General features: G+C 46.1%; 5 protein-coding genes across 10 annotated transcripts; 2 read left to right on the forward strand and 3 right to left on the reverse strand.

Moving 5' to 3' along the window:
* The first annotated feature begins 7,763 nt into the window (after nt 1-7,763).
* On the forward strand, nt 7,764-71,462 carry BCAS4 (breast carcinoma amplified sequence 4). Its single transcript, XM_053573768.1, has 5 exons — nt 7,764-8,036; nt 27,502-27,573; nt 36,468-36,569; nt 45,776-45,910; nt 71,340-71,462. The coding sequence occupies exons 1-5, from the start codon at nt 7,857-7,859 to the stop codon at nt 71,460-71,462; spliced, it is 612 nt and encodes a 203-aa protein (XP_053429743.1). The 5' UTR covers nt 7,764-7,856.
* Nucleotides 71,463-83,573: 12,111 nt separating this feature from the next.
* Nucleotides 83,574-124,688, reverse strand: ADNP (activity dependent neuroprotector homeobox). 4 transcript variants are annotated; one of them, XM_053573435.1, is made up of 5 exons: nt 124,541-124,649; nt 122,335-122,509; nt 98,834-98,946; nt 96,998-97,090; nt 83,574-87,770 (listed from the first exon to the last, which is right to left on the reverse strand). In XM_053573435.1, the coding sequence occupies exons 3-5, from the start codon at nt 98,939-98,941 to the stop codon at nt 84,666-84,668; spliced, it is 3,306 nt and encodes a 1,101-aa protein (XP_053429410.1). In that variant the 5' UTR covers nt 98,942-98,946; nt 122,335-122,509; nt 124,541-124,649; the 3' UTR covers nt 83,574-84,665. The 4 variants fall into 4 exon arrangements, with proteins under 4 accessions (XP_053429410.1, XP_053429411.1, XP_053429412.1 ...); XM_053573436.1 differs by lacking the exon at nt 122,335-122,509 and having other exon boundaries at nt 124,541-124,688; XM_053573437.1 differs by lacking the exon at nt 124,541-124,649 and having other exon boundaries at nt 122,335-122,671.
* Nucleotides 124,689-128,521: 3,833 nt separating this feature from the next.
* DPM1 (dolichyl-phosphate mannosyltransferase subunit 1, catalytic) lies at nt 128,522-149,281 on the reverse strand. Of its 3 annotated transcripts, XM_053573439.1 has the most exons (9): nt 148,977-149,281; nt 145,813-145,912; nt 142,885-142,918; nt 140,197-140,273; nt 140,087-140,112; nt 135,506-135,601; nt 133,645-133,713; nt 130,048-130,162; nt 128,522-128,887 (listed from the first exon to the last, which is right to left on the reverse strand). In XM_053573439.1, exons 1-9 carry the CDS (start codon nt 149,135-149,137, stop codon nt 128,783-128,785), a joined length of 783 nt encoding a protein of 260 aa, XP_053429414.1. In that variant the 5' UTR covers nt 149,138-149,281; the 3' UTR covers nt 128,522-128,782. The 3 variants fall into 3 exon arrangements, with proteins under 3 accessions (XP_053429414.1, XP_053429415.1, XP_053429416.1); XM_053573440.1 differs by lacking the exon at nt 135,506-135,601 and having other exon boundaries at nt 148,977-149,278; XM_053573441.1 differs by lacking the exons at nt 133,645-133,713; nt 135,506-135,601 and having other exon boundaries at nt 148,977-149,277.
* A 174-nt stretch (nt 149,282-149,455) lies between these two features.
* Nucleotides 149,456-151,442, forward strand: MOCS3 (molybdenum cofactor synthesis 3). The gene has a single exon (XM_053573438.1). The coding sequence runs from the start codon at nt 149,459-149,461 to the stop codon at nt 150,839-150,841; it is 1,383 nt and encodes a 460-aa protein (XP_053429413.1). The 5' UTR covers nt 149,456-149,458; the 3' UTR covers nt 150,842-151,442.
* Nucleotides 151,443-188,252: 36,810 nt separating this feature from the next.
* KCNG1 (potassium voltage-gated channel modifier subfamily G member 1) lies at nt 188,253-206,416 on the reverse strand. The gene is made up of 3 exons (XM_053574760.1): nt 206,150-206,416; nt 194,231-195,030; nt 188,253-189,323 (listed from the first exon to the last, which is right to left on the reverse strand). Exons 2-3 carry the CDS (start codon nt 195,002-195,004, stop codon nt 188,556-188,558), a joined length of 1,542 nt encoding a protein of 513 aa, XP_053430735.1. The 5' UTR covers nt 195,005-195,030; nt 206,150-206,416; the 3' UTR covers nt 188,253-188,555.
* Nucleotides 206,417-287,313: the final 80,897 nt, after the last annotated feature.

Below are 287,313 nucleotides of genomic sequence, written 5' to 3' on the forward strand. Positions count from 1 at the left end.
CAACTAATCAAATAGCCAGGCATTGTGGTGGGCACCTGTAGTCCCAGCTACTTGAGAGGCTGAGGCAAGAGGATCACTTGAGCCCAAGAGTTGGAGGTTGGAGGTACTGTGAGCTGTGATGCCATGGCACGCTACCGAGGAAGACAAAGTGAGACTCTGTCTTAAAAACAGACAGACAAAAAAACCCCAACAAAGTCAACCAATCAGTAACCTAAACTTAGGCGTGAGGAGTGATATGCCACCACGTTCATTGGTCTAGCCCACTCTTCAGAGGAGGATGTTATGCAGGGAATGTCCACAAGGGGGCAGGAGCCTTGGGGGCCACGTTGGAATCAACCTCCCTGCACCTTGTGGAGCGCACCGCCAGGCGGCGCCACTCAGACGGTAGTCAGTGTGAGAGGGGTTCTGAAGCCACGCAGGTGTTACTTCTGTAACTCTTGCCTCTCTGGCTTAGTATTGCTTCCTTAGAAACCCCATACGATTATTCACTGAATCTCTCTTCTTCATGATCTTCCATCAGATACGCCAAGCTTTGTCCAGGCAAAACAGCGCTGCCAGCTCCTTCAAACTGGCACCATAGGATATGACTTTATATTGTTGGTCTCAAAAGACACATACTGATTGCATGCTCGGTGACGAGTATCTGCCTGGCACTTCTACCTGTTCTATTATTTACCCGGCCATCTTCGTCTTTTCTTGGAAACACTCTAGTTTATCAATATTGCACTTAAAATATAGTGTTTCTTGAGTTTCTTGACTCTCTGCCAGACCCTCTGTGTAGCAGCATACTGAGATTACCTCATTGGATCTTTTTAGCAATGCTGTGAGTTGTATCATGCCATTTTATTCATGAGGCAACTCAGTTACAGAGAAGTTAACTAACTCCACCAAGATCACAGAGCTTGTAGGGTAGGAGCCAGAATTTGAGCCCAGAGTCTCTGCCTCTGTAGTCAGCCACTACACAAATCTTCCTCCCAAAGCCACCCTCTGTACCCAGCAAGGACCATCCCAGAGGCTGAGGACCTTCCCTTTTTGCTCTTCATATCACATTCTGTATTTTTAAAGTAAACATCCTGCCAGGCATGGGACTCACGCCTGTAATCCTAGCACTCTGAGAGGCCAAAGCAAGAGGATTTCTTGAGCTCAGGAGTTTGAGACAAACTTCAGCAAGAACGGGACCTGGTCTGTACTAAAAATAGAAAAAAACTATTTTGGGTGTAGTGGCACAGGCCTGTGATGCCAGCTACTTGGGAGGCTGAAGCAAGAGGATCACTTTTTTTTTTTTAATCTGAAGCCCAAGTCTTTTTTTTTTTTTTATAGATTTTATTTTATTTATTTATTATTTTGTGTGTGTGGTTTTTGGCTGGGGCTGGGTTTGAACCCGCCACCTCTGGCATATGGGACGGGTGCCCTTCCCCTTTGAGCCACAGGTGCCGCCCACAGGAGGATCACTTGAGCCCAAGAATTTGAGGTTGCTCTGAGCTGTGACATTATAGCACTCTACCAAGAGTGACAGAGTGAGACTCTGTCTCAAAAAAATAAAAAGTAAACATCCTTATTCCCATTTGCTTTTTAACAGGTGTGTTATTTTGTTGCCTTAAATTGAACTCAGAGTCAATTTTTAAAATCTCTGAGTTTGTCATGTGAACTTCTGAAAATAAGGTTTCCTAAATCCTCGTTAAGATAAACACATTAAAATTTTTTCTTTTTGCCACATTTTATTGTGTTTGCTTTCAGCCATTGTGACAAGCAGAGGCCCCTTTCAGCTAATTGTTGCTGATATGACTGAGGGTTTCATACAAAACGGCGTTCCATTTATGAAGTACCCATTGTATACACAATGCCGTACCTTGTATTTCAAAGATGGAAAAGGTCCTTTGACTCTTAATGAACAGAGATACAAGTTCCTGAAACAAGAAACAAATATATTCAAATACCTTCTAATATTGTTTTTACTAGGGTATTTAACAATTTTCCAGTATGTTCTGATCCATTTCAATGTGATGTAATAGAAAGAGCCCTCTGTGTTCAAAGTTTAACTTCTGCACTTAACAGTTACATGCCTGGGCCCGGCCCCCCCCCCCCACTTACTGAGCCTCAGTTTCTCCAACTATGGAGTTGGGAAACAAGTCTACAATCCCTTTTTTGTAATTTTGAAATCTAGGAAATGCCAAAACCATTAGCGTTCTTCCCCATGAGTTCAGCAGAAATTCACTGAGCTGAACTGAAAGGAGGTTATTTAAAGCCTCTGTGTGGCTCATTTCGGGTGAACATTCGCACGTTTTGCTGAGAAATATGATTACACGGTAAGAGCGTGCTGCTCCTACCCGGAAGCCGCTGGCTAGTATGTAGTACGCGCAGTATCAATGTTCTAAAACCGAAGGAGTTCCAAGTCTGAGACAGGTCTGGTCCCAGTGGTTTTGGATAAGGACGGTGAACCTGCAACCCTCAGGGGTGGCCGAGAGCAGTGAGTGAGAATTCACAGAAAGCTTAGGAACCAACATCCTGTCACCTCTGACCTCCTTGCATTGGGCAGGATTCTCCACCCACTTACTATTTAGACAGAGGCAGAGGGAAAAAAACCCTCTTGCCTCAGCCTCCCAAGTAGAGGCACAATTTCAGGAGCTGGAAAGGGAAGAAAAAACAAAACTCTTTCCTCGAATCCTGAGTGCCTCTGCTCTGGCTTCTCAAGACCAGGGAAGCTCTGAAAGCTACATGTTAGGGAGCATTTTGACCCTTGGCCTCTGGCCCCCAAAGCTGCAAGACCCTTTCTGTGGCTCTGCTGTGGAAAGGCAAGGCAAAAACGATCAAATTACTTCAAAGAATTAGAAGCCTTCCTTCCCTCTTAGAAGGAGAGGACCGGAAGCTGCCATTGCTGTTTCTTGTTACTAATAAATTGTGAGGGCAGTGCCTGTGGCTCAAGGAATAGGGCGCTGGTCCCATATGCCGGAGGTGGTAGGTTCAAACTCAGCCCTGGCCGAAAAAAAAAAAAAATTGTGAGAATTTCAAAGTGATAGGTAAAAATATATATATATATTTTTTGTAGAGACAGAGTCTCACTGTACCGCCCTCGGGTAGAGTGCCGTGGCGTCACACGGCTCACAGCAACCTCTTAACTCTTGGGCTTACGCGATTCTCTTGCCTCAGCCTCCCGAGCAGCTGGGACTACAGGCGCCTGCCACAACGCCCGGCTTATTTTTTGGTTGCAGTTTGGCCGGGGCTGGGTTTGAACCCGCCACCCTCGGCATATGGGGCTGGCGCCCTACTCACTGAGCCACAGGCGCCGCCCGGTAAAAATATTTTTTAAAACCTGGTTTTTCACTGTGTTTCTGTGAAGATGGGTTGAATTTGAAATTATTGCACTGGGGGTGGGGAGGGGAACAGATACTAAGCATGACAGGAACTTCACAGTTTAGAAATACCTATTTATTGGCTCGGCGAAGGCGCCAGCCACATACACCTGAGCTGGCGGGTTTGAATCCAGCCCAGGGCCCGCCAAACAACAATGACGGCTGCAACCAAATAATAGCCGGGTGTCGTGGAGGGCACCTGTAGTCCCAGCTACTTGGGAGGCTGAGGCAAGAGAATCGCCTAAGCCCAGGAGTTGGAGGTTGCTGTGAGCTATGATGCCACAGCACTCTACCCCGGGTGAAAGCTTGAGGCTCTGTCTCAAAAAAAAAAAAAGAAAGAAAGAAAGAAAGAAATATGTATTTATTGAGGACTTAGAATATGCTAAGGCTCCCAGACTCCTCTGGGAACTTTCTGTTTGGCAGTGAACTTGAGTTAGCAGCAGAAGGAAGATAGCATCAGAGGCAGGCTTAAAGGGCACATCTGTTAGGGGCTCAGGAAAAGAGCTACTGAAAAGGGCCTTGAAGGCTGGGTAGAGGGCAGGGTGGGGTGGTCAGCCAAGTGGGTAGCCCAGGGTATTCTAGATGGGAAAGGCTGGACATAGACGTGGAGGCCATCAGATATGGATGTGTTCTGGGAATCCAGAGTCACAGACCCAGGGGCCAACAGGCCAGTAAGGGACTTGAGCTGGGATGGGAGGTCTGTGACAAATTTGGGTGGCTCCTTAACTGGCCATGTATTGCCCTGCCACAATGCAGGCCCATGGCTTCTAGAGCCTTCCTTTCTTTTCAAAAGAAGCCACGAACCTGGATGTGCATGTGAACTACTAAAGGCTATCATATTAAAAAGAATATGAATTTGAACACCGCATTGCTCAAACTAAGCCCGTCTACAGGTTAGCAGGCAGGGAAGGGGAACTTACTCTCATGCGTGGCTCCTGCACAGTGAGCGCCTGCCTGCCTCTCTCTGGTCCTGGCCCTGCCTCTCAGGCTCCCATTTGTGACTTAGCATAGGGCAAGGTTTCACCAGGGCTATGGTCCCTGAACTTTGTCTGAGGGGCACTGGGGAATCACAGAATTATTATGAACAAGAAGGGAAATGACTAGGGTGCAGTTCAGGAAGGCGGTGGAAAAAGTGGGTTGGGAGCAGCAGCCCTGACCTCAAATGCTTTCCCAGTGGGTTTGGACCAGAAAAGCAAGCAACAGAACCCCAAAGCAGGGTTGCCTGGAAGGAGGCTGCCTGGTGGACTCAGCAGGTAAGAACTTGGGTTCTGGGATAAGACTGTCTAAGCTCAAATCCTGCATCTTCCATTTACTAGTTAGGATCCTGGGAGAGTGAATTAACCTCCCCTTGCCTAGGTTTCTTTTCTTTTCTTTTTTTTTTTTTTGAGACAGAGTCTCACTCTGCTGCCCTAGGTGGAGTGCTGTGGCATACTCATAGCTCACTGCAACCTCAAACTCCTGGGCTCAAGCAATCTTCTTGTTCCCTCTGGAGTAGCTGGGATTACAGGTCCCTGCTAGTTTTTCTATTTTTAGTAAAAGCAGGGTCACTCTTGCTCAGGCTGGTCTCAAACTCTGAAGCTCAGGTGATTCACCCGCCTCAGCCTCCCAGAGTGCTAGGATTATAGGTGTGAGCCACCTTGCTGCACCTTGCCTCAGTTTCTTCATCTGTAAAATGGGGATCACAGATGGGCCTACCTACCTCGCAGGGTGTGGTGGAGATTCAATGAGGTCATCTATGAGAAGAGCTTGGAACAGTGCCTGGCACACAGTAGGCACTCAGGACACACAGAAGATGTAGAAAGCCGAGCTGTGAGATCCCCCCAGCCTTCAGGTAAGCAAGCCCTGAACCAGTGCAGATTGGAATCACCCAGATGACCTTTTAAAACTCTCAAAGCCGAGGCCACATTCCAGACCTATCAAGTCACAATCTCTGGGATGGGTTCTGGGCATCAGTATTTTCTGGACGTTTCCCAGGAGTTTGCAATGGGCAGCTAAGTTTGGGCACTGGCGCTAATCTAGAACCTTGTGTGCCTGAGGCCTGAGCTGGGAAAAGTGACTTGGAAAAGCCACGGCCAGGCCACCATTTTGCTGCTAGGGGTGACGCAGATGAGGTGAGGGCGGCAGGGCGTGTGAACTGGGGCCCAGCTGGGGCGCTGCTCAGGCTGGAACCAGACGCCCCCGGCACCTGGGTAGGCCTCCGGCGCAGGGGCCGGCGGCCGCAGCTCCGAACCCAACTTGGGCGCCAGAGGGAGCTCGTGGGAACGCGCCACGGCTCCATCCCAGAGCTGGTTCAAACTGGTTTGGGCAGGGTGCGGCCTGGGCGGGCTGCATTCCAGGCCTCTCTGGCCGGCTGGCCCCGGGGCCTCCCCGAGGGCTGCCGACCTAGGTAGGAAGGCCTCTCCCGGGCAGGGCCCTGGGGTAGGAGACAAGCACTCCTGAAAAGCTGAGGAGACGTTTAAGAATTCAGTCCTCTTTGTTTAAAGCCATTTATTTGGCCTCCTCCGGGGGTCAGAGGTGCAGCCCCTGAACAGGGGTTGTGCGTGGGAGTAAACCGCTGGGCTAGTTAAAAAGCAGACGCCGGGCTCTGCTCTCCCCAAAGGTCCGGAGTCAGAGTGTTTGAGGTAGGGCTCTGAGCATCTGTATTTTTAGCAAAATGTTTTTAAGGCACAATCACATATTTAGGGGGAAAAGGCTAGCCCACTTGGCCCAGGGTATGAATCACTGGGACGCTTCGGAAAAATTCAGGGACCTCTTTCCCGACCCCCTCCCCTCGAGGAGGATTTGGGCGATCAGCACTTATAGTTAATATCCCAGGTTTAAAAAAAAAATGAGTCATTTTGAGCATTCAAAAAATGTAAATATTGTAACGAGCATCAGCTGAAGAAATAAATCATTAACAAATGTCGCTGAAACCCTCCTACTCCTCCCCCAGGCAGTCCCCCTCCCCAGTAACCACGTTCCGGAATGTGGGGGGCATCGCTCCCGTGCAGATTTGCACTTTGGCTCCATCTGTTTGTATCCATAAACAATATAAAGCATGGTTTTGCATGTTTTAAAAACTGTGTGTTAATGGCAGAGCGCCTTACTCAGCCTTCTGCAACTCATCTTTTTTTCTTAGCTCTGTGTTTTCAGATTCAGCCATCAGGGGAAGTTTGTTGTGCGCAGGTCTGTTTGGGCATCTCCAGTTCTAGGCTTCCCCAGGGAGGTCCCCAGCCAGCGGGCAAGGGGTGAATGTCTAAAGTTGGTCTTTAGAGGTGTGTGTGACGCGTGGAAGGCTCGGAGCATCCGGAAAACCATGACAATGACGAATGACCAAGCGTGGGATTCCTATAAAACCCTTTTGCTAAGCACCTGAAGCCCAACTCTTTGCCAAGGATTTCCCAGAAAATGACTTTGGTCTGAAGACCTGAATATTTGGATACGGAGAAATTAGCAGTGGGTAGATTTGGAAGTGGGAATTGTATGCTGATGAATTACCCAAAAGACAGATCAAGTATGTGTTGAGGCCCCCTTCGTAGGGGCTTCAAATTTAACAGGAAGGTGGGGTGTGGGGGGCGTCTTGGATATTTATTTCAACCCCCAAAACCAGCCCACTTTTTAAAGACAAATTTAACATTAAAGTCATAAAAATAAAAAATAAAAACTCTAGACTTCCCTATACCTATTTACCTTTTATTAATAGTACTTTGTCCATTAGCACTGCTGGGGGAAGCGCTCTTCGGCCCTCTTCAGCCGAAAGGTCCAGACAAGCCTCCAGGGGCGTGGCGGGGCTTGTCAAATCTAGTGCACTTAGGAATTTCCCGAGGAAGTTTATTTTAAAAGGTGACCGAGAAGAAAAAGGACCATGGCACTCCTGCTTTCCTAACTTTCAAGACTCTCCGCCTGTAGTAAAATAGATGCTTAAGTAGGAAGAGCCTAGGGGGCGCGGCTTGGGGCTCTAAGTGCAAAGATTCCCCTAGGATAGCGGCTCTCTACGCTGGACGCCCTTTGAAATCACCCCGGGAGCTTTAAAAACTACCGAAGGTCAGGCCCCACCCCCAAGGGTTCTGATTTAATCGGCCTAGTGTGAGGCTTGGTTTCTGGGCTTTTAAAAGCTCCCCGGGGGATTCGATTCTGCAGCCAGTTCTGGGAACCAGTGCTCACTCGGGATTCTGATAGAAAGAGATGGTTCGCACCGGTGGTTCTCAAATTTAGCTTTGGTTCTCAAATTTGATGGTTCTCACATTTGGTTGGAACCACCTGGAAAGCTTCAAAAGCTCCTGATGCGCAGGTCCCACTCCAGAGACTGTGTGTGTTCCCGGCTTTGGAAGTTTTCAAAGAGCCCGGGTGACCGCGCAATCTGCGAGCGAGTTTGCAGTCCTGGGGCTGACCAGGTGGTGCGGGGCGGGCTCAGCGCACGCCGCTCGCCACTGGGTGGCGCTGCCCGCTCGGCCGGCGCTCCGGGAGCCCCGTGCCGCGGCCGCCGGGTGCGCACCTGCCCCGCCTCCGCCAGGCGGGCAGCCGGGCATGCAGCGGGCCGGGGGCGGGGCTCCGAGTCCAGGGCGCGGCGACGGGCTCCCGGTCAGCCTCCGCCAGCCGGACCCCGTCGCCTTCAAGATGCTGCTTGTGGACTCCGACCGGCCGGAGCCGGTGCGCAGCGGGGCGCACGACCTTGCGCTCTTCCTGACCCCCGAGCCTGGGGCCGAGGTAGGAGACGGAGGTTAAAGGGGGGCTTGAGATGGAGGTCGGTGGCTCTGAACTCTGACCGGTGCCTTCGGCTTCCCGGCAGAATCCTCTTGCGCCTGGAGTGGGGGCCCCGAGGATCTCCTGCTTCCTAGAGAGGTGGCCGCCTGGAGCTACCCAGAGATGCGCGGCAGATCGCGGCGTCTTCTCCCTCCTCCGAGCGACACTGATCCCCAGGAGCCCAGACTCGCCTTCTATCCCCACTCGGGCCCCACAGCATCCTCCGGGTCCTCGGACGCCGGGCCGAGGCGTGCTCCTTGCTAGGCTGGCCCTGGGGGACGTCCCACCGCAGTCCCACCTCCCGCCGGTTCCCCGGCCCGGTTCCCCCGAGCGAGGCTCAAGGCCAGGAGCGGCGCGACAGGCTTCGGCCGCGGTCCCTTCTGCAGCTAGGAAGAAAGTACCACATCTCTGCACTTTCTATTTTAAAAGCAAAAAATGAAAGTAGATCTAAAACGAGACCCTTTACCTTCCAACCAAAGGCGGTCTGTTGATGATGCTGTGAAAAAGTTATTTACCCAAGTTCACTAGGACTTAGGGCCAGAAGTTCAACCCATTCTGTTTTTAAATTACAGAAGCAGTACAGAAGTATTTATTATAATAGATTGAGTATACCTCTTTTCTCTCCCACCCAAATTCTCGTTTTCAGAGGAAACCAACATTAACAGTTTGGTTAAATCATTCTAGACATTTTTTAAAAATGCATCTGCAAATGCAGATTATCTGTATATATTTTTACAAAATCCCAATTAATGCTGTATAGCTATAGTGCAACTTCCTTTTCTTTACTCAAAATGACAGGAACAGATGGGGTGACTGCTAATGGTAGACATGGGCGTCTTTTGGGGGTGATGAACTGCTTGGGGAATTAGTGGTGATGTTTGCAAAACTTTGTGAATGTACTGAAAACCGCTGAATCATACACTCCAAAAGGGTGAAAAAAAATTTTTTTTTGAGATAGAGTCTCACTTTGTCGCCCTCGATAGAGTGCCAGGGCCTCACAGCTCACAGCAACCTCAACCTCTTGGGCTTAAGCAATCCTCTTGCCTCAGCCTCCTAAGTAGCCGGGACTACAGGTGCCAGCAACAACACCCCGCTATTTTTTGGAGATGGAGTCTCACTCTTGCTCAGGCTGGTCTCAGACCTATGAGCTCAGGGCAATCCACCTGCCTCAGCCTCCCAAGTGCTAGGATTACAGGTGTGAGCCACCGTGCCAGGCCAAAAGGGTGAATATTATAATTTTATGGTTGCAAATTACATCTTAGTTTTAAAAATGGCATGGACATATCAGAATGGATCCATAAGCACTAATAGAAATATAATTAGAGCTACAAATGAGTGCCACCTATCTAATTTTTAGTGTCCTAGGAGCCACATGAAAAAGAAATAGATGAAATTGATTTCAAGATATTGAAAATAACAGTATATGTATCCAAAATTTAATTTCAGGCTCGGCACCCGTAGCACAGTGGTTATGGAACCAGCCACAAGCACCGAGGGTATGGGTTCGAGCCTGGCCCAGGCCAGCTAAACAACAATAACAACTCCAACAACAACAACAACAACAAAAATAGCCTGGTGTTGTGGTGGGTGCCGGTACTCCCAGCTACGTAGGAGGTTGAGACAAGAGAATCACTTAAGCCCAAGAGGTTGCTGTGAGATGTGATGCCACGGCACTCTACTGAGGGTGACATAGTGAGACTCTGTCTCAAAAAAAAAAAAAGTAATTTCAATATGTAATTATTTTAAAATTTAATGAAACTTTACATTCTGTTCTTTGTTGTAAGTTTTCAAAATCAGGGTTCCCCCACTACTTTTTTCTTTATATTGTCTTTTGCCCGCCTGTTGCCTGCCATGGGCAGACAGGTAGAAGGCAAATGAAAATCAGCACATTTCCATTGGGATTAGCCACATTTTAAGTGTTCTATAGTCACGTGAGGCTAGTGGCTTCCATACTGAAGCGCCTAGGTCTGCATCATCCTCTGGCTTCCTATTATCTCAGGATGAGGAAATAATTGCTTTTATTTCCTGAGCACATCCAATGTGCTAGCAGTCTACTGAACTGTGTTCATGGGTTATACCATTGCATCGTGGCAGTGACTCAGTGACTAGGATGATGTTAATATCCACTTTATAGCTCAGGAAACTGAGGCTCTCACTAAATAAATGGCATCGTGTGGATGTACTGTAATTTATAGATCATTCAGAGCTGTTATCTTTTGCCAGGCTGGGGAGGCTCAACCCCAAGTGCACCTTGGTCTGGTATCCCAGGGAGGCAGGGATGCAGGGACAGGCATTATGTTGCGTACAATTTTCCACATATGTTTGCATCCTAAGTGTATGTCTGGTTCCTTCTCTCCTTTCCTCTTAGCAGCGAGATGTCATTGTGCCCAGTGGCTAAACTCCAGCTGCATTTGTCTCTATTAGGGACAGTCTTCAAGAGAAACTGCCTGTTATCAATTTCATTTTCTCACTCAGGGCTCTCTCTGACTCAGACACAAAGTGGCACGTGCTCGCTTGTAAGACACAAGTTGGGGCACATACTCAAGAGTCCCAACTCCCAGTAGCTCCACTTAACACGCTCACTGAAGTTTATTCACCAAAAGAAGCAGAAAGGCACCAGAGCAGAGTCACATGCAGCTTCTACTTAAAGCTTCGTTCATTAGCGGATCCCTGAGCTGAAGCTGTTTCCAGGTTGGCAAATGAGCTGGAACAGGCCTGGGCAGCAGGTCCTTCCCTACAAATTAGGCTTTCAGGTCTCTTTTGGTTTTTAAATGGCATAGTAGGAGTCCCAGCCCAGCCGGCCACAGGCCTGGGTGTCTGTCCCAGGTTGCCCAGTAAAGTTAGGCTCAGGTGTCCCACTGAGCTGGGGACACCACAGTCTGTAAGACAGACAAGGCCCCTGCCCTCACGGCACTGCCGGACAATCAACACGGGACAAATTAGACCTCTAAATGAGATGTCCTATGAGCACTGGGGTTGTCTCTGATCTTCGGGAACCTGTTATACATGCTCAGGGCATCCAGTAAGGGGCAGGGAAGGCTTCTCTGAGGAGCCTGGAGACCCCAGAGGAAAGTGCAGGGAAAAGGGAACACAGGGACCCAGGAGGGGAAACAGAAGGTTATTCTCTGGGTGCAGGCCCGGTGGGCTTCCCTGAGATGGTGTCATTTTATGGTGAGCCCTGCGGTATGAGTAAGTGTTGGCTTCTGGAGGAGAAAAATATCCCAGGCAGAGGGAGCAGTCCCTGCAAAAGCCCTAGGGGAACAAAGCAGGGTGTTCTTGGGGATGGAGATAGAAAGGAACAGCAGGAAATGGGGTTGGAGAGGGGGCACCAGGTCTGCCCGGACTTTGCCTTCTCCAGCGTCTTCTAGGAGTTGCTGAAGGGCCCGCCTTGCCAGTGCGGCTTAGCAGGTGAATTACTGTGCCTTTGGGGTTTTCTGTTTAACCAGTTTTTTTTTGTTCCTCTCTCTGTTTCTAGGTTGAACTTCCTCTTTGGGGGTAAAATTTCAGGGGAGATACCGGAAACATTTTCTTTCTTTTTTTTTTTTTTTACTCGGTAGAGTACTCAAACTCTTGGGCTTAAGCAATTTTTTTTTTTTTTTTTTGTAGAGACAGAGTCTCACTGTACCGCCCTCGGTAGAGTGCCGTGGCGTCACACGGCTCACAGCAACCTCCAACTCTTGGGCTTACGCGATTCTCTTGCCTCAGCCTCCCGAGCAGCTGGGACTACAGGCGCCCGCCACAACACCCGGCTATTTTTTGGTTGTTGTTGTTGCAGTTTTGGCCAGGGGTGGGTTTGAACCCGCCATCCTCGGCATATGGGGCCGGCGCCCTACTCACTGAGCCACAGGTGCCGCCCCGGGAAACATTTTCATAAAGTCAGGGAGGGACAGATGTTTGCTTCCAGGGTCCCTTGATTTATGAGAAAGGGGTGCTCCGCTCTCCCCCTCCCCATGGCTGAGTACTGATGGCCACTTAGGGGAATTCCTAGCCAGGCTTTTCTGTCACCTACAATGTACATGGCATACCTCTTGTGTGAGGGGCACAACTACAGTTGGACTTTACCTACAACTTGGATAAACACAAACAATGTAACAATCTTACAAACAATGTAACCTGGTATTAATCTGAAATAAAAACATATTTATGTAAAAAGAATAAATGAACCATATTTAAAAAAAATTCAGTTTGGTTCTTGAGCTGGGACATGGAACACAGGATAGGTTTTGGCCCACACATGGAGTTAATGGCCTAGATGAAAGGGAATGAAGGAAGCCAGAACTTTCCCACACCAGCATCTTTGCTTGAGTGAGCAGAGGCTGTTTGAGAAAACACCTGGGACTTTTAGTCACACATGGATTGTTAGCTCAGGGGGTGCAGACTGGCGGCCTAGCGGTAGAATCCAGCAGGCTCATCTCATTGGTTCAGTCCACGTGAGTTTTGAAGATGGAGTTTTCTTAGAAAAATCTGTGTTTCTGGGTGGCATCTGTGGCTCAGTGGGTAGGGTGCCAGCCCCATATACTAAGGGTGGTAGGTTCGAACCGGCCCTGGTCAAACTGCAACAACAATAAAAAAAGAAAAATCTGTGTTTCTTTTTTTTTTTTAAGACAGAGTCTCACTCTGCTACACAAGGCTAGACTGCTGTGTCGTCAGCCTAACTCACAGCAACCTCAGATTCCTGGGTTCAAGTGATCCTCTTGCCTGAGCCTCCCAAGTAGCTGGGACTACAGACACCTGCCACAACACCTGGCTAATTTTTCTATTTTTGGTGGAGATGGGGTCTTGCTCTTGCTCTGGCTGGTCTCAAACTCCTGAGCTCAAGCAATCCTCCTGCTGTGGCCTACCAGAGTGCTAAGATTATAGGTGTGAGCCACTGCACCTGGCCCTGAACTTTTGATTTTTCTATAGTAGGGATAAGAGAAAAGGAACATTTTTCTTCAAAGTATTACCTGGAACAAAAAGTAGGAAAACACAAATTAGCCAATGATGGCTTTGAGTTTCAAGAAAAATACAGGAGAAGCTGTTTCCTTGTAGGAACTAAGAATATTTTATTGTATCTAACCCGTAAGCACATGCCTCTGGGAAACCTCCTGGCTGGTCCCCTTGGGCTTTCAGGTTTGGCATATTGGACTAAAAGCCTGTAGAGGGACAGAGTCATAATCTATGTAAGTTCAAAGACTTATTCCTTAAATCTTTGCAGTAGACCTACGTGTGCCTAGCCCAGGCTGGGTGCTGAGAGAGGCGGTAGAGACAGACCTAGTGCCTGCCCTCAATGACTGATGCAGTCAGGGAGGGGATGAGTAGGCTAATGACCATCAGGTAGAGCGACTCCCTGGGATCATTGCTGAGCTGGGGACACCTAAGGGGCTTTGACAGAGACTGAGGAGAGATGGGAAGGCCTGGCTGAGATCAGCAGCCTGTGCATGGGGTATGATGGGGACCTGAGAGGAGCCTGAGTGCATGGGTCTCGGTCATCATGCAGGGCAAGGCAGGGCCACAGGGTCTGAGGGCCATGAGGACAGGTCTGGATTCTATTCTAGGGTCACCGGAGAAGGACAGGATCCAATTAATGGACTTAGGGCTGCAACACAACAGGAAGATAATCGGGGCTGGAGCAGCAGCAGGGAATCCAGGGAGGGCTGCTGTGGCTGTGCACCCTGCATCAGAATTTTAGGAGTGTATGGCTTGGAGCCTGTAGCTCAAGCGGCTAAGGTGTCAGCCACATACACCAGAGCTGGTGGGTTCGAATCCAGCCTGGGCCTGCCAAACAACAATGACAACTATAACCAAAAAAATAGCCGGGTGTTGTGGCAGGCCCCTGTAGTCCCAGCTACTTGGAAGCTGAGGCAAGAGAATCGCTTAAGCCCAGAAGTTTGAGGTTGCTGTGAGCTGTGAAGCCACGGCACTCTACCCAGGGTGACAGCTTGAGGCTCTGTCTCAAAAAAAAAAAAAAAAAGAATTTTAGGAGTGTGGGGATCCAAGGCCAAGGTGGGTGCTTGGACAGGGCAGCCTTTTCTCAGAAGCAGCCTCTTTCTTTCTTTCTTTCTTTCCTTTCTTGACAGAGTCTCATTGTTGCCCTAGGCTAGAGTGCAATGGCTTCCTAGCTCACAGCAACCTCAAACTCCTGGGTTCACAGTTCTCCTGCCTCAGCCTCCCGGGTGTCTGGGACTATAGGTACCTAGCATGATGCCTGGCTAATTTTTGTATTTTTAGTAGAGACTGCTCAGGCTGGTCTGAAACTCCTAAGCTCAAGCAATCCACCTGCCTTGGCCTCCCAGAGTGCTAGGATCACAAGCTTGAGCCTCCTCCCCTAGCCAGCCCCCCATTCTCTACCCTTAGAACTGCCCTGCAGGCCTGACACAGTGGCTCACGCCTATAATCTTAGCACTCTGGGAGGCCCAAGCAAATGGATTGCCCTGAGCTCATAGGTCTGAGACCAGCCTGAGCAAGAGCAAGACCTTGTCTCTAAAAATAGCTGGGCTTTGTGGTGGGTGCCTGTAGTCCCAGCTACTTGGGTGGCAGAGGCAAGAGAATCACTTGAGCCCAAGAGTTGGAGGTTGCTGTGAGCTTTGATGCCATAGCACTCTGCAGAGGGTGACTAAGTGACACTCTGTCTCAGAAAAAAAAAAGAATTGCCCTGCAGTGGAATGAGCTGTCTCCTGGGCTCTCACACTCTTATCATAGTTACACCCATGCTTTGGGGGAAGGTTCCCAGGCTGGCTGACTCTCATTGTCACAGAGAAGCTTTAAACAAACAGATTCTCAACGATTGGAAGCACCCCAGAGCCCATCAGCCTGTTTGTCCCACGAGCCATGCCAATCAGGTGGGGAAGCGTGTGCTGAGACCAGCAAGGGCCACGTGTGTTGCTGCCTTCTGTAAGCAAAACCAAGAGGCAAAAGTATTTTCATGCATCTATAAACTGACCAAATCAGCCTCGTAGGGTGGGGTGGGGTGGGGTACAGCCATGGTTGGGAGCACTGAGTTAGGGGGTAGCTCCCAAACTTTGCAAATTTTGGCTTCATTTGGAAATCTTTAAAGACAACAAAGTACTCATGTCTGGTTTCCACCCCTAGGCAATCTGATCTAATTGGCATGGATGCCACTGGGCACTGAGATTTTAAAAGCTCTCCAGGAAGGTTTTAAGCCTGGGAACAACCCATCTGAGCAGTGTGCTAGAAAAATCATCCTGGAAGCTTAGAGTAGAACTGATTATTGGGGGGCCCAGGCCTGGGGATCTGGACTTCTGAACACCCCCTAGGTGATTCTAATGGTTGGGGCTGCCCGCTGCTGTGATCTGGGCCAGCAAGGGGTGTAGGCTCATGTCCATGCAAGTGGGATCTGCCCCAGCTCCCCTTCCAGCCCTGGCCCCACGCGGGCAGGGACTTTAATGTCCTCTTGCTGCAGTGTCTTCAGCACCTGGTGCATGTCAGTGAAGGAAGTGTCCCTTACGGTGTGTGAACCCCCAGCACCCTGCCCAGGCTGTGAGGTGGGAGGACATGGGCTGTGAAGCGTCTGTGATCAGGCCCTGTGTCCCCCATGCCCTGTCTCTTCATTCCACATGGGGGTCTTCATAAGAGGTCTGGAACATGAGCTGCAATCATTCATTTATTCACTGAACATGTGCTGTCATTACAGACACTGTGACCAGTGCTGGGAGATGTGAGTGCATGAGAGGTGTCCCCAGCTCCAAGGAGTTGAAGTTGGGGCAACTGACATACACAAGTAATAGTTCTAAGCTGCGTTTAGAAGTGGGCAATTTCAGCCCTCCATTTGGGTTAAAGATCAGGGATTTTTATGCACCAGGCCCAGAAGCAAAGGTCCAGAAATCCAGTGTAGGCTAGAAGTCCTGTGCTCGCTCTTTGCACCTATATATATTGGGCCAACCACAGACTCCACTTTGGGTTTACAAAACCCAGCTGCTGAATGCACGGTCTGAACGAGCCACCAGTTCTGTAGGCTATCTTAGGATCTGAATTTATTCCTTTTCTGTAGCTGTGGTGGAAAATATGGCTTGTGGGTTTTTTTTACTTGTTGCTTTTTTTAGAGACAGAGCCTCACTCTATTGCCCAGGCTGGGGTGCAGTGACATGATTGTAACTCACTGCAGCCTCAAACTCCTGGGCTCAAGCGATCTTCTGACCTCAGCCTCCCGAGTAGCTGCGACTGCAGGTGTGTGCCACCATGTCTGGTTTGTTGTTTGTTTATTTGCAGAGAAAGGGTCTCACTGTGTTGCCCAGGCTGGTCTCAAACTCCTCACCTCAAGTGATCATCCTGTCTCAACCTCCCAAAGTGCTGGGATTATAGACATAAGCCACTGCACCTGGCCTTTTGGTTATTTTAAAGTAAATCAGAGTAGTGGCTGGGCGTGGTGGCTCATGCCTGTAATCCTAGCACCCTGGGAGGCTGAGATGGGTGGATCACTTAAGCTCAGGAGTTTGAGACCAGCCTGAGCAAGAGCAAGACCCCATTTCTGAAAAAATAGCCAGACGCTGTGGTGGACGCCTATACACCTATAGTTCCAGCTACTTGGGAGGCTGAGGAAAGAGGATCACTTGAGCCCAAGAGTTTGAGGTTCCTGTGAGCTGTAATGCCACCGTACTCTACCCAGGATGACAAAGTGAGACTCTGTCTCAAAAAAAAAAAAAAAAGTAAATTAGAGTTGTGTTTTTAAAAGTTTTGTTTTAAAAATTAAAAATGTATGCACATATCACAAATCCAAAAAAGGACTAGCCACCGTGAGGTGATGAGGGAGCTTCCTTCCACCCTCTTCCTCAGGCCTCTGCTCCTCTCTCTGCAGAGGCCACTGCTGCCCCCTCCACACTGGTGGGACAGGTCCTTCCTCACCTCCCACCAACCCTCCACATCTGCATTATGCTTCTTGCACTGAGCATATCTTGGAGATCTTTCCATATGAGTGCACAGAGAGCTGCCCAATTATTTTTAGCAGTTAGAACGTCATTGTCTGAGTTATAATTTAGGTAACCATTCCTTTATTGATGGATATTTAAGTTATAAGGACGGAGTCTTTTGCTGTTACAAAGTATATGGCAATGAATGCCTCTGTACATATATCATTTTGCATTTAAGCAAATCTGTGGCATAAATACCTAGGCAGGGAATTACTATGTCTAAGAACACATGCATTTTACATTTTGGCCACTTGCCACATTAACATTTCGGAAAGTCAGAGCAGAGTAGTCAGCCCTTTCTGAACATTCAAATCTCAAGGTTAAGGGCCCTTCGGGACCAGCGTGGAAACCTTGTTCTGCTTTGCTGGTCTGGGAGGAATGAGTTCCCCAGTTACCTCTTTGGGCAGCAAACTATTATCTAACCTGCCAGCTCCTTTCTGGTTTGCGATTCAAATCTAAGGCTATTTGGAGAATCACTCTATTTGCTCCTCAGCTCCAAGAATTTTTCTTTTTTTTTTTTTTTTTTTTTTGTAGAGACAGAGTCTCACCTTATTGCCCTCGGTAGAGTGCCGTGGCGTCACACACAGCAACCTCCAACTCCTGGGCTTAGGCAATTCTCCTGCCTCAGCCTCCCGAGCAGCTGGGACTACAGGCGCCTGCCACAACGCCCGGCTATTCTTTGGTTGCAGTTCAGCTGGGGCCGGGTTTGAACCCGCCACCCTCGGTATATGGGGCCGGCGCCCTACCGACTGAGCCACAGGTGCCGCCCAGCTCCAAGAATTTTTCAACCTTCATTCCATACCTCTCTTCCTGAGCACAGAGATGAGACTAAAGCTGCTATTTCTGCCTGACCTGGGTTGAGTGTGTTTTTTTTTTTTTTTTTGAGACAGAGTCTCACTTTGTCACACTTGGTAGAGTGCTGTGGTGTCACAGCTCATAGCAATCTTCAGCTCTTGGGCTTAGGTGATTCTCTTGCCTTAGCTTCCCGAGTAGCTGGGACTACAGGCACCCGCCACAACACCCAGCTATGTTGTTGTTGTTGTTGCAGTTTGGCTGGGGCCGGGTTTGAACCTACCACCCTTGGTATATGGGGCCAGTGCCCTACTCACTGAGCCATAGGCGCCGCCCTGGGTTGAGTGGGTTTAAAACCACTCGTGCTTTTTAAAACAAATTTTCAGGGCGGTGCCTGTGGCTCAAGGAGTAGGGCACCGGTCCCATATGTCGGAGGTGGTGGATTCAAACCTAGCCCCGGCCAAAAACCAAAAAAAAAAAAAACAATGATTTTTCAGTGTTTTGGGTGTGTGTGTGTTTAAATAGCATTATTGAGATGTATTAGTAATTCACATACATATAGTTCACCCATTTAAAATGTGCAGTTTAACAGCTTTTAGTGCATTCAGAGAGTTGTGCATCATCAACCACAATCAACTTTAGAACATTTTCATTATCCCAAAAGGAAACCTGTAGCCCTTAGCTCCCATTCCCCAAACCCCCCACTAATCTGCTTTTTGTCTTGTATGTTCGTGTTTTAAAGACAGACAGAGATTGGCCAGAGGTTTAAAAGATACATTCAGCCATAGACAGGTTTATTTGGCCATCATAATGTTTTTAGTTATTTATTTATTATTTATTTTTGAGTCTTGCTCTGTCACTGAGGCTAGAGTTCAGTGGTGTGATCACAGTTCACTGCAACCTCAAACTCCTGGGCTCAAGTTATCCTCATGCCTCAGCCTCCTGATAGCTAGACCACATGTGTGCGCTACCACACCCAGCTTTATATGTATATATTATTTTCTTTTTTAAGAGATGGGGGTCTCTCTCTTTTCTTTTCTTTTTCTTTTTTTTTTTTGTAGAGACAGAGTCTCACTGTACCGCCCTCGGGTAGAGTGCCGTGGCGTCACACGGCTCACAGCAACCTCTAACTCTTGGGCTTACGCGATTCTCTTGCCTCAGCCTCCCGAGCAGCTGGGACTACAGGCGCCCGCCACAATGCCCGGCTATTTTTTTGTTGCAGTTTGGCCGGGGCTGGGTCTGAACCCGCCACCCTCGGCATATGGGGCCGGTGCCCTACTCACTGAGCCACAGGCGCCGCCCTTCTTTTTCTTTTTTGAGACAGAGTCTTCACTTGGTCATCCTGGGTAGAATGCTGTGGTGTCATAGCTTGCAGCAATCTCAAACTCTTGGGCTCAAAAGAGCCTTTCGCCTTAACCTCCCAGGTAGCTGAGACTACAGGCTCCTGCCACAACCCCCAGCTAGTTTTACTACTTTTAGTAGAGATGGGGTCTCTCTCTAGTTCAGGCTGGTCTCAAACTTCTGAGCTCAAGCAATCCACCCAAATCAGCCTCCCAGAGTGCTAGGATTACAGGCGTGAGCCCCTGCGCCTGGCTGAGATGGGGGAGTCTTATTATGTTGCTCGCTGGTCTTGAACTCCTGGGCTCAAATGATCCTCCTGCCTTGGCCTCCTGAAGTGCTGGGTTTACAGGTGCGCTCGATCTGTCATAGTATTTTTAAATTTATTGAGCTATTTTTTTTTGTTTGTTTTTGTTTTGTCGAGACAGAGTTCTACCCTATGCCCTGAGCAGAGTGCAATGGCATTGTAGCTCACTGCAACCTCAGACTCGGGCTGTGGGCATCCTGCTGCCTCAGCCTCCGAAGCTGCTGGGATAACAGGTGCTCGCAGCAGCGCCCAGCTCGGTTTTTCCAATGAGCCAGGGTCTCACTCTCACTCAGACAAGCCTCAAACTCCTGAGCTCAAGCAATCCTCCCACCTCAGCCTCCCACAGTGCTGAGATTACAGGCATGAGCTACCGCGCCCAGCTATTAGGCTAGTTTTGAACATATTCTCTTTTTTCTTTTTCTTTCTTTCTTTCTTTTTTGCAGTTTTGGCTGGGGCTGCTTGAACCCACCACCCCCGATATATGGGGCTGGAGCCCACTCCATAAGTCACGGGCACCGCCCTTTTTTTTTTTTTTGAGACAGTGTCACTGTGTCACCCTCAGTATAGTGCAATGGTATGACAGCTCACAGCAACCTCAAACTCTTGGGCTTCAACGATTCTCTTGCCTCAGCCTCCCAAGTAGCTGGGACTACAAGCACCCACCACATCACCTGGCTATTTTTTGTTGCGGTTGTCATTGTTTAGCTGGTCCAGACCAGGTTTGAGCCCGCCAGCCTCAGTGTAGTTGGCTGGCGCCGTAACCACTGTGCTACGGGCGCCGAGCCTGAACATTTTTGAATTGGGAGAATTAATATAAATATCTGGATCACTGTTTGTCTTAAACGAAGTAGAGTTGGCACATTCCTTCCTGGCAGAAGCTGGGGCCAAGCAGCAGCCACCCTCTCTAGCTGGGCCATCGGATCTCCTGTTTGTCACAGTCCCAGCCCCTCTCTGTCGTCTCCCTGATCTGGAGGTCGAGCATCAGCTGCCATTGGTTATCCAGCTTTTCCCACTGTCTTTCTCAGAGTTGGAGAAAAGTAAAATCTGTATATCAAAAGTGGGAAACTGAAAACAAGCAGTTTGCAGTAGCCTTACGCACAGCCCACTTCCTTACCTGCCTGGCTTCTGTGTCCCTGTGAGTTTGGAGACCTGTAGGGTCCCATTTACAGTCGTGTCTTATATGAAGTCCTCTGGCTGGGAGTAACTCAGAGAACTTACTCAGTAGACCGCCTTAGCTTCCATCACAGGACAGAGAGAGTCTGAGGATCATTTCCAATGGGAAAATGGAGGCACAGAGCTGGTCAGAGATATAGTTGAGACCACCCAGCAGAAAGTGCAAAGCTGGGACTAACGAGCACCCGGGACTGCTGTTCTCAGCTTGTAGCTCCTCCTTCCCTGCCACTTTTTCTTTCCGTCCTCCCTTCCTTCTTTCTTTCCTTCAATGAATATTCACCAAGCCACTGTATCAATCACCTATTGCTGGGTAACAACCTACCAGCCCTTAGAATGGGACAGCTGCCATTTTAAGGGCTCACTCCTGGCTGCGTTCAGGGCCCTTGTGGAGCAACGTGGCCTTGCTCCTCTGGCTGGCAGCTGGTGCCGACTGTCAGCTGGAGCATCTCAGTTCCCTCCACGTGGCCTCTAACCATGTGGTATCTGCAGCAAAGTTGCCTGGACTTCTTCACGTGGCTGTTGGTTTCTGAGAGGGTGAATCAGAAGCTGCAAGGTTTCTTGAGGCCAACCCTGGAAGTCACAGAGCATTGCTCTTACCACATTCTATTGGTCAAAGCATGTTACAGGCCAGCCCAGATTCAGGGGTGGGGAGGAATGGATCCCACCTCTTCGTGGGCAGAGTGGCAAAGTCATTGCAACAGGGCATGTGGGATGAGGTAGAGCTGGAGAGCCGTCTGCAGAAGCGTAAGCACCTACTATAGGCGAGGCACTATTCTAGGCTCTGGGAATAGAAAAGTGAATAAGAAGCTACAACCCGCAATGGCCAGAGTTTTCATTCTAGTAGGGGAAGACGACAGGAAACAAGATTAGAAAAGTATAGGGTATGTTAGATGGCGAAACATGTCAAGGAGAAAAATGAATCAGGGCAGGAGGTCTGGGAGTGGGGAGCTGCAGGGTCAGGGCAGCCTTGGGAAGAGAGATGTTTGAGCAAAAGGGCTAGAAAGAGGTGAAGGAGGATCTTCCCCAGTAAAGGACACAACAGGTTCAAAGGCCCCGGGGCAAAGCTGCAGGGAGTGTGCTTGGTGGAGCATGAGGTCAGAGAGGGGGTGGAGGCTGGGGAGGCCTCTGTTCAGTGTTTACTGAGTGTGGTGGAAAGGGAAGAGGATTTTTTTTTAATGGATGTGTAATTCACCAAACATAAACTTCACAGTTTTAAAGTATGTACAATTCAGTGGTTTTCAATATATTTCCTATGTTGTGCAGACATCACCATGATCTAATTCTAGATTTTTTTTTCACCCAAATAAGAAACCCCATAGTCATTAGCAGTTATCTCCTAACCCCCAGCCCCACCCCAATCCCAAGAGCAGAGACAGCCGCTAATCTCTTTATGTCTCTGTGATTTATTTGCCTCTTCTGCACATTTCATGTAAGTGGAAGTATGTTCTTCATGACCTTTTGTGTCTGGATTCTTTTTTTTTTTTTTCGGCCGGGGCTGGGTTTGAACCCGCCGCCTCCGGCATATGGGACTGGGGCCCTACTCCTTGAGCCACAGGCGCCGCTCTGTGTCTGGATTCTTTCATTTAGCATGTTTGGATTACCCACGTGGTAACATGTACCGGTACTTCATTTTTATTGACAAATACTATTCCATTCTGTGGATACATTTCGTTTGTTCATACGCTGATGGACCTTGGGTTCTTTTCTTTCTAATGTACACGTTTTGGTAAAAGCATGTATTTTCATTTCTTTGGGGTACATTGTTTAATCACAGGGTCACTGTATTCCTTTTGAGGAACTGCCCAACTGGGTTCCAAAGTGGCTGTAAATTTTACACGTCCACCAGGTGCGAGTGAGGGTCCACTTGTTCTGTATCCTTGCCCACGCTTATCACTTTCCATTTCTGTGATGGTAGCCATCCCAGTGGGTGTGACGTCGTAGAGTGGCGCATTTAGAGCAAAGCTCTGGTTTTAACAGAATCCCTCAGAGGGGTAGATTGAAGGGGCATGGAGCCAGAGGCAAGGGAGCAGTGAACAGGCTACTGCACTAGTCCCAGCAGGGAGATGACGGTGCCTTGCACCAGAGTGGTGGTGCAGTCCCATTTGGGTAAAGACATTTTGAATAATACAGAACAGAGAGAATTTGCTGGCTGGGATGGGAGACTGGCTGGGATGGGAAATGAGAGAGAAAGAACAGTCAAGGCCGGGCACGGTGACTCACACCTGTAATCCTAGCACTCTGGGAGGCCAAGGTGGGTGGATTGCCTCAGCTTGGAAGTTCAAGACCAGCCTCAGGAAGAGCAAAACCCCATCTCTAAAAATAGCTGGGCATTGTGGGGTGCGCCTGTAGTCCCAGCTATTTGGGAGACTGAAGCAAGGGAATCACTTGAACCCAAGAGTTTGAGGTTGCTGTGAGCTATGATACCATGGCACTCTACCAAGGGTGACAAAGCAAGACTCTCTCCAAAAAAAAAAAAAAAAAAGAATAAGGAAGAACGGTCAGGTATGCTCTGAAGTATTTGGCCTCAGGAACTGCACATTGGAGTTTCCATTTGTTGAGCTGGGAAGGATCATGGGTGGAAGATCTTCCTGTGTTTTCTTGCGCCAGTCACTCGGCGGGCAGGGTCAGCCCCTCGTCAGGTTTCTGGCATGCCCCACTGGGAAGCCTGGACTGGCAGTTTGGGAGAAGGGGAGAAGTAGGGGAAACCGGCAACAGCCATGATTTCCACGTGTTTAAGTAAAAAGCGCACTCCCCGTCTCCACCGGTCGTTCCCTGAATGTCACTAAAAGTGAGCCTTTTACCTTCTTCCCCTCAGAGTGGAGCAATTTATGCCCAGGGAGTTGTAAAGAACAGCAAGGTCGTTCATTTTGCTCATGGGCTGGTTAAAAAAGCACGTGGGCTGCAGCCTGTGGTACTCTCATTTCTGAGGCCACTTAGGGGATTATCTTGAGAGAAAATTGTCCCATGAACAATTTGTGGGCGTGGTGGGCTGGCAAATCCTGAGCGCCTTCCCGTTGGTTGGGAATGTCTTGGTCTTGTTTCTCCCTTAGCTGACTGAACGGTCAGCAAATGCATTCTTTGCTCCTTCCTGCTTTGGGCTCCACCCTAGGTACCAAGGGTGAATGGGGGAGAGAGCGACTGTAGTTGATAGGCAGCAATAAAGGGGACACATTCCTCCCCTCCTCCAAAGAGCATCCTGGCAGTCACAAACGTCAGTTCTGGAGTCACATTGCTCAAGGTCAAATTCTGGCTTCAATATTTATTAGCTGTGTGACCTTGAGCAAGTGACTTAACGTCTCTGATCCTCTGTTCCTCAATCCATAAAAAGAAGAAATAATGGCATCTATTGTATAGGGTTTTTGTGAGACTCAAGTGAGCTAATCCATTTGTAGTGATTAGCCATTTTTTTTTTTAGAGACAGAATCTCACCCTGTCACCCTCAGTAGAGTGCTGTGCCGTTGCAGTTCACAGCAACCTCCAGCTCTTGGACTTAGGCGGTTCTCTTGCCTCAGCCTCCCGAGTGGGGCTACCGACACCCACCACAATGCCTGGCTATTTTTTTTTTTGTTGCAGTTTGGCTGGGGCTGGGTTCGAACCCACCACCCTCGGTATATGGGGCTGGCGCCCTACTCACTGAGCCACAGGCGCCGCCCGATTAGCCATTGTTTTTATTATCTAGTGAGAGGGGTATGCAAAGCAACCCTTTGACACATACCTATTGCGTGTCAGCACTGTGGTAAATGATTTAGTCACGTTTATCACGTGGGCTTTACCTTCTGCCCACCATCCCACCTGGGTACGACGGCTGCTGTCACAGGTGAGCCAGCAGAAGTGAAATGCAGAAGTGAAGCTGTTGGGTTAAGGTTGCACAGCTGGCAGCAGGGAAGATGGGATTTGAACCCAGGATTGCCATGAACATGCTGTGTCCTTCTGAATGTGTCAATGTGGGCTGAGATGCGCTTCCTACAGAGAGCTTCAGAAATGTCTTGGGTACAGACTGCTTTCCTGAGCATATCTGTGCCTGGACTGGGGTCTGAGATGTCTACACCATGTTCCTGGGGATCCTCTGTCACCCCTCAGCACCCCCCACTTTTTTTTTGTGTGTGTGTGGTTTTGGCTGGGGCCAAGCTTGAACACACCACCTCACCGGCGCCCTACTCCATGAGCCACAGGTGCTGCCCCAGCACTCCTTTCTTTCTTTCTTTTTTTTTTTTTTTTTTGTGGGTTTTGGCCGGGGCTGGGTTTGAACCTGCCACCTCCGGCATATGGGACCGCAGCCCTACTCCATGAGCCACAGGCGCCGCCCCAGCACCCCTTTCTTCTCTTTCATTTTCCTCTGGGTCAGAAGGAGCAACCGACTATCCCCCGTCTCCCACCTCCATGACCTCTTGGTTCCATCTTTCTCCCTTAGTACCATAATGACATTTTTTTTTTTCTTTTTTCATAATGACATTTTTTAAACCACCATTTTACTTTTGGGAGGTGTGGGGTCTTCTTTCATGGTTTTTAGTTTTCCTTCCACCATCCCCTGTTGAGGTGCAGAAATAGTCCCAGCTGTGAGATGAAGGTTCCAGAGTTTAAAATTGCTACTTGGTGCTATTTATTCTCCAGCCTGAAAGATGTTTTTTTTTTCTTTTTTTTTTTTTTGTGCAGTCGTTAATTTTGTGGCGGTAGCGACAGCTCACACTGGAAGCAGCAAGCACTGTATAAACATTTCTCTGGGGACAAGTGGGTGGTGAGGGAGCCTTCAGGTGTGGAGGGTGAGGACGAGGCCTGCCCAGAAATGCTGGCCGCCCCTCCCCGGAGCAGAACCATTTGGTCTGGTGAGCCAGAGAAAGTGGTTCATGTTCTCGGTGAACTTTCTTCCTGAATGTCTGGTAATTAATTACAAAAACAACACCAAAAACATGTATATCATCAGGCATGAAAGTAGTGTGTACTTGAGGGGAAAGGGCTCAAGCTGATATTTATACAAATGATACAGCGGGGCTTTCACCTGGGAAGGCCCTCTCAATATTCATGACTGGCTTGGTCTGGGAAGTGTTAAAGATTTTTTGTTGAATGTGTGCCAATATTTAAATATGGGGACATCTCCCATCAAATTAGAATTTCTGACTTCTCTTGATAAATGGAAAGATCTAACAGGCCTGGGCTGGTGTTTCTTGGTGGTGACAACTGGCTGGCGGCTCTAGAACTGGACAAGCACTTCTCAGATGACCATAAGCTCCAGTGACCTATTTAACTCATTTATGTCACTGCCTGGCCTGGTCTTGTGAGTGTTGGAGCCGTCACATAATATAAAACATTGACCTATTCCTACTCCTCAGGGCTAAAAGCATTATTAATAGGATTTCTTTATTGTTTTTTGTTGTTGTTTTGTTTTTTTTGAGACAGAGTCTCACTTTGTCACCCCCGGTAGAGTGCTGTGGCATCATAGCTCACAGGAACGTCAAACTCTTGGGCCCAAGTGATTCTCCTGCCTCAGTCTCCTGAGTAGCTGGGACTCTAGGCACCGGCCACAATGTCCAGCTATTTTTAGAGACAGGGTCTTGCTCTTGCTCAGGTTGGTCTCAAACTCGTTAGCTCAGGTGATCTGCCCTCCTTGGCCTCTTGGAGTGCTAGGATTACAGGCGTGAGCCACTGTGCCAAACCTATTAATAGGGTTTCCAAAGAAACTATAGGATGCCCAGTTAAATTTGAATTTTAAACAACATATAATTTTTTTTTTTTTTTTTGGCTGGGGCTGGGTTTGAACAAGCCACCTCCCGCATATGGGACCGGTGCCCTACTCCTTTGAGCCACAGGTGCCACCCAACGTATAATTATTTTTGATTTTCTTTTTTTCTTTTACAACATATAATTTTTTAGTATAAGTATGTCTGACCAGGCATGGTGGCTCACACTTATAATCCTAGCTATTTGGGAGGCTGAGGTGAGAGGATTGCTTGAGCCCAGGAATTTGAGACTGGTCTAGCCAACATGGCGAGAACACCATCTCTTAAAAATTAAAACAACAAATGCATGTCCCTTAATTATTAACAATTAGGCACATATAATTCCAGGCCGTTCTCTGTTTTGTTGTTGTTGTTGTTATTTGTCTTTTTTTGTTTGCAACAGAGTCTCATTTTGTCACCTTTGGTAGAGTGTCATGGCATCATAGCTCACAGCAACCTCAAACTCTTGGGCTCTAGCGATTCTCTTGCCTCAGCCTCCCAAGTAGCTGGAACTATAAGCTTCTGCCACAATACTTGGCTAGTTTTGGAAATGGGGTCTCACTCTTGCTCAGGCCGGTCTCAAACTCCTGAGCTCAGATGTTCCACCCACCTCGGCCTTCCAGAGTGCTGGGATGACAGTCATGAGGCACTGTGCCTGCCCGGCCTTTCTCTGTTAACTGTGTCTATTTTTTGTGTGGTTACAAAGATAGATTTGTATCCAACACCTTCGGTGGCCTTCTTTTCCTCTCTGGCTGTTCAGGGGTCATGTAGCACAGTGTATCAGAGTGGGTGCTGAGGCCTTGAACTCCAGCCTACGTTAGAATACTGGCCCCGTCGCTGTTTAGCTGTGTGACTTGTTAGCAGGTTACCTTGCCTCTCTGAACCTCACTTTCCTCATCTATGCAGTGGGGAGGATAAGGGTAGCTTTGTTATTTCCAGTTAGCATTAATCCATCTCTCTTTTGAGAACCACAAAGAGTGGGTCGTCTGCATTGGCTTTAACCAGCCCTCCATTGCTGGGCGTCAGGACCGCTGCCAGTTTCTTGCTATTTCAAACCAGGCTATGGAAAGGGGTCTAGAAGGAACTGGGCACATAATCCTAAAACATAGTTTGCTTAAAAAAAAATAAAGAAACAAATGAAGGGTGTTTGTCTCCCTGGAAACCACTTGCTAATCTCCAGGATATTGTCTCTTTTTCAGGCGAAGGAGGTGGAGGAGGCCATCGAGGGGATGCTCTTGAGGCTGGAAGAATTTTGCAGCCTGGCTGACATGGTGAGTGTCTGCCTGGGAGGCGTGGACTGGGCCCAGGTCGGACGTCAGGGCCTGGTAGAGTTTTCTGGGGAAGCCATTTTGGTGGTGATTTAGCAACCAAAAGAAATGGGGAGGCGGCCAGCAGTGAGAGGAAGCCACACACTCTCTCTCTCTCGCACACACGCTCTCTCTCTCTCACACTCTGTCTCTACACTGTCTCTCTCTCGCACACACTGGCTCTCAACCCCAAGTGCTTCCTGAGGCAGCCATCTTGATGTCCTCCTTCCCCTGAGATGGTTTTTATTCCGCAGAGGAGCCGCAGTGGGCCACAAGGTGGCACTCTCGGGCACCGATGCTGGGAGCCGCTCGGTGGGGATGCTAAGACTATATTTAACTTTCCTCCGCTCTGCACTGTTCGCTGTGCAAACATGGAGACAGCCAGGAAATGGCTTCAGGCCTGCGAGGCCTAGGAGGAGCCTCTTGCCCCGGCCACAGCCCATGGCGGGGTTGGGCATGGAGTTCCTTCTGGAATCCTTTTGTTCTCTCAGCTTTTGCCTCCTACCCTGTTTTGTTGGCTCAAATCCCCTGGGCTGGGTGTGGAAGAAGATGGATGAAGACAAAGTCTCAACTCCAAATTCTCTAAGAAGTCACCTCTAGATTTTCTTGTCCCCTGGGTTGTTGCCAGCCAGGTGTGGAGCCCCTAGCCGCAGTGATGACATTTTCTAGAAGTTTCTAAGCTTATTAAAGGCAAACCAGTAACCCGGGTTTGAGGCTTCTGGCAGGAGGCCCAAAGGGCAGAGCCGTACTCGGCGGCCAGGCCCTGCCTCTCCCGAGGGCAGAAGCAGCCTGCCCACCAAGGCCCAGGGGTGTGGATTTATCCCCCTGGGAAGGGCGGTGTTTGTGAGAGTCCAGGCGAGTGGCAGTGACAACAGCCCCAGATGTTTATGGAGCACCTACCTTGTGTCAGGCTCTGTGCAAAACAGCACAACATCGCAGCTCTGTGTTGTCCCCATATATTCAGCAGACATTTAAGAGGCTGCCCTGGGCCAGACTCCGTGGTCCCAGCAATGAATGAAATAGAAACATTCCCAAGAAGGCCCATATGTTTTTTCCTCTTTTTAAAGTTCAGCCATGGGTCCAGGTGAGAGCTAGGCAACAAGATGGGCTTTTAATGGCCTGGATGGTCCTTTCCTCATCACCAAACATCAGATGGCTTCTCACGAAGGGGCCACATAATGAGCTGGGGGCTGCAGGGAGCTTGATTGGTCTCCATCCTCATTGCGCCTCAGTTTACTGGGGGAGACTAATTTGGGTACCAGTCACTGGTTGTGTTGTGAAGATATGTTCCAGGTGCAAAGCGATCCTAGAGCAGAGGTGTTAAATCCTGCCTGGGAGCTTGGGAAGGCTTCACAGAATGGGTGAAGAAAGAAATAGAAAGAATTTGAGAGATGGGATGAAAAGGTGTCCAGGCAGAGGGACCAGCCCATGCAAAGGCAGGGAGGAAGCCAGGGACATGGGGTGGCTGTCGCAGTGTGGAGATCACTGGCCACAAGCAGGGAAGGCAAGTCTGGAAGATGGTGTGGACTGATGCTCCAGGGACACTTTTGTTTCCAAGTCCCACCTCCTCATCCCCACGGGCATTTTGTGCAAAGAGACCCTCTGTCCGGCCTGGGAGGAGAACTCAGAAGGTGGAGAGAGACTCATTCCACTCATCCCTGGAAAACCATCCCAGCTTCCCTGACAGGTAATATGTGTCTGTGTCCCAGGATTGTAGGCAGCATCGGGAAGCTCTTCCTAACTTGGAGCCTGGAGATGCTCTCTGCAAAGATTTTAGTTCAAGGCCTTGCATGGATGACCCACGGGCCCAATCCTGTCTACAGATATTTTGATGTTTCTGGGGGAAGAAAGAAAAAAACAAGTATTAGCTGCTGACAGTTTTAGAATTTCATGCAAAAAAAAATAAAAATAAAAATCTGGATTTCTGGCTTCTCTCAGAAAAGCAAAGATCTGGCTCCCTGGGGTGCTTCTTACTACCTGGTAAGCATCGCCAAGTCACCAGCACAGTGACTGCCCGCTGTGCATAGCAAGTGTACCCTCCTGCTCCTTAGAGCTCCAGCTGTTCCCTGGGGAGCCTCCCTGACTCCACAGCCACCATGTGCTCATATGTTTTTGATAGATTACATTTCCCTGTACTTTTGACCTTACTGAAAGTGGGAAAATAAGGCCAGACTAAGAGGGTCCCACATTCCAAGAAGTGGAACGTGTCCTTGTCGAAGCAGAGACTTTTTCCAGTGTCTGCACTGATAGAATGGACCCAGCATGCCCTACAAATGCGTGATGCTTTGGGGGCCCCTGGAGGCGCTGGGTTGGCGGCACCTTTCAGCTGTGCTCTGTGCCGATGCCCTTTATACAAATCCTCTGGCCCCTAACAGTTGGCACTTGGCTTGTTGGGTATGCCTGTGCCCTTGTGTTGTGAGGCTCCATGGCTGCAGAGAGAGGTTTCTGGTTATCAGTCCTAGCTTGGCACCTCCTCTTCTCTTTAGAGCTATAGGTAGGGATGAGTGGGGAACTCCAGGGGGCAGGCGATGTCACAGCATGGACCGCTGCCTCCCAGGCCCATGCCTCAGCCTTCAGAAACATCGTTTGATCAATTTAGCGGTCTGAGAGAAGCCAGACGCTATGCTCATGATTTAGACAGAAGCCACTTCCTTTCTGATAAAATCAGCCTATTAGAAATCAAAGTCCAGCTTCCTGTCTGATGTATTAATTCTTCCACCAGCTTGTCCTTGATCATTCTCTGTGACTGAAATTCACGACTCTGTGCTGGGACCTGTTTTGACCTTCGATATAATGCCAAGGGTTGGCACTTCAAGCTCTGGTTCTTCTCACTATGGGGCCTAGCCTCGGGGACATCATATTGCCTCTCTGAACCTTTATCTTCTCCTCCATAAAATGCAGATAATGGTTCTTATTATCTATTGCTGCATTAGACTACCCTGAAACTTAGTGGTGTAAAACAGTTTATGCTGTGGGCTTGAGCAGAGTGAAGAGGGGATAGCTGTCTGTGCCACAAGTTACCTGCTGGGGTGGGGATTTCCAGTTGACTTCTTCATCACTTGCCCGGTACCTGGGCCAGGATGGCTGGTCTAGCGGGGGACTGGTTGACATGACTCTCCTCCATGCAGCCTCCTCACATGGCTGGCTTGGGCTTCCTCATAGCATGGCCGAATGGCCTCCCTGCAGCAGTCATTCCAATAGGCAGAAAGTGGAAGCTGCTAAGTCTCCTGCAGCCTGTTTTGGAATTTGACACAGTGGCATTCTGTTATAGTGCATTGGTCAAAGCAGTCACATAACCTACCCTTAATCAAGGGGAGAGGATATGGGAGGAACATAGGGAATTTGTGGCCATCTTTAACCCACTACAAATAGTATCCATCTCTAAAGAGTTATTATGAGAAATAGCTGAGGCGGGGGGTGGGGGGGTGTTTTCCGCCCACTAGAATAGCTAGAATTGAAAACCACCAAAATACCAAGTCTCAACTGAAACACTCATCATTTGCTGGTAGAAATGCAAAAGGACACAGATGCTTTAAAACCATTTAGCAGTTTCTTATAAAGTTAAACATGTTGTAATACTTAACCCATATCCCAGCAATTCCATAATAATCCTAGATCATTACCAAAGAGAAATAAAAACAAGTGTCTACGCAAAGACTCATTCTCAAGTGTTTGTACCAACCTTGTTCCAAATACCTCCTATTGGAAACAGCCCAAATGTCACCAGCAGTAGAATAGGTGAATAGGTTGTTGTTTGTTCATATCTTGGAATACAACAGAATCATGAGAAAGAATGGACTGCTATGCCCAGAATCATGGACAAAGCTCTCAAACATGATGTTGAATGGAAGCAGCTGGGCTCAGGAATACAGTCTGTGTGATTCTCTTATCCTGAAGTTCAGAAACAGGCAAAACTAAGCCACAGTGGCAGAAATCCGGTAGTGGTTAGCTTTGCAAGGGTGGTCTTGACAGGGGAGGTCATGAGGGAGCCTATGGAGGTGATGGAATGTTCCGTACCTTGGTCTGGATGGTGGTTACACAGATGTAAACATCCTCATTGAGTTGTCCACTTAAGACCTGTTCACTTACTGTATGTCATTTACACTCAATTAAAAATAATTGCTGAGTACAGTGTCTGCTATGTATTAAAGGACCCATAAATGGTTGCTACTAATGTCATCATCATCATTATCAAAGCCAGAGGGCCGTGGCACTGATGATGTTATCCACAGTAACTGGATTTGTAAGGCCTTCCAGCTCAGTGCCCTCTGGGCTTTGGGCAGCGTGTTCAGCTCCTCTGAGACCCCAGTGGCCTCGGGCCCACCTTCCGCCAGGGAGCAGACTCTTACTTCGCTTGCATAGATGGAGAACATTTCCTGCTGGCCCGGGCCCAGCAGTTGCATTTGGCCTGGGTGTATGTTCTTGGGTCAAGTGCATTTGGCTGTCCTTCCTGGGGGCCCTGAATCGTCTTGGACAGCTGTCTTTGTTCTGTGATGACTTCAGCACCTGCTGCCTAGACTTCTGGGCTCCCAAGATCAGCTCTGGGGAGCTGGGAGGGTGGGCTAGGAATCCCAGTCCTTGGGCTCGGAAACCTGGTCAGGATTTGTCCTGGCAGAGACTCAAGATCATTAATCTTCACTGACACCTCTTTGCTCTTCTCAGAATGTGGACCAAGGTGTGCAGAGCCGCAGGCCTGTGATGTGACTACCACTGAGGCGAGTTGAGTGTGAGAAATGTGCCATTTTCCTTTTGATTCCCCTATAAGAAAAGTGCTCTAGGTAGCTGTGGGCTCCATGCTGGGGAGACTGTAGGGACTGGTGGGGACTGGGGCTGTCAAAGGGGGCAGCTGTCTTCCTGTCCCAGCTGGCTGGCTCAGTGTGTGTGGGGGTCTTGGTTCAATATGGTCAGATCTTCTGATTTTTTTCGCAAGAAGCCAGAAATATCCTGAATTTGACTTTTTGGCATGCTTTTGTTTGTTCATTTTTTAGACAACATCAGGCTGACACTGCCTTCTGGGGTTAGAGGTGGCCTTGGACCAACTTGTCTTGGGATCCTCCCTCTGTCACCTTCCAGCTTTGTGACTTTGGGCTGAGTCTGGGTTTTTTTGTTTGTTTGTTTGTTTTTGTTTTTTTGAGACAGAGCCTCAAGCTGTCACCCTGGGTAGAGGGCTATGGCATCACAGCTCACAGCAACCTCCAACTCCTGGGCTCAAGCAATTCTCCTGCCTCTGCCTCCCAAGTAGCTGGGACTACAGGCGCCCGCCACAATGCCCGGCTATTTTTTGGTTGCAGCCATCATTGTTGTTTGGCAGGCCCGGGCTGGATTCAAACCCACCAGCTCAGGTGTATGTGGCTGGCGCCTTAGCCGCTTGAGCCACAGGCACTGAGCCTGAGTCTGGGTTTTGTCACCCTTAAAATAAGATTGAGGAGGAAATAGTTCTTGTTTGACGGGGTGCATCCCAGCACACGCCCAAAGCTCACAGAGTGTGGCTTGTTGCTGTCACGCCTTTCTCGACTGGGCCTGTGTTCAATATCCCTGAAGTTTCTTCTTACAGCCTCCACCCACGATGCTGGAACCAAGGGTAAGGTGGGGACACCTCTCAGGCCCTAAGATTTCCCTCCTTCAACCCCCACTCTGAGTACCTGCTGCCTCTGGTTGCCTATAGTTTCAGCCTTGGCAAAGCTGCCTCAGAGAATGGGCTTGCTGGTTTCCTCTGTGTTCCTCCTGTTTCTTGGCATCTCCATGGAGAAGAGGAGGCTCCTTTTCCTTCACTCCCGTGGGTCGCTAAGACCAGTCTCCTGATTCTCACTCCCTCCACCCCTTTGCTTTGTTCTGCAGTGTTTGAATCTTGCCATGGAGTTGTCTTTTTGTTGTCTCAGGGTACTTTTCTCCTGATCTAAGGGAAGGGCTTACCTCTAGAAATTTCTCCTTGGGGAAGAAAGGGAGAGCTCAGAGGACTTTTCCCTATTCCTGGTAACAGATGCTGAAAATAGGGAGGGTACAGATGTGTGAAAAGGGGGCAGGGATGAGACACTAGGGAGGAGTGGGGACTGTGGCAACCAGTGTGCCCAGGCCTACCTGGAGGGAGCAGCCCAGCCTTCGGTGCCTGGGGAGACGCAGGGTCAGTGCTGCCAAAGCTGCTGGCTTTGAAGAGGAGCTATAAACCCAGACTTCGTTACTTGAATGTTTTAAATCATATTTATGTATTTTACTTTGGAATAGTTTTAGGTTTACAGAAAAATCATAAAGATAGTTCAGAGAATTCCCATATACCTCCATCATTAATGGCTTGTGTCTCAGCGGTAAGTTCATCAAAAGTAGGAAGCCAGCATTGGCCCGTTGATGTACACTAAACTCCATGAGTTGATTTCACCAGTCTCCCATGAATGTCCCCTTTTTGTGCCAGGTTCGAGTCTAAGATGCCACTTTGTCTCCTCTGATCTATGATAATTTTAGTCTTTCCTGAGGTGGGTAGATTGCTTGAGCTCACAAGTTCAAGACCAGCCTGAGCCAGAGGGAGACTCCATCTCCAAAATAGCCAGGGGCCAATATTCCCAGCTACTTGAGAGGCTGAGGCAAGAGAACCGCTTGAGCCCAAGAGTTTAAGGTTGCTGTGAGCTATGATGTCACAGCACTCTACCCAGATTAACAGAGTGAGACTCTGTCTCAAAAAGAAAGGAAGGGGGGTGGCGTCTGTGGCTCAGTGAGTAGGGCGCCGGCCCCATATACCGACGGTGGGGGGTTCAAACCCGGTCCTGAGCTCGTGAGCTCAAGCAATCCACCTGCCTGGGCCTCCCAATTCAAAAAACATTTTAAACTAGGGCAGCGCCTGTGGCTCAAAGGTAGGGCACTGGCCCCATATGCCGGAGGTGGTGGGTTCAAACCCAGCCCTGGCCAAAAACTGCAAAAACAAAAACAAAAACAAAAACATTTTAAACTAAAAATTGCGTACCGAGTTGTTATCCACTGCTATGTAAGACATTATTTCAATTAGCAGCTTAAAACAATGTTTACTGTGGCGTGGCTGAGCGGAGTCCTGCGGCTCCGGGTCTCTCACAGGCTGCTGTCCTCACAAGGCCCGATGGGGGCATGAGCCGCTTCCAGGGAAAACCCGTGGCTGTGGGCAGGATGCAGTTCCTCACGGGCTGTTGACCGCCCTCTGTTCCTTACCACGTTGTCCTCTCTGGTGTGGCAGCTGGCTTCCTCAGAGCAAGCAACAGAGAGGGAAGTGCAGGGGAGAGTGCGTGCATATCCACAAATAAGCCGGTAAGAGAGGACACCGGCCAGATGCAGGTGACAGCCTGTGATGTCACTCAGAAGTGACATCTCATCTCTTTCGCTGATACCTTCATTAGAAGTGAGTCAAGGCTGGGAGCAGTGGCTCATGCCTGTCATCCTAGCACTCTGGGATGCCGAGGTGGGAGGATTGCCAGAGCTCAAGAGTTCAAGACCAGCCTGAGCAAGAGCAAGACCCCCTTTCTACGAAAAACAGAAAAATTACTCAGGCATTGTGTACTCAGAAGGCCAAGGCAGGAGGATCTCTTGAGCCTAGGAGTTTGAGGTTGCTGTGAATTATGACTCCATGGCACTCTAGCCTGGGGCAACAGAGTGAGACTCTGCCTCGAAAAAAGAAAAATAGTGAGTCACTAGGAGGGTGGGGGTCATCGGGACCAGCTAGGAGCTGCCAGTGCTCTGCTAAACCCTTTCCCTCACAGCGTTCCAAGGATCAAATGAACCCACCATTGCATCACTGTTCAGATAAGAAAAGGAGGGCTCAGAGGGATACGGTGACTTGCCCAAGGTCACAAAGCTCCTGGTGGGTAGACCTAATAAATTTAAACTCTAGTCTGATTCCCGAGTCCAGCTCCTGCTATACCCACTGGTGTTCCTCTAACTGTGGTTTCCAGATTCCCACTCCAGTGCTGCCTTGAAGCCTTGGCTGAAAACACAGATGCTCAGACAAGCAGGACCAGACTCAGAGGGGCTGGGGAGTCAACACTTAATTTTCACCCAGGGATTTTGGATGCTCCCCAGGATTTGACAGCAGTACGCGTACTGGCCTTCTGGACAGTGAGGATGTAGTAACATGCGAATAGACGCTCTCTCTTTCTTTCTTTTTTTTTTTTTTTTTTGTGGTTTTTGGCCAGGGCTGGGCTTGAACCCGCCACCTCTGGCATATGGGACTGGTGCCCTACCCCGTTGAGCCACAGGCACCGCCCTCTCTCTCTCTCTTTCTCACACACATACAAGTTAGGCTTGGTTCTTAGGCTCTGAAGGAAAATGGCTGTGTCAGTGTCTAATTTCAGTGATCCAGGGGAAGATGTGGCTTCGTAAAGTTCATGGTTACTTTTGGTGTCCTCGTGAGCAGAAGAAGATGACATGGTTTAGGGAAGTACTTAGCACAGCGCATGTGTGTATGAAGTATGTTGATACATGAGTTGTGGTTTTCATTAACATTAATGGTAATTATTGACTCGTTAATATTACTCATTCCAGTGCAACAAAAACTAGACTTGCCAGTTTGCTTTAGAAAAAAGATTTTGCTTCTTTCCATTTGATCCAGTTTAGTGGTTTAGAAAATGGAGATATTCCATTTGGGACTCATGGCTGGTTGTTTGGGTGGGGGAACCATGAATCTGTGGTTTAGTAACTAATAGGTGGGTAAGTCTGGATTCTGAGTCAATGAGTTTGGTTCCCACTTGGGACTCAGAGTTGTTCTCGGGCTTGTCCTTGAGCAGGACACCACCTGGCATCTTGGCCATCAGCAGGGTCAGCACGCACCTCGGTCAATCCCCGAGACAGGCAGGAGGATGTGGGGACAGGGTAGGGGGCCTGATGAACTGTTTTGTTCCTTGCAGATCAGGAGTGACACTTCTCAGATTTTGGAGGAAAACATCCCACTCCTTAAGGCCAAAGTGACAGAAATTCGTGCCATCTATGCCAAGGTGGACCGACTAGAGGTATGGTTAGGATGATGAAGGTTCTTTGTAAGACCCACAGACCTGGTCAGGCTTTCACCCTCTCTTCTAAGACTCAGATCTGGCCTTGAGGGTGTCAGGTGTTGGGCTCCACAGAGGGGGTGCGTGATGAAAGAGGGGACTGCACTCACATGATATTTTATACAAATTGACAAATAAGAATTTGTTTCCAGGCTGGGACCCTGTAGCACAGTGATTACGGCACCAGGCACATACACTGAAGCTGGTGGGTTCGAACCCGGCCTGGGTCAGCTAAACAACAATGACAACTGCAACAAAAAAAATAGCCGGGCATTGTGGCGGGTACGTGTAGTCCCAGCTACTCAGGAGGCTGAGGCAAGAGAATCGCTTAATCCCAAGAGTTTGAGGTTGCTGTGAGTTGTGACGTCATGCACTCTACCTAGGGTGACAGCTTGAGACTTTGTCTCAAAAAAAAAAAAAAAGAACAATTTTGTTTCCAACATGTTAAAAATCAGGGTGAAGCCAAGCACGGTGGGTGGCACTCTATAATCCTAGCACTCTGGGAGGCTGAGGTGGGTGGATTACCTAAGCTCGGGAGTTCAAAACCAGCCTGAGCAAAGTGAGACCATGTCTCTCTTAGAATTAGAAAATCTAGCTGGGGGTTGTGGCAGATGCCTGTAGTCCCAGCGACTCTGGAGGATTGCTTGAGCCCAAGAGCTTGAGGTTGCTGTGAGCTGTGATGATGTCATGGCACTCAACCTCAGTGTGACTGAGTGAGACTCTGTCTCGGAAAGAAAAAAGAAAGGAAAGGAAAGGGGAAAGAAAGAAGGAGAGAAAGAGAGAAGGAAGGAAGGAGAAAGAGAAGGAAAGAAAGAAGGAAAGTGGCTCAGTGCCCATTGCACAATGGTTACGCGTCCGCCACATACACCAGGGGTGGTGGGTTTGAGCCTGGCCCAAGCTCAAGTTGTCACAATACGACAACTGCAACAAGAAAATAGCCGGGCATTATTGTGGGCGCCTGTAGTCCCAGCTAAGTGGGAGCCTGAGGCAAGAGAATCGCTAAGCCCAAGAGTTGGAGGTTGCTGTGAGCTGTGACATCACAGCACTCTACGGAGGGCAACATAGTGAGACTCTGTCTCAAAAAAAAAAGGAAAGAGAAGGAAAATAAGACAATTAGGGTGTTTTATATAAAAATCTGTGCTTTAGGGCGGTGCCTGTGGCTCAGTCGGTAAGGCTCCGGCCCCATATACTGAGGGTGGCAGGTTCAAACCCGGCCCCGGCCAAACTGCAACCAAAAAATAGCCGGGCGTTGTGGCGGACGCCTGTAGTCCCAGCTACTTGGGAGGCTGAGGCAAGAGAATCGCTTAAGCCCAGGAGTTGGAGGTTGCTGTGAGCTGTGTGAGGCCACGGCACTCTACCGAGGGCCATAAAGTGAGACTCTGTCTTTACAAAAAAAAAAAAAAAAAAAAAAATCTGTGCTTTAGGCCAGGCATGTTACCTCACACCTGTAATCAGCACTCTAGGAGGCCAAGGTGGGTGGATTGCTTGAGTTCATGAGTTTGAGAACAGCCTGAGCAAAAGTGAGACCCCATCTCTACTAAAAATAATAAAATAAATAAATAAAAACAAAAACAAACCAAAAAACTGAGGCAAGACGATCACTTCAGCCCAAAGGTTGGAGGTTGCTATGAGCTATGATGCCACAGCACTCTACCCAGGAGACAGCTTAAGACTCTGTCTAAAAAAAAAATAATAATAAATCTGTACTTTAAACTTCTTTTGAAAATTCAGGAGCTTTGGTTCAGCACCTGTAGCTCAAGTGGTTTAGGCACCAGCCACATACACCAGAGCTGGCAGGTTTGAATCCAGCCTGGTCCTGCCAAACAACAATGACAACTGTAACCAAAAAATAGCCAGGCATTGTGGCAGGAGCCTGTAGTCCCAACTACTTGGGAGGTTAAGGCAAGAGAATTGCTTAAGCCCAAGAGTTTGAGGTTGCTGTGAGCTGTGACGCTACAGCACTCTACCCAGGGCAACAGCTTGAGACTTTGTCTCAGAAAAGAAAAAAGAAAATTCAGAAGCTTCAGTACCCTGGGCTCACATTTCTTTAAGCGTATTAATATGTTTATTTTTCAAGGTATGACTACATAAAGCATGCACATCTTAAGTATACAGTTCAGTGAATTTTTACATGTATTGATACCCACGTAAAGGTGACCCAAATGGAGAGAGAGAACATTTCCAGCTGCTGGGCCACATTCTTGCAAGAATGGATGGAAGCTGTGGCAGGTGCCCTACAAATGGGCATGGGCTCTCTGGTTCTCTGCAGACCACACCCAGCCCTGTTGTCTCACTGCTGGCTTAACTCACCTGTCTTTTACTTGTCTGAGCTGAGATACTTAGCATCTCATTTCTTCCCTGTTGCCCTGCAAAGTTGGTCCCCATCTCCCAGAGGCAGAGCATAAACTCCATGAGGTAAGCCACTTCTTCAAGGTCACACTACTAGCCACATGAATTTGGGACTCAACTCACATCTGCCGGAGTCCAAGCTCTTCATTGACCTGGGGCTTTGGGTTTGGGATTCTGGTTCCCAGCTCAGCGAAGGCCTGGGAGGCTGAGAGAAGCTTGTGACTTTGGAGTGGTCATCTGGCCAGAGGGGCTGTGGGCCCTGTAAGCTGGAGAGGAAGGGGATAAGCGTAGCAGTTGGCACTGAGTTAGCAGAGAATTAACATTCTTGTCAGCAGAGAATGAAGCAGGAATATAATTAAAACTTTGCCCTTGGAATAGCTGATTCATTTGAATTTTATTCCACACATTTGAAAGAGGAAAGAAAATGTGAAGATTTGCAGCCTGGTTCTCGTCTTGCCTGGGCTGGCCCAGCTGTCAAGCCCACTTCCTTTCTGAGCGTTCAGTCCACCGACACTGACTGAGGGACAGGGGGACACTCAATGAAGCATCACCATATTGGCTTCCAGTGTCGCAAATCACCACAAACCTAGTGGCTTTAAGCAACATGCATTTGTTAGCTTATAGCTCTGGAGGTCGGAAACCCCAAATATACCTTATGGGGCTAAAATTAAAGTGTAGACAGGTTGGTTCCTTCTGGAGACTCAGAGAGAAGCCATTTCTGCATCCTGTGGGGCCTGCCCCCTCCCCCTTCAAAGCCCTCAGCCCAGCATCTTCCAGGCTCTCTGCTAGTCTGACTTCCTGCCTCCCCCAGTAAGTATGCTGTGGCTACATCGGCCCACCTGGATAATACAGGGTAGTCTTCATTTATGCTCCTTAATTTAATCACACCTGCTGAGTCCCTCGGAAGGTCACACATTCACACAATCTGGGGACTTAAGCATCTTTGGGAGCCATCACTTTGCTGCCCACAGTGACCAAGGATTTGGCTTTGTTAGGCACGTGCTGTGAAGGGAAGTAGTAACTGAGCCGTGGGGTCTGCAGGATGCTGGAGGGTGCAGGCAAGGGCAGTGCTGGGGGAGGGGATGGGCACACCTGGGACACTGGAAGAACCCTGGGAGGCCACACTGCAGAGAGTGAAGGGGATTCTGACCCAAGTGGGGCTGGAGATACTGGCAGCAGAACCAGTTTGTCCTGACCTTGCATCCAAGGTCAGAACTTTGGCCTTCATCCTGAGGCGAAGGAAGCCCCCCGGGTGGACAGTGCAGCTTGTGGTTAGGGGTGCCAGCTCCAGAGCAGGGTTCTCTGCCTCAGTGTTGTCGACACTTTGGGCTAGAAATTCCCAGTGGTGGAGATGTCCTGGGCATGGTGGGACACTTTGCAGCGACTCTGGATCCTTTACTCCCAGGATACTGTTAGCACCCTTCCCTCCACACTGCCCGTGTGACAACCAAACATCTCCAGATGTAGACAGGTGTTGCCCCCGTTTGGGAAGTACTGCGCTGGGGTCACATGGGCTGCTTTCTCCCAGGGGGGGACCCCATGGGTCTGAGCCTCATTACCCTATACTAGTGAGGTTCTCGCACCCAAACTTTGGGTGACCCGGAGATGGGTGCAGGAAACACAGCTGTGGGGAGATACCTGGACCCGAGAGTGGCCCGTGAGAAGCGCAGGACAGGGACACAGGCTGGGGGAGACAGGTCGGCTGCTCAAACACACTCAGAGGGGCTGGCCAGAGCTGGAACAGAGCTTCCCATGTGTGGCCTTGACCCGGGGAGGGAATGGCTTGTGCAGAGCCCCAGAGGCAGGAAATGGCAAGCTTTTCAGGTGCTTTGGGGCAGGTATAAGAACTCAAAGTCATGGATGAGCCTGGAGGTATGGGTGCGGCTGACAGTGTAGGGCAAAGGCGTGGAGTTTGGACCCTGTTCTGAAAATGACAAGATCCATCCGAGGGATTACAGTTGCGATACACATATTCTTCCCCCTCCTCGCGCAAATTATCAAAGGACAATTTTGATTATTCTTAAAATGCACTATTTGAGGCTGGGCCTGGTGCCTCACACCTGTAATCCTAGCACTTTGGGAGGCTGAGGCAGGTGGATTGCTTGAGCTCACGAGTTCTAGACCAGCCTGAGCAAGAGTGAGACCCTGTCTCTACTAAAAATAGAAAAACTAGCAGAACATTGTGGTGGGCGCCCATAGTCTCAGCTACTTGGGAAGCTGAGGCAAGAGGATCACTTGAGCCCAGGAGTTTGAGGTTGCTGTGAGCTATGACGCCACAGCACTCTACCCTGTGTGACAGAGTGAGATTCTATCTCAGAAGAAAAGTACCGTTTGGAAGCTTTGGGTGTATTCACCATTACATCATTCTAGAACATTTTCCCCAAATAAACTCCATGCTTGGCTCGGCGCCTGTGGCTCAAGCAGCTAAGGCACCAGCCACATACACCTGAGCTGGCTGGTTTGAATCCAGCCCGGGCCTGCCAAACAGCAATGACGGCTGCAACCAAAAAATAGCTGGGCATTGTGGCGGGCGCCTATAGTCCCAGGGAGATGGAGGCAGGAGAATCGCTGAGCCCAGGAGTTGGAGGTTGCTGTGGGCTGTGATGCCATGGCACTCTACCCAGGGTGACAGCTTGAAGCTCTGTCTAAAAAAAAAAAAAAAGAAAGAAACTCCATGCTTATTAGGAATCATTCCCCACCCATGGGTCCCAGAAACCACTCAGCTACTTACTTTCTGTCTCTGGGGATTTCATGCCAGTGGAGTGATATCACATATGTCCTTTTGTGTTAGCCTTTCACTCAGCATAACATTTATGGTCCACCCATGTGTGCGTCTCTATTTCACTCCTTTTTATAGCTGAATAATATCCCATTACATGGGTGTACCATATTTTATCTGTCCACTTATTATCCGCTAGACATTGTTTATTTCTACTTTTTGGCCATCCTGAATAATGTTCCTATGAAATTCGAATACTAGTTTTTATGTGGACATATATTCTCATTTCTTGTGGGTAAATACCTAGGGGTGGATTTGGTGGGTCATACGGTAACTCTTTTTAGGAAGTTTTTTTTTTTTTTTTTTTTTGATGCAAACAGCAAGAGGATTTTATTCCAGCATGCTGGGGCTTGACTCGCAACTCTTTTAGGAGCTGAGGAGTCAAGCTCTGAACAGCAGTTTTTACAAGCTTATAAAGGCAAAAACCACAAAGTAGGGAGGGGCAGCAGACATAGCAGGGGCTTTAGGGAGGGGTAGCAGATATAGCAGGGGCTTTAGGGACTTTTTAGGAAGTTTTAAACTGTTTTTCAAAGCAACTACACCATTTTCTACTCCCACCAGCAATTACAGCAAGTAATCAGGGGTATCCCACCAGCGGCCTCTGGGCCACACGTGGATTATGTGGGAACCTTTTTGCTCATCAGCCTTCACTAGTGCGTATGTATTTAATGTGTGGCCCAAGACAACTGCTCTTCTTCCAGTGTGCAGCCGAGAAGCCAAAAGGTTGGACACCCCTGTATGGAGCTTGTAAACTTGGATGCTAGCAGGAACCAGGATTGCTAAGGGGCCAGGTGTTAGAAGACCAAAGCTAGACCTTCCCATTCCCTTCTGGGAACAGCTGGAGCTGAGAATCAACTATCCCCTTCCATGGGGGTGAAGCTTCAGTTTGCCACAGTCCCCACTCTGCTCTAGAGTCTCACCAGCATTGAGGCCTAGTGTTGCTCACCTTGTCGGGTATCAACAGCCCTGTGTTGTCGCTTTCCTTAGAGCACAGAGATTTCTCTGTAACTGGGTCTCTGTCAAAAGAGGGGGAGAAATTAAGTTATTCCAAGAAGATCATGGATTTGGAGGCAAGTGGGAGATGATGTATTTCCCACTAGTTCAAGTGTGATGTAAAAATCAGTGAAGGAGGTGGATTCCAGAGGCTGAGAGCCGAAGCTTAGATGTGCCCCCCGGTGACTCACTCCTTGGTAAACTGGGAATACGATGTCCTTCACGCAGGGCGTTGCTGTGGGGATTAAATCAGTTAGGCCAGCACCTGGTAGGTGGTAGGTGCTTAGCAAGGACAAGCTGTTCCTGTGGTTTTATTTAATAATTGTCCTCAAGGCTGAGAGAGGCAGAGTCTGTCTGGGATGGACAGTCACCCCTCTGCCCTTCTGGCCGAGTGTTCCAGGGTGACTAAAATCTCAGTGTGACCTGCCAGGGAGCTTAGACACCACAACGTGACCTCTCAGGCCAGAACTCGGCCCTTTATTCATTTTATTAATGAAAACTAACATTTATTGAGTATGTACTAGAGGCAGGGACTGCAGGAGCTTTGCCTCACAGTGGCCTCGGGAGGAAGGTCCTGTTCTTTATCCTGATTTACGGAAGAAGCAACTGAGGCACAGAAAGAAGTGATTTGCCCAGAATCACACAGGCAGGGAGTGCCGTGCTGGGATGCAAAGCTTGTGTTCCTCGGCGCTGGGCATGGGCCCCCCTTTCTGGACAGGGCCCCTGCTCTGAAGTGGGGGGCTTTGGCAGAAGTGTTCTAATTCCTCAATACTTAACAGATATTTTTAAACCCTGGGGCTTTCCTCTCTCCACACCTCCCAACTGACTATAAAAGTAGTCATTTTTGTTGAAGGGAAAAATACAGAGATGCTCCCACCCTGCCAGCACCCAGCCATCATGGTGGTTGAGGCCAGCAGCGGGCCCTCTGTCTGTTCCTTCTCTCCCAGGCCGGGCCCCATCAAGTGGCGACGTGTGGCCTGTGCCCCAGTAGGCTGGGGCAGCCCTGGCCCACAGGTCTCAGCCTCTCTCGGGCTGCGGCTTGGCCTCGCTGGCCTTGCTGGCAGGCGTTTTGGAGACAGTTCAGACATCTCCAGCGCACATTCCTCGGCGTCGCCTCACACTCCCACCAGATTGGTATTAACGCAGAGAGCGTAAAATTGGAATCGGCTGGCAGGAGGGGAGTTCAGGACTTTCGTCTGTGGTTTTACAACCAGATGTGCTGGCAGAGCGAGGCGGTGGAGCTCGAGGGCTTGAGCCCTTGTCAGGAGCTTCCTGGCCCATATCCCCTTGTCCCAGCCACCCACTCACCCTTATCTCCATGTACACACATACACATACACACACACACACACATACACACACACACACACACATGTGTGCAGGCACAACATGGCTGATTGAGCCTTTCAGCCCTGCTGCAGCCCGAACCCCAGGGCAGCAGAGGCACAACAGAAGCCAGCCGGGGCTCATCCAGCATCCTTTTGCTAAGGCTGTGTTCGTTCATTCATTCACACGTATGCGTTCACGCACCCGCCACCCACCTGGGCCCCTTCTACTGGACCTTGGTCCGGGCCAATACACAATACACCGGCTACACCATCTCTTGCAGAACTTAAGGGGACCAGGAATTGCAGAGGGCAATTATGAATGCTAGGGTCAGGGAAGGCCTCATTAAGGAAGTGACAGTTGGTTCAAGGCCTAAAAGACAATCAGGGCTGCCCCATCAAGAAACAAAGGAAGGGAGCCATAGGCAGAGAGAGCGTGCAAAGGCCCTGAGGTGGGCAGAAGGAGAGGGCAGGGCTGGGGAGGGGAGGCCTCACAGGCCACAGGAGGACCATGTTTCTTTCTAGTGAAGGGAAAGTTCCCCTGGAAGCACCCAGCACGGAGATGTCCTCATCCCTATTACTGGTACAAGAAGATCCTTTCCTTTTTACTAGTGGAACCAGGGAGGCCCACAGAGGTGGTGATTTTTCTGAGATGTCACCATTGCCACCATTTTGGTGGCCTCTAGCCAGGTATACACAGACCTGTGCATGGTAACACCTGCACACACATGCGCTGAGCACAGAGAAAGGTGTAAAAAGACACACACCAGAAGTCACAAATGGGCGAGTTGAATTTTACTGAGCCTGCACAGTATTTTTTTAAAGTGTGTATTTAATTGCTAACACTGATTAAAAACTGGGAAATTTTTCATAAGATCTGAATGTAACATTGATTAAAAACTGGGAATTTTTTCATAAAATCTGAATGTTCTTTCCTTTCTTTTTGAAATGATAGCATCTGACCTTTAATGAGATCTTAATGTGCCAAGCACTTAACTTGTTTAATAAGGTTGGGGTTATTATCTCCATTTTATATATTAGAAAATTGAGGCTAACAGAAGTTAAATAACTTGCCAAAAGGCACATAATTATTAAGAGGTAGAACTTAAATTCTAATCCCCAGAGTCTGACTCCAGAGTTCTTTTATATTTTTTGAAGCTCTGCCCTTGAGGCCTGCAGCCAGTGGTCCCTGTGGGCCTGGACTCAGCGGTCTGTGTATGCACAGCCCCCACCCAACCCTCCTCACTTGCTTATTCCCTGCCTGGCCCCTGATGGCTTCTAGGATCTAGTATATAGCACGGCAACTATTCAAGGGAACACTGGGTAATTTATCAAGAGTCCGTTTGCAAGAACAAAGGCTTTGAAATCTGATGTATGTGCCCTGAGGACCCTCTCTGCTACTTCTTGTCTGTGTGACTTTGGGCAGGTGACCTAACTTCTCTGAGCCTCAGTTTCATTCCTCTGTAAAATGGGGGTTAAAAATAGAATTGCTATGGGGAGAAGGTGAGGGGACAAAGATGGGGTCTGTGACTGTTAGTGTCAGGCCCCTCCTACTATGCAGGGTCTACCAAGCCCCACGGGGAGCCTGATTGGAGGGCGGCTGGCTGAGGTGATTAAGGGGCTGGTGTCCCACTGGCTGAAGGAGTGGCAGGAATGTGCTCCAGCCCACACAGACATGGCATTGCACCGTCCTCCATCATCCTCTCCCGTCTCTCCTCCAGGCCTTCGTCAAGATGGTTGGGCACCACGTTGCCTTCCTGGAAATCGATGTGATTCAGGCTGAGCGGGACCACGGGGCCTTCTCACAGGCTGTGAGGAGGTGGCTGGGCTCTGCAGGGCGCCCCTCCTTCAGGAATGTGAGTATCCTGCCCCATGAAGTGAGGGAGGGTGTCTCCCCGTTTCCTCCCCCAACCCCAGAGTGGGGAAAAGCACTCAGGAAACCAGAGCACAGAGTTCAGAGGGCACATTTTGCTCCTGTTGACTGAAAATGGCCTGCCGGGCCAGGTGGCTGAGGGACCTCAGCCCTTCCTTCCCTCACGTGTTCCTCTCTTCTGTGCCATGACTGCTCACGCACCCAGCCATCATTTATTGAGTGCCTACTGTTTGCTGAGTACTGTGGTTCATCTGGGGTTACTGTAGTGAACAAAAGCAGCCCTTGCTCACCTATCCTGTCTTGGCACACTTATGGATGATGCTCCAGATGACATCTGGGTTTCTGGCAAGGTCCTCCTTCTTGAGACACAGTCAGCCTTGGTCTGACCAGAGGAGCCAAGGGAGGTGGATGGGCAGCCAGCCTGTGGGTGGCTCTTCCCAGCCTACAAAGGCCTTTTCCTTCCACCTCTCCTGTACCATTCTGGGATCCTTTTCACAAGCCTGCCAGGAAGGAAAGATCATGTGTCCCTTTATAAATTTTTTTTTAAATTAGTTTTATTTTTAAAAAGAATTTTTTTAGAGATGGTATCTTGCTGTGTGGCCCAGGATGGTCTTGAACATCTGGGCTTGAGTGATCTTCCTGCCTCAGCCTCTCGAGTAGTTAGGACCTGAGGTATGAACCACGGCACCCATCTCTTTTATGGATGAAAAAGCTGAGGCCATGTGGATCTTGCGATGGAGACCTTCAACGTTTAAGACACATCGGTTTTTCCAACTCATTATCAGCTGATCTCCATGTCCAGAGACATTTGCCAGTGTCTGGAGACATTTTAGTTGTCATAGCTGTGGGGGGTTGGGGACTGGCATCTAGTGGGTAGCGTCCACCCTGTGATTACAGGACAGCCCTTTATAACAGAGAATTGTCCAATCCCAAAGTCACTTGTGCTGAGCTGGAGAAAGCCTGCCCTGCGCGTTACGTGGTGATTATAGTATGGTTTACGTCAGGTCTGTTGTAAGCGCTTTACGTGCTGTTTTATGTGGCCCTGGATTGTCACAGCAGATTTTGAAGAAAGCACTTTTTTCATCACCCTATTTTATAGACGAGGACACTAAGGCTAAGGGGGGACAAAGGGACCTGCCTGGTGTGTCTTGTCTGTGGGGCTGTGCCCTCCACAGGAAAGGTGCTTACCCCACCTCGGCCTGCCCTGTCCTGCCCACCCTGCCTGAGCCCTGAGCTCTGCCTCTGTCCCCACTGTTCCTCCTGCTTGTCCCCCACCTGCCTGCCCATCTCCATTTTGTTTATCACCACGTTTCGAGCTCCAAGGCCTCTTGTGTGCTGGGTATTAACCATATCCTTGTTTGACAAGTGAGGAAATGGGAGTTCAGAGAGTTACAGTTCTATAAACTTACTCTGTTTGGCCTTTAAATGGTGTGACTTGAGATGCCTGACTGGGCATTGGCTCTCCACTCACAGGCCCTGGCCTCACGGCTCCATCCTTACACCTACCTGAGGCCCGTGCCACTCACCAGGCCACCCCAGGTGACTTGTAGCCCAGTAACAGGACAGTGGCCTCATAGATCGCATGCTTCAGGAGCTCTTACTAATCCTTCAGAGCCCAAGTGAATGCTGCCTCCTGTGAGAAGCCCTCGTGACTGTTTTCTTTAGACAAACTCAGGCTCTCTGCCATCCAGTGACAATGACATCATGAACTGTATCCTTTATCCTCTCGCGCAAGTTATGGTGACCATTCCTGGTGATAGGGATTTTAGAAGCACTTTACAGGGAGAAAGGACAAAGGACCTTGGCTCCCTATCGCCTGCAGCAAGTATGCTAAGAGTGGGTCCTGCTGGGCCCTAGGTCTGCACTCGATACTTTCTATAATCTGTGCAATTGTCCCCATGAGTTTGGCACTAGTGTTCTCATTTACAGAGGCAGAGTCTGAGGCTTGGAGAAGGAGAATCACCTACTGAGGTCATTGCTGGGTTTGGAACTCAGGCCTGTGGGACTCCAAAACTGGGATCCCTCTGCCACTCCTGCTGCAGGGATGTACCATCCCCCTGGGTGTGGCTGGGCACGCTGGGACCTGCACCCTCTCCTCTCCACACGACTCTGAGCTGTGCTAAGCCGTGGAGAGGCCCCCTGGCTACCTGTGGTGACTTGTTCCAGGAAATGGGCACCAGCCAGAGGTGGTGAGTCATTCAGCAACCCCGATGTGTTGATCTTGGCCCACAAGGGCCTTGTCTGGGCGAGCAGTGCAGCCAGGTACGCGTACATGTGTGTGCAGACCCAAAGACTTCCAGGGCTGTGACTGTACCCGGGGTGCAAGCTGAAAGGCCTGTTCTAGAGTAACAGTTGTCATGGCTGGTGTCAAGGCCAACTCTGCAGATGCCGCACACCCACCCTGTGAAATAGGTCTGATCTTTGTTCCTGTTAACAGATGAGAAAACTGGGCGGCGCCTGTGGCTCAGTCGGTAAGGCGCTGGCCCCATATACCGAGGGTGACGGGTTCAAACCCGACCCCGGCCAAACTGCAACTAAAAATAGCCGGGCGTTGTGGCGGGCGCCTGTGGTCCCAGCTACTCGGGAGGCTGAGGCGGGAGAATCGCTTAAGCCCAGGAGTTGGAGGTTGCTGTGAGCTGTGTGAGGCCACGGCACTCTACTGAGGGCCATAAAGTGAGACTCTGTCTCTACAAAAAAAAAAAAACAGATGAGAAAACTGAGTCCCTGAGGGTTTGAATTGCTTGGCACCCCAGTAAGTGGTGGAGGTGGGTTTCAGACCTGTGAGGCCTGGTCCAGAGCTAGTGCGGCCTGCCGGGCGGTTCTGTGCTCAGTCTGATCTCTGGGCCAGCTGTTTGGGGAGGTAGGAGTCCTTGCTGGGCTCTCCCTTCTGGATTCCCCCAGGGCTGAGATTTCATCACAAGTCAGTTCCCCTCAGTTTCTGACCTGGGTGGACACCTCATCCCAGTGACTACCACCTTTACCTTCAGTTGCTGATGCTTCTGAGGCAGGAACCACACAAAGCCCTCTCCTGTGGCCTGAGGGGCCCAGGCAGCCAGCAGTTCAGAGGACTTTGTTCTCTCTGCTACTCTCCCCCCCCAAGACCCCATTGCTCTGCTAAAGGGAATTTCAAGGGACCCGCCAGCCCAAGCCATGTGGCCAATCAGGTGGAACTGTCCATGTGGTGCCCCTGGGCTGCCTACTCTGAGGAGTCCATGGAGTGGAGAGGGTTGGGGAGAGGGCTTTGCCTGGCCCTGGGGACACGGGCATGGGCTTTTGCTTCTGCCTACTGCTGCAAGCCAGGGAGAGGTGGGGACCCCGTCGTAGGAACCAGGAGAGAGAGGCCTCAGCCTTCACCTCTGAAGCTGTGACAGAGCCTTTTAGGGGGTGTTTGTACTCTGTCCATTCATCAGAACAGTAGTTGGGGGAGGTCTCTGTTTTTTCCTAACCATTGCCAGCCCTGCCTTTCCCAGATCACCTCCTTTTTGTCACTCTGCAGATGTGGTGGGGAGGCCCAGGGATAGTGGGGGCAGCACAATAGGTGGGGGACCAGGAAGCAGTGTCCCCACCCCTCTGCCCCTACAGTGGGGCCCCAGACCCCACTGGGTCTGCATGTTTCAGGGCTGAGTGTGGACATTGTCTGTGGCCTGGGCTGGCCCCAGGGGTGCTGTGGAGGAAGCGGCTTGGGGACCACTCCAGTACACCACCTTCTAGTAAGGCCACCCCCATCCCTCGACTGAAGTCCAGGGCTTTCAGCCCTGCCTCTGAGCTGCCTGGAAAGATGCATTTCAGCCACAGACCCAGATGCAGCCCAGCACCCAGCCACAGATGCTCATGTCCACGCTGCACTGTGTGTCCTTTCGTGGTCCAGAAGTCAATATTTTCATGCTGCAATATGTAAAAAACCATTTTCTTTTACTTTTTCCTTTTTTCTTTTATAGAGATAGAGTCTTGCTCTTTTGCCCAGGCTGAAGTGAAGTGGTACAATCATAGCTCACTGCAGCCTTAGCCTCCTAGATTCGAAACAGTCCTTCTGCCTCAACCTCCTGAATTCCTCCTAGGATTACAGGTGCACACCACCATGCCTGGATAATTTTCTTTTTCTTTTTCATAGAGATGGGGTCTTGCTATGTTGCCCATTCTGGTCTTGAACTCCTGGTATCAAATGATCCTCCTGCTTCAGCCTCCCTACGGTGTGAGCCACTGCCTTGGCCAGGGAAAAGTTTTTTATTATGCTTTCATGTTGATTTTGTTTATAACATTATAGGTTTTTAACTGAGAATTGAACCTCTTTTTCATATAGCTCAGCCCCATCTGTGACATTCCTTAGCTGTGTGACCATGGGCAAGTTGCTTAGCCTCTCAAATCCTCAGAGTCTAATGGTCAGTCAGCTGACCTAGACAAGGTCGTGAGAGGCTTTGTTTGCTAGAAAACTAGTTCAGATTTGATACAAAATGATAAGGGCCTGACCCAATACAGAGAGGAGACTCCTGAACTCTCAGAGGAGGGTTCTGAGCATGGAGTTTAAGTGCATTGGTGGGTCTGAAAAGCTGGCTTTGCTCATAAGTGACAGAGTGGCCCAGGACAGACTCAACCCTCAGTGGTGGGCAGTTGTCATGAGGAGGCTGACACGGAGTCAGCCCTGCTGTGCCAAGCACTGTTCTCAACTCATCAGTCCTTACAGTGTCCCACTGGGGAGGTGCTATTTTTATCCTCCCGTCATAGGTGAGGAAACTGAGACACAGAGAGGTTAAGTAACTTACCCAAGCCCACACAGCTGGGCATCATGGCGGAACCTACATTCTAATCTCTATGGCCTATTGCTGTCGGAAAGAGCTGTGATCCTCAGGGAGCTTGTGTCTGGTGAGAGAGTACAGACAATGACCAAACTCTTAAGAAAATTCAGTATGTAACTGTCTCTGAAGGAGTCCTGGTCTGACCTAATGTGAGGGGGTAAGGGAAGCTGAGACCTGGCTGATGGGGAAGTATGAGTCTACAGTCAGAGGAGGGTGCCCCGCAGAGGAATCCGTGAGGAAGGGCCATGCAGTGTGACTGGGCCAGTGGGCTGGTGGAGAGTGGGGGAACTGACATCAGGGAGGTGACAGCATCCAGATTGTACAGGACCTCAAGGCCACGTGGAGTTTCACACTATTCTGAGGGCAATGGGAACCATGAGACGATTTATAGCAGAGGAATGACCTAGTCAAATTTGCTTTGCTTGGCAAGACGCCAGGGCTTGCACTCTACCCTGAGTTCGGGATGGCATTCAGGGTCAATGACATCTTGTTGAGACTTCAATGTGAGAGCTAAGCAGGGCACGTGGTGCCCTCCCCACTGCAGAGTTCAGTTGCTCTGAATGTTTCCTCTCCTGGAAACATCTCATGCTGTGCCATGAGCTCTCTGGATTTCTCTCCTTGCCAGGTCTTGGCCCCAGGGCGGGGGTGGGAGGGAGAGGCAAGGAGAGGAAAGAAAAGTGGCTGCAGGACTGGGGCTCGGGTCTTCCAGAAGCGTGTCTGAGTTCCAGGAAAGCCCGGAGGAGGAGGCCTTCAGCCCAGTGCCTGCACTCCGACCGCCCCTCACATCTGGAGGTGGTTCAGGCGTGTAGAAGCAAAAGCTTGAAAGAGGCCAGAGCCGTGTGGGCCCCACAAGTGTGCGGAAGGCCACGGCAGGTGTCCCCTTGGCCCAGGCAGGTGTCCTGCTGGCTGTGCCAGGCCAGCCCTCCCTTTGGCACGTGTTCCCAGAGCCATGGAGCAGCCTCTCTAATTTGTTGTAAACCGCTGTTTGTTTTCTGCCGAGCCAAAACATCTTGTTCACGAGGTGTCATTTTGATTAATTTTTCCAATGGAGAAGAATGTGATGCTTTCCAAGGAAGGCTCTTTGGCTCATGGCAAAACCAGTGGGGGCCAACTCCTGATTCCTGCACAGAGCGAGGCTGCCCAGGAGGGCAGTGGCCTGGCCTGGGCTCACGCCTGCCCAGAGCACCTGTTCACCCCTACGCCCCTGAGGCCAGCAAAGGCCTGGGGAGGCCACAGTTGCTCAGACTGGCCCAGAAGGAAGGATGAGCAGAGGGGCTGAAGGCAGAGTGGGAATACACGGGGAGTGGAATTTAACTCAATCCTACCATAGCGGCTCTGACAGGCGCACCTGGTAACAGAAACCGGTGGGTCCCGGGGCAGGAGACAGTTGGGCGCGGAATGGATTGTGGCGAGTTGCAGAACCCATAGCTCACCTAAAAGGTCGAGCTTCCCAGCCCTGGCCTTGTAGAAATGGGCACCAAGTGTGGCCAGAGTCTCCTATTTGGGGGAGAAAGCTGGACATCTCGAGTTTTATGTGAATCTTCCAATGTCTAAAAGTCAGTTAAATTATTTGTGGAAACATCTTCGCACCTATGGGTCTTATCCAGCACATTCCCAGCTCCAGATTTTAGGCTGACGTCATGAACCTCATGGGCCCCACCCCTTTGGAAGCGTTGGGGGACCAGGGGGGAGTGGCAGGGCATCTTCTTTACTTTTTTGCACCACCTTCAGCTCGAAACAGCAGCATGACTAATAGGCAACAGTTTTATTAAGCACCTACTGTGTATGCAGAGCTTTCTGTACCTTGTCTTAACTTCTTATAATACTCCCCAAGATAGATGTTGCTATTCCAGGCTCAGAGAAAGCTATTTACTTGCTCAAGGCCACACAGCACAGGCGGCAGAGCTAGGATTTGGTCAAGCTTTCATCTTGTTCAGGGCATCTCCCCGTCCCTCTGTGATCCTTCCAAGGGCTGGGACCACAGCCCCAGTGGCCAGGCCTTCACATTGGAGATCCCCGGGCCAAATATGCACCAACTACTTGTGTTCTCTAGCCCGCCTGGTATATAGATATATTTGAGTTGGCTGCCAGAATTTTATAAAGAAAATTTCACATACAAATCTGTGTTTGTGGCTTCTGTCGAAGAAGCAGCGGTCTGAGTGGCCCCCTGAGCAGCACCCCCAATGAGGCTCCATCAGGCCCTTGTCACCCATTCTTCTCAACACCTGCCTGGGTGTGTGTCTCCGGCTTGGATTGAGCACATAGTAGGCATTTCGTGAATATTCACTCATGGATATTCTTAAGGCTTCTGGGCCCCTTGCTGGCCTCCCAGATTTTTCTGGAGGTGTCATCCTCCTGCTATAGAGAGCTGGGAGGGGAATTTTAAGGGCTGTCCTGGGCCGGGGTTGGAGCTGCCTGCCCAGCCTGGCCTACCCGAGTCGTCAGTGCCGGGCTCCGTGTCCTTCCGGCCCCTGGGGACCCCCAGCTCCCGCCCTCGCCTTCGCTCCTCCCTGCCTAGCCCAGAGGAAGGGGCCGTGCCTCTCAAGGGGCCATCCCCCTCACCCAGGGCAGACTCTCCCTGGACAGGGAGACTCTGGGAGGGGCAGCCGGGCTGGGCTGTGTCCTGGGCATGGAGGCCACCAAGACCCAAACACAAAGGAGGGAAAAGAGCGCCTCGGGTGCCTTCTCTGGCCCTGAACCAGCCGCTTCCCATTCCTTCTGCCCCCGTCGGCCCCTTGTGGTAAAAATGCAACATGAGCAGATGGCAAATATTAATGTGACAAGGGAGGGCCAATCGGCGCTTAGTCCCAACCCCTCCCTCCCCCGCCCCGCCTCACCACCACCCACCACACTGGCTCCCAGGGAGTCCCACGGCCCTGACACGTCCACAGGCTTGTTTCCTCCGAGATTTCTGGTGGCACGTGTGCTGGGGAGGGACTCGGGGCTCCTGGCAGGCTGGCTTGGGAACAGTGTTCTTTAAGTGTTGCATTCTTGTGATGGAGATGGTGAGAAAGGAGGAAGTTTCTGCTGACAACAGGGGTTTTTATTGGATGGGGACACGATTTTGTTGAGGCCTCTGTGGAATCGCCCCACACCCAATACACCCTTCTCCCAATGCAGTGCCCTCCTGACGACAGTGCCCTCACACCCAGCCCCGCCATCCTCGGGGGTGATGGGCATTGTCTGTGGTCTTTGCACATGCTGCTCCCTCTGCCCGGAACACCCTCCCTGCTCCTGCTCCCTGCCCGCGGCTTCCATTACCGTTCAACACCCCACATGCTACCTCTAGGAAGCCTCCTGGCTCCCCAAACCCCACTTCATTCCTTCGTGTGAAGTCATCTGTATTTTCTTTTCTTTTCTTTTTTTTTGTAGAGACACAATCTCACTTTACCGCCCTCTGTAGAATGCCGTGGCATCACAACTCACAGCAACCTCTAGCTGTTGGGTTTACGCGATTCTCTTGCCTCAGCCTCCCGAGCAGCAGAGACTACAGGCGCCCGCCACAACACTCGGCTATTTTTTTGTTGCAGTTTGGCCGGGGCTGGGTTTGAACCCGCCACCCTCGGTATATGGGGCTGGCGCCCTACTCACTGAGCCTCAGGTGCCGCCCGAGTCATCCGTATTTTCACCTGCTGTTCCCCTATGCTGGGAATTTCACAAGGGTAGGGCCTGTGCCTTAATAATAATAGTGGTTGGTGCCTGCAGCCAGAGTATTCGGGACTCTTTTTTTTTTTTTTGACACAAGGTCTCTGTTGCCCTGGTGTGGTGTCATAGCTCACAGCAACCTCAGACTCTTGGGCTCAAGAGATCCTCCTGCCTCATCAGCCTGGGTAGCTGGGACTACAGGCACCGCCATAATGCCTGGCTAGTTTCTCTATTTTTAGTACAGTTTGGGTCTTGCTCTTGTTCAGGCTAGTCCTGAACTCCTGAGCTTAAACAGTCTACCCTCCTTGGCCTCCCAGAATGCTAGGATTATAGGCATGAGCCACCTCACCCATCCAGGGCTCCTCTTTGGGCTGGCATAAGCCAGCACTTACCTGTCCACACTTGGTTCATCTTCAGGCCCACCTGTTACATAGGTACTGTTAACATCCTGCTTTTCAGGTATAGAAACTGAGGCTCAGAAAAGTTAGAACATTTTAAGCCAGTAGCTGGTAGATTTAAGCCAGGAGCCCAGTGGATTCCAGAGCCCTACATTCTTCATGCCCCGGGAGCAAAATTCAAATGCTCAGGGCTTTGGTAGGGCCTTGAGTGAGGCAAAGGGGCCAGGCAGGGACTGTGGCCAAGAGAAGAGGCAAGTGGCAGGTGGCCTTAGCTCCTGAGGCCCAGCGTGGCATGACCTAGCATTTTTTTAATAGACAATGCAGATTTTTATGTGAAATCAACTGATTTTGAGAGCAAATCTTAGAGGCTCAAATTTCAGGACTGATTGGTTCACAGGCCTCCATCTGTGTCCTGGCAGCAGTCTGCGGTGAGATGGTGCCGGGGGCAGGGGAGGGACAGAGGGAGCTGCTGTCACAGCAGTGGGCATTGGCCTCAAGAACACAGGCTGTGCTAAACAGGCAGGGCCGGGCTTTGTGAGGTATGGGCCTGACCCATTCCTTTCCTGCTGGGTTACCTTACCAGGCCTTCCCACCAGTCCCCACTGTTGGGATTTTAGCAGCTTCTCTGGGCCCACTGGGGCACTTGGGAAGTGGGACCTGTGAGCCCGGGCCGCTTGGACAACTTCCTCTGGCCAGGTGGGTCCCAGGGCTCATGTGAAGGTGAACTCATGAGCTGCCCTGGCCAGCCTGGCATTTGAGTCTCCTGGGTGGGGGCGTCATCTAGGGTTAAGAGCTGCCAGGACCCAGGGCTGGTCATGACTCCTTTCTCAGAAAGGATTCTCCCTAGGAGCAGTGCCGCAGGAGGTGGTTGATGGGAGCCCTCTATAACCCCCATGTCCTGCCAGGCACACCTGCTTTCTGAGCAAGACACGTGATATTTCTCAGTCTTACGTGAGGTATTGTAGCTTTCAACACGCCCTCCAGCCAGACCATCACCCTCAAAGTTGCACTTCATGGGGAAGTTTTCCTCCTCCCAGTTTCCTATTTCATAATCCAAGCTCTGGGCTGACCTCATGGTTTTTTGGCCTCACTCCTGCTGTGTCAAGGCGAATTGCTGTCACTGGCCCCATTTGACAGATGAGTAACTGAGGCAGCAAGAGGGGCAGCTGCCCACAGTCAGCTGGAGGAGGTAAGAGGCTGTTCAGCTCCAGAGCCGTGGTCCTAAGCTCTATGCTGCCCCCCGGGGATTCATGGCCCTTGCTGTGGTGCTGGCACATAGTAGGTGCGCAGTAAGGATGTGCAGCCAGGGCTAATTTGTAGACAGCTCCCTTTTGAGGGACAGATTCTTCCCACCCCCCTTCAGATGTGGCGGCCCAGGCATGTCTTTGACATCTTCGAGGCCTCCAAAGCCAGTTCCTGAAGTTGATGTTTGTAGAATTCCACCTCCCGCCCCCACATGCTCTTCTGTCACCACAGATCCCCCCATCAGGAGTTGAATGGGGCAGCTTGCTCTCCCCTGAGCCGCTGTCCACCTGGGCCAGCCTCCTCCCTGGCTCACACCAGGACCTAGCCAGCCTGACCAAGACAGTGGTTTAAGGGTGTGGCTCCTCAGCAGAGGCCTGGCCTGAGGACATGGTCTAAGAAATGCTGGGTCAGAGGGTGACAGGCCGTTGACTGGTCTGGAGGGCACACTAGCCTGTCCTGGCTAGTGTGACTAGCCGCTGGGTACACCCAGCTAGGCACATGCACTAGGGCTGTCTGGGTCTCCCTTGGTCTCCTTCTGGGTTCTACCTCCCCCACCCACTTTCTTCCCATCCTCAGCCTTCCCTGCCATGGCCCCTGGGGCAGTGGGCCAGGAGAGGGCCCCTGCCTCTGTCTCTACATCCCCACCCATCCCTGTGTCTTGATTACATCCCCGTCTCCCTCCATCTGTTTCTATCTACATGTCTGTCTCTGCCTGTGTGCCTGTCCCATGTCTCTCCTCGTGTCACCCACACAATCACAAATCTGTACTGTGCCCCTACAAATCACCAGGCCATAGTCCTTTTGGACTGAAGAAGGGATATGGGCCTAAGCAGGGCCACCTGCCATAGGGAGGAGGGGCCAGCGAGTCTGAGCCCGCTGTCCACCAGCTAGCAGGGGCTGTGGGCGCCCACTGCCCTTCTCTGAACCCTGGAGTCTGCATCAGGACATAAATGTGCCCGCAGCAGGGCCCTGTGGGGACCTTCTTTCTTCTTACGTAGCAAGCACTTGGTAGTGGGAGCTGTTAGTAGTAATAGCTGTGAATTCGCCACCTGAGGATGAAGAAATGATGAAACTAGGTCCCTGTTGGGCTTATGGTCTTCCTAGAACATAAAACTCACAATCAGGAACTATTGGCAGATTATTATGAGGTGGGCCATGCGCTTCTGATGTCTGTGCCAGAGAGAAAAACGGTCAGGGGAAGCCAAGACTAGATCAGGAGAGGATTGTAGAGGGAACAGCTTGTCCCAGTGTGTGGTGTGTGCAGTCCAGCCTAGGACAGGATGTCGGGTCACAGGTGTCCACAAGTGAGGTTGGGCTGGGCAGAGGACAGCGAATTCTGGAGAAAAGTGATGAGCAGAGGTGGGTCCTTTGTCAGTGCAGATACCTGCACAATGCCTGCACCTGTGGTTGCCATTATCTGGGGAAAGTACAATCCCTTTGATGCTCAGAGAGTCTGGGAAGCACTTGAACTTGATTCTGTTCATGCTTAGCTTTCTGCTGGGAAAATAAACCATGTCTCATTAGGCAGAAAATCCATCCAGATACCTGTTCTGGCTGATACCATCACACCTTGCTTGACGGGCTGCTAAGCCCAAAGTTCCCGTTACTTGGCGAATCCTAATAATTAACCTGGGGACCTCAGCTGGACAGGGGAAATGCTGGTTCTTAAATTGAGAAGCCAGAAGAGGGAGGTGGTTGTTTTAGGCCTGATGTCACCAAGTGATGGCTATGAAGTGACAAAGAGCTGTGACTAGGATTAGGGATTTCAGCCTTCGGCCTCCTCAGCCCAACCTGTGTCTGGCAGCTCTCTGCTGGCAGGGCCCTGGCTCTAGAGGCCTTGGGCGGTGCCCCATCAGAGGAGGGGTCAGATAATAGCTTTGAGAGATGGAGAAATCACAGGCTGGGGGGCTGTGTGCAGGGCTGGCTGGGGGCATCTCTGTGCCTTGTGTGGGGACTCCTATAATCTCTCGTCTGGCCAGCAGGCATTTATTAAGTACCTACTGTGAGCCAGGCCCCATGGTTGATGGATGAGCCAGGTCTCTTAGTGGCTGAGAGATGTCCTGGCACTGACAATTTTTGAGGCTGCTTGTAAACTACAAATTGAAGCAGTATCAGAACTGGTTTTCCCAGTTGTGATTTAGTTTAAATGTTCGTGTTTTGAAATTAAAAATGCAGCATTATAAGATTGTACACTTGGGCTGTTCACAGGTAATGACAGCGTTTAGGAAGAATATGAATTTGGGGGCCCTAAGAATGAAATTAGCCGGTAATTCATTGAGCACTGTTTTCTAAGCACTTTGCGGTTATGTGGGCATAACACTCTATGGGGTGGAAGTATTATTAGCCCTGATTTCCAGATGAGAAAACAGAGGCACAGAGAGGTTGGTAATTTGGCCAAAGTCACATGGTCAGAAAGGGGTCCCTTGCCATTGGAGAGGGGACAAAGTTGGGACATTGGAATGGGACACGGTTTACTGTGCTAGATGAAGAGACTCTGTCTGCTCTCAGTGCTGGCTGCTCTGTCAGGGGCACTGGAGATGTCAAAGTGCAAATCCGAGGTTCTCTGTGACTCTGACCTCCGCTCCACCCTCATTCCCAGGAATAGCCTGAGCCCCGGAGGGAGTGGGCAGATGGCAGGAGTCCCCTGAGGCTTGGCCTCTGGGCCTCCAGAAGTGATTTAACTCCTGCCAGGTTCCCCATTTCTGGTTATTTTGAGAGTGTTGGAGGTAGAGATGAGGGTGGGCGGCTCAGCTGCCCCTAGGGCTCCTGAAATGGGAGAGCACGCCCCAGCGTTGCCGCCTGGAGGCTGCCCCAGCCATCTCCCTCCTGCCATCATCCCCGCTCCTCTCTTATGCCTTTTTGGCCACTCCAGGAGATGCCACATGTAAGACCCCAGCCCCTGGGCCAGGCTTAACTCCTTCGATACCAAATTTTCACTCCCCCTTCAGTCATTCATTCAAGTTAATACATTCATCCCTGGGTTCTTGAGCTTAGATTAGTTCTAGAGCTCCTCACAGGCAACAAAATCCATGGATGCTTGAGTCCCCAATATTAAATTATGTTTTAAAAGCATATAACCCCCACACAGCCCCCGGTATACTTTTTTTTTTTTTTTTTGGAGACAGGGTCTTGCTCTGTTGCCCAGGCTGTAGAACAGTGGCAGAATCAGAGCTCACTGCAGCCTTGAACTGCTGGGCTCAAGTGATCCTCCCACCTCAGTCTCCCAAAATGCTGGGACTGAACCACGTGCCCACCTCCTGTGTGCTTTAAATCATTTTTAGGATTACTTATAATACTTAATATAGTGTAAATGCTACTTAAATAGGTGTCATACTATATTGTTTAGAGAGTGATAACCATAAAAAGTCACATTCAGTACAGATGTAACAATCATTTCTTTCCTCAAATATATATATATATATTTTTTTTTTTTTTTTTTTGAGACACAGCCTCAAGCTGTGGCCCAGGGTAGAGTGCCGTGGCATCACAGCTCACAGCAACCTCCAAATCCTGGGCTCAAGCGAGTCTCCTGCCTCCGCCTCCCCAAGTAGCTGGGACTACAGGCACCTGCCACAACACCCGGCTATTTTTTGGTTGCAGCCATCATTGTTTGGTGGGCCCAGGCTGGGTTCGAACCCACCAGCTCAGGTGTATGTGGCTGGCACCTTAGTCGCTTGAGCCACAGGCGCCGAGCCATTCTCAAATATTTTTGAATTGCTTATTTGGTTGAATCTACGGATGCAGAATTCACAGATTTGGAAGCTGTGCATACCAAGGGCCAGCTCTGCTTTCCTTGAACCCCTGTATGAGCCAGGTGCTGTTTCAGATCCTTGGAGTGTGGGGGCGGGGGCATCCTGGCCTCCGGCAGCTGATGCCCTAATGTAATGACCATCTGGTGTGACTGTGATGTACCTGGGCAGCGGGAAGGAGGGTAGAGAATAGCAAAAAAGGGGAGGTATGGGGTACCTGGGGAGCAGGACAGGGTCAGGAGGACCTCAGAAGGTAACCTGAGAGCACAGGTAGCTGGCACCCTGGCAGAGGCGAGAAACGGAACATACAGGTGTCTGGGTACCAGGGAGCAAGGACCTGGGGTCAGTGGCCTAAGCCTGGAGGGTGTGAGACCTGCTCTGCCCTGCATCTCAGCGGAACACTCTGCTGCATGTGGAGGATGCCGTGTGTGCAGGTTGGGGGTGAGGGGGTCAGAGCCACTGGGCTGGCCCTGGGAGAGGTGGGGGAGGTGTGGCCAACTCGGCATGTGTGTGCACGTTTAATTTTTCTATTGAGGAAGCCCTAGGTTCATACATGCTTATAAGAAATGATTCAGGGCGGCGCCTGTGGCTCAGTCGGTAAGGCGCTGGCCCCATATACCGAGGGTGACAGGTTCAAACCCAGCCCCGGCCAAACTGCAACAAAAAAATAGCCGGGTGTTGTGGCAGGCGCCTATAGTCCCGGCTACTCGGGAGGCTGAGGCAAGAGAATCGCTTAAGCCCAGGAGTTGGAGGTTGCTGTGAGCTGTGTGAGGCCACGGCACTCTACCGAGGACCATAAAGTGAGACTCTGTCTCTACAAAACAAAAAAGGAAAGTAATTTATTTAATGATTTTTTTTTTTTTTTTTTTAGAGACAGAGTCTCACTTTATCGCCCTCAGTAGATGCTGTGGCATCACCTCCAACTCTTGGGCTCAAGCGATTTTCTTGCCTCAGCCTCCCGAGTAGCTGGGAGTACAGGCACCCATGACAATGCCCTGCTATTTTTGCTGCTGTTGTTGCAGTTTGGCAGGGGCAGGGTTTGAACCCGCCACCCTCGGCCTATGGGGCCAGCGCCCTACTCACTGAGCCATAGGCGCCTCCCTATTTAATGATGTTTAAAAATTTTCGAGTCACACCTAAGATCCTCTCTCGGCACACCAGTGTGCCGTGGCATACTGGTTGAAAATCCCTGCCCGAGTGACTTGTTTACTTAATTTAATGGTAACAGCTGCCCACATTAGGCACTGTCTGCTCTTTGGAGTGGCCTCTATGGAACCGGACAAAATGGTGGACTGCGCTTGCTCATTGCTTCCCAGAACTAATTGATGCTATTTTCAACACTCTATCATGGAGCTGACCACCTTCCAGGCCAGCCAACAAAAGCCCCCCAAGGATTCTATTGATAATTCAGCACTGAAGTGAGATGTGAGCAACCCTCGTGTGACCGCAGCCAGCTGCCGGACCTTGGCCAGTTGTTGATGTGGGCTAAGGGGACGCTGACCCGAGGTCAGACACCTCCTGCAGCCATCTGTGGAGGTAGAGGCTCTCAGTTTGACAGGGAGGCCCTGGAACCACTGGGTGTGGCCCTCTGGTCTCAGCCTGGGCTAAGAAGGGCTCATCCTCTCCCTGCTCTGTGCTGAAACCAGCTGCTGATGAGGCCCCCGAGCTCCCATCATCCCTGCCTCCACCGCTCGTCCTAAGGTATTTGCTCAGCTAGAAGCACTGACTCTTGTTCATTGCCTCAGTTTCATCTGTGGTGCCTTCCACAAGGGACCCTTCTGAGTTACAGCAGAGGGTGGAGAACTCACCCCGGGGCATACAGATTCTGGTTGGAAATCCAGATGACAGTGTGAGGCCCCTTTGAAAAAAACTTATTAAGAATTTCAAAACAGGAACAGCAAAGCAGTCCCTAAGCACAGGGCCTGTGTGACTGTCCGGGATATATCTCACGGGGCTGGCTCCACCTGTCATATGAGTGTCACACGTTGAGTATCTAATCCTTGTCAAGACTTGGTTTCTGGCGCTGGGCATGGTAGCTCATGCCTGTAATCTAGGCACTCTGGGAGGCCGAGGGGGGTGGGTTGCTTAAGCTGAGGAGTTCAAGACCAGCCTGAGCAAAAGTGACACCCCCATCTGTACTAAAAATAGAAAACTGGCTGCATGTTGTGGCAGGTGCCTGTAGTCCCCACTACTCAGAAGGCTGAGACAAGAGGATTGCTCAAGCTTCAGAGTTTGAGATGGCTGTGAACTATGACCCCGTGGCACTCTATCTGGGGTTGACAGAGTAAGACTCTGACTCGAAAAAAAAGAAAAGATTTGGTTTCCATATCTGTAAAATGAGATTACCAGTCACAGCCCCAGCATAGGAATGTCGTTAGCTGTCATCGAGATAACATAAGGCTCGCTGCCATTATTACTGATGATAATGAGTTTCTTTTTTTTTTTTTTTTGTAGAGACAAAGTCTCACTTTATGGCCCTCAGTAGAGTGCCGTGGCCTCACACAGCTCACAGCAACCTCCAACTCCTGGGCTTAAGCGATTCTCTTGCCTCAGCCTCCCGAGTAGCTGGGACTACAGGCGCCCGCCACAACGCCCAGCTATTTTTTGGTTGCAGTTCATCAGAGGCCAGGTTTGAACCCGCCACTCTCGGTATATGGGGCGCCCTACCGACTGAGCCACAGGCGCCGCCCGATAATGAGTTTCTTTAATAGTGCTTGTTATTGGTGGTGTTCCTGTGGCACTTTGCATATGCTGCCTTCCATGTGCCTTATTTTATTTTTGAGACAGAATCTCACTATGTCACCCTTGGTAGAGTGTTTAGCAGGCCTAGGCCGGGTTTGAACCCGCCAGCCCTGGTGTATGTGGCCAGTGCCATAGCCACTGTGCTATGGGCAAACTGGGTGGATAGAGGTTCTGTCTGGTGAGATAAGACAGCGGTTGGGTCTGCAGTGAGTCACTCAACGACTGAAAGCCTCAGTTTCCCTCATCTGTAAAAGGGCTTTGTGACACCTATGCAGATAGAGTCTCTGGAACATAGCAGGTGCTCAGTTAAAGCTTGTACGTGCTTGTATATGCAGTAAAGCTTGTATAGGCAGTGCTCAGAGAACTACAGTGTCAGTGGCCGTGACGGGAAGCAAAGCCTGGATACCTTGATGCTCAAACAAGATGACGTAAGCACAAACCATTGATTGAAGGAGGGATCAGGACTCGAGGAGATAGGGAAGGGGAGAGACAGGGAGTAAGGGACCTGGAACATGGACAACAGCATTTGCTGGTCAAAGTCCGATCAGACTGTGGGTCAGGAGCTGGGCCCCCAGGAAGACCTAGTTCTGAAGAGTGCCATGATACTGACTCCCCCCACGTAGCTGTCCCTAGGTATGAACTTGGATTTAGTAGCTAGCATCTCAATAGAACTTCAGGGGCTCCTCCTCTGCTGGTTTCCACGTTAACGCTTTTCCTTCCGCTAAAAGCAGAATCCCTGGGGATTCGGGAACATTCCAGAGATGCTCCTTAGGGTCAGCATCACCTTAATGAGATGTGCCAGCTTGTGTCTGCTGCTAGGGTCACTCTGGGCACTGGTGGCCGACTCCTGAAGCCCTCAGCCCTGTCCTTAGGGTCCCAGTGGACCTCCCACTTCCACCAGCTGCTGTGGTCACTGGGCCAGCTGGGGCTGGTGCAGGGGCCGGGCTAGGCAGGTGGCTCTTGACAGGAAGGGGCCAGCAAGCTCTGCAGGCTGTGTGAGGTAGCCCAGCCCAGCCCGGCCTAGCCCGCAGGCAGGATTAGACAGGCAGGGGCTGCTTGCAGGGAAATGGGAGGGGTTCTTCTCAAGCCATAGGAGCACTCTGAAGATGTGAGACCCTGGAGCAGAAATGTGGGCAGGCCAGCCAGGCATGACCTGCGTACAGAAAGCCCTGAGCCAGGACAGAGACAGGAGGCCAGGAGCCAAGGGGAAGGCCCTGTGGGCTGGCCATAGCAGAGGCTGGTGCCAAGAACTCAGAAGAGCTCTGATTGAATCCCCGCTCAACTTACCAGCTATGACGCTGGACACACAACCTGGCCCTATTCTCTCTGAGCCTGCTTTCTCATCTACTGAGTGGATGGTGTCACAGTTCCTGTCTTACAGATCTATGAGCACTGGAGGACCTGGGGTGGGGAGGAGCCCACTGGTGGCCCCAGATCAGCAGTCCCTACACTATGGGGCCTAGGGCTGGAAGCAAAGGCCTTTTCCATTCAGCGTCCTTGACAGCCCTGTGGAGGCTTCTCTGAGTGCTGTCAACCTGGAGCCATGGTCAGGCCAGACGCCCACAGAGCCCACAGGTCCTGGAGGCCAGGCAGGACAGCGGTGAGTGGGACAGGCGCCCTGTCTGATGAGGCCAGCTCGCTGTGCCTGCAGAACATAGACCCACTGTGGCCAGGCAGCTCTGCTGTTCAGGAGAGACAAGCTTTAATATTTATCTGAATGCACTGGTTCTTTAGTGTTGGCAGCTAACTGGTACACTTGTCTGCAAGCCAGATGCTGACCAAAGATCACCAGCTTGTGATCTGACTAGGCTAGAAGGGGCAACTCCTGAGGGTCCCAAGGTTAGAAAGCAGATGCTGAAGGGACGTCCTAGTTCCTGACTGAAAGCTCACCCCAACCCCATGCAGCTCCAGGGGGACCTGTGTCCTGGCTTGGTGCTGGGCAGCACAGATGCTGGAGCCTGGCAGGCCTGGGATAGAACCCAGGGCTGCCAGTTCCATGCTAGGCAATTGTGGCCAAGTGACTCTCTGAGCCTCACTGTCCTCTTTTGCAAAACGGGATCACTAATATTTGCCTCTCCCAGCAGTGGTAAGGATGAACGTGACATAACCTGCGGGGCCCTCTGGGGGCTGGTGCTCTGGAAGTACCTGATACGTGGTCACTGTGGTTGAACTGAGAGAGGCTGTGGCTTGGTTTGTGGAGTTGGACTGGCCTATTTCTTCTGTTCACTTTTTCTTTAATATATTTTTTTTAATTTTAGAGCAAAGTTGATATGAAAGCACAGAGAATCACCTTCTTTTCCTCTCTCAGTTTCTCCTGTTTTGTTTTTTTTTTTGAGGCAGAGTTTCACTCTGTTGCCCTGGGTAGAGTGCTGTTATGTCATAGCTCACAGCAGCCTCCAACTCTCAGGCTTAAGTGATCCTCTTGTCTCAGCCTCCTGAGTAGCTGAGACTACAGGTGCCCACCACAGTGCCCAGCTAGTTTTTCTATTTTTAGTAGAGACAGGGTCTTACTCTTGCTCAGGCTGGTCTCGAATTCCTTTACCCACCCTGGCCTCCCAAACCCGGCCTAGTTTCTCCTGTTGTTAACCTATGACTGTGGTGCATAGTCACAGCTAAGGCACCAACAGTGATACGTTACGGACTAAATGCCACCGTTCATTGGAATTTCACTAAAGTCCTTTTCTGTTCCAGGATGGCATCCAAGGTACCACATTATATTTTCATTATGTCTCCTTTGCCACCTCTGATTTATGCCAGTTTCTCAGACTTTCCTTATTCATAATGATCTTGGCAGTTTTGAGAAATATTGGTTAGGTAGTTTGAACAATATCCTTTTTTTTTTTTTTTTTGCAGTTTTTGGCTGGGGCCAGGTTTGAACCAGCCACCTCCAGTATATGGCACCTGCGTCCTACTCCTTTGAGCCACAGGTGCCATCTTTTTTTTTGCAGTTTTTGGCCAGGGCTGGGTTTGAACCACCACCTCCAGTATATGGGGATGGTACCCTACTCCTTTGAGCCACAGGCTCCGTCCTGAACAATATCCTTAAAAATTTTTTTTCTTCTAGAGACAGAGTCTCTGTCACCCAGGTAGGAGTACAGTGGCCTGATCATAGCCTTGGACTCCTGGGCTCGAGTGATCCTCCTGCCTCAGCCTCCTGAGTAGCTGGGACTACTGCGAGCACTACCACCTGGCTAATTTTTTTGTTAACTAGGCCCAGGTGAGGTTTGGATTCACCACCACTGGTGAGCAGGGCCAGCTCTCTAACCACTGAGTTACAGCACCCAGCCACCTGGCTAATTTTAAAAGTTTTGTAGTGATCGGAGTCTCACTGTGTTACCCAGGCCAGTTCCAAACTCCTGGCCTCAAGTGAGCCTCCTGCTTCAGCCTTCCAAAGTGCTAGGATTACAGGTGTGAGCCATGGGCCTGGCCTATATCCTTTAATTAGGACTTGTCTGATATTTTTCTTGTGGTTAGAATGGAGCCATGGCTTTTATGGTTGGAAGACTGTGAGGTGAAAAGTCCTTTCTCATCACATCGCAGAAGGGCACATTCTTCAACATGACTCATCCCTGAAGATGCTTAACTTGACCACCTGGCTGAGGTAGGGTTGCCAGTTTCTCCCCCTTCCATTCACTGCTCTTTGGAAGCAAGTCACTTGGTGCAGCCCCTACCCCAGGCAGAAGAGGGGCAGGTAGCTCCAGCCCCTGGAGGGAGACATACTGCAAACTTATTTGGAATTCTTTTTTAGTTTTTGGAATGATTTTGAGTATCTTCTCCCTATCTGCTTGCTTATGCAACTAGCAGTTTTCACTTCTTTTGGAGGTTCTTCCACTTCATTGCCTAAACCACCAGACTCTATTCTTGGCTCTGCCCTTTTAGGTCCCTCACTATTAAATGGAGGGACAATGAGAGTAACAGTAGCACAGATCAGTTGGATTATGTCAAACCACATACTAGAAACCTGAATAGAATGGTTTAACCAAGTACTGTTCACATGTTTCCCTCATGTGACAAGAAGTCCTAAGGTAGCCAGTTGAGCCAATGGGGCTTCTCGAGAAAGTAATCAGGGATCCAAGATGCTCCTGGCTACTGCTCTGCCTTCCTTAGCATTTGGCTTTTGTCCTCGTGGTCCCAAAGTGGCTGCAACATCTCTAGCATCACTGCTGTGCTCTAGGAGAGTCAGTGAGATTGATGGTATCCCCATTTTGTAGAGGAGGAAAGTAAGGCGAGGGAGGATGAGAAACTGTACCTTAAAAGAGTGCTGTGAGGGTTAGAGATAAGGTAACCTGGTGCATAGTAGGTGTAATCATCATTTTCATAAAGATAAAGTTGCTGACCCTGGCCTGAGCAGAAATCAGTGCAGGGGCAGGAGTGTGCAAATAGAGCTTCCCAAGAGGGAATCACAAGGATGGACTAGGCCTTGAGAGTGGCCTCTCCCAGGTTCCCTGGCACGGGGAGTCCCTGGTGACCTGGGCAGGCAGTCAGCATCTGAGCTCCTATACATGGTCAGCCTGGGGCCTAGCCTGGGGCCTTGGCATCCCAGAGCTTAACCTGTGCCCCAGTGGGGCTGTGGGCAAGCTGGGGAGGGGAGGCTGGGGCTGACCCTGTGGCTGTGAGGAGGGCTTCTGTGTGACCTGCTTCTCCCTTTGGAGTGGAGGATGCTGTGCCTCCTGCCTGTTCTGGGTGAGCCAGGACAGACCAGGGCTACAGTGACTACCCAAGCCAAAGGGACACATAAAACTCAGGGCTGAGGGTAAACTGCAAGGCAGGCCTGGCCCTGCATCTGGCACCCCATGTATGGGACCCGCCACTCCGTGCCCACTTGTGTGGGAGATACAGGGACGGGTGTGTAATCCCTGTTCTATTTGGGGTGACAGATTTAGTTCTGAGGCAAACCACAGTCTGGGGGCCAAATCTGGCCTGCCACTGTTTTTGTAAATAAAGTTTTATTGGAACATAGCCATGTCTTTTGTTTGCATATTCCCTATGGCTGCTTTTGTGCTACAAGGGCAGAGTTGAGTGGTTTTGACAAAGACCATGTGGCTTTGAAAACCTAACCCATTTGCTGTTTGGTTCTTTTTTTTTTTTTTTTTTATTAATTAATTAATTAATTAATTTATTTATTTATTTGTGGGTTTTGGCCAGGGCTGGGTTTGAACCCCCCACCTCTGGCATATGGGACCGGCGCCCTACCCCTTTGAGCCACAGGCGCCGCCCGTGCTGTTTGGTTCTTTTTTTTTTTTTTTGTAGAGACAGAGTCTCACTTCACTGCCCTCGGTAGAGTGCCGTGGCGTCACACGGCTCACAGCAACTTCCAGCTCTTGGGCTTATGTGATTCTCTTGCCTCAGCCTCCCCAGTAGCTGGGACTACAGGTGCCCGCCACAACACCCGGCTATTTTTTTGTTGCAGTTTGGCTGGGGCTGGGTTTGAACCCACCACCCTCGGTATATGGGGCCGGCGCCCTACTCACTGAGCCACAGGCGCCGCCCTGCTGTTTGGTTCTTAACAGATAAAATTGCTGACCCTGGCCTGGCAGAAATCAGTCTGGGGTCAGGAATATGTGATTAGGGCATCCCCAGAGGAAGACACAAAGATGGACTAGGACTTAAGAGGAGGTGTGGAACATTCCAGAAACAGGTGTGGGAGAGTAGCCCAGGGCAAACAGAGGCCCTGAGGAGGCAGCTGGCTTTAAAGCAGACAGTGACCTGAGCGCAGGTTCAGAGGAGAGACTTGAGCCCAGTGGGGCCTGAGGATCCACCTTGTCATGTGCTGTCATAGCCATTTGGGGTCTTTGTCAGAAATAGAGCAGAAACAATAGTGCAGAGAGCAGGAGGCCAACTCTGAGGCATCTGCCAGAAGCAGCAAGTCACAGGAATGGAAAGGATTCAGGGGCCACTGCTCCTCCACTCAGCCACCTTGGGGCACGAGGGACTGTGGGCCTGGAGCTGCCGGATGATCCCATTTTCCAATGGAAATCGGCAGTCTGGTTTTCACAGGAAATCTGATTTCTACATGTTTGCAGTTAATTGTGTTTTTACAAAATCATGAAATCGACCAAGCACACATGCGTCTGGCCTATGGGCTGAAGGTTTGGGAACTTGGGTGTCCAGGGTAGCAGTGGGGAGAAGTGGGAGTGTAGGTAGAAGGGAGCCAGGCCTGGTGTCCCAGAGGTCCCAGCAGCAGAGAATGGCAGGTGGCAGGCAGGCTCAGGGCTGGAGAGGAGCATGTGGCCATGGCCATGCCCTGGGCCAGCAGTGTCAGGTTTCTGAGTCTTGACGTAGCCTATCCCAGCCCAGAGAACATTCCTGCCTGTAGACTGGGAGGTGAGGGTGGGGAGCTAGAGCCCAGAGGGTTGGATACTCCTTGCTTACCTGGCCTAGCCCAGATGGGACTGTTCTTACCAGTCAGAGGTTGAGGGGTGGGAGCTGGAGAGCTCTGCAGTCCCATCTGAGATCCTTAAGGGAATACTGTAGGTGAGACCCTTAGCGTTTGGGTTTTGCTGCTCTGTTCCCACGGAGTGCTGTGGAGCCATGGGCTGGGGCTGGGCTGAGTGGGCCCAGCTCTATGGTACCCCTGACCTCTGAGATAAGAGCTGACTCCTCACGATACAGGTCCCCCTGAGAATCCAAGAGAAAGTGGGTGGGGAAGTGGGTTTCTGTGGCATGCTGGCATGCCAGCGACTGGGGCCTGACCTCCTGGGTGGGGTCCTGCTCACCCTTGGGGGAGGAATCTGTACCCTGGCAACATCTGGGCCATTGGGCTATTTTCAGCCCTCACACATCAGCCTCACCTGGGGACCCTCCTGCAAACTGCCCTCACTATGGGTTTATTATTCACTTTAGCCAGGACACTTAATTGCAAGTAACAGCAACTCTAGGCAACTTGGATTCTGGCAATGACTGTGTCTTGCCCTATCTTCCAACTCTGCTTCCCTCTCAGGAGGCCCCCAGTTGGTGGCAGAAGTGGCCCTCGGCCTGGGTCTGCGTCACAGGAAACTGGGGGCACAGTTCATGCTGGTTCCCAAAGCGAGAGCCCCATGGCTGCTTGTTATTGGCCCCTCTCATGTCACATGCTTACCCTGGACCAATCCCTGTGGGCTGGTGAGGGGGCTGCTGGGATGGGGAGCAGAGTACAAGGGACCCATCAAAAAAATCAAGACTCCGAGACCCAAAGAGGAAGTGGACAGGGTGGAACAGCGCTTACCCCTCTCCAAGACCACCTTTTGGGTTGAAGGGGTCATGCCCATGCCACCCAGTGCCCTGGACAGCTTCAAATCACCCACATTTCTCCCACGTGTCCTCAGAGACGTCAGGGGACTTGTCCTGGTCACCACGGGGCCACACCAGCCTCTGAAGCCTTTCATCTCCCCCTCCAGGTGGTGACCCTCTTGAGAAAGGAAAGCGTGCTTGTTTGGGGTGGCTTGGTCTTGGAGAGCTCCTGCTGGCGGCTGGTGATCAAGCTCCTTTCTGAGTACAGGGAAGCAGCTGTTTAATCATCCAACGTGACATCTGTCCCAACACCAGCAGAGCTTGCCTCTCCCTGCAGCCCCTTTATCCCGGCATTTCTCATGCAGGAATGACGTTTCCCTTCTGCCACAAGGAAGGGACTGGGAGTTTCTTCTGTTAGATGTCCTGGGGCCTGAAGATACAATCACATCCAAAGCTGCTGGGGCCTTTTACCAGTCCTTGGCTCCTTGTTCTATGTTGATTTGCTTCTGTTTACGGAATCCATCTCTTTGAGGGAGGATGCAGAAGCTCCATCCCTGATGATAGAACCATTTCAAAAAGTAGTGGGTCAGGACGAAGCCCAGCTGGCCCAGGAGAGGCCACCTGGCTGGGCCAGGACACTTTCTCTGGCCTGGCCTGGTGTCTGACCCTTGCCTGCATCCTGAGGGTCAGGAGAAGAAAGGACATGTCTTTTCAGCATCACAAAATACTTTTTGGCCTCCAAGTCATGTATCAAGATAAGAAGTCTGGCCTTAGGTGGTACCTGTGGCTCAGGGGGGCATTGGCCCCATATGCTGAGGGTGGCAGGTTCAAGCTCCAGCCCCAGCCAAACTGCAACAACAACAACAACAAAAAGTGGTCTGGCCTTGGTACTGTCATTGTTCACCTGAATGTCATGCTTTCTGGATACCACAATGGGCAGTTCTTTGGAGAAAGAGGGTCAGATTGTGGGTTATCTCCAACCCGTACCCATCTGGCTGTAGACGGATTGTCTGGGACTATACCGTGGCCAGCTAATTTTTGTATTTTTAGTAGAAACAGGATCTTGCTCTTGCTCAGGCTAGTCTTGAACTCCTGAACTCAGGCATCCACCCATCTCTGCCTCCCAGAGTGCTGGGATTACAGGTGTGAGCCACCGTGCCCGGCCTCAATTGTGTTTTCTGAATGAGTAGCGCATGCGTATGGCGTGAGCTTTAGGCAGCATAGGTGGGAAAAGAAAAATCCGTTTCCATCAGCAGTGATGGCCACTGTGCCCAGGCTGGCCCTGCAGAGCTGTCACACACATGCTTGTGGGTATATGGTCCCTTGGTCACGCGTCTGCCCCCTGTCACCCTGGTTTCTCAGCCCTTCTCTGCCAGAACAGATAGGTCTGCTGAGCTCCTTTTAACGCCTGCAGAGTATTCCGCTGTGGAGAGGGCCTGACATGGATGCCTTGGTTCCTTTGGGGGGTCGGCTTCGGCTGCCACAGGCAGTGCAGCTGCCAGAGAAGCTCAGAAGTCTTCCGTGACATGTGTGACTGTCCCAAAGGATGAACTCCTGGAACTGGAATTCTTGGGTCACAGAGTAAGTGGCTCCAAATTGCTGATAAAACACCTTGTTTTCTGTCCTTCCAGAAACCGTCTGCCCCAGCGCCCCTGATGTATGAGCTGCCCACGTTGTACAGGACCGAGGACTATTTTCCCGAGTTCGACAGGGAGGCCCAGCACCGAGTCCCTAGCCGTCCTCAGCGCCTGTGAGCTTTGTGGTCCTCCCCTCAGGGACACTGGAAAGTGAAACTGCACAATGGAGCAGCTTGGGTTTTCTTTCTTTTTATTGTTGTTTTGAATTTCCTCCCCTGCCCTTATGTGAGGCCCAGGGTTTAGAAAAGCAGTTGGAACCCCCATGTGGCACAGCCTCCTGTATCAGCCTGCCTGGAGTTTAAAGGGGGTAAGGCCAGGTGTGACCGTGGCTGATAGGCAGTGGGGACTTCCCTTCTCTGTGAAGAGCCTCCGTGGTGGGCTAGCTCCAGGGTCCCTGGTGTTGGCTGTGTGTCTGAGAACCCGATGTCCCTGGCCAGGGGGGCCATCCCAATAAAGGTGTTAAGAGCTCACCTGTGGTCCGGGAGTGAGAACTGGGAGTGGTGGCTCCACCCCACTTGTATGGAATCTACTTATTATAAAGCCCTGGCCTGAGGGAAGGGCACAGTCCTGACCTTTGGATTCCTAGCAAGAAAGCAGAGGTCTTTAGGCACCTGTCTTCAAAGGTGTGTTTACCTTTATTTCTTTCCATGCAGAGAGTGTCCCTGCTGTTGTCCTTATATTCCTGACTCCTCACTTTGGCTTCAACTTGTAATGGATATTTCTGGAATTCCTCTCAGAGCCAAGAGCAGATACACACACACACACACACACACACGCACACACACACACACACACGCGCGCACGCGCACGCATGCTCACAACTGAACTCCAGACCAGCATTAGAATTTCAAGGAAATCTAAAATAATGAACCTGGCAAGATAGCAGTAGAAAAGCACAGAAAAAGTCGGCTTGTGCCCACTTGAGGACAATGTTTGGAATTAAAAGATATAGGAGGACCCCTTGTCTTTGGAAGACTCAGCATTTTTCTTCTGAGATAACATTTGTAAACATTTGTTGAAATATAATGCACATTACAGAAAAGGATACCTAAGTGTATGCTTCAGAGAATTTTCGCAAACTGAGCACATCTGTTTAACTCTCACCCAGACTGAGAAACCGATGGACTGGCACTGTCAGTGCCCAGTGTCTGCCCTGGCCAGGTTCCAGCATCCCGGCTTCTGGCAGTACAGACAGCGTTGCTGGTTTCTGTACTGTATGTAATAAAGCACGGATGGCGCGTGCACGTGCAGGATGGATGCCGTCTCGTGTCTGGCCTCTCTGGCTTGCTGCTGCCGTGCCCGTGGGAGGTGTCCCTGTTGCTGTGTGGAGCTGTGGATCGTTAATTCTCATGGCTGCATTGTATTGATTGGGACTGGTTTGAATGAAGGAAGCTTAGACCCTGGCTGTGCCCCGGTCTGCTCAGGGAGGGCATAGATTCAATGGGAAGTTAATTTTTTAGATAGGCATCTGAGGACACTAATTTGTAGACGGCTGAGTGTCTATTGATTGTTGGAGACTCCCAGGCTTCTTCCTCCTTCCAGGGCCTGAACTAGGGGTAGGGAGAGGTAGAAGGGAATGTCATGAGATTCAACCACAGCACTGACCTCAGCGACACACGGGACCATGTCCAAGAGCACGCAGGCTCTAATATAAGCCTGCCTGCAGAGCACCATTATCTCCTGCACGTCTCAGCTGTGTGGCCCTGGACTAGTTGCTGTTCTTCTCTGAGTCCAGCCTCCTCAGTAAGATAGCATCTACCTCCTGGGTTGTTGGGGGGATGGAACAAGGTGAGCTGTGTGCATGCTGGGCTCAGGCCTGCGGAGGAGCACTTGGTAATGGGTGGCTGTTGTTATGGTGACTGGGCCTGAGAGGAAAGGGCTCACCGTGTGCCCGGTTTCTCAGCTGACCAGTGGCATGCAAGGGCCTCAACGGTGAGTGACGTAGGGACTGCCCGTAAATGTCAGACTTAGAACACGCCGTGGGCACTTGGGAGCTGCTAAAAGTCTAACCAGCTGCTAAAGTCTAAGTCTCTGGGTTTCGCCGTTCTTGGATCTTCTCTCTGTAGTCAGTGAGGAGGGGTCAGGTCGCAGGAGAAACTCTATGGGGAAGAAGTGATGAATGAACTAGACGTGACTAGTTGGTATTTCTGGGAGTTGCAGTGCTAAATAGCGAACTTTCAGGGACATGTGGAGACACCTGGAGGGTGACCTCAATCCTTTGAGCAGCTCCATTCTGGAGGTGCCGTCTTTGTGTCCGACTTGTCTCTTGTCAAGCAAATGAAATCCTAAACTGCTGACTTTAGCAGGCCCTTAATCTCATGGCAAGGGTAACTGCAGCCTAGGAAATGGCTCCCTTTCTTTTTGTGGCTGTTGTTGGCCGGGGACACCAGAAGGGTCATTGCAAATCATCATAAGAGCAAGACTCTTGGGTCAGCTGCCCTTCCCACTTTCCCCCTTCCCCAGTGGAAGGGCATTTCATGCCTATCAGAGCATGAGGTTTTAAGACAGCAGCCTATGGGGCTGGATCCGGTTGGCAGAAATGTGTAGTTTTCCCTGAACTGTTAAAATGTTTCCATGCTGAGGCAACTGGGTGACTGTCTGGAAAAAGGAAAGGGAGCCCCGTAGCTCACTCGTAGCTCAAAATACCTGGAACAGTTCCCAAAATTCCAAATGGGTTAAGGAGTTAAATAGATAAAATAAATCTGTTTAAGAAGTAGGTAAAAACATTGGAAAATTGTACAAAGTCCAGAAGCCCTAAGAGAGACAAATTTCATTATATACAAAAAAAGTTAAACCTCTATGTGGTAAAACAAACAAAAAACTCGACCAAAGAAAAGAAAGTCCCACAATGAAACAATAAAATCCTAAGCAAATTTGAAGACCAAATGAAGAACTGGAGAATATATTGCAACTCCTGTTACAGACGGATAATCTCCTTACTACACAGAACTTGCAAATGATTAAGGCAAAATAGAAAAATGGGCAAAGGATATGAACAGGCATTTCATAGAAAAATGCAAAAGGCATTTAAACATATGAAAAGATACTCAGCCTCAACATAAGCCATGAAGTAGGAAAGAATATTGAAATTACCCTGAGATTTTTCACATATCATTCTAGCAGACCTTAAAATTGTTCACTGTTTGTGAAATTTTAAAGAACCATGCATTCTTGTACAGTGATGGTGGGACCGTGTTTTCATGGGAGTCAGCTGCCATAGCTGTCAAAATGAAAAATGGACATGCCCTTGGGTTCCACTTCTAGGAATCCAACTTAGACAAGAAAGGACAAATAGACAAGTTGAGTCACTGTACAGTGAAATAGCAACAGATTAGAAAGAACCCAGATTGAGAAATTCTGTCATAGCACGGCCATGCAGTGGAATACTACAAAGTTGTAAAAATGGATTAGGAGTTCTTTATGAATTTGGAACTATTGCCAAGATATGGAAGCCAAATGCAGAAAACTGTACGTGGTCTGCTACCATCAGTGTGTGAAAAAGAAAGGCATCAAAATTCTCAGGAAGGGGGCGGCACCTGTGGCTCAGTGAGTAGGGTGCCGGCCCCATATACTGAGGGTGGCGGGTTCAAACCCAGCCCCGGCTGAACTGCAACCAAAAAATAACTGGGCGTTGTGGCGGGTGCCTGTAGTCCCAGCTACTCAGGAGGCTGAGGCAAGAGAATTGCTTAAGCCCAGGAGTTGGAGGTTGCTGTGAGCTGTGCGATGCCACGGCACTCTACTGAGGGCCATAAAGTGAGACTCTGTCTCTACCAAAAAAAAAAATTCTCAGGAAGGATAAATACTATTTGAGAATAGTGGGTATTTTTTAGGGGGTGAGAGGGATCATTTTCACTCTACTTTTTTTTTTAACTTTGATATTTTGGCATTTACCTATTGGAAACATTCATTTAAAATCAGGTGTCAGTAATTAAACATTAGACGCGTGCACATAACTGGACTTCCTGTTTCTTTTTACAAACTGGAAAATGTGGCACTGGAACACTGGGCTCACATTCTTGTAAGCTAACAGTGAGCTAAAGCCAAGTCACTTTGGGGCTGGCTTTTTAGGCTTTTCTAGTACCCAAATTACTTCACTAATTTATTTTGCCTGCCTAGTCCCTATGGCATTTGGGAGGAGAGGCCCTTTGAACCAGAGACCCTGAGCCCATGGAGCATTGACTCCAAGAATATGGGGTATGTGAAGAGATGCATTTGGGCTTCAGCTCTGGGAGGTGGAGAATGGCAGCTGGATGGTCACGGCAATTCTAGCATCTGGTGGTCTAGCTAGCACCTCTGCACTCAGTTCCAGATTCTCTGGGAATAGGACACTGGGTCTCGAAATAGAAATGTGTGCTGTGCAAGCTTTCCTTTTGGGGGTGACTGATGCCAAGTCAGACATGATAAGAGACACCTCATGAACACAGATGCAAAGTCAACAAAATATTAGCAAACTGAAACCAGCATCATATAAAAAGATCATATTCCATGACCAAGCAGAATTTCTGCCAGGAATACAAGGTTGGTTTAGTGTTTGAAAAACCAATCAATGGGCTCGGCACCTGTGGCTCAAGCGGCTAAAAGCGCCAGCCACATACACCTGAGTTGGCAGGTTCGCATCCAGCCTGGCCTGCCAAACAGCAATGACAGCTGCAACCAAAAAATAGCTGGGTGTTGTGGTGGGTGCCCGAAGTCCCAGCTACTTGTGAGGTGGAGGCAGGAGACTCGCTTGAGCCCAGGAGTTGGAGGTTGCTGTGAGCTGTGATGCCATAGCCCTCTACCCAGGGTGACAGCTTGAGGGTCTGTCTCAAAAAAAAGAAAAAAGAAAAACCAATCAATGTTCACATCATATTTATAAAGGACAAAATCTACATGATCATCTCAATAGACACAGGAAAAAAGTATTTAACAAAATCCAACATCCACTCACGATAAAAATTCTCCTTGGGGTGAGAAGGGGCGTTCTCAGGAGGGTTAGAGGCTAGCACTAGGGTTTACCGACTCTGAAGATGTTTTACTGACCCAGGTCCTCATGGCCATCTTAAAGCAAAACTCCACTTTGTCAAGCAGTCAACAGCACAAGCATCTCTGGGTTTGAGAGTTCAGAGCAGTTCCAGTTTCTGGCAGCTGTCACAGGCTGTCCTCTATGAGTTCTTGCTTCAGATTCAGAACCATGGAAATCTTCACAGGTAATGACCAGGTGGATGGATTTGAGGTCTGCAAGCAGCTGAGCAGCGGAGCGGGGAAGGCAGTGGGTGGGGCCTGCCTCTGCCACCCTGCGGGACTTCTAGAGGAGTGTGCTTTGGTGGCTACCCACAGTGCTGGGAGTGAGGAAGGAGTTAAGGGAAGGACTGCAGGGGACACCCAAGTTTGGTCAGGGCGAACACATGGTTTCCCTGAAGAACCAAGCCACCTTGAATGCCCAAGGTCAGCCTCCTCAACTGGGAGGAGTTCCTCACTGGGCCTTCCAGGAAGACGCTCTGACACAGACGGACGGAGCAGATGTCCCTCAGTGCTGCTCTTCTGATGGAGCCAGGCCCGGGGCAGATGGGTGGGAGGAGATGCCGAGGAGCAGCTGCAGGAGAGCAAGGTTTGTGCTTTTTATTTGGTTGGCATCCCTGAGTGCCTACTGCTGTGGAAAGGGTGACGCAGCCCAGAGAGTAAGGATTAAAGGGTCATCCGTTTAGGGCCCTTGTTTTCCCTCGTGAATCAAGGAGACGTCAGAACATTCATTTACACAGGTGAGGTTGCTTTTGGCACACAGGTTGCAGCTGAGTGTAGAGACAGGTGGTTCTCGTAGGCTATGGGAGGCGTGTGTTGAATGGAGGCATCAGAGCAAACGCTCTCCTGCTGGAAACCGCCTGTGGCAGATATACTAAGGCACACTAGTCAGGGGAAGGCTCACGCTTGTAGCCGTGTTCACTGTGCACCTCTTCAAAATAGTGGTTCTCAAGTCTTGGAATCAGCTGAGCCACACCCCAGACCAATCACATCAGAAGCTCTGGAGGGACCTCAGCCTTGCTCGTTTTTTAAAGCTCCCCAGGTGATCTCCATATCCAGCCAGGGATGGGAGACACTGCTTTCAAACAATGCCAGATTATTAAGCATTTGCTGCCTCTTCTCAGTTGGAGCAACTGCACATTCTGTCTGGCTTGCACATGGCATGAGGTTTCATTTGAAGAGTACAGAGTCCCCTACTTGTGCCTGGGTGGAGCATGGCATTGGGTTTGAACTGTTTTCTGGTTTGGGTTGAATTGATCCCACCTCAGTCCCAGAGATGCAACCCTACTGGTCTAAGCTCATTAGGATAATGCTAGCTCACAGTGACGGACTCAGTAGCTTTGGATGAAGCCGGTCAGCTACCCAATGGTTTGGGAATGGTCCACTTGGCTTGGAGTTCAAGGTTCTTGCTCAACACTGAAGGAGGGGAAACCTCTCAGGAGGCATCTTACAAATACTAGGGCACCTGACTAGGATGAAGGTGCTCCTGTGGGTGGCAGAACGGAAAGACAGATGACTTGAGTCCTTGCCGACACCACTGAGCAGCTTGTCTTCTCCAAGCATAGCCAGCTGCTCCTGTTCCCTTAAGCCCAGTCTGAGTTGGACGTCCCATTACCTGTCAGTTAGAGTCCTAATTAATGTAAAAGGGCCTGAGGTAGGAAAGCAAACTGGGTAATCACTCCTAAAGGAAGCAGAGACTTTGCTTAGAGCCATTCAAGGCTGGGCCTTGAGAGCTGGGCTTAGAGCCCAGCTCTTGACTCCTAATTCATGCTACTCGGCAAGCAAGAGGTAACAGGTGTGGGCGGTGCCTGTGGCTCAGTGAGTAGGGCGCTGGTCCCATATACTGAGGGTGGAGGGATCAAACCTGCCCCGGCCAAACTACAATAGCAACAACAACAAAAATAGCCGGGCATTGTGGTCGGCGCCTGTAGTCCCAGCTACTTGGGAGGCCGAGGCAAGAGAATCACCTAAGGCCCGGAGTTGGAGGTTGCTGTGAGCTGTGATGCCATAGTACTTACTCTACCGAGGGCGATAAAGTGAGACTCTGTCTCTACATAAAAAAAAAAAAAAGTAACAGGAGTCACATCAAGATAGGGCTCATCTGATTCTTTCAGCCTTCCTGGGCCAAGGATGAGTCTTTTTGGTGCTAGGGGCCCTTGACTTCACTTTGGTTTTCTTTATTAACAGAGACAAGTGCCACTCTTATACCCCACACAATAGGTGGCAAAAATGTAATATTTTGTTATTTTTACAACATTTTTTATTCACAGTGATCATTGGCCTTTATTTAAAAGGAGTTGAAACACACCGAGAACATAAGGCAGTTGTTAGACAAACGTGGCAAAAAAGATGATGTTGGAAGTATAAATGACTATAGTTTGGGAAACACCGAGCCAAGTACAGTGTATTAGTTTAGAGACTGGGGCTCACATCTTTCAGCATAGCAGAAGCCTTTTTGATGAGGCTAATCCTTACCCAAGGCCAAGGCTGCATGGCATGTTTGGAAATGCCAGTGGCTGTGGACTCAGGTCTTCATCATCTTCCCCTTTGCCAACTGGCATCTTGGGACAAGTTAGAGCAGGCGTTCTCAAACTTTTTAAACAGGGGGCCAATTCACTGTCCCTCAGACCGTTGTAGGACTATAGTTAAAAAACAAAAAAAACTGGGTGGCGCCTGTGGCTCAGTTGGTAAGGCGCCGGCCCCATATACCGAGGGTGGCGGGTTCAAACCCAGCCCCGGCTGAACTGCAACCAAAAAAATAGCTGGGCGTTGTGGCGGGCGCCTGTAGTCCCAGCTACTCGGGAGGCTGAGGCAAGAGAATTGCTTAAGCCCAGGAGTTGGGAGGTTGTTGTGAGCTGTGTGATGCCATGGCACTCTACCAAGGGCCATAAAGTGAGACTCTGTCTCTACCAAAAAAAAAAAAAAAAAACAAAACTATGAAAAAATTCCTATGCACACTGCACATATCTTATTTTTAAGTAAAAAACAAAACGGGAATAAATACAATTCACACCGCTTCATGTGGCCCGTGGGTTGCAGTTTGAGGACGCCTGAGTTAGATCCTTTAAACCTGAATTCATGTCAGCACCTGAAACCTGTCAAGCTAATATTCCCTTTACAGGATTTTGGGGGGAGAGGCAGGGAAGGATTGGGCAGAACTGTTTCTAGGACTCAATTATCTTGACTCTAACCCTACACCTAGTCCCAGAAACTACACATCAGTGATGTTAAGATATTTGAGTAGCTGTACGTTCATGATGTAACCTGAGCTTTGGGCATTTTTAGGAACAATGTTGCCCTCCTAAAAGGTATAGTTGAACCCCTTCCCTGGAGGCTCCTCCTTGGAGGACAGGTTTCTGCTTGACCCTCTCCAAGGAATGCTGATCCAGCTTTGCTGGCAGACAGAGCTGCAAAGAGAAAGCCACATCACTGTCTCTTCCTCTCCCATTTCCCAGGCAGTATCTTTACTTTTGATTTCTGGACTCGCGTAACACAGCTGTCACATTCTGCTGTAGTCTAGATGGCAGCCAGCACAGCACTCACATCAAGTACATTAGAAAAGCCTCTTTACTTCTATTTTTTGTGTGTGTGTGTTTTTTTTTTTTTTGTAGAGACAGAGTCTCACTTTATGGCCCTCGGTAGAGTGCCGTGGCCTCAAACAGCTCACAGCAACCTCCAACTCCTGGGCTTAAGCGATTCTCTTGCCTCAGCCTCCCGAGTAGCTGGGACTACAGGTGCCCACCACAACGCCCGGCTATTTTTTGGTTGCAGTTTGGCTGGGGTTTTTTCACTTCAAACCTGGTGGCGGGTTTGAACCCGCCACCCTCGGTATATGGGGCCGGCGCCTTACCGACTGAGCCACAGGCGCCGCCCGCCTCTTCTAACTGCTTCATCAGCTTCCAATAGATACCAATGGATACTTAACAGGATACCCATTGTGCTTCACTCATAGTAATGCCATTAATAAAGGTACATAATAGTAAAAATAAGGATATATATATATATATTTTTGGTTTTTGGCTGGGGCTGGGTTTGAACCTGCCACTTCCGGCATATGGGACCGGCGCCCTACTCCTTGAGCCACAGGCGCCGCCCCCAAACAAGGATATTTTAGTGCAAAAGACCGTTTGGGTTTAAATGGTTTTACACCTTAAGGCCAGCAAGCATCCAGGTGGGGCTTGCATTACAGATGCATAAACCCTGAATTCTGAAAAACGCTTGAGTTGTAACAAACTTATACAATCATTTGGAAAATTCTGTCCTGTCTTCCAGAGCATCTATCCTGAAAATGATGAGGGACCTTTCTTCCTGTGTCCTCTCTCCTTGGTCAGACCACTGTGAAATCATGACTCAAGAATCTTCAGGGGTTGATTTAGACATACACAACTTTTCATCTTTCAAACACAACCCCACCTAAGTTGCAGTTCAGCTCCATTACATTTGTTATACTGCATACTCCCGGTCACATTATTTAAAGTGGGGTAAGTAGATAGGAAGTAGCAGGATGCAAAGAAATTACCTTTGGTGACCTCCCATTGGTGCAAGTTTGGATCTAATTTCAAGCCCACCTTCCAGCAGTTGGGAGAAATGCCTTATTTTTGACCTTACTGTCAAGAGTTTCTCTCAGCTGAGATGGTCTTTGTCTAGACCAGGGGTCCTCAAACTACAACCCGCAGGTCACATGAGGTGGTGTGACTGTATTTGTTCCCATTTTTTTCACTTCAAAATAAGGTATGTGCAGCGTGCATAGGAATTTGTTCAGTTTTTTTTTTTTTTTAAACTATAGTCCAGCCCTCCCGACTGTCTGAGGGACAGTGAACTGGCCCCCTGTTTAAAAAGTTTGAGGACCCCTGGCTAGACTATCTCCTAGTGACCCACCGATAATTGGTTTGTTGGAATGCCATTTCAGAAGTGTTGGAGCAGCTCTATTTCTAGTCTTCCGGAATTTTCTAAGTTTGAGATGTTCCTACATGGTACCTTGGTGAAACATGCCTGCAACTGGTAGGAAGTCTGCAAGCAGCAGGTAGATGGGGTCACAGTGGGTGGAGCCATGAGGCTCTGCAAAATCCATATATTCAGTATGTCCTACTTAATTTTAAGAGATTTTCTGTCACTTAAGCTAAGTAGCTCTCAAACCTTAGTGGCATAAAGTCACCCAGAGATGACTTCTGGGCCCTGTGTTGGACTCAGGGCTGGCAGTCTGAGGTGGGGGTAAAGGAACCCTCCTCTGCATGGCTGTACACACTGGCAAGAAGCAGGTTCAATCACTGCTAGAGAAATGCTTCAAACAGGGAGCCATTCCCCCAGTCTTTCATACATTTAGTCTTCCAATTTGTTGACTTCTGAAATGAGTTTCTTTATAAATGGGCGGCATCTGGATCAAATCGATACACAACTACAAGGTGAAAACAGGGGTAGATTCTTTTCTGCTAGGATCTGATAGAGGGGACAATGCTGTATGTAGACTTCTCTCTGTACTGCTTGATGAAAACTAAAGATGGCCTATGAAAATGCTCCTATATGCTGGAATGGAAAACCACAGTCCTCATCAGCCAGACTCTGGAACTCATTGCCATAAGAAAATTTGAAGAGCAAAAAAGAAAATTTCTCTACAGTAAGTTATTAGGTTTTCTCTTGTTAAAATGAAAACCTACAGCATGTTCAGCCTACAATTACAGGCATTCTTTAATTAGGTGGCAGATTGCCAAAGCCTTAAATTTAAACATCTCCAGATTATTCCAAAAGCAAACAGTAGCAACAATATTCTTTTAAAATGGCTTTTATTGAGACACTTTTAGGGATTCTGCAACATTTCCAGTTGGGAATCTTTTATTATTTCCAACTCCTTTAGGGGCTAAGCCCTTTTCTGAATGCCAAAAAAACCCACCTTAGTGAAGAAGCATACTTATCTGTATCCATTCCAATGTCCAACCAGGACACTGGAGCCCAAATTCCTTGGTATTTTGTTCAAGTCTTATTAGTCCTCCATGTAGAACTCAGAAACTCAGCTTCTGCTCTTCCCACCTGTTAATTAGGCAGAGTGATTTCCAAACAAACATAAGATGGCTTAAATTCAGCTGGCATTTCTGATTTGATCTATACATCATAATCTGGGGACATCCTGTCCTGAATTTTGGCTGATACATGTAGAATTTACAATCTACCGATACAACAGATTTAGAACAGCTCCATGCCAGCCCCAAATATTCTAAAGGTTTTCAAGAAGCGTAACATTTTAGGGAGAGGTAGATCAAATCTCCTTTCTTAGGTAAAAACAAGGGTCCTGAAATTGCGGCCCGCGGGCCACATGAGGCGGTGTGATTGTATTTGTTCCAGTTTTGTTGTTTTCTTTTTTACTTCAAAATAAGGTATGTGCAGTGTGCATAGGAATTTGTTCATAGTTTTTTTTTTAAATTATAGTCCAGCCCTCCAACGGTCTGAGGGACAGTGAACTGGTCCCGTTTAAAAAGTTTGAGGAGGCCTGGGTAAAAACATTAACAAAAGTCCTTTCTGGAAAGTCTCAGAAGTTAGGGAAATTAGCCACTTTAGACTTCTTCAGTTAGGCCAGTGTCCCTGAGAAGTAATGACTAACCCTCGCATGGACTGGAGCAGCCCATCATTATTTTAACTCCTGAAAATGTTGGCCTAATTCTGCTTCCTGTAACTTTCCACTTTTTAGGACAATTTGCTCTTGGGAATCTACGTATAGTAAAAATACCAACTCCTTCCATCTTGACAGTCTTTCAAATGTGTGCTCTTCAAAGCCTTTCCCTTGATAACAAGATGGTCAAAAGCATTACAACAGAAGGAAACTAGTTGCCTCTTTACTATAATTGTTCCTATTATAAAATGAAAACTACATTTACTTTATTTAGAAAAAACATCAGGGCATTGAGACTCTGCTTGGAAATTAATGCCAATTTATGTTTATATGCTTTTATCGTTGAAACATTTACACATATACGCAGGCTATGCTCCTTAACAAAAGGAAAACTGAAAAATCTCAAGGATGTTTATTTTTGCAGTTAAAAGGAAAAAAACCCCAGAAAGCTGGATGATTTTGTAACAGGTGCCTAAAAGCATTCTTTATGCAAATAAAAGATGTTGGTTTTCCACAAGATTCTTCTGTAACCGTGGATTCTATTTCTGGTGAAGGACAGTTATAGCATTAAAATGGCACAGGATACAATGGACACAAGACTGCCATGTGTAATAAAGCAAATATTTACATTAAGCACAATACAGCAATTTATTTAGATGCTTAAAATGAATACAAAGGGAAATAAAGATCACAAAATTATACATACTACAACAGTGTCATATATTAGATGGTATAAATGAATACACCAGGGTGGTGCTTAACTAAAGATAAAACTAAATACCCAAAAGGCAGCACTCACTGGTTTGCTGCTTTAACACAACACACTTTTATACAGATCTAAAAGGTGTCAAAATTAGTAGCTGCAAAGTCAGTTCTTGTATGTGATTTTAGCTTAAAAGATTTCAGAAAACAGATCCGAAATACCAGTTTTTGACAGCTGAAATGTCAAGGATATTCAGAACAAGAAAAATTCTATAATACAAGAGAGTCCAGATATATATCTTATGTGGCTGGCCTCTGTTGCAAGATTGTACAAGGTTATGTGCAAAAACTAAGTCTATCCAAAAGTCCTTACTAGCGCCGTTCAAGCTTTTGCTAGGTAAACTAGATATAGCATTTATTACACAGCAAGGGCAACACTAAAAAAAAAAAAAAAAAAAAAAAAAAAAAAGAAAGGAAAAAAAGAAAAAAGAAATCTATGATGGGCACACAATAACAATATCATAAGCATCACTTGAATAGGTCTAAAAGACTGTACAAATATACATTTCAACTATTCAGAATGAATACATGAAAAAAAAATCGAGTTTTCCCAAAGTCTACTATACACATTAGACTGGTAGCTTGTATGTTGGCCCTATACTACCATGTGACTCAGCGTAACGCTCAAGGACATCCAACCAAACATTGTACAGAGGGAAAGAAATGTTGAAAAGGCAGATAAAATAAACCTCTGCTTTCCCCCATGTGCATTCATAAGCCACCAGCTTATTGGTTTTTCACATTTAGTTACCATAGTTTGTCAGAGAAGGTCCTGAAGCAAGGATCAGCCGATGTGTCAGACTTAGAAATAACCACTGGAACTGCAGTGGCCACATGTTCCACAGCCTGCTGACAAGTACTCACAAGGCAGTACCAGTTAGAAGATAGCTTTGAAGTCATACTGAATGGAGAACAAGTTCCAGGCTGTCACATGTCTCTGATGCCAGGGACCCTGGCACTCATGCCTGCTGGCTGCTCAGTTTAACTCCAGCTAAGCTGCCGTGCATTGGCTCAGCTACACCATCAGTCATGTTGTCAAACTGCTCCCCGTCCTCACTGTCAATTGTGCTATTCTGCCACTCAATCTGGGGGTTAGATAAGCGCTCATCATTTTCGGATGCATTCTTCCACTGTGACTGGTCCTTGGACCAAAACCCTTCAACTTTTCCATAGGAACTATTCTTCCATTTCAACTGCTCTCTGTCACCTTGCATGGTAGCCTTTTTTTTGGCAGCTGGCTTACTGCTTCTTGCATCTTCACTCTGAGAAGACTCATCAGACCAGGTTCCTGGTTTTATTTCACACGTGTTGTCCTCAAAGTCTGACACTTGTTGGGAACCAGGCCCACTTTCAGATGGAGAAGCACCATCTTTCCACTCAACAACATCATCTTGGTCAACCTCACTATCAGAAGCATCATGCACTAGTTTGGTTGGTTCCTCAGTCAAATGAATAGTTTCATATTTTGAACCATCCTCTTTTTGGTCTAGCTTTTCCTCAGATTCTAAAGCATCCTCAGGAATTACCTTTGGAACATGTTCCTCTGGGTTATTAGGGATTTTAGGCTCAACTTCAAAAACAGGGTCAAAAGGGCTACCACTTCCATTGGATTCTTCTTCCAAATTTTCAAAACTGTCTGAAGAACTGTCATCTTCTTTTCCCAGGTTGAGCTTTTTGTCAGCAGTCTTACTAGCATTAACTCTGGAATTCTTCTCATCATGATTTTCAAATAGCCACTCAGCGTCAAAATCCATCTCATGCTTGACTTTATTTAATTCTTTCATGTTAAAGCCCAGCAACACACCAGGCTTGTACTTTTCACAATCACGGACACATTTCTTCCTTTTGTTACTAAAATGGGAAGCAATGTCACTCTTCCACAACCATAAACTGGCTGCTAACTTCTCAATTTCTCTCCTGGTGGGATAAGGTTGTTTGTTGAAATACTTGGTTAGAAAGCTTTTCCTGGCCTCATAGGAATCATCTTCATGACCCTTGGGGTCTAAAGCTAAAACAACAGGTTCTTCGGGCTTCTCTTCAAAGAAGCTGGGTGAATCACTATCATCATCTAACTTTCGCTTTTTCAGTAAGGGAAATTCCATTTGCTCGTAAGTGCGCTTCACAGGTGCCAGGCCTGGAGACTGATTAAGCCGAGAGGGTGCATTTGTCTTATCCTGGCCATTTTGGGTCTTTCCAACACCCCTGCAGTGAACTAGATGCAGAGTGATCGTCGAGGCAGTCATGTTGCTGGTGTACACACCAAGGCAATGGATGCATTTGTAGGTGAGTTTTTTCTCAACTGGATGAACTGTCTGGATAACTTGGTGCCTCTCTCGTAAATGATGTGCAAGTGCATCAGATATGGGTCCTTTTAGGATTGAAAAGCAAAGAGGGCAAAGGGTTTTCCCAACATCTTTTTTATAGGGCACTGCAGCTTGAGGTGAACTTTTAACAGGGATATCTGCCTTTTCCTGAACTTTTGGTTGTGGCTTTGGAGGAACTGGAGGGTTATTCTGGGCATGGTAAGCAACAGATTCAGCTGGGGCATCCCTCAGGTTGTATGTAGTCACCAGGAGATGGATGTTAGTGTGACTACCCTGCTGCAGTGTCAAATCAAAACTCAAAGTGGAATCCGTTTTAGGTCCCATCTCTTCGTCAATGTGAACCATCCGCATGTGTGCTGCCATCTTTTCCACATCGTTGAAAGTTGAACGGCAATATGGACAAGACAGACCATGAATTAACATGTGGTTGAGCAGAGTATCTGTGGGCAAATAGCGATTACAGTAAAGGCATTTGCTAGTAAAATTGTGTATTTTCATAATGTAGTTAGCTACTGCTGGGACTTTCTCAGCTTTATGTTCTTTTTCGAAGTGCACACTATAGACATTTTCAGGAAAAAGCTCATTACAGATTGTACATATTTTCCACTTTTGAGTTGAGGAAGTATTGGGTGGAGGAGGGCCTGTGGCAGCTGCAGGAGGTTTAGCACTGGACTGACCTAATACTCTTGATGCCTGTGACTGGGACAGGGAAGGAGACTTTAACGGGCCTGATGAGAGGGAAGAGGCATTAGCAGATTGCAGAGAGTATCTTGCTGGTGCCTGGGACCTCTGCTCTGACCCGAGCCCGTAAGATCTTCCATTTCCACTCGGAAGTAACTGTTTCACAGACTGAGATTGTTGAGGGATGGAAACTGGTGCATTGCTACCTAGACTCAGTCTCATCGACTGACCAACACCATAACTCTGGCCTACAGACTTGACTCCATAATTGTTCTGCTGCAGGTGAACATTGGACATCATGTTGACTCCTGTAGAATTTAAGTTAGGCTTTGGTATTGAGAGTCGATTGACCATCTGCTGTGATGGCAAAGACCGCATGTTTCCAGAAGCAAGGGAACCAATTCTTGATGGGAGTCCCATACCTTTCTTCTCTTGAGGTTTGGGAGCAATTAGCATCAAGGGTTTGGATCGGGGAACCACAACATTTGTGTGCCCAATCATGGCAGTGACCTGATAGCCTACACGTTCGTGGTCTTCAATGACGTGCTGTACCAAAGCTTCATAGGACTTTGGCATGAAAAGGCATCGCTTGCAGTGAATACTACTCTCTTCCCGGGCATTTGAGCCTAAGGGGACTGCCCCATTGAGTGATTTTTCTCCTGCCTTTGCTATGTAAGGTGCTGCCACATGCTGAAAATGTTCCCTGTAAATGTGCTTCCTAACTATTTCATAAAGAGGATCTCGGTAAGTGCACTTCTTACAGTAATAAACAGCTTGCTCTACACTGTCAGCCTGCTTAGGTTTAAGGCCATCATTTTTGTTTTTATCTTTGAAAGTGCTGAGGCTGCTACTTGGTGCGCTGGCGTTTGGAGCATGAAATATTTTAATGTGTGTTTCCAAAGTCTTTTTGTCTGCATTGAAGGTACAGTAAGGGCAATTAAGGAGAATCCTATTTTCAAAGTCTTCACTATGAACATTCCGGAAATGACTTTTGTAGGCAGAGAAAAATTTTGAGGAAAATGGACAAGCACTGCAGCAGAAAGGTTTTGTCCGGTAGTCCTAAAGAAAACACAAGAACCAGAATCAGAATGCCATTTCAGATAGGCAATGTCACTTTTAAAATGAAAACTCTAAAAGCATCAATTTCAGTTATGTTTTTTTCCCTTTTGTAGAATAACTATAAAATACAGAAATTCAAATGAAAAAGCTATCTTAAACCAAGTATTTTTATTTATGCCCCACAGTATAAATCCTCAATGTTCAGAAAAGACAGATCACATTTGTTGATTGGTTTTACCCAAACCAAAGACAAAGGAGTTCAAGATAAACATTTTACAGTTAGAAATAACCAACATAAAATCATTTTCCCTTTATGAATCAGGCTGGATACTTACTATGCATAGTTAAGTGCCGCTTAACAACAAGGATATGTTCTGAGAAAATCGCTGAAAAGTTAACAGTAAAAATATGGTATAAAAGATTAAAAAACACAGGGTACAGCCATCCAGGGCATTTACCATGAATGGGGCTTGCAGGACTAGAAGTGCTGAGTGAGTCAGTGAAAGTGTGGAAAGTGAATCTGAGGGCCTTAGACATTATTGTACACTATAGACTAAACACTGCACATTTGAGCTACCTACACGTATAAAATAATTTTCTTTATTCAATAATAAATTAACCTTGGTTTACTGTAACTTTATAAACTTTTCTTTTTCTTTTTTTTTTTTATATAAACTTTTCTTTTTTAAGCGTTTTATTATGTCGCCCTTGGTAGAGTGCTTTAGCGTCACAGCTCACAGCAACCTCAAACTCTTGGGCTTAAGCGATTCTCCTGCCTCAGCCTCCCCAAGTAGGTGGGACTATAGCCACTGCCACAATGCCCAGCTATTCTTTTGTTGCAGTTGTCATTGTGTTTAGCTGGCCCGGGGCTGGGTTTGAATCTGGGAGCTTTGGTGTATGGCCGGTGCTGTAACTGTTGTGCTACAGGCACGGAGCAAAACTTCAATTTGTAACTTTTTGGAATAATACCTAACTTAAAACACACATTGTACGACTATAAAAGAAATATTTTTTATCTTTATATACTTGTTCTCTAAGTTCTTTTCCTATTTTTTTTACTTTTTAAACTTTTTTGTTAAAAATTAAGACATACTGGGTGGTGCCAGTGGCTCAAGGAGTAGGGTGCTGGCCCCATCTACTGGGGGTGGTGGGTTCAAACCCGGCTCCAGCCAAAAACTGCAAAAAAAAAAATTAAGACATACATTAGTATAGGCCTATACAAGGTCAGGGTCTTCACTATCAGTCTTCACCTTTGTATCTTGTTCCACTGAAAGGTCTTCAGGGGAGATAGCATGCATGGAGCCATTACCTCCTATGACAACAATGCCTTCATCTGGAAATCCTTCTGAAAGATCTGCTTGAGGGCCTCCTTGAAAAGGTTTCATTCTTTTCAGAGATACAACCATAGTGGTTTGCTTGGTTTCTTTCTTATAACATAGATTTGCTTGTAAGGAGAAAATGCACCATGAACATTCTTCTCTATTAATGAAAGCCTTTTGGTGTGGAGGTCCATGTTTGTTTGTTTGTTTTTTGTAGAGACAGAGTCTCACTTTACTGGCCTCGGTAGAGTGCCATGACGTCACAGGACTCACAGCAACCTCCAGCTCTTGGGCTCCCGCGATTCTCCCTTCTGCTAAACACTTCACTGAATTTTGAGGATTCTGCTTTTTCTTTTCCTGGAGTTTCCTTTTCTCTTGTCTCTTCTTTCAGTGATGCATTCCTGTTCCAGGTCCTACAACTCCTAATTAGTCAGTTTATCAGGAACAATTTCTAGGAGCTCCTCAGTGTGGTCCTCATGAACACGCCCAGATTATAGTTATTGTCATCTGAACTATAGTCTTGCTGATTTTTGCAAACTCCTTATTCTTGGAAATCCTTTGAAGTTAAGGATAAACCTCAAAATGTCTTCTTCCTGGTATCAATCATCACCCCAAACCCAAGCAAAGCCTTTTTTTTTTTTTTTTGAGACAGAGTTTCACTATGCCACTCTGGGTAGAGTGCTGTGGCATCACAGCTCACAGCAACCTCCAACTTGGGCTTACGTGATTCTCTTGCCTCAGCCTCCCGAGTAGCTGGGACTACAGGTGCCCGCCACAATGCCCAGCTATTTTCTTGTTGCAATTGTCGCTGTTTAGCTGGCCTGGGCCATGTTCAAACCTGTCACCCTCTGTGTCTGTGGCTGGCGCTGTAACCACTGTGCTATGGGCACCAAGCCCCAAGCAAGGTTTTTAATGCAGTTACTGAGGATATAACCCTTCTACAATTGCATAAGTGTCTTCCTGAGTTGAGTGATAGGCTGGAGAAAGGTCTTCCTCAAGTAATAAGGCCTTAAAAGGTGCTATAACTTCTTGATCCACTGGTTGGATCAATAAGTTGTTACTTGCAGGGAGAAATACCACTTTGATACTGGCACGGAGATCACCACTGAAAGGAGAATGTGCAGGAGCATTATCAACAGTAAGCAGTGTCCTGAAAGGTGTGTTATTTTCCAAACAGGACTTCATTTTGCTGGCATAGCAAATCAGGAGGGCATCTTGAAAGAGGAGCTGGGTCATCTGTGACTTACTGTTTCTGCATTAAACCAGCAGTGTAATGCTTACTGATCTGTTAGAAGGCTGTGGGGTTCTCACCGTGTAAGATGGCAAAGGGTTTCAATTTATGGCCTATAACACTGCCCCTAAACAAGACTTTGTTACCTGATCTTAAAATCCTTGAAACGTAGCACTGATTTGGCCTCCTTCTGGATGCAAGTCCCTTTAGGCATCTGTTTCCAGAACAGGAAGGTTTCATCCATACTGGAAACTTGCTCTGGCCAATAATTTTACTTTACAATCACCTTATCTAGAGTTTTCAAAAGATCTTCAGCTGCCTTCACATTATGGAAAGAATAACGATTCTTGAATTATTTAAACCATTCAGACTTGATCGTAAATTCAACATTATAAGCAGGTCTTTCAACATCACAGACTTTTTGCTTTGGCTGTGACCATCACGGTGTTCAGAGGGATATGCTTCTGTGTCTGGTTTTCAGTCTAGGCTAGCAATTCTCAACCTGTGGGTCTCAACCCCTTTTAAAATTTGTAACTCGGTAATTAGGGAGGTTGAGAACCACTGTTCTAGGTCATTAGAAATTTCTCCATATTTGATATAGGCCCTGGAATAATTTCTGTTATGTCAAGTTGTTTTCACTGAAACAGATCCTTTAATAACTTCTGCCACTTTCTTCTTGTTCCTTAAGTTGGTACTTATATTGGAATGGGTAGTACCTACTTAGAAAGTAACAACCATCAATAATTTTCCTCCTTTATAATTCTTAACCACTTTTAATTGTTTCCAGGTCAATCACTTGATGTGGCCTCTTTCTGGCACATTAGCCATGGGTTCTGTAAGATTAGGGGTCATGATGAACAATACAACACGAGATTACATCAAGCACAAGAGAAAATGACACAATCAAAGGATGCAGTAAATGTGAGATGTTGATATTAATATATGCTGCAACATAACACGGCAAGCTGTTTTACAGTAAGTTTTCTTTTAAAAAGTTTAAGTGTAGGTTCGGCACTTGTAGCTCAAGTGGCTAGGGTGCCAGCCACATATACCAGAGCTGGCAGGCTGGAATCCAGCCCGGGCCTGCCAAACAACAATGACAACTGCAACCAAAAAATAGCGGGGTGTTGTGGCGGGCGCCTGTAGTCCCAGCTACTCGGGAGGTTGAGGAAAGAGAATCACTTAAGCCCAGGAGTTGGAGGTTGCTGTGAGCTGTGATGCCACAGCACTTTATCTACCCAGGGCAACAGCTTGAGGCTCTGTCTCAAAAAAAAAGTGAGTGTACCCTCTAACGATAAAAAGTGTAGCACAGGCTTGGTGCCCCTACCACAGTGGTTAGGGCACCACCACATACATCAAAGTTGGCAGGTTCAAACCCAGCCCAGGCCAGCTAAACACTGACAATTGCAACAACAAAAAATAGCCAGAGGCAGCGTCTGTGGCTCAGTGGGTAGGGTGCCGGGCCCCATATACCGAGGGTAGCAGGTTCAAACCCGGCCCAGCTGAACTGCAACAACAAAAAAAGCCAGGTGTTGTGGTGGGCGCCTGTAGTCCCAGCTACTTGGGAGGCTGAGGCAAGAGAATCACTTAAGCCCAAGAGTTTGAGGTTGCTATGAGGTGTGATGGCCCGGCACTCTACCGAGGGCAACATAGTGGCGTGGTCTCTCTCAAAGAAAGAACAAGTATATATAGATAGAAAATATTTTTATATAGCTGTGAATGTGTTTTGTTTTAAGCTAAGTGTTATTACATTCACTGACAACTCAGTGACTTACCCAGAGCAATTTCCAGTCCTGTAAGCTCCATGTAAGTGCCCTCTACAGCTGTACCTTTTTTAAATTAAAAAAAAAAAAAAAAAGTGCACACTGCACATATCTTATTTTGAAGTAAAAAAACAAAACAGGAACAAATACAATCACCCCGCCTCATGTGGCCTGCGGGCTGCAGTTTGAGGACCCCTGGTCTACAGCATTCAGTAGAGTAACATGCTGTTCAGGTTTGTGCCCTAAGAGTGATAGGCTATATAGTACAGCTGCTATGCCATATAACCCAGGTGTACAATAGGCTATACCATTTAGGATCCTTTAAGCACACTCTGTGATGTTCAAAGAATGACAAACTCAGACCATACATATCCATGACTGTAATATGTACCAGTTCACGGCTTTATAAGAGAGTTTGTAACCAGTAGACAAATAACTTTTTTGGAACACCCTCCCTACTCACCTGATCTGGGCCCCAGTGACTTTTTTCTTTACCCAAATATAAAGGAAATACTGAAAGGAAGCCATTTTGATGACATTCAGGACATGCAGGGTAATTACAATGACAGCCGTGATGGCAAAAGAGTCCCAAAACTGCTCGGAGGGTGAACTAGGCCCTGGCATTGGTACACAGCTTCCTAAGGGTAGAACTTCAAAGGTAACTATAGTGATATTCAGCAACGAGGCAAGTTGTTCTTTTTCTAGGATCAGTTTGTGAACTTAACAGTCGGACCTCACATATGTGGTCTGCCATTGATCACAATGTTGTTATTTGGTTCATGACTATAGTAAAATTTAGAGCCCGGAGTGTTTTAATGTTAAGTAGACAACTTTAAGAGACAAAGAAACCTTTTATCCTCTCATCAGAAAAAAAATTTTCAGAGAAAAAAAGGCAACTCTTGATTTTTTTCTCTAATCAAAGTACAATATAGATTCAGATTTCATTGCTGATTAAAAAACTACTGATGTGAAGTTGGCTTTCTTGTATAAGCCTTGCTGTTCCTTCTCATGCAAGAACAGCTTCAAAAGAGCTAATGAAGTGACAGCTGCTTTGATTCAAATTATTAAGTTAAATAAAAATGTCCTATAGACTGTGAGGAATGAATAGCATTTAAAGTCAATAATGCATTGTAGAATATGCTGATATCAAAGAGTAACTTTCACAATTATGATTGTTACCACCTGTACAGTTGGTTGTTTGATGAAAACAGGTGAACGTATGTTTGGCAAGAGATTATCTTTTCTCCTTAGTTTGAACTAAAATGAAATACTCTGCTATTCCTCAAAGTTCAACTCTTTTTTAGCATTAGAATGCAAGGTTTTCAGATTCATGAAACTAAAATAAATCACGTGTCCCACTGAAAAGCTTTCACATTGTTAACATTGCTGGCTAATACCGTTTCCTAGGGTATTAATAAAAAAGAATCAACCTAAGCTAGGTGTGGTGGCTCACGCCTATAATCTTAGCACTCTGGGAGCCAAGGCAGGTGGATTGCCTGAGCTCAGGAGTTGGAGACCAGCCTGAGCAAGAGCGAGACCCCCATCTCTAAAAATACCAGGCATTGTGACAGGTACCTGTAGTCCCAGTTACTTGGGAGGCTGAGGCAAGAGGATCACTTGAGCCTTTGAGTTTGAGGTTGCCATGAGCTATGATGCCACAGCACTCTACCAAGGGTGACAAAGTGAGACTCCGTCTAAAAAGAAGAAAAAAAAAAAAAAAAGGCGGTGCCCATAGCTCAGTAAGTAGGGCACTGGCCACATACACCAAGGCTGGCAGGCTCAAACATGGCCTGGGCCAGCTATATCAACAATGACAACTGCAACAAAAAAACCCCAGCCAGGTGTTGTGGTGAACGCCTGAGTCCCCACTAGTTGGGAGGCGGAGGCAAGAAAAAAACACTTAAGCCCAAGAGTTTGAGGTTGCTGTGAGCTGTGACACCACCGCACTCTACCCAGGGCAACAGCTTCAGACTCTGTCTCAAAAAAAAAAAAAAGAAAGAAAGAAAAGAATAACCTCAAATTTCTGAAGTATGGTTTAAAAGCACGAATTCCTTCATAAATATGTGCCAATAGATAACAGATCTCTAATGCAGAATAAATAACAGATCTCTTGAGAAAATTGGCAATGGTAAAATACTAAATTAACAATGATTTGTCTCTATGGTAAAAGAAAACCTATAGCTGCCTTTATCTACATGACATCTTCAACTACAGATATTTGGTGGCACCACTGACATTAAATATGCAATGTCTGATTTCTAATCAAAAGTTTATTCTATCTCAAACAAGAAGCAGTACAATTAATCGAAGTGCCTATCAAAACAGTTTTGCCATCTTAATCGTAACTTCTTAATGCTAGCCCCGAAAAAGCCTGGAGAGTGAGTGGCGATGAAATCAGGAAAGATGTTTCCCATAGTTTGTTTAGAATTGAGAATTTCTCCTTGCAAGAAGTGGTCCAAAGCCTGGAAGAAGGTGGTAAACAATTGGTGCAGGATCTGGTGAATATGGTGGATGACAAGAGTTTCCAAGTCCAGCTTCTACAGTTTGAGCAGCATTATGTGCATGACATGTGGTGGACTGTTGTCTTACAAAAGGACTGGCCTGTCTATTGACCAATTTCATCTACTTAGTAGCAAGCATCCTCATTATTTTGTCCAACTATTTTGTCTAGTTACAGTAGACAGCCAGAATAATCGACTAACCAGCAGTTTCATGAAGCTGTAATGGATTAATACCAATGCTGGACCATACACAGATAGCATTAACTTTTTTTTTTTGGACAAATAATCAGTTTTGGCATTCCATCTTCACCCAACCATTGTGCCAAATATGTGCAACTGTCAAAAATAATCCATTTTCCACCACATATAACAATATGGTGTAGAAATGGTTTACCTTTATGTTATGACAGCAGAAAGAGGTGTGAGATGATTTTTCTTCTGATGCTCACTTTAATTCATATGGAACTCATCTATCTAGCTTCTCTACCCTTTCGATCTGTTTCAAATGGTCCAATATTGCTGTGAATAGGAATACCATCAAACCTTGCTGCTTATTCACCTGTAGATAGAAATGGATTTGCTTCCACTACTCAGCTTTCAGTTCATCATTATCCATGTTGATCTCAGAGGACCCATATGGATCATTTTTAGGATTAAAATCACTAGGATGCAACTTCTCAAGCCATCAATGTACTGTGCATTCATAAGCCACATCGTTTTTAAATACTTTGTTGCTATTTCAAGCTGTCTGCGCACAATGGTTCCTAGATAGAACTCATGGTGGCGCCTGTGGCTCAGTGAGTAGGGCGCCGGCCCCATATGCTGCGGGTGGTAGGTTCAGACCCAGCCCCGGCCAAACTGCAACCAAAAAATAGCCGGGTGTTGTGGCGGGCGCCTGTAGTCCCAGCTGCTCGGGAGGCTGAGGCAAGAGAATCCCGTAAGCCCAAGAGTTAGAGATTGCTGTGAGCCGTGTGACGCCACGGCACTCTACCCAAGGGCAGTACAGTGAGACTCTGTCTCTACAAAAAAAAAAAAAAAAGAAAATAACACGAATTGACTTGTACCAGGTTTCACAAAAACTGCTCAAAAAGTTATTTTGAAAGATAATCCCAAGCTAAAATGTGCATTTGAAAGAATGAGGATATACTTTTACAACAAAATAAAACAGTGAAGTGTCAGCTGTTATCAATGGTTAAATTTAGTATTTCAGGAAATTGAACATGTCATACTTAATAACATACATGTACTTTTTTTTTTTTTTTTGGAGACAGAGCCTCAAGCTGTCACCCTGAGTAGAGTGCTGCGGCATCATAGTTCACAGCAACCTCCAACTCCTGGGCTTAAGTGATTCTCTTGCTTTAGCCTCCCAAGAAGCTGGGACTACAGGCGCCCGCCGCAACGCCCGGATATTTTTTTGGTTGCAGCCATCGTTGTTTGGTGGGCCTTGGGCTGGATTTGAACCTGCCAGCTCAGGTGTATGTGGCTGATGCCTTAGCCGCTTGAGCCACAGGCTCCGAGCCAACCTACGTGTACTTTTTAGACAGAATCTGGCTGTTGCCCAAGCTGGAGTAGAGTCGCACCATCACAGCTCACTGCAGCATCGAACTCCTGGTCTTAAGCAAGCCTCCTCCCTCAGCCTCCTGAGTAGCTGGGACACACACCACCACACCCAGCTAATTCTTTCTTAATTTTTTTGTAGAAACAAAGTCTCACTATGTTGCCCAAACTGCCCCTGAACTCCTGGCCTCAAGTGATCCTCCTGCCTCACCTCCCCAAGCACTGGTATTACAGTTCTGAAGCCCACATGTGGCCCCATTTTTTTTTTGGCTGGGGCTGGGTTTGAACCTGCCACCTCCAGCATATGGGGCCGATGCCCTACCCCTTTGAGCCACAGGTGCCGCCCTGGCCCTATTTTTAATGTGAATTTGCCAAAACTTAAGTGAGATTTGAGATTTAACTCACTGTCAGTGCCATCCTACAGAGTCACCTAGCATTGCCTCCCATGAACTGGGTGCCATGACATAGAGAAAGGAGGAAAGATGAAATAGAAGGAAAACAAGGACAGCAACAGAAACCAGAGGAAAACTGCAGATAACTGGATAAACAGAATGTGAGAACATTTTAGAAATGGAAGAGTCAAAGCGCTTTTGGGGGGAATGCTGGTATACAATAGGCTTCAGAACTTTTAAGTAATAAAATTGCCTGTTTTTTCACAATTGGATATCAGTCCAACAACAAGACATTAAGTTCCTCTATGTTTTCTTTATTACTTAGAAAATATGAAACCTGCAATTTTGACATTTCCCACCTTAGGCTGTTATCCACAATCACTGTTTCACTATGAAAAGCCTAGAGCTGAAAAGGGAATGTACCAAGGATATTGCCATTTGGGGAAGTCTCTCGTGAGGCTTACCTGGTTTTTTGTAAGTGAAGGGTCCCACAGTCCTACATCCTCCCATGTAGTGTTTTTCAAATAAAAGTCGTTAGGTTCAAACTGTTTAAAATCCTAGAAGACATTGAAAGTTTACAAAAACATAATGACTTCAACTCTAGCCCAAACTTACATGTAAATCTTACCTCTTAACTAGGGCTGCAGAGGGGCACAGGGTAACCAACCCCATCAAGAACTAAACTCAGAATGATAAAAAGGCATGCGGAAGCTGCACTGAACATTTTATATCAATCCCACATTCTCTTAATGGTCAGCTAGGTTTCCAAGGAAATCACTGGAAGTTCTAATCAAGTAAAAAATCCAGCCACACACTAATACCAAAGCAGTTTTCATTAGAGTACCGTACCTCATCAGTTACATTATTGGAATGGAGTCTTAAAGAGCAATGTTTGCTTATAGCACTGCAAATGTGATATTTTGGTTTTGTGTAAGAAAAAAAGATTTTTTGAAGGGAAAGGGTGGGAGATTGGATTAAGAAAACTCAGGCTTTTTGAACTCAAAAAGGAAGAAAGGTACTCAAAGAAATGATGCTAAATGTATATACTTTTATGTAAAAATAATGACCTGTTCCCTCCCACCCCACACCCAGACTACAAAGATACAAGGTCTTGGACTAAATTTCACCTTTCTCCTAACAGGTTCACAGTTCAGTGTGGAAAATCAAGTACATTTAAATAATTGGAAGAACAAATCAAATGCAAGACAGATTAGTATTTGTATTACTTATTTTTGTGAAGATGACCCCACTGAGTGTGAAATGAATGGACTATTTCACCTGGGCAGATCTGAACTTGTGGGGTTGGTGAAAGACTGACTAATCTCAAACAGGGCACAACATAACTAGAGAAGCCCGCTTTTGAGACACTTCAGTGTCCATTATATTCTCCTGTATTATTAGTGGAATTTAGGAAAAAAGAACCTACTGCATGAAATGAATTTGCTTTTTTTACATTTAATGCCGTTCAAAATTTAATGAGCACCTATTATGTGCCACTATGTTAGCTGCTGGGGATGGATAGATGAACAAGGTAGCTATGGTCCCTAACCAGCTGGACTATAAAAGTTAGTGGTGAAAACAGCTTTAAACATTTCCTTTCAATTAGAGGTTTTGATCAACTAACTATAAGACCTACAGCAGTGAGATTTGGAAAAGGAGGAGACCATTGTACTGGCTATCTCATGGGGTTGTTGTAAAACCCACAGAATAAACGGCTTGAAAAAGTTTATAAAGTCTAAACTGTTACACAAGATGAAGAAAATAGTCTATGATGGGTCACAGGGCCAAGAAAATGGTCAAATTCTAAGGAAAGAGACAATAAGCACCCAAACAACCATGACTCAACAATCAGAAGGCCAACCAGAACACTCAGCTTATGGAATTGGAACAGGCTCTGGAGTCCTACAGACACTGCCATTTCCTTCAAGGCTGTGAGGTGGACCTATCTTCGTTTTACTTATTCCTCATTTGTAAATTGGAAATAAGAATTCCCACCACCCCCTCCCAAGCTTGTTTTAATGATTAAATTTGCAGACAATTTTTAAAGCACCCAGTAAAGCTTGTCCGACAAGCTTAAGCCTTCAATCATAGTAGCTGCTTTTTGCTTCAGGATGCAAAGATGAAAAAGTCCATTTTAGGGAGAAGGGAACAAGTTACGCTGATAGAGCATGCTTTGGCAAAGTTACTGCTGTGGTTAAAATTCAGAATCACATTTAAGAATTAGCTGTCTTGGCCACTGACACAAACTAATGGATCAGAAGCTGATTCGTGTTAAAATTGAAAAATGACATGCTACTTACTTCTATATGTTCTTTACAGTATTCCAACCCAATGTCACTAAGTATTTTTTTCACAGTTTTCCGGGCTTTTCTTAAACTGCCAAGATTGTTGACAGGAAGTTGGAACATAGTTTCTATTGGAAAAAAAAATTTAAGTCAAAGTCAAAACATGTACAACTTGCAATATTTACTAATTTCACTGATGACAGGATTACAAACCCTGGCCCCATCTTACAAAAAAGGTGCATAGGTATCTTTATGTAGAGTATTTTTTCTTCTTTTGGCATAGTTTTATTTTTCACTGTCCAAGTCCTTTTCATTTAGTATATTTTAAATATTTAAAGCAAGCAGGCAAAGTAAGTGCTCTCTAATCTCTTCTGTCTTTACAGGACACTGTATGCCACAGGCCTACGATGCATCTCATCTGGCACTATCTATTCTGACTGGACTTTAAAAAACCAGTTCAGCAAAGAAGTGAAAGTTGAGAATGAGAGAAATAATATCAAACAACTATTTTTAAATTAAGTGTGATTGCTTTTTTCCTTGTGAAGTTGAACTTCTGAAAATAGAAAAATGCTTACCACTATAGCATCATCACCATGTACAATTTTGGGTGCTAGGGGAAGAGAGGTTTTCGTTGAATGGGAACTGTCCTGCTTACTGCTGTGGTACTGTAAATGAATCCTTTAAAAGTTCTATTACAGACTTCAGAGGGGAATTTTTTTCTTTTTAATTATAGAGACAAGTCTTACATTGTGGCCCAGGCTAAATAAAGTGCAGTGGTGTGATCACAGCTCAATGCACCTCAAACTTCTGGGCTCAAATGATCCTCCTGCCTCAGCCTTTTGAGCAGCTGGGACGACAGGTGTGTGCTACCATGCCTGGCTAACTTTTCGTGTCTTTTTTATTATTATTATTATTGTAGAGAAGGCATCTCGCTATGTTGTCCAGGCTGGTCTCAATCTCCTGGCCTCAAGTGATCTTTCTGCCTTGGCCTCCTGAAGTGCTGAGATTACAAGGAATCCTTTTAAAAAATGAAAAGTGTGTATATGGATAAGGGTATTAAAAATTATCTAAATGATCTAATGTATCAAGTCAGAATCAACTTGCCCAAATTCATTAAAAACAGATTTGTGTTTAATAAGAAAATAACATTTGTAAACCATGGGCAGGTGAGAATTTATATGACTTTTTTTTTTTTTTTTTTTTTTTTTTGAGACAGAGCCTCAAGCTGTCATCATGGGTAGAATGCTGTGGCATCACAGCTCACAGCAATCTCCAACTTCTGGGGTCAAGTGATTCTCCTGCCTCTGCCTCCCAAGTAGCTGGGACTACAGGCACCTGCCACAAAGCCTGGCTATTTTTTGGTTGCAGCCGTCACTGTTTTTTAGCAGGCCTGGGCTGGACTCGAACCCACCAGCTCAGGTGTATGTGGCTGGCACCTTAGCTGCTTGAGCCACAGGCGCCAAGCCTTGTATGATTTTTAATGTGATTATAAAGGCTTCCTATAAAAGCATTTACCTATATAGCAAAAATTTATCAGTTTAATAACCCAAATAAAAAATCATTTTGTAAGATACAAAGTAATTCTAAAATCTAAACCAGCAAAAACAAAAGCCAAAGCACCAGGTATTAAATTTAATATATGCAAATCTGTTTTTCTTATTAGTGAAGGCTGTTAATTCTATAATACCAGTACCATTTGTAAACTCAGGTCAACTGATCCAAATGTAATAAAAATCACATTGCCTCACTTAATATTCTAATCCAAAATCAATGTCAACTATGCAAAATAAAAAAGTGAAATCTACAAAATGAAACATTCCTAGAATTTCTGAATCTGGATATGTTACCAGAATTGTCACAAAATATACTACATGAAATATCAAAATTTAATTGGGGCCAGAAGAGAAAAGCATGTCACTGAAGACTACTCCTTAGCCTCATCGTACTCAAGATGCAACTGCTGAAAGTGATGAAGCCATGACAGTTGTGGTCTCCTGCTTTCTGTTGGCCACGTGACATAATGTGCTTGTTGTGAAGGTAAATACAGACTTAGAAGTCATTTCGGTAACACATACATTTCAGACCAAGCCAAAATTTTGGTGGGAATTTTACTGCTAATTGTTTTAAGCCATCTTTTCAAGCCAGATGGATTGCTCAAGCTCAGGAGTTCGAGACCAGCCTGAGCAAGAGCGAGACAGCATCTCTACTAAAAATAGAAAAACTAGCCGGGCGTTGTGGCAGGTGCCTGTAGTCCCAGCTGTTTGGGAGGCTGAGGCAAGAGCATCACTTAAACCCAGGAGTTTGAGGTTGCTGTGAGCTATGATACCACAGCACTATCCAGGGCAGAGTGAGACTGTGTGTCAAAAAAACCCCAAACAACAACAAAAAATTAAAAAACCCTTATCTTTTCAGTGGCTTAGTAAAACAACTGTCACGAACCAGGTATTCAGAGAACCAACCATCTGCTAGAAAAATACTTTGGCAATATAGAAGAATGCCACAGGTTAAATTCCAAAGAGACCAGGTACCAAAACAGAGGTCCACAGACACCCAAGTTTAGTAAGAGACATCTTATTTCTCTATGCATCTCATAAACTTTGTGTGGGTCAAAATTCAGTTCTGTGGGAACTTCCTGAGATAATCTTGCTTCGCTTCAGAAGCAGAGATACACACAGAAGCCAGCCATTACTGGTCTGACTCCTGAATGAGCAGCTCAACAATCTCAGCAAAACAGACACAATGATGAAGAAATGTTCCCATCACTGAGACCACCAGTCCATAGAAAACAAAGGAAGGCGTAAACTGCAGCGGGAGAAAGGAAAACTCATTCTCCCAAAGTGACCATGCACAGCTAACACAGTCATTTTAAGACATGCAGATGAAGCACCTCTCTGCCTGGTAGGTACCCAAGTGATCTACACATAGTTCTGAAAAAGTGAGTATGCTCATACTTGAGTTCAGTTTTAAGAGACTTACAATTCATAAAAGTCAGCCTTTATTTTGGGTGAATTTAAAAGACAAGTGACATTGCTTAAAGGGAAATGCCGTACCCAATAGTTTTTCCGCCCTATGCTAAGCAACTAGAAGGAACCTATGTTAATGTTTACACTAAAAGACATAGAATGTTTTAAGATTATAATTGTCTTTATAAGCAGATCTCTGGTTTCTAGTAATATTGGGAATTCCATAATTTATCCTTTTCACTAGATGAAGGTATCCTTCATTATCTGTTTATATAGGCCATTTCTAAGATTTGATCCATTTGGAGCTGAATAACATATTTGTATGTTATTATATGTGTTAGCAACCTCAAAAGCATTTACAAAAAAAAAATTTTTTTTTTTTTTGCTTGCATTTTCTTAGGGTAGCGTCTCTGGCACAAAGAAGTAGGGCACCAGCCCCATATGCCGGAGGTGGTGGGTTCAAACCCAGCTCTGGCCAAAAACTGCAAAAAAAAAAAAATAAATAAATAAATAAACACAAAAACCAAAAAAAGAAACATTTTTTAAAAACTAGGAAAGTCAAACACACAGCACAGGAATATGAAGCATAAAGGCCTCCTTCCGACTCCTATCCTCCAGCCACACAGCTCCCTTGCCCAGAAGGGGCCACTGTTACTATTTCTTGTGTATATAGTAGGATCTCTGTTAAGTTGACCACCCAAAGGACTGTTAAAGACTGATCAACATATGGAAGCTGTCAACATAAAGAAACTAAGCCTGCTGTACTGATAGGATGAGGTGTATGTCTGCCTGGTCTATGAACAATTTGGTCAACTTAAGGAGGTGGTGAACTAAGGAGGTTCTACTGTACTTCTAGAGCTTTTTGTATCTCTTTAACAAGCCAAAGAATTCTTTGAAACGAAAGTGCATCTCCACCAAATTCTATCAACCAGTCAATGCCAGAATTATCACTATCAAGGGTGGAGAAAAAGAACTCAGGGCCCTATTTTTTTCAGCCAACTGTTAAGAAATGTAAATGCAGATCATTTAGTTCCCAGGTTCATTAATGTTATCTAATTCTGGTTTAAAAACTTTTTAGTAAAATAAAACAAAATAAAAACCTTTTTCAAGTATTACCAAAGGCCTCCTCCCCCACCCTTAAAACCCTTCTAAATTAGAAAACCGGATTAGGGGCCCATACTTAAATGACCCAAGTATGGGAACAGAATAAGAAATGGCCTCCACTAAAGACTTAGGGCTCTTTCCTCAGTTTTGAATGTAAAGAGAACTAAAAACAAAACATTCACAATCATTACTCGTAGAGAGGACAATGCAAAATATTGTCCTAGAGCTGGTACTTTTCTCCCCAGATTTGTCCCTTGGTAGTTAATCCTTTCTCTTTGCCTCCATGATTGTCACGATGACTATTTTTTACCAGATCAGCATCATTATTCCAATTTCAGGAGAGCTTTCAACCAATTAACAAAAGAGAAAACATCCAACTTAATGGGAACTATACCATTGTTCACCTGTTCATCATTTTGGGAATACCTATACTTAATCAGCCACTGTGCTAGGACTACAGAGATGAGTGAGAGACGGTTCCTCCCCTCTGCTTCTCTTGCTCTGGGACTGGAGCACACACAGCAGGGCTTCAGTAAGGTTTACACTTGATTTTGATAACCCATTCTCCTCCTGGACAACACCCACCCCTCCCCATTCACAAATGACAGTGCTGTCAGTAGGAAGCCCTTCCTCTATTGCAGTAGACTGAAACTGAGCAGTATTTCATCTCTGTAGTTACAGATCAGTATAGAATCAGACACATGCCGTAAACAGGGCTGACAATGAGGATGAAAAGGTGAGTCAGAACCTGCCCCCACATGAAGAAAGCAGAGGGTTGGAAAGAGTCCTTTTGATACTGTTTAAGGTCTTTAATTCAGCTGTGTCTGAAGGACAGCACCACCTTCCCTAGCCTCTTCAGATACATAAGCAAACATACTACTGTTTCTGCTTAAGCTTTGGTTCCTGTCACAACCAAAAGGTTGGTATACCCAACAAGCAGGACATAAGAGTGAATAGGAAGAGGGAAAATGGCATTATTACATGCAAAATAATTATGCTTGTAAATTGGGTCTAGTAGGAACAACAGCGATTTCTAAGAAAATATTATTCTAAAAAATGTTCTGGCCCCGGTTTCATTAATTAAAAACAAAAACACTATATGCAGAGTCAAACACTTTTTAAATTCTAAAACAACTTAGGGAAAAGACCAATGACCTATTAATAATGGAATTAACATTTAGAAGGGTTTTATTTATTACTAAAAGTTAACTAGCTTCTCTCCATCGACCCGAGAATGATTTTTTTTATAAATTCATTGCTGAATAAATGAGCCACATTCTTTTCTATTAGTTTCTGTAAATTATACCCACATCTACTGATTAGGGTCTAAAGGTTTACCAGTTCAGGCCAAACTTATATTCATGTGCTTTCTTTTTTTTTTTTGTCGTCCCCGGTAGAGTACCGTGGCATCACAGCTCACAGCAACCTCGAATTCTTGGGCTTAAGCGATTCCCTTGCCTCAACCTTCCAAGTAGCTAGGACTACAGGCGCCCACCACAACGCCCAGCTATTTTTTGTTGCTGTTGTCATTGTTGTTTAGCTGGCCTGGTGGTGGTGGTGGTGGGGCAGTGGGGGTTCGAATCCGCCAGAGTATGTGGTTGACACTGTAAGCACTGTGCTACAGGTGCTGAGCCTCATGTGCTTTCTTATAAAGTCAGGTGGAGGTAATGAAAATCTGACATTCATGTAGCCCTAGGCCACAGAGAAATTAAAACAATATAAATAATATTAGTATATTTACATATCTGATCTTCTCTCCCTTCCAAACAGAAAAAGTAAAAATCCACGTACCAAGGGGGTAAACAAAGGAAAAGAGAACGTGGCTCATGAGGAAATAATCTATTTGTAGGCTGAACCTGTACAGGGGAAGGATGATATAACATTGGTAACTGTAAACTCTACTTAAGCAAAGAGGTTGTTAATTGACATACAGCAGAACCTCTTAAGATGATCACCCAAGGGACTATAACAAACTGGTCCACATACGGAGGTGGTTGACATAAGGCACTAGGCCTACTGTACTGATATGTACATGTACTTTACTTTCTTGTACAGCTTTTATTAGAGAATATCGTATGAAATCATACATAATCAAAACAATAGAATTATACATACAGTTTCATACAAAATCAATACATTTACTATTTTCTCATGGTTTAATCATTCTTTCTCAAAAAAGAGTCAATCTTGGTCTGTTTCTTATTACAAATGTTAAGTGGAGAAGGACTCTCAACGCTGGCTATACCACTCAGCATACCTGGGCATTTTTCCACAGCAAATGACTTCAACTGCATTATCAGATGCCTGACATCCTTTTCTTTTGGAGGCTCCGCAATTTCTGTGTCATCCTCACTTGCTTCTTTGACTTCATCAGCTACTTCATGTACTTTTACTGGAACTTCATTGGATTCACTACAGAAGACTTTCTGGGAGATCTCATGTCGCAGTTTAAACTTCTCGAGCCAGCCACTTGATGCTTGGAAGTCTGCTACCCCAAATTCCCGTGCAAATTTTTTAGCTACTTCTTGGATCATTGGCCCAGAGATTCGGGCATTAACTGCTCTCATTTGTTTGAACCAGCTTAATGTGGCTTCATTTACTTCATTGAGGGAAGTTTTCCTTCTTTTTCGCTGTAGGTCTCCACTTTCCTTACCATATCTCTCCAAGTACTCATGTTTACGTTTTTGGATGTTGCTAACTGTGGTCTTGCTAACACCAAAATGTTCTGCTGTCTTTCTTTGGCTGCTGCTTTCCAGAAAATGCAGAAGATTAACCTTTTCCTTCAATGTCAGCTCCTTGAGTTCTTTCTTTTGGGCCATAATGTCTCAATTAACCGTAAAATTTTTCAGCAATTGTAGGATGTACCCACAACTCAGACCAGTTCTTTATGTTGAAAAAAATCTTCCGAAATACATGATAAACAATAGAATGTTAGGCCTAAAGCAACACGTGGTAATAAAACATAAAAGAACTTGTACTTAAGATAAAATGATACAACTAAGGGGCAAACCCACACCTTTTCTATTCCTTGGTGTACAGTGGACTCAACTGGTCAAGTTATAGAAGGCAAATTAATATTGTGTATCACAGTCCAAGTAGTAAAGATACAACTTACAGAAGTGGTGAATATGTAGAGGTCAGCCTTCCACTGAATACATGTGGTGCATATCTGGTCTATGGAAAATTAGGTAAAATCGGTTCCAGTCCATTCTCCCACCGCCCCCACCACGAGTCTCAGCAGCTCCAGCCAGAGGAAGAATAGCAGCGACCAGGCAGCCCAGCTTCATAAAGGCTCTCAGTGTGCAATGGCCCAGCACCTGGCATGCGCCCTCCCCACCACCAAGATGTCGAAGAGTAGGGTCGGCTCTGCTGAAGGTGCGGTGAAGGAAGAGCCCACCAGGTGATTGTCGTGGTTGTCAGCTAAACCTGCTCCTGCAAAAGTGGAAATGAAGCCAAAAAAAGGCAGTAGCAAAGGATAAATCTTCAGACAAAAAAGTGCAACCAAAGGGGAAAGGAGAACAAAGGAAAAACAGGCTGAAGTGGCTAACCAGGAAACGAAAGATGATTTACCTGCAGAAAACGGAGTAACTAAAATCGAGGAGTCCAGCCTCTGAGGAAGCCAGGAGAGACAGAAGCCAAGTCTGATTAATATATACCATGTATTTCAAGGGGTCCCCGTCTCCCTTCTTGTACAATCTAGAGCAGTGTTTGTTATCTCATGGCACACTCGAAAGAACCTAAAGTCAACTTAGGTAGCACACTTAAATCATGCTTATAAAAAAAAAAGAAAAAAGAGAGTAAAAAAAAAATAGAATATACTTACTGTGCTTTGAACTTCTTTCAAAATAATTTAATGATCTTTTGAAAAAAAAAAATCACTGATCTAGAGGAATATCTTTATTAACTATCTTGTAAATCCTAGCATTTTAGTAGCTCTAGAAACATTTTCAAGAAGGAGGGAATTCCCTCATCCCATTTCTTATGTGTAAACATTTTTTTTTTAAAGAGGTGAAATAATTTGTTTGGTTTTTTTTGTACAACCAGAAAATAGTGTAGGATGTTGAATTATGGGAGGCTGTGACTGTCTTGGGCATCAGTTTAACATTCTATAGATGGGAGGGAAGCTTGTTTTTATTATCATATAAAACAAAGCATACTAAATGTAAATATGGGGTCTTAGTCCCACATTTAATGTATTGAACATTTGAGATTACTTCTTTTCCCACATTGTTTTTTTTTAGAACAATTATTTCCTAAAGAAAACCACTCCCTTAATCATGGCGCTGTCAGAACTGCATACGCTCTGTAACATCTTTGGTCGTGGTAGTCCCATTTTCCTAATAATTTTGTTCATGTAGTATATATGGTAATAAATTGTGAATGGTGGGACCTATATACCAGCTTATCAATATTTGAAGATACTGATACTTGATATCCTCTTAATGGAACTATGAATTTTAAGCTGGAAAGTTACTGAAATAGCCGTTTAAAAATAATTACAATTAATGGCTTTTTAGATTGTAGGCACGAATGTTAAGAACTGTGTACAAATTGAAATGTCTACACCCATCCTCATCACAACCAATAAAATCTCAATCACAAAAGAATCTTTTGAAGCACATGGGGGAAAAAAGATCAGGTTAACTGTTCTGGGTTATGCAGAAAGAGAACCCAAAAGATGACAGTGCTAGTTTAGTAGGCTGAAGGTAAGAACTGCAGGACTGAGGCACACCAAGAATCAGTGGGGACTGTCTACCGTAGTCCAATCTGCAAAACTACCAGATCAAGGATGGCACCATTTAGTCCCTATTTTTAGGGTTAGAAGAAAAGCAATTTACTACTCTATCATCAGAAAGTAAAACAAAACAAACAGATAAAATCTTGTTAGATAAACAAAAGATAACCCAACCATAGGAAAAAAGCCTATTCATCAACTTTTCCAGATTACACTTTAAACTATTCCAAGTAAGGAGCTAGTACATCATTTTCTATTGTAGCATATAAATCTTCATATTTTCCTATGCATTCTAACTTAATATTTCCCAAACTCCTAGTAAGTGTATATGGAGTCAATTTAACATGCCAGAAAATACAACAGTTAAATATGAAAGTGTGTCCCACTTTTTTTTTTTTTTTTAAGAGATATAAGTTTCACTTTTTTGCCCTCGGTAGAGTGCTGTACCATCACAGCTCACAGCAACCTCCAGCTCTTGGGCTTAGGCAATTCTTTTGCATCAGCCTCCTGAGTAGCTGGTACTACAGGTGTCCACCACAACGCCCGGCTATTTTTTGGTTGCAGTTTGGCAGGGGCTGGGTTTGAACCCACCACCTTTGGTATATGGGGCCGGCGCCGTCCCCTACTTTCTATCAATAGCAGGTGTAACTCTACTTTTTAATATTTGGGAACCAAAACCTGAACACACAACAGAATGACAACTATGTATCAGTTATACTGGTGCACACAAATCCACAATTTTTGTAAGAAAAACATCTCTAATACTTCACTGAGAAACCACACAAGGATGGCTACTTCTTCCTGACAACACCTAAATATAAGCTGCTTAATTTAAACCAATGGTTTTTAAACCTTTTATTTTTTAAAAGCAATGAAACCCTTGTTTCCAAAGGAATCTTAGGTGCAATACAAAAAAAGTAAAAAAAAAAAAAAGCTAAAAGGGAAAAGTTTCTGCTCCTAAGCATCTCTCTGAAATACTAACTAGTGTAAACAGAAGCCCCTGATGTAAATTTATGCAAAAGTGGCAGTCTACTGAAATGCAGAATCTGGGTGGGGCTAGTGGGCAATTAACCAAAGCAGATGACTCAGTTCACCGAAAATCTCTCAAATAAAATTAGTCAGGTCAGAATATTAAGTTATAGGGAGTCTACAGTAAACTGAAAGGATCAGAACATAAAGTTTATACTGTGGTGATGTCTTTTTAACATTTCTACATTAAAGTTGTAGAGGGCAGGCCATGGCTCACACCTGCAATCCTAGCATTCTGGGAAGCCTAGAAGGGAGGATGCTTGAAGCCAGGAGTTCAACATCAGCCTGAGCAAGAGCAAGTCATGTGTCTACTAAAACAGAAAAAAAAATCAGCCAGGAAAGATAGTGCACACTTGTCCCAGATATTTGGGAGGTTGAGGCAGAAGGACTGCTTGAACCCAAGAGTTTAAGGCTGCAGTGAGTTCTGATGATGACACTGCACTTTACCTAGGGTGACAGAGCAAAGACTGTCATGAGAAAAAAAAAGTTGTAAAGAAAAATAGACTTTTACAATGAATGGAATGAAAGGCTGGAAATGATGCTATTACTGAAGAAAAATGGCAGCATTTTCTAAGGTAATAAAAATTAGGGAGTCATTCAGCTACACATTTCATTTTTGGTAACCTCAACCCAAATTAATATGTGAAACGCAGACCCTTAATGCCTAAAACCAAGTACTCCCTCCAATTAATGCTAAGCAAGAAATCTTATATAAAGACCTTACTGCCCCCACTGAGGCTTAAAAGAGATATTTGAACTTTCTTTCAACCAATGATCTAGCTAAAAAGTGTTAAGTTATGCTGGTAATTTTCTAAGAGGGACAGGCATTTTAAGAAGAGTCTCATGAATAGAATCAGACCATCGGTTAACTTTACTGCTATCTGTGATGTCATTTTTTTGGATGCGGGTAGGGGTAAGAACAGATCCTGTGGTATCTCTGTGCCAACATTTAGGACCTGTTAAGATAAAAACTATTTAGGCTGAAAGAAAATATTTCCGTATTTATGCATTTTCTTTCCTTTCTATTTTTCCCTCAGCAACAATTTTAACACCTATCTCTACATTACTCATTGAAACAAACTGTGGTCATAATAAAACCCTGTCTCTTCTTATAACCAATACATCCTTCTTTTTCCTGACTATTCTAGGATCTACATCTGAAGTGGTGAACACAGATACTTTATTTGCTCTTAGTGTTATCACTAAGCCCTACATTTAAATCAAAACAATCGCAAAAATCTTTCTATGTTTGTTGTTGTTGCAGTTTTTGGCCGGGGCTGGGTTTGAAACCTCCACTTCTGGTATATGGGGCGGGCACACTACTCCTCTGAGACACAGGCACCCCCCCCCCCAATCTTATAAAGCCTTGCTAGAACAACCCTCCAACTTAGAAGCAACCACTCCAAGTCAATCTCTTCAAAAACACACAGCGCTGAACAGAAGCAGCTTATTTTCCATCTTCCTATGAGCCTGGGCAAAAGATTTTCCAGATGTTCCAAGTCTCCGTAGAAAGAAAGCTCTAGCAATGTTTCCTCCATAATTCTCAATCCCAAAGAACAGGTAATTCTGACTTCCCAAGGGGTAGAATGCTCTTTTGGATTAGTAGATAAAACTGTAGCAAGACAGAGGTAAGAAATGTTTAGTCTCCTTTTTCCTTTCCTTAAGCTTATTGGAAAAAGCGCAGTACCACTGAGGCTAAAAAGTTTTATTTGTATTTTTTCTTTTTAAGAAAGCCAAGATGATTAGAAAGAGAAAATGCTTTGCAAATGATGACACGCTTATACTGAAAGCTAACATTAGATAATGAACATCAATTATATTGCTTAGGATAATCGCATCAGAACACTCTTAATAAAGACTAGCACAAGGCAGGAAATGTAACCAATTTTTGGTTTCTTCTATTCTTAACTACTAACTGTACTGGCCTTTTACTGTCCTGTCAGTTTGATAATAAAAGGCACTCAACTAATTAAATACAACATCAGATAGCAAACTACCTCCACAAAAAAACCCACATTAATTTTCTTTAAGTTCTTAACGACAATTATTAAATTCCTTATATTTAAGTTTAAGGTACCTCTTTCATAGGGAGACTAAATTTATGCAAGGCTGGGGCAGTGCCTGCGGCTCACGGAGTAGGGCGCCAGCCCCATATGCTGGAGTTGGTGGGTTCAAACCCAGCCCTGGCCAAAAACTACAAATTTATGCAAGGCAAAACGATCTATTTACCTAAATAACAGCATTTTTATAAAAATGTTTAGTCAAAGGAGCATTTCTTGTCACTTTCTATTAACAATGTGTGAATCCCTCCTACAAACAACCCTCCTTTAAGAGACTATTTCCCTGCCTGATCACCTCAATTTTAAGGGAGAGCACAAAATCTTATCAGGCCCAGGAAGCTCATTCCACCTTGAACAGCTCTGTTCACAAGTTTTAGTCTTGTCTATAGAAATCTAATTCCTTAGTCATAAGACAGCCTTTCAAATTGTTAAAACACTTTCCCCCCTCCCAGTTAACCATGCTTAGTTCTTTTCACCATTCTTTCTGTGATCTCAGAGGCCATTCTGCAATGGATGGGCTCTAGTTTGTCAATCTCCCTAAGTGCCCTTAATAAACAATTATTTCAGATGTGATATACACAGAGGATATGGTCAAGTGAAACAATACTACTGTAATTCTGAATATTATTTTTTAAAATTATTGCTCCTGAAAAGTGTATTTTAGTGGCAGCCATTTCACACATACCAATTTTTGTTTAAAGTATGTGGTGCCTTTTTCAGTAATAAATGGTTCAGTTGGTAAGAAAAAAGGATACTTTGAATTGAATCTAAGTAACAGCCTTCTGTTATCTTCTGGATGGTAAGGACTCAAGCATTCCATTTCCAAAGTGATAAAACCAAACGTCCAGTACACATCTTAGGAAAGGCAAACGATTGACATTCCTCTTCCAAATCACAAGATTAACTGCTATCTGTTACGAGAAAGCAGAACTCTGAATCACAGAAAGAAACCAGGGGTTGCCCAACCTAAACTCTTCTCATTTACACATTAGCAGCTGAAGGGAAGCAACTGCTTGTCTGTTAAGGGAGCTACATCTCAAAGCCACACTCCCAAACAAGGATGTAGCACTCCTCCCCTTACGCATGTAGATGAAGCTCTGATCTCTGATAGTCATTAAAAACAAACAACAGTATGTACACACACGCACACATATGAAAGTGCCAGGATTTCAAAACCCAAGGTTGAATGAAATGGTCTTAAAATATTAAAATGCTCAGTCAAATCAGCTCAAGTGCTGGTGATACAGAAGTTACAAATAGGTACACACCTCACCTGAGGTCAGTCAGATGCTCCCTCCCATCACATCCAGAGAAAAACTTCAACAAAGCTCTCAGCTCTGAGGACACTTACCCTTCCCATCATCGTGGACCAACAGTCACTAGAGTCACACCGGAGCGATCACTTTTTATCCAAATCATAAAGGTTATTATTTTGCAAAATGAAAACCACAACCCTAGTAGCTTTAAATAACACGACAGCATTTCAAAGAATACGGCATATTTTCTCCTTTATCATCTTTAATATTAATGACCCACCGATAATACTTTAAGCATGTTCTTCCCAAAGTCCCTTCGGAAAAGAACAGACTCAGATAACCTTTTTGCTTCTTTGGAGGGAAGAGTTGGTAGGAGAGGCTAGTCTGCTTTCAACTATCTCCACGCTCCTTTTCCCAAATAAAGTTTCTTGTGTTATATAAGCAGTTGGGAAATAAGCACGTATGCCCACACAAGAACTTCTACAGAAATGTTCTCAGCAGTATTATCTACAACATCCCAAAAGTAGAAACAATTCAAATCTCTATCAACTGATGAAGGGATAAATAAAACATGGGATATGATTGGGCTATGAAAAGAAATGAACACATTCCAACATGGAGGAACTTTGAAAACATGTTAAGTAGATGAAGCCAATCACAAAAGAACAAATAGTTTCTGATAGAGTAGTCAAATTCAGACAGAGAGAAAGTAGAATGGCAGCTGCCTGGGTTTGGGGGAAGGAGAAATGGGTAGCTATTGTTTAATTGGTACAAGAGTTTCAGTTTTGCAAGATAAAAAAAATTCTCAAGATAGATGGTGGGGATTATTGCAGAACTATGTGAATGGATTTAATGCCACAGAATTGTAACACTTGAAAAATAGCTACAATGGTAAAGTTTTTTTTTTTTTTTTTTTTGAGACAGAACCTCAAGCTGTCACCCAGGGTAGAGTGCCATGGCATCACATCTCACAGCAACCTCCAAATTCTGGGCTCAAGCGATTCCCCTGCCTCAGCCTCCCAAGTAGCTGGGACTACAGGCACCTGCCACAATGCCCGGCTAGTTTTTGGTTGCAGCTGTCATTGTTGTCTGGCGGCCCGGGGCTGGATTTGAACCCACCAGCTCAGGTATATGTGGCTGGCGCCTTTGCTGCTTGAGCCACAGGCGCCAAGCCTACAATGGTAAAGTTTATACTGCACTTAAAAATAAATTTAAAAAAATGTAGCTACTGGGAAATTTAAGGCTGACTATGGAAACAGAGAAAGTCTGCTTATAATTATAATAGCAGGATAATTTGGGTTCAAGATCAGTGGCATTTATCACTGATGGGTCTCTTTGGCAAAACTATGAATATTAAGTAGTTGTTAAGATTCCCTGGAACCAGACAGACCCTCTAGAGCAGCGGTTCTCAACCTGTGGGTCGCGACCCCTTTGTAACAATGAAAATACATCCTGCGTATCAGATATATTACAATTCATAACAGTAGCAAAATTACAGTTATGAAATAGCAATGAAAATAACTTTATGGTTGGGGGGGTTACCACAACATGAGGAACTGTATTAAAGGGTTGTGGCATTAGGAAGGTTAAGAACCACTGCTCTAGAGCAAGTGCCAGGATGTAATACAGAACTTTTTTTTTTTTTCTTTTTGAGACAGTCTCATTATGTTGCCCTCAGTAGAGTGCCCTAGCGTCACAGCTCACAGCTCACAGCAACCTCAAACTCTCGGGCTTAAGCGATTCTCTTGTCTCAGCCTCCCAAGTAGCCAGGATTACAGGAGCCTGCCACAACACCCGGCTATTTTTTTGTTGCAGTTGTCATTGTTGTTTAGCTGGCCTGGGCTGGGTTCAAACCCACCAGCCTTGGTGTATGTGGGTGGCGCCCTACCCATTGAGCTACGGGCGCCAGCAAAACAGAACTTCTAAGACCATTTTGGATATTAAATGAGTCTCTATGATAATACTTTAATGGAACCTACTAGGTGGTCCCCAAACCTTCAACAAGGTAAGAAAAATCTTGGTAGAGAGCTGAATTTCTTGGCAAATGTGCTCCACTCCAAGAGGCTAGTAACAGTGTAATATATCACTTTTGGCAATAAAAGCCTTAATTCATTCTACCTTAATGAATAGATTTAATATAACTGGGCTTACATCAGTGAGATATACTTTTTAATTTTGCAGAATTGAGCATGTGGCAGTACAGAAAAGTTCAAAGAATTCCTGTGTTAAAATTTCAAACCACCTTAAGTTTCTTTCAGTTACAAGAATAGAACTGCAAAGGCGAGAGGTCCTAGGAAAAATAGAATGAGAAGCTTGTGAAAAGCAATAGAATGATTAAAAAAATTAATTTTAGCACTTTAAGCAAGTTTGGTTTTCTTTCATGGTGGTGTGGTAACAAACCAAAAATCTGATAATGTAAATAAATAGCCTTATTCATCATAGCATCAATCACCAAAATTATAATCACATTGTGCTTAAAAGTTTTATTTTAAATGTTCATCGCAAGTGATCTCAGAGCTTTAGTAAAATACAACCTGAAATAACTGATACAGCTGAAAAAGCAGCACTCATGCCTGTATGTTATCATCATTACACATCATCTTTCAGGCAGGGGTGGGGAACCTGTAGCTTTAAGATCACATGTGGCCTTCTAAGTCTTTAAGTATGACCTTTTTTTTGAGACAGAGCCTCAAGCTGTTGCCCTGTGTAGTGGCATCACAGCTCACAGCAACCTCAAACTCCTGGGCTCAAGCAAGTCTCCCACCTCCGCCTCCCAAGTAGCTGGGACTACAGTCGCCTGCCACAACACGCGGCTATTTTTTTTTTTGGTTGCAGCTATCATTGTTGTTTGGTGGGCCCAGGTTGGATTTGAACACACCAGCACAGGTGTATGTGGCTCGCCTAAGTGTGACTTTATGACTGAATCCAAATTTTAACAGAACAAATTCTATTAAAAGGGGTGCAGTAAAGAAAAAACTTTTCTTGCCTCCTTTGATGCTTAAAAAGTCTTGAACTCAGAAGGCAAAGATTCCCTATTCCTGGAACAGAACCCCTTAAAAATAAGCAGCAGGCCAACAATGTCACCTCACTGTTAAGGCAATGAAGGGATCTTTCTCTCTCACTCCCTGCTCTCTTCTCTCAACTTTTTCCTCTTCCTAATATAAATCTATACATACATACATACATATATATATATGAAAAAGACAAGGTCAGTTAAAAGGACCTTGCTTAGCTTTCCCCCCCTACTGTATGTATCTCTTAACACCTACATTAATGGCTGGCACAAAACAAGCACCCAATAAACACAGGCCAAATGAATGAGTCCCTGCCTAGGAAAAAACCTTGCAGATACAACATGATGTGTTACAAACTAAGTGTTAGGAGGCTTCACTAGAAGGAGAGCTCATTCTCAACAGAAAGGGAAGAAACAGCTACTGAGCTTGGGCTACTAAGTTAGGTGGAGAATCTGCATTTACTGCAAAAAACTTCTGGTGCAGTTCCAGAGGTGGAAACCAAGTTCTAGGAACTATTATAAAGAATCAGAATAGCTGCTATATCAAACTTCTGAGTAATAATGAATAACAAGGTTAGAAAGGCAGGGTAAGGATAGAAAGGTAGAGTGCCACCATGTCTGGTAGACACTGCAGGTATTGAAGCAGAGAAGTATTAAGATTCTAATGGCACTTTAAGAGGATTAATCTGGTGGTGTTCAGCAGGTTCCATAAGAAAGGTCTGGAGCCAGTCAATTAAGAAGGGCGGACCTTCTAGGACCAGACCTAGGCAACATAAGAGTCACCTGAGATTGCTTACACCCATTTGAAACCTACTCATTTTGAAAGGTCTGCAAAACCACCACTGCCTCAGGTAGTAAGTAGTAAGATACTGGGGTAAAAACAAATGGCTCAGAGGTGAAGCTTACAGCCTAAATCAAAATTTGTGTTTTCCAATAAGACTATGTTTCAATGGACAAAAATTTACCTATCAACCACATTTAAACATTTTTTATCTACACTTTCAACCTTCCATAGTAAGAGGTAGGTTTTCATAGCATAGTAAAAGCTCTCCTTTGCTAGAAAAGATGGTAAAATGTGGTCATCCACCCTAGAGCTCCTGGGACAGATCCGTGTTTAAATCCTTGCTCTGCCATTTACTAGTTTTGTGACTCTGAACATTTTATTTATCTCTGGAGGTCTGTCTTCTTACGGTACACACATATAACTGGAAGGACTCTATCCCATTATTCAAATGTCAGAAGGATTAAATGTGATGGTGGAAGTTAATGGTTAAAGCAGTTATCAATGTACTCTAAATGAGATCAGATAATGAAAATCACTTAAAAAATCCTGAGTTCACGCGAGTATGTAAACTTTTAAAAAGCTTGGAATTTTATTCCTGAGAATCACATGTGGTTGCCATAACATCTGTTCCTGTACACATTATAATGTGCACTCATACTTACACATACAGTGTTTTTATACAATACTTTAAATACATCTGTATGAGTCATTCAAGCTAGAGTTAGCATACTCTTAACTTTACGAACTCAGTGGCACTTAAAATACTTCTGCAACAGCACACCTAAAACTACCTTAAATAAACCTAGGTGACTTATAGTTATGTAGACACATAAAAGTGTAATCTAGATTTTGCATATTTTATGTTTTAAAAAATATGTGGGTCACTTGTCTTTTAAGATTTTCAAACTAGTAGACCAGTGTCCACTACTAGGAAAATGTGTTGCTGCTTATCCTGCTACCTAAAGTATTTATTGCATTTGAAAAAAAACCCTAAAATTCTGTGCCCCAGAATTTCTAGCACACCAAAGGGACCAACTGTCATCAGACTGTACTACTGAAGGTATGTATATAGGTGGAGGGGAAGATGATGCCTAGAGGACAAAATGAAAGCTGAGCAATCAAGAGGTCTGGCCCCCTAACCCTTCACCAATTTAAGAGCTCACTTACTATTTTACTTAAGTGGAGAAGATGCCTCATTGCTTAAAAAAGAAAATAAGATGGAAGACAATCTTATATCAATCTACATTTAGGGAGTGTGAGGTGGGGAGCACCTCCCAATTGTCTTCATTTTGAATACTGCAGCAAGGGCAGGGAAAAGCAAGGGATGGGTAAATTCATACTCCTTGGGTACAGCACAGACTATCTGGGTGTATAAATTTGACTCAATCTGTACAAAAACAAAGTATGTAAACAAAACATATGTACCCCCTAATATTCTGGGGTAAAAAATATTGCAGCAAGGCAGGGACACAGCATCTTTATGTCAGCTCTAGTCCAGTATTCTGTTGCCCACTTCAGAACGCCACAGGCTTAGAACCACTTGCTGTCTGTATTAAGTGGACAACCTGGCTTAAGAGAAATGTGAAAAAGGGAAAAAATCCACAAGTGGGCCTAAGAGAACAAATGTATCCACTTATAATTATTCCAGAAGAACACTATGTCTTTCCGTAAGACCAAAAGTTATCTTAATAATATAAAATTATCACGCTCTATCAAATCTACTCAAGGCTGGTGCAGTAGCTCATGCCTGTAATCCTAGCACTCTGGAAGGCTGAGGTGGAAAGACTGCTTGAGCTCAGGAATTCAAGACCAGCCCGAGTTAAGAGTGAGACCCCCACCTCTATTAAAAATAGAAAAATTAGCTGGGCATCATGGTGAGTGGCTACAGCAAGAGGATGGCCTAAGCCCAGGAGTTTGAGGTTGTAGTAATCATGACAGCACCACTGCATTCTATTCGGGGTGACAGAGCAAAACTCTGTCTCCTCACAGCAATAGAAACAGAAGCCCAAGCAAACAAACAACCCCCGCAAAACAAAACACTACCCAGAAGTAATTTTCCCACAGTAATATAATATTAATTTCTCTCACCATTCTTGAACAAAATAATTTACTTAAACCATGTACTGAAGTTTTTCTAAGCCATTTCAGAGGATCAAGGCTTAGCCATGTAAGTTCACTTCTTTCACAAGAGCAAGGATTGTTAACTGTGGACTTAAATCTAACTCCAATCCAAAATTTTAGTAAATTCTACTGTATTTCCACTAGAAGTCTCATCAGATATGCCAGGTTTCAAGAGACTCACAAAGTTCTCAATTAAGTCACCAGCAAAGGACAGCTTTACATATTTTCATGGGAAGCACAGGTTTTCATAAACTCTTGAATGGAGCATGAAGGATTCAGAAAAAGAAATGGCAAAAGACAGCAATTATCTAAGCAAAAATAACTGTTCAGGGAAAAGACAGAACCAGACTGCCCTAAACCAAAACACTGGGAAAAGCAACAGCACCACAAGCACTTTTGCAGTCATATAGGTAACTTCAAACCAGACATAGGTTACTTCAATTAACTTCTATCTATACAATTTACACCATACTCTGCTCCTAAGGGCATGGCCAGCTTCTTTTAACTGTGAAGCCCACTAGGATCCTGAGTGTAAGCTGACATATAAGCGCTAAATATCATTATGAAATTATGAAGCATTTATTTGCATCCCCATTAGCCAATTAGCTCATAGAAGCACTATAAACACCTGTGTTCCAAGCACAGTACTAGGTAGGAAACAGCCCAGACATAAACTCTGTGGCTCACTTTATCATTGTATGGAGCAGTGCCTTGATTCCCCTATTTGTGAAACAAGACAGTCCTGAGAACTGTTATAAAGTGCAAACCATCAATATTATTTTATAATACCATGAAGGCCAGCAAGGAGGTCTTCACACTTGAACAGTTCATCCTTATTAAAGGCATCAGTCACAGACAAGAGTATTTATTAATGTATTTATTTATCTGAAATAGTGTCTCACTTTGTTGCCCTGGGTAGAGTGCCATGGTCTCATCATAGCTCACAGCAATCTCCATCTCTTGGGCTCCAGTGATCCTCCTGCCTCAGCTTCCTAAGTAGCTTGGCCTTGAAAAGTGCTAGGATGACAGGCTTGAGCCACTGCACCCGGCTGTGTGCAGATTTATTTTTAATTGTTCTCAAGTTAAATCTTTAACTTAAACCTTAAACCATGGTCTATGTTCAGAGCAGTCTTCATAAACTCTATCCAAAGTCTTTAAATTGTCTTATTTCCCAGGCCTTTATTCTGGAACACTGCCAAAATTCTCGAGCAGTTCCAAGATTTCTAGCTGCTGTCCTGGAACCAAGTTAGGGATCAATAACACCAAGCAGGCTTTTGAGTGCAACAAAGTACTCTTATAGGATGGGACAGTGAATTCATACATAGAGAGGAGTGAACCCAGAACTGAAGTAGTGTTAAAATTCTGAATTTTTCACTGATTAAAATGAAAATGTGCACCCGCCAGTCAAAACTGTCACTTTACATAGTTGGCTCACATTTTTACCTGTGACTTCACATATGCATATATTCCCACATAATCAAATCCATATAGTATATCCCAATTTGAGAAGATAAGAAGAGCCATCTCCTTTCAGAGAAGCAAAATATGGATTCTCACTTAAGTGGAGCCCTAACCTGGCAAGTGGCAAAGATGGATCATGACAAAACACAGGTGTAAGGAATACTAAGACAAATACGTTCAGATACATAAAAATAAAGAAATGTAAAAGCATGGGTATGGAAAGCAATGAATCCCTCTCAGCAACACTGATAAGCTAAGTAAGTTGAAAACTTGCACAGGTCAATCAGAAAGGATGCTGTTGACTGTGTTTCTTGGAAGTGACATAATGTACCATAATCTGTCTCAAAATTTTCATAGTGACCCATATATAATCATCTTACCTTTATGTTCTAATTAGTAAAATCAGGCAAACTATAACGAAAAACTGTGAGGTCACAGTGGCCATGCATGCTGAGCAAAACAAGGATGGCTTATCTTATAAAGTATCTCAATGATCAAAGAGGAAAGTGATAATGTATAAGAAAATTACTGTGGGGCTTTGGTTTATACCAGTTTCAAACATCAAGTTTCCAAACTAAAAACATGAAAGCACACCTGACACTGATGCACATCAATAAAATATAGCATTTGCTTCACAGTTAATACCACAAGTTCTTCCAAAAGCAGGGGAGGAGAAAAACGGTAGTTTATGTGATGCCACTAACAAGTCAAGCTCTGCAAATCTAACTGTAATTAAATTATTTAACACAGGAGAGCAATGTTTCTCTTAATGTACTATGTATATGCTCTTAGGCATACAAATGAAAGTTAAACCCCCCTGAAAGTATTTTACCCCATAACAGATGTTACAACCTTCTTTTAAAGTAAAAGTCCTTTGTAAGTCCAAGTAGCTATTAAACAAGTAGCTTAATGCGCAGCATTCACAGGCTCTTCAGTGTAAACCATGGATCAGCTCATGGTCTTACAAAATACAAGTTTATCTTTTGTTCTTTTATATCATTTCAAGTGTTTATGTCACTAAGATTTAAGCAGGATATTAAAAAAATCTATAAAGTTTAATTTTGGCAGTTTTTCCTACACTTAAATGTACCGTCTCCAAACCACCCCTCTAATTCACACACATTTTATTTGTGTTTAGTAGGATGACAATCATTTCCAACACTAAACCACCTAACTGTGCTTTATGTGTATGTGTACATACACACACTCCCCCATTAATGGAATCGATGTGACAAAGTCTACTACATGTCACTTACATGATTCTGCTGAAGTTTTTTCCTCTACTGTGCTAAATATCCCTACTTTCTCCTTTATAACAAAACGGCTCTATCTTCCTTATTAAATTGCAGTTTTCACAATTAAATTTGTAGTCAACCAGCATCATCTTAAATAATCAACCAACATACTGCTGAATGTTTTAATTTTCAAAACATCAGAATTATTTTGAATACTTTCAAAATTTCTAAGTAGTTACAAGGAAAGCAACAATTTCACACACGGTGTATCTTTATCTATGTTTTTAGTAATCAAATACACATGATAATGTACTTGTGTATGTTATAATGAAAACCAAAAGTCATTTTCACTTGACGAAAACCTACTGGTTGGTTACTTATAAGCAGTGCTGTTTAACATGGTAAAGTATTATTTTTAATATAAATAGTGTTAGAACTTTTCCTATACTCTGGTTTAAGAGAAAGACATTTAAACAAATTCACAGTGGGTCTCTTTAAAATCAATGACTTTTAAGATTGGCAGGGCGGGGGTCTTTAAGAACTTCATAGCCCAAGCTCCTATATTTTCTATAGAGTGATTAATAATCAACATCAAAGCTATAGCTAGTTTCAATATACAGCAGCTCCTACTAAGGCAGTCTTAGAAAACGTTCAACAAGGGTCAAGATAAAGAAGGAATTTCTACTTAAAGTTTAATTAAACAGAATACCCAATCCCCACATTCTAGTTAACTGAGGCCTTTTACTATGTTAACAAATTCTTACAGTTTATCTACTGTAAATCCCAACCATTTCACTTTTTTTCCCTCAAGTATCCAAACCATGAAAACTTTGAAACTCTGTAGAATACATGCTTTACATGCGAAGAGCTCACAGCAAGACTTCCTTTGAAGGGAAAATGGTTATTTACCACTAAGGGCATCATTCAACACTGTATCTGGTTTACAGTTTGCTAAGGAAAAAAACCGCCCTCACAAACTATGTCTTAAACATACTCTCAAATAAGTTGTCTTCAAATTAACTCATCTTTAGAATTTATTTACCTAAATCAAACACCAAATATAGGTCAAAATTATCTGTTTAACAAATACTAAATAGTATCTTAAAATTACAAACAATACCATTTAAATACCTCATTCTTGTAATTACTAAAAAAATTGTAAAACCAATGTGGATAGTCTCTAGTGAAATAGCTGTACCATGCTGCCTCCTTTTCACTCATCAAAATATTACTTGGTAGCAATTATACAATGAAAAATTCTCCTTTAAGCACCAACTGGTTAACTATGTATCAAAAAATATAGTCATTCAGTTATCTTAATGTATCTACATTAGATACTTGTAACAAAGTCTTAAAATTACCCTTAAGTATCAACAACCCCTCAATCTTGGGTAACAAGAACAAGTTCATGGAAAAGTACGTTCTCATCAGATCTTTAAGGCTTTTAGCAACTCCTAAGACAGGATCATCAAAATAACAGTAATTGAGTACTCAATACACTTTATACACAAGGGTACAGAATACAAATTATTACAATTTTAGTAACTCAAAATTTTTCTCTTAAATAAACCATAAGTCATTTCTTATGTTCATAAGTGTTCAGAACTCATTACTGCAACTAGCTCTAACCGGTTCCTTGAGGAATGTGGCTAGGCTGAAATTTTGGAAGGATAGGCTTTGGTGGTGACCAAGGAGAAAGAACTCTCTGGCTTCCCTGTTGTTATATTTCCCACCCTGCAAAATGAATATACCCACCGGTGTGAATTGACAATGTGGTCCAAAGAGCAAGGCAGGAAACGGAGTCCAGATCCTCAAAATGGTAGTACAGGGCATAACCACTAGGCCACCTATCAGTTCAGTACAAAAAGTACAACCCTGTGCATCATGGTGCAAAAGCTGGGGCCTAGGTTTCGCATTGTGCATCTCACACCTATGGAAATAACAAGAGGAGTAAAATCTATAGAAATCAACACACCCTAAGAAGGTGGGTGTTTACAGAAGATTGGTGTCAACTGTTTTGCAAAGGTGGTTGGCTACTGAGATAATGGCAATTACAAGTTCAAAGTTGGAAGGAAACAAAACTTTATAACCACACTGTTGAGTGTGACAATGAAGAACTCAACATGAGCTTGATTGTTTACCAACAAGCCTTTGCAAATCATGTCACCCATCTACATGCTTATGAAAATTGCTACCCCACAAAAATCTAACATCCCTCAAGAATAATTTTTAACTATCAAAGAGTTGGAAAGATTTGGGCTATGAAGAAGGGAGTTAATCAGCAATACCCCAAACCTGTTAACACTCAGGTTTTAAACGTTCCCCTTTACTACCATTTAGGAAAGATATGGTGACACATTCAAAGTTTAAGGTGGAAGAATTCCATAGAAAGGGAATCCGTGAACCAAGGATGTGCTAAGGTGATCTGTCAAGAACAAATGTGGATGGTCTGAGGGTCAACAGTTTGGAAAAAGTAAAAAGAGAAAACTTCTAAAATGCAGGGTCGATTCTTTAAAATCACCGCTCTTGACTCACTTAATCCTTCGCCATGTTGCTGTCAGCTCACCAACTAGAATGTGAGTGTGTCTTGCTGGGCCCATTTTCCCATGGTCTGTAGAAGGCGCTGTGAAGCACATCCTGTTCTAGCTCTGGGGCCCTTCCCCCCCTCTGCAGCCTTACCCAGTGCAGAGAATGCGCCCCCTACTGACACTTACACTCATTGCCTTTAGCCGACTTGGCTGCGGTGCATTTTGGGTGGGGGCTGGTATTTTCTTCATGGCCATAAACCAGAAGCAACAATGCAGACTTATAAAGAAACTGTATCAAGCTATCCAAGAGATTTTTTTGTTTTCATTTTGAAGGTTCAAGATACAGGCACAAGAAGCATCAGGGATGGGAACTGGGTGGGTGGGAATGGACAGCTTTAAAATGGCAAACACAGGAAACAGTTTACTTCTTTTTCCCTCCTATGCCTTTGTCTGTGAAATGGGGTTATGTCAAGAACTGTCCAGAGAACTGGTGAATGCAAGAACATTAAGAAGATTTAGTGTGGGGATGTGTGTGGCTAAAAAAGATACTGGACCTAGAGTCTCGTCTTGGACAGAAGAGGAAGAGAAGCAATCGCGCCTTTTCCAGCAGACAGGCATCCAGGTTGGGGGGGAGGGGAAGGCAGGCAGGCAGCCCAGAGGAAAGAAGAGGTGAATAAGAGGGTGTTCAAAGAACTGCTCCCCATTCATTGCATTAAAAAAAAATCTTTCTTCAGTTTTCTGGACTTCTATCTTCTAGCATCTTACTGCAAAGTTGGGTCTCAGAATGCTCTTAAAAGGTCGTGCTGACCAAAGAGCTGAGCCTGAGAAAAGGGGGTGGTGGTGGTGGACTGTGGTCAGGATAGGAGGGAAGCTGGCACGTTGGGGAAGGAGGATTGCACAGGGGAAGCAAAGACTTTCACTCCGTGCCATGCACGCTCCCCGCCCCCCAAGTCAGTCCCCCTCCCCCAACCGAGGGTGGGCAGACCTGGCAGAAGGCTTATTCCAGGCATGGGGGTATGCGTGGGGGGCTTGCCGGGTTTCGCTGGGGGGTGAGGAAGATGGGATTAGTTCCAGGGATGGGAGAAGCTCGGTTCTGGCTGGGGGCGGGGTAGGGGAGATGCGATTAGCTGTAAAAGCTCGGGGTGGCCAGGCTGGCTGCTGGCCTCGGTGGGTACGCGGGGCGGAGAAGAGGGTCGGGCTGCAGGAGGAGGCGCCTGGACCCCCAAAGCAGAGCCCGGGAAGCGGCCCGTGTCGGGACTGGCGGCCCGTCAGCACCAGAGTATGCAAAGGAGCGTGTGTGTGGTTGGAGGGAGGCGATGCGAACAACAATGCGCCCCGCGCTCGCGGCGCCAGGCTGGGCGGGCAGCCGCGCGGACCGGGGGTCGGAGGTAGGGCAGGGCCGCGGGTCCGCGCGCGGCGGCGCAGGGGCTTACCTTGACTCGGCCTCGAGGCGCGCGCGGGGCCGGCGTGCTCGGGGGCCGGACAGCGGCGGCGGCGGTGGGAGGATGGCGGCGGCACGGCGGTGGCGGTGGCGGCGGCGAGGGCGCGTCCGGGGCCTCGTCGCGCTCCGGCTCGGCGGGCTCCGGCTCGCGCCGCGGCCGCGGCTGCTGCCGGGGGGCGCGGCGGGCGCAGCAGAGCGGCGGGCGGCGGCAGCGGTAGCGTCGTCGAGCGGTGCAGACAAAGGAGGGGCGGAGGGAGGAGACCGAGGGTGTGGGAGAGGCGGCTTCACCGGCGCGGGCAGGCGGGCGGCGGCGGCCGCGCTCCTCTCGCTCCTCAGCTGCGGGGACCGAGAGAGGGAGCTGTGTCTGAGGAGACGCCAAAATCCCCCTTAGCGCTGCCTGCGGGAGGGGGAGGGGGCACAAGATGGCGGCGGCCGGGGGGGCGGGAGTTCAGCTCATGGATCCCGGCGGGCGGCGGAGGGGAGACCGGGCCGGCGGAGGCGGCGGCGGCAGCGGGCGGGGGAGGGGGCTGATCCCGCGTCTCCCCTCAGCAGACAATACAAGCGCCTCGGACCGAGTCCCCGAACCTGCCCTAGCCAAAATGGCGGCCGAGAAAGAGCGGAAGTGACGTAAGTGCCTTATTAGCATAAGAGGACTCATTGTCCAGCTAGGTAGGGGGGTAGTGGGGGACAGCACCCCTTCTCCTCCTTGCCCCCCAGGGATAACTCTTACACCTACCTATGCTTACACCCAACTTTTTTTGAGGGAGGGTGCCCCCTAGCACCCCCCAACTCCCGCCTAAGGGAAATTATATAATCCCCACTGAGGGGAGGCTCTCGCGAGAACGAAGTTTCCATTGATCCACTAGGAGGCGCCGCGGATAATGGCCGCAGTGCGCTCCCAGGGCCCGTGTACTCGGCGGGCGCCTTCCTCTGGCCGCCGCTCTGGCGGCGGAGGCATAAGCATCGGGCCGCAGCACGCCCAGCACTCAAGTCAGGTGGCCGTGCTGGGGATCCCTGCGCGGGCCCAGCTGGGCCTGGACTACATCTGGCGGGAGGGGTGTGCAGGGCAGTCCCGGGCGGCTCCACGTGCTTGGAGGCCTGGGCTCTCAAGGGCTGAGCAGCAGCAGGAAGGAACAGGGACATCTGGTGGGTCGTCCCTGACGCCTCCTGCCCTAAATGAGGTGTGAGGGCCTCGTGCTTCACACACTGACTTGAGAGGAGGCACAACCGCAAGGATGTTTGAGCCCTTATAGGTAGGGTGGATATTCCTTGGACAAGGGCTGAGTTCTGTAGAAGATCCGCCGTTGCCCTATGATTTGACATTCTTCCAAGTCACAATGATGGATTCTTCTCTTGGGCCTGAAGAAAGCAAATCTCTAGTGTTTTGAGGCCACCTGATTGGTGAAGCCTAAGGATGAGAAGTGAGTGAAATTGCCAATGGGCCTCCACAAGATCTTTAAAAGTACACGTTGTAGACCTAGGGACAGTAACTTTCAGTGCTCCCACAATTTGGTCAGTGTAAGACAGCACATGGACAGTCTGCATTGTGAATCTAGATCCATCCCAACCAATGTATCACTCAACATTTTCCAACCCAACTTTTATAGCAGAGTGCACCTGAGAATATCATTGGTTAAATGTATTGAAAAGTAATAGATACCGATTATTAAGGATTAACTAAGCTTGTTTTCTTAACGTGCGATCTGTAAATCAACCTGTCATTTGCTGTTTCTTTAAATTTCAAGTTAAAATAGTTTCATCCACTAAATATTCCCAAAGAATCTGACTTAACTGAGGAGTATAAATTGTGGTAACATGTAGCTCAATGTTCTAAGATTTCAGTTAGCAAGTTAACAAAGTCTCTTTCTTTCAAAACAATATTCCATTAATTTCTGCAATTGTGAGAAAATATATCTTTAAAGCCAAATCAGTATTTGAAGGAAAAATAGTTGAAAACAGTTGTAAGAAAAGGGATGGGAGCAAAACATTTGATTTAGAGAGCTAAAGGAAAAGAACCTAATTACACGTTGTAAGAGACAGGCAAAAGTTAATATGAAATAAGAAAAATAAGTTTATCCTAAGTTTAGTTTTCTTTATATATACTTAGATTTCATACAATGATAATACAAATACAAAGGGAGAACATCTGGATGTCATCCTTGGCCTCATTCAAAAGCAATAAGGGTTGCTGGATTCAGATGTAAATGTTTAATTTTACAGTTGTTTAAGTCACCACATTTACTACAAAAATGCATCTAAATAGTCCAGATCATTTTCTAAATGACTTTCAAATGGTTGAAGAATCTTCACTGCTCAAATACTACTAACTGTAAATTCCAACAGTGAAACTGAAAAGATTAAAAAGGCAAAAGTTACTAGTATCTACTCAGGTTGGAGAAGGCTACTACCTTTATACTGGGTTCTCTGAGATGTTTAATTTCTGCTCTGTATACTTGACACTGAAAACTTAAACTTTGGGTTAAGGTATAAACTCTAAACACTTTCCCAAACTGAGAAAATTACATTTCTATTATTTTAGCTTAAAAGTAATTTTACAAGCACTGATGAATTTTCTAGTTATTAATGATGAGAAAAGTCACTTCTGGCAGGCTAGCTGAATAGTTCTGGACATAAAAGAAACAGAATAACAATGGCCCTAATTAGAAAGTGTATAGGACTCAACTACAGGAGTGCAGGAGAGGTTTTAAAGTTCAAAATGACACCAAAGGTTTTGTAGTCTGGTATTCATTTTTGGTAGGATCGATTAGAGAGAAGTACAAATAAAAAAACAGACTTCAATTTCTTCAGTAGCCAAATTAAGCCAGGAAAATGTAATTAGGAATACTGTTCCCTAAACATAATCATTAAATAACTTAGAGACACCTCTTTTATTTGCAAAGGAAAGTTAAGTTCATCTTAAGCTTATTTGCTCAAATTATATCCTTACTCAAATTTTTAAAAGATACTGCATGATCCTAAAGCTATGCTATGGTTAGAAATTAACTGATCTTTTTTGAAATACCTACTTTAGAGAAGACAGGTAAACAATATTTGCCTTGGCTTTACTGTACAATTTAAAGTGCAGAACACTTTTCTGAATGGAGAAGAGCTACAGCCAAGAGATTTCTGTTTTATTAGTAGAGATGTGAGCTTGGCACAGGGTCTTGAAATACTATGAAAACAATGATTTTTGAGGAAAAATTTATGTAACCAGATGTCTTAAAATATACATAGCAGCAAAATCTGTGCCACAACATCATCTCTATTTTTCCTTGCTAACAGAGGTTATTGTTCAAAAGTGAAAAGTTATAGCTCAAAAGAGAAAAAAAATAGCTAAGCAATCAATTGCAGCCAAATTGTTTTCCAATTCTGAATATATACTTTATTTATTTATTTGTTTTTTTTGAGACAGAGCCTCAAGCTGTTGCCCTGGGTAAAGTACCAGGGCATCACAGCTCACAGCAACCTCCAACTCCTGGGATCAAGCGATTCTCCTGCCTCTGCCTCCCAAGTAGCTGGGACTACAGGCACCCACCACAACACCTGGCTATTTTTTGGTTGCAGCCATCATTGTTTGGCCTGCCCAGGCTAGATTCGAACCTTCCAGCTCAGGTGTATGTGGCTGGTGCCTTAGCCAGCTTGAGCCACAGGCGCCGAACCCCAATATACACTTTAAACAGATTTGCTTCATTGATACAACAGCTGAAAAGAACAACTCTCAAAAGGCTGCTCTAGATACATATATATTTTTTTCTTTAAGAAAACCTGAGTTGCACTTTTAAGGAAAAAGGCAGAGGTGTGTATTTTTTTCAATTTATGCAGAAACAGCCAAATATATTTCATGAATATAATTGACATTCCTCTTCTGATATTAGGTATAAAGAACTATGAGTTCAGTTTTTGTAAAGAGTATTTCACATTATTCCCCATGTAAAAAATTCTGCATTCTAATACTCTAATGAAAACAGCAATATTTTATGCAAAAACCCCACATACATTTATTTACAGGTCTTAATACAGCACAATATAAATGAAAATTGAGAACATTCCTCTTTAAAACAGTAACTTTAAAATTATTTAATTCGAAATAGGGTTTCTTCAGAAGAAAAGATTCACATGAAATTTACCTTACCTTATAGTTTACACTTTAGGAGTACATTTTATGACAATCAGTAACCAGGCTTCTTTTGCGTTTAAATTGAAATGAATATGAATATAAATGAATAACTTTCTATTATGTAGTAGCAAAGAGAGTCAATAAGCCTTTCAAGAAAGAGACTATTTCATTTCCTCCCAGCTTGGATTCACCATAAACTCGATCCACAAATGATATTGGAACCTAGTTAAAAAAATATGTTAAAGTCAGTCTTCAAAAAAATTAGAAAGGGGCATCATCATAGCAGGTATTAGCAGGTATGCAACCATTACCAGTTCAACCAAACAGGCTTAGTCCCACAACAGAAGTCTTTCAAGTATGTTCAAAATTAGGGGAGTCCTAAAGCAACTATCTGTACCTTTAAAGTCTTTTCAATTAAACAAGCACTTTATTATCTAAAAATAGGTCATTTAAACCAAAGCTACAACTATTTAAAGGCACTAATCTTGAGTATTACATCGGTTTATTTGAGTTTTAGGTGGCATTTCAAGGAAAATGCAAAATTAAAAATGCCTTTCACTTAGTTTTTTCAGTTGTCTGTTATATCATTGTGTTTTATCATTGTGTTAGTTAAAAATCTAACTTTTACAACAGATGTGGCATTCTAGGGTAGCTATTTTCTTGCTCTGCTAAGAGTTTCAGTGTTAAGTGAGTCTTCTCTAAGAGCTCACTAGCCAGCCCTAAATAATACGATCTTCCATCCCCTTGCTCCATAATTCCTCATCATTTTCATTTATTGAGAGGAAATAGGCAAATGGGATTTTTCATTCACTGTAAAATATGAATTGTGGTGTAATGCTGGTTATGACAAGAGAAAAAGCAGCAAAAGAGACCCAGCCCATAATGCTGACTGGTCCAAAGAAGGGGCTGGGATGGAGAAGGTACCAATAACTTAAATATTTAAGAGAGAATGTTGCCGTCTGCTACTGTTTGAAATCTTGGTATCTCAAATATATTAATTTGAAAGGAATTTGAATTTTTACCTTTTAGGGCATGGACATTTTAACTAAACAACTAAATGACCTCAACAGCTATTAAATGTTTTATTAGAAAAAAAAATTTTTTTTTTTTTGTGGTTTTTGGCCGGGGCTGGGTTTGAACCCGCCACCTCCGGCGTATGGGACCAGCGCCCTACTCCTTGAGCCACAGGTGCCGCCCCATTATTAGAAAAATTTTAACTTGGGGTGGCGCCTGTGGCTCAAAGGAGTAGGGCACCAGCCCCATATACTGGAGGTGGCGGGTTCAAATCCGGCTCCGGCCAAAAACTGCAAAAAGAAAAAATATTTTAACTTTACTGTTTCTTTAGGAGGAATACAACATTCTATTCTGCATCACTTACATACCTCACCAATAGTATAATTCAACTGTCTTGCCCGAACAATCATCTCCATCTGGAAGACGTAGCCTTTAGAAACACATTTTTCTATTAATTTCTGTAGAACTTCTTTGCGGTATAATCTGTAAGAAATCAGTATATATATGACTATCTGGATGATTACACTTGCCTCCCTGTATCTTGACCTTTCAAAAACTTCACTCGTGGCTCAGTGCCTGTAGCTCAGCAGCTAGGGCACCAGCCACAAACACCACCAGCCTGGGCCTGCCAAACAACAATGACAACTACAACAAAAAAATAGCTGGGCATTGTGGCAGGTGCCTGTAGTCACAGCTACTTGGGAGGCTGAGGCAAGAGGATCGCTTAAGCCCAAGAGTTGGAGGTTGCTGTGAGCTGTGACACCATATCACTCTAGCCAGGGTAACACAGACTTTTTTGAGACTTCGTCTCAAAAAAAAACAACAAAAAATAAAACTTCACTTGTATTTATAAAGCCTAAAACTTTCTTTTTTTTTTGTAGAGACAGAGTCTCACTTTATGGCCCTCGGTAGAGTGCCATGGCCTCACACAGCTCACAGCAACCTCCAACTCCTGGGCTTAAGCGATTCTCTTGCCTCAGCCTCCTGAGTAGCTGGGACTACAGGCGGCCGCCACAACGCCCGGCTATTTTTTGGTTGCAGTTTGGCCGGGGCCGGGTTTGAACCCGCCACCCTTGGTATATGGGGCCGGCGCCTTACCGACTGAGCCACAGGCGCCGCCCCAAAGCCTAAAACTTTCATGATCAATTGATACACATCTAAAGAAAAGTTCTCATGGCTTATGATTATGATACATCTGTCCTGAATAAGAAAGGCCATGAAGTAATTGCTAAATAATTTAGAATATTTTTAAAATGAATTCTCAGTATCTGTTAGAGAATTATTTTCCCATCATACTATCAGCAATTATGAAAATGTGGTAAAATTATGATGTAGAACTACCTGTTACTTTTAGTTTTTAAATTTCCTTTCAAAGGGATGGCGCCTGTGGCTCAAAGGAGTAGGGCGCTGGCCCCATATGCCGGAGATGGTGGGTTCAAACCCAACCCTGGCCAAAAACTTCAAAAAAAAAAAAAAAAAATTTCCTTTCAAAGCTGAAACTGTTCCAAATATTGGAATTGAGTTGATGTTCAATAATGAAGCAATAATATACGTTAGATGACAACCCCATAATTAACAGGCATTTCCCCATAAGTGACTCAAGTAAGTTTTTAATTCCCAGCAGGATGAGCTAGGATAAGACAGCAACTAGGCATCACAGGACAGAGTACATCTGGGTAGGATTCAGCTATCAACTAAGGTCACAGTTAAGACATTTGTAGTGGTGAATGTGCAGCCTGATCTTAAATGGATCCCCAGGCCAAACAGAACTCACCAGATTTACAAAGACAAAGGAGCTGGAAGTATTATTGAACTAAATCTCTTTCTTTGGTAACTCTGAATAGCAAAGTGCTCCCCATTTCAAGAGTCACAAAGAGTTTACAAAAAAAAAAAAAATCAGTCTCAGTAAGGAGGGAGGTAGCAATTTTAGCCCTTTATTTGGGAGAAAGTTAGGAGAGGCAGTTTGGTATAACTTTTCATTTTGTGAAAGGCACGTATTTCCTAAATCTAGGGATCTACTAACAATGAGTTTTATCTAATAACAAGCTGAACTTTTAATGCATGAATTTAAGAAACCACTACTCTTATGAGAAAACAGTGAGCTTTAACTATTTAAAACAAGTGTGAAATTAACAGGCTCACTTTTGTCTGGTGAATGCTCTGTCCTGTGTACAGAACACATACCCAATCATTGCTCTCATTATTCAAAATCCACAACTTCCAGGCCATCCTTGTTCTAATGGCACATAGTTCTAATGGCAGCAAGGCACCTTCATCCCATTACTCTCCCCAAGTTTTGCTTCGCAGCCTCTACCTCTACATCCCATGGAGCTACCCTGGATCTTCATTCAAAGCCATCAAACTGTGGCCCCATGAAATCCACACTGGCCTCTCCATCTGTACAGAGATTCTGCTGAATGCCACTATTCTTTGCATTGTTGCTACATGGCAATCAGAAATCTTAATCAGATCCCTGATGATTCTTTTGGAACTGAAGGGATTTATTTATTTATAGGAACCCCTTTCTTTTATACACCAAGTTCTGCTTTCTAACCAATTTACTTTTTACTCTTTTGACTAAAATGAAAAGAGCTTACCTTTTCATTTGACCTTCAATGGACAGCTAATTTGTATATGTATATATAAAAATATTTATGTTTACACGTGTAAAGGTGTGAGAATTTTGACATTTTTAAGGATCTAGATTTTTTTCTTTTTTTTTTTTTTGTAGAGACAGAGTCTCACTTTATGGCCCTCGGTAGAGTGTTGTGGCCTCACACAGCTAACAGCAACCTCCAACTCCTGGGCTTAAGCGATTCTCTTGCCTCAGCCTCCCGAGTAGCTGGGACTACAGGTGCCCGCCACAATGCCCGGCTATTTTTTGGTTGCAGTTTGGCCGAGGCCGGGTTTGAACCCGCCACCCTTGGTATATGGGGCCGGCGCCTTACCGACTGAGCCAAAGGCGCCGCCCAGGATCTAGATTTTTTTTCATTAAGTGAAGGACCAGAGAATCAACAATATTTAATGAAAAAAAAAAAAAGTAATGTACGGGGCTGGGCGTGGTGGCTCACGCCTGTAATCCTTGCATTCTAGAAGGCTGAGGCAGGTAGATTACCCTGAGCTCACGGGTTTGAGACCAGCCTGAGTAAGAGCGAGACCCTGTTTCTAAAAATAATTGGGCGTTGTGGAGGGTGCCTTTAATAAAGTCCCAGCTACTTGAGAGGCTGAGGCAAGAGGATCACTTGAGCCCAAAAGCTGAAGGTTGCTATGAGCTATGATGCCACTGGCACTCTACCAAGGGCAACAAAGTGAAACTCTGTATCAAAAAAAAAAAAAGTAACGCATGGGGTTTGGAGCCTTAAAATAGATGCACAAATATTTTATAGTTTGAAATTAAAAAAAAAAAATCTGGCAATCTGTAGTCATTTGGAGTTATTATACAAAGCAGTTCATATCTACTGTAAGCAAATCTAAACTTAAACACCCCTAATCCCCCATATACACACCATAACAAACATAAAAAAACTAAAATATCAAAGCTTTAAGTCAAATTAAATGTATTTTTTAAAACATCTTGAGAACAAGATAACTGAAAAAGCTATACACAAATATTAAAGATGATAAACTTTTCTGTAGATAACGCTATTAAATAGTCATATAAAATGCAGAAAATTAGTAATATATGTGTTGTTCTTTGGAGTACTTAGAAATAGCAATGTTCCAAATGAGTAGTTGAGCCTTAATGCTGTCAACAAGTACACTAACCCAAGCCCTGCTTTCAACTTTCTAAAAGAAAAAGCACACTATATTTCACCTTAAGATGATGTTTAGGTTTTACTAAGGAATTTCAGCCTGCCTTTTTAGCATTCCAGAATAAAAGCAGGGTGAAAATGAAAAGCATTTCTTTAAATCAGCCATTATAAAGAATTTAGGAGAGAAGTTATAAATAAAATTTTTCATTGTACCTGAAACTTCCTGTTAAATCAGATGCTCCTGGTCTCAGCAAAATCTGTGTTATAAAATTGGCCCCACGGCTGCCAAATAAAACAGTCAGATATTCTTTATAAAACAAAAGTTATAAACAAGAGAAAATATAGAAGAGTGCGAAAAATGCTAAACTAGTTGCAAAGAAATGTTAATTCTCTAGGAACAAAGAGAAATTTTTAGTGAAAGAAGATTTGATAATTATGTTTCAGAAAAGAGACTCTTATTCTTTGAAAGTGAACAAAAGCAGATAATAAACTGCTATCTACCAACAGTCATTATTTAGAATTACTCTGAGAGAGAGATCAGGGATTTGACAAGAACTTTCCACCTAAGTAATAGTCTGCATAAAAATGGTCTGCCATGTCTGCGGAGGGAAGGGGGACTAATCGGGGAAGTTGTATATAATTTTCTCCCTACATGACTCCAATATTCAGTGGGACTGTAAACCAATCCAACCCCTTCATTTCATGTAAGATTAAGGCTCTTAAATGTTTTAAATGACTTGAGATTCTATAATTAGCAGAACTGAGAAGAACTTAATGGAATCTTCAACAGGAATGAAGTGAGTGATAAAAATATTAATATTTTTATAATTAAGAATTTCCATTATATACCCTTTACAGATAAGTATATCCTCCTTCCAACAACCCTGAAAAGTAAGTGAGGTAGATTAAATATGATCAAAAATTCCTTGTGGGTCAAAAGATGGATTCTCTTTTCCCACCCCTTAATTGTGGGCTGCTTTAACCAAAAAATTGATATGGTGTGATCCCCAGAGCCTAGGATTCAAGAGGCCTTGCAGTATCTGTCTTTGTATTCTTGGACTCTGCCCTTAGGATGCCATGTAAAGAAGCTGTAAGAGGCCACGCACAAAAAAACCGAGATGGGTTTGGCACCTGTAGCTCAGTGGTTAGGGCACCAGCCACATACACCAGGGCTGGCGTTCAAACTCAGCACAGGCCTGCTAAACAACAATGACAACTACAAAAAAAAAAAAAAAAAAAGCCAGGCATTATGGCAGGTGCCTGTAGTCCCAGCTACTTGGGAGGCTGAGGCAAGGGAATTGCGTAAGCCCATGAATTTGAGGTTGCTATGAGCTGTAATGCCACAGTACTTTACCAATGGCGACATAGTGAGATTCTATCTCAAAAACAAAACCAAAAAAACCTGAGATGCCCCAGCCAACAACCAGTACCAACTGCCAGATGAATGAAAGAGGCCACTTCAGACCTGCCAGTACAGCTGACCTTCAAGGTAAGGGAAGCTGCATGAATAACTCCAGGTGAAGCCAGCAGACACATCACCAGCCAATCCACAGAATTTTGAGAAATAATATTTTAAGCTACTAAGCTTTAGGATGGTTATGCAGTAATTAAAAAAAATTTTTTTTCTTTCGTTTTTAGGATAAGGAAAGTAAAGTTTAGAAAAGTAAAATATGTGAGGCAACACATTTAAATGACAAAAACAGGATTCTCACCCAGATCTGTCAAAATCCCCACTACTTCATGTTGCTTAGTAAAAGTTGAAATCATGAAGTATCTTACTTAAAATGATAAAACTCTAAACATGGGGGGGACACCCTACTTATTTAGTCCCAAAACAGAGTTGTTCACGTAAATAAAAACTTAAAGTCAAGTAGAACTAGACCATTTCTACCAAAGGCTCTAAGTGCTGATTTTTCCTTAATGAAAAACATTGAGACCTAATCATTAAAAAAAAAAAACAAAAAACACCCTGATCCCACAAATCCTAAGAATCATGGTAATTCAATCCAAATACTTGTTATAAACTCATTTCCAATAGTTATACTAACAGAGAAATTACAGCAGACACATATACCTGATTATTTTTCTTTTCAAATCCCAGCCATATACACCTCCACTTCCTTTGTAGCGAGTTCCAGAGACAATATCAAAGTTACCCTCCTTTTGCTTCCTGCAGAAAAAATACAACAGCTGTCAATTAGAAAAAATCATTGAGCTTTCAAGTTATTTTCATGAGCTCCACAAACTTTTTTTTTTTTTCTGAGACAGAGCCTCAAGCTGTCGCCTTGGGTAGAGTGCCGTAGCATTATAGCTCACAGCAACCTCCAACTCCTGGGCTCAAGTGATTCTCCTGTCTCAGCCTCCCAAGTAGCTGGGACTACAGGCGCCCGCCACAATGCCCGGCTATTTTTTGGTTGCAGCTGTCATTGTTGTTTGGAGGGCCCCGGGCTGGATTCGAACCCACCAGCTTAGGTGTATGTGGCTGGCGCCTTAGCGGCTTGAACCACAGGCGCCGAGCCCACAAATATAACTTTTAAAAGAAGCAGAGGAAAAAACAATATCAAGAGAATAGATGAATTGCCTACTAAAAGACCTTTCGAAGTAGAGGTTTCAAATCTAATTATTTTTCTTTTTCTAAAAGATGGTCTCACTCTGCTGCCCAGGCTGTAGTGCAGTGGCTTCCTCATAGCTCACTGAAGGCTCAGCCTTGAACTCCTGAGCTTAAGTGATCCTCCTAGCTGGGACTATAGGCATGTAGTCATTTCTGTTTTTTTCTTTCTTTCCTTTTTTTTTGTAGAGACAGGGTCTTCCTATTGCCCAGGTTGGTCTCAAATTCCTGGCCTCAAGCGACCCTCCCTCCTCAGCTTCTGAAAGTGCTAGGATTATAGGAATGAGCTACTGAGCCTAGCCTGTTTTTCCTCTATTTTAAAACCACAAAATAGTAGTATTTGTTAAACGCACCAAATAAAACCACCCTCCAGATCATTTTCTTTGCTTAAGGAAAGGTTAACTAACTCAAACCCCTAGGGTTTTGGGTTGCATTCACAAAACTGGAATCCAAATAAGTACACTTTGTGACTTGTTTTTTGTCATTTTATAACACACACCATAAAATCATGCATATCTCTACAACCAAAAGAGATCTCGCCCATTCTTTAAGAGCTACAAAAATATTCCATAGGATATTCAACTCACAACTCTATGGTCATTTCCATGGTGGGCTGTCTCTCCTGCCCCCACAACAACCCAGCAATAAACAGTGCTGCAATAATGTTCTTAAAAATTTATATTCTGGTGCTTAGACTACCCCAAATGGAATCTATCACCCAATAAAGTTTATGCGTATTTTTAATTCTAACAAGATAGTTTTCCAAAAAGATTATAGCATCTTCTACTTCCTTCAGCAGTATTTGTCCCTTTGTTTTTACCACCTTGTTGGTACTGGATGTTACTGCTATAAAAGTTTTTAATTTTGACAAATTAATAGGTAATAAAATAGTAACACACATCTATTTTAATTTGCATTTTCTTGGCTACATCCAAGGTGAACATCTTTTAGTTATTAGCTAAAAATTTGAATTTCTTTTATATAGGGTCCATTTGTATCTTTTCATCCATTTTCTACTCTATTGTTTCCATTCCTTCTTAGAGACTTTTGTGTATGGGAGATCTAAGCAGAACAGGTCTAAGGTGACTTCAGGCAGGGATCGAAGAATGAGCAGTAGTCAGCCATCAAGAGCAGGAAAGAGCATTTCAGGCAAAGGAACACAGAGCTCTGGGTGAATTTAGAAATGAAAGGCGCATAGCTGTGGCATGGACAGCAAAGGGGAAGGGTACAAGAGGAATCAGAAAGGGAGGCAGGGGCCACATCACACGGGTTTGAGAGGCAAAGAGTCTGGATTTTCTCCCAGGTGTTAGTGGGAACTCCCTGAAGTAATCCACATGGAGAGGGAGTGGTGGCATGGTCTGATTCTGTTTTTGCATATTTAGCTTTTAGGTTTAGAATAGCTTCCAAATTATTTGCAGAAGTTCTAAGTTCTAAGATTTTTCTAAGATTATATCATCTGCAAATAAATGTACCTTTGTTCCCTTTACCTGTATTCAACTGTATTCTTTTCTTAATGCAGTACTTAAAATCTCCACGTAATGATAGCAAGGAATGTATACCTTAATAAATCTATAGGAAATTACATCCACAAATACACCTTCTACCAAATAATGCTTTCATGTAGCAGAGTAAGAATCCTGTAAATTCTGAAAGATTTCAGCAGGCTTCTTTTTTATTGTTTCTTTCTTTCTTTTTTTGAGAGTCTCACAGCAACCTCCAACTCTTGGGCTTAAGCGATTCTCTTGCCTCAGCCTCCTAAGTAGCTGGGATTACAGGTGCCCGCCACAATGCCCAGCTATTTTTTGGTTGTAGTTGTCATTATTGTTTGGTGGGCCTGGGCTGGATTTGAACCTGCCAACTCTGGTGTACGTGGCTGGTTCCTTAGCTGCTTGAGTTACAGGCACCAAGCCATTATTAATTGTTTCTTATCAGTTTTAAACGATTCCTTAAAGCATCTCAGAAGAAAAGCAATTAGGATTAAAGTTTCCATTTCATTTTCTCTAAACCACGGAGGCTTCATTAAACTCTTTCACTTATTAAGCTTTTATCTTCTTTGTGTTGACACACTCCCCTTTGCTTTTGTTTTATCTGGTCTGGCTGTCAAAAAAGTTCTGAAATCATTTAGTTCAAATACTGAAATACTTAACAGGCAATTACTTGATTTTTTTTTTCTTTTTGCAGATTTTTGGCCAGGGTTGGGTTTGAACCTGCCACCTTTGGTACATGGAGCTGGTTCCCTACTCTTTTGAGCCACAGGCGCCGCCCGCAATTACTTGATTTTTAATGATGACTTTGAGGAATAATCATCACAAGGTGCTCTGTCCTTTTTGTATTCAAGCTGCACTCATCTCCTAGATTAGATGTAGCAATAACATTTTTTGGCCATTGAGAGCTCTTGAATACTGTTACACACATATCCCAACTAAAAGAATTGGTTCTTAAACTTACTGAAATTTTCTCCAAACAGTAAAAATTTCTGACCTGGCTTTCTTTTTACCCTTCAGTTGCCTAATGCTAATGTTGGCTAAATAAAGCATGCATAGCTACAGGCTTTCTACGTAACTCCTTGCTTTGCTACTAAAAATGCTATTTAACCTCACACCCTTCTCCTTAGTCCTTTATTTTTCTTTGCCTCTATTCTTCTACATTGAAGTTTTCTCACCTATTGCACAAGAAATTGCGATGTATATTTTTATGTAATCTGATCTTGGAATTTCATGTAACTTGATTTGTAATTTGAATAAGAATTCTATTTCTTCCAAAATAGAATTTTTTCTTTTTTTTTTGAGACAGAGCCTCAAGCTATTGCCCTCGGTAGAGTGCCGTGGCATCACAGTTCACAGCAACCTCCAACTTCTGGGCTTAAGTGATTCTCTTGCCTCAGCCTCCCAAATAGCTGGAACTACAGGCGCCCGCCACAACGCCTGGCTATTTTTTGGTTGCAGTTGTCATTGTTGTTTGGCAGGCCTACGCTGGATTTAAAGCTGCCAGCTCTGGTGTATGTAGCTGGCGCCTTAGCCACTTCTTAGTTCTACAGAATAGAACTTTTCTATTTCTACAAAATGAAACTTTTTCAATTCACTATTTGAGATAGTGTTTGTATTAGAAATAATTACATATTACATAGTACATTACATATAATTACATAATAATTAGAAATTATTATGCTTAAGTGTTTTCCTTCTATTTCAACTTCACAGTTTTACTAGAAAAGGGTAGGGTACTTATAAACCAAGTCACACTGCTTTCTTTCTTTCTTTTTTTTTTTTAGATAGTCTTATTATGTCGCCCTTGGTACAGCAGTGTGACATCACAGCTCACAGTAACCTCAAACTCTTGGGCTTAAGTGATCCTCTTATCTCAGCCTCCCAAGTAGCTGGGACTACAGGCGCCTGCCACAACGACTGGCTATTTTTTGGTTGTAGTTGTCATTATTGTTTGGCAGGCCCCAGCCAGGTTCAGACTGTTAGCCCAGGTGTATGTGGCTGGCACCCTAGCAGCTGAGCTACAGGCACTGAGTCACACACTGCTTTCTTTATGAACATGATAAATGAATTATACTGAGAAGGTACTGATAATGAGCCACTTCTGGTATTCCTGGAATAAACCCTATTTGTGCCTGGTGTTTTACTCTACTGATTCAAGACTTAATTCTATTTTACAGGAAAGCTGCCTTCCATCTTTTTCTGTGATCTCAAGGACTTTAGATAACAAAGGAATTATCTGTTGGTGTATCCCTCAGAGTTCCTAACACACATCATTTAGTCACATACCTACATTCCCAGTCTCAAATCTAAATGTTGGTTATATTATTGATAGAAAACTTGGAAATCACATTTTTTTTTTTTTTTAAAAGAGATGAGGCCTTGCTCTGTTGTCCAGGCTACAATGTAGCAACTCCTGGGTTCAAGCATTCCTGTCTTAGCCTTATAGGTAGCTAGAAACATCACCACTCCTGGACAATTTGCATGTGCATTTTTAACTAATGAAGAATGAAATATGAAAATAAGTCCAAAACCAACATATAAGAAATGGTTTAGTACCTACCTAATGAATTCGGGAATAAATTTTGGCTGAAATTTAGAAAGAATAAATAGTTAAGTCAGTAAAAAGGCCAAGACTATCATAAATAACTAATAAAGAAATATACCACTTACATGGTGTGAGAGATCAGCGTCCATAATAATTATGTAGTTTCCTGTGGCATGTTTCATTCCATGAATATATGCAGTCCCTAAAAATAAGAACGTTTATATCCATTAAAGAAAATAACCAGAAATACTTTGAACAGGAAGGAAATTATTATTGAAAAGTAAACATTAGTCCTCTAAAAGTGATACTAATAAATTGGAAAATTTTTAATTTCAGTATGTAGTTCCCATATATCAGATATATATTTTATATATATATCTCAAAAAGGTAGCTGGCCACCCCCTCATTCTATCAATTTAATAGAAAAGATCATAAGCATATTTCAATTTAGCAAAGAAATGGTATAAAAAGTCTTAAAAGTATATAAAAATTACTGTATTCTCATGGTTTAAAAAGCCATCTTTCTTATGCCAGCACTTCCTTAGTGTCGACCTAAGACACTAAAGAGTCTAGATCTTTTCTCAGAGCTCCAGATCTACTTATCAGCTTCCTATTTGATGTCTCTACTTGGATATTTCAGAAATCTCAAACATAACATTCCAAAATCATCTCCTATCTTCCTACCCTTCTAATAGGCTTCCTTAGTGGATAGCGCCAACTATCCCCTTATTCCACCTACAAGTTAGGGATCATCCTTGACTTCCGGCCTTTACTGATGATTTCTAAACTATAATTAAGTCTTATAAATGCTATATTCAAAACAGCTCTCAATTCCTTTCTTTCATTTCCACTTTCACCCTAGTCCCAGGCACTACTTAACAAGTCTCTGCTTCTGCTCTTCCCAACATTCTAAGTCCATTTCTGTAAAAGTTGTCCACTGAGTGTCTTCTACACTGTAAGCCTGGTACAGCAGGCCCCTGCTCTGGTATTTGGAACCAAAGGCACAGCTAACAATTACTCAGCCACCTCATGGCTAAAAGTCCATCAGAAATTGGGCAAGTTAGAATAACTGGTCGAGAGCAGGATTTGGGCATTCCCACATTTCAAGCCTAAACACATCACAAGTATCTTATTAGCAAGGTTGAGCTCTCTTAACTTCTTTTGGTGGAGAAGAGACTGTATAGTTTTGGGGTATATCTCTAATTGGTTGATGATTCTTGACTGCCTTCATTAAGTTTCCAGATTATTTCAATCCCAAAGAACCTTCTAGATTCAGATATTCAAAACATTTAATGATACCAATAAATTGATGGTCTTCAGGACTGCTATCCTGAAATAACATGAATTTTTAAGAATCGTGCTTTCTGACTGGACTCATGCTTATCATCACTCCAGCACTTTAGGAGGCCGAGGCAGGAGGACTGCATGAGGTCAGGAGTCCAAGATCAGTCTAGACAACACCACAACAAAAAATTAGCCAGGTATAGTGGTGTACACCTGCAGTCCTAGCTAATCAGGGGTTAAAGCAGGAGAATTGCTTAAGCCTAGGAGTTTGAGGCTGCAGCGAGCTATGATCTCACCATTCACTCCAGCCTGAGTGACAGAGCAGGACCCTATCACAAACAAACACACACAAAAATTGTGCTTTCTCTATGCTTTCCAAATTTCCTATTAAATGTACACTAATTCTCTGGCCAGGCGCAGTGGCTCACACCTATAATCCTAGCACCCTGGGAGGCCGAGGCAGGTGGATTGCTTAAGCTCAAGAGTTCAAGAAAAGTATAGCAATTGTCAACATGAGCAACCATGACCAACTGAGAAATAAAGGCAAAGTTTCATTTCTGAATTACTGAGCTCTTCTCAGACATTCTATAATGCTGTATGTTTAAAAACTATATTTCTTTAGAAAGATGTTTAAAAACATCTTGCTTTTTTAGAGATAAAGAATAACCTTAAATTTGTAACTTGAAGAATGTTTAAAGGTTCAAAGCTAAGGTGCTGTGCTGGTCTAAATGCCCTCAGATCTACTGTCTGGCCCGTCCCTACTCTGTGCTATACTGTAGGAAACTACGTTTCCCAGGTTCTCTTGTCAGCTGGCTTCCAGGCAGCTTTGGGAGGTAGAAGTGGAAGACTCTGGAGGAGTCTGAAGGGAAAAAAGTTAGGTGTCTCCCGCTCTATTTCTTTCTCAGCACGGACTGGGTATCTTCCATGGTTTAGCTCCTGCCACAAGCAGCCCCCACCCCACAACTCTAGGCAGGCCCAAGTTCCTGGGCTCTAAAAACACCATCTCCTCCCCCCCATTGCTCCATCCCTAGAGGTGATAGTGACCTCCAGCTGTTACTAATAACTTAGTAATCTAACTGTTCTTTTGGGCTTCTCAGTAATGCCTGTCATAACCAGATTCTCTGTATTAAATTCCCTATGCTGCAAAAAAACTTAACTTTGTTTTCGTGAGTGGTTCCTGACTGATAGAGGCAGCCCAATTTAAACGTCATTAAGATCGTTATAAAGTCCAGGGATCCTCAAACTACAGCCCACGGGCCACATGCGGCGGTGTGAATTGTATTTGTTCCGTTTTGTTTTTTTACTTCAAAATAAGATATGTGCAGTGTGCATAGGAATTTGTTCATAGTTTTTTTTTTTAAACTCCAATGGTCTGAGGGACAGTGAACTGGCCCCCTGTTTAAAAAGTTTGAGGATCCCTGTAACCATCAGGGGAACTGTATTTTGGCCCTGTTCCAAACTGGGAAAATGCATATTGGGTAACTTACCAAGGCAAGTAGCAGTTACGTGGGGTAAGAAGTTCTACTCACCTAGCCCCAACTTTTTCTCTCGTGGTCTTAGTAGCTGTAGGAATAAGAAACTACATTTCACACAGTTAAATAAGAATCTGACTATTTTAAAAGCATTTGGTAGAAAACCAAATAGTTTAGCATAGCTTCTGAGAAAAAGCATCATTCTATAACCCATAACCTACTGGCAAAATGATAAGCATTTTTTCTTTTGGTGCCATATGTCATATTTTTTTTTTTTTTGTGGTTTTTGGCCAGGGCTGGGTTTGAACCCACTACCTACGCCATATGGGACCGGCGCCCTACTCCTTGAGCCACAGGCGCCACCCGCCATATGTCATATTTTAAGTAAGATATCTTTACACCTATTATTCGATATATCATTTAAAATAATACCTATTAATTTCTTCTTAGAAAAACTGAGGATTTAACTCATTACTTTATGCCCTCTTGAAATATCTGATGTTTGTTTTCTCAATTCCCTTTTGTGATTTTTAAATGCAGAAACCATTCTTCCTCCATCAATTTATCCTGACTTTAAACTTGGGTGTCTTTATTCTCATCCTCTACTGGTCCACTAATATTTTATACTCTAACAAAAGGTTAAATTCTTCCCCTTTTCTTACTTTTTTTTTCTTTTTTTGAGACAGAGTCTCAAGCTGTCACCCTGGGTAGAATGCTGTGGCGTCACAGCTCACAGCAACTTCCAACTCTTGGGCTTAAGCAATTCTCTTGAATCAGCCTCTCAAGTAGCTGGGACTACAGGTGCCTGCCACAGTGCCCAGCTATTTTTCTGTTGCAGTTGTCATTGTTGCTTTAGCTGGCCCGGGCTGGATTCGAACCTGCCAGCCTTGGTGTATGTGGCTGGTGCCCTACCCACTAAGCTATGGGCACTGCCACCTTTTCTTACTTTTTGTTAATTACTTAGTCTTTACAAGCTTTTTGCTTCATATTAGGACCCTGACTTTATTGTTTAGCCTTTTCCTTTTGGCTTAACAATTAAAAAGTCAAATGTCAAGCTTCTGAGACTGTTCTAAGTTTCTGAGGTATTTGTCTTAGGGTAGACTCCCTGCTGAGTGTATCTTGTGCCCTTTTCCATCTGCCATTAACAAAGCATTTTCAGCTCAATTCAAGCAGGGTGGAACTACATAATTTTTTTTTTTCTAAAAAAACACTACACGCAAGCTGCTGTAGGTTTCCTTTCGGAGTATCTGTCTATCCTTTCACTCTCAGTCTACACGTGTCCTTCCAAGTAAAGCAAGTCTCTTAAAGGCAGCAGAGAGCTGGGTCTTATTTTTTAATCCACTTCAGGTTTTTTGATTGGAGAATTTAATCAATTTTTATTCCAGGTAATTACTGAAAGCTAAGGACTTACTACTGCCATTTTGTTAATGGCCAGTAGTCCTGTAGATCCTGTGCTCCTTTCTTCGTAAGATTTTCTCTAGTAGTATGTTTTCAATCCTTACTTTTCACATGTTATTATGTACTAGGTTTTTTCCTTTGTGATTACCATGAGACTTAGAAAAAGCATCTCATAGTGATAACAGGCTATTTTAAGCTAACACCTTAACTTTAATAGCTTAAACAAAAAACTCTTTACACTTTTACTCCATCTGCCTCACAATATTCAAAAATTTTAAAGTCATAATTTACATCTACAGCAATGATACATCTTGAACAAAGATTAGTAAAATACAATACTGTCTGATAAGAGCTTACAGGAAGGAGAAATAAACATTCAAACAATCATTTATAATTACAAGTCAATGTCAGATTACAGCTGTATTTTATTTTATTTTGTGGTTGGTAGTTACTGACAAAATGCTGGCCTCATCTGGTATCTCTCCTGAAAAAGAAAATCTTTTAAAGCTTATCTGAGATATTCTATACCTCTGTTCCAGCCAGAAAAATCTTTCTTCTTTAAAAAGATAGCTTTGTTACCGTTTACCCTTCTTATCTGCAGAAGATATGTTCCAAGATCCTTCATGGGTGCCTGGAACCCCACATGGTACCAAAGCTTATATATACTGTTTTTTTCCTATACACAAATACCTATTCCAAATATAAGGTTTAATTTATAAATGAGGTACAGCAAGAAATTAACCACAACAATAATAACAATGTGCTATAATAAAAGTTACGTGGATGTGGCCTCTGTCTCTATATCTTAAACTTTACTCACCTGTTTTCAGTTGGCCACAAGTAATAAAACTGCTGAAAGCAAAACCATGTTCAAGGGGACTACTATACTTACATTTTTCAGAATCTTCAAAGGTTTACTTAAAATATTAAACAAGTTGCATATAATAGAGCACTATAAAGCAGTTAAAAGAAATAAGGTAATCTGGTAACAAAAAAATCTCCAAGCTATAATTAGAAGTACTAACGATACACAAAGATGGCACGCATGGTTAGAACAACACGCACATAGCACCTAGTCCTAGATATGGCACACACACAGATATGCATAAAATTTATCTGCAGAATCAATCGTAAGTAAGAGTTCATCCAGGGGCTCGCTCTTTTGCTGTGAAATTACTACTGGTACCCATCATACCAAAGATATGTGAACTTTTAAGTGCAATGAAAATGCATTTAAATTCCAAGCATATAAAATGCTTGTCATCTTTCCAGGTTCTACAGACTAGACCAGGAGTCCTCAAACTGCGGCCCGTGGGCCACATGAGGCGGTGTAATTGTTTTTGTTTTTTTACTTCAAAGTAAGATATGTGCAGTGTGCATAGGAATTTGTTCATGGTTTTGTTTTTTTTTTTTTTTAACTATAGTCTGGCGCTCCAACGGTCTGAGGGACAGTGAATTGGCCCCCTGTTTAAAAAGTTTGAGGATGCCTGGACTAGACAAACAGATCATATTTAGACATTATTCACTTCTCATTTTTATCCTACATAAACACAATTTATATGACAGAAACATGTTCATGTAACTCACAATTCTGTCTGCCCCATAAATCTTCTCCAACTGTTCAGCAACGTCCCTTGTTCCATCTGGGCTTCCATCATCTATGATTATAACTTCATAGTTGATGCCACTGAAATAAAAAAATTTAAATTTTTATTAATGTTTGAAGACAGTATTTTCAAATTTAAAAATAATTTTAAAATTACTAATTCCACAACATAAAAGTGGAGTTTTATTGCCATATTAATTACTAAGGCAAACTTCATTATCAAATGAACTCTCTGTCAAATATTTAATATTTTATTTCCAAGCCCAGTATGTTGCTGAAACATGCCATTGTAAAGTCCTGATATATTAAATAATTCTTGGCCAGGGACAGTGGCTCATACCTGTAATTCTAGAGCTCTGGGAGGCCGAAGCAGGTGGATTGCCTGACCTCTGGTCCGAGACTAGTGTGAGCAAAAGCAAGACCCATAAATGTCTTAACGCAATAACTAAGAAAATGCCAGGAAGGCTGTGTTAACCAGTGCGATGAAAATGTGTCAAACTGTTTATAAAACCAGTGTGTGGTGCCCCATGATCGCATTAATGTACACAGCTATGATTTAATAATAAAAAAATAGAAAAATTAGCCTGGTGTTGTGACAGGCGCCTGTGGTCCCAGCTATTTGAGAGGCTGAGGCAAGAGGATCACTTGAGTCCAACAGTTTGAGGTTGTGGCAAGCTATGACACCCTGGCACTCTACCCAGGGTAACAGAGTGAGACTCTGTCTCAAAAAAAAAAAAAAAAAAAGTTAATTCGTATACAGAAAACATTTTTGGTTAAAAAGAAAATCACATAATGATAAATATATATGCATATCTATACATATACAAAATTTTATTTACCTACTCTGAAATGGAATTGTGGAACCATAATATCAAATATTAGTTACATAAACTATTTCAAAAGTACTCTTTACACAGCAACTCAAATCAAACTCAGTAACTCTGAGTAATTATTCTTTTAAATTTAATCCAAATAGATTAAAATAACAATCAGGAATAAATGTGATTTAATTTCACCCTTAAAAAAACCTCATTTTAGAAGGGCGACACAGCCTTCCAGAGGACTATTTCAAACAGTAGTGTCTATTATCCCACACTATCAAATTAGAAAAAAAAGCACAATAGAAATACAGAAGATTTCACTGTGCTCAAGAATTAACATCTGTCACTCTCCATTAACTTCAAATTGATAAGAGTGGTAGTTTCTACTGTATTTTAAAAACAAGCCAACAAAATAATTAAAAAATACTACTTGGATATACAAGTGATCACCATCATGTGCCCCTCTGCTCCTCCAAGATATTTTTTCTTTTGTTAACTGTATCTGGGAAAGTTAAGGGGAAAGAAAAGGAGGCACAGCCAAACCTCCACATAACATTCTATCTCCTTCTGGGCCTCATTTAGGAAACATAAACAATGAAATCCACCAGAAAACACATTCTACTATAAAGGCTTTTGAGAGTCAGTCCCAGCAAACTTTCAAGAAAGCAAAACTCAGTGCATCTATTCTAGATACAAAGTGTAGAGCTCCCCACTGTGCCTTAAATTTGGGCCCAGTGCTTTGCATACATGTAAGATGATTTAAAAAGACATGCTGAAAGAGGTATTTCATAAACAAAATGGAGTCGTTTACAAGCAAAATCATTCTGCTAGCCCAATTTAAAACAGCCCCATTGAGGATGAGGCAGTTTAAAGGAATTAAGCTGAGCTGACTTCAAGCAACTTGCATATAAGAAAATAGTTGTATTTCCTTTATTATATTTCATTTTGACTTTAAAAAATCCACTCACTAACCATTTAAAGATAAAACTGCACTACATTAAAAAATTAGAATACAGCAAAAATATCGTAAAAGTAGAACACAAACCCTCAACAAGATCAGCTCCATGATGGTTAATTTCTCTAATTTGGAAAAGGTTTGCAAAAATCAAAATAAAAAGATTAACAAATAAATGGAAGATATAAATTTTAAAATTTTGAGGGGCTATATATGTGAAGACAGTTATTCTACAAAACACAATCAAAACAGCAATGGTTTTCACAAACCAATTTTTCCACCAATGTCAAGTTTAACATTGTTCAGGTTGGCTGGTTGGTGGGGAAAAAGGCAGGCTGAAGATAAGAATCCTAAGTTGATATATTCTTTTTTGGAGAGCAATTTGGAAGTAACTGTCAATGTTAAGTACATCTTTGTCGATCCACGAAGACTTTATCCCCGATACACTCACAAAAGTCTGAGTGTGTCTGCTTCAACATTCGTTTAAAAAAGGGGCAGTATGTGTCATTATTTTTTCTAAATGATGGAAAAGATGTTATGAACAAAGTCCATGCTCTTACTCGTAAAGCAAACGCCAAAAAAACAAAAACAAAAACCTCTGGAAATCATCTGTTGATTGACATGACCTAATTAAATAAAACATTCATACGTACATACAATTACCTAAATAAAAACAATCTTCTATTTTTATATGTGCTGATACGTAAAGAGCTTCAAAGATTTCACTGCATATGCAACTGTAAAATAAGTTACTTTGTACTGATTCCAGGATTTTCTAAGGGATTGCATAACACTTCCGAATTCAAACTCCAAACCTCTCCCTCAGTTTCTAAGATCCACACCAAACAACCAGTAATCAGAGAAGATGACCTTCTGCTCTCTCCTTTCCAGACAGGTTATCGTGCCCAGCAATAGCTACCTAACCCTTACGGACCAAACATACTTACATAAGCACTAAGCACCGGGGGGGGGGGGGCCAGTGACCGCGCTCGCTTAGATTCCTGGCCCTCGCCGGGATCCTTACCGTCTAGAGGGAGGCGTGAGGTCAGGCTTTCAGCCTCAGCCCAACTTAAAAGGGTGATCGGTGATCGACCCTTTTAAGAAAAGGCGGGAGGAGGGAAACGAGAGGCGTTTATAGTAAGGATAAATGGATGTCACGAAACCCAAGGGCAAGGAAGAGAATCCAGGACACGGGAAAGAATCCGAGAAGTATCGCCTCTGCTTTTCTCACAGGGTGGCCTCAACCCCGAGGCCACCTGCGTGAGCCCGAAGAAAGGCTGGGCTGGGCCGCCTCGCGCAGCCAACTGCCGACACCCAGGCGGGGGAAGCCAGCTCATCTCACTCCTGGGGACGGTGGCCGGGACGCTACCTCTCAGAGAAGCTTTTCACCAGCAGCCACACGATGAGTGGTAGGTTCTCGCGCTCATTGTAGGTGGGCAAAAGCACCGAATACTTGTCCTGGCGTGGATTGCGCATCTCCAGCTCCCGCCGAGACCGCGGAGAAGAACGACTGGCTTCCGAGGAGGCCATGGCGGAACTGCGCGAGATGACGGAAGCGGAATTAGGTAAACACTACTAGGGGCTCGGACGGGTCGGACTATACCAAATTTCTGAAGAGGGTGAGCTTGTGTGATTGAGTTCTAGTTCTTCTAGGGTCTCTGTATGGTTCACTTGGAGATATTAAGGATCTATGCATTAATAAAGTTTAATATGAATGTTTCTTCTGGAAATACATATTTATTCTTCACCTTTTCCCAAGCTCCACAAAGTTTTTTAGTTTATCCCAGTCGCTAGGAGACAATAACCCGGAAACGGAAATGCCTTTCCTGACAATTTCCGGAAGAGGTCACCATGGCTGCCAGAGAGAAGGTACTGGCCTTACAAGCTGAAGTTGCTCAACGTGAAGAAGAATTGAGTTTCTTGAAGCAGAAGCTGGCGGCGGCTCTTTTGGCGGAGCAAGAACCACAGCTAGAACAGCGGGGTCCAGTGTCGCCGCTGCCGCCGAAGGCCGCCCTCTCCCGAGAGGAAATTCTGCGCTATAGTCGGCAGCTGGTTCTGCCTGAGCTGGGCATGCACGGACAACTTCGCCTGGCCGCCGCGTCCGTGCTTGTCGTGGGCTGCGGTGGGCTCGGTTGTCCACTGGCGCAGTACCTGGCAGCAGCCGGCGTGGGTCGCCTTGGCCTCGTGGACTACGACGTGGTAGAGATGAGCAACCTGGCCCGCCAAGTGCTTCATGGCGAGGCACTGGCCGGCCAGGCGAAGGCCTTTTCAGCTGCCGCCTCTCTGCGCAGGCTGAATTCTGCGGTGGAGTGCGTACCCTACGCCCAGGCCCTTACGCCAGCCACAGCTCTAGACCTGGTCCGCGGCTATGATGTGGTGGCCGACTGCTCTGATAATGTGCCTACTCGCTATCTGGTTAACGACGCATGTGTGCTGGCCGGTCGTCCTCTTGTATCTGCCAGCGCCTTGCGCTTCGAGGGCCAAATCACAGTCTACCACTATGACGGTGGGCCTTGCTATCGCTGCGTATTCCCCCAACCACCCCCAGCTGAGACAGTGACCAATTGTGCGGATGGCGGGGTGCTCGGTGTCGTCACTGGTGTCCTGGGCTGCCTGCAGGCGCTGGAAGTGCTGAAAATCGCGGCGGGTCTGGGCCCCTCTTACAGTGGCAGGATGTTGCTCTTTGATGCCCTCCTTGGGCATTTCCGTTGTATTCAGCTCCGGATCCGGAGGCCTGACTGTGCTGCTTGCGGTGAGCGGCCCACTGTGACTGACCTGCAAGACTATGAAGCCTTTTGTGGCTCCTCAGCCACCGATAAGTGCCGCTCCGTACGGTTACTGAGCTTGGAGGAGCGGGTTTCTGTCACCGACTATAAGCGGCTTCTGGATTCTGGGGCACCTCACTTGTTGCTGGACGTCAGGCCCCAAGTGGAGGTGGACATCTGCTGTTTGCCTCATGCCCTGCACATCCCTTTGAAACATTTGGAACGGAGAGATGCAGCGAGCTTGAAACTCTTAGGAGAAGCCATCCGGGAAGGGAAGAGGGACACACAGCCAGGGGCTGCTTTTTCCATTTATGTTATTTGCAAACTGGGAAATGATTCCCAGAAAGCTGTGAAGATTCTCCAGTCCTTAGCAGAAGCCCACGAGTTAGACTCTTTAACAGTTCGGGATGTTGTGGGGGGCCTCATGGCCTGGGCTGCCAAAATTGATAGAACATTTCCACTGTACTGAGATGACAGGAATAGTCTGATGAGAAAGCTGTGAATTGCTGTAACACATCAAAGATTATTTATGTACATTTTTTCCAGTAATATAGAGAAGAGTCTGGGATTCTATGTTACTTGTGAATTCATGGGCTCCATTTTTCACAAGGAGCTTTTTGATTGTAATGTGTTAGATGACTGGCTTAGTAATATGATGGATTATATTAATACTGTTTCTGAGAACTGCCATGTGTTTTTAGCAGTTGCAGGATGCCTTGAAGTGTGAGATATAAAGTGACAGAATTTTGTGTTTTAAACTGCAGATGATTTGCCTGTCCTGTCTTTTTTTGCCTCCTTCAATCAAAAAACTCTTAATCATTCATTTTATACTTGGAATTAAGATGTGGTAAACTTACTCTTACTAGAATGATCACAGATGATATACTCAAGGTCATTTCATTGTTTAGTAATACATTGATCAGGTCTTTTTCTACTTTAAATGATAGAATATATCCTACAGAAATAAGTGTTTAATATGTAAATTGTGTTAATTATCTGGGAAGTGGTCATTCTATTTAACATTTTGAATTAATATCAAAATGAGATCTTTACAAAATAAACTATCTTTGTAGTCTGTTGTTTTCCCTTATAAATTGCTTATGTTTTGTTAAAGTTAGCTTCAAGCTCCACCTTATGTTTACACATAAAACACTTTCTAAATGGCTCAGTGCCCGTAGCACAGTGGTTACAGTGCCAGCCACATACACTGAGGGTGCTGGGTTCAAGCCCGGCCTGGGCCAGCTGAACAACTTCAACAAAAAAAAATATCCGAGCGTTGAGGTGAGCACCTGTAGTCCCAGCTGCTTGGGAGGCTGAGGCAAGAGAATCACTTAAGCTCAAGAGTTTGAGGTTGCTGTGAGCTGTGACACCATAGCACTACCCAGGGCAACATAGTGAAACTGTCTCAAAAAAAACACTTTCTAAACTGTATACTGTGACTTTGCTTGCTTGGTAATCTTCAAGTCCAAGTCAGAACCTTTAATTGGCCTTTTCTATTTTGATTTACTCTTTTATTTCAGTTTTTATGTTTTACTTAAAACATGAAATGGCAGGTAGTGTCTCCAACTTCTGATATATGTAACAAGTTTATGAGTAAGAATTTGGTATGTGAGTATATCAGTGGCCAGTCGAACTGTTGGCCTGTTAAAAGGGAGTCTTTGCTTTCTAGCTGTTTGCTGCGAGGAGGCCTCTAATAAGCAAAATTTATAAAGCAAAAATCACAACTGAAATCTTTCTATCTTTGGCAACAAATATATATATTTTTTAAGCTTAAAGGCATCGTGGGCCAGATGAAACTCACTGCAGACCTTATTAAGGTTTACAACCTCTGATGTACACTTATTTTATTATAAAGGGGTGGTATTGTTTAATAATAAAAAATGAGGTTATTACTTTTTAAGTGTGAAACATGGTAACTCATTCTTTGATTAGACATACTTTATAGTATACCTATCTTTGTTACAAAGATGGAACAGGTTTAGGGCGGCGCCTGTGCCTCAGTGAGTAAGGCACTGGCCCCATATACCGAGGGTGGTGGGTTCGAACCCGGCCCTGGCCAAACTGCAACAACAACAAAAAAAGTCCAGGTGTTGTGGCAGGCGCCTGTAGTCCCAGGTACTGGGGAGGCTGAGACAAGAGAATCCCCTAAGCCCAAGAGTTTGAGGTTGCTATGAGCTGTAACTTCACGGCATTCTACTGAGGGCAACAAAGTAAGACTCTGTCTCTAAAAAACAAACAAACAAAAAGATGGAATAAGTTTCTTATGACTGCTTCTTCCAAGGACTTACCTAAGTAAATGGCAGACCTGGAGTGAAGAACAAAAATGGTTGGGCTGTGTCTTTCAACTCCTTATTCCAAGGGAAGTTGGTTCTGATTCATATCAGGAAGCAGTCAAATAGATGGACATAGGAACTATTTCATATTGCGAAGACTGTTGTCCAAAGGTTAGTTTAGATAGTTCTTGCAAACCTGGCTGTTGCTGACAACAGAAACTGACTCTGGCTGATGAAATGGGAAAGGGCTTATTAAAATGATAAGAAGTGCTGTTGAGAATTTTGGGGACAGACTCGAGGCTTCCAAGGGTGATGCCTAAAATCATGCCGTGAGAACTGGCCTCCTGAGACATTGTCCTGTGCTGTTCCATGAAGTGCTGGAGGAAATCACCAGCACAAATCCCACTTGACCTGGTCCCCCCTGCCCTCTCAGAAAGCCCAACACTTCAGCCATAGCCCTTGTAGCAAGAAGCGGAACCACCTTATGTTGTTCTTCTCTACATCAGCCTTAGGGTGGTGTCTGGTACGGCAGAGTCTAGTCACATGCATACTTCTGAGCTGCAAGAAAGGCCAGGGATTTGAGTTTTGATGTCTAGAGGCAGAACTCATGAAGTATTTCCCCAAATAGTTCACTGTCCCTCAGAACGTTGGAGGGCCGGACTATAGTTAAAAAAAAAAATTATGAACAAATTCCTATGCACACTGCACATACTTATTTTGAAGTAAAAAAACAAAACGGGAACAAATACAATCACACCTCCTCATGTGGCCCACGGGCCGCAGTTTGAGGACCTCTGCATTGGAATTTAACAGAAAGACATTCAGTCAAGTTGAAAGATTTGACTCAAGTACAACAAAACTCCTGAGCAAGGCTTGCCACGTGTATGGGCAAAGTGAAGCAGTGCTTTTAAGCGTTTTAGACTTCTCCTGCTGAGACAGACTATTGTCTAACAGCCTCCTCAAGGAGCTCCCACCTGCTTCCTCGCTAGCGGGGCTGAAAATGTCAGAGGCTTGCCCCCAGCCCCCACTGCAGATTCTGAAGGACCTAGCTTCTAAGCCATTTCTACCTCCAAATATAGTTTGAATCTATCTACTTTTCACCATCTCCACTGCATATTGCATCCTAACCAAGCCATCTCTCAGTCAAATGTACAGCTTTTTGGGAAATATATACACACAATATTAATCCCCCTATTGAGCACCAACAGCACTATTGATCTTAGGCCTTAACAAGATAATGAAAGAGGTGCCTGTGTATAACAGAACCTGCCACCTCCAAGGGGTTTTCATAACTATAAATGTCTTTTTGATATTCATTTTTTTTTTTTTTGAGACCAAGTTGCACTATGTCACCCTCGGTAGAGTGCCATGGCATCATCATAGCTCACAGCAGCCTCAAACTCATGGGCTCAAGCGATCTTCTTTGCCTCAGCCTCCTGAGGAGCTATGACCACAGGCACCCACCACGATGCCTGGCTAATCTCTTTGATGTTATTGAGAACTCCGAAGGAAACTAGGACTTGGAGGCCACAAGTTACTCTTGATGTTGCAAAGAATGATTTTTAAGTATCTGTTTTGTGCAGAGCTTGGAATAAAGGGCTTTGCAAACACAGTAACTACAGAGCCAGGGAAGTAGAGACATGAGAAAGGATGGCCAGGCAGGCACCTTTGTGATCTATGGAGCACACGCCCTGCCTACTACCACTACACAGCTTGAGCCAAATTTGCCACCCTAATACATCATCAGTATCTGCACTGGCAGAGTTCTGGGGATACAAGCAATGAGCATGGGAGGCCTGCTTTCCAGATGGTCACAGTCCCTTTTCCAACTTTATACATGTAGAGTCCTTTCCTACTTACATTATGTCATTTAATTCTTCAACAATTCTGTGAGATAGGGGAAACTATCTCCTGTTTATAGGCTCCTCTTATATGTCCTGACCAACAACAGATTTCCTTGAAATAACTTAGTTGGCAAACAATCTAGTTCTCAAAGTGGAATCCTCCTGACACTAATGAGATCAGGCTCTCGGGTTCCTGTATAGTATTTCAGAAAAGATTTATGGTATTCTGGGAGGATTTTTCAACTGTTCCCAAGTTTTTTTTTTTTTTTTTTGTGGTTTTTGGCCAGGGGTGGGTTTGAACCCGCCACCTCCAGCATATGGGACCGGCGCCCTACTCCTTGAGCCACAGGTGCCGCCCTTTTTTTTTTTTTTTTTGAGACAGAGTCTTACTATGTCGCCCTCGGTAGGGTGCCGTGGTATCACAGGTCACAGCAACTTCAAACTCTTGGGCTTAAGCAATTCTCTTGCCTCAGTCTCCCAATTAGCTGGGACGACAGGCGCCCACCACAATACTCAGCTATTTTTGTTGTTGTTGTTGTAGTTGCCATTGTTGTTTAGCAGGCCTGGGGCTGGGTTTCAACCCGCCAACTTCAGTGTATGTGGCTGGTACTCTAACTACTGTGCTACGGGTGTCGAGCCATGTTCCCAAGTATTTCATGTGCCCTGATTGCCATCAAAAAGCCTTTTTCTCTGGAGCTATGGTGGGACATTGTGAGCCCAATGAATCCCTGTAATGAGGCTTATATCCTAATAGTCGATTGTTGATGATATCACAGTGGGGCCAGAATCTCTCCAGTGAGGTCTTTGGTCTTTTTAAAAGGGTACATAGGTGGAGTCAGGCACTGGGGACACTTGGGCCATTGGCTAACTGCAGAAATTTCTGATATACATTCTTTATTTCTAATTAATTTTTAACTTGTTTCTGTGTACTTATGATATATACACACACCATATTATATTACATACACGCTTGAGATATAATTTCACACTTGAAGTTTTTTTTTCTTTGTTTGTTTTTTGGCTGGGGCTGGGTTTGAACCCACCACCTCCGGTATATGGGGCCAGTGCCCTACTACTTTGAGCCACAGGCTCTGCCCTTGAGTTTTTTTACTTAAAATCAAGTGTATCATGGGAACTGGCTCTCCCTGGTTGAATTTCTGAAAGCCAGATACACAGGGGTTAATACCTTCAGCACTTAACACATATCCAGGTCCAAGGTGATTTTGAAAGTTTGGTGTTAGAAACTTCTACATGTAAAAAACTACACAAAAAAGGTAAGCAAGGGAATGTTGAACACAAGGCTATGGATATGGTTACCTTTAATGAAAGGAGGAAGGGGAACCATGTGGTTAGATGCACATTATTAACAAAGTCCTAATTTTTATTTGGTGATGGGTTTGTGGCTAATATTAAATATTAAAAATAACTCAATACATAGAAGCTGGTCAAGTGTGAGTCATCATAAGAAAATGTCATAAACCAATGATTGTGATTAATCCAATATGTGCTGATGAAATCCAAACAAAAGGAGAAAACAATAAGAAAAAGAGTCTGTTGAATTTGACCACCTTCAAAAATTAATCTGTTGGGCCAGGATCGCAAATTTGGTATACTAGTTTGCTGATGGACAAGAATGAATGAATGAATGAATGAATTAACTTTTGAGCCAGAGTCTCACTCTGTTGCCCAGTGAAGAGTGCTATGGCATCATAGATCACAGTAACCCTAAATTCTTGGGTTTAGGCAATCCCTGAGCCTCAGCCTTCCCAGTAGCTGGGACAACAGGCACCAGCATGCACTGGCTAGTTTTTCTATTTTTAGTAGACGGGGGGTGGGTGGGTGGGTGGGTCTCACTCTTGCTTAGGCTGGTCTCGAACTCCTGAGCTCAAGCAGTCCACCCACCTTGGCCTCTAAGATTGTAGGCATGAGCCACCACATCTAGCCCTCTTTTTGTTGTTTTCAATGAAAGGGAAGTAAATAAGCCTTTTTACCCCTAAAATGTGCCTTGATTTTTGCTCTCCTGAAGTGCTCTGTCTAAAGCCTCTTTGGGTTACTGAATATATATGTATGTTATGCTGGTCGCCACCAGAGAACCCAAGATGAGAAATGAGTGTTGGTGAAGAAAAAATGGTCTATTCAAAAAAAGAAAAAAAAAAAAGAAAAAATGGTCTATTCAAATGCTGGCAGCCTAAGGAGGTGGCGGAATATAGTCAATATAGTCTGCTTTGCAGACTGTACTCAAAAAGCATCTCATCTTTCTCTGCTTACTGAGAAACTAAGAAAGGGAGGGGGCAAAGGGGGCTTGTGGCAGAAAGCAAGCTCTGTGCAAGTCATCATGCCTTGTTTGATGGCTGTTAGCAAACAGTTGGTTGTCTCGTGGGTCTTGTCATCAGCTCTCTGGGGTTGCCTGTTCTAGACTTGTGATCTGTTTATCTTCAAGGCCACTTTCTAATCTTGTGCTGTTAATTTAAAAATTTTAAGATAGAATAAGCTGAATGTATCCTGGAAGCAAAATGGCTTCCCTTTAGCTAGCCTAGTGTTTAAAGTCTGAATGGTCCCTAGTGTGTGCTTATATTTGGAGCATTTAATTAAAAGAGTTCTATAGAAAGAATCTTAGGATGATTTAATTAATCAACAGCTTCTATATATTTTGTCCACATGCCCACTGCTCTGCAGAGAAACAGCTGCCCATGTCTGTAGGCCTGGGAACTCTGACCTCCCACAAAGAATGAGTTGCCAGTTTGTTTGCTTTTATCTACTAGAACTAGAACTTGAGTGATAGAGAACATGCAATGGGGAAGTCTTTTAGGTCATGCCAGGGTAACAAATGTTTCATTCAAGAAATATGTAATGGAGCTCAGCACCTGTAGCTCAGGGATTAGGGCACTGGCCACATGCACCAGGGCTGGTGGATTTGAACCCGACCAGGGCCTGCTAAACATCAATGACAACAATAACAAACGAAATAGCCGGGTGTTGTGTCAGGCGCTTGTAGTCCCAGCTCCTGGGAGGCTGAGGCAAGAGAATTGCTTACGCCCAAGAGTTTGAGCTTGCTGTGAGCTGTGATGCCATGGCACTTTACCAAGGACGACATAGTGAGACTCTGTTGCAAAAAAGAAAAGGAAAGAAAAGAAATATTTATTGGGAATTAGGAATGAGCAGGACAGCCCTGAAGAAGGCAGACGTGGCTCCTGTTCACACGAGCTTACATTCTAGTGGAAAAGAGAGAAGACAGGTAATCAATTATACAATTACGAAATGTGATTCCATGAAAAGGAAATATAGCTAGACAAGGTCTCTGATAAAGGACCATTTAAATGGAGAAGTCTGAAAGAGATTGCAGTAGCCATGAGACAAGTTGGGGAAAGAACATTCCAGGTAGCAGGAACAAGCAAGTGCAAAGGCCCTGAGGCTGGAAGGAGCATCCTGAGTTGGAAGACACAGAGAAACCAGGTAAGGCTGGAGCAGTGTAAATGGGAGGGAGAAGAAGGCAGGGACAAGGTCCTGCCAAGCACTGTGGGCCTTGGTGAAGAGTCTGGATCTTATTCTAAGGGAAGTGGACAACCATGGAAGGGTTTTAAGAAGGAGGATGCTGTGATCCTGTCTATGGATTTTAAAGACTCCTCTGGCTGCTTTGTGAAAAGGGGATATTATGACGCAAGGGGATCAGTTGAGCCATTGTAGGTACACAGGCAAGAGGAGATGGCAACTCTGTAGATCAGTTTTCTACTGCTGCTATAACAAATTACCAAGAGCTTAGTGGTCTAAAACAACACAGATTTAGTATGTTACAATGCTGGAAGTCAGAAGTCCTCAAATCAAGGTGTGTTCCTTTGAAGTCTCTAGGGAAGAGTTCGTTCCTTGCTTTTTCAACTCCTAAATTCCTCATGTCACCCTCACTCCAATTCTCCCCTCTGAAACTCTTGACTCTGACCCTCCCGTTTCCCTCTTCTAAGCATGCTTATGATTACATTGGGCTTATTCTTATACCTTTTGCTTTCTTTTTTTTTTGTAGAGACAGAGTGTCACTTTATGGCCCTTGGGTAGAGTGCCATGGCATCACACAGCTCACAGCAACCTCCAACTCCTGGGCTTAAGCGATTCTCCTGCCTCAGCCTCCCGAGTAGCTGGGACTACAGGCGCCCACCACAACGCTCAGCTATTTTTTAGTTGCAGTTTAGCCAGGGCCGGGTTTAAACCCGCCACCCTCCGTATATGGGGCCGGCGCCTTATCGACTGAGCCACAGGCACCGCCCACCTTTTACTTTCATTTTTCAAGATGAAGCCCCAATCAAACATTTCCCCCCTTTCCTATTTATAATACTTTGACATTTGGGTTCCCACTTTAAATGGATTTACTAGAAAATTGCTTCCCCCACCTCCCCCGGTGCTACAGATACTTTCCTAGCTGACCGTATCTCCTCTGGCTTTGAGAACTGCAACCTGGTAGACTGATTATCAGATGGGAGGGCAAGCTAAATTGGCCAGAATTAAAGCAAAGTGAAGGCCGGCCTGGAATGAGCAGAGCTCAGAAATTCAGCGTCAAAGCTCTCCCCCAGTCTTATCTTATTACATCTGGGGATTGCTACTCAGCCCAGCTGACATGGCATATGGAGAGCTGCGTAGGAGACCCACAGACCACACAGGGTACACTTGCCACTTGACACGCATGAGGGGTTTGGAAGAATGTTCCTGCAGCCTCGGGAAGGAAGGCTTAGCTGATGAATAGAGCCGCTTACAACAGTGGCCTGGGGTTATTCTTCCCTTCTGTTCCTTAGTCTGGGGTAAGTGCAGGGTCTAATTGAGCTTCTCTGTCTCTCCTGCCTCCTTCAAGTATTTTTTGAGCGCCTTCCCTTAGCCAGCACCAGGGATACAGCAGAGAATAAAGCAGACCTGCTATTTGCTCTCCCAGAACCCCCATAATGCAGGAAAGAAGCATTAAAAAAACAAAGTACACAACAAGAACTAGCAACCTCATGGGCAGGGCCCCTGTTCAAAAACTGTTAAGAATTTCATTAACAGCCAACAAATTGTCACACAATAGAAAATGATATGCTACGACATTCACTATGAATTTTAATAAAATTAAATTCCCAACAACAACAGAGAATATCGTGATGACGATAGCAGAGCATTGAATCAAGTGCAAGGTCCTCTGAGTGTGGAGCACTGCACAGGCTGTGCACTCATGAAGCTGGCTCTGAACACAGGTATATAGTGAGGGATGCTTGGCAATGTCTGGAGACAGCTGAGGGCAAAGGGGGGGCAGTTCTACTGGTATCTACTGGGCAGAGGCCGGGGAGGCTGTGAGACGTCCTGCATGCCCAGGACAGCCCCACAACAAAGAATGATCCAGCCCTCAAATGTCAGTTGTGTAGAGGTTGAGAAATGACAGTTTTAATATAGGCCAGAAAAAATTCAGGGGGTTTTATGATGGCCTACAGCCATGGGATTTCCTTCGTCTGGGGAAGGCTTCCTGGAGAAAAGGACCTGTGAGCTGAGACACAAAGCATGTGTCTATATCAGCCAAGCCAAGGAGGGAGAGAGGAGGTTGCAGATGTTAGAGCTTTAGGGGGTCAATTCCAATACCTTTGTCTTCCTTACTGAGTTTCAAAACCAAGGGAGGAAGAAAGACTGGAATTAGGTAGACAAAGATGAAAATTCGTTTATAGCTAAGAAAGCCATTTGGGGACGATGCTTAGGTGTAGCCAGTCTTGCTAACATGCTGTTCCAGCCTGCAGGCCCTCTGGAGGGACAAAGCTGCCCTGCTGCTCACCAGAGTACACTCCCCACCCAGGCCAATCTCAAAAAGAGTCGAGAGGCAGGCTGAGCTTTTTCTAAAGCTCCTCCCTCCCAAGGTTGTCGGATAAACTACAGGATGCTGAGTCAAACATGCCTTTCAGAGAAAGGTGAAATCTGTAACTGTTAGTACAAGTATATCCCAAAGATTGCATGGGACATACTTGTACTAAAAATTACCTGTTTGCCCTTGCTCTGAAAGGCACATTTAACTGGGCTTCCTGGATGTATAGTTGCTAAATCTGAGGGACCCTGTGATTCCAGATGACTCCAATGTGCAGTCAACCTTGAGAACCACTTCTTCTTCTTCTTTTTTTTTTTTTTTAGGTGCTGACTGAAAATAGATTTTAAAAAAACGACAGAAATGTTTTAAGATGTATGAGGAATAAATTGACATATTTGAGTGGAAAACAATTTCATTTTCTTTCTTTTTTTATTTCAACGGATTTAGGGGGCACAAGTGTTTTTTGTCAAAGTGGATGAATTGTATTCGAGTGGACCCATCACCGGAATAGAGTGCATTGTACCAGACGGTAACTTCCTATCCCTCGCCCCCCACCCTTCTTAGTTCCCTGCGTCCACTACACCACTTTGTGGCCATACATGAGGGCTGCCCAGGAAGTACCCAGTCGTTGTTAATCCTATTTTTCATACCACATGGTTGGATACTTTCTGGACAGCCCTCTGTGTGCCCATTATTCTGAAACACTGTTTTAATCGAAGTGCCTGTCCAGAGAAACTCGAGGGATGGAAATAGGTGTCGTCCTCCCACACTCTCCCCTCCTCTTTTTGGTTCTCTTGACCCATTTGGTGTAACTGTTAAGCCTATGGACTCCCAGCAGGGCTGTCCCCAGGAAGGTGTAGTGGGCTTCCAGGCCAGTCCCTGCCCTGTTTTCTTCTTAAACCCAGGACCAGGCAGGGCTCCTGTGGATGCTCCTGGACAGACTGGCTCAGCCGTGGGCCGGAAAGGCAAGTTCATTAAACTAACATAAAGGCTCCTTAGTATTCTTCACTAAAAATGAATTCCCTGCTTCTTTTCCCAACTCGAATTATGGGCAGCTTTGTTGTCTGATGTAGCCCATGAGCTTAGACTCCCATGATAAAATCCAACCATATATTCACATTTGAATATAAAGCCTTTATTATATCCCCCAGGACAGATTAAACTCCAAAGATTCCTTGTGACCAAAAGTATAAGTAAATTGAAGTCCAGAGGAATTAAAGGCTGAACTCAAATCCTCTTGACTTTGTGAGTTGTAAGAGCAGAGCAATTGGAGTCCAAATTCATCTTCCCTAATTTCTTATTTCATCTGTCTCGGCTGTGGCATCTCATTATGATGCCAGATAGAGTAGGGGATCCTTCAATAGCTGCAACCTGGGCCGTTTCCCCTGGACAGATGTAGATCTGTCAGGATCTCAGAGGTGGAATGAGTCTCTGGGGACCTCTTCCTTGAAGGATTGAGAGGATAAAAAGGCAGCCCAGCATGGAGCCCATAACTTTTTCTAAAGAAGCCAATTCCAGACTGGGCGTGCTGGCTTTCACCTGTGATCCTAGAGAGGCTGAGGCAAGTGGATTGCCTGAGCTCACAGGTTTAAGACCAGCCTGAGCGAAAGGGAGACCCTGTCTCTAAGAATAGTTGGGCTTTGTGGCCGGTGCCTGTAGTCCCAGCTAGTCGGGAAGCTGAGACAAGAGAATTGCTTGAGTCCAAGAATTTGAGGTTGCTGTGAACTATGACACCACAGTTACTCTTCAGAGGGCTACAAAGTGAGACTCTGTCTCAAAAAAAAAAAAAAAAAGCCAATTCCACCCCTAAGCAGCGCCCCCAAACACAATGACATCCTCACAACCTCTTCCTGGTATAATCCAGGCCCTTGTCACTGCTACAGAACAGTAGCAGAAATTAGCATTTACCAGCTTCATCTGGATGCAGGACAACCTATGCGGAGTTTTCACATAACCACAACCTGTGAACATAAATCCAGTTGGAACAGAGACCAGCAACAAACCTTCCTTTATAAAGGGCTAGAAAATAAATAGTTTCAACTTTTCGACCCTTATGGTCTTCAGTACAACTCACCTCTGCTTTTGTAGTGTGAAAAAAAAAAAAAAAAAACAGCCATAGACAATACTAGCAAATGGGCATGGCTGTGTTCCAATAAAACTTTATTTTTAAAAATGGATTCATGACTTTATAATCCCTGAATTAGGAGAAATCTCCCACAAACGGTCACTTTTGATACTGGCCATTTACCATATCTTAAGTGAAAACCCATTTATGCTCATGTCTCCTGCCTCACAGAGTAGCATTTGAGATGTTTCCATCATCTTGAAGAAGTTTAAAGTATGGCTGTCTAAAGTCCTTTCTTTCCCACTCAGAATAATTATAGCAAATAAAGATCCAGTTCAATTTACAGTGTGCTGACACTGTCCTAAGAACTCTGTACTTACTTATTTGATTTTCATGAGAACTTATTAGGTAGACCCTATTATTATTCCTGTTTTAGGTAAAGAAACTAAAGCATGGAAACATTAGGTAACTCGTCGAAGTCTACACAGCCAGAAAGTAGACTGAACTCAGGCTTTGAATCCAGGCAGTCCATGCTGGTCCAAAGCCTCTGATTTTCTCCCTGTGACTGGTCCCTGTATCCTGTGAGCAGGTGTATTTATCCCGGGCCCCTGCCTCTCACTGGGGAATTTCTTTAGCCTACAGCAGTGCTTTCAACCATTTTTTATCTCACTGCACACTTGAAACTATAGTTAAACTTCCGCCATATACTTAAATGATGTTGATGTTTAAAAAAAAAAGAGTATAAGAAAGAGTATAGTTTCTGTGCTTGGAACTTCTTTCAGAAATAATTAAATTAATGATCTTTATAAAGAAATTTGTGAGGCACACCTAAGACCCTCTCACGGCACACGGGTGACGTGGCTCTAGACTTTGCCCCTCTCTTTTCTTCCACCCTGACAGTAAGGTTGTTGAAGACACGGGGCTGTTTGTCCTGCAGCATTTCTTGCAGGATCTTGCCGATCGCAGCCCCAGGGTATGGTTTTATGTGTTGTGCTCTCTGAATTTCCTAGGAATCAGTAGTTGGATCCAGCAGTTGGATCACATTCAGGACTGATGTTTTTGCAGCACGTCTGGCAGGTGGTGGTTACGTTCCTCCAGCAGGGGGCAGATGCAGTCCGGGCACCTCTCCTTTAAAGCTGCTGTAGCCCTTGGTGAGAACCGCCTACCCCTGTAGCTCACCAAGGGTTGCGCAGTGGTCACCTGCAGCGGTTTTCACTCTCCCACTGTTCCTGCTCTGATAGCAAGAATGAAGCTCATATGTTTCAAACCATCTTTGTTCTTCTTTGACTCCCTGATCAGTCTGATGTGGGGAACAGAGTTGTAAGCAGAACCTATTTTCATTGCCTTCCCAGCCTTTGGGTTTGTCTCAATTTCACTGAATGACTTCTCTGCTTCCCACTAAGAAGTTGGCATATTACCTTTATTTAATTTTTTAAGACAGCGTCTCACTCTGTTACCCTGGTAGAATGCCATGGCGTCATAGCTCACAGCAACCTCACAAGATCCTCTTGCCTCGGCTCCCTGAGTAGCTGGGAATACAGGTGCCCACTAGAATACCCAGCTAGTTTTTCTATTTTTAGTGGAGATGGGGGTCTGGTTCTTGCTCAGGCTGGTCTCAAACTCCTAAGCTCAACCAATCCACCTGCCTCGGCCTCCCAGAGTGCTAGCATTATAGGCCTGAGCCATGGTGCCCAGCCAGCATATTACCTTTATAACAAGGTTCCTATTCCTTTTCTATTTGTTTATTAGTAAAATCTACCACTCATCAAAGAGTGAAGCCACAATATCTCAAGTCATAGTCACAACTTATATAATCAATAAGTCCACGAGACACATGGGAGGGTGATACCCTCAAGAGCCTGTGACTGGGCAGGAGGATTGTTTGAGGCCAGGAGTTCAAGACCAGCCTGACCAAGAGTAAAAGCCCATTTCTACAAAAAAAAAAAAAAGAAAGAAAGAAAAATTAGCCAGGCATTGTGATGGGCTAATTTTTATGGTCCCAGCTGCTGGAGAGGCTGAGGTGGAGGATCACTTGAGCCAAGGAGTTCAAGGTGCGGTGAGCTATGATGAGGCTACTGCTCTCAAGCCTGGGTGACAGAGCAACACTTTATCTCACACACACACAAAAAAAATCCTGTGAACCAACCATGTGAATTCTGGAAGTTTCTTCCATCAGTCTCAAAACCAAAAGACATTAACAACAGCAACCCCCTCAAAATAATAATAACATGTGGGATAGCCAATTAGGTAGAACCTGAGCCCAGCAGCAATTGTTTGAAGCCAGGTCCTCTGTAATGCATTTAAAATTTCTGGTCTGTAGGTTTCACTGGAAGCCAGTAAAACCAGCAATCTATTACTAAACCCTGCCTCCTTGAGGTGAAGCCTAAGTGGACCACAAGACTCTTCTCCTATAATCTAATCACTACCTAGACCCAGACCTGATCATGAACAATAATCAACATGTTCCCTCCATGTTCCAATTGCAAGTCGAGTCCCTAGCCAGAGGTGGATTTGCCAGAGAGCTAATGAAACTCTCAAAGACCCCAGGTGGGGGTCTATGCATTTTGCATTTATAATTCTGTAAGCTTTACCTCAAATTATATAAGCTTCAGGGCCTGGATCTACCCTGTCCCCAGCCTTGCCACTCATTCTCCCAGAGCCTCAACTCCAGCACTGTCTTTTTTCTTTTCTTTTTTATTTTTTTGAGACAGATTCTCACTCTGTTGCCCAGGCTGAAGGGCTATGGCATCATAGCTCACAGCAACCTCAAACTCTTGGGCTCTAGTGGTCCTCCTGCCTCAGCCTCCAGAATAGCTGGGAGTACAGGCACCCACCATGACACATGGCTAATTCTTTTCTATTTTTAGTATCTATGGGGTCTCACCCTTGCTCAGGCTGGTCTGGAACTCCTGAGCTCAAGGGATCCATCTGCTTTGGCCTCCCAGAGTACTAGGATGACAGGCTTGAGCCACTGGGTCAGCCTCCGGCAATGTTTTGACCCACTGAGTCCTACAAATCCATGATCCTACAACCTATACACTGTACCCTCCTCCTCCAAGTTTGCAGCCTGGTTAAGGTTTGTGAGGTGGGCTGTGTCTGGGCTTAAAACGCAGGTTTTATTATTTAGGATTGGGTGTCAACAGAACAGGAGACAATTGCTGTTGAAAAGAAAAGTTTGCTATACTCACAGGATCCAAGAGGTGTGGCAGGCCATGGAGGGGCCACACCAGGAAGGAAGCAGCAGGGTTGGGAAGGAGGCAGAAGGCACAAGGGGAAAATATTGCAAGAGCCTTTGTTGTGGTTTCTGTGGGAAGGACCAGGTGAGGAAGGTGAGCAGGCCTAGGTTGGTGAGTTGGAATCATTTCAGTGGGCTTTGGGATGCAGGTGGTGTCGGGTGCCCCCCTGGACTTTGGGATGCAGGTGGTGTGGGTGGATGTTGGTAGGGGTGTGAAAGCCTGGGCTCTGGATTGTTTGTATTTGAAGAGCAAGCTGGTGGTCAAGTTGTTTACCATCTCTAGGAACTCGCAAATCCTGGGCAGGGCAGTTCCTCCATGGTCAGCAATGCCCCCAGGATGTTAAAGCATTAAAATTTGTAATAAAAAGACATGATTAACACAGTTCTCCAAATTAAAATCCAAGCTCTATGTCCATAAGAAGTAGAGGCAGTTGCTGGGCAGACACAAATTAAAAGACGTCTACTGCAGAAATACAATTCTAGCAGCTTCTGACCCCAAGGGGGGCTCTGCCTATTTGCTGATATTTATCTCCCCACTCTTTGTCCCCTGGCAATATAGCGCCCACATGGCTCTTGGTTAGTCCCATCCTGGGACCCCCCCAACAGAATGTGCAGGTCCCCTCGGGCGGCTCTGCCCGGGTCATTGGGCCTGCAGGGCCACATCTGCTGCCAACATTCATTCCACATCACTGTCTGGAAAGACTGACAGTTGACAGCGACTGCAGTTCTCACTTCCCTTGGCTCTGGGCCCTCTTGTTTTATTTAAAATTGTCCAGAAACTGTGCCTGCTGTCACCAGGAGCAGAGGCTAATTGGAACAATGTGAAACATTTGTCTTCAGGCGTTGACAGACCCGTTAGTCACCTCAGGGGTCCAAGTGTTGGACAACGTGAGAGACGCATGCTCAAGACAGCTGCCACTGGGACAGTTTCTGCCGAGAAGACTGTCAGGCTTCTAGACACCGTGAGCTCTCTAAGGGACTTTGCCCTTTTGGTCCCCACCTCCTTCCCAAAGGAGCTGGGCATTCATCAGAAGCTGCAGATCGGGGGTGGGCGATGTGGGGTGGAGGTGCCTCCTTGTGGTTTAATGTTCAGAAGTGGGAGCTCATTAATGTAGGATTTTGCTCCTGGGTCCTGGATTCTGTGTGGGGAGGGAAGGCTCTTGGCACTACCTTCCTTGAGCAATACTTTTGTCCTCAAGGCTTATCTTTTCCTTTTCTCTACAGCTGGTTTTTTATCTCTCATCTTACTCCAGCGGGAGTTTCTGCAAACTCATTTAACATTTTCCCCTGTTGTTTACAGACTGCTTAGCCCAAGCAGTTTTCCTCGCATTTGACTGATGTTTGGGTTTTTGTGAGTGATCATTATGGGAACATCTTGATCTTTATGAGTCCAAAGTAGTTTGGCTTGATACCCTGATCTTTCCATCTTCCCAAACTTCTTCTCTCCACAGCTGTCCCCTGCTCCAAAAGTGGCAGTGCCATTCTTCTGGGTGATGAGGCCACACATCTTGGAATCATTCTTGATCCCTCTCTTTTTCTTGTTCCCACATCCCCTGTGTCATCCAACCCTGCAGGCTTTCCCTTCAAAATATACTCAGAATCTGCCTGCTTCTCACCACCCCCTGGTCCACTATATCACCTCCTCCCTGTCTCCTGTCCCCAGAGGGAATCTGTTAACACTGCCAGGGTGTCTTGTCACACCTGTGCTCCAAACCTTCCCTTGGCTCTCATCTTATTCAGAGCAAAAGCAAAATTGCTCAAAAGACTGATCTGTCCTTTCCCTTCACTGGCCTCCCTGTTCCAACACCCACCTCATTGTATTATACACTAGACGTGCTCCTTGGGGACTTTGCCTCAGCTACTCCTTCCGCGCTGCCCAAATGTCACTTTCTCAGGGAGGGTTTCCCTCATTACTAACTTAAATAATTAAAAATCAAAACTCGCCATTTAAAATTGCACCTCCCAGGGCTTCCTGCTGTTTGTCTCCATGGCTTTGTTTCCATGTGACACACTATATACTTTCTTTGTTTATTTGTGGAATGATTGATCAAGTCACTCTGGCAACTGTTTTATTTTCTGAGTAAGGTTTTGGAAGCCTGTGTGACGTGTCTGAGTTTGGGGTATTCCTATAAGAACAGAATAGCCCCCCCCCCCTTTGCCCACAGCTCTCAGAGGCAGGAAAACATCACTTGCCAATTTGGTGGCTGAAGGAATGAGTAACTGGTTGCTCTTCCCTGTGAGTGAAAAGTTCCACTGATATTGTGTCTACACATTCTTTGCAAATGTCAGTGGGAATGAGTCACAGGCTGAGGGATTGCACCATGGAGCTGGCCCACATGAACTGGCCCAATGACTAAATCTCCCCCATGTGATGTCATCAGAGGCAGCGATGTGGAAGAATTCATGGACTAGAGGTGACCCCTGCACAAAGGAAAAGAGACTTCATTGGGGAATGCCTGACCCAACTCAGGGACAGCCATGCTGGACCTGGGTCTGGGGCATAGGTCAAAGGCACGACCTTCAGGGACACGTCTAACTCCACTTCTGTGAGTTTCCTCAAGTGAGGACGACATTTGTTCATTCAACCAATACTGGTGGAACACTGAACCAGGGGCTAGAGGCGTAGTGCAGGCCAGATGGGCAAGCACCTGCTGTCCTTGGAGCTCACAGACAATGTTGCACTATCAAGGGTGTCATGAAGGAAATAAAACAGGACGGTGGCACAGTGAATTGGGGTGCTGGCCTGAGCAGGGCCCTAGGGTATAGACCAGGCAGTGAGCCCTGTGAAGGGAGAGGGAGAGGTCAGTGTGGCTGCATCAGAGGAACGACGAAGAGGGGGACAGGACAAGGTCAGGGTGAGAGGATGCAGGGCCTGGGAGGCCGGGTGAGAAATTTGTGTGTGCCCTATGGGCCTCCTCAGCGCTAAGTAACGTGGGGGAGGAAGATCACGAGTGCAGCAAAGGAGAATCCTTCCTTCTGGTGTAACTTGGCTGGAGACCTCCACCGGGGCAGAAATCTTTCTTGGTGAACTTGAAGCTTCCCCAAGCCTGCCGACATTCCCAGGAGAAATCCAAGAAGCCTAGGGCACTGTCACACTGGAAAAACAGAGGGGGATCCTGGAGGGGTCAGGGGGGCTGGCTAACCGTGGGTCGCCTCTCACCCTACGGCCCTTCCGTACTGTTGAACAACAGCGACGAGGGGGTCAGCTCACCGGTGGCCCTGTCAGCACTGCAGGACCATTTGAAGCATCTTTCACACAGGAACAGCTCCAAGTCAGCCTCTGATCAGCTTGTGGGCGACAGCTGTCGAGCAATGCCAGGAGGGGGCGCTAGATAACCGATGAAACGTTTGTCATCACGGGCGCTTGTACTTTAAAAAAAATGGCACATTCTTAATTATTTTGTTTATAAACACAGACCACTGCATTTAAAAACACTTTTTATAGGCACTGCATTCCTTAAATCTACTTTTCTTGGAGTCAGAGTACTAGTTTCATTTTTAGCAATAGTATCTACGAAATCTTAGATTTTCTTCACTGGTTTATTTTTTCTTCTACTATACATTAAGATAAAAACTTCACAACCACTGCAATCATAGCAACATTTTATATAGCATTTTCTGCGAGCTAGACATTGCTCTAACAGCTTTATACATATCGACTCGTTTAATTCACGTGACATCATGAGGTGGGTACTGTTGTCCTTGCTGCTTTACGGATGGAGAGACTGAGATGAGATTATCGGTGGTGGCCTGGGTTCCCCCGTGGCAGGTGTTAGAGGTGGGATTCAAACCCAGGCCCTAGAATCAGAGTTGTGCTCTGTTGCTCTGTAGGAATTGAGAAAGAGAGTGGGCTCGTGTTGCCCAGGAATGTGCACTAGCCTTTCCTAAATTTGTATCAACTTGAAGTTTCTCAGGTGGTGTCACATGCAGAGTTTCAAGTCTTGGCTGAACTTGGGGTGAGGGGCCAGGGAGTCTTAGACAAGTAAGACCTGGAGGCCCTGTCCCTGCAGAGGGTCATCAGGTGAGGGGAGGGAGGTGGGACGTGGAATAAATCCTTGTTCAGGGATCTGAACGTAACACTGGGTTTCAGGCAGAGAGATTCCTTCCCCCAGTGTTGTCCTAGCTAGGGACCAGGGTGAACAAGAACCCCACCCTGACTGTTGCCATGGGGCCCCACCCAGCCCTGAAAGAGTCAGCTGCATCATTGCTGCCGCCCTGACAACTGCAAATACTGTCTGGAGTCAGAAAGAACAACCATGTTTGTCAAGTAGTGAGGCAAGTTCATCTTGGGCTGGAGCCCTGCTGGGGTGAGATGGAATGAAAGCTGTCACTCTGTTCTCAGCTCAAACTGTGCTGGGAGCACCCCACTCCTCCCCAGCCTCAGCTCCCCCCACCTGTAAAGTTAATGGCTTGAACTGGAAGGCCTCTAAGTTTTCTCCCAGCTTTGATATTATTTTTTGAGTCATCCTCACAAGGGATTCATTTTTCTTCTTCTGAGATGAAAATCTGAATTAGTGACACTTTTCTCTAAATTTAGCTTGATTGGCTGCCTCAGGCTCTGGGATTTTGGATGTTCAGATGGGTCAAAGTAGACAGGGTTATGCACCCATTAGGATAGCTATTCTCAAGACAATAGGACATACCAAGTGTTGGTGAGGATGGGGAAGAACGGGTGACCTTGTGCTTTATTGGTGGGGATGTAAAATGGTGGGGCCACTATGTAACCCTATGGTGGTTCCCCAGCAAATTAAAAATAGAATCCTCATATGATCCTGCAATTACACTTCTGGGTGTATATCGAAAGAATTGAAAACTGGATCTCCAAGAGATATTTGCATGCCCACATTCACAGAAGTGTTATTTGTGATATCCAAAAGGCGGAAGCAAACCAAGTGTCCATTGACAGGTGGACGGATACAGGAAATGATACTGTATACGTACAGTGGGATATTACTCCGTTTTAAAAGGATGGAAGTTCTGACACGTGCTACAACATGAATACGCCTGGAGGACGTGAAACAAGCCAGTGATAGAAGGACACAGACTGGACGGTTCAAGATTCCACTTTTCCAGATTCCTCTTTATGTGCGTAACAGGCACGGAGCAGTCAAATTTATGGAGACAGGAAGTAGAATGGGAGGTGCCAGGGACTGAGGGGAGGTGGAGCTAGTGTTTAATGGATACAGTGTTTCAGTTTTGCAAGACGAAGAGTTACGGCCATTGGTTGCACAACAATGTGCGGCGCCTGTGGCTCAGTGAGTAGGGCGCCGGCCTCATATGCCGAGGGTGTCGGGTTCAAACCCAGCCCCGGCCAAACTACAACAACAACAAAAAAATAGCCGGGCGTTGTGGCGGGCGCCTGTAGTCCCAGCTACTCGGGAGGCTGAGGCAGGAGAATCGCTTAAGCCCAGGAGCTGGAGGTTGCTGTGAGCTGTGTGATGCCACAGCACTGTACCAAGGGCCATGAAGTGAGACTCTGTCTCTACAAAAAAAACAAAAAACAATGTGATTGTATTACTACTACTGAACTGCATGCTTAAAAATGGCTAAAATGGTAAATTTTGTTGTTATATTCTTTAATCATGGTTAAATATTTTTTATGATTTGATTTTTTTTTTTTTTTTTGGAGACAGTGTCTCAATCTGTTGTCCTAGGTACAGTGACAGCCTCGTAGCTCACAGCAAACTCAAACTCTTGGGCTCAAGTGATCCCCTTGCCTCAGCCTCCAGAGTAGCTGGGATTACAGCTACTGTAATGTTTGCACAGTTGTTGAAAAAATCCAAACAATAGGCTCAGTGCCTGTAACTCAGGCAGCTAGGGTGCTAGCCACATACACCAGAGCTGGAGGGTTCGAATCCAGCCCGGGCCCACCAAACAACAATGACAACTACAACCAAAAAATAGCCGGGCGTTGTGACGGGCACCTGTTGTCTCAACTACTTGGGAGGCTGAGGCAAGAGAATCACTTAAACCCAGGAGTTTGAGGTTGCTGTGAGCTGTAACCCCACAGCACTCTACCCAGGGTGACAGCTTGAGACTCTGTCTCAAAAAAAAAAAAAATCCAAACAATACAAAAAGATAAGAAATAAAAAGTATAAGTATTCTTCCTACTTCCACTGTCAAAACTCCTCCCCCATCTTCTCCAGAGCAGTCATAGTTACTACCTGCCTGTGTCACCTTCCCAAGATGGTGCTTGCACACGCCCAGGCAGAGATGGGGAAATATCCTTCTTCTTAGGTACAAATGTGTGCACACTGCACACTTTACACACAGCCCACATTTTGCTATTTTCTCTTAACAGTGTACTGAGATTGTTCTAGATAAATGCATTTTTTTTTTTGTGGTTTTTGGCCGGGGCTGGGTTTGAACCCGCCACCTCCAGCATATGGGACCAGCACCCTACTCCTTGAGCCACAGGTGCCGCCCGCATTTTTTTTTTTTTTGAGACAGAGCCTCAAGCTGTTGCCCTGGGTAGAGTGCTGTGGCATCACAGCTCACAGCAACCTCCAACTCCTGGGCTCAAGCGATTCTCCTGCCTCTGCCTCCCAAGTAGCTGGGACTACAGGCACCCACCACAACGGCCGGCTATTTTTTGGTTGTAGCTGTCATTGTTGTTTGGTGGGCCCGGGCTGGATTTGAACCTACCAGCTCAGGTGTATGTGGCTGGCACCTTAGCTGTTTGAGCCACAGGCGCCAAGCCTAGATCAATGCATATTGATAAGCCTATTTTTTTCAATAGCTCAATTAATATTCTACCCTATGCCTACATCATAGTCAAATTTACTAGTCCCCCTCGTGAAGGGGTTTTCATATTTTTTTGTGCCATTGTTCCCTTTGGTAATCTCATAAAATCATTGTTCTTTTCTCAGTAAAATAGCAATGTAAGGTAAACCAATGACTATATGGAAATACAATTCTATCCATAAATAAAGGCCCCTCTAACTGGGCCAGGTGCAGTGGCTCATGCCTGTAATCCTAGCACTCTGGGAGGCTGAGGCAGGTAGATTGCCTGAACTCATGGGTTCAAGACCAACCTGAGCAAGAGTGAGACCCCGTCTTCACTAAAAGTAGAAAAACTAGCCATGCACGGTGGTGCCTGTAGTCTTAGCTACTTGGGAGGCTGAGGCAAGAGAATCACTTAAGCCCAAGAGTTTGAGGTTGCTGTGAGCTGTGATGCCATGGCACTCTACCAGGGGCAACAAAGTGAGACTCTGTCTCACAAAAAAAAAAAAAAAAAAAAGACCCCAACTGGTTTCCAGGTTTTTCGTACTACAAAGTGCTGAAATGAACATTTTTGTTCTTTCTAAGGGATAATGTTCTTGAAGCGGAATTACTAGGGTGAGAATCATATGCATTTTATCTTTGAATTAATGTTGCTAAATTGTTCCCCAAAGAGTTTGTGCACTTGTGCACATGAGGATGTGTTTCTCTGTTGACTGTGACAATGAAGTGTAAAGCTTTTAGAATTCTGCCACTCTGGCAGGTGAAAAATGGTCTTTCACTGCAAGTTTTAATTGCTTCTTGTTTTATAAGTGATGTTTTTTAAGTTTAAAAAGCATCCCCACCAATCAATATTATTTCTTTTGTATTCTCAAAATGCACGTCATTTTGACTTTGTTTTAAACCTGTTTTCATGTATAGTCTCCATTTTCTTCCATGAGAATGCATCGCCTTTAAATTTAAAAAAAGAAAGGGGGAGGTATTTGTAAAGATGATCTTAGTCCTAAACAGTGGTTGTGAGAATAACATTAGATCGAAAGAGAAGGATGCTTACTTTGGGGGGGAGACAATGGGTGGTGACAGGTAGAAAATACAGAAACAATAAATAATTTTAGCTGTGAATGAAATTAACCCTGGGGGCATGATAAGGAGGGTTGGGTGGGTAGGCGAGTGGCAGCTTCTTTTGGCCAGGGCAAACATACAGAGGTGACAGTTGAATTGAGGATGTAAGAACAAGAAATAACCAGGCATATGAAAGTCTGGGAAAAGACTGTATTCTCAGGCTTACATGATCTAACTTTGGGAACTGACTTCTGATTTGAGCTTGGCACCATAAAGCTATTGTGAAGAGATTCCCAACAAGTGCCTGCATAGGACACAGAATAGCTCCTAGGAAGGACCTGAATGATTTTCCCTGGCTAATAGAGAAGGGTTCAAAAGAACATGGGGAATGAAGGGAAGCCTTGGAGAGAACTTTGTTCAGATGTATGGATATCTTAGGGTTGTACTTCTTTTATGGAGAGTTGCAAACTTGGTTGTTTACAAGTAGAGTCAGAGAGGAGAACCTCTCTTTTTTGTTTGTGATGGGACCTCATGCCATCACCCAGGCTGGGATACAGTGGTAGGATCACTGCAACTTCAGACTTTTGGCCACAAGTGATTCTCCTGCCTCAGCCTCCCAAGTATCTGGAATTACAGGAGTGTGCCTCCACCACGGGCTAATTTTTAATTTTTTGTAGATATAGGGTCTTGCTATGCTGCCCAGGCTGGTCTCAAACTTCTGGACTTAAGTGATCCTCTTTCCTTGGCCTCCCAAAGCGTTGAGACACTGTGCCAGTTGTGAAAGCCTCTTCAGCCTGGGTTGTAAAAAAAGAACCAGTAGGTGGCAGTGAAGGACAAGGGACAGACACCACCTCTTCTGAACCAGAACCTTGCAGTTCAGATCAGATTGAGCCAGCTATTCCCCCCATCTGGCTCAGGAGTATACGGATGCCAGTTTCTGGCACATTAACACATCTGGGTACATTTGAACTCCAAATGAGGGAAGTGTATGAACACACATATAACATCTGTTATGGGGCCAAGGATCCCCAAGGCTTACTTGCAGGCAAACCTCTTCCTCCTCCCCGCTACTATACAAACAAGGGAATGTTAATGAGTTTAAAAGGTGTGGAGTATAAGAAACACATGCTCTCTTGAAGTGAGTTTCATTTCCTCTCTTTGGATAAGAATCATAAGTACAGAGGAATATTTTTCTACTACAGGAAAGATTACAGCCCTAAACAGTGGCAACAGACACTGGCTGGAGGGCACGCAGGGAGAGGACTGCCCGTGGCTAAGGGGACAGTGAGCCCAGGGACAGCCCGCACCCACCTAAGCTGGCTGTTACTCAGTTGCTCCAGCAGGAACACAGGCCTGGTGCTGCCAGAGGTTCAAATGTTGCAGAGAAGCCAGAAATTTAGATTTTTATGTAAAATCTGTAGGTTTTAAAATGTTAATGTCTCACAATACAATGTGTGGTTCAAATAGACCACTTCATGGGTTAGATGCTGTCTCCAAACTGTCAGTTACCCAACCCTGGGAAGAGTTTTATTTGCCTCTTGACTGGGGGAAGAAGAAAGCCCCAAGCCCCTAGTGTGTGTGGCCAGGGCCCTGGGGAGGAGATTTTATGTCTTCGCCTCATTTACTTGTCACCTACTCATCCACCCTATGAACCTGCCATTCTGGGGAAGCCGAAGCTCTCAGGTCCAAGCCACTTCTCTGGGGTCGCTCAGCTCAGAGGGAAAGCAGGAGTCAAGGCCAGACCACACGGCCTCCTTCAGAAGTTAGTGAACAGGAAACCTGGAAACCACAGCACTATTCATGATACAAAAAGGTGGAAACAACCCACGTGTCCCTCAGCCGAGGAGCGGGTGAAGACGATGTCGTCTGTCTACTCAATGGACTGCTCCGCAATAAAGAGGAACTGACATATGTTGCAGGTGATCGACCTTGAAAACATTACGTTATGTGAGAGAAGCCAGACTCAGAACAAGCACGTCGTATCATTGTGGAAATCCTCGGAGACAGAAAGCAGACTGGTGCTGGGAGCCTGAGGGGGCGTGGAGAGTGACTGCTAATGGGATCAGGGCTTCTGTTTGGGGTGATGAATTAGTGGTGGTGCCGATGGCTGTACTATGCTGTGCATATGGGAAACGTCACTAATGGTAAATTTAATGTTACCTGTATTTGACCATAATTAAAAAAAAGAAGCCATTGGGCGTGGGGGCCATCAGACTTGGGGCCCCTCTCTCTCCTTTTGAATTGAGACTGTAAGAGCCTTGTGCCAGGCTCTTAAGTTCCCCACGGGTAGGAATGAATTTCATCCTGATAACATAATCACTGGGCATAGACAGTGGTCTCAAGCGTTGCCTTGTCCACAAATCACCTGGGGATCTTATTAAAATACATCTTCTGAGGCAGCAGGTCTGTGTGGGCCTGGGAATCTGCATTTCCACGAGCTTCCTAGTAGTACCTATGCTACACGTTGAGCACCAAGGATAGATTAAGGATGAGCACAGTAAGGCTCAGAGATCTAAACTAGCGTGCCCAAAGTCCCACACCTCTGAAGTAGCTAAGCCAACACATTTTCCTGCCTCAAAGTCAACTAAGCAACTGGAGGAGGTGGGGAGAGAAGGAAAGAGAGAGCAATTAATATTCAAATGGGGCAGGCAGGTTCAGCCACTAGTCAGTGGGAGCATACACCCTGTAGTGGTTCCCTGAGATCTTTGGGGGTAGGGTGGGGGAGGGTGAGCAGCGTCTTGCCAAATCAAAGGGTCCTGCTCACTATTGCTGACCAGAATCTCTGGTATTAAGGCCCAGGCATCCATACATTTTACAAGCCCCTAGAAGAATATTCTATTATGAGCAGGGCTGAAAACCACTGGATCGTAGGGGAGCGAAGTTTGATGAGTCCTCCGATGACACACCATTCACTCACTGGGTGGCTGTGTCTCTCTGCAAGTGTTTGCTGAGCAGGGCCCCAGGTTGGTGGCAGCAGCTCACAGTGGGATTGCCAGAGAAGGCAGGGAAAGCACCAAGGATGGAGGGAACTCGGCACGTGTTCCACAAGTCTGGCAGCAAGAGACCCTGGAAGGCCTAGACAGGGACCATTATACCATAGGCTGTGGCTTGCCTGGACTGGCTTCCTGCCCCCACATGCCGATTTGCTGGCTGTGGACCTCCTACCAGCCCGTAACTTCCAAGAGAGAAGGATGAGATGGGAAGGAGGAGGGTGTGGCGGGGAGCAAGGGAGGAGCCAAGGAGGACTTGAGGCCTCCCCATGTCTCTGAGATCTTAGACACTGGGGAGCCAGGGCCTTGTCTTGGGGATTTCTTTTCTTGGTAGCATCTGGGTCCCAGAAGCTGGCAGTGGTGGCTGGGGGCAGAAATTAGGTGATCAACCATCTTGGATGCTGAGGGCTAAAACTAGAAAAGTCCAAAACTACGCCCCCTTCACCCTGCTCCCAGCCTGCTCCTGGTCCCTCCAGTGCGGGCTTAGACCAGCTTCTCAAATGTTGCTGTGCACACTGATCACCCCAACTCTTGTTGCAATGCAGACTCTGATCCCTCAGGTCTGGGGTGGGGACTCAGGGGCTGCAGTTCAACAAATCCCAGGTGGCACAGGCCCTGCTGGTCCCCAGGCCACATGCTGAGTAGCAATGATGAGAGCACCATCTGGCTCCCTGAGAACCAGCTACTTCTGACCATAACTAGGAGAGAGAAGCTGTGGCCACCCAAAAAGCACTCCTGTATTTCCTAAGGCAAACGCAAACCAGCCCCCTGTCCACTGGATTGCTCAGGCCCCCAGTTTGCAGTGAAAATCAGCTGATGAGTGTATTTTTGTTTAAAACCCACTTGTCCCTAGCAGATAGCGCCTGTCACTGGTGCTAGTTATTGGCTTTGCCTCTCAGTTGTTTGGTCCCCTTCCTCTTCCTTATCTCACTTCTCATCTCACAGCAGCCTGGGTCTATGTGCAAATGAAAGATAGTCCCAGGGAAGATGAGAATGCCTGCTGGGTGGCCAGCTGGAAAGAGATTGAAATAAAAACATTTCCCTTTCTCTCTTCCTCTCCTGAGCAGTGGAGGCAGGTTGGTTGGAATTGTTAAAGGAACACCACTGGCATTTGAGGAATGCTTTTTCTGGCCAGCAGGAGTCTCCTCCTCCCCCATTCCCTCTTGCTGCTGCCTGGGTAGGATGGCTCCCAGACTGGGCAGTTCAGCGCAGTAAGCTTGGGTCATATGTGGTCTTGATGAGGTTCTGATCCTATCAGGACCTCTTCTGTAAAATGGGGATAATGACCGTACCCACAGAGTAGGATTTTCCCTGTTTTTCCCCAGATCCATTCTCTACCCTGGGAAGTTGAATATTAAGGATTGCATCACTTGAGTGCCCTGCCTCTGGCTTCTCATTGGGTTGGAGGTAGCTGTTCCCTCCCTGCTCTGGGCTGCAGCTGTGAATTTCTCTCTGCAGCTACTGCCAAGCAGATGCCTCTACAGTGCCAGGCCTGAGGGTATGTGCCAGTTAACCCTTCATTGCCTCTCAGCTCCAAAGTCCTTCAATACCTGCTCTGCTGTAATGGACAGAGGTTCCTTAAGCATCTTTCTTTTACAGTGAGTGCAGTGTTAAGCTTTCTCAGTAGAGGGCGCTAGAAGGACACCCAGGCTCTCTGCTCTTGTTTTTCATCCCTCTTTCAGACTCCTCTCCAGGCCTGACCAATCAGATCATTACCTCCTTATGGCCTCACTGATTGGCTCTGGGATGGTGGTCTAAGCTGCTCCAATCAGAGTGAGCTTCAGGATTTAGGTAGGAGCTACAAAAGATGTCTTGCTCTTTTTCTGTCGGATTTGCGAATATGAGAGGCTGTGTTGCTGCAGCCATGTTGTCATCATGAGGGGAGAGTCAAGTCTTGAGCTGCCAGGCGTTGCCACAGTGAACACAACAGTGGCACTAACATGGTGGAAGTTGTGACACAGCATAGCTGCACTTGAAGCTGGCATGACCTTCAGACATTTCAGTTATTATGAACCTGTAAATACCCTCTCTCCACCCATTTCACCATATATACAGGTGCCAAAAAATGAATATGCATTTCAAGAAAGGAAAAAATTAGATTTGTAATACTCCGTATATACTGACAAAGGTGAATACGAGTCACATTGAGCACCTCTTGTAATTGCAGAAGTCAAACGTGACTTGGGTATCACAAATGTAATAGTTTTTCTTTTCTTAAACTGTGCATACATATTTTTGGTATCGTGTGTGTGTATGTGTGTGTGTGTGCATGCCAGATAGTTTGAGTTGGGTTTTCGCTCTTTGGAAACATCATAGTCCTACCTAATACAGTAGCTTTAGGAAAAACAAACAGATAAAAAAAACACTGCCAAATACGCTTGGCTACATTATCTCATTTACTCCCCTCCGTACCCCCCACAGTCCTTGGAGGAAAGTGCTGTCATTACCTCCATTTTCCAGCTGTGAAAAACCATGCTCAGAGAAGTTAAGTTACCAGCTCAAGGACGCCCAGCTCATATGTGGTGGCCGCAGGATCCAGGCAGGGGCTCTAATTCTTCAAACCACTTCACGCTGCCTCACCTTGCGGCAGAGCGGACTCTAGTCGTCCAACCTTCTCAAGTGGCAGGGCAGCGCATCTCCGTGCAGGGAATACACCCTGGTGTCAGGGATTCTGGCTGCCACCAGGGGGGAAGGCAGAGGTGCCATCTGTGTCTTGAGTATTTGTACAACAATGCAGTTCCCCTGCATTCATTATCTAACTGCTAATGAAAAGACCTCCAAATTGTGGTTCTGCCAAGTCAGTTGTAACAAAGTGGGAAACGCACTTGTAATTAACAGCCATGCAGGCAAATGAGAAGTGTGTGAAAGTCTCTTGAAATGTTATAAAAAATAAGGCTAGAGCATATCCCTTGTTACCTTGTGAGTGCTATTAATTGATCAGACATTTTTAATTGTTGCTGTTGAGTTTTCACGAAATTATTAACAATAGCAACAAGAGTTATCCGTTGTTTAATACTATGGATAAGATTCTGTTCTTGGTGCTTTTTATACTATTCTATTTCATTTTAAGCTCATGTCACTGCAGTAGGGTGGATATTCTTTTTTTTACAAAGGAAGAAGTAGAAGTTCAGAGAGGTTCACCGACTTGGCTAGGGTCACACAACAAGAAAATGGCTTGTCCAGGAATCAAACTCCAGAGTCTCTGGCTCCAAAGCCCACGTTTCTTCTGTTTGTCCTGTGACTTGTAATACATTTTGCTATTCTGGGTTGCCCCGCTTGCAAAAAAGTACATGCCTGTTCATCATGGCTCAGGTTAGGACAGTTTTGGGCTCTTCTGATTCTTCTGAAGGCCAACGTGTCTGGTTGGACAGAGTGTTAAGGCAGCTTTAAGACATTCTTATTGTTGAGGGTATCTTGCTTGATAGGCCAAATACCTAGATACTAAATTTCACTGAACCTTTCCTGGACATCTCATTCAGGTTCGGGTATGTATTAGACAGCAATAATGACAGAAACCCAACCTTTACTGATTTAAGTAAAAAGGGAACTTATCGGGTCACGTGAATGAAAAAGGGATGGCTTCAGGAACTGCTGGATCTAGGAGCTCATTGTTATCATTATGATCCAGCTCTTCTCTCTCTTTCTTGGTTCGTTTCCACTGTGTTAGCTCCATTCTCAGGCTCACAGCTCTCTACTGCTCAGGTTTAGATTCAGAGGGGAAGAGAGAGGGTATTTTCTGACATGGCCTATAAAAATCCCAACATCATTCTGAGGAAGGAGGCCAGGACTGTGTGCTCCAGGACCCAAGCTCCCACATTTCTGTTCTCCTGCCCTCAGCCCTTATCTTTTATCCCTGTGGTCACCTAATGGTCTGAGAGGGCTCTTGGCAAACCAGCAATCACACCTGTGTTCCAGTAACAGGAGGAATAGACAAGGGCCATCTCCTCCCTTTTGAAGGGCCCCCTCAGAGTCCCTTGCAAGGCTTTGCTTACATCTTGCTGGTCAAAACTTGTGCGTCTGGTCACACCTGGCTGCACAGGGGCCAGCTTTTTCTTCTCAGTGGTCCTGTGCCTGCAGGAAGCCATTTCTAGGAGAAAGGGTTAGGTGGGTGCCAGGGGGACAGCTGCAGCACCCACTAAAGGTGGTGGTCAGCGTGTGGCTGGGCTACCATCACTCCTCCTTTGCGAAATCGGTGTTGTGGAAAGAGCTCTGGATCACTAATTCCAGCCACTAACAGGCTATGTGGCTGTGCCTGTGTGCCTGCATTTCTCCAACTATAAAGTGGGGTGATAATCATGTCACATGAGCACACTCCTGGCTGCAGGCAGAGAATGCCTGACTAGGGGTAGGGGACCAACTCATCTCGGTTTTCCTGGGACTTTTCTGGCTTTTGCACTGGATCCTAAATGCTAAATGAAGCATTCTGGACAACCTTTCAGTCCTGAGATGGTCGGTCACCCCAGTCTGCAGTAGTGGTAATAGTAAAGACACGTATTTCCTGGGGGTGGCCAGTCTCTGGGTGAGTTGGGCAGCTCAGCGCTATCTTCATGGACCTGGGCAGGCTCGGTTCCATCCTCACACTTGCCATGTGCTGGTCACAAGCATGCTCACCCAGCTCCACTTCCCACTGTCCTGGGTCAGACTCCCTGGAAGTAGGGACTGAGGTGGGGATTCAGGTGCAAGTTATTTATTGAAGGTGAAGGAGGCAGGAATGGGCAGGGGGGAAGTGAAGTAAATGTGTGGTTTCAGCTGGAGTTTAGCTGCAGCCCTGTCCCACGGGAGCTCTGAAGCATGCACAGTGTTGCAGGGTAAGATCTACCTTGGGGTAGGGCCTGCGGACTGGCACCCACCTGTCAGTCATTGTCATAAGTGGCTCTGAGAGGGAGGGTGTGTGTGATCTCCCAGGATCTCTGCATGCTGTTTCTCCAGTCTGGAGAGGGGCTGCCATGAGTCACGACAGCACAGGTGGGGGGACACCCATGGCACCTTCAACCCCTGTCCCCCCTCAGCAGCATCTAGGGCAGAAAGGGGAGAAGAGGGCCGATTTCCTCAGCAGTCTCTGGCCTACTTCCTCTGGGATCTCATCAGCCAGGGCTGGGTCACATCCCATCCCTGGTGACTCAGAAGGTGGTGGATTACATCGGTTGTTGTAAACTCTGCGACTGGGCTCACTGAAACCTGGGACAAAGTTGGGGGTCAGCTTTCGTGGAGGCAACTGGCAGTGACTGAAGTTGTCATGAAGTCTGAGCGCAGATCACAGCTCCGCAGACACAAGTCATCTTCAGTCCTTTCCCTCTCGATCTTTCTGAGTACCCACAGGCAAATATGTTAGAACCATAACAGAGGTGGACTTGTGTTCCCGCTGGGCCACTCTCACACCTCTCCCAGAGCCTGCCTTGAAATTCTGGGCAAACACTGGCTGTTGCTTTGGCTTTGTGGATGACGCCGATAGGTCCATGCTTAGTCTTTACTAGAAGTCTCTACACTTTGGCATCTGGAGCTTTGCTCTCTGGCTGAGCCTTCCATTGATCCTCTGTTGAAAGCGCAGCACAGCTCAGCAGCCCGGATGGGATGACAGTCAAGTGTGAGTGAGGGTGGCAGATTAAAGGTATGGTGGCATTCCCACCAGGCCCCTCCCTTCCCCATAACCCTTTCCGGGCACCTTGGTTGACTGTCACTGCTGAGTGACTTTTATGACAATTGCAAAAGACCTCTGAGCATCTACATGCAGACATGTCCCATGTAATCAATCTTTGTGGAGAAACAGCCTCTGTCCATTTAGCGGCCATCTGGCCGCCTGCTAAATGGCCTTGTCAAGAGCTCATGAGTCTGAACACTTCTTGGTTGGGTCCCATCAACACAGAATAACAAATGTGGTGGAATAACAATAGCCACCAAGTAGCCCAGACCCGCCCACCATGCTACCGTCTTTTTTTTTCTTTAAAAAAGGCCAGTTGGGTGACTTTGAATTTATTTCAACAAAGTGAGCTTGGACTTTTATAGGTCATTGGAGCAAGTGGCATATTTTGAAAAGAAACCAAAAAATCTTTCCAAAAAATTTTTCGGGCTCTGTGTTACCGTTTGCAGACACAAGTCTCACTGTATCTTTTATACATTTGTTTCAAAATACAGGGGTATTGATGGAAGACTCACGTGGAGGAGGCTGTTTCCCGGCAGAAATCCTCAGGTGATTGTAGGGGGAAGGGGGGTTGTCTGCCACAACTGTGGCATCAGGAGGCAGCATGGATCTTAACAACCTCCCTGCCACCATATAGGGCAGAGTTTTTCAACTTTTTTTTTTGATTGTTTTTCAACTTTTTTAATCTCATGGCACTCTGGAACCTATAGTTAAACTTCCACGGCACACTTAAATTATGTTGATCAAAAAAAAGCAAAAAAGAGAATATACTTACAGTGCTTTGAACTTCTTTTGAAAATAATTTAATGAATGATCTTTAGAATTTTTTTCAGCACACCTAAGATCTTCTCATGGCTCACCAGTATGCCATGGCACATGGGTTGAAAATCACTGGTACAGATGTACAAATATGGCTGATACGTGTGTGAGTCATTTGGAGGGCTCTGTATAGAAGTAAGGGGTTCGTGTTCATCCTGCAAATATTTATAGGTGCTATCCTAGACGGGATGCGGATGGGAAGGTCTCTGTCTTCATGGAGCTGACAATCAACTGGGAGAGGAAAACAATGATCAAATAGATACATAGTGTGGCTGTTAAAAAGGGTTTTAGAGAAGGATAAAGCAGGGTTAAGGGGGCCAGGTGTTTTAAAGTATAGGTTTTATTTTGTTCAGGTTTGGTGAGGCCAGCAAACCAGGAGATGACTGCCATTGAAAAGATAGTTCGTGGCTCGGCGCCTGTAGCTCATTGAGGGCACCGGCCACATACGCTAGGGCAGGCGTCCTCAAACTTTTTAAACAGGGGGCCAATTCACTGTCCCTCAGACTGTTGGAGGGCTCGACTATAGTTAAAAAAAAAACTATGAAAAAATTCCTATGCACACTGCACATATCTTATTTTGAAGTGAAAAACAGAACGGAACAAATACAATTCACACCGCTTTATGTGGCCCGTGGGCCACAGTTTAAGGACACCTGCTCTAGGGCTGGTGAGTTCAAACCCAGCCCGGGCCTGCCAAACAACGACAACTACAACAACGAAACAGCTGGGCGTTGGGGCGGGTGTCTGTAGTCCCAGCTACTTGGGAGGCTAAGACAAGAGAATCGCTTAAGCCCCAGAGTTTGAGGTTGCTGTGAGCTGTGATGCCACCACACTCTACCGAGGGTGACACAGTGAGACTCTGTCTCAAAAAAAAAAAAAAAAGTTTGTTACTGGTAGTTCCTGAGGGATGGTGGCATGCTGCACCATGGGAGGGGGGACATGTGGTGAGACACTGAAGGCAGTTAGGAGGTGGGGGGAAACATGGTCATGGGCGAGAGCCTTTACTGTGACTTCTGTGGAAAGGATGGGCACCAGGCAGGGTAAGCAGGCTTAGGTAGGCTCATTTGACTAACTTCAGCAGGCTGTGGGCATGGAGGCTGCCCCTTCTTGTCTGGGGTCTGACCCTGGGGTGATTAGGGCAGGTGGACAATGACCTGGAGCGTGAGACCCCACTAAAGGAGGTGGGGGGTTGTGGGCTCTGGGGTGCTGTGTTGCATACGAAAGGTGTGCTCCAGGCGACTTGTTTACTCTCTCTAGGAACTGGCTAACCCTGACAGGGGCAGCAAGGTCTCAGACATCAGAGCATCTGCAGACAGAAAATAAAGGCCTGGTTAATACCCTGGGGACATCCTGGGAGTGTGGTCTTTATGCAGGGCTGGGGGGAAGAGTCAGAGAAATCTGGTTTAAGTGGCATTTATTTCATCAGAGACCTGGTGAGCAGAGTGAGGGGTGTGGGTCTGTCTTAGGGAAGAGTCTTCCTGGCACAGGGAATGGCTAGGCCCAAGGCAAGGGCCCTGGGGTGGGCCTGTATTTGGTCTGTTCAGTGAATAGAGAAGGGGTTGGTGTAGCTGGAAAGGAGACCAGGTCAGGGAGGTGGGGCCAAGAGCGGCTCTGGCTGGGACTGTGAGCAAGGTGGAATGTCATGGGTGAGAGTGGGCAGGGCTCCGAGCAGAGGACGAGTGTGATCTGACTTGGGTTCTGTCAGGGTCCTGCTGCTGGTGCAGGACAGATGGGGGGAGGTGGGAGAGGAGGAGGCACTCACAGGGCAATCTAGGTGGACGAGGACAGGAGGAGCAGGAAAGTGGTCAGACCCTAGGCATGAGCTAACAGGACCCAAGGAGAAGGGGCGAGGGAAGAGAGTGAGAGCCGGGAGGACCCGGGTCAGCAGCAGGAAGGCAGAGGAGAGGCCATTTTAGCCAAAGGTGACCAGAGTGGAAACCCCTCTCATGCCAGTCTCCTCTGGCTCCTCACCCCTCTGCCATTCCACATGTCTGGAAATATTTTATTCACTCATTTTTCTTTCCTTCTATCAAATTGCCAGCAACTCCAGGGCAAGGACTGAGTCCGGTTCTGTCTGTTGACAGGGCCCAGAGTAGGGACCCCGGAAATGCACATCTGGGATTCCTCCCTGGACGCATCCCAGCAGGGGCAGCTTCTCTGCCCAGGGCTCCTTACTGACCGTCCCTTCTGCTTGGGTTGCCGCCTCTCTTCCTCCTCCAGGTCTCCACAATTTCAATCCCGCCTGCTCAGCATCTGAAGTGGCTGTTCTCCACCTCCGTCCCCTGGTTACTGGTGGCCAGGTCACCCCTGTGCCCACCAACAGCAGAAGATTCTTTCAATTCCCAGGCTCACCATCTCTCTTGCCATTACTGTGTAGATCCCATGAGGGCAGGGGCTGGGTCGGACTCTGCTGTAGTAAGGGCATTGCTGGTGCCCACTCTCACCCACTCAGCGGCAGGGGCACCTGTGCCCCAGCAGCTTCGGGCTTAGGTGCCAAAAGTCTCACCTGTACTTCTTTGGAGACTTGCCCTTGGCCAATTAAGGTTGTCCTCCCAGGGCATACCAAGGTTCATGGGACAAGACCAGAATAGCGGTAAGACGAGGAAGGCTGCGTCATACAAGTGGAAAGACAGATCCTGTCTTTATTTAAAATCCTGATATTTCATCCATCATAGAATCTTTTAGCATTAATTTTGACTTAAAAATATATTGCATTCAAGTATGATTTATCTCGATTACTAAGTTTTTTGGTTCCCTCTTAGATTTGTGCTCGAGGCAAGTGCCTAGTTTGCCTCACCCTCGTCCTGGACCTGTTCAGAGGTAGGGCCTGAGAATCTGTATTCTTACTCAAACCTCCTTCCCTCTCCCTTCCCCCACCTGTGAGCCCCGGAGAAGTGGGGAGCTAAATCAGAGTCAGAGGATTACAAGTGACCGCAGGTGGTGCTCGCCTGTAGTCCCAGATACTCTACTCTGGAGGCTGAAACAGGAGGATCGCTTCAAGGCCAGCCTGGGCAATAGATCAAGACCCCATTTCTAAAAAAAAAAGTTGTTCACAGAAGCAGCTTGTTAGGTGCCTAAGAAGCCTCCCACCTTCTTCTTCTTCTTCTTTTTTTTTTTTTTTATTAAATCATAGCTGTGTACATTGATATATTCATGGGGCATCATTCACTAGTTTCACAGGCCGTTTACCAAGTTTCACATATACCCTTGTCCCACCTTCTTAATTAGGGCTAGGTTTATTATATTCCCTCTGTACTAGGCTGACTATATTCCCTCTGTCCCTCAAGTGAGGTCTCAAGAGGTGCCTAAGCACATAACTCTGCCTTGGCCACCAGGGTGGATCAGAATCTGGAAGATGACCCCAGAAATCCTGCCCACTCAGTGACCCCAGCCTCTGCCCTAGTTCAGGGCTCCCTCCTCAACCCCAAATGCTCTTTGCTTTTCTGCTCTCCTGAGCATTACAGGGCTCCATTTTGTAATTTTTTTCTGTGCCACATTTCTGTTGTTTAGCATTTCCAATTGCCTCCTGTTTTTCATAGCCCCTTCTGAGGGGAAGAAAAGGTCATTCAATAAATCTTGGGTATTATTATAATGATGGCAATGCCCCAGCACTAGGACACCCACCAGGCTGGGGAAGGTAGGGCTAATTAGTCGGAAAACTTACTTTTCAGGCATGAGTCACTGGAAGCAGGTATCAGGGGAGCCTTTAATGAGGCCTTCGTGACTTGGATAATATTTCCACAGTGCTTCAGCATGGTAGACCATGCTGAGATAGCTGGGGCCTCCCCATCCAAGAGAGAGAGGAAAAGAGGCGCACAGAAGACCCAGCCTCCAATGTTAGAAATGAATGCCTTTTGTGTTCTGGACCCCTTTCCTGTTTCCATTCATTCATTCATTCAGTGTGTGTTTATTGAGCACCTACTAGGTACAGGCCCTAGGCTGGGTGCTGGGAGCCAGTGGCAAGTCATATTGCCGAATTCCTGCCAGTGTAGACCATCCTTCTCGTGTAGGAGACAGACCATAACTAAGCATCAGGGAACTAAACTTCCGGCTTGATGAGCCGAGGTAGGGTAGGGGGTAAGAACGGTAATGGTGCTGTGGGTTCTTTAGAGATGAGGCCTCTCTGGGAAGGTGCAGGAAGAAGCCAGCCACCCAGCGTTCTTCAGGAAGAGCACTCCCAGCAGGAAGGTCTGCAGTTGTGAAGGCACTGAGATGGGAAGGGGCTGGCTTGTTGGATAAGCAGATCGGAGGCCCATGGGGCTTGATGGAGAGAAACAGCAGAGGTGGGAGAGGAGGCTGGAGAGGGAAGGGCTCAGATCACACCAGGCATTTGGGTTTATTCTCAAGTAATGCACAGCCACCAACAGTTATGCAGGGCAGCGATGTGATCAGATTTGTTTTAGAGTTTGCTTTGTGCTGCTGGGCCGAGGGCAGGGGCTTGGTGTGAAGACAGCCGTGCTGCCATGTCTGTGAGTGTGAGGACAAGCTTTTGACTGTGACCCGGGTGTGAAGCCCTTTCCCCAAGTCTGTCACCATGAGGCACCAATCCCTGCTAGCTGTGGCAGAATCACTCTACTGTGGGTCATGTGCATTACATGAACTTGGGGAGCTGCTCGGGTTAGGTGGGATGCCCTGTAGGTCTTTGTAGGGACAGAGGGGCCTTTCGGGCCTTCAGACAGTGCTTCTCAGGTGGCTCAGGGAACCATGGACCACTTTCTTCAGTGGTTCTCAACATTCCTAGTGCTGCGACCCTTTAATACAGTTCCTCATGTTGTGGTGACCCCCAACCATAAAATCATTTTCGTTGCTACTTCATAACTGTAATTTTGCTACTGTTATGAATCATAATGTAAATATCTGATATGCAGGATGGTCTTAGGCGACCCCTGTGAAAGGGTTGTTTGACCTCTAAAGGGGTCTCAACCTACAGGTTGAGAACCGCTGTTCTAGATTCAGATGAATGATGTAAAGCACCTTTTCCTCAAATATTAAAATAAATGTGGAATAGAATAAAAACTCAGAATTTTTTAGAGATAAAACGAAGCTATTGCACCTCTGTAATCAGGCTCCTGAGCATCCTTTCAACTGTTAGAGGTACCTTGGGGGAAAATCTGAGAAATGGACCCTAAGATGTCAAAGAGGGAGAACAGAAGATGGGAGACAAGAAAAAAGGGAAAAGAGAGAAAGAAAGGCCCAGAGGTGTGGGGAACCGAAGAGAAAGGAGAGAGGGCGTTTTGCTAAGTGTCTCTGCTGTCTCTTCCTCCAACCCCACTTGGGCCCCTCAGGGCCTGAACAACCCAAGGAAAGAGGACGGAGGCTGCTGGCGCTGCAGGGGAGCGCAGCTCCTTCTTTTAAGAGACCCCCGGAAGTCCCCTCGCACGTGATCCACATTAAAGACAGACGTGTGGTTGCTGCTGTTTGTATTTCCCCCCCAAGCAGACCCTGAAAGCACGTCTTTGCCGGGCACACTATTTACATGGCAGGAAGAACAAGCCATCTCCTGGTTGAAGGAAACAGCAGCCAGGGGGCAGGGCTGGGCTCAGGGTGCAGCTGTTTCTCTTCTGGACCAGGCGCGACTGGCCTATTGTTTGGGATGTCCTTCCGGGGGTATGGTTCCAGTCGGGCCTAGGCCAAGGCTGGCCTCAGAAGTGGCACGTCCCCGAGGAGGCTTCTGCAGCGGACGGCAACAGCTTCAAGCCGCAGATGGTTGGCAGGGTAGGGGCGTCCTCTGGCTTCAGTTGTCCCTGGTGTCCGAGGAGGCACTTCCGAACAAGATGTCACTGTCCTGGGACATGCTGCTCAGCTGCGACTTGGTTTTGATGAGGAACTGGGCCCTCCGGAACATCACCCGCTCCTGCTCCTGCTTGAGCTCCAGGTAGGAGCGGGAGAAGGTGTGGAAGATGGAGGTGACGGGAAAGGCCATGAGCAGGATGCCGCTCAGGATGCTGCTCAGCGCCACCACCTGGCCCGGGGTGCTCCTGGGGACCATGTCCCCGTAGCCCACAGTGGTCATGGTGATGACGGCCCACCAGTAGCAGGCGGGGATACTGGTGAACTCGGGGCTGTCGGCCATCTCGTTCTCGATGACGTAGAGGAGGGGCGCGAAGAGGGCGATGGCCACGCAGAGGAAGAGCAGCAGGAGCCCGAACTCGCGGGTGCAGCGGCGGGCCGTGAGCCCCAGCGTCTGCAGCCCCAGCGAGTGGCGCGCCAGGCGCATCACGTACAGGATGCGCAGCGCGCGCAGCACGCGCAGCACCAGCCCCACCTTGTCCAGGTAGCTGTTGCCCGCGCCGGGCTTGCGGCGGCCCGCGGCGGCGCCGTCCACCAGCAGGGTGATGTAGTAGGGCAGGATGGCCACCAGGTCGATCAGCGTGAGCGGGCTCCGCAGGAAGGAGAACTTGCTGGGCGCCTGGATGAGCCGCAGGAGGAACTCCAGCGAGAACCAGCCCACACACACCGACTCCACGATGAAGACGTTGTGGCACATCTGGGAACACTGGCCCTGGGAGAGAGGGGACGGCAAGGGAGAGGTCAGCAGGCCCACCAGGGAAGCAGCATGGATGTGCTGCCCTGGGGGACCGGGCAGCTTACTCATCTGTCTCTCCACATCGGGTCGCCCTGGGTCCTCCCCCTGGTTGTGAGCACTCCCAGGGCTGGGGCTGCAAGCGCCATCTCTACTTTGGCCACTCCTTGCCTCTCCAGCCCAGACTTCTGCGGAACTCCAGACCCCACTGGCCTCCTTCCTGATGATCCTGCCTGGGTGACAGACAGGTCCACACTGGGCTCCTGGCTTCTCCTGCCTCCTCCAGCTCTTCACACACCCACCCCCACCCCAACTATTAGCAATCCCACCTTCCAGTTGCTCAGGACTAGAGATGGGCCCTCCCCCTTTCACCTCTCTCTGAGACCTCATGTGGAATCCTCAGGAGCTCTCATTAGCTCTTCATTGAAAACAAGGCAAGAAATCAAACCTTGATTTGATCTCTCTCTGTCCACTGCCCCTACCTGGTCTGGCTGCCATCCCCCCATCTGGGCAGCTGCAGTCACCTCTGCCCTTGGCGCCTTCGTCCCTGCAGTTCATCTTCCATACACAGCCAGAGGGATCCCCTCCTGCTGTGCACCCTCCACAGCTACTGACAGACCTCAAGGAATAGCCAAAGTCCTCCCGGGACTGCACATGGGCTGTCCATTTGTCCATCCATTTGTCCACTCCAGCCTCACAGACCCCTTCTTCACTCCTCTAACACCTGGGCTGACCCCCAGCCTAGAGGCGACTTTCTGATTCCACTGTGGATCCCTTCTCCCCAAATACACACCCCGAAACACACACACGCTCCTGCCCTTGCCTTTCCCAGCTGTGCTTCAATCAACATTTTTCAGAAACGCCTATTATGACCCCCTCTTTAAAATCTCCCCTTACCCAACTTTCTTCATAGCCATCATCACTTTTCCATACGTGTTGTAAGTTAACTATTTGTCATGTTTATTGCCTGCATCCATAACCCACCCCAGCCATCCCGGCAGAGACAGCCCCCATGGGGCAGGGCAGTTGGTGTGTACTAGTGGTTCACTGCCTGGACCTCCAGTGCCTAGGAAGGCCTAGCACATGGCAGGTGGTCAATGCACAGTTGTTTAGGGGAGTGAAAAGAACACTGGGCTGGGGTGTAGGGAATGTGCAAACGCAAAGGTCAGCAGGGGACAGGCACACAGAGGAAACAGGGGCAATGGGCCAGGTGGGGCTGGGCCCTCAGGGAGCTCAGCGGTCTTGCTCAGTGCCCCTGTCACTGCCCCAGGAAAATTTAGGCTCAGGCTGCCTCATTGAAGCTTTCAAGAGGAGCTGGAAATGTGCAGTTTTATGTGAAATCTCCTGGTCATAAAAGTTGGCGATCATTGTTGGTTAAACAGATAAAATTGTGACTTAAGTGATGATGATAATTCAATCCAAAGAAAACTAAAACACTAAAACACATCTTCACAATGAATCTGGCATGCAGGCAGCTTGTCTCTATGGTCTTCGAACTGGGCCTTTGGCAGAGGGCAAAGGCAAAACTGGCTCTAACCTGGGGCATCTTGTAGGTGCCTGAGCACAGCTGAGTTCTCCGAGTCCCAGTCGAATATTTTCTCTCTAGGAATATGAGGCTGGAGGTGTGAGCTCAGACTTGTTGGGGCTCTAAGGTCTCAAACCTCTGGGATGGGAAGTCTCCTTTTCTGGGAAGCTTTCCTAGGTGTGCCCCCTGTAAGGAGCCCCAGCAGTGTGGGTGGGCCTCTCACACAGAGCCCCCTGGGCTTGTGCCTCAAACTTATGGTCATGGGGGGTGTTACTCACACCCCATAGATCTGAAGCTCCTTGAGGTTGGGCTACTTATCCTGGTCACTCTGCCTCCCTTGTAGTGCCTGCATACAGCTGGCACTCACATATGTGCACAAGGAGCCAGTGAAACAGTGAGTCTCACAGTGAATCCCCAACCCCAGAATGAAAGTTGAAGAAGAGCATTTTCACTGAGTCACAAAAAAGGCCAGGTATTTTTTTTTTTAAAGTAAGTATCAGAATTAGAATACGACAGTAGCTTTATTAGTATTTCCCCGATCAGGATCCTAGACATCAAGGCTGGGAAGAAATCTATACTAAGTACCAGGACTTCCAGACAGGTCTCAAAATGGTCAGCACATTCTTTTTTCTTTTTCTTTCTGATAGGTGAATATAAATCTTTAGAGTTAGCACTCCCTGCATGCTAATGTTACGTCTCTCCCAATCACTTCTCATGGGCTCCCTGAATTCTCATGACACTGTGAGGTGGGCCTGTTCATAGCTCCTCTGGACAGGTGAGAAAACTTAGGTACACAGAGGTGAGTCTGTGTCCTACAGGAACACAGGTAGAGTGGACTCACTGGAATCCAAATTCAGGGTGTCTGTCTTTAGCCCTGACCTCTTCATCCTTATCCTAATGCTTATCAAAAGTAAATTTTACTGGGTGGCACCTGTGGCTCAAAGGATAGGGCTCTAGCCCCAATATACCAGAGGTGGTAGGTTCAAACCTGGCCCGGGCCAAAAACTGCAAAAAAAAAAAGTAAATTTTATGGCTGGGTGCCTGTAGTTCAGTGGATAGGGTGCCAGCTACATACACTGGGGCAGGTGGGTTCGAACCGGGCCCAGGTTTCCTAAACAACAATGACAACCACAACAAAAAAAATAGCCGGGTGTTGTAGCGGGTACCTATAGTCCCAAGCTACTTAGGAGGCTGAGGCAAGAGAATCGTTTGAGCCCAAGAGTTTGAGGTTGCTGTGAACTGTGACGCCATGGCACTCTGCCCAGGGCGACACTTACTTTAAAAAAAAAAGAGTAAATTTTACTAGTTGAATGCTGTTTTGTTAATACCTGTTTTGAAAATTCAATACTTACTAGAAATGCCAGCAACCTTCTATGGATTATAGATGTCACGGCTATTGCTATGTCGTCCATGATACATGCATGTGGGAAAATACATGCATGCTGAGTACTTCTAAGGTTAAACCAGAGAGTATGTGAGAAGCATTTGCTGCATGCTGTGCACACAGTCAGTGCTCCATAAATGCTGGTTGGCATATTTATGTTCACATCATACCTATACTTATTTCTCCAGTGCCTATGCAATTTGTACCTATGTAAGACTTTCTGGTCTTTCTAAAACTTGCTCCAGAATCCCCACACGTATCAAAGGGGTCACCAACTCTAAGAGCCATGGTGTGATACATAAGGAAGCTGAACTGGGACCCCCCCTACATACATACTCAGCTCCCACCAAGACCTGCCATGTAGGAATGCCAGCTAGGGGTGGGGGAGATGGCAACCTCATAGGTTTCTTTTGTTTGTTTGTTATTATTTGATTGTTTTGAGACAGAGTCTTACTCAGTAACCCCAGGTAGAGTGCAATGGGTGTCATCATAGCTTGCTGCAATCTCAAACTCCTGGGCTTAAGCCATCCTCCTGTCTTACCTCCCATGTAGCTGGGACTATAGATATGCACCACCATGCCTGACTAATTTTTCTATGTTAAGTAGAGATGGGGTCTTGCTCTTACTCAGGCTGATCTTGAACTCTTGAGCTCAAGCAATCCTCCTGCTTCAGGCTCTCAGAGTGCTAGGATTACAGGTGTGAGCCACTGTGCCCAGCTGACCTCGTAGTTTTTAAGAGGACCTGGGACTTTAAATTTTTATATGAAAAACACCTTACTTTTATATATGAACAAGTCAAATTTGGGGGAAATTCTGTGTGAGCCAATCACATAACTTCTGGGGGGCTACATCACGACCCCAGGCTGCCATGTGGGACCCACAGTTCCATGTTTAACACACCAACTGCCATATGAGTTATGAACTATTTTTCCATTTCTCACAGTCATTTTTACAGTACTAATTTTCAAGTTCTTATATTACTTTTTTTTTCCGCTGTTTTTGGCCGGGGCTGGGTTTGAACCCACCACCTACGGCATATGGGGCCAGGGCCCTACTCCTTTGAGCCACAGGCACCGCCTTTTATATTACTTTTTTATTGATGTAAATTTTAGGATCATTTTGATTTCAAAGTTTTTGTTCTATTTTTGCAATAAAACATGTGGCTCCAAGAAAAAAAAAGTTTGTTTTTTTTTAGTGTGGCAGTCCGTGTATTAAGAACACAGACTTTGGACTCTGTTGCACCTGGGTTTGGGTAAGCAGCTCTCACTCGATGTCCTCAAGTGTCAGGTGGGTGTAAGGACAGGCCACCCACAGGGCTGCTAGAGGATTTGCAGAGACATGAGACACAGGCAGGTGTGCAGCCTGCTCTAGAAAGTGGGAGCCCTTGGGATAAAGCTCATATCCTGTGTCAGGCCCTGGGGTCAGTGCCTTACACTCATTCTCTTACTTAATACAAGGACATGCACACACACATGCCTATCAAAAATTATTTTCAGGACACAGAAAATGTGTCTGGGCTATTATGATACAAGGGATTAAGAGGTCTGAGAAAGGACTCTAGTGCTGAGATAAATTTTGATGATGGATGTATAATAACATGCTTAGCTCAGGGCCAGACGCATCATAAATCACATTATTCATTTATTCTATTCATTCATTTGCTCATTCGATAATAGTGGCTGAGTGCCCCAGCTGTGCTGGATGTTGTTCTAGACTGGGGGTGGGGGTGAGAGACTCAGTGGGGACCAGGACAGGCGTGGCCATCAACCCTACGGTGCTCACGTATTAACAGGGAGTTGGAGGCACATGCAAACGCGCTGTCACATAGCATGACGTCAAGAGGGACTGGGGATGCATTTCAGCCAGGGTGCAGTCAAGGAAGGCTTCTTGGAGGAGGTGACAATGGGTGGGTTGCAGGATGTACAGGGGGGTCCAGCAGACTGCTCTGTCATCTCCCTCACTGCCGTGGGCTCTTACCTGCTCCTCCTCCTCCCTCAGGCTGGGCAAGGTGCTGACCGAGAGGTTCACAGCGGTGACAGTGACGAACAGCACCGACAGGCAGGCAAACACCTTGCCCGGCAGCCCCGAGTGCGGCCGCTCCACCATGTCGCGCAGTCTACGCATGCAGCGGCCCAGGCGGCCCTCGCCCTCGGCGGGGTGGTCGCTGTCGCGGCCCTCGCTGTCCAGCGCGTCCTCCTCCTCCTCCCGCTCCACCATCTCGGCGAACTCCTCCATCTTCTGCAGGTAGCGGCGCTTGCAGCAGCCGTCCAGGTGGTCCTCGGCGATGCCCCAGTACAGCAGCTCCTCCTGGAAGGACAGGGCGCACATCTCGCGCAGCAGCCGCAGCTTGCCGGCCCGCAGGAAGGTCAGGATGGTGCCGAAGGCGCCCGGGTTGCGGTCGAAGAAGAACTCGTTGCAGGTCACATCGTAGTCATCGCACACGTTGAGGATGTCGTCGAAGTTGGTGCAGGCCTTGAGCTGGCCCAGCCGCGTCAGCGGGAACTCGTCCAGCGTGGTCCAGGGCAGCGAGTACTTGCTGCCGCCCACGTTGATGATGATCTGGCGCCTGCGGTCCTCGGCCTGGCCGCCCTGGCGGGGCTGGTCCTGCGGCCGCAGCCGCTGCGCCCGGCGGTAGAAGACGCCCTTGAGGGGCTGGCGCTGCGCGAAGAAGCTGGGGTGGAAGGAGGCGTCCGAGGTGCAGCTCAGCGCGCTGTAGTCATAGTCGGAATTGTCTCCCGGTAAGAGGGTCATTTTGGGCCTTCACATATCTCTCGGGCCTGGGGGGAGAAGGGAGGAAAGACCCTCAGTGACTCCCGAGCTCCACCTCCTCACCCATAACGCGCTCCCGCAGATCTTCACGATATGTTCTCCCCACACTTGGAGGGGGAAATCCGCACCCCCATGTGATGGTGTTAGGAGAAGGGGGCTTTGGGAGGTGCTAAGATTTAGATGGGGTTTGAGAGTGCAGCCCCCATGGTGGGATTCCTGTTCTTATAAGGAGGGGGACACCAGGCGCTCTCTCCCCCACGTGGGGACACTGCCACACCTGGGCAGGCTGCAGCCTAGAGAAGAGGCCTGGCTTGAACCCGGGGCACCTGCTCTCCAGTCTCCAGGACTGGGAGAAATAGATGTATGCTAGCTAAGCCACTCGGCCTGAGCTAAGACACTGACTTAGTAGTGAAGTAGCAACAGTATCAATTGGCATCTTCTAACCTTCCCAATTTATCTACCTCGCTGGGCTATAAAAGTGTCCTGGGCACCCCCTTGAAGTACTGGGTCACAGCACATGGACTGGGAAGGCCCCAAGCTGCAGACAGCTGACATCTTTTTTTTTTTTTTTATTGTTGGGGATTCATTGAGGGTACAATAAGCCAGGTTACATTGATTGAGACAGCTGACATCTTAATGGACTGTCCTGCAACCTGTATTGTCACTAACTCAACACAATTATTTTAAATTAACCACATTTTGGGGTAGTTTTTTAGTTGGGAAAGGCAGTTTAGTGTAGTCTTAAGAGTTCTCAACCAGGGCTGCTTTTATCCCTCAGGGGACATGTGGCAATGCCTGAAGGCATTTTTGAAGGTTATGATTAAGATGCTACTGGCATCTGGTAGGTAGAGCCCAGGATGTTGCTACGAGGTGTGTGTCCTACAATGCACAGGACAGCCCCCTACAATGGAGAATTATCTGGCCCCGAATGTCCATAATGCTGGTTATAAACACAGACTTTTGAGCCACACAGCCTGGGCCCATTACTCAACCCTGATGTGTTTCATTGTCTTCATCTGTAAAATGGGTACAACCATGTGACCTACCTCACAGGACTACTGAGAGGACGGAAAGATTTACCCACATAAGAACAGTTAAGGCAGTGCCCAGCACATAGTAGGTATTCAACAGTTCTTTTAAAAAAACTAATGAGTTAGATAACTATATTTTTAATCTCCTAAATATTCTCCAGGCATACTCAGTAATTGTTGTCTATTATTGCTATTAGTACTTATCTTAAAGGGATACCTTACATTATTTTCATAAATGGAAAACAGATGCCATTTCCAACGAGGAAATTCACGATGGTCAGGCGATGTGCCAGTAAACATCACCTTGGGGACATAGAGGCAAACTGGACAGCCAGGCTCTCCAAGTGTGACAGGGCCCCTCCTTACCTCTTTGGGCTAAATCCTACAACTAGTGCATTTGTCTTCATAACACTTCCCACCCAGTTTCAGAATTCTCTGTGCAGAACCTGGCTCTTCCTTCAGCTGCTTGCTCCCTGGGGGAACATGCTTTATTCATCTCTGACCCCCTGGGCCCAGCAGTGGAAGAGCTCATTAAAGTGCCTGCTGAATGAATACATTCCCCATTGATGAGACCAAGGCGAGGAGAGCACTTCTGGGAAAGTGAGGTCACAATGTCAGCGTGCATGGACTCCTTCCCTCTCAACCCTCAAAGCTCAGGGTTTGCACTGCGAGAATGAGATTGCTTGTTCATTACCAGCTCATGGACTGAATTTGGCTCACAAATATTCTAGTTGGAGAATTTTTTGAACATTGAGAAATTTCATGTAAAAATCCATATTCTTGGCTTCTCTTGAAAAATCAGGATATCTGGCAACACTTGGCCCAAATTCCAACTGAGAAATGGCTGTCCTCTTTAGTGGTGTAAGCATGCTCCACTCCACCACAGCCCTCACCCTTCCCTATTGCCTTCCTAACACCCACTGTCCTTTACTCATGCTTATTTCCTTTCCGGTCCCCTAGAAGCATTTGAGTTTAAGACCCCTGGATTACAGCAACAGAGCGCTCCAGAATTAAGCTGATGCATAGGAAAAGTAGTAAGAATATTAATACTTTGCTTTTTTAAAATCACCATCCCTCCCCTCAGCCCAATCCCCAGTGGAAGCAGATGATACTCGCAAAGTATCAAATCCAGATGGAAACCTATTTCCAATACCTGAGCATCAGTGGATGCTATGGACATGTTCATGGAAAACACACATGCTCATATGCACCCCTATCTGGATGAGAAAGTGCTTTAGGAGGCACTGGAGTGGGTTCCACACTCACAAGGGGCACTTCACAATGGACTTGCTTTCCACCAGCCTGGGATTCCTCCATTCACTTATCTTCGGGCAAAGCTACAGCTTTGCAGATCAGGTTTGGGAAAACGAGGGTACACCTATGTTTGAAATAACAATGACTTGATTTTAGCCTGTTAGAGTGTTTTTAACTTCACCTAAAATTGGAACCCATCTCCTCAGGCAAAGCCTGCCAGGCTCCCTTAGAGGCGTGGGAATAATCCCTTTCAGGCATTCTGCTGAGCAATATTGCTTTTCAGCTCTGCTGCTTAATCTTTGCCACCAAAGACAAGAGAAAAAGTGACATTCTGTTTGGCAAGAATCGTGAGGGAGACAAAGGAACAATTTCTCTGCTCCTGCAAACCCTGGAGGGCTTTTGTGAACCCACGTGGCTATAATCACCTCTTCTCTTTAGGAATTTCTTCTTTCAACTCCCAGTCAGTGATTCCTTGTTTCTTCCCCTCACTCCCTGTCCCCTTGTGAGTTTCCTGAGTGGCAGGTCATCCTGTTTCAGCAGAGTGTTAAGTGCACAGAGGCTTTTTGTACACCCAAAGTGATGAACCTTGCAAGCACCCTCCTCTTGAAGCCAGAGTTGCCTGGGGAGAGCCCGATGCTGCAGCCTGCTGCCTGAGGACTGGCCACATCTCTGGGCCTCTTGTCTTGGTGATATCCACTTTGATGAGTATGAGGGCACTGGCTTAGTATCCTTAGGTCCTTGAACTCATAAATCCAACAGGCCCCCAAGTCTGTGCTTCTGAAAAATAATGCTGCTTCTCTCCTAGCCTGACACCCTCGCAAAAAATCTGTAAATTTTAATTTCTCTGCAGTGTGAGGTCTGTCAGTTATAGAGCATGGCAAGTTTCAGTGATTTCACCTCTGAGGGTCTGTGGATGCTTGGGAAGAGGAAGGCACTTGAGGACAGGGTGCACTGATGAGGATGAGACATCCCAAGGTTGCATTAATTCATTCATTTCCTCAGTAGTTACTGAACACTCACCACACGTCAGGCTCTGTGCTAGTTTCTGGATCCATGGCACAAAGTGAGAGGGACCCCACGCCCCCTGCCCTGATGGAGGGGACATTCTAGTGGGGGAGACATGAGTCATTTCAGGCTATGGTGATGTAAAGAGAGCAAGGTGACAGATGGGGAATGATTATCGTGGGGCAGGGGCAACATTAGCTGGTAGGGTCTTTGCAGGAGGAGGTGTGGGGCTGACCGCAAGGATGGACAGGGGCCAGTGCATGATGATCTGGGGGAGGGTTTCTCAGGCAAAGGAAATGGCAAGAGTCTGCTCCCTGACATTGGGTGGGTTTGCATGGTCAAAGACCAAACAGAAGGCAGTGTGTGTGAGCCAGGGAAAGCAGAAGATGCACTTGGGAGGGTGGCAGGGGCTGGCGAAGCAGGGCCTCCAGTGGGTCATGATAAGGAGAGTTTTGCTGGAAGCTACTATAGCCATGCTGGAGAGGTGACCAGGGCCTGTACCAGTGGGGGCACTGGAGGACGGGAGGGCTTTCGGAGGAACTTTGGGAGAAGCAGCACTCAGGACTTGCTCACAGATGTCATGTGATGAGAGGGGACAGGGAACAAGGATAATCAGGATTCCAGGGTACCATTCATTGAGGCAACACAGAGGTGGTGCTATGGTGAACCCTGAGTCATAGGAAGCCGTTCCTGGATGGAGAAGATACTGCAAAGTCAAGGGCAGTGGGAAGGATGGGCATCTCCCAGGGATGGTGTCAGACCACTAAAGCCAATGTGATGAGTGTGTGTGTGTGTTGGGGGAGGGGTCGCTTGGCAGCTTGGATTTGGCCGGGTGGGTGAAGGCAAAAGGGCCAGGCTAGCAGGGTTCTGGCGAGGCTCAGCAGCAGGGCCCCACTTGTACCTGAGGCCATGTACCCACTTCCTTACTAAAGCTGTGCCCACGCCAGGCCTAAGTGGCCAGTGTGGGTAGACACCACTAAGGGGATGTGGTAGGCAGAATTATGTCCCTACCATCCCTTGGATGTCCACATCCTAACCCTAATTGCTGGACCTATGAATAGGCTAGTCTGTGAGGTCAGACAATTAAGTTTGAGAATTCATTCTAGTAGAAGTGCTACGTACCTTATTGCTGAATATCACCAATGTCACCTTCAAAATACTCCCTTGACTATGTGGTGAATGTAGGGCAGTGTGGTATGTTAGCACTTTTTCTAGGATGAGTTTGTGAACTTAACTGTCAGACCTGTATACGGCAAGGGGGCATGAAAGTTACAGAAGGAATTAAGGTTGCAGAGATATCTGGACAGGCCAAGTAGAACCACAGGGCCCATATATGTAGAGGAGAGAGGCAGGAGGCAGAGTGTCACAGTAGGGTGGCATAGGGAAGACTTCAATTGCCACTGATGGCTTTGGAGATGGAGGAAGGGCCCAGACTCAAGGAGCATAGGTCACCTCCAGAGACTGGTGATGGCGAGGACACAGATTCCCCAGGGTCTCCAGAAAGGGACACAGTCTTCCCATCACCTGCTTTTAGTCCAGTCAAACCCATTTGGAAATCCACCCTCCCACCCAAGAACATTAAGGTAATAAATTTGGACTGTCGTAAGCCACTCAGTTTGTGACAATGTGTTACAGGAGCAACAAGAAACAGGATGTTGAGAAAAAGCTGGTCCTACCCCAGTCTGAGGGGCAACTTGCCCACCAGCCCACTGGGGAGGCAGAAGAGCCCACTGATTTTGAAATTTTTGGCTCATGACTCTGGGCAAGGTCACACCTCACTACAGAGACCCAGGGACTTCATCTGTAAAATGCGGCTGTGAATAGCTTCTACCTTTTTGAGTTACGGAGATGACTCAAACAGATGACACACAAATGATTGTGGTCACCAATGCTGACACACAGAACCCTAAGCAGAGGCCTGCTACATCATCATTAGCTATGAAGGGAGTCTGTCCCTGTTATCCACCTTCCCCCCAAAAGTGGGAGTGTCCACCTTTTGTCTTTTGAGTGTCCTTTTTGACCCGATCCACTGGGATTTGAACCCAACATCTCTGACCCCCAGTGCCCGTTGCTGGAGGAGGTGAAGCCTGGTGCAGACCTCTGGAAAAGCCATTGAGAAGTAACGAGAGAAATGAAGGACGCTGTTGCCCTGTGACCTAGGAATCCCACTCCCCGGTATATTTTCCAAATCTGGGACCACAGGGGTTGGAGCAGACATTGCCAATAACGAATTATTTGCACTGGCTGCATGGTTTGCTTCCAAGGCATCAGATCGAAGAGAGGAACAAAGTGTCAGAATGGTGTCCTGTGCTACTTGTGGAGCCAGAAGGTCCCCTACAATCCATCCCTGGGCAGTGGATAAGTGAGATGTGGTAGATCCAGAATTCAGAATCCTGCAGATGGCTCAGGAATCAGAAGCAATGAACTGGATGCAGGTTTAGCAACACATTTAGGTCTTTTTTTTTTTTTGTAGAGACAGAGTCTCACTTTATGGCCCTCGGGTAGAGTGCCGTGGCCTCACACAGCTCACAGCAACCTCCAACTCCTGGGCTTAAGCGATTCTCTTGCCTCAGCCTCCCGAGTAGCTGGGACTACAGGTGCCCGCCACAACGCCCGGCTATTGTTTGGTTGCAGTTTGGCCGGGGCCGGGCTTGAACCCGCCACCCTTGGTATATGGGGCCGGCGCCCTACCAACTGAGCCACAGGCGCCGCCCAACACATTTAGGTCTTAAAAACATGGTGCCATGGTGCCGGGTAGAAGCGGCAGCAGCAGTTTATGGCACTATGCTATTTATGTAAATGAACACACACACACATTACATATTTTACAAGGACTCAAGCACATTTCAGGATCTGTATCAACCACATGGAAGGTGGCAAGAAGCACCGGGCCTGGAACACAGAAGAAAAATGGGAAAGGTAGGAAGCTGGGAAGCAGAGTGTGGTTCCCACCACTCTGGGATTTAACCCAGGTTAACAAAGAAAAATGAAGCTCACAAGAACAACAAAACCAGAAGCTTCTGAACTGCCCTGGGTGCTCAGTGGAGATACAGATCCCTGGGATCCTCCCTAGACCTTCTTAATCCCTACAGATTCTTCTGCCCATCAAAGTGTGAGAGAGAGGAAAAGTCCCCAGGCGGTAGAGACACAAGAGTTGCTGGGGCTTTGGCAGGGAGTCCCCCACCCAATGTCTCAATCCCCTCAGGATTCTGGAAGGCTTTGTGGGTCCCACTTCATTGAAGGAGTGGAAACCCTCCTGGTTTGCAAGAAAAATCTCCTGCATTGGGGCTGCATTGATCTAATTCCCCTTTGTGATCCCAGAGATCCAGTGATACTGCCCATTCAATTTCTTAGCTCAGGAGTTGGAAGTTGCTGTGAGCTGTGATGCCACAGCACTCCACCCAGGGCAACAGCTTGAGGCTCTGTCTCAAAAAAAGGAGACCAATTTCTTGTCCGTCCTTCAGGGACAAAGAGAATGTTGACAAGCTATGACTGAGGACACAGCACATATTTATAAAGACAAGTGATCATTTCAACCATAAGGAGCTCTGAGTGGCAGTTCCCATGTAATCACCATGAGGTCAGCAGTGACTAAGGGTGCAGGTGCAGGGTCTGGAGGGTAAGGTTCCAGAGGGGGCAGCAGGAGGGATTGGACATCCAAGTCCAGCTTGCCTGGCTGTCCCTGCTGCTCCTGATGATAGGCCGTCACGCCCACTGAGCTAGTGGCCTCTCTGAGCCTGCTTCCTCCCCTGTAAGATGAGGATAAGCATGTCTAAGTCAGAGGGCCCTTAAAGAGAATCTGCTGAACGGAGATGTGCTGCAGGGATCAGCAGTGTCACCCATCTCCTGTCCCCCTGGCCACATTCCATCAAGGACATGAAAGGGTTCCATAAACTGTTGTACGCTGAGCCCAACTGCTACAATCCCTCTTGGTTCTCTCCCCAGGGTTCTAGGCCTCTCTTGACTCTGTTCTTCTGTCTCAAGCTCACCGGAAGTCCCTCTTCTGAGTGGGAGGGGGGAATGCAGAGAGAGCACTAAATGTGCAGAGTGCTATAAATAGCAACAGTTACAGCCTCCCTCAACTGCACACTCACAAAGTGCCAGGAGCTGTGCTAGGAGTTGTAATTGCATGAGCCTACATTCTTCCTTAAAAAGGCAGACATTATTAATGCCCCCATTCTACAGATGAGAAAATAGAGGCTTTGAGAAGTGAAAACTCACGACTGGTGATAAGTGATGAAGCCAGAATTAAACTCAGTGTGTTTAAACTCAGGCCAAACCTCTTTGACAGTTGTGTTTTACTGCTTCCTGGGATCACTGGCTCCTGGGGAGGTGGGGCTATCTCTGCCACCTGCTAGGAACCATGGACTGGGTCACTAGTCCCTATTTTCTATGGACAAACTTTTGGAAAGTCTTTGGGGATAGAAAAAAGTAGGTAATTACCCTTGGTCAGGGAAGTATCTTTATTCCTATTTTGTATTTGTAGAAGAACAGAGTAAGAAATCAACAAAACCCTTGGTTTTGCCAAACTCTGGTTTGCTATTTTGGCCTCTGGGAAGGAGATATGACAACCAGAAGTTGGAGAGCTTCAGGGCCAGGAGCTGCAGGCAGCCTCTAAAACGTAAAGAAGGCAAGAAATGGGTGCTTCCCCAGAGGCTTTGCTCACACCTGGATTTCAGCCGGGTGAAACCTATTTTGGACTTCTGACCTCCCCGAACTATTAGATAATACATTGGTGTTGCTTTAAACCACTACATTTGTGTTGATATGTGAAGCACAACGTCCAAGGCAACTTTCCAAAAGGAAAGCATTTCTTTCCAGAGCTCCTCCGGCTTTAGTTTCTTTCCTTCATACCACGCATTTCAATCTGTGTCACTCTCTAACTCTGAGCAGGTGTCTCGGGGACCCCATCCCGCTCCCTCCATGTGGCTCTTCTCATGCCCTGTCGTATTTCTCAGTGTGGCTTCATCTGTCAGGATTAGGGCTCCTGGCTGGGCTGACTCAGAGGCCCCTCGTGCTGCATTAATCCCCAATTAAAACGTTAATCAAAATGGAGCCAGCCATTAGCCTGGCCCCGGTCCTGACATGCTGGGTCTCTGAGAGATGCTGTGCCCATGTGGGGAATCTGTCTTTCTTAGCCACCTGCCATCCATCCATCCTTGCCACAATCCAACCACCCTGGACTGCTTTCTGTGAGCTGTGGCCCAAGTCCTTGGGCAGATTATGTGCTGGGAGCTGAACTGTTCCCTCTATCCCTCACCTGTCCCCAAGTAAGAAAAGATGCTAGCGCCACCCCCCAACCTCCATAAAAAAAGAAAGGCTGCCTCTGGAGCCTCCCTACTCTGCTGCTGGCAAAATAACACCAAATGTACATTTGCCTTCTGCTGGGAGGTGTTTGGGAGCTGAAGACAGAAGATCATTTTCTATTTGCCTCCTTGTAGCCCCAAATTTGGGAACACAGGCATAAGCAGCAGAGATTTGTGGGAGTAGGGGGGGCTTTAGGACCGCAGGAGGGTGGATAAGTGCTTACATGATTCCTCAGGAGGGGGAACATGGTCATACCTGCCACCTGTCTGGGGAAGTGTGGGAGTGAGGCAGACTCACCACAGAGCAGGGCATATCTTAGGCATAATTCAGACTCTATTTGTAGCAAATTCACTTTATGTTCTGATTTTGTTAATCAAATACAGCCTGCTAGCCCATAAAAAGGGCCAACAGTGATGGAGTGCTTACAGCTACTCTTCCTTGCTTCTCCTTTTTAATTAATTCTATGTAGAGAGGCTTTATTGGCCACCATTTTCACCCAAGGACTCATTTCCGGGCTGCATGGGTTCTAGAGTGGGTTCTAGACCCGTATACCTCTGGCAACATCAATGTTAACTCTTCATTGTCAATTCATCGCATATTTGGAAAGGGGATGTGGAAAAAGGGCAAGCAGTCAAGACACCCTACTGGGACTCCAAGGGGGTGAATTCCTTTGTTCCTGCAACCAGGACACATCTCTTTGCTCTTCTTTTCCCTGGGGCATTTCCCTCACCCCTTGCCAGAGCCTAGCTGTGAGTGTGGTGCTAAGAATTCAAAGTGGCTCCCAGATCTGCCCCCATCAGGCTCCAGGCACCTGCAGGCTGGGTTCTCAAGTCTCAGGAGAAGAACCTAGGTTGTCTTGTTTCCAGCACACTCACAATTCCCTGAGAGTTTGGAGTATGTCCCATGACAGACATCTTTCCACCGTAATGGGCTGGCTTAGAAAACGACTGATGAGAGCAATCCCCAGGGGCCATGGCTTGCCTGTCTTTCAAACATACCCTTCAGCCCTCCCCACCTAGCAGATGGATTTGCAGGGAGAGCTCTGAGCCAGCAGAGCCTGAGAAACCCACCCAAGAAAGAAGGCCTGCCCTGGCCTCTCGCCCTCTCCAGGGCCCAGTCTCCAGCAGTGCCAAAAAACTTGCCCTGGAGATGTGATGCCAGTGTGTCTTCCTATAGTGACTCTGCAGTCACGTGTTGGGGTATCAGATACACCCTGGTGGATAAACCTCTGCTCAGATTCTCAGAGGCAGGGGCTCCCCCACCCTGCAATGAATCAGACCAGTTCCTGCTCCCTCCTCTCACCTCCCCCTGCACTTGTCTCAGGGTGTCAGTGAAGGGGGGTGTCTGTGCGTGTGTCTCCCTCCTCTCATCCACCTGGGTAACTTTGGTGCCTGCCACCCTTTAAGTGCTTAAGAATAGCAAGTGGTTAAGAAAATGCTTGCAGAATGGACAACTTAACTAAAAATCCCCACTGATGGGAGCCTGCATTCATCAGAGATTTTAGACTGGTGGATCTTAACCTCCTCCCTCCACCTAGCCTTCCCCTAAGAAGCTTTTAAAAGGCCTTTTCTTCCTTTCCAAGAACTAATACCAGCCTCCCCACCCCCCACCCCCACTCTCCCCACCCCCACGCCCTTAGAATGAATGTCCTACGTGTTAGATGAACTCAGGACTTCTGCCTGGACATACAGACTGCTACAGTTACCCCCTCAGCCCCAGCAGGCGGTGACCTTCCAAGGGAGGGCCTAGGTCTTAAACCCTACTCCTCTGTGAACTGCAGGAAGGCTGCCCCCCCCACCCATCCCCGTCCTATCCTGCCCCATACCCTGTCCCTCTAGTTCACTGCCTTCTCGCCAGCACAGTCTCAGTCCGGGTTTGCTGAATGGGTTAATGTTGAGTATCTGGTTGATGAGCTGCCCCTAGTAGGTGTTCAAGCAATCTCTGTCCAATCCATGAATGAATGAAAGAACTCTTTTCCTTCCCCACCCAGAGACTCCAATACATCTCAGAATCCTAGGCGCCCAGCACACAGTACGTGCTCAATAAACGTTTGCTATGTTCATCGTTAATGAGTGACTTAATGATTCCCACTGGTGGGGATTCTCCATTCTGTGCCCAAGGAGGGAATGAGCAAGTGGCAGAAGCCTACCCTCGCCCCCATCCCCAACCCTCCTTCCCTCCGGACGCCCGGAGGTGGCCAGAAGCCCTCCTCTCCACCCCCCCGCCCTCCCCCCGCGCCCAGCCAGGATGCGCCCTTAGCCCAGATCAGGGAGAGAACGTCTGGCACTTCGCACCCCGGGGACCCTGGACCCGCGCGTGGCCCGTGGCGAGCTCACTCCACGCCGCCACTCCCGGCTGCTCCCGGGCCCTCAGTCTCCTCAGCCTCTCCCCGGGTGGGTTTCTAGGCTCCCACAGGGGAGTTCGGGGCCAGGCACACGTGCGGCTGACCCCGAGCCCGAGTTTGCAGGCGCTGGGGACCGGTCTGCAGCTCGGCAATGTCCGGTGCGGCTGCAGCACGCAAAGTTCCCACCTCAAGTTCCCGTCGCGCCGTCCGCCTCGGAGTTGGCCGGGCCGCGGCTTCCGTCCCCTTGGCTGCCAGCGGGTCCCGGGCGAGGACCCGAAAAGGGGGCTAGAAGCCCCCCGGGGCGCACGCTCTGCCTCCCAGAGTCGCCGCCAAACTTTGGCCCCCGGGCCTGACTCAGCTCCCGCACTCGGACCCAGGGCCGCCCCGTCTCTGCCTCCGGGTCCCTGCCGGGCTCCGAGTACGCCGGGAGCGCGACGCGCCCGCCGCCGAGGGAGGGAGCCCGGGCAGGAGGCGGGACGAAGGGAGGGGACTGAGCGCAGGGCGGGGATAATGCGCCGGTAGCAGAGAGCGCGGCGGCGGGACCGTGGCAACAACGACACCGACCTCCGGCGTCCGGACGCCCAGTCGGGGTCCTGTACCTCGAATCCCGGGGCTCTGGCACACCTGCCGGGGCAGTGCTCCGTGCAGCACGTTCCCGCGCCCGGGGCCGGGAGGCACGCGCAAAGCCCTCGCCTGCCATCGCGGTCTCCTCCCTCTTCTGCTCTCCCCTCCCACCTGCGCGCCGCGGCCACTGCGCTCGCACGCGCCGGCCTCCGAGGTCCCGTGCCCGCTGCTCCGGGGCCGCACGCACCCAGCGGGGTTGCCACCTCTAGGGGTTGCACGCCATGTCACGTGCTTGCACCGGCCGTCCAAGGGCACCGGTGGTCCTGGGCCTCTCGCGTCGCTGCCCCAGGGTCTACAAGTGCCACGTACTGGAAGTCCCCACCGGGTGGCACCTGTGGCTCAGTGAGTAGGGCGCCGGCCCCATATACCGAGGGTGGCGGGTTCAAACCCGGCCCCGGCTCAACTGCAACCAAAAAATAGCCGGGCGTTGTGGCGGCGCCTGTAGTCCCAGCTGCTCGGGAGGCTGAGGCAAGAGAATCGCGTAAGCCCAAGAGTTAGAGGTTGCTGTGAGCCGTGTGGCGCCACAGCACTCTACCCGAGGGCCATAAAGTGAGACTCTGTCTCTACAAAAAAAAAAAAAAAAAAGAAAGTCCCCACCGTCCATCGCCGCGGGGCCGCATGCTCCACGCACTTCCACGTCCTGGGGACCACGTGCACCACGTCTCCTGCCTTTCGCTGGGGGCCTGAGTGCACCGCTGCCCGTGGGCACCCTGCTCTGCTGCCGCGGGGTCTGAGAGTGCTGCATCCTTAATGCCCCCCACGCTGTCTAGAGCGGTGCTCCACACAAGCCTTTACATCCTGAGGGCCTCAGGCGCTGGTCTTTTCTCTAGCTCCAAGAACACGGCTGCCGGGGGCAAGACATGATTGCAAGAGGGACATTGCCTAACAATTGCAATCAATGTAACCTGGCTTATTGTACCCTCAATGAATCCCCAACAATAAAAAAAAAAAAAAAAGAACACAGCTGCCTTTGGCCTCTCCGGCCCAGGGGCTGCCCGCGCCCGCACCGACTTCTTGGGGACAGCATGTGCTGTGCCAGGTGCCTTTCCCTCCAGTCCCCTTGCGCGCCAAGGAATCGCCTAGACCAGCCTAGACTTGGGCCTGGGCCTGAGGTTTCTGCACCAGGCCTGCAGGCAGCGGGCCTGGAGCGCCGCCTGGGAGCTGGTAGGAGTCTATTCGGGTGCCAGAGGTTGGGTTGGAGGACGGCTCTGTCGGAGAGGAGGGTGTCGCCCACAGAGCTGGGTTCTTAGGGTCGCTTGCCTGCGCTCTTTTGTCCTGTTTCCTTTCTGTCTCTACTGCCTTTTCTCACCATCAAAGAACCAGAAAAGGAGGGAAGAACTTGGGGAGTGGGTTTGGGAGTTGTGGGTGCCTACTCATTCCAGGGTTTTATAAAGAGAAAGAGGGTCAAGGTTAACCCCAAGAAATAAGTATTGAACTGCTCATCCATTCAGCAAAGGCTGGGTTACTGGTGAGGCCAAGGCTGCAACAAAGACCTGCTCCCAGGAACTCACTTTCTGCTGGGGGCAGGGAGAACCGGGCACCCGCTGAGCCGGTGATTGGCATGATGACCTAAGAACAGCAAGGAGAGGTCAGAGCAGAGCCGGTGGTGCAGGGTGAGGGGAGAGAGGCCACTTCAGAAGGAATAAGGAAGGAGGGCTCTCCCAGGAGGTGATGGTTACACTGAGCCCTGAGCAAGAAGTCCATCTTTGTAAGACCTGGGAAGACAGCTTCCGGGGCAGACAGAACACAAAGGCAATGGCATTGAAGTGGGAGAGAGAAGCATGTTTGACAGCGAGGAGCCTGAGCAGCAGTTTTGAAGAGGGGGCCCTGGTCAGACGACTCTGGGCTTTGCTGGTCACATGGTTCCTGGATGACAAGTTGAGAAACACCACTCTTCCTCTCCCACCTGAAAATGGTGTTTCTGTGCTTTTTAGTTGCTTATTACCTATTATCCTCAGCAGACACCCAGCTCCATCAGGGCAAGGACTGTTTGCTGGTATGGGGATCACACTTTGAGAACCACTGGTATTAAAAGACTTGAACCCCAATCAGCTGGGTTTGACTTTGGAGCCCTCACGAACAAATAGATTCACTGAGAGACTTAAGCTGACTTCCCTTTGTGTAAGATCAGCGAGGCCTTAAGGCCACCTGTAGAGAGGGGCTGGCCTGTCTGAACACCGTGTACCTGAGTCACGTGTAGAGGTGACCTTCAACAGAAGACCTCGTGCCCTGAGTGGAGACCCTCAGTAAGAATAATGATGTCCTCTGGCCCCTGACCACCCCCTACATACAAACTCACGTGCAACACCCAGGAATTAAATTACTGCCTGATCTTATCCCTGACTGTGCTAAACAGTGTCCAATAAAATTCTTTTAAATCCTTTTAAGGAATTCCATCTTTGCAGTTCCCCCCTGCCTTAGAGCCTTCCAGATTTTCAGCTCTTCTTCTCATATCTTCATTTCCCCCCCCTGAGAAGCATCCCTTCCCAAGCTGTTGTGTGGAAATGGATGGCAGTGATGCCCCCGGAAAGCTTTCTGAAAAGATGGGAGTCACTGAAGCTTGCTGAGCACCTACTAGGTGCCAAGTGGTCACTGAGTGACTTGAAGATATCAGAGGCACAAATGGGGCCAGGTGGTGGGCTCTGGCATGTAGACCTGTTTTATTTGTTTCTGTTGAGTTAATTTTCAAAAAATTTAAATTAGCTGCCAACCTTTAAAAATCGGGAGATTTCACATAGAATTTTTTTCTTTTGAAAAACACTGGGAGCTCTGTCCAGCATCCTTTACCAGTGTGGTTTGCTGGTGCTGACCCGTGGTCCCCCTGTTGTCTATCCCTGTGGTTTGCCCCTCTGCCCACGTCATGCCATCTACGTTACCTCCAGGCCCCTGGAAGTTAGTGACCTTTCTCCTTGGCAGATTATCCAGGGTCAAGCAGTAAATGGAAAAGCCAAATCTGAACCCAGGCCTGTCTGACCTAAAAGGCCAAGCTGACACTGCAAACAAACTGCTGTTAATTTCAGGGGCAGGAGGAGAATGTGAAGTTGCTGGACCCAAGGAAATACCTTAAAAGGGAGTCTCTGTCAACGGTTTAAGAACATGCTTTTCTTCCCATTTATAACCTGCTGTCAGAAAGCCAGAAGCTGTTTTTCTAAGGCGGGAAAGGTTATCTAGACTGTCCATTTTTTAAAAAAAATCCATCCCCTCTTTGAGATGAAAAGGCATAGATTGGGTTAGAGTTGAGAGATTGGGTCCAGGCATGGTAGGGTGGGGTTTTCTTTGTTCAGAATTAGTTTTGCTGGCAGGAGTCCCACTGGGTGTCAATAGGGCGCAGATTATTACAGGAAAAGTGTTGGTCCTTGAATTGAGTCAGGGTGGGGATGGGATGAGGGCATCACTCTGTTCCAGGCCCTCCCTCCCCTTTCTGTTCCTCTGATACCCTGAGCCCTGCACTCTGCCTGGAGTCAATATTGTTCCCTTGGGATTAATTCCTTGGGATTCCTGGTCCCAGCTGGTATCAGATTTGGTGGATAAGGTTGAGGCAGGCCAGGGCATGGCTTTATTTAAGTCTTATTTTTTAAATTTGATATTTTGCTCATCACGAATTTTTTGGTACTAATTTTGATTTTGAAAAATATTTTATCTAAATGTTATTTATCTTGAGTGTAGAGCTTGGGGAGCAGTTCCTTAAATTTTGTGTCCACCTGTCTCACCCAGCTCCAGCCCTGCTCTTAGTCCAGGATTCTTTGGAAACTGCTCTGGACTGGGAGTCAGAGGACCAGGGTTCTGGTCTAGCTTGTGCCATCAGACTAGCTGTGCAAGTGGACACAAATTCCTCTTTACACCCTGAACCTCTCTGCTGTACCATCTCTCCAGGGAGAGGGTTATTACACTTGACTCTAGTTCTAGAATGATCCAACATGCCTGCTAGAACTCTGACAGGTAGTGCATGGTGTCCATCTCCTGGGGGCTTTGAAGGCTTTTGAGGCCTTGCTGACTCTGGCCATTATCTGATGTCATTTGCTGTCCCTTTCCTGGCCCTCCCGTGAGGTGTTTCTCGATACAAACACAAAATTTTCATAGCTGTTGTGTGCATTGGGCATTGATGCTGACACTCATTTTCCCTGTCCTGGAGAAAAATTCCGATTTTGGAAATGTGGTTATTCTTTGATGTCTTTTTTCCTGTTCTTTGATTTCATTCACTGGATGGTTCCCCAAACCTTCTTAATGGAACTTCTATGTGTCAAGCACTGAGCAAGCACTGGGGATAGAAAAGACACATTTCCAGTCCTGGAGAAGCTCACATTCTATTGCAGGAGATTGATTGGAGCAGAGCTGGATGCAGAGAGGAGTCTGCACGGGGTACAGGACCTCTAGGTAAGGTGGGTCACATGGCGGGAATGGCATGCTGGCTTTTCTCCTGGGAGGAGCGTGCATCCTCGGTGCTGCCTCCAGCTGCCATCAGCAGTATGTTAGCGCCTTCCTAATAGAATCTTCCTCAAGAGAGTGCTGCAGCGTTACATTTTGGATCCACACTTGAAGGGGCAAAGCTCTGAGTTAAAGCTTTCAGTTCTTTCTAACCGCCTATCTTCCTCCATCCCTTCTCTGGGTTGTGGTTTGTTCTTCATTTCTTAGTCCTGCCAACTCTCCAAGCCTTTCAAAGCCCACCTCCTCAGTTCTGTTCACGTCCCTCCCCTACTCCATTCCCCTCCCCTTCTCCTGATGCTTTATCAACTAAAGGTGCTCTGCCTGGCTGTAATTAAGATCTGTCCAGCATTTCTTGGTGCTTCAGCCAAGCCAGAATGTTCTTTTTTTTTCCAGGGAAAGAGTACCTGCCTGGTAGTCAGTAATAGATGGGAAGGCTCTGTCCCTTCCACTCCGAGAGTGCAAACAGATGTGCCATGTTTCAGAAATAATGAATTATGTACTAATATTTGAAAGTCAGGAGATTTCGCATGCAAATTTGGATTTCTTGCTTCTCTTAAAAATTTAGAACCTGCATTCCCGCCTGGCAGAAATCGGCTAGAGCTGGTAGCCGCTTTTTTCTTTAGCTGGGGCATGGCTTCTCCACTTGGTCCCAATCCTCCCCACTCCTTAATATATACCACAGGGCTCTCTTTACCTTTCTGTCCCCTATAGGCATATGAAATCTGAAACCCTGCTTTCAACTTTTCTCTTTCTTTAGAAGAAGATGGCTCATCAGAGCAGGAGGGAGGGAGGGCGGGTGTGGAGAAGGGTGTGTGTGGGCGCCCAGGGTTGATGGGGGGAGGAGGGAGCCAGGCAGAAGGGCGCTTGCTGGGAATCCAGTCATAGACACTTAGTATCAGGGAGCTCAGATGGGTGTTTGGGCTTGGGTCGTGTTATGTGGTCTTGCCTGTACCTGTAGAGATAGATGTATGTGATGTGAATATAACATAATGCATTTATAAACATAAAAGTAGTCTAACTTACTGAGTGCGCTTACTCTGTGGCAGATACTGTTCTAAGGTTTTTATATTTCATTCTCACAATATCCTCACGTGGTGGATCCTATTATTTTCCTTTCTGGGGATGGGGGAACTGAGACACAGGAAGAAATCAAGAAGCCTTGATGGCAACGTGCTCAGAGTGCCCCTGAGCTTGGATCTTACCACGGGATTGCAGGTGCCTGCAGATGCCGGGTTTGTAGTTACTGCTTTCCTCCATCCCCCAGGTGAAGGAGGGATTTCTGCTGCTCTGCATTGTCTCATTTCTTGGGATCGTAATCTGTCTCCCTCCTGCTAGGAGCCTGTCAGGCTTGAGGCTTTCTGCCCTTAGCACAGGGTTGAAGTTTAGCCAGCCCCACAGGACCGTCACTGTGGGCTGATCTGGACACACACGGGCATGCAAAGCTTTGCAAGAGGAGGGCAGGGTGGGGGTGGGGGAGGACAAGAAAGCAGTGGTCCCTCCAGCCAGGGCCAGGTCTCCTCAGACAGGATGGGGATCCCAGAAGCACAGGGCCCACCAGCCACCCCCAGGCATGAGCTCATTCCCCAAGTCCCCATATCCGAGGTCAGCACCCCATTGCGCCACTCAGCATCCGCCTTGCTGCAGTGGAAGATTTTCCGTCCCCTCACCGTTACTTTGCAGTGCTTCTGGGCTGCATTCCCTCTTATTTCATTTTCATCTGAAATCCTGAGCTCACCCTCCCCAGCAGCTGACGGGACCATTTATTTCCGAGGCTGCAGCCGGTCGGAGGGCTGCCGACAGCTAAGTGGAGTACTCTGGGTTTGTGCCACCTTGTTTCGTTCCTGCAGACGGGAAGGGAGACAGGAGAATGTCTTCATTCTGCAGCAGCAATGCTGTCAGAGCCTGAGAGCCTCAACTCCCATCCCCTCTGGCCGGAGATGCATTTTGTTTTGCCCTGGAGAACACTGCCTTGGTGAACTGTGTCCCTCGGTCATTTGTCATGTTGGTCCCAAAACCTGGAAAGAGCGTGCCCTGTGTTCTGCACTTGTCCTGTCAAATGTCCCTGGATCTCCACAGTTGGAACAGCTCCTAGAGACTGTGTTGTCAGTGTTCCACTGATGAAAGGGAGCCCAGAGAGGGCGAGGGACTCATGGGGGTTGCACAGCTCAAATTTTTCCCTTCTCAGAGAATATGTGGACAAGCACACTCATTTTTCTTGAGGAAATTCTTAGAAGAGAACTGCTGGGTGAAAAATCATGCATCCTCAATCAGAATGTTATACTACCTCCTTGTATAGAATCTTCTGTCTATATTTGTAGCACTATGTTTCATAGCTGGTCTGTACCCAGCACGGATGAATCTGTATTGAATGAACGGGTGGGTGGAGGAATGAATCGCTTTTGGATTGATGGTTGTTGAGAGACAGTCCTCCATGGGTGTCTCGTATTTCTGCATGTCTTGTGAGCAAAGGTCCTGGCTTCCTTGGTTCCAGACTATGTTTAGAGGGTGTTCATAGAGTGAACAGCTTTGGCAGATGGAGATAGTGTCTCTCTCCAAAGCAAAAGGCAGGCATGTTTATTGTCCGTTACATAAGATTTGAGTTTCTGAATATTATTCAGCCTTAAAAAGGAAGAAAATTCTGGCACATGTTACATCATAGATGAAACTTGAGATCATTATGCTAAGTGAAATAAGCCAGACACAAAAAGACAAATACTGTAGGATTCCACTTATGTGAGTCCCCAGAGTATTCCAATTCATAGACACAAAGTGTATGGTGTTTGCCAGGGTTTGGGGAGGGAGAAATGGGGAGTTGTTGCTCAGTGAGGTGCAGAGTTTCCATTATGCAAGATGAAAAAGTTTTGGAGATCTGTTGCCCAAGATCTTAAGACTATTGGACTGTACACTTAGAAATGGTTACGATGGTAAATTTTTTGTTATGCACCTTTAAAGACACACATACACACAGATTTGGATTTTCTAAGCCCAGGCTCCACTCCTATAATGCAACTCACTGCGTGTCTTTGTGCTGAAGGAATTAGTGAAAGAAAATGTTGAAACTCTGGCTGCTGCTATGGCTGAGTAATAAACTGTCTTTTGTCTTTGACCCACAAGTCTCGGGTCTTCTGCCATCATCCAGGAAACCTGCTAACTCGTAGTTAGGCTAAATCTCAGACCCTTCCTAGTTCCTGACAATAGTCACCTCTGTATATTTTCCCTGCAGCACTTTTGACAACTGTATTAAATACTTATCTTTAAGGATCTTTCATTGTCTGCTTTGTTTAACTCTAAACTCTCTTGTTTGCAGTTTTATTTCCAGGGTCTAGCACAGTGCTCGATGCGTAGAGATGCTAAGTAAACATTTGTAGAATGAAAGACTGGATAGGTTGATGCCTCGATCCGACCATCTCTTCCTCAAGAAGAGAACTGCTGGACCAGATGGTCTGGCTTACCATCACTGTCACAGCTATTTGGAGGCAAGTCCTGAAGAGCCATCTCTGCTTCGTGGCAGGCTGGCTCTCGTCTTCCTCCCCACCCTCTCCCCCATGCCTCTCCTACGCAAACGCTGCTGAGAGCACTTCAGGGGGGAGGAAAGTCCCACTTCTTTTGATCTGTCAGCTGTTTGCTCATGGCGGTCAAGTATCAGCCTATCCTTTTTACAGAGGAGGAAACAGAGGCTCGTGGAGGTAAAGGTTTCACATAACAGGCCTGGGTTTGGCCACCCATTGTCCAGTCCCAGACAGGTCCAGGTGCTGGCTACCAGCAGCCCTCTGGACATCAGGAAGGTGGAAATTAGAAGTATCTCGGACTGTTGACAAGAGAGTTGGGCCACAGCTGTTCACTTAGTGCTTACCCCAGTCCTGCTTTTAGGTGGATGTCATCCTCTAGGCCTTGGGGACCTCTGAGCAGTTGCCCATGGAAGGCCCTTCTTCATCTGACTCTAAAGGGCTCAGGGCATTCTGTCATTGGTGGTGGGTGGTCTGCAGGGTGGGCTTGGCTTCTGGAGCTCTCTTGATGCTGATTCAAATTCTATTCACGCCATCTCCTCAAGTCTGGTCCCCTCAGGTTCCCGGGAGACTCTCCTCCAGTGCTCCCAGGATAAGGGTCTCTAGCAACTTCTGTGTTCTCTTTTCATAACATTATTATGGCATAAACTTTACACCTTGCTTGCCTTAGGGCCGTCCAAAAGCTTCCTTTTGAAGTCAGAAAAAGATTTAAAAAGTCTAATCAATTCCTCCTTTCATTTCTGCTAAAACTATTTTATTTTATTTATTTATTTATTTATTTATTTTTGAGACACAGTTTTACTCTGTTGCCCCAGGCTAGAGCGCCTGGCATCATAGCTCACAGCAACCTCAAACTCCCAGGCTCAAGCAATCTTCTTGCCTCAGCCTCCTGAGAAGCTGGGACTTTAGGCATGCACCACGATGTGGATAATTTTTCAATTTTTTTTTTAAATAGAGATGGGGTCTTACTCTTGCTCAGGCTGGTCCTGAACTCTTGAGCTCAATCAGTCCACCTGCCTCAAGCTCCCAGAGTGCTAGGACTACAGTCACCAGCCACTGTGCCTGAAACAACTTTTAATTCTCTTCACACAGTGTGGGTCCCTCTGACTTAACCAGGATGGAGTCTTATTTGGGAAGAATCAGGGTGGGGTGTGTGACAAATACTGTCATATTTCAAGAGAGTACGTTGTGGCTCTTCGAAATTGAGGGATAGATGAGAAGCTGAATTTGAGCTCCCAGGCTGATGCTTTTTTTCAGCGAATGTTTATTAAGCACCTACTGTGTGCCAAATGCTTTCTTGACTCATACACCCTGACTGCTTGGAGGATACGCTTTCTTTTCGGGGGTAAAGCTGACAGAGCTGGCATTTCTTTCCATGTGCACTGGAATAAATAATCTTCTGGGAAAAGACAGAATATTAGCTACCAGTAATAGTAGTAGTTTGTACATTCACCAATCCACTCACTTATTCATCTTTAAACAAACAATAATTGAGTCCCAACTGCGTGCCAAGGCTTTTCCTGGATCTTGCGGCTGTGGCTTTGACCACAACAGGTAAAGCCTCTGCTTTCATGCTCCTTGAGCCTTGGTGTACGAGAAAAGCAATACACCAAGGAACAAATATTTCTTAGGATGACACACAATGAGAACCCAAGAGAGGGCAGGTGGCAGTTTAGCACTTGTGTGGCAAAATGATGTCCCCAGCTAAGTGCACTCAACTCACTCAATAGTTACTTCTTAGAGGGCTTTGAGTTGAGTCATGGATGCTGTTTCCATGTGCCGTGTCCCTTGTGTTCTTTTCCTACCAGTAAGGGATTTGCTGCACCGAGCCATCCGCATCCTCACCGTGTTCTTTGTGGCTTCTGCTCTGGCTCAGTTCCTCCAAATCTAGTCCGTCCCTGCATCCATCTATCCACCTGTGCCCTGGACCACCCGTTGCTGTTGCTTCAGCACACCTGGCGCCCTCTCGTAGCAGGGCTTAGCACTTGCTGTTTTCTCTATCTGGAAAGTTCTTTCCCAGGATATCTGAAGGGCTTGGTTATTCACTTGTTTGTAGGTTTTTGCTCAAATGTTGTATTCATGGCAGCGTCTTTCCTGGCACCCTATTTAAAATTGTGACATCCTCACTCCTGCTCCTAGACTCTCCATCCTCCATCCCCATTTTCTTTTGTCTTTCGGGCTTTTTATTGTCATTTAACATACTGTATATTTCGATGAGTTCAGAAGGAATGAGAGGTGGGAACAATCACTGGAACAAAGAGGAGAGTACTGTGGAGACTGAGCCAATTGGTAAGGACCAGTGACTTTCCAATGAGGGGCACAGGCAGCCTGACATGACCCCATCTCCTCCCTCCCTCTCATCTTGCTGAGGCTCCCCGTCGACAAAACCCAGTGAAGAGATGGGGCAGATTTGATGGGACAGGATGTAGAGAAGGGTGGAGAAAGTGACCTGGAGTGGGATAGAGCCACCAAACAATTCTTTGGAGTCCTAGGGTTTTATCAAAGCGTTTTGGGGCCATCACAGTCTTGGGGCTAGGGTGACCCAGTGGGCTGGACTTTGATTACCAACATGTCTGTGAGTCGGTATGAGGCGCAGTGAGTCACAAGGCCCGAATTTGAATTTCAGCTCTGCTGTTTACCAGCTGTATGACTTCAGAACAGTCACTGTGCCCTCGGAGCCCAGCTCCTCATCTGTTGCTTGGAGCCAAAAAATCCCTGCTCTGGATCGCTCTCCAGATGGTGGTGGAGATTCGATGAGGCTCGGGATGGAGAAGTGCTTTGTAAATGGCAGAGTCTTGGGCAAAACTGGTTATTTTAATCAGGCGCCAGCTCATGTTTCCATTGTTGATTCAGAAAGTCCAAATCTAGATGCAAAATGGGTTACTGGTCACCATGAGGACCTGGGAATAACAGATGTTCTCAGCCCGACCGACCCACTTCAATTGGTCCCTGATGGAAAAATCCATAAAATTCTTAAGGTCCCAGGTGTGGGTAGCAGTTCTGTTGCTCATCCATATGCAAGACTTTTAGCATTTAGCTCGAAGCGAGTGGTAAGTGTTTCTCCTCCTTCCAACCCCCACACTTTAGCCAGAGGGAGTACCTCTCCAGGGGTGAGTGGGAGATGGGCAGGCCTGAGCGCTTTCTGAAAAGCCGTAGGAAGAGTGTGGGGAAAACTACAGGGCCCCACTTTCTTTCTTTGGGGGCTCCCATGCTATTCTATAGCAGGCACCAGGCACCCCACAGATGCAGCTCTGTGGTCCAGCTCCAAGGAGAGCAGAGAATGTTGCCTGTGGTTGCTAAGACATTTAGCCGCAGAGGTCACGTCTCGTTAGCAATCTGGGCCACTACTCCAGCGTGAAGTCACTGGTGGGCACCACGTAAGGCTAATTGCTGCGATTTGGCATTCATATGCTGAGTGCAGTGCATTGTACCAAGTACACTGGTTAGAGGCAGCTCCCAGCCAGCGCCTTTACCCCCGTCTCTCTGTCCTGCACATACATACGATGTTAAATAGTTATATTATCATAAATGTAATGCTGCAATGTAATGTTCCCAGCCCAGATGTGTCCTCACACAGATTCATAATTTAGATACTGGATGCTGGCCTTGTCATCCAAGTGAGTGGAGCTGCTTTGGTCAAGCTGACAGGTGGGGTAACCCTGTGCCGATGTGCCTGGCTTCACAAACAAACAGGAGATCTGTCATTGTCAAGGGGCTGTAAAAAGTCTGGCTGGGAAACGTCAGGCCGTCAGGTGGTATATTGTGGTGCCCTGAACTGGCCCAGTGAATGTTAATCTCACATTGACTTCTCAGGGGTCTTTTCGTAGCAGGTACAAATCTTAGTCCATAAAGCTGGGAATGCAAGTAAAAAGAAGTAGCATGTTTCTTTACTTTGTTTTGCTTCAAGATGGTGGTAATTCAATCCTAGTCCCCCACAACTGCCAGGGATGTGCCCAGGCCTTGGCAGTGCCAAAGCACTGGGGAAGCCCTTGCTTCTGCTTCATGTTGGAAGCAAAAGTATCTTCCCTGAGACTGGGAATCCCACCGCATCACCCGGCGACAGTCATCCTCAACTGCCAGAGATTTTGTCCCCTGGGACATTTGTTTGGAGACTTTTTTCTTTTTTGTAGAGACAGAGTGTCACTTTATGGCCCTCGGTAGAGTGCCATGGCCTCACACAGCTCACAGCAACCTCCAACTCCTGGGCTTAGGCGATTCTCTTGCCTCAGCCTCCCAAGTAGCTGGGACTACAGGCGCCCGCCACAACGCCCGGCTATTTTTTGGTTGCAGTTTGGCTGGGGCCGGGTTTGAACCCACCATCCTCGGCATATGGGGCCGGCACCCTACCGACTGAGCCACAGGCGCCGCCCATGTTTGGAGACATTTTTGTTTGTCATACGGGGTTGGAGGTCCTCTTGGTCCTAGTGGGGAGAGGCCAGGGATGCTGCTGCACATCCTGCAAGGCCAGGAACCCCCAATTAAACAAAGATTATCCTGCCCTCAATGTCAAGGGTGACGAGGTTAAGAAGCCCTTCGAGATTCCCACGCCTCTATTTTCCCACCCTCCTGACCTCTGGCCACTTTATAGTCTGCAAACCTCTTCTCTTTTCATGTTGTCCTGAATATAACTTCCTCTTTCCATTCTTGTTATCTTCAAAGGTACCTCACCCTTCAAACAGCCTGGTCTCCCACCAGCCACAGAGATGAACGCTGGCCAAGGCCAATCATTCCCACACCCTTGTGCTAGATCCTGGGTTCCCTTGTAGCCAGGAGTTGCCACACAAGGCAGTTCTGGCCAGTGGAAAGGGGAAATGTGTTGGGACTTTCTGAGAATGAGATAGCTCCTTGGGTGATGTGTTCTGGAGAGGAGGGCAAGCTGATGTCAATTCCTAATGCCTGAGGCACCCATGTGCAGATGTGGTGTGTGGGGTTATGGCATCCATCTTGTGATCAAGAGGTAAGTCAGATGTATCACAGACATGCCTGACTTTGGTGAGCCACTGATTAAATCCTGAACTATCTACACCTCCCAGTCTCTTGCTAAAAAATCCATAGAATATCTTTAGCGTTTAGATTATACTTGATACGCTTGGGCAGGTGACTTAACCTCTCTGTGTTACACTTGTATAAGAAGGCGAGAATAAATACTTACTGCATGAAGTTATTGTGGAAATGTAATGAGATAATATATACAAAACGTTTGACCAAGTGCCTCGCATATAATAAATATTCAGTGATGGATCGCAGATGTTTTTGTTACTTTGTGGACTGAATTAATCAGTGGATGACATTGTGGGTCTTACGGTAAGTTTTCTCTATTGATTGTTCACTCAGTAGAAGCAGTGAAATGTCCCTGGGGACAATTTGTTGATTACTCAACAAATATGTTGCAGCCTTCCATGTAAAAATACTGGAAATGATAAGGAATTATTTCAAAAGAATATAATTACCCAAGACCAGAGATGTTGGTGTGGATGTGGAGAAAAGGGAACACTTCTACCCTGCTGGTGGGAATGCAAATTAATACATTCCTTTTGGAAAGATGTTTGGAGAACACTTAGAGATCTAAAAATAGACCTGCCATTCAATCTTATAATTCCTCTACTAGATATATACCCAGAAGACCAAAAATCACATTATAAAAAAGATATTTGTACCAGAATGTTTATTGCAGCTCAATTCATAATTGCTAAGTCATGGAAAAAGCCTAAGTGCCCATCCATCCATGAATGGATCAATAAATTGTGGTATATGTACACCATGGAATATTATGCAGCCTTAAAGAATGATGGAGACTTTAACTCTTTCATGTTTACATGGAAGGAGCTGGAACATATTCTTCTTAGTAAAGTATCTCAAGAATGGAAGAAAAAGTATCCAATGTACTCAGCCCTACTATGAAACTAATTTATGGCTTTCATATGAAAGCTATAACCCAGTTATAACCTAAGAATATGGGGAAGGGGAAGAAGGAGTGAAGAGGGAGGGGAGGGAGGGAGGAGGGGGGCGGAGGGAGGGTGATTGGTGGGATCACACCTACGATGCATCTTACAAGGGTGAAACTTAGTAAATGTAGAATATAAATGTCTTAACACAATAACTAAGAAAATGCCAGGAAGGCTATGCTAACCGTGTGATGAAAATGTGTCAAACGGTCTATAAAACCAGTGTATGGTGCCCCATGATCGCATTAATGTACACAGCTATGATTTAAAAAAAAAAAAAGAAGAATACAATTGGGGTAAACAATACCCTGGGAGTTGTTCACTAGGTCCCATCAAAATTTCCTTTTAGGTAAGAGAAGTCTTTTGCGAATTAGTTTTCTATATCTGTTTTATAGGACCTATGACATGTATGACTATGTCTTTATATCCACGTACCATGTCTATGCCATTGTACAGTATCTGTACTAGTATTGACTTGAAATTTTTCTTTAAGCCCACTTATTCTTTTTGGTTACATATATTTGCTTTATATCATCATGGTAAATGAAAATCCAGTATCACTTGGTATAAACAAAAATAAGCCAAAACTGAAATGCAATCAAAGACTCTACTATCATTAAGTTAAAACAAAACATTTATTTTGTAGCATCTAAAATCCTCTTGTACACCACAAAATGTACTTGTACTGCATTTAGAGGAACTCTGAAGAGATTAATAACACTTAGTGAAAAAATCTTAAATTTCAAAAACCTCCTAAGATTCATAGATGCCGCAGTGGGTCGTGAGAGAGAAATTAGACTAAATAATGTAATCATTACTTGACCATTGTATTTAGAGGAAAGTTATTATGAAATATGGTGTTGGTTTCTGGTTAGCAGTATTTCCCTCCTCTTATTCAGGTTCTTTATCATAATCCCCAAGATATGGGGACTTCACTGTGAGTATGAGGATCTAATAATGCCTTTCAGTAATTTACCCTGCAGTTGGCATTTGTATTTATTTAACTTTTGTAGGTTGTGAACTTTCTGAAAAATAAACGTTACTGAATCAACCTGTTAATGTCCAAAGTAATAAACTGTTTTCTTTTTCTTGTTCTGGAAAATTTTTGAGACATGGTTCTCATCCTGTCACCCAGGCTGGAGTGCAGGGGCATCATCATAGCTCACTGCAACTCAAACTCCTGGTCTCAAGTGATCCTCCTGCCTCAGTCTCGTGGGTAGGTAGCTTGGAATACAGGTGTGCACCAGCATGCCTGGCCAATTTTTCTTTTTCTTTTTTAGACACAGGGATCTCAGTCTTGCTCAGTCTGATCTCAAACTCCTGGCCTCAAGTGATCCTCCTACCTCAGCGTCCCAAGTGCTATGATTACAGGTGTGGGCCACCACATCCAGCTTGGAAAACTCTTAATGCTGCAGTTTCCTTTAAAATTCAGCACAAGATTTTAACACTTTTTAATTCATTGACCACAAGGTTACCCTCCCTTCCCCATGCTCAACATGTAATTACAATTTCAAGAATATATGTATAATACGTTGCCCTTGAAAAAACATGAACTTGAATTACTCAGACTTTGGGAAATATATCAACCTTGAATTATTTTGTGATTGTCAGTTGAAGCCCTGGTGGGTAGGAGTAAGATCTGATAGGAATAGATAGGAATAGACACTGTCATTGTCAAATGTCCTGAGATGAGCGGTGGAAGGAGGTAGGAGCTGAGTGGAGGCTGCAGCTGTTTAGAAAAGGGCAGCTTTGGAGACAGGTAAGATTTAAAGGTCACAAGAATGGAGAAGCATGAATTCTATGTACTCAATTTTGATATGAGGACAATTAATCACAATTAAGGTCATGGGGGGAGGAAGGAAAAGCAGAGAGAGGGAAGGAGGGAGGGGGTGGGGCCTTGGTGCGTTCCACACCTTCTGGGGGCAAGACATGATTGCAAGAGGGACTTTACCTAACAAATGCAATCAGTGTAACCTGGCTTATTATACCCTCAATGAATCCCCAACAATAAAAAAAAAAGATTTAAAGGTCAATATAAGCAATTTTGGGGTGGTCCTTAAGAATATAGCGGGGTCAGGCAACCTACAAAATGCAAAAAAAGTATTTCCAAGTTATTTATCTGATAAGGGGTTAATAGCTATACTGTATACAGAACTCTTATGACTCAGCAACAAAAATATAACCTGATTAAAAATAAACAAAGGGGTGGGGTGCCACCCCAGTGCCTGTCATCCTAGCACTCTGGAAGGCCAAGGCAAGAGGATTCCTTGAGCTCAGAAGTTCAAGACCAACCTGAGCAAGAGCAAGACCCCATCTATATTAAAAATAGAAAAATTAGCCAGGTGTTGTGATGGGTGCCTGTAGTCCCAGCTACTCAGGAGGCTGAGACAGGAGGATTGCGTGAACCCTGGAGTGTGAAGTTGCTGTGAGTTAGGCTCGTGCCATAGCATGCTAGCCTGGGGCAACAGAGTGAGACGCTATCTCAAAAAAAAAAAAAATTGGACAGAGGACTAGACATTTCTCCAAAAAAGATAAACAAATGGGCAAACAAGCACCTAAAAAGATGTTCAACATCACTAATCCTTAGAGAAACAAAAATCAAAACCATAGTGAGATACCATTACTACCCATTGGTATGGCTGCTATAAAAAAATAACCAGCATCGGTGGGGATGTGTAGGAATTGGAATCTTTGTGCAATGTTGGTGGAGATGTAAGTGGTGGGGCTGCCATGGTGGTTCCTCAAAATATTAAACATAGAATTACCGTATGATCTAAGACACCCACTTCTGGATATATGCCAGAAAGAAATGAAATCAGGAAGTTGAACAGATATTTGTACCCCAGGATTCATAGCAGCATTATTCATTATAGCCAAAAGGTGGAAGAAACCCAGGTGTCCATGAACAGATGAATAGATAAATAAAATGTAGTATATACACACAGTGGAATATTATTCAGCCTTAAAAAAGAAGGAAATTCTGACACAGTCTACAATATGGATGGACCTCGAGGACATTATGCCCAAGGAAATCAGCCAATCACAAAAAGACCAATACTGTGTGATTTCACTTACAAGAGCACTTGGGGTAGTCAAATTTCTAGACACAGAAGTAGGATGTTGGTTGCTCAAGGCTGGGAGCCGGGAGGGAGGAATGAGGAGTTGTTTAATGGGTACAGAGTTCCAGTTTGGTAAGATGAAAACAGCTCTAGAGATAGATGGTGGTGGCAACACTGAACTTATGAGTAAGATGATAAATTGTATGTCCTATTTACTTACCACAATGAAAATAATTGTGGAAGAGTCCCTTGGGAAATTACTGAACTCCCTGCTAATGGGGTATTGCCCTTTGAATATTGAAGAAAATATGACTGTGTTTTATGGTTACAGAGTAGAAACATGTCGGCTACCATAAAGGAAAGACTCTTCTCTTTGCCTAACTGGATCTGGGGAAGGCGTGATGGAAGAGTTCGCTCACATTGGAACTGCGGCTGCCTGTGCTGTCTTTCTGACTAGCATAAGTGTGTTCAGCCAGCAGTGAACCAGTTGTTTCTTCAATGCCTGAAGTTGCTTTGAAATTTAGAAAGCTCATTGTCCCCATGGACTCAGGGCCGGGAGCACCGTCTCCTTTAGAGAGCCCTCCCTACTCATTGTGGGCTGTCTTTGGCTTGCTGTCTGGGTTTAAGAGATTTCCCTGGGATTTGGGGGCTATGTCTCTCTGTTACTGTAGCTGCCCCTGAACGTGTTGCCTGGATTCTTACAATTGCTTCCTGGATGGTGCCTCCTACTCTGAACTGCATGCATTCAGCACAGGGCTGTCAGATCCTTCTCCTTAAATTGCAACTTGGACTCTGCTGGGTTTCCCAGATTTCGCATCCAAGCTTCTCCACAATGTGGTTCCGAGCTCCCTCCCTCCTGCCTTTTGTACCAGCTGCTGACTGAACATGAACACTCTTCTCTGGACACGGCCCCACTGTCTTATTTTTTGCCTTTGTCCTTTTTTTTTAGAGACAGAGTCTCACTTTGTCACCCTTAGTAGAGTGCGGTGCTGGCACAGCTCACAGCAACCTCCAGCTTTTGGGCTTAGGTGATTCTCTTGCCTCAGCCTCCCGAGTAGCTGGGACTACAGGCACCTGTTACAATGCCCGGCTATTTTTTTGTTGCAGTTTGGCCAAGACGGGGTTTGAACCTATCACCCTCGGTATATGGGGCTGGTGCTCTACTCATTGAGCCACCCTTTGTTTTTTTTTCTTGAGACAGTCTCACTTTGTCGCCCTCAGTAGAGTGCTGTGTTGTCATAGCTCACAGCAACCTCAAACTCTTGGGCACAAGCGATCCTCTTGTCACAGCCTCCCCAGTAGCTGGTACTATAGGTGCCCGCCACAATGCCCAGCTATTTTTAGGTCTAGTTCTTGCTCAGGCTGGTCTCCGACTCCTGAGCTCAGGTGATCAACCCACCTCAGCCTCCCAGAGTGCTGGGATTGCAGGTGTGAGTCACCGCGCCTAACCTCTGCCTTTGTCCTTGTCACATCGTTCCCAGGGTACTCCTCTGCTGCTCTTATCCATCCTTCAAGCTGAGCTGAATGGTTTGTCCCACAGGAAGCCCCTGCCCTCGCCTGGGGCTTTGATACTGTTGAACACCCGGCCTGATACCTACCCCCCAAAGACATTGTTGAGTGAACAACTCTCAGTGCTGGTTAGGGTCAGAGACCAGATGTGAGGCCACAGCGGTCCACCCCAGGAACTGTGTTGATTTAGCCCCGCTTTGGACACTTTTTCTGGGGCTGCCACTTTGGAGAATGACTTAGCCAATCTGGATTCAATGGGTTTGTTTATACATTTAGGGAAGCAGGGGGCCTTGTAGATGAGAGGTGGGGAAGGCAGGGTAAACGTGATGAAGCCCAGCAGAGGGTCTTGCAGGGTGAATGAAGTGACAGCGGTGTGAGCAAGGAGTAATTGGGTTGGTGAGGAGGGCCACAGCCCCAGACTGCTGCTGAGGAATACAGCTCAGCTCCTCCCTGGGCCACTCGTTGCACAGGAATGACTCCCTCTGCGCGCTTGGCACTTGGGGACCTGCACTACCTGCTCCTGTTGCAAGCAAACTCAGCTCCCTGAAACATCTTATTTGTTTAACCATTTGGGGCTCAGGCTAATAATAATAACAGTAATAGCAAACATTTATTAAGGGATTATGCGTCTGGCACCGTTTAAAAGACTTTACATGTTTCGACTCATTTAACAATTCTGGCAAGTCTTGGGATAGGTATGTCATGGCCCACTTCTTACAGATACAGAAACAGAAGACTCAGAGAGGTGACGGTCACCCAGTGGGACCTGAGTCGAGGTGATGTGGCTTAAAAGCCTGTGCTCTCAACTCCCCACCATACTGAGCAGCCCTCTTGGCTCACTGGACCCTGCCCCACCTCCAAGAGAATCGCTTAAGCCCAAGAGTTTGAGGTTGCTGTGAGCTGTGACGTCACAGCACTCTACCCAGTGTGACAGCTTGAGACTGTCAAAAAATTGACATATTAATACATGCAGACTCATCTCATTTTTGTTGTGGAGGCAAAATCTCCATCACATAACCATTTTAACTACACAATTCAGTGGCATTAAATACTTTCACACTGTAGTGCAACTGTCTCCACCATCTGTCTCCAGAACATTTTTATCTTCCCAATCTGAAACTCTGCACCCATTAATGGACAACTCCCTACCTTCCCGGCCCCCAGCCCCTGACCATCCCCATTCTGCTTTCTATCTCTCTGGATGTGCCCGCTCTAGGTCCTCATCTAAGCGGATTCACACAGTATCTGTCCCCCTGTGACTGGCTTTCTCACTTAGCATAACGTCCTCAACGTCCATCTGTGTTGCAGCACGTGTCAGAATTCCCTTCCTAGTGAAGGCAGAATAACGTTCCACTGTGTGTATATCTAACTTTGTGTCTACCCATCCTCTACTAGACCCTCGGGTTGCTTCCACCTTTTGGCTCTTGAGAATCAATAATGCTGTTATGAGCATGGCTGCACAAATATCTGAAGATCTGCTTCCAATTATTTTGGGTATATGCTCAGAAGCGGAGTTGCTGGAACACGTATAATTCTATGTTTAATCCGTTGGGGGAGCTGCCATGCTGTTTTTCTCATTTCATTCATTTTTTTTTTTTTTTGCAGTTTTTGGCCAGGGCGGGGTTTGAACCCGCCACCTCGGGCATATGGGGCTGGCGCCCTACTGCTTTGAGCCACAGGTGCCGCCCTCTCATTTCATTCTTTTTTTGCTGCTCTACGGTACTACCCAGTGGTCCATTCTCTTTGGCTGCAGCGACTGTCCCTGGACACATCTTTGTGTCCATACACGTGGGCATTTATCCAAGGGAGGCGCTGACCAAATCAATGCTGTTGGGTTGAGGATAGTCTTGTGACCAAGTTTAATTTCCCTTCATGAGGGTTTTGGTCTCCTGTGCCAAGTTCCTGCTTTCCCACCATCTCCCATTTCTTTTGCTGTGCCCCCGTGCTCCCCCCAAACACAGCAGAACAACCTCCCCTCACATTCCTGGTTCCCACACATCAAGAGACAGGAATACAGACCGCCCCCAGCCGAGGTGAGTTACAGCTTTGCCTGTCCCAGGATGTGTTCGAAGAGTAACATTCACACTCCAACATTTCCCCCCTTCAGCCATTAACACCAGCAGCCTGACGCTTGTTCTTCCATTCAAACAGTTGGCGAAGTTTCTTCTACCAACAGCATCACCCTTGATAGTGGCTGCTTAATTGGTCCCATCCATTCTGTTATTCCTAACTCCATTCCGCCTCTTCCAGGAAGCCTTCCCTGTTCTTTTCTCTCTCTTTTCTGAACTTAATAATGATAATATTAATAATCCTAAGCCTTGTTTCAGGTACTATATACATACATGTGTTACCTTTTTTGAATCCTCACAAAAGCCTCGAGAAGCATACAACGTGGTTATTTAGATTTTTTGGAAGAAGAAACAGATACAGAGACATTAAGAAACTTGCCCCAAGGCTGCACCTGTGGCTCAGTGGGTAAGGCGCCAGCCCCATATACTGAGGGTGGCGGGTTCAAACCCGGCCCCAGCCAAATTGCAACAAAAAAATAGCCGGGCATTTTGGTGCACCCGCCTATAGTCCCAGCTACTCGGGAGTCTGAGGCAAGAGAATCATCTAAGCCCAGGAGTTGGAGGTTGCTGTGAGCTGTTTGATGCCACGACATTGTACCAAGGGCGATAAAGTGAGACTTTGTCTCTACCAAAAAACAAAAAGAAAAAGAAACTTGCCTCAGGCTGGGCACAATGGCTCACACCTGTAATCCCAGCACTCGGGGAGGCCAAGGCAGGAGGATCCCTTGAACTCAGGAGTTCGAGACCAGCCTGAGCAAGAGCTAGACTCTGTCTCTACCAAAAATAGAAAAACTAGCCAGGCATTTTGCAGGTGTCTGTAGTTCCAGCTACTCAGAAAACAAGGGGATCACTTTAGGCCAAGAGGTTGAGGTTGTTGTGAGCTATGTCAGCACTGCACTCAACCCCAGGATGACTGAGTGAGATTCTGTCTCAGAAAAAAAAAAAAAAGGAAGGAAGGAAGGAAAGAAGGAGGGAAGGAAGGAAAGAAAAGGAAAGGAAAGGAAAAAGGGAACAGAGGGGAGGGAAGGGGAGGGAAGGGGAGGGGAGGGAAGGAAGGGAAGGGAGAAACTTGCCCTAAGTTGCTATGCAGTCAAGACAGGATTGCTTCCAAGCTCAAGCACTTGCACCCAGGGGCTGTGGCTTTGACCAGGCTTCCTGTCCAAACTCTCTGTCTTGTCATGTCACCATAAACTACCTGTCAGTGCCTTTAACTCCCAGCAAGGTTCACGCACACGTATGCTCCTCAAGAATCGCTCTGTCTTTTCCTTCCTTGTGTTTTAGGCATACAGCAGGCGCTTGGCACATATTCTCATCTTTTCTCAGTACTCTCTGTCAGTAATGCTGAACTGGCCCCGGGCAGCTAAAACAAGAGTAAGGAATTTCTTACTACCAGTGGAATCAGCTGATGAGAAACGAACCCTGTAAAGACAATCTTTCTGCTGTGAAAAAGAGAAAAGGAGAAACAGCCAACCCAAGAAGCAGAAGGAGGTCAGATGCAGTGACGAGAAAGCGTGAAGCACTGTAAGGTCAAGTCCTCACCATGAGAGGTGGCCGACACTCGTGTGTGTGTGTGTGTGTGCTTGAGTGTGTGTTTAAGTGAGTGTGTGCTTGCCCCTGTGCCTAAATGGTCGTACTGGGAAAGCCTTTCTCAAGGAGCTGACCATATTAATGATCTATTGCTGTGGAACAAAGGGCTCAAAACTTAGCAGCTTAAAACAACAAGCATTAGTTATCTCACAGTTTCTGCGGATTGGAAATCTGGGCTTCCTTGGGTGGCCCTGCCTCGTCTCACAAGGCTGCGGTCAAGGCCGTGTTCTCATCTTTTTCAGCCGGCAGAGGAGGATGCACTTCCAAACTCACTTTCTTGTTGGCAGGATTCCTTCTGTTCCTCGTGGGGCTGTCAGCTGAGCCCATCGTCACATGGGCTTCTCCGTAGGACAGCTCACAACAGAGCTGGTTTCCAGTGAAGCAAGTGAGTTAGAACAAGACAGGTGAGGAAGAGGGAAGCCAGACTCTTTTGGGAGCCCGATTTCAAATGGACATGCTGTCACCTGTGTTATAATCTATTCGTTAGAAGTAAATCAGCGGGTCTAGCTCACATTCAAGCAGAGGGGATCACACAAGGGTGTGAACACCAGGTGGCGGGACCCTTGAGGAACATTCTAGAAGCTGCCTATCATGCTGAATTATTATAAGGGACCAGAAATTTATCAGATGAGTAAGGGTAATAATGTGTTCATGTGGCTGTGCAGGTTGTGTGTGCATACATGCACACATGCATGGGTATGCAGGAGGAGAGAAAAAAGATTTATCTAGAGCGTGCATTACCCCCCTGGGATAGAAAAATTGTTTCTTGTAGGGGGAAATGCAAAAGATCTTAGATACGAATACTGATCCCAGCTTGGCTGTCCTTAGCCCTTCTCTGTGTGCCTCCAGAGTGTCCATCCATCATTGTAGCCTTAAGGGGTGGCAGAGGTGCACAGCCCCTTTCCAGAAGGTGTTGGGAAGCCATGCAAGGTTTAGGGCAGTGATGTGGAACAAGAGAAAACCCATGTCTTTCTGCACTGGATGTCTGGGTTCTGGCCACGGGTGACCAGCCTGGAGGCCAGGGAGATCTGAATCACGCTGCTGAGACCTTGGAACTTTCTGAGAAGTTGAACTGAAGGTCAAAGGCAGAAAAAAACTCCCCCCGGTCTCCTTTCCATCTTGGTTTTCTGTACAGGCCTGTGTCTTCAGAGGGCAGGCGAGGAGAGGGACAGGGCTGAAGGTGAGAGTAACAGTCACAAGGGGAATGTCTGAGCTTGGACACAGCTCGCTCTCCCCGATAGGCAGTGTCTCTGTGACCACCCGGGGGCCCCAAGTGAGCGCCGCCTGTGAGGCTCATGCCTTTCATTTCCTTTTGACAATAGCAGAGGGAAATAGCTTTCTGGACTCAGCCCGACACTGGTAATTAAAGGAATATTTTATCACCAGCAAGGGCAGAAACATCCACCAATGGCCTTCCAGAAAAAGGAAAAAAAATAATAAAAATAGCCCTCTTCCCTCAGTCTCTTTCTCTTCATATGGAAATAGCTGGCAGGTGCATGACAGCCCCTGATCTGTCCCTCTCTCCTCTGTATTTCTGCAGTGGGGGATGCAGAGGACACAGGTCTCAGGCTGCGAATTTTGGTTCAGGTTCACGTTTCTCCATGGACCCGAATCCTGTGCCCCTCACATTCTCACCATCTTTTTGGCTTCTTGAGGCCAGTTGCTGAGAGGCTGTGCAGACCTGGGCAAAGCCCAGGCATGGCCACTAGAATGCAAAGAGGTGGAGCTTTGAACTCAGACTGCCCCAGACACCAGCCCTGGGCATTTTCCAGCTGTGTGAACCTGGGGAAGGTTGCTAGACTTTTCTCAGCCTCCGTTTCCTGACCTATCAAATAGTGGTCTCTACCACTTAGGGAGTGTAAGGATTAAAAACAAATGCTCCAGGTAAAGAACTTGGCATAGAGCCTGGCACACGCTACACCCCCCCGAAATCTTAGGAAAATCCTGATGTGACTGGTGATCATGGTGGAGGGTAGCTGGGGAGGATGGGGCAGGATAGAGAGAGCCCTGAAGTCCCCAAGTCACTCCTGTAGATCTGCTCTCCCAGATGCCCCTCTGCAACTGACCACAGGGCATTTGCTAACAAAAGGGGCTCAGAAGCCACCCCCAAAGCTGGATTTCCTCCTAGGAGTGAGTACCAGCTCTTGGGCCTCCCCCAATCAGAACATCGTTGTCTTGCTTGTTCTTTACAAGGGACAATATTAATTGATGCTAGTAAGGTATATTACCTTAAGATATGGCCCAGGATTAAGGTCCTTGGATGCCTTGCTCAGGGATTAAGGAAACTACACACTGGTTTGTGTTTGTCCTGGGTTGTTTGAAATGCAAGATCCAACTCAACTGTGTGTGTATGAGCAAGAGGTTTTTATTTTGTTTTGTGCTTGAAGATGGAATCCTGGTGAGAGGCTGGCAGGTGAGATGTGACTGGGAGGGCTGCAGCAGGAATCTGGTCACCAGTCCTGTTCTGTCTGGATGTGTAGAGTCCCTTTCCAGCTGGGACAGTTGTGTGGGTCCTACCACCGTGGGCTCTGTGACTGAGGGCAAGCGGATTCATGTCGCTCAGCCTTTAGTTAGTCATCTGTAAAATGGGGTTAATAATTGTTTCCATCTCATAGGATTGTTGTGCAGGTTAAATTTGAAAATGCTCAAAAAATGTTAGCAGAATGTCAGGTAGGCAATGGGAGGTGAGTCAATAGCAGTGATGCCGGGGGTGGGGGAGGATGGTTCTGTCTCCTCAAAGACAAGAGCTAAAACAGGGACTCCTGTGCATATGATGTTGAGGCTGTGCTCTCTGTCAAGGGTGTTTGGGAGGCTGGCTGGTGGGGGGTGGGGAAGGAGCTGAATAAGGCTGTGGGCTCAGTAAGAGCCGAGCTTCGGCCTAATCTCAGGAGGTGAGGGGTGGTGGGCGTGGCCCTGTAGTGAGAATGGTACTTGTGAATTGCACAGAGGTGGTTTGATGCCTGTGTCAACCAGTCATTGCTCATGGGCTACTTCCTGAGGTGCAAAAGGACTCCCTTTGGGAAGAAGGCAATTCCCTGGAGACGGGGGCAGTAAGAAGCCACCAGAAACCAACACTTATACCCCATGGGAGGCAGGGATGGATGCACTCCTGGTACTGGGATCCAGATGGGGCACCAACAGGACTCCCTGCACCTCTTCCTAAAAGATGAATCCCTCAAAGATCGGGGCCTGGTGGTCTTTGCTGTATCTATGCAAACTTTGTAGGGTCACGGCCTGGGGCGGGGGCAGTGGCTGGCAGATGGATCAACCCACCCCTCGGTCGGCACCATTTGACTGGCAGTGTCAGGCGGAGGAAGGGAGAAGGTGCCTCAGCCCTTTGCGCAGTCCTTCCTGTCCTTTGCTGGAATTGAAATCAGCCAGAAACATTGCCCACGCAGAGGCCAGAGAGATGAGATCCTGGGGGCCGTGTGACATGTGAGAAATTGCTGTAAAAAGCATATAACCACAGAGACAGAGAAAAGGATGTCACCAGGCAGTCCCCAGGGAACGGTGGGGCCTTGGCAACCCATGAGAAGACCTCCCAGGGATGTGAAGAGAATGCTGCTCTATGCTAGAGGTTGAGCAATTTCAATTCAAGAGATTTGTTGCAATTCAATTCTGTCTTTGCAGATAAAGATAAACACTGTCTTTGCAGTGTTAGAGTTTGACAGATGAAGTCCCTTTTGGCCAGGAATGTGATGGCTAGGGTTGGAAGATAGTGTCTCAGGGCTGAGGTAGGAGGAGAAGGGCCCCTAGACAGGGGAGCTGCAGAGACCCTTATAAGGGTCTGACTTAGCTTATAAGTCAGAGAGAGGCTGACTTATAAACTATAGATGCAAACGGGGTATAGGGTAGTTATCCTCAAATCAGGAGAGTAGCTTGGGAGCAGCTAATCTTATAATTGGGGTGTGGAGAGGGTACATTGTGGAGCAAATGTTTGGAATGGGAGTTGTGTGTAAACTCATTTTTCTACCTACTTATCCATCCACTCACCCACCCACCGACCCATCTATCCCCTATTCCCCCATCTGCCCCCATCCACCCATCTAACCATCCATCCATCTACCCACCCATCTACCATTTATTCATCTATCCATTCACCCATCCATTTCTCATCATTAATTATAAACATTTAAAAACAATCCATTTACATGGAAAAATCTGAAAATAGAACAAAAGAATAAAAGGTAACTAACTCTAAGACCTTGGCAACTTCCACGGGGGGGGGGGGGGAATTACTAGTTTCTTTTAGTTCCTTCCAGAAATACAGGGTAGACATAAAGTTCATGTGTAATTAATTTACTATGTTAAACGATTTTAAATTGCACACAAACTTTATGTCCTCCCTGTATTTTGTGCACATAAATGGTAACAAAGGATTCTGTGCCTTGATCTCCTAACATGTCTCAAAGACACAGATGGCATTCCTGTGCTATGCATGTTCCAAGAACTTGGGGAGGACAAATAATCATAGACACAGGCTTTGAAAAGTTCTGCCAAGTGGCATCACAGAAAGCAAACATCAGTAAGATAGAATTTTTCACTTTCTGTTTGAGTAGGGACAGCTGGGGTTTCATTAGTCTGCATTGCTGGCGTTATAAATTGTTTTCTTTCCTGCTTTTCCAACGCCCAACAGAAATTCACAAGGTATTTTTCACGGATGTTGCTGGGGAACCAGTTTTTCACGGAAGAACCATTAGCAACGTACCCCTTGTTATTTGAACAACATTCACACCTATGGATGAAGGAGGTCCCTCTTCATTCACATACCCAATGGAGTTTTCACGCCCAATTCATTTTCCCCACCTTTTATTTTGGAACATTTCAAATCTACAGAAAGGATAAAAGAATTGTACACACACTATATTTACATCCTTCATTTAGACTCACCCATTGTTGACATTTTGGCACATTTAATATTTTTTCCAAACTCTTTGAAGGAAGACTGCAGACATCAGGACCCTTCACCTCTAAATACTTCAGTTTACACCTCCTAAGAACCAGGACGTGTGGGATACACTTTCTTGATATTGGTGTTCTTACTTCCAGATCTTTTGGGTGGAGAGCTAGGATATATGTGTGTTGAAATCATGAGGTCATAGTGATAACAATGTTTCTTTCTGAGCACCACTTAGTATTCTGTTCATTTCTTCTAGAAATCTTTCTTCCCTCTGTTCTTCAGATTGGCTAATTCTTGCCGGATCCCCCATTCCATTTTTATATCTTCATTCTCACACAGTGGGAGTCTTCATTTTCAATAAAATTAGTATATTTGCTTATTTGCTCTATCAAACAGCACATCCAAAAATACTTCCAGAATTACTGCTCTGTTACCACTCTTAATAATTCTTCTAAAGTTTAGTAGCTATATTACGTACATATATATACATACACTAGTTCTCCTCCCAAAAGGTCTAACATAATCAAGTAATCAAGTAACTAAAAATGATCTGAATCAGTTATTTGTGGAGCACATTACTTATATTGGCTGCATGGTTAGAATTATTGTTATTATTATTTTTTGCTTATATTCAATTTTAAAGGTAGCTTCTTTGCACCACTTTGGATTTAATCTAATGGCTCAAAAGCAAAATTATATGCAAAGGTGTACTCAGGAAAGCCTCCCTCCCATCTCTGTCCCTCTGCCCTTATTCTCATCTACACCTTATTCCAAATAATTTTCACTAGTTTCTAGTTTATTCTTCCTGTGCTTTACTTTGCAAAAAAACAAACAAACAAACAAAAAAACAAACAAACCAAAAAACTCCATCACACACAGACAAACACTGCTGTTTTGCATGCTGCTTTTTTCCCCCTTGACAGCATGCTCTGGCAATCACTCCATTTCGGCTCACCTAGCTCTCCCTTATTCCTTCTTTCTGGTTTCTTAATACTCCCCTGTGTGGCAGCACCGTATTTTTCTGAATCACTCTCTCGTGGATGGCCATTTGGCTTGTGTCCTGTCTTCCACTCTTACCAAGAATAACAAGGCTGCAGTGAATAATACTGTGCATATTCTTTTTCATGTTTGTGGAGCTAGATCTGCAGGATAAATTTCTAACGGTGGAACTGGTGGGTCAGAGAGCAAATACCTATGTGATTTCATCAGGCATTGCCGAATTTCCCATCCTGTACTCCTACCAGTGATGTATGAAGTGTCTATTCCCACAACCTTGCCAGTGGAGTTGGGTGTTGAATTTGTCAATATGGTAAGGGAGAAGTGATATCTCACTGTGGTTTTAATTTACATCTCTCTTGTTATGAATAAAGTTAAGCATCTTTCCTATGTTTAAGTACCATTTGTACTCTTTATCAATTTTCCTGACTTTTTATTCCCTTTTTTTTTGGTCTTTTTCTCTCCTTTAAGAGTTCTTTATAGAGTAGGAAGATTAACCTATACTTATTATATATATGGATTTAGATATAAATATCTCTTTCTTTCCTTCTATCTATCTGCAATATATTACTAGCTAAAAATTGGTTGCAAATATATTCTCCTGGTTTCTCACTTGTCTTTTGAGTTTACTTGTTTTTGTTAATATAGTCTTAATTTCCTGTTTTAATTTATAATGTTGTATTAATAATTCATAGCTGGGAAGTCAATTTTGAAATTTCTTTTTTTTTTTTTTGCATGCTTACATTCAACCAACACCAAGATTTGATGTTTCTTTCATCCTGATATTTCTTGAATCTTTTTTTCCAGAGACCCATGGTTAACATGCTAGTCATTGTGCCCACATGGCTGTGAGATTGATCCATTCTCCTGGTTCCAAGTTTTTTGACCCTCTCTGCTGCCTGAATGATCTTCTTAGACCTGGTAATATGGTCCTGCACATTTCTGAGGTTCTGTTCATTTTTAAAAATAGAAATCTTTTCTCTGTCTGTTTTTTATTTATTTATTTATTTGCAGTTTTTGGCCGGGGTGGGACTGGGTTTGAACCTGCCACCTCCGGCATATGGGGCCGGCACTCTACTCCTTTGAGCCACAGGCACCGCCCCTCTCTCTGTTTTTCAGATTGGATCATTTCTGCTGACCCATCTTCAAAGTGAGCAACTTTTTCCTATGTCATTTTCATTCTGCTGTTACAGTTGAATTAAAAAAAAAAATCATAGAGCATATTTTTCAGTTCTAAAATTTCCATTTGGTTTCTATTTGTATTTTCTTTTCCTGCTGAGGTTTCTTATCTTTTATTGATGATGAGCATATTCTCCTGTGTATCTTTGAAAATGGGCTATGTTTTATTTCTTTGGATGATGAGCAATTTGGGTTTATATCCTGGACATTTTGAATAGTATGCTGTAGAGACTTTAGATTCTTATACTGCTCTGAGTGTTGGTTTTGTTTTTTTTTTAGTTTTTCCCACTTCCACCACCTTAATTTTTTTTTTTGCAGTTTTGGCTGGGGCTGGGCTTGAACCCGCCACCCCCGGTATATGGGGCCGGCACCCTACTCTTTGAGCCACAGGTGCTGCCCTCACCTTAATTTTTTAAAAAATAAGGCTATTAACTTGGTTGAATAAAAACTACAAATGCTATCCCTTACGTGGCTGCTAACATCTCAGTTCAGTTTTTGTTTTTGTTTTTACCCTAATCTAGTCTGCTGGGAATCTGCCCTACACAGTTCAGGGTTTGGGTAAAGTTGATATATAGAATTTGCCCTTACCCTGAATATCTGCCCTATAGGGTTCCCTTCACTTTCCAGCAGCTGTGCTTGCTCTGCACCCTGTCCACTGGTTACTCAGGCCAGAGGACTGTGGGATCTGTATCAGAATTTCAGTTGCTCACCCAGCTCTGCTTATCACTTGACCTCAGGCTAAAAGCCATAAAAACTCAGGAAAGTAAGACCTGCCATGCCTTGCCTCCCAGTGTCAATTTCTCATTAGCATTTACCTGCTTTTGTTGACTTTCCAGTGTCAAGAAATTGAAGAGATAGGTTCTGTAGCTTGTTCTTAAGTTGAATCTGTATGTAAGTTGGAACTGGTAAATTTACCAATTACGTGTAATAGCCCCCATCTATAAGTGCAAGTTAAGTCAGGTGTTTGTAACTCGGGGACTTCTTGTATATAGTTGTTATTTGTGGGAGGGTCAGTCCAATTGGAGCTTACTCAGCAATAAGCAGGGCTCTGATGAATCTCTTAAAAACATTTTTATCTTTTTGTCAAGAACCAGCTCCTCTTTTACTTGTACTTTGTTGGTTAGCAGGTGCAAGGCTAGAACTTGAAAACACTCACCCTTCAAGTTGCTGCTGCCTAATTCGTAGGGCTCTGGCTGTGGGGACGAGACTCAAAAACGTAGTCTTTATTTAACCATGGAAAATGAAAATACCGATGTGTTGTCTGAAAATACAGTATTTAGAAGAAAAATGGGCACCATGTCTAATTATTTCTAATGACTAGTATTTGCATACTTAGTGGAGGATGCAATTAAAATCCTGTGCTAAAGAAATGCGAACTCCCAAAACCAATGAAGTATTGCCTTGCGTTCTTTATTTCTGAGGGTTGCTAAAATTAATTCTGAATTGCTGCATTTTGCTTGAAGAAGTGCCCCTTTACCTACCTCTCTTCTAGCTTTAGGATTGCTCACATGTTTCCTAGCAACTGGGGTAATGATTGCAGTATTTTTTTTTTTTTTTGGTATTCCAGTATACTATGCTAATTTTAAGTACCAAAATACTATGTTTTAAAAAGATGTAATACTGTGATTTTGGTATTTTAAGAAGTCTGAAAGCAGAATCGTTTATTACTTAAGACATTCCAGGAGACTTTTAAGCTGCCTTAAAGATAATTGAACAAAATATCACTCACTTAGAAAATATCTTTCCCAGTTCCATTACTCTCAAGAGAAGAAAAAATATATATTTGATAAAGCAAAACTTGTGTTAGGAACATAATCTGAATGAAAATTCTCTGTAAGTGGGATACGAACACGACAGTTGTGTAACTGATAGCTGACTCTGCAGTAACGGCAGTGACCACTGATTCTGTAATTATATGTGATGAAATGTAAGAACTTGACACTGACCTGGCAATAATTTCCTTAAAACAAAAATTGCAGGTTCCAATCAACAAAAATATTATAGTTTCTATGAAGTAGTAAGTTGTTCCAAAACGTCTCAAAATTATTTTAGTATGGGAGTGTCAGAGGGAAATATTTAGGTTAATTAATAACTCTCTCCTCTCCATTCCTCTAATATTTGGGCATGAAAAATTTTTGACAGCTGGAAAAATGTACACAACAAAATTCTCCGAAGTCTTCTCTGACATTAATACACCCTTATTTGTAATGCTTGCACTTAAAGAATAATATTATATTAATATAAAATGTTATTATTAAATAAATAATATTTTATTTAAAGATTTTCCTAATTATTTAAAATTAGCTTTATTTTTATTCAATATTGACTTATTTTTAGAATGCTTTATTAATTTATCGGCTACTGATTTGTATTAAACATGTAATATGTACCACTTATTTTATGTACTCATTATAATGTTTAATATTTTGTCATGTTTATAAATTTATGTATCCAAAACATATTGAATAATTAGTATCAGTGGCTTAAAATCATCTTATTAATTCTATACATTTTTTGATAAATAACAATATTAGTACTAAATACTTTTCTGATATCGTCTGGCTGATATTGTCATTTTTTCTTCTGGCGTTGTGCTATCTTATCCAGCTGCTAAGCAGTGGTGTTGTCTCTTGTCAGTGTTAAATTCCTAATGGAAGATTCTTATCTGTGCTTTGTTGATCTCTGGAAGGCTGTTGCAGGGCGAAGTGCTCAGACTAGGGTACCATGAGAGGCAGCCTCTTATAGGAAAGAGAAAGTATCCAGCTGCCAGAATGCAAATCTGAGATTATATCCCAGTTAAATAATTCGCTTCTCTGAGCCTCAGTTTCCAAATCTGTAAAAGTAGAGTGCAGTTGTGTACCTCGTGGGGTTACTGTGATTATTTAATAAGGGTGTTTATCCATCTGGCTACCTCTTTGTGGACATTCCTCCCCCACCCTCCATGAAAGAAGCGTTTTCTGTGCCAGAAGATACCTGTTAACAGAAAAGCGGTTTGGAGGGAGCAGCTGGAGAGGGCGTGTAATACGTCTGATGGAACATGGCTCCTTTGGGAGAAAGCAGCCAGGCCAGGACTGATCTCACTACAGTAAGGCCAACACGGGAAAACCAAGCGAGGCGTCCAGCAGCAGAAGGCTCAGATTCACATTCAGTCGGAATACCTTTCTCCTTTGATGCATCTCAACAGGAAGAGTAAATTGAAACAGTGAGAACTGCAATGTGGAAGCATCTTCATTTGTTTTCTGAGGCAGTGTGAGTTACCCAGAAAGAACTGATGGGCCCCTGGAGTAGGTGTTTTGAAGAGTGTTACCCCAAGGAATGGGGGGGTGGGGGCAGTGCCCAAGCGTGGCTTTGCTGCTGTTCCTTTGAATCGAGTGCGCTTACACGTGGCCTCAGGAACCCTCCAGTGAACTATTTCCCAGTGACACCATGTTATACCCCACCAGCTTTTTGCTTGTTGAATAATTCAGAGGTCAGCGAGCTCGGTGGTCAAGGAGGCTGGCGCTCCAGGGTTGTCCAGATAACACATTTACCAGATTCTTGCAGCCCTGGGTCTGTTTATATGATTGCAGGATATCAATCTAGTTGGTTTGGAAGTTTTGGCTGATAAACTTGATCTCTTTCAGATGCCACCCAGGCTGCGATGAGCCTTCTCTGCAACGTACCCCATCACTTCAAGTCAGTTTTTAAAATACTTGTGACATTGTTTATTGAACTCCAGCCCTGAGCCCAGGCTGGTTACACAGACTCCCCCACACGTTACAAAGCATTCACTTCCCTCATTGCTCCATTCTGTTGTGAACAGGCCCTTGGTCCTCTTCATCTTCCTCTGTTAAGTATAAGCACAGTGCTGGGCACAGGGTTCTGCTGAACCCAGTGGCGTTCAGTTTGGATATGCCCAGTTATTTATAGCTGATTGCTAGGACACCCCATCCATGTGTTCAAATCAGGACTCAGTTCAATAGATCTACAGCAAGTCCCTCCGAGGAGTTGCCGGATGCTAGACAGCGACTGTTCCTGTCCACGAGTGGTCATCCCATTGTCAGATAATGATGATCATGAATGGGCCAGTACATCTCCCAGGATGCCGCCTGCTAGGATTACAGGTGTGAGCCACTGTGCCCGGCCTATGGGGTTGGTTTTTTAAATAAAGTGGTAAGAGATAGGTGATTAGGGATAGGTACAGATATCCATTCATTTATTGAACACTTACCGAATACCCCACAAGACAAAAATCCTTTCTCATGAATTTGGCATTCTGGTTGTGAGATGATGGATAAGTAGATATGGATAAGGAGATAAAGACGGAGATGTACAAACATGATAAATGGGGGCTTAGATGTATGGGTTTCAGCTGCAAGTAAGAAAAAAACCAACCAACAGTAGCTCAAATTGTAGAGTCAGTTATTATTATTTTTTAACAAGAAGGATAAATGGCCCCAAGGTTTGCAACTCAATGACACACCAAGGACCCAGACTATGTCTACCTCTCACCTGGGTGGGATTTGCACCCTTAGGCTTTTTTTGCCTCATGAGCACAGGATGGCTGCAATGGCTCTAGATATCATGTCTGTCCATGATTGCTACCTATGAAGGAAGGATGAGAAAGGAAACAAAAAGCCTTTTTTTCTCCTGTGATTTTCCTTTTTATCAGGGAGCCCAGAAGCCCCTAACAGACTTCCCTCTACAGCCTATTGGCTAAAAGTAAGTCATATGCTAAATCTGGACCCTTAATTGGCAAAATGGAAAAAGATCACTGTGACTGATTTAGGTGCTGGGCACATTGCTCCCTGAACAAAATCAAGTTACCAAAGAGGAAGGGGACATGGCTGTTGGTAGGTAACCAATGGTGTATGTTTCTCAGCTGGCCTGGGGGTCCCTTTGGTAGAAAGAAGTTAGAAGTAGAAGCTAAAGGGACCTTTCAGGAGGCTTGAGGTTTGGGACTGCCATCTTGGGCCTCTGGTGGCACAGTTCAAAAGTGAGTTGGGGAGGGGCTTTCTTCCTTTTTACTGTGTGGGACATAGACATGGCATCTGGCAGACTTGTGGAGTGGCAGGGACAAGAAGCAGCAGGTATGATTGAGAAAGAAACAGGCAATCACACGCAGCAGCCAGGCCCACCCTCCTGGCAGGCACCAAACGCAGGATAGATGCTCACAAAGACCCCCTTATCCTGCGGCCTCGGAGACTCCCCCTGGGATACCGACAGGCACAGCAAGTGCATAGTCCCCTCGTCCCAGTGAACAAGGACAGAACCATCCACCCAGCAGCCCAAACTGAATCCCGGCACCTGACTCAGTTCCCACCTCTCCCGCCATGAATCCCTCACCAAGTCCTGCTGAAGCTCTCTTCTCCAGATCAGTCCCATCCACTTTTCTCTGCCTCCAAGGCCAGCCCCCTCCTCCAATCCTCCTAAATGACCCGGGTGGTCCTTTAACTATGGTCCCATCTCGGTTCCCACCCCCTCCATCTGCTTTTCCCACTGCAGCTGGGATGACCTTTGCAAATGACACCTGAGCATCTCTCTTCTCTGTGTTCACAAAACCTCCTGGCTTCCAGCAGCCTTTAGGATGGCTCCTGTTCTGGGCTTAAGACAATTCCCCTCCTTTCTCCTTACTCCTGGGGCATGAAGCTGGATGATGGCACCCTCCAGCACACTAGACCTTTTTCCATCAAAGGGGGGAAGCTGAAGGTGGGGAGGCAGTGCCAGCCTGGGCTTGAAGGTTCCCCATCACCCACACTGTCATCCAGGTGACCCCAGAGGGCTCATTTGGGGACATGTTCCTCTACGCTCCCCAGATGCACGGGCTCCTTCTCACTGAAGTTCTGCTTGTCTGTTTAGCTTCTACGGATACAGCCATGTTGAGAGATATTTGGGATGGAGTCAGGAAAGGCAATCAATAGAGTTTATTAAGAATTCAAGGTAGGTTGCTGCTGCCGGGGGAATCAGCCACTAGTTTTAGCACGTGTGCAATCCACACCTAACAGCTTCCTGCCACTCCCATCAGGAGAACAGGCTTTGGATCCACCATTTCTTGAGGATCTGTTATATGCCAGGCACTGTTTCATTTAATCTTCAAGCAATCTGCCTAATTATTATTATTCCAGTTTTCAGAAGGAGAAACCAAGGCACAGAGAGGTTAAGGATTTTCCCTGAGGTCACACAGCAGATTTGCAGCACAGCAGGCAAAAGCTATCCTGGTTTTCCTGGACTTGCTGTGAACTTTTCTTATTTTATCTCAGATACTTTATCACTGCTCAGTCCATGTCCCTCTGCAAGTACAATAGCCAGGGTTTGGGAAGCACCGCTCAGTGCCAGCCACTTTTTATTATTTTATTCTAAGTTCTGGCAACAACCATTTCCAGGGAGGGCATGTATCTCCTTTTTGCAGCTGAAGAGTTGAGGCTTTGGGCACTGAAGGCCACACAGCTGGTGAGTGGTGAAAGCAGGTTTGCACCAGGCCATCTGAGCTCAGTGTGGGAGCCTGTCCATGCTGCTTCTTTCTTCCTCTGTCACCCTCCCTGAGGACAGAACTTCTTCCCATCCGAGTCCTTCCCCATGCCTTTCTTTCTCATCATTCCTCATAAGCAGAGTCTCCGCCCCGACATGTCTGCTCAGACCATCTGTCAATGAGCAAAGAAAGTGAGTGTGTGTGTGTTAAAATGAGTCAGCAGGTGGTCTAAGCAACCTCCAGACAGCAGTCAAGGATTGCCATTGACAGAGTCAATTACTGCAGCCCCAGGGAAGGGCTGTTTAGCATCTTGGAAGAATTAACCAACCAGTGCATAATTATTGCAAATGAACCGCCTCTTAATTATATCTATGGTTCCATTACACACCCCAGTAGGCTCCAGGCCCTGTAATCCATGGCCCAGGATTTATTACATACCCTTCGCCATAGCCAGCTTCTTACAGGACTATAGCTGTGCATGCGGGAACAGCAACTCTCTGGAGCTATCAACTTAAAGGTCATGTCTTTGCTTGTGGACATTTCTACCAGAAATATCGGAAAAGAGCAAAGTTGTTTCAACAGGATCCAGCCTCCCTGTGCTCCCATGGAGCTGTCTTCTGCCAGGTTCAATTCACTTCAATAATAATAGCTGCCTCCCCCATGTAGCTCCTGCATTCTAGACACTTTCTGTAATTCTCAGAAAGGAAGGAGTCGTTATTCCGCATTTCACAGAAGGGGCAACTACCAAGGCTTATAAGGGATAGGGACCTGTACAAGGTCATCTGTGGGGAAAACTGCAGAATCAGCATCTGACCCAGCGTCTATCTGGAATCCAAGCTCATGCATTAGACTGATAGACCATGCTGTTCCCTTCCCCTAATTAACCCAACCCAGGACTTGCTTTGAGATGGCACCATTCTTGGGACACACGGTGCAACTCATAAAATAACTTTGGCTCACACCAGACATTATTATCATTACTATTATTGCATGGAATGAGCTTTACAGAAAATTTTGGGGACGACAAGAAGGTAGTCTACATGGCTTAGGTTCCAACAACTTTTGATCACTGTTGTATGTAAAGTTTCTATTCAAGGATGTAAGAATGTGAATAAGTCATAAATGTGCAGCTTAATGAATTTTTACAAAGTGAAAACACTCAGGTAATCAGGGCCCAGACTAAGAAATAGAACATTCCAGCACCTACAGGCCCTCATAACAAAGAAGCCCTACCTGATACTTCCCTCTTCATGCACTTTGCATACAGCAGGTAGCCAATACTGATAGAACACTTACTTTGTGCTAAATGCTTTACAGGCCTCATCTCATTTAATCTTTCTACCGACTCTAAGAGAAAGGTACTCTAGTTAACCTAAGTTTACACATGAGGAAACTGAGACTTGGGTTAATTACCTTGCCCTAACCTTTTCTGTTGGTAAGTGATGGAGGCAGGAATTGAACCGGGGGTTACCTGAGCTCAGTGTCTGTGATTTTTTCCCCAACACCTGCCTATGAAGAAGAGCATCCCTATTATTAATCTCTAGTTTGGGAAAGTGTCATGTTCTTGGTGCTTTAGCCCTCATCAGGATATTAGACTCCAGGCAGGGTCTTATAAGTGGTTCTTTGGCATCTCATATGGTACAATGGACTGAGAAGGTGCCAAGTAAATGCTGATGGACGAATAACTAAACAAAAAGCATCGTTTGAGGCTTAAGTTGTTTACCTACATCTTGACTTGGAGAGAAAAAAGCGATATAGACAACATAGAAATGTCTTAAACAAATAAACATAGACGTACCATTCAATATAGCAATCCCACTGGTGAGTATCTACTCACAGGAAACGAAGTCACTTTATCAAAAAGACACCTGCACTCAAATATTTATTGCAGCACAGTTCACAATTGCAAAGATGTGGAATGTGGATGAAACCTAAGTGTCCATCAGTTCCTGAGTGGATAAAGAAAATGGGGTACATACACCAGGGGGTACTACTCAGCCATAAACAGGGATGAGATAATATCATTTGCTGCAACTTGGTTGGAACTAGAGACCATTATCTTAAGTGAAGTATCTCAGGGATGGGAAACCAAGCACCGTATATTCTCACTAATAATGGGAGCTAATAGATGGGTACCCAGGGGCACAAGGCGATGAAAGGGACACGAGAATTTGAGAAAAGGGGGAATGAGAGGAGGGTGTGGGATAGAAACTTACCTATTAAGTACAATGAACACTATTCCAGTGACGGGCCCACCAAAAGCCCCGATTTAAGCATTATCCCAGGTATCCATGTAACAAAAATGCTTGCAACCCCTTTATTAATATTTTAAAATTAAAATATTCATCATAATAAAAAGAAGGCAATGGTTTGCAGTTATTTTCAAGAAACCAACCATTCGCACATCTCTACACATTGGCAGTCTGCAGAGCATAAGCAATGCTTTGGCCTTGGTGGCATCAACGTTTCCTTGTTTTTTAATTTGTGGTAAGAGGACAGGAAAGGAGATACACTCAATGACGCTGTGGGGAAAGACTTTTCTTGGCCCCCGTCAGGGGAGGCCCCCAAGATGAATCAAGCGCTCCGCCATCCTTTCAAGGTTCATGCTGGCTTTGCTCCAAAGTTGTTTCCCCACATGATTTATCGTGCTATCTGGAAAATCAATTTGTTCTTCTCGAGACCACAGAAGAGCCTCCATGTTTCAAAACACCATCGTGCCCTTCAAACGAACATACCAGTCTTATTGCTTCTGCTATCTGTAAGCAGACCCATTACATGCTATTTTTAGGATCACTTCCTGAAAAATAATTTACTATTCATTGTGGAATCTGTCAAGCTAAATGGAGTTATTTTCTTTGTGGAGCTGGATGAGTAAATCCAGCCCTAAAAGATGGGGATTTAAAACATTTCCTGCAGCGAGCTCATGGCTGGGTTTACCTTGTAGATTAAAAGTAAAAGGAGCTACCAGAGGGCTAGGTGTCCAGTGTGCTCAGTTACCATCTCTCAGGTCTATTTTCTTATGCTGTCAGAGCTGTTTGCAGTAATAATAATAGCTCTATCAAGATCCATCTTCGTGTGCTAAAAATAGCTCTTTCCTAGCATCAAAAGTTCAGAACTTAGACTTTGCAATTGAATGGACCAGGATTCAAATCAACCCAAGTTGCTTAATCTCTCTTGCCTCAGCCTCCTGAGTGGCTGGGACTTCAGGTGCCCTCTACAACGCCCGGCGATTTTTTGTTGCAGTTTGGCCGGGGCCGGGCTCGAACCCGCCACCCTCGGTATATGGGGCTGGTTCCCTACTCACTGAGCCACAGGCGCCACCCAGAAAAGTGAATATATTAATAATAAATACACAATAATGAATCCAACCTGGATTATGTTTGCCTCTATGCTAAGATAGTCATAAAATGTAATTTTTGGTATATTTTTATATGGAGGAAAGTGCCGTGGAGGCAAAAGTGTCCAGAGCCCAGGAAAGTTATAATACAGCTCTGGAGCATATCACATAAAAGCACCTTTTTCTCTCATGTAAAAGAAGGCTAGAAGTAGGCAGTCTGAGACAGGTCTGACAACTTCTTGATTTTTAAGGCTCTAGACTTCTGTTTTTCAGCACCGCCTCTCTCAAGTTTACCTCATGGCCCCAAATGGCTGCTACAGCTTTATCCATTGTGTCTGCATTCCAGGCATCAGAATGGGAAAAAAAAGGGCAAAGGGCAAAAGGATCCCACTTCCTAGCTGGGGCATCTCTCTTTACGGAACATCCTGAGAATTTCCATACAACACTGAACTTGGTCACAAAGCTGCAGTTTAGCTGTAGGACGGGATGGGAAATGTCCCATTTGGCTGGGTGCATTTCCTTTCCACGTAAAAGGTGGGTATATGCCAAAGAAGGGGAGAATGGGGCCAGATTAGACAACCCAGAAGCAGGGGGTATTAGCACTCTCAATGGGGAGCAACTTGACTAAGGGAAGAGAGAGATGGGAGTGAGCTGGCAGAAAATTCCTCTGCCAGGTCCCTCACCTGGAAGGGTGAGGTCCACCAACTCTAAAAGCAGAAGGTATTTGGGCACAGGTGGGGTTCCAGCCAAGCTGGAGAAAGAAAGTGGAGGGAAGCAGGCAGGTGCACGAGCCCCAGCTCTCTGGGTTCCTCACTCCACCAGGCTGCTGCTCAGCCGTCTCCTCCTCAGAGAAGCCTTCCCTGACCACTTACTGTAAACACCAAACCTCTTTTCCCTCTCCCCACTCCTCACCTTGGGTTATTTTTTTCTGCAGAGCATATTTTGCTGCTGTCTGACTCATTTCTCGTCTGCCTCCCCTGCTAGACTGTAAGTTGCCGGGGAGGCAGGGATCCATGTGCCCTGTCCATCACAGATCCCGTCTCCGGCACATTGTGCCTGGCCCATGCCGGGTGCTAACATATACAGAAGGAGTGGCCTGACGTCTGACACCTGCCCTGGGGAGACTGGGCCCGTGCAGGCTCTGGTGCCTTCCCCAAGCTCTCCCACTCTCCCACGCCCTTCAGCTCTCTGGCTTTACTGACTGTTCCCCTGCAAACCTAGGTGCTCTTCTGCTATTGGGGTGAGGGGTCCATGTGGCCGGCAGAGTGAGAGGATAGCTAGAGGGTGGCAGGGTGGAGAGTGATCACTTAGGGCCCTTTGGTCACTGTCAGAGCTTTAGTTTCCATTCGGAAGGATGTGGGATGTCATTGGAGGCTGGGGGCAGAGGAGGGCAGGATTTGACTTTTGTCATAAAAGGATTCCTCTGGCTGTGTGTTGAGGATGGGCTGTGGGGTGGAGCAGAAGCAGGGAGGCCAGGAGGAGGGGTGAGGGGTTGTAGTTTGGCTTCAACTCCATCCATCAGAGCTCCATTCCACCAGAGCTGTCACTTTTTTGTCACAATTTCCACATTTCACAGAGGATGCAGATGTGGGGGCTTCAGCTGGCAGGTACCATTATGAATCTGGCCTGCAAACAAGGCGTTAAAATAATTTTGAACTTTATAGGGACATACTGCTTTCTAATTTGTCACAGGCCCCACCACTCCCTATTGCCCCCCACACACTGCCAGTTTCACTCATCAACATTACCTGTCTGGCTCCTGAAGACATGTGAGGTTAGGATGAAGGGAGGTTGATAACTCCTTTCTATACCAGCGGGGATCTCCATTACACAGATCTTCTTAACCCCAGTTTGCGGATGTGAGTAAATTAATGGGCTCAAAGCAATGAAATGACTATTCCAAGGTCACACATTTCTAAGTGGGTGATTATAGCTTTCTGGCTTCCAATCTCTTTCCACTTCATCCTACTGGCTTTGTGGTTGGTGAGAGTTGAGTGCGAATTCTCCTTCGTTATCAGATAGACATCAGACCTTATTTGCATGGAGATGATTCCGTAACAGAGAAGAGACTGTGTTTAAGTCTGGTTCACTCTCCCCTCCACTCTTCAGTGTAATCCTCATTTGCACCAGAAGAGTGGGGGCAGCATGCTGGTTTTACTGTGTAAAGTGTTCATAAACACATGTGATTAACTTTTCTCCAAATGCAGGATTTCTCTCCAAAGGACGATGTCTATAGCCTGTGTGTGGTCATTAGAACTTATGATGATACTTCTACATTTGTAGCCCTGAATGTTCTTATTCTACACTCCCAACTACCTCTGGTCCCTGGAAACAAACTTCAGAGGGTGATTCTTACAAAACTTGCTATATTTTGAATTAAAATTTAATGACTTGATGAAACGCTTGCCGGGGAACAAGAATGCCACAGAGTTAGAATTATATTCTCATGTGTTCCCGGAGCCTGCCCCAAGTACTAAGGTATTCAGAAGTAAAAAGGCATTTGCCCTCCATAGGTTTCCAAGAAAAAAAAAGAAAAAGAAACTGAGCAATCATTTACCTTTTTCTACATTTCCCCAATTTTCTCAATCTGTTGCCATAGCAACCCTAATAGAGATTGGGTTGCTAGAAAAGCATTCGTTTCTATAGAAACAATTTGTGCTATAAGAAAAAAAAAGTTTACTTGGTACCACATGAAATCTAATATTAGGATTTTGGTTTTGTTGGTGGATTCTTTCTTTCTTTCTTTCGTTTTTTTTTTGTCAGCCAGAAGACTATTTCCCAAGCCACCTACAGACGTATGTTGCATCTGTGTTCAAAATTTCATCTCACAGGGCTTCTTACATTGGTTCTGGATGGAGGTTGCTGAGTCTCAGTCCCTTGGGATTGTCACTAAGAACATGAAATGTTCTTTTAGAAGTTTAGACCGTTCACATACTCAGATACAAGGAGCTAGGCCAGAAGACCGCTTCAGTTTTTAACAAAGTTTTTTTTTTTTTTTGCACAGGAATATGCTTTGTCGTGACTTTGCTGTGAAAACTCTGAGGGATTTTGAATAGAACAGGTAGGCCGTTTCATTTGGTTGCAAGCAGCAGAAACCCAACCCAAACTTGGTTAAACAAACCAAAAAACAAACAAACAAAAAAGAAGAGGACTTTATTAGTTCTTCAATTTTAGAAGTTGGGAGGTTTCAGGTCTGGCTGGATCCAGGGTGCATGAAGCCTGACTCGCTTTTCTTCTCGGCTCCACCTTCCACTATGTTGGTTCTTAGGAGGTTCCAGCAGCTCCAGCCTTCCTTCCTGCAGCTTCTAGCTTGGCCTCGCCAGTGGAGAGGGAGGACCTCTTTTCCAGGAAAAGTCCTTAGAGCCAGGCTGATAATGCTAACTCGATTGACTTATGTTACATGCCCACCCCTGAAACATTCACTAGGATCTGGGGAAGGATGAAGTGAGCTGATTGGCCACGCCTGGTTCAGGTGCTTCTCTTTGGGGTCAGAGGTGAGGTCATCACCTCCTAGCCCCCACAACTGAGAGAGAGGCAGGAAAGTTTGTACAGAGAAAAATCAGGAAGAGAGAGAGAGAAAAAAAACAAACCAAAAACCCAGAACATGGACAGGGGGATGGATGTGATGTAGACACCAGACGGTCACTCAAGTGACTGTTTCCAAATGGCTGGCGTGGACCCATTTGGCCACATTCTGAAGTTAGGGCTGGTCCTTAAAAGTTGACTTCATCCCAGCTTGGGCAGAGAGACAGCCAGGTAGGATTTCCCCCTCCCAACCATTTCATTTTTCTAATTAACCTGCTCTACTATCAGTGCCTTTCAAACAAGACTTTTTTCCCCCTTTTTCTTCTGAAAGGAGTTGAAAAAAATCAGAATACATTTGCATGTTACCCACATTCTAAACTTGTGTCTTATCTGTAACAGGCACGATTTTGTCTTTTCAATACCAGTAGCTACATAATTATAGTCACCTTCAGCCTCACCAGCTCTCTCGGGAAAAGGTTATCATGAACAGGGGACAAAAAGTCATTTGGAAACACAGCCTAGGTCTGTTTCTCAATTGTCTTTTCATCTCAAAGTTCAGACAGTTCAAGAAAATCTAGTGTCAGCAGAAGCAGCACATACGTAATTTCAAAAAATACATATTTTTTTTGAAAAAAATATTTCCTGAGATGATTGAAGGTGTGAATTATTTCAGGGAAGGTGTTGGTATATAGCCAGCAATTTAAATTAACAGGATTTCTAGGGCTTATTAAAAGTTTAAAATGGGATCATTAAAATTCAGAGAGCGTTTTACTTTAAATTTAACTTCTGCTATAGGGGATCTTTTGCTTGAAAAATGCTTCGTGTTTATTGGCTTCCAAAGATATTTTAAAAATTGAAAATATCCTTAGGATTTTTTTCCTTGTTAACAAACTGAGTTAATGATTTCCATGGTGATTACTTCCAACAAGGCTCTTTTTTTCAGGCAAGGAGCTATCCTGTTGGGATAGGAAAAGGACCATTTGTACCTTTAATCTCCTGATAAGAGTATGGGCTTCTCATGAATGAACCCCTGGGTCTTAGTGGGACATTTGAGAGGCCCTTAGAGGTACAAACCTTTACAGGAGGGCTCACAAGTGAGGGACTTTCACAAGTCTGGAGGAGAGATATGTGTGCATCTGTTTTAGGGGTTGGGGAATTTCTCTTCTGCTGTTATCCAGAGAGATCCTGAAACTTTTTGGCACCAGGGACTGATTTCAGGAAAAACAATTTTTCCACCACCTGGGAGCTGGGGTCATGCTGGTTTAGGGATGATTTAAGAGCGTTACATCTCCACCTCAGATCATTAGGGATTCGATTCTCAAAGGAACATGCACCCTAGGTCCCTTGCACCTGTGTTTTACAGTAGGGTTCACACTCCAATGGGAAACTAATGCTGCTGCTGATCTGACGGAAGGTGGAACTTGGGAGGTGATGCGAGCCATGGGGAGCGGCTGTAAATACAGATGAGGCTTCGCTTATTCACCCACTGCTCATCTTCTGCTGGGTGGTTCCGTTCTTGACAGGCCACGAACCGTACTTGTCCAAGGCCTGTGGGCTGAAGACTGCAGCTTTATAGCGCCAAAGATGAAGGTGATGTTCAGCTTTTAAAGCCCCCGTGGGACCAGCGCTGAGTCAGATGGGCTCCACAAGAGAGGTGGTGCTGTGAGCAGCATTGTCCCCCATGGAAGGTGCAGTGGCAGCACCTGGTGTCCCGCTCGACACAGGTTGTGGTGCAGCAGGCCAGGAATGGTGGCCTGGGAATTGGCATTTGTAACACACGCCCAAATAATCCCCTGCATGCTTCGAGCAGAGAGAATGTAGACCATGTCTTCATTTGCCCCAGTTGGGAAAGAGTCTGAAAATCATATTTTAGAATCTGCTGGTCCTAGCTGTGTTGGTTCTGGCATATCTTGGGACTTTATGGAGCACCTGGAAAAGACACCCCATAAGCAGGGTAAGGCCCAGACACGTGTTCTAGACTATCTGAGGTCCTTCTCCTGGCAGAAATCCAGGTCGAGGAGAAGACAGATCAGCAGTGATTCAGGCAAAGCTCATCTTTTAAAGCAGGAACGGAAATTAAACGTATTGTTTCTGCAGAATTTGAGCCTTTCTCAGCTATGGGGACTGAATTTCCCAAGAGAATGGTGGTGTTCTGTAACGTCTTTGTTCACTTACTGGAGCACAGATTTCTGTTCCCCTCATGGGAGATGATCTTGACCTGAGTCTTCAGAGAAGAATTCTCAATGAGGGGGCAGACCAGAGGGGATAAAGGAGCAGGCCTCTCTGGGCCTTCTGGAGGATTTTGAAGCAGGTGGCCTGTATCAGTAACTTACTGCCACCTAACAAAACACCCCAGAACTTCGTGGTTTCAAACAACAACCTGTTCAGTCACTTTATAATACTTTCTATATATATATGTCTTTCTAGATGTTATCTGTCCTTTAATATATCATGTTGTAAACCTCAAAGATATGCAATTAACATTTTGAAAAAACAAAGAGAATTTTGAAAATAATGAGAAAAACCCCAATCACTTTTTATTATTTAGCTGTTTCTCATGAGTTTTTTTTAAGTTGGGCAATCATGCTGATCTCTGTTGGTCCCATTCATGGGTCTGTGGTCAGCTGGCAGTTTGGCCAGGGACAGGTGGTCATGCGTGGCCTTGGCCGTGCCTACCTGTCTCTCCTCTGTGCACCACTGCGCTCCTCACAGTTGGGGCTGTTCCATGGTGGTGGCATGGTCCCAGAGAGCACCAAGCTCTGCTGACTTCAAATTAGCTAAGGTACCCCACTGGCAAAGCAAGTCACAGGCCCAAGCCCAGTGGCAGGAACAGAAGAACATGAAAACTGCAGCCAAGGGTATAAAAGCAGGAGCCCTCCAGTGGGGCCACTCATGAAATTAATTAACTTCACAACCCCTGATTGAAAGCTTGAGAATGAGTTTGCAAAACTCTGCGTATCAGCAGGACTCTCTTGTTCACTCACTTACTCATTTATTCCTTTATTCATGAAACATTTATTATTTTTTTCTTATGCAAAGCACTGGGCTCTGTCAGACTTTACTTTGAAGTTTCACTTGCTTCATGATCCACACCCACTTAATTTCCGCCTCCAGATCATCTCCATGTGGAAACTGCGAAAAGCTTTTGCCTACTCCTGGGGGGAGGGGGTGTGTGGAATCTGCGGAATCGTAGTCTGTGGAATGAGGCAGAGAGTCCCTGTCCCCAAAGTCCATGGGGCAATAGCTGCTGTCTGTTGCCATGGAGATGCAGGGTCGCTTTAGGGAGCCTACCTGCTACCCACTCCTGGGGCTGCTATCTTTTGAGATAAAGGGGGCCAGCTAGAACTCAGAGCGTCTGCCTGCTGTCCACTCAGGCCCTGGGGTTTGTCACCCCGGGAAGCTGTTTTGATCATCATCAATTGCAAATAACAATTATTGAATATTACTTCACAGTTGTGTTTGATTTTCATGGATTTAGAAACATAGTATAATCCCAAAGTGCCATGAAAGAAGGACCCAAAGGTACCCTCCTAGTGTGGTGGTTAATGATGTGCTAGCAAACCAGCTGGAGGCAGCGGTAGCATAAAGAGCCCAGCAAAGCTATGATCTAATACTAATAAAAATTAAAAAAAACAAAATAAAACAAAACACCTGCTGACTTCCGCGGTGCAAATACTCACATCACAGCTGATTTCTACCATGGTTACTATGAATGATTTAATAACCTCTTTATAAAATTCTCATGCATTTAATAGCCAGAATTCCTGGATATTTACCAACATGCTTTCTTTCTTTCTTTCTTTTTTTTTTTTTTTGCAGTTTTTGGCCAGGGCCGGGTTTGAACCCACCACCTCCAGTATATGGGGCTGCCCTACACCTTAAGCCACAGGCACGCCCTCCAACATGCTTTCTTAAGCTGGTAGAAGTTGGAGAAGCCAGCTCCATCTCAGGGACCAGCCTGCCTGGAGTTGAACTGGCTCAGCCTCTTACTATCTTGGTGATTTTGAGCAAGTGACGACACTTCTATGTCTGTGGGTAAGATGGAATTATAATAGTAGCTGCCTCCAAGTGTTGAAATCATGATTTAGTGAGATATGGGCATGAGATGCTTCATGTACAGCAAGTGCTCTGTGAATGCCAGCTGCTGTCATTCGTGTGGTATCTCGAAGTCAACTGATGGTGGAGGAGTCTGTGTCGACACACTGCCCCATGGGCTTACGAGTCCTGTCATCAGAGTTGTTGGCCATCCATTCACTTCTCCTGTACAGCTCAGAGTACCTCCCTGAATCTGGCTCTTCACAAGCAACACCTTCCTCAGTCCCCTCAGTAGCCCTATCAGGGAAGCAGGCTTTTAACACCCCAACTTTACAGATGCAACAACTGAGATTCAGGGAGATTGAATAAGTTCCCAGCGTCTCACAGCTACAAGCCAGGAGAGGCAGGATTTAAATGCAGAGTCCTTATGTCTAAACACCTTCCCCGTCTTTTTTTAAAGAAGAAAAGTATTTAGAGTAATTCCCCAATTATATCTATTTTCTTTTTTAAATAGCAGTTCTATTGAAATTTAATTTACATACATAAAATTCACCTTTTAAAGTGCAAAAATTCTGCAGTTTTTTAAGTATATTTACTGAGTTGCGCAACCATCATCAATCGCTATCTAATTTTAGAACATTTCCATCATGCCTTCCCCCCAAAAAAGGCGGACGCCCCCTCTTCTCCCCAGAGAGACTCAGGCTCTGATGCACATCCATCTTTTGGCTTCCACAGAATTCACCTTCAGCTCAGCCCCATGGGTGGGTGGGAGACTTAAGCGGAAGCGTTTTGCTCACATTCATTGAAAATCTCGTCCAGGTCCCTAGAAAGCTTTGCCTGATTACATTGAGCTATTTATTCTGCCCTCCCTCTCAATGTGAAGGGGGAATATTTAATTATTTTCAGAGCCACAGGCTGTCCTCATTTTATCTCCTTGATCCAGCCCTCCCTCCCACTTATTGATTTTGGGAGAAAGAGCTGAGTAGAAGGAGCTGGTACCCTCCTTGCCTCTGCTTAGAAGCCTCTTTTATTGCCACCTCGACTCTCTCCTTGTTTTTCCCTCGCCTCCTTCCAGCTACTCCTTTTAGCATCTGATTTTAGGCACCGGGGATAAAGGAGCTATGATTGGGATCCCCTGGTATGCCAATCAAAAATAGAAATTAAAGAGCGGTTTTTCGAGACCAACCTGGAGGCAGATGTTTGGTGCTTAAAAATCAGGCCATGTTTAATCACTGGGGGGAAATATGCATCAATTGCAGCCTGATCATAGTATTGTCTTAACAGCCCTTTGAATGACATGTGGCAAGGGTATTTTTAGCTCATGTTTTTAGAAGCTGAACAGTTCTCTCCTCTCCTCCAGCCTTGTTAGACCTCTCTCACAGGATCATCTCCCGTTAGGTTAGTTTCACCTTCCAAGGGGCTTTTAAATATGCACATTAAATTCATCTCCCTAACCTTCCAGGCTCTCTTTTGTTCCTTGGTTATAGGTGTAAAGGGAAAAAAAGGATAGTTGAGCAAAATAATTGATGTTCGGTTGTTTTTTTTTTTTTTTTCTCTTGCAGTTTTTGGCCGGGGTTGGGTTTGAACCCACCACTTCCGGCACATGGGGCCGGCACCCTACTCCTTTGAGCCATAGGTGCCTCCCTTCGGTTGTTTTTAAGACCTGAGATTCTTTGATTTGGTGCTTTGTATTTTAGATTCCTGAATGTCATTTTTTGTTTTTTTTTCCTTTTCCCCAGGGAATACCTGTTGACATCTGGGAAGAAAGAATTTAACAACATACCGCTTGCTCCCAAGGTTAGAGAAAGAGCCTTCTAGGACCCCTGTCCCAGTGCTCTTGGAAATTACATCCTGGGTTGTACTCTTCAAGGCCACTGTGTGACCTTGTCCACAAAACAAGACATTTAACTCCTTTGTGGACCCTGCAGCCTTTGCCATGAAAAGAAGTCAATGAATTCTTATTAAAGGAATAAACTTCACAACCAAAGCCTGCAAGTGCTGTTGTTGTGAGTAACCCAGACTTTTCCATTGCAATAGTGCTGTGAACAACATTATTAACAGGAGTCATGGTGACTTATTCCCTGGCAGGTCCAGTTCCAAGTGCTTTCCATGCATAACGTCTTTTTATTCTCCTATGGTAGCAGGGTTTCTCAACCGTGGCACTGTTGATATTTGGAGCTGAATAATTCCGTGTGCGGGGCTGTCCTCCGCCTTATCAGCTGCTGAGCTATATCCTTGGTTTCTACGCTATCGGCATCCCCTCTCGGTGTAACAACCCGCAATTTCTTCAGACATTGCCAAATGTATTCTGGGGCAGGGGAGGATCACACCAGTTGAGAACCCACTGGAGGGTTTGAGAGGCAAAACAAAACTAAACTAAACTAAAAAGTAGAATGAAGGGCGGCGCCTGTGGCTCAAAGGGGTAGGGCGCTGGCCCCATAAGCCGGAGGTGTGGGTTCAAATCCAGCCTGGGCCAAAAACTGCAAAAAAAAAAAAAAAAAAAAAAAAAGAAGTGGAATGAAAACAATGGGAAAGGAGAAACGAAAATAGGAGAAAAATAGATGCAGAGAAAAGGAGAGAGGTATTGCACACAGGGAGAAAGATATGGGCAGATTTGGGCTGATGAAGACCCAGCCTTGGTTCTGAACCCTGCAGCTGAATTGGCTCGGGGACCCTGGGCAAGGATTTACCTCTCCTGCACCTTGGTTTTCTCATGGGTAAAATGAGTATCGACCACACAAAATTTTTGGAAAAAGCAAATAAATGGCCTTTTGCGCAGCACAAATGCAAGTTTTTATGGCTCCCGTCACATGTGCTAGTGATGTGTGTAGTGTCAGATCAGTTTGTACTTTTGTCAGCATCAGCTGGGCCTATGGAAAGACACATCCCTGGCTTCGCCACTGCACCCTCATTGATAATCAGAGAATAATTTGATCGCAAGCTTGTTTGGACAAGGTGCACGGTGACAAAACTGGCTGGGCCAAGGGCGACCGAATTTTGTGGAAGAGAAAATAGATTTGGAATTTTCAGTTCTAAAAGCCTCTGTATGGCTCTTTCTCCCTCCCTTCTTTTCTCTGCAGAATTTAGCCCCGGGAACTTCTCAAGTAGTTGGGAACATGCAGAACCGAAAATTTTGCCTGGAAAGTGTGGTTCTCTGTCCATAACACTTAGAAGACTAGAAAAGGAACATTGTTTCATTTTTAAAAAATCAACTTCAGGCGCACTTTAGTTGTTCTTAAGTGGAGAAAGATTTGGGGTCTTCTGTAGCCCCAAAGGCCTGGCCTGGACCCTGTTGTCATCTGTCCACATTGGTCACTGTGGATACACACATTGTCCCAGCCATCTGGGTCTGCTGCTTCCCTCCTGGCTGCTCTTGGTCAGACTGAGACCCTGTGTCCATTCATTTCTAGGGGCACGACTCTCTCCCAGACACATACAGCTGGCCAAGGCCCAGAATCTAGGACTCCTGCTCAAGGAGTTACTTTATGCCGTGGGGTCAGCCTTCCCTCTCCCAACTTGTGTCCCTCAGAGACACCCCTTTCTGCTCCCCTGGCATCCCAAGACACATGGCCACATCCCATCCATGAGTTAGATGGCCTTTGAAAACAAAGTTTCACCTTTTTCTCTCTTGCAATCACTCTCTCCCCTTGTCTGCAACCCAGGCCAGAAAGCACAGAGCTGGCTTTGCTAGAAAGGGGGGGGCGGGAAAGTGTCCGAGGGAGAACCTCAGACACTGAAATTTCAGAAAATAGTTCTGCATTGAATTTGTCATTTCCAGGCTTCCTGGCTTATCTGGCCAAGGTTGCAGATTGCAGAGAACCATCCAAGATGGGAGCCAGAGGACATGGATGGTGCTGGCATATCGTAGGTGCTTGGTGCACACTGCTCCATGTTTGCCGATGGAGATCCACCTGGCGGGCTCAGCACATCCTCCAGCTGGCTTCCTCATGTACAGAGCCATTTTTGTTCTCTGCACTGCTGCTCAGTACAAGTTGGGAAGCTGCTCAGCCATGCCAAAAGGCCTTTTTCTTCTTTCATATAGCATTGTTGCTCTGACATTTCCCCAACTCTTTCTTCCCCTTCCATCTTCATGGTTGTCAAGGAAACAGTTTCCTGGGCAACCTGTTGACTTATTTGGCTGCCAAGTTTGTATTATCCAGAGTGGGGAGCTGTAGTGAGGACTTTTTTTTTTAAGTGTCACCAAGGTAACCGCCAGCAGCCTCTTAATTATAGTTTTAGGTAAAGATGAATTCTTTTTTGCAAATGTTAGTGTATTTTTGGTTTGGGATTGGGGGAGAGGGAAGAACCACCCGGAGTTAACATCCCCTAATTATATGCTTTCAGTTGTGGGCAACTCAGTCTCATTGGCAACAAAACTTGGTTTCATTCAGGATTAATTTTTTTCTGTCTAAAAAATAAGACAGATAAAGTGATGAAAACAAAGAGGAAAAAAGAATCAGTTTGGTAGGAAGCAGGCAATGAGTGTGGTGGATATGACGGTGCAGCCTTCCCTGAAGCTGTTTCCTGAAATATAAATTCACCTGTGGTCCCAAGAAGCAGTGTGGCATAGGGGTTACATATCTGGACTTTGGAGCCAGACTGTCTGGGTTCAAGGCTGTTTGTTCACTGTTCAGGTTGGGTAAGCTATACAACCTGCTTGTGCTGCGGTTCCTGTAGCAGCAAAGTGGGGAGGTGGAGGAAAAGCTAAGCTTCATCACTGTAAGTGTGCTGTGAGGGCTGCGTTCTATTTACTAGGTCCTTAGTAGAAGACCCTGCTTGGCTCGGGCACTGTACTCTATCAGCCATCATTAGGAAGCCAGGGCCTCCAGAGAGCACATTTTGCATGTTCCTGGTTGGGTGTTAACCATTCTAGCCATTTCTATGCCACCCAGCTTGCTGATATGAACAGACAGTGTATTACTCTGTAATGGAGCCATGACAACCATGCCTAACATTTATTGGAAAGCTACACTGTTCTGAACACTTTGCTAGTCTTCATTTTATGACGAGGTGGGTACTATTATTATCTTTATTTTATCAATGACGAAAAGTGTTTTGTTTTAAGATCAAACTTTTAGGGGATTTATGAGTAGCTTCCTTCGAGCTGGGTGTAACTTAATTATACGTTTCCCTCCTTGGCTTCGCAGTAATTTTGATCAAACCAAGAGCCAGAGTGCAAGAGCCAGATTCCTTGTATCTTCAATGGTTGCTGTGATGGTCAGAGTCCTTGGCGCCACTCGGGCTCCTGCACCATCGACTCCCTTTTCCAGGTCTGGGCAGTCAGGCTGCAGAACCCCAGGGCTGAGCTGCAGGCTGCACTGGGGCAGGTGGTGGTCCCCACTGGTCAGGCCCTAGACAAGTAAGCATGAGATAATGCTGGCCCAGTCCTGAGCAGGACAGCAGTGGTCTCAGGCAAGGCCTTCCCTTATGCTCCCAAGTTTCTGTACTACCTACGAAATTAAGGAGTTTGAATAGACCATCTCCAATGATTCTTCAAGGTTTAAAATGCTGTGATTCTGCAGGAAAAACGAGGGTCTCAGATCTGCCATTTGAACCCAGGTCAGTCTGACTCTAAAGGCTGTCCTTTCAGCCACATGCAAAACTCCTGCTGTTCTGATTATTACTGAAACTGTGGGCTCTGGAGCCAGTCTTTGGGTTAGAACCTGACATTTTCTAGTGAGTGACTTGGACGAGTAATGTATTTCTCTGTGCCTCAGTTTCCTCAGTGGCTAAATGGAGATATATTAAGAGCACCCACCTTTTGGGGTTGTTGCGAACATGAAGTATAGATTAGCGAAGTGCTCAGAACAGTCTGGCTCTCCAGCAAATGTTAGGTTTGGTTATAATGACTCTTTATGCAGTAACATCATACCCGTTCATATTAGCAAGCTGGGTGGCATGGCGATGGCTGAAAGTTAACAAGCAGCCCCGTGTATGCAAAGTGGGGTATCTGGCAATCTTCACCATCTACACCATCACTGTGATGCTTCTAGGATATTTCCTACATAGGTTTATGTGCCATCCTAATATACACTGTGTGGGCAAGGTTCTCCTTCATCTTTCTAATTCTCCCATCAAGGCCCTTTTTTTCCAAACCTCCTTCAATTAAGATTCCGTTGCACAGGCTGGCCCTCGTCGGATCTGCCCTGCTAACAGCACCAGGGAATATTGGTTTTGTGGGCTTTTTTCTCTTCCCACAGATTATGTACACTTTCATCATTTTCAAATGCACACCTGAGCAGCAATGAACACGTTGGTTGAGAGCCGCTGGAGTTTTGGCACAGAATGAACATCCCGTACCTCCAGATGGACAGACACACGCCCCCCTGGGGCTGCTTTTAGTAAGGCCAGTAACTTCAGGGAGGGCTGAGGGCACTCAGTCACACCACTCCGGCTTTCTGCCTCTCTCCCCATCCCCTGCCTTTAATTTTTGATTCATAACAGCCTTTCCCGAGGAACAACAATCAGTGTCACACACGCTGTATCCGTCTCTGCTCACTCTCCCCTCCAGGGACCAAATAAGGTTTCTTTAGAGCATTAAAACTACATCTCACCCATATTCCCCCTTTTATTTTTATATTTATATATTTTTATTAAACCATAAACACATACATCATGTATACATTAATGCATTTATGAGCTCCCTCCTTTAAAAGAGACTCAGCGTTAAAAAGCACACATTCTACCAGGGTGAGGGAGGAAGGGTAATTATATATTAATAAGAGAGAGAGAAAAAAAGAAAAGAAAAGCAAAGAAAAGAAATTGTTCTTTGCATCACCCCTGCAGCTTGGCAGAAAAGAAAATAGCAAACTGCTGAACAGGTTTTCCTGCCAGTGGGATGAACAGAAGCTTGTGCTCTTGATTGGAGGTTATGGGCCCCCGGAACTGCGCTCAGTGTGGGTGGGGACTAGCGATGAGGCTCCTCAGGGGGGGCTGTTTGTGGTTAACTTGGGCTGTGGAAGGGGAGGGGGAGGAATTCACAGAGGAGCTGCCTGCTTGTGTTTTCCTTGGCCTTGGAAGGTAGGTGGTTTCTGCCTCTTTGGGCAGGTCGCATAACCTCTCTGTGATATTAAAATCACATCCCATGTTGTGTAGCACTTTCTAGGCTGCAAAGAGCAGCTGGACAGAATGGAAACAAGCTGGGCCACAGGGCCAAGGTGCCTGGGTTGGAATCTTAGCTTTGCTGCTTATTAGCTGTGTGACCTTGGGCAAGTTACTTGAGCTCTCTGTACCTCCATGTCCCCATCTGAAAAATGGGGATGGCGGTAACTCGGGGTTGTTGCAAAATGAATTCATGCATGTAAAGCAGTCAGAACAGTCTACCCATCCTTCTCTCAAGTGCTGGTTATTATCCTGTCACCAGTATCCACGTAGACGGAGTCAGTGACACTGACTTGGTTTTATAACAGAATGAAGAAATGGAAAAAACCAGAATATGAACTCAGGCCTTTGGACTCCAAATCTTGTTAAATTTTCTTTATTCCTATAGTTGCCTCTTGAAGGGTGTTTTTGTTTATAAAAACTCCAACCCAGTGATAGCTTGTTGACCAGATCTAAACACAAAATTCTAGGGTTGACAACTTCAGATTCAACTTTCAGGACTCACCTTTTTGGTCCTCTGCTTTTTGATAACAACCACGATGCAATATTACTCAGGGTAGAAGCTCAGCTAAAAACAAAACCAAAAGGACAAGTTGCAGTGAGGTCAGAATTAACCAGGGCACTGTTCAGTGGGCCCTAGAAGATCAGGGGGCTTCCAACAGGAGGGGAGACCAGGAGGCTGGCAGTTGAAGCTCCGCTCCATAGCCTCCAGGTTCTCTGCGGTTTCAGCTTTTTAACCCTGGAAACGGAAGCCTTACAGATCCACCCTTTTTGGTGAAATTCACAAAGTGAGTCTGATCGATATCTCCCTCCCCAAACAACTCAAAAGAAAGCAGCAGCTTTTTCTTTGAAACAGCCTCAAGGAGGGCCAAGTCTTAGGCAGGGGTCAAGGAAGAGGGCAAGCAGATGGTGGAGTTGGGAATTGCCCTCTCCAGGAGGTGGGAGCTACAAAGACAGCGAGGCACCTGAGGCTATTTACCTCTGTGACTGTGGGATGTCAGGGAGCTCAGATACTGACTAGCTGAGACAGAGACGCCTTCCTTGGGCTGGTCCCACGCCCTGCAGGTTCGGTGCAGCCCAGGAGGCCAGTCCTCAGGGAAACCAGAGACGGCGCTACTCCCACCCCCATCCCTGTTCTGTGTGGGGTTGTTGCAGGAGGCAATTTGCATTTTGTCCTCTTGATACATATTAATGAGATGCTGATGATGAAATGCAACCATTTATTGAGAGCTCACTTTGTGAGAAGTGCCTCACCCATAAAACAAGCAGTGAAGTGTGGCTTGAGTGCTGTTGTTTGCTACCCAGTATCTGTCCTTTCCTTCTTGCAAAATGAACCTGATTTTATGCTGGGCGGCCGTATGCCCAGCTCTGAGTGAATCACGACTGGCTTAAGCCTTAAACTTTAAGCTCATCACAACAATCTTGTTTTTCATTTTCTCAGCTTCCTGCTGGGCTGTGGCTGCTACAAGACCCAATTTAAAGCCATGAAACCTATGAGGATGTCTGCTCTGGTAGCTGGTGAGAAAGCTTTATTTTCCCTAGATAAAAGGCAGAGATGTGGCTGGCATGAGCCCTGTATCATGCCCCTTTGTGCCTTGCCTACGGATGTGATGGCCGGAGCAGAGCAACCATTTTGTAGCCGTGATAAAAAGACCAAGTGTCTTGTTATTCAAAGTGTGATCTGAGGGCCAGGTGGATAGATATACAAGCCCCACCCTGGACCAACTGCACCTAAAAGTGCATTCCGACAGGATCTCCAGGTAATCTGTATGCTCGGCTGAGTTTGGGAAGCCCTGCCTCACGCTGACTGATGGCTTCTGTTTTGACCTTGCTGAGCCGCTGATCCATCTCCAGTAAGAACTGGCTTCTGGGGCTTTGTAGCTAAATGCACTCTTACCTGCTATAGGCATTTACAAGTGGAACAACTTAGGTGAAATGCCCCCCTAATTCCCCTAAGAACCCTAGGTAGAGGGAACTCCCATTATCCCCATTTTACAGATAAGAAAGCAGCCTAAGATAAGACAATGGACGAATTTGGCAGTTTCAGGGCCACCTGGCCCCCAAACCCGGGCTCTGGAGCATGATGCAATTCCACCTTTTCAGCTCTAGTCTGGTTGAGGGAGGTCCTCTAGGCCAACAGTGAAGAGCTGTCATGGCCACTTAGCCATATCCGTCTTCCCACACCCTTTAAATCATGTGTGGAAGAGTCACCTGATTGGGGGGGGAGAGAAACATTAAAAAAATTCAGATTCCTGGGCCCTGCTGGCCAACGGTCTGATTCAGCAGATCTGAGGTGGGGCCCCTGGAATCAGCCTTTACTGGTAATGGTTCCCCAGGTGGCTCTGGGAAAGTTTGGCAGAGGGATGAGGGCAGCCCCCGCAGTGTCCCCCGACTTCTCACTCATGTTGTTTACTCAACGCCTGACAAATGGTATATTGGGGCAGTTGCAGCGTAGTTGCTGTTAGCTGTGCAATAATCCATTGAGATTCTTGAGATGAAAATAAGAATTTTTTTTCTTGAAAAATGAATGTGGGTTTTTCCCCTTTCTGCATTTTCCGGGGTCCTTGTTCCTAGAAGGCAGGGAGGCCCGTGTGTGCTTCCTGGCCCTGGAAGGAAGGGGGAAAGTAGGCCAAATCAAAGTCTCTGCCCTGCGTGAGTCAGGTATGATATCGTGGGAATGACATGTCTTCTAGCAACAGCAAGAGGGGGATGAATTTTGAAGCCACGGAGGGAGATGGAAGAATCTGCAAAACCAGAGACAGAAGATGCAGCCCCAATTTAATTAGCAGGAGTGGGTGTGCTTGTTCCAGACCAGGGCAGACATTTGGAGACCAGGACAGCTGGGACTCATTCAGAGTGGATGCAGGATGCCGAGCCCAGGCTGATGTGTGGCGTTGGGTGATTGGAAGGAAGGTCAGTGTTTTGAAATTATGAGCGAGGAGTCTGGGGTCTGTGGTAGGCAGAGTGGCTCCGCAAAGATGTTCACACTCTAATCCCTGGAACCTGCCAATCAATCATGGTACACGGCAAAAAGGACTCAGCAGATGTTAAAGTGTGGACCTTAAAAAAGGAGATCATCCCGGGTGGCGCCTGTGGCTCAAAGGGGTAGGGCACTGGCCCCATATGCTGGAGGTGGTGGGTTCAAACCCAGCCCCGGCCAAAAAAAAAAAAGGAGATTATCCTGAATTTAAAAGTGAGATTATCCTCACTTTGCAGGGCACTGAGGCCCCAGAACATCTTCTGTCTCTGCTTTTGCAGATTCTTTCATCTCCCTCCGTGGCTTTAAAATTCATTCCCCTCTTGCTGTTGCTAGAAGACATGGCATATTCCCACAATGTCATACCTGACTCACTTAGGGCAGAGACTTTGATTTGGCCTACTTTCCCTCCTTCCTTCCAGGGCCAGGAAGCACACACGGGCCTTCCTGCCTTCTAGGAACAAGGACCCCAGAAAATGCAGAAAGGGGAAACCCCACACATTCATTTTTCAAGAAAAAATATTGTATCACTCTCAGTAAAGGTTCTGAGAAGTCCTGCAATAAAGAAACATATCCAACTTCCTTTAAGCCAGTTTTCCTCCACTTTATTTTATCATGAGGTCTTGTCTCTTATATAATAAGTCATCGTTTTCTGCAGAGTTGTGCCAGACACACTGGACGATATGGGCCTGGCTCTGACTTGATTGGTTATTAATGACAAATAAGGAGACTGATTCCAGAAAGACTGAATGGCTATTTAAATTACCCATAGTCTGACCCATATGTGAGGCAGGACTTAAAGGTCTATCATTGGAGGGAGACTTAAAAAGGGAAAAATAATCACACTTCTTTTCAGGCAAGCCATATTTTTATTCCATCAAGGGGGTCGCTCTTTGAAGCAGTCGTTTTTAAATCCTTTCTATAATGCAACAAGTCCACCTCCCTCCCCCAGTTTATCGTTTGTATATCTGTGATCTGTTTCAGCCGTGGCTGGGAAATGTCACAGAGGACTTGAGAAGTCATCTTAGACTCAGGGACCTGACATTCCCCAGCCATAGACCCCAGCTCCTCTGTCTGGGCCTGGCCCTGCACGTCAGTCTGCAGGGCTTGGAAACCACTCTCAAGATGACAGTTATTGATATGCTTCAAGACGACAGAATGTGACACATAAAGAAATTTCCTGTCTGAGAGGCTCCCTGAGAAGCAAATGGAAGTAGAATCTGAGGCTGTTCCAAGCCAGACAACGGGCTAGATGTTTTTTTTAAATTATATTTACTCTTTAAATAAGTAATGCATGTCCATGGAACAAAATTCATGCAAAAATTTAAACATGACAAGTGTCCCTCTCATGTCAATGTCCAGCTACCCGGTTACCCTGTGCTGTGGATTAAATATGTTAAATATGCTCCCATCAAATTCATATGTTTGAAAGCCTAGCCCCTACAGTGATGCTGTTAGGAGGGAGAGTCTTTGGGAGGTGATTAGGTCATAAGAGCAGAGTCCTCATGAATGTGCTGAACACCCTTATAAAAGAGCCCAGGAGTGGGCGCTGTGGTGCGTGCACCTGTAGTCCCAGCTACTGGGGAGGCTGAGGTGGGAGGCTCTCTTGAGCCCGGGAGTTCAAGGCTACCATGAGCTATGGCCACACCACTACACTACCACCTGTGGGACAGAGCAAGACCTTGTCTCTTAAAATAAATAAATTAATTAATTAATAAATAAATTTATTAATTAAATAAATAAATATCTAAGAGAGCTTCTCTGCCTTTCTCACCATGTGAAGACACGGCAAAAAGACATCTGTCTGTGAACCAGGAAATGTGTCTTCACCAGACACTGAATCTATTGGCACCTTTGTCCTGGACTTCCCAGGCTCCAGAGTTGTGAGAAATCAATTTCTGTTGTTTATAAGCCACTCAGTCTGTGGTAATTTGTTATAAACCTGCCTGGGGTAAGATACCCTCCCAGGGGGTGATGACTTTTACAATTTTCCTATGTCCTTTCACTGATATCCTACGCGCAAGTAAATAAATAAATGCAAATATGGCAAACACAAAAATTAGCTTCCCATATACACTGTTCTGGACTTTTCATTTTTGTGAAGGCTGTTCCATATCTGTTTGTATAGGGCTGACCTAACTCTTTGTAACTGCTGAAGCTGTTTCACTGGAGGGATGTGCCATGATTTATTTAATCCATCCTCTATGAATAGACTTTTCAATTGTTTTTAATCATTTTATGTTAGATCAGTGGTTCTCAACTGGGGGGGGGGATTTTCCCACCCTGCTTTCCCCAGGAGACAGCTGAGGGTCTGGGGAGATTTGTGGTCATGGTGGAGGTGGGTGGAGGCCAGGGACGCTGCTGTGTGTCCTATGACACACAGGACAGCCCCGGATGTCGGCAGGGCTAAGGCTAAGAACTCTGTATCAGGTGGTCTCTGCTGTACACTGTAGGGTGGAGGCAGGGGAGTTGGGAAGAGCAAAGTGTCAGGTCCAAGGGCACAGGATAAGAATAAGAACACATGCTCACACCATGAGAACTCTGCCCTTTTCAGAAAGGAGACAAGAGAAGCCCCCAAACTTACACCCTCACAGTCTTGAGGAGACAGTTACAGAAGGGGCCAACCCCCAGAGTGGGGAGGGACTCCTCTTCTCTCTCTGTGTCTGTTACCCCACCCCTCCCCGACTCTGCCTGGGAACTCCAGAATAGTGGGTAGGAGACGTAATTATCCTCAACAAAATGAACGCACTCATTAAACTGAATCTTGAAGCTTTTAATTACCAGTATATTAGCATATTACAAATGGAGAAGCAGCGTTTAGTATAATAGCAGAGGGACTGGGAAGAAATGCCTATTTTTACCACTAATTAAGAGAATATTATGGGAGAGTTACAGAATTAATTGTACTTCAGTACATCTTTATAAGGAAGATAATTGGATAAAGATTGTTTCTTCCTTCTCACATCACAATATTTGCAGGCAGATGGTATTGTTCTTGCTGAGAAAATTGTTGTGGTATCAACACAAACCATCTCCTCCCCGAAAAATATTTAATACGTTAATTGGGCCTTCTCTTCACAGGATGTTATTCTCTGTGGTTATTTACATCCGTGCAGCACTCGCTGGTGTTCAAACATATCCACATGTGTGTTACCCTGTGGTCAGGATGTTACGGTTTCCTTTCTATGGATGATTTAACTCGCCTGAAGCCAGCAGCTCAAAACAGGGGCAACCGGACCTGAACCCAGGCCCGCAGCACCAAAACATCTACTTCTGGACCAGGGATGATTCTTTTTTCTGTAACGGTATGGTCCAGTGCCTCACTATGCACAGGTGCTAAGTGTTTACCTAGTGGTGGTGGTGGGGCAAGACTATATTGAAGTGATGGAAGCAGAGATTTTGTGGTGCCAGAGACCTGGGTTCAAATCCTGGCGCTGTCACTTCCTGCTGTGTGACTTTGGGCAAGTGCAATACCTCTCTGAACTTCAGTTTCCTCATCTGTAAAGGATTGTGATTCCTAGTTCATGAAGCTGTGTCAGGATTAAAAGAAATGGTGCCCATACGGTACTCAGAGTAATGCCTACCTGAGACGAGTGGCTTATGGATATTACCACCCTCCCGCCTGCATTTGCTTTCTAATACACACTTGGATTTTATTCAGGGGTTTTACATGTGCACATACATCACTCCCTACCGCACACAACCTCCGTGGCCACAGTTTGCCATGCCTCACCTGGGGCAAGCCTCTAACTCTGCTGGTCCATCTGTGCTGGGAGGCAGATCCCTTTGGTCGCTCTAGCAACTGCAGCTGTCCATCCTCATGGTCAGCACAGCAGCTAACGAAGGGGTGGCTCCTGACCTCGACCATGTGCTTTAGCAAGAGATGAACTCCATGGAGGCACTGTGCTTGGGGACATGGTTCTCCATGTTATACCCACAGCTTGTTCCTCTTCAGCTAAATATGCACGGTCAAGGGCACTCGACTAATGCAAGTCTCAGATTTTAGACACCACGTTGCACCAAGAATCACTCCTTCCCTTGGAATTCTAGGCTCACACGGTTGTGGAGTCATGTTGTCCCCACTAGAGATAAACTCTCAGGAGTCTTATTGGATGGCTGAGGTTTGGGTCTTCCCAGCATCCCTGCATCCTTATTTTGGTATTTGACCTTTAGCTTGACTTTTAGGAATTACCATTGTCCACTCCCAATCCCTGTGGTTCAAGAAGGGCAGACTCCAGACCCTTGGTGGACGTGTGACTGGGGCCTGACCAAAGAGAATGCCTATTCCCCTGACCATGTAGACTGGTTTAGGGATTGACATGTGACCCACGTTAGGCCAATCAGAGCCAATCCTGGGGGTAAGATTAGAAAAGACTGTGGTTGCTCAGCTGGCAGGATGTGTGCCTGGGACAGCAGGGGCTACTTTGCAAGGACCTGGGTATGTCTCCCAAGAATAAAACCACCCCAGAGGAAGACAGAGGAAAAAGAGCTGAGTTCCTGATTATGTCACGAGCACCCGGATCCACCCACCCCTGAAAGTTGACAGTGTAAGTTGAGTTTATGTTATTTGCAACCAAACGAGTCCCGTGGCTGCCCTGACATTGAAGTTCCTTTCGTCCCCTTCTCCTCTAGTCCACCGTAAGTGCTGGAATTTTCCTGAATCCCACTAATGGGCTGATCTCAAGTTCTTTTCACAGGTAGCCCCAAAGAAAATAGATGCCTTCACCAGGAAGATGGAGAGAAAGGAGGCAGAAAAAGCATTTCCTGATTCTCTGTGCTGAATCTCTCCATCCTGGCTGAGAGGGAGGATGGAAAGATTCTCCCTTACATTTTCTTCAGCTCTTTTCTTCCATTTATTTGACCATTTTTGAAACTGGCCATTTTCAAGAGGAAATGACAGAGATGATTTTTTCATGATGGCTGCCTTTTGTAACCCAGCAGATGTTTAATTAAAAATTTTATTACCTGCTAAAGTTAACACAGAAATTCATCTGTGTTCATCAGCATAAGGACCTATCTTTGAAACTACCCTTTTATACCCTAAATGAAAATCCAATCACTGGGGGAAGGTGAAAAGCATCTCTGTGTTTAAGGCCAGTGATGATTTTATAGCCTTAACTTCAGCTGAGATGTGGCCTCCTTCATGACACTTTTCTTGAAAGTCCTCACACCTAGCCCCGAGCCTGTCTCCTTTTCTGCTTCACTGTTCCCTGTACCAGGACCCGGGTCAGCCCTGGTGACACTTTATGCTGTGAGTGTTTACCTGTCTCCCTTTCTGAGTTCAGAGGACAGCAACTCTATCCTCTTTATACTAGAATGGATAAGTAGTTTGGTCTGATTTTTCTTCACGGATATATTCCCACAGCTTTGTACAGTGCCGGGCACATAATAGATGCTCAATAAAAATTCATTAAGTGCATTGCTGCACCCCATGCATGTTACAGAGGGCTCAGCGTGGCAGAGGGACCTGGGACTCACAGGAAGGAAGGGAGGAGGAATTTTGACCCCTAGTTTCCCCAATGTCATTCTTCTCCAGGTTCAACCATTGTGGCCTCTTCCATCTCCTTCCATCCAATCAGATGGCAGCTGCCCTTCTCCGCATTCATTCATTCATTTCCTGTATCCCTCAAACACTTGCTGGGCTCTCTGCTGTATCAGGCGTAGATCACTGAGCATGTACCGGATATTCTGCACGAGACCCATCTGGTAGGTCAAAGAGTCACAGAGCATCCCAGTTTAAGTAGAGAAGCTTGAATGAGCTATGTGTGCATTTCTTATCAACCAGCTACTGTAGCAGTTTCTGGAACAGCAGGACTGATTCCTTCCATGTTGAGGGAAAGACTTGGTATGAGGGATACTGCAGGCACTCAGTAAATAGCAAAAACCTCATTGCTTGTGCTGCTCTGCCTGGCTCCCTGCCCAGGGGTACCCCGTCATCTCACCTTTTTGGGAGGCTGCGTTTCCTCCTGCGCTTGAGTTTGAACCTCAGGATCTCCTAGCAAACCCCGTCAGCTCTTCCTGACTTCAGGCTGGCCAGGGTGGCTGACACCCAAGGCAGGGGAGTCTGCAACACACCACTTTAACTCACTTTTAATAGAGTTAATACGAACACAATGTATCGATTTCACACATACATAACTACATGACAGCCCTAAATAATTCAGAGAGGAAGCTGGCAGCTCAGTGCCTTTTAATAGTAAATAATTCAAGGACTCTACATCTCTCCCACCAGCAGATCGGGGGTATCTGCCTGCTGCAGAGAGAAGCGGGAGCTAGAGAATAACAAATGTAACAACTAGAACATTCTCCCCCACGTGTTTTTACGCAGAGTGGTGGGCAGTGACATTTGCCTTCATCCTTTGATTTAGGGCAGCAGCTGGTTCAGACTTTCAGCATGGTGTCTTTTCTTAACATGTTTTAAAGAGCAAGGGAAAGAAGAAAACAATTTCCCCAGACATCTAGTCTGATTAAAGATCAGGGACTGCAGTTGTGTATATACACGTTGGTTAGCAATTTAAGTCATTCTGCCAACTTTTCAGAGTTTCAGGCTTGAGAGCTGAGGGCATTTAAGGGGTGCCTGAAACTCAGGAGTCCTGGTTCTACCTTGCTAGCTATGCAACCTTGGGGAAAAGGATGAAACTTTATTGCGCCCCAGTTTCCTTTTCTGTATAATGAGGTCAATGATAGTTCCTGCCTCATAGGATTGTCATGAGGACCAAGTGGAAGTGTACACGCAAAGGGTCAGGCAGGTGGAAATTGTTCCATAGGTAAGACCCACTGAGAAAAGTAAATGAAAACCTCTCACTTTGCTTTTTTTTTTTTTTTGGTAGACACAGAGTCTCACTTTGCTGCCCTTGGTAGAGTGCCGTGGCATCACACAGCTCACAGCAACCTCCAACTCCTGGGCTTAGGTGATTCTCTTGCCTCAGCCTCCTGAGTAGCTGGGACCACGGGCACCTGCCACAACACCCAGCTATTTTTTATTGCAGTTTGGCCAGGACCGGGTTTGAACCCGCCACTCTCGGTATATGGGGCCGGCACCCTACACAATGAGCCACAGGTGCCACCCACCTCTCACTTTACTAATGAAGCCTCTGAGGTTCAGAGAAGGACATGATAGGCCCAAGGTCACACAGCCGAGACTGGCAGGAGGAGGGCAAAGTTCAAGTACTCAGTTTCCCAGCCAAGTGAACTTATCAAAGAAAGGAGTGACAGTGTGCTCTGGGGGCTGGGGTATAGCTGGGAGACCCTTTGTAGCTGATGAAGTCTTTAGAATATTAAGGTTTATCATATAGAGTTTGCAACTCTCTTTTTAGTATGAAACAATGTCAATTTCTTGTACTTAACACATTTTTATTCAGCTCTCACTCAGTACCCAGCCCTGGAAATATAGCAGTGAACAAGACACAATTCCTACTCCCATGGAGACAACCCACAAGTAAACCAATGAACAGATCGTCTCTTATTGGGAAAATGCAACTCTTAAATAGTTTGGGACTAGAGAGTGACTGGCAGCTCCTGCTACTGGGGGTTAGTGGTGTCAGGGAAGCCTTCTGTGAGGAAGTAACATTTATACAGGGACAGGAATTTGGGTGCCCAGTAAGCTGGCTCAGCAGCAGAACGATGAGCATGTGCAAAAGTCCTGGGGCAGGACCAATTTATTTCCTTCATTTTCCTTTTCACAATTTGGAGTACTTTTCAGGGTTTTTGTCTCCTATGGTTCCTGTAATAAATGACCTAAAGCAAGGTGGCTTAAAACAACAAAAATGTATTCTCTGGCTCCAGAGGCCAGAGTCTGAAATCAAGGTGTCAACAGGGCCACCGTCCTTCTAGAGATTCTAAGGAACAATCCTTTGTCTGCCTCTTCCAGCTTTGGTGGCTTCTGTCCCTCCAGTCTCACTTTTTCCTCTTCTGTCTGTCAAATCTCTTCCACGTCACTCTTATAAAGACACTTGTCATTGAACTTAGGGCCCATCCAGGTAATCCAGGGTAAGCACTTCCTCTTGGAATCCTTAAAATAACCACCTGCTTCTCCATATAAGGTAATATTCACAGGTCGCAGGGATCAGTACGTGGACATCTACTGCAAAGGCTGGGAAAAATGTGCCAGGTTCTAGGTGTTAAAAGCAACAAAGTGAGGCCACTTGGGGCCTGTTTCTGAGTTGAGCTTGAAATCACAGTTTTCAGTTGTGTTAGATATTTCTGACAATTTTGGCTTATCAGATACTGACGAGCTGAAATAAATATTTAAAATTATATCTCACTATGCTGCTGGACACTCTGAGGTGGCTGAAACGTGGACACTTAACTCCAGATCCTCCCAGTCTGTGCTTTCTCTGTCCCTGTTTTTAAGTCGTGGTGGATGCTGTGCTAATCGGGGAGCCAGTTAAAGTGCAAGTGGCAGAGGCCTGTGAATCTGCATTTTGAGGAAGCACACCAGGTGATTCAGTTTCAGGAGTTCTGGGAACCACAGCTGGAGGAGGGCTGCTATGGGGGGGACAGGACAAGGTGACTCATATTTAATTCCTAGATGGTGGTGGGAAAAGATTCCAGCGTCACCACTCCATTCAGTGCAGACACAATGGAAATAACATCTACCTTTGCAAGAAGGCTTAGGTTGCCTGGAACAACTTTTGTATTTAGTACTAAGTGCCATATTGGTTGTATGAATCTTATGAAGGTGTCATAAGATTGGAGAGAGCTTTGGGTGGTGAGCCAGTGCAAGAGCTCTGGATGTGGAGTCCGAACTCCTTCAAGTTCGTGTCTCAGCTCCATGCTTATCAGCTGTGAAGGTTTTTTTATTGTTTGAGACAGAGTCTTACTCTGTGGCACTGGGTAGAATACTGCCGAGTCATAGCTCACAGCAACCTCAAACTCCTGGGCTCAAGTGATCCTCTTGCCTCAGCCTCCCAAGGAGCTGAGACTACAGGTGCCCACCACAATACCCAGCTAGTTTTTCTATTTTTAGTACAGACAGGGTCTCTCTCTCTTGCTCAGGCTGGCCTTGAACTCTTGAGCTGAGGCAATCCATTCACCTCAGCCTCCTGGAGTGCTAGGATTACAGGTGTGAGCCACCTCACCTGGCCAGCCCTGGCAAGTCGTTAGCCCCTCTAAGCCTTAGTTTCCCTCTCTGTGAACAGGGATACCCAGACCTGCCTCACTCACCTCACTAACTTGCCTTGAAGAGTCAATGTCATTGTTTGGGAGTTACAGATTCTGAGTACATCTGGGCTTTCCTCCCCTCTGAGGGCTGCTGAGTGAAGTTTAGTTAGTGTTACTCAAAGGCTGTGACATTGGTGGTATATTGGGGGCCCCCAAGACCTCCCCCGGGGTTGATGATTCAGTAGGAAGACTCTCAGGACTCCGCAGATGGGCATACTCATGGCTGCAACTTACAACAGCGGGAGGATGCTGAGTACAATGAGCGCGGGAGAAGGCGGGTGGGTGAAGTCTGGGGGAAACTGGGCACAAGCTTCCAAGAGTCTTTCCCTTTGGAGTCACACAGGACACACTTAATTCCCCCAGCAATGAGTCGTGGTAACACATGTGAAAGGCTGTCTACCAAGGAAGCTTATAGGCAAGTCAGGGGTTTTCTGGAGGATGGTCATGCGGCACACTGGGCCTGGCATGGACCAAATTTTAGAAGGAAGGCAGGTGTTCAGCATGAACTATATTCTTTGCACAAATACTTTAGACATAGCCATCCACTTTTATCAGTTAACAACAGGTCACACCCTCCTGTAATCCAAGTTTTCAGACACTAGCTTACAGCCTCCTTTGTGGGCCAGCCTTCCAAAGGACAGCAGCGGGGCCTGCTGCACTAACTCTCCTCTGTGCAAGCGGTAGGTGTAGTGATGGTCCTTATTCTTTCTTTTAAATTTGGGTCTTTGAACCCTCTTTCCATGCCTGGGGCATCTCCCATCTTCTGAGACAAACATTCACCTCTCATGTTAGAAGCTGAAAATGTCAAATACTCATTTTTCTAGCCACCTCTGTAGCAAGCAGATGGTCACATGACCCTAATCCTGTCAATTATTAATGTGCCACCCAGATTTTGAGTTAGAAGCTTAGTGACATAAAGAAATGGGACCACAGGTATAGCGAGGGGGCTGCATGAGCCATAAGCTATTTCTGGGGGGTGGCAATGGTAACAGTTCCACTGTCAGGCCATTGCCCATTCCCGATGGTGGTGGTGGCACGAATGGCCCTGCTCTGGCCCCTAGGAACCTTCTCTGGGCCAGTAGACAGGGTGTTCTGGGCACCAGCCTGCATTTCTGGCCCTCCAGGAGTTTGGGGAGCTCCCATGATATCTTTATAGACTCTTGTTCTTACTTAAGTTGGACATTGGACAGGCTTGGGTTTTGTTTAGTTCTATTGGAATCTGTGTCTTGTTGGTAAGGAAGATAATTTTTAGATATACTCATACATGGTGTTAAACAAAATTGAGTTCCAGGGTGAAAAGTTCGCTTTTCCATTCTGATTGTCTTTCTGATTATTTAGGAGAAAGTCTGTGTTTGCCAGTGAGTCCTTGTTAGCATGTTCAGCCCTTCCTAACACTTGCAAATCTCCCTTTTATTTATTTATTTATTTATTTATTTTTGCAGTTTTTTTGGCCAGGGTTGGGTTTGAACCCACCACCTCCAGCATATGGGGCTGGCACCCTACTCCTTTGAGCCACAGGAACCTCCCTGAGACCAGGCTTGGTATCTTGCTAGAATTTAGTAACACAGATACCACAAAGTGTTTATTTCAGGATTACTTTCTATGTATGGTAAGTATATATCAGTAATGATATACTATTTACTTTTAAAATAAAATCATTTAAGAAAAAGTCAAAGTTCAGTTCATAAACATGAAGCAAATAACAGCATAGCAGTGTAAGGATACAATGCTATATAAATGTGGCTCTTGAATGAGAGAACTAGGGAGAATAAATTTGGCCTTTTGGGGTTCACGAAAAGTTGACACTCCACCAGGCTTCTCAAACCAAGGGCCATGTGGAGGGGCCGCTCTGTTCCCACAGTGCTGGGGGTGTCAGGGGCCCTCAGCTCCAGGAAGAGAAGTAGCAGATGCCCCTCCCTCTGAGCACCACATCCATGGTGTGGGGGCAAGAGAGAACTTCCTGGGCCACCATGGACTTGGCTGCAGTGGGAGGGACTCGGAACATCCTGGGCCCCTGCCGCAGAGATGGGGGTGGAGGAGGTACCCAGCTTCAGGATCCTCCTCAGACCTTGCCAGCAGGGGCCTCTGTATCCTCCCATTTAGCTGCCCTCGGTGGCCCTTTTTGCTTGGCCCTCTGGCGCTCCCTCTAAGCCCCAGCCACACCAACTCCCCCATCTTCTGACTCAGCAAACTGGCTGCTGCTCTGGGGCCTCAGCCCTTCTCCTCTTCCTCCTGCCTGGAAGGTTCTTCCACACACCTCCCAACACTGCCTAGCTGGCCAGCTCCCTCTGGCCAGACTCCCGGGAGGCTTCCCCTGAGACCACAAGACAGGGTCACCTGTCTTGCCAGCATACCGCATGGGTTTACTTTCTTCATAGTACTTCTCCTTCTGGGTGTGACATCAGGGTGCTGTGGGGATGGAGGAGGGTCCAGTGTCCTCCACTAGGATGCAAGCTCCCTGATGGTGGGGGCAGGGAGCCCAGTATGAGATGAAAATCAGGTGCCTTTTCCAAAAATGGTTAAGACATTGAAGATGGGCACAGCAGAGGATTAAAGCAAGCTCAGGCCCTCCCAAAGACCAGACCCTGCACTATTGCACAGCCTTGCAACTAGCCCTGGCCAGGGACATTGCCTCAGTGACCACTGTCCCCCCACCCCCAGCACCTGGAACACAGCCTGGTGCATGCTGGGCCACAATTAGCATTTGCAGACCGAAGGAATTGATGACTGAATGAGCTACAAGACAGCAGAGCTGATTGCGTTAGCTCTGCATCATTGCTCCTTCATCTGCAGAGCCGAAGTGAAATGTGCGTCTGGCCACTGATTGCTGAGGGCACGTTACCCACTAAGATGGAAAGGCAGGGTCAGAGGAAGAGGGTCCCCAGGTGGGCAGGGTGAAACTCGTGAGGGGCAGGGCCTGGACTGGTTGGGTTCTGATGTACATATCACCCAGGTAGGTCGTGTGCAGTAGGGTGTGAAGGGGGTGCGGCAGGAACTGGGGCGAGGAGATCTCCGTGGTGGTCTGATACACACGGTGGTGGCAGAGGAGGAGAGAAAGAAGTGGGTCATGCCGATCCACGCCAGGCGGGTCACACCAAGATTGCAGCGCAATGCCGGAGAGTGAAGGGCTTCAGTGACACTTCATATCACCAGGGACATCTGTAGGCTGCAAACACCCAGGTCTCAGAGTCTGCCTTGGCTTTGCCACGGGCACACACAGCCCACGTCCCAGCTCCTCCCCAGTCCTGTGGGATAGAGGAGATGGTTTATACCAAGAGCACCACACACCCATAAACATTAAGTGTATTTAGACGTAACAGGCACAGTGGAGAGCCCACACTGGAGCAGTTATGAGAAGAAATGTAGCCTTTGGAAGAAAACTCTTAGAGCCAGTAACGGGTAGTCAGGCACTGCGATGGGAGGAAGGTGTCCACTGTGGGGAAGCCAGCAAGGTACAGATTGCAGTGAATGACCTCTGGATTCATGCTGGCTCTAAGGCATGAGAGGAGAACTATCTGGGATCCAGCGGGGTTCTGGGCTCTGTTCCAAGGCATTTACATATATTCACTCACTTGATTCTGACAACAACCCTGGGAGGTGGGTTCAAATATTATCTCCATTTTTATAGTTGAGAAACTAAGGAACAGAGAGGCTAGTAACTTGCCCAAGGTCACAGGCCAGGGTTTGACCTCCAGCCTCTGGCCCCAGGTCCATTCTCTTAACTACTGTGCAAGGTCAGGGACCAGGGGCCACTGTCTGGTGTTCTGACAGCCAAGGCAACATGAATTTGCTCTGCTGGCTGAAATGCTTGGAGGGCTTTGCAGACAGCCCGGGTACCCCTGAGGACTGACAGAGGCACGAATGAGCAGAGTGGCAGGATTGGATGTGAGCAGTCACATTTGATTCTTACACCTCCCCTTTGCAGTGAGAATTGGGATTGCCCCATTACAGAAGAGGAAACAGAGGCACAGGGGTCACACGTCTTGTTTGAAGCACACAGCTACTTGGCTACCAACCTGGCCAGACCCCAGGGCTGATCAAAGGCCTTGTAGTTCCTGTATGCTGGACACTGGGTCACTTCTGTTTTTCTGAATCCTTTGGGCTGTGAACCTTTATTTCTGTGTCCTTCAAAACCAGAGTATTTCTCTTCCTTCCACAGGCATTCAGACCAGAGAGGTTAATCACTCTGCCTGAGATCACACATGGAGACAGGATTCAAAGTCAAGCTGGTCCAAGTCCAACGCCCATGCTTTCTTCCCTTCCATACTTCATCTATAAGTAGTTTAGGCTGACCATGGTTTAAAATTATGGGACATCTTCCTTTTTCAAGTGGACTTTCCCATGGGACAGGGGTCAGACCAACAACCGGGCCGGGGAGTGAGAGCATCTGGGTTCTAGTCCCAGATCTGCCAGCAGCACAGCCAGAGCTAGGCATTCTCTCTGAGGCTCAGTGAGATGGCAACAGGGGTCCCACCCCTAGGATGTCAGGATGCAGTGAGGTCATAACTGAGTCTAACCAGAGAATACGGACTGTGTGTTCCCATTGTCTGAATCAGTCCAACGTTTATGGGAAAAGGGAGGGAGTAAGGGAAGGAAGGGTTCATTAATATGGTGGCTATCATATGAGCCCATCCGTCTTCAGAATATCCTTCTGAAGTACAAAGAATACCAACATAATTCTTCCCATTAGGCGGTGGGGGGAACTAAGTACCAAGGTGTGGCAAGGAAGAGCCCACCAGAACAAACTGTGCTCACCGACATTGATTTATTTGCTTCTTTGTGGTTAACCACAGTCTTTTCTTCCCCCACCATAAAATGTCAGAACTTCAACTTGATGAAGTGCAGGACAAACCTCTGGGAGGAGTGGCCTGGCTCCCTCTGCCAGCCCAGTGTGTCCTCCCGGCTGGGCTCCCTGGGACTGTCTGCCAGGAGCGGCACGTCCACGAGGCTGTGGGCCCCAGCACAGAACAGCCTCTCCAGGGCAGAGGAGGGCCCCGCAGCCATCCCCTACAAATAACACGTTCTCTTCCTGAGTCCTCGGCTCTGAGAACACCTTGCTCTTGTAGGCCCAGTGGATTCAGAAGGAGTCCTTGTCTTTCTTTCTTTTTTTTTTTTTTTTGTAGAGACAGAGTCTCACTTTACTGCCCTCGGTAGAGTGCCGTGGCATCACACAGCTCACAGCAACCTCCAGCTCTTGGGCTTATGTGATTCTCTTGCCTCAGCCTCCCGAGCAGCCGGGACTACAGGCGCCGGCCACAACGCCCAGCTATTTTTTTGTTGCAGTTCGGCCGGGGCTGGGTTTGAACCCACCACCCTCGGTATATGGGGCCAGCGCCCTACTCACTGAGCCACAGGTGCCGCCCGAGTCCTTGTCTTTCATCTCAGAAACACGAGATTGAAATGCCAGCCTGGATGTCCAGGGCTTTATAGGGACAATCACTTGGAATGGGATACCTGTTTGACACATCTGTAGTGAATTGATCTTCAAGTCTAGCCTTGCTTTCTCTAAGTTTAAAATTTAGTGAGGAGGCAGCCTCAGCTGGTGTGAGCCATTTGGTTTTATTGCTGGTTATTAAAGTATTGCCACAAATAATTTCATCCCAAACCCCCAGGGTGCCTTGTCTGCATGCCCCTGGGATCCCTTGGACCTCATCGATACCCAGCAAATAAAAGGTTAACACCTAGCCCAGCAGGGGAGTCAGTCCCCTTATGGCACCAGTTGTTAAATATTTGAAATATTACTTTGGAGGCAAGGTATACAATAGTGAAGGTCACAGTACAAAACACCGTGGAATGCCCTAGGGCCAAAGCAAGTGGTAATGACCTCCCTCTTCAAGTTTCTTCCCTGAAGATGTTCAATTTCATCCTCAGGCCACCCCCATGCCAAGCCTCTCCCTCTCCCAGCTGGATTCCTCCTGAGCCTTCTCCCTGTCTCCTTGCCTCCACCACTGCCTAGCAGCCAATCTGTCCTCTGCATGGCAGCCTCTGCTGAGATCCACGTAGGAGATCCTCTGCGGTACTCAGAGAAAAGCCCACTGTGCCATTCAAAGAAATTGTTGCAATTTATGTGTTTGCTTATTCCCTGGAAGGGCAAACTCCATTGAGACTCCCCAGTGTTTACGTCCAGGGTCTGGCACTCAGTAGGTGCTCAATTAATGTTTGCTTAGTGAGGGAAAGAATAAATGAATGGATAAATGAGTGAGTGCCTGAGGACATCAAGAGCACAGAGAGGACCAGGCTTGTTTCCTGGGTGGCTGTGATTTGCAGAAGCAGGCAGACATCCAAGAAAGGGGCTGAGAGCGTGGAGCTCTGGGGCTGGAGGGCCTGGGTTCAAGTCCTGGCTCTATCCATTTTAGCTGGGGACCTTGAGAAAGAGGTCACCTTTCTTTGATTCAGTTCTCTCATCTTTTGAATGAGGACACTGATGAACAGAACTATAACATAGGTCTGGGTTTGGGTCTCAGTAAAAAGGGAAAGCTTGATAAATGTCAGCTGGTGTGTTTGATTCTAGGAAATAAAGAACACTGGCTGAGTCTCCTGTGTATAGGGCATGCCCTGAGACAATGCCCTTCAACCCTTTCAGCAATCCAGGGAGGTTTACCTTGGTATTTCAGTTTTACAGATGAAGGTGACAGCCTCTCCGATATGAGTGTTCCCAGCATGTGGTTTACTGTGGTCGGTCCAGTGCAGTGATGTGTAGCCCTCACTTGGTCATCAGAATTACCTGGGAAGCTGTTGTAAAATGCCTACACTTACCCCAGCCAAATCAGTCAGAATTTCTGGGAGTGGGCTCAGGTTTCAGTATTTTTTTAAACTCCTTGAATGATCCTAGTTGACAGCCAGGCTGAAAACCATTGGTTCAAGTCTGGGTTTGAAAGACCACAAGCCCAGGACAGGTGTTGTGGAAATTGTGTTGGGCTGGAGTTGGGGCCCAGGGATGGGTGCTGTGGGTCACTTCTTACCCTGACTATTATTGACAGCAGAACCAGGCAAGTAACTCCATAGAAGACACTCAAAAATCTAAAACCCTGGGTGGGTGGGCAAGTCTGAAATATGCTAAGAGCTCAGCGGTATTGCTTGGCAGGGTTTACGAATCACAGCCATCCTTCACCTGTCTGCTGTGGACATCTGACTCTGTCAGTCAGCAAAGGCTCACTTGTTTTCCCAGTAGGATATAACAAAAGAGAACCCATACCATACAGTAATTTTCTCTTGGCCTGAGGTTGACTGTTCCCAGATTTTGTTGGAAGAATTTTGGGCCTAACCCTGATTCTTCCCGGGACTCCGCATCATTCCCAAGTCTCTCCCACAGCATTTGCAAAGGGAAGTCATTTCCCCAGGGAAAACAGACAACAAACAGGATGCCTTATTACATCAGAAATTTAGATGCAAGATATAGGATCCATAGAATAGATCCTATGTCTATTCCATAGGATATACTAACACGAAAAAAGTTATTTGTTGTGTATTTGAAATTCCGATTTACCCTGGTGTCCTGTAGTTTGTCTGGCAGCCCTGCCTGGGGCTTCACTTTCTAGTCCTATTTCAGGGTTAACAGCATGGACATTGGCCCCAGATGTCTCCTTGGAACTAGCTCTGTCCCTTAGCGGACAGGCAAGATATTTAGCTTCTGGAAGCCTCTTTTTCCTTCTAAGTAAATGAAGGTAATAAGAGCATCTGTCTCTTTTGGTTGTTGTAACTACAAAAGAAAATGATCTAAAGTTCTTACTAAGCTCTCAATAAATGTCAACTTACTATATCATATTTATTATATTAGGAAACATCAGTGACATATTTTTATTTATAATTATATAAAAATTATATATTTTTTTAATTATAAGAATGCTTGCACATTACAGAAAATTAGAAAATGCAGACAGATGTGAGGAAGAAAATTAAATTGACTTATTTTTCAACCCCTCAAAGATAAGTACTTTTAACATTTTGATGTTATGTTTGGTTTTAACATTTGGTGATTATTCTTCCAGGATTTTTTGTCAATGTCAAAAATATGTCGATATGTCCACAGAAAAATCAGTTTTATTGTGTGGGTCCTGTTTCCCCCCCTCCACCACACACACTTAACATAGTATTTCCCTGAGTTGCTAGATGTTCTTTGGAAATCGAATTTTCACCGTATGGATATATGCAAATGTGGTTAGCCAATCTCTTGCTGATCATCCAAGTTTTCGTTGCTGTTATAAATAGTGCTGCAATGAGCTTTTTATCTTTTATTAAAAATTCTTTTAGAGCTTGGTCAGACTTTCTGAGGCCTGTTCCAAAGGGCGATCTCCTGGCTGTGTTTCTGGCTGGTCAACTGCCACTTGTGCCAGAATGTCTTTGCCAAACCCCAAGACGAATGGATTTCAGCCTGGGTGAATAGGCCCAGTGTTGCTCAGAGGCCCAATTTGTCACTCTACATCTTGGAAGAAGCCTGCCGTCTGCTGAAGTGTACAAACACATCATCCTTTTTGATCAAAGGGAGATCCTTTTCATCCCGTTCCTGGTTGCATGTGTGATACCTCCGCTTATTGCCCTTGTCTTTTCCATTTCATGGAATTGGAAGAAAAAGTCTTCCAAAGTCCAGAAGTTTTCACAACTTTAAAAATCCATCGGAAAAATTTTAAGTTCCTGTTGGTAAGTCTGTCTTCCAGGCTTGTTTGCCTTATCATTTGCATTGATAAAATCTTCTGACTTATAAGCAACCAGCTGATGGCTCCATCTGCTCTTAAGATTGTGTCCCAGAAGGCTTGATGAGATCTACCTCTTACCATGATCCTTCTAGAGTTCAGTGGCATTATCATAGCTCACTGTAACCTCAAACTCCTGGGCTCAGGGGATCCTCCTGCTTCAGCCTCCAGAATAGCTTAGACTTCAAGGGTGCACCACAAGGCCCAGGAAATTTTTGTATTTTTTAGTAGATGAGAGATCTTTCTCTGTTGCTCAAGCTGGTCTCGAACGCGTGGCCTCAAGCAATCTACCTGCCTTGGCCTCCCAAAATGTTAGGATTATAGGAGGGAGCCTTTGGCCACAGGACACAACGGAGCAGTGCAGCCCTTGCTGCTTTTGCAGAACTGCTGAATGCCTCGTTTAGGTGTCTGGAGCTAACTGATGGTTCCCAAGTGGAAGAAGGAAAAATAGGCAGCAGTCCCTGAGCCACGCGTCTCTGAGCTACTACATGCTGGAAGGAACTCAGTGGTTCATAAACACTGGCCTTGACTACTGCTTTGGGGAAAACTCTCATACCGCGTTTCTCCTCTGTGCTTTCATATCATAACAACCATCAACGCAAAAGATTTCCGTGATCCAATGTGGGGACTTGTCCCTACACAGCAAACAGTGGACACCAGTATGTAGCCAGAATTTCTCTCTCTGCCAGGTCCTTGGTCTCGGAGTCAAAGAATGAACCCACGGTCCACGTGAGTGAGTGAAAAGACAGATTTTATTGGAAGATAAGGTGGGGGGAAGAAAGAGCCTTTGGGAAGCCGAAGGGGGGACCAAAGTGGGGGGTCCAAGTGGGCAGCCCGTTTGGGCCTTCTGTCTTATATGCTGCTTTTCTTATCTTATGGGTGGAAGGGTTGGGGAGATGGAATGTATATCTGGAATATATCACCACTGTTTGGCCCCAGGAGCTTGGGCAGAAGTTAATTTTAAGACTGACATAGTTCAGAGCAATATGGTCCCATGTTCCTCTGCTCCAGGAGAGGCAGCCTGGATGAGATACTGGTCAGGCTGATTTTTTTTTTTTTAATGGCCTTGTTTTGGGGTCAGAGAATGTGGCCTGGAAAGGACTTGTTTGTGCCTAGAGATGGGGTTTGTGATAAGACTGATTTCTGAATATCTTTGAAGTACAAAAAAATACAAATTCTAATTATGCAAAAAAAAAGACTGATTTCTGAGCTCTCTTAGGCCTAGGAAATTGGAGGGGGTCTCTGTCCAGCCCTGAGTGGGGGAACCCTATATCAAGTTGGGCATCGTCTAATTCAATTCCAACATTATCCACCTGGAGAGAACGTCAGGCTCTTCAGGACGAGGGCTCAATCTCAAGCCTAGGCCTTGGGAACTTCTGACCTACCAACTTCAAGTTGGGGTTCCCACAGTTCTCTCTTTGGGTTTGATTAATTTGCTGAAGCAGCTCACAGAGCTCAGGGAAACACTTACTGGTTTATTATAAAGGATATTACAAGGCATACAGATGCAGAAATGTATAGGGTAAGGTCTGGGGTGAGGGGTGTGGCATTCCCATGTCCTACCTGGGCACCCTCCCTCTAACAACCCCCACATATTCAGCTATCAGAAGCTCTCTAAGCTCCATCCTCTTGGGTTTTTATGGACAACTGTATCAAAGTTGGATTAGCCTTGAGGGTATGGGGCAGGACCCTTACTGGAATGAGTGTCTCAGGATTCACAGTCAGGAAGGTGAGGGGAGAATAGAGTCCGGCCTTGGGGCAGGTAACGGTCAGCCGAGATTCTATTCTGAGGCTGCCCCTGAGGCTTCATAAACTTGACATTATAACAAAAGACTAACAAGGGCCAGGGAGTTAAGAGTCAGGAACTATGGAAAATACCCAATATATAGGGTGGTGCCTGTGGCTCAAAGGAGTAGGGCACTGGCCCCATATACCGGAGGTGGTGGGTTCAAACCCGGCCCCGGCCAAAAAACTGCAAACAAACAGTATATATATCATAGCACCAAAGCTACCTGAGCTCAATTCAACAAATGTTAGTGATCATGCACCTTGCATCAGGACCCATATCTGAGGCCACAAGGAGGGCAGTGAGACCAAATAATTATTTCTCTGTAAGAAAGTTTTCCTATTCTTAGCTTATATGGGGGAAGGAGTTATAATGGAATGGAACTGGCCATTCAATTGGTAGTTGTAAAATAAAACTGAAATTAACTCTTTCCAAAATTATGCTAACCAGTGTACTCTTCTTTTGCTCTTCATCACAATCCTGGGGTAGGTATTTTTATTGCCCCTATTTTGCAGATGAGCAAACTGAGGCTCTGAGGAGATAGGTAAGTTCTCAGGCACCTGACAGAGGGAGACTGGGACCCAGGTCCAGAGCTCTGCCTGTCTTCTGGGCTGGAGGTAGGGAGGAAGTAGAGTATGGAGAGATTTGGACAAGAAAAATAGAGGTGCTGTTTCCGTGAGAAAGGGTGCTGGGTGGGCACAGCTGAGGTTGCCACACCTCAGTCATGGTCAAAGGAAGGGGTTGATCTGTCACACCCTCTGTCATATTGACACTCATAAATGAGAAGAATTTCCTGAGTTTGTAAACAGCAGTAGGTTAGGTAGCCCTGTGAGTGAATTTCTAGCTATGCTGAATCTTAACTCCTGGTGTTAAAATAATCAACGTGAAGGAGAACAAAAAGCCACGAGCGTGTCTATACACTGACACCCCTTCCCCTCCCCAACGCCCAGTTAGAGGTTCAGATCAAGGCAGCCTTTCTCAGGGGTGCTGTGGGGGTGCCTGGACAGGAGACAGCTCTGTGCTCAGTGAAGACATCACAGCCAGATGGTGGCCATGGAGTTCCGCCGAGGTGGACACAAACCAGAAAGCTGTAATTGCCACCCAGGGGTGGCTGGGCCACTGGAGCTGTTAACCAGAAGGTCTTGTTCCATCTCTGGAGCCTGAGAACATGCTGGGCATTGGCCACTGGGCATCTCTGAAATCTAGGCTGGGCCAAACCCCACCTGGGGTATTTTGTGCCCCCGGGGACACTGGAGTAATGGAAGGGTGTCTAAGATGGGCTGAAATTGTTTGATACTGGAAAAAATTCGACTTCGCTGGTAAAAAGATAAACATGTTAAAACAAGATGGTGTTTTATTATTTTTTCCCACTTGGCCTGCAAGATTGGCCAAGATTTAAAAAGACAATACCTATGTGGGCAGTACCTGTGGCTCAAAGGAGTAGGGCGCCGGCCCCTGTACCGGAGATGGCGGGTTCAAACCCAGCCCTGGCCAAAAACAGCAGCAACAACAATAACAACAAAAAACAACAAACAAACAAAAAAGACAATACCTGTGTGGGTTAGGGGTGTGGGGACAAGCTGAAGGGAGCCTGAGGATTACGCAGCCATGCCTCAGTGTAGGCATAATGTTGGACCCGAACAATTCTCTTTGTAGGTGACAACCTAAGAGTGGGGCATATGTGCACAAAGACATTGGGCAAGGAAGTGGAGGTCTTATATTTGGAGAAAATTAAATGTGCAGTGAGAGGTGATGAGTTAATGCATTTTGGTCTATTCGTAGGATGAAATTCCATGCGATCATAAAATGATAAAGCACAGCGTTATTTTTTGTCCCTGTCTTCGCTTTAATCAGGTTAAAATATTAGGTAAATTACATATTAAGATAGATTTATACTTTTATTATTGACATTTGGTAATGGGAACATTGGTGAAATTGATGACATAAAATGAAAATTCCTTCTGTGTTACAGACGTTACATTTTTATGTGTTGCTATGGAAAGATGTCCTAGATATATCATTGGATAGAAAATATAGGTTACAAAATAACATGTGTAGTATGAGCTCATTTAAAAAAAAAAGAGAGAAAAAACCCAAACTTTCTATATCTGAAAAACGCATGGAAATAGTAACAATAGTTATCTTTGGGTGATGGGATTATGGGTGAATCCTGTGCTTTCTAAATGTTTTTTTTTTTTTTTAACACTTCATCTTAGCCAAGAGGGAGAGAAGCAATCCAATTTTTTAAAAAAGGAAAGTGAATAACAGCAGGGTACTGTGCTGGTAAGGACTACAAAGGTAGAAGGTGTCAGGGTGGCTGAGCGCAGAGTTTACGGGGTCACTGGGGACCTGGGTGTGACTCCTGCTTGGACAGGTGTTTTCTGCAGGGCACACAATTATCTGTGTCTCTAAAAGAGCAGACCTGTTTTCTGAAACTCCAGGGGGCAGAACCCATAGACAAAGTCACAGGAGACCAATTCCAGCTCCACGTTAAGGACAACTTTGCAGCTAACCACAGGTGAACGTGGGAGTCCCTTCCCTGGGGTTATCTGGTAGGTTCTGGGTGAACAGATGGCAGAGGCACAAGGGATGGTGTTGAGGGTCAGATGATTGGATTGATCTAGACAGTGGAGTCCTTTCCTGTCCCCAGATTGAAGCCATTAGCAAAAGGGACGAGAGGACGATATGCAGTCAGGGAAGCTGGGGCTGCACACCTGCTCTGCCCTCTGCCAGCTGGCAGGATGCTGGGCGTCCTTCTCTCAGTGTTCACAGGGATAAAATAATTTCTGCTGTGCAGTTGTTTTAAGAATCAGAAATAAGAAAATCCAGCTCCTCCTCCTGTCATTTTCATTCTGAAGATGGCAGCACTGAGACCTGAGCAGCCGGTCATAAGGGTGGAGTGCTGTAGCATCACAGCTCACAGCTCACATTACCTAGGAAGCAGGGTGCCCGCCTCTGTAATAGTCAAGGCCCTTCATGGCTCTCAATCTCCACAGACCTGAGGCTGGGGGTCCCCTAGATTCTAATCCCCTACTGTCAGGCTTCATGGCCATGTTCTGCCACCAAAGGGCAGGGCTCAGTTGTGGGGAAGCCAGCTCTCTGCCAGCAAGACAGCAGGAGATTCTGCCACCATGTGAGGCTTCCTTGAACACAGGACAGGAAGTAAGGAAAAGCCCTGTGGCTGATCTGAAGACGGAAGGGGATTTTCCAGTGGTGCTGCTCTGATGTGCTAGGTGAAGGCATCTGGGACTGGCTGGCTCTCCCCACCTTTCACCTCCTCCATCCCATTCCCCAGCAGCGCAGGTGGCAGGAAGGAGGGAGCTCAGGACCCTGCTGGTAAGGGACTGTTCTTCCTGGACTTTCTGCCTCCCTATCAAAGTCTACTTCCAGCTCAGCTCCAGCACCAGCGTTGGCCCTCTCTCTCACACATGTCCCCAACCAACCTGACTCACCTTCTTCAGTCATCAGACGTAGTCAGGCCTGGGCCAGTGGCTTAGCCCTGCATTATGACTGTGTACAGGTGTGAGGTTGGCCTCCGCTGGACCCAGCAGCCTCTTCAGAGTGGGCTGCAGGGAAAGGGATTCACAGGATTGGAGGGAACATTAGAACTTTGATTTTACAATCTTTTACATGTTTTATAATGTGTACAAAACATATAAAAGTGGCATTCATATGTAACTGATGAGTAAATATAATTAATAATCATTCAAGTATAAAAAAGTGATTAGTAATAGTACTTATTATATTTTATAATTATAATATATAAAATAGTGGCTAATAGCATAATTATTATATAATACCATAACAATAATGAATACATGTATATGTTAATACATATAAAAAACAGGTGTTTAAAGTGGTGCCTGTGGCTCAAAGAAGTAGGGCGCCAGCCCCATATGCTGGAGGTGGTGGGTTCAAACCTAGCCCCGTCCAAAAACTGCAAAGAAAACCAAAAATCAAAAACCGAAAATCCCCAGGTGTTTAGCAATTAAAAAAATTTTTTTTTTTTTTAATTTTTTTTATTGTTTGGGATTCTTTGAGAGTGTAAAGAGTTAGGTTACACTGATTGCATTTGTTAGGTAAAGTCCCTTTTTGTGTGTGTGAGACAGAGTCTCACTATTTCACCCTGGGTAGAGTGCGGTGGCATCACAGCTCACAGCGACCTCAAACTCCTGGGCTTAAGCTATTCTCTTGCCTCAGCCTCCCAAGTAACTGGGACTACGGGCGCCTGCCACAATGCCCGGCTATTTTTTGTTACAGATGTCATTGTTGTTTAGCTGGCCTGGGCCGGGTTTGAACCTGCCACCCTTGGTGTATGTGGCTGGCACCGTAACCACTATGCTACAGGTGCTGAGCCATAAAGTCCCTCTTATAGTTGTGTCCCACTCCCCAAGAGGTGTGCCATACACTGTAACCCCCCAGTGTTTAGGGGATACATGATCCAAAAAGATCAGAGTTGACCATCCTAGACCAGGGGCAGCTGGTCATTT

The sequence above is a fragment of the Nycticebus coucang genome, chromosome 21 (assembly GCF_027406575.1).
Source record: "Nycticebus coucang isolate mNycCou1 chromosome 21, mNycCou1.pri, whole genome shotgun sequence".
In the NCBI taxonomy this organism is placed as follows: Eukaryota; Metazoa; Chordata; class Mammalia; order Primates; family Lorisidae; genus Nycticebus; species Nycticebus coucang.

Coding starts and splice junctions, on each gene's coding strand:
- DPM1 (XM_053573439.1), bottom strand. CDS start 149,137: ATGGCCTCCTCGGAAGCCAGTCGTTCTTCTCCGCGGTCTCGGCGGGAG. Junction 142,919..145,812: donor TTTATGGGGCAGACAGAATT/GTGAGTTACATG, acceptor TTATTCCTACAG/CTACTAAGACCACGAGAGAA. Junction 130,163..133,644: donor GATTTAACAGGAAGTTTCAG/GTACAATGAAAA, acceptor GATTTCTTACAG/ATTATACCGCAAAGAAGTTC.
- ADNP (XM_053573434.1), bottom strand. CDS start 105,704: ATGGCCCAAAAGAAAGAACTCAAGGAGCTGACATTGAAGGAAAAGGTT. Junction 98,947..105,142: donor TGCTGTGGAAAAATGCCCAG/GTATGCTGAGTG, acceptor TTTTTCCAATAG/AAACTATGTTCCAACTTCCT. Junction 87,771..96,997: donor CTTCACTTACAAAAAACCAG/GTAAGCCTCACG, acceptor TGTTTTCTTTAG/GACTACCGGACAAAACCTTT.
- KCNG1 (XM_053574760.1), bottom strand. CDS start 195,004: ATGACCCTCTTACCGGGAGACAATTCCGACTATGACTACAGCGCGCTG. Junction 189,324..194,230: donor TGAGGGAGGAGGAGGAGCAG/GTAAGAGCCCAC, acceptor CCTCTCTCCCAG/GGCCAGTGTTCCCAGATGTG.
- MOCS3 (XM_053573438.1), top strand. CDS start 149,459: ATGGCTGCCAGAGAGAAGGTACTGGCCTTACAAGCTGAAGTTGCTCAA.
- BCAS4 (XM_053573768.1), top strand. CDS start 7,857: ATGCAGCGGGCCGGGGGCGGGGCTCCGAGTCCAGGGCGCGGCGACGGG. Junction 8,037..27,501: donor CCCCCGAGCCTGGGGCCGAG/GTAGGAGACGGA, acceptor TCTCTTTTTCAG/GCGAAGGAGGTGGAGGAGGC. Junction 36,570..45,775: donor CCAAGGTGGACCGACTAGAG/GTATGGTTAGGA, acceptor TCTCTCCTCCAG/GCCTTCGTCAAGATGGTTGG.